The 288,358-nt window shown below is 50.1% G+C and overlaps 1 long non-coding RNA gene and 1 pseudogene across 1 annotated transcript; one reads left to right on the top strand and one right to left on the bottom strand.

The window, feature by feature from the left end:
- Positions 1 to 5,547, bottom strand: part of LOC139030662 (microfibrillar-associated protein 2-like) — a 17,963-nt pseudogene extending 12,416 nt beyond the window's left edge.
- Positions 5,548 to 193,269: 187,722 nt separating this feature from the next.
- Positions 193,270 to 200,311, top strand: LOC110137352 (uncharacterized). The gene is made up of 3 exons (XR_002313914.2): positions 193,270 to 193,360; positions 194,780 to 194,883; positions 200,126 to 200,311. It is a non-coding gene; the product is annotated as an uncharacterized lncRNA (long non-coding RNA).
- The last annotated feature ends 88,047 nt before the right edge of the window (positions 200,312 to 288,358 follow it).

Below are 288,358 nucleotides of genomic sequence, written 5' to 3'. Positions count from 1 at the left end.
GGAGCTGGTGCAATCATAATAGAAATAAAGTGCACAGTAAATGCAATGTGCTTGAATCATCCCAAAACCATCCCTCACCCCCATCCATGGAAAAATTGTCTTGCACAAGATGAGTCCCTGGTGCCAAAAAGACTAGAGACCATTGCTCTAGGGGAAAAACCAAGACTTGGGCCCACACTGGGCTGATCGCCAAGATCAACTGGGGAGTTCACAGCAAATAAAAGGCCAGTTCCAATCACCATGCCCAAAATACCTATTTTCCCTGTACCTATGAGATGCGGCCAAGGAAGCTGGTTTGGAGGCTACATAGGTTTCTGGTGATTCTTCAGCCTTGGGAACACTTGGCTGTTGGGGGCGCTCCCTGGGAGGCATCCACACCTCAAAGGCAGGGTATTTGAGAAACTCTGTCTTTGTACCGTTTGGCTGCTGTGAGCCCTGCATTACCTGCAGGAATTTGGGGACAAGCTAATACTTCTAACAACTCAGACTTTAATTAGCTTCACACACTCAGGTCATCTCGGCCCACCCCCTCAGGTGGCTCTAGGGGCGTGCGGCGGCAGGCGCAAGTGTCGTGTCTGGAATCGATGTGCCTGTCGCTGTGCCTGGAACTTTTGTGGATTAACTCCATTGATCCTGATTTAATTAGGACCAAAGGGGCATCAATGAGCGGCAAGCCTTCAGGTACTCAGGTCACGTGTGAGTCCCATTTATCACTGTACTCAGAGGCGATGCCCACTCACCTTAGTGTCCTGGGAGCCCACGTGGCCCAACAGCTGGCTGCTCCCGCTGAAGACACTGTGGACAGGGCTGGTCAGATGGACTCGCTGGGGACCATCCAGCCGTGGCCACCTTCTCACCATGGAAGGTGCCATGTAGAAACCCCAGAATGGACACTATAGGTGAGTCTTCTAGAATCAGCCACGTTCCCACTGCCTCCAGTAAATGCACACACACAGGTCCACTCCCCCACACGCATGCACACATCCACCCCTACACACACACTCATCCCTGAGGACACGCCCAGCTTTCCCCACATCCTTCTGGGCACGTTTTTGTTATGAAAATCAATGAGCTGTGGAAGTCGGAACCCACCAGGCCCCCTTTGTGCAAACGGAGCTCCAAACGGCTAAATAAGAAGCACCAGGACTTCCCCAGTGGTCCAGCGGCTAAGACTCCACGCTCCCGATGCAGGGGCCCAAGTTCCATCCCTGGTCGGAAAACTAGATCCCACATGCCACAGCTAAGAGTTTGCTGCAACTAAAAATCCTGCATGCCGCAACTAGGACCCAGCACAGCCAGATCTATAAATAAAATAAATACATATTTAAAAAAAGAAGGGCCAAAGGCCATATCTGTGAATTCATGCATATTTGTGACTATTTTCTGCTCTCTTATACAGACATTTGGCATCAAACAGACAGTTTTGAGAGACATGCTTCCAAGCTCTTGTAGGAAGTGGGGACAGGGGACAGACCTTCCTCTGGCATCCTTCAGTGGAGCGACACCTGTGAGAGAGAGGGACCGTGCTAGGCGGTGTCCATGCAGGTGAGGATGGCAACAGGGTGTTGAGCGGAATCTGTGCTACTTGCCCATTTAGTTCCTGTGTTAATATCAGTCGCTCAGTCATGTCCAGCTCTTTGCAACCCCCATGGACTGTAGCCCGCCAGGTTCCGCTCCCCTGTCCATGGGATTCTCCAGGCAAGAATGCTGGCGTGGGAAGCCATTCTCTCCTCCGGGGGATCTTCCTGATCCATGGATAGAAGCCAGGTATCCTGCACTGGAGAAAGACTCGTCACCATCTGAGCTTCCCCTGCCCGCTCTACTCACCAATGGGCCCGCTGTAGACATGGGGGACCGAGAAGTGGAAAGCTTTAAAAAAAACTTTCTTTTCTATATTAAAGTACAGTTGACTTTCGATGCTGTGTTACCTCCAGGTGTAGGGGAAAGTGATTCAGTCACACATACACACATATCCATCCTTCTTTAGACTCTTCCCGCTCAGGTTATCACAGAGTTTTGAGTGGAGCCCCAGCGCTGTAAGCAGGTCCTTGTCAAATCCGACTCCTGCAGGACACGGGAACCGGGCAAACCTGAGCAGCAGGAGGGGCCACACTCAGTCTGGAAGTGGACTGCAGAGCGTGCCAGCCTGTGCCCTTCGAGCCGCACCCACCTGGCTGTCGCCGAGCGCCCAACCCGGGCAGGCTGAGGGCTGGCACAGAGAACACATCCCACTCCTGGGTCCCTGAGTCACCGCCTGGAAAGGAGCTGCTGCGGGCACAGCCGCAGACCCGCAGGGGACGTAGCAGAGTCAGGGTCTGAAAGCGGAGGCAAAACCGTGCCCATCCTGCCTGGTGCAGGCCCCAGAGCGAAGGGTCCCCCCAGCGGGACCATGCCTGAATCCAGAGGCCTGTCTGGGGAGCTGGGAAGCAGGGCGGGTCCCAGGAGGGGAGCCAGGGGCGCATATCACGGGGCCCAGGCTCTCAGAGCAGACCTCCACAACCACAGGGTTACACCCTAAACGTCAGCTGGCTCCCTGCTCCTCACAGCCTCTCGGCCAAGTCAGGGTCCCACGTCCCCTCCGGGGCAGTCTTCCCGGGGCCACGGATGCCAAGCATGAGGCTGGCCCTGAACACTGCTGGTGCCCAGGGGACTGTTCTGGGGAAGCCCCGCTGTTGGTTGGCACTCGGCCCCTGAGGACTAAGAGGGACAGTGAGGGGCTGGGGCAGCTGTCCCCCACAGAAGCCTGGAACCGGGTCCACCTGCTCCTCCACCCAGCGCTTACCCTAAGTGGGCCTGAGGCTCTGGGCAGCGGGTGGCACCTTCACAGGGGTGTGGCTGGACCACGCATTTGGACAGTCCCTGACCACTCTTCAAGCACTTCTGGACCAAAGGTGAATCCAGCTTCACCCCTACCCTGGGTGCAACTCTTTCTGGTGGGAAGCAACTGGAGATGGATCTGCCCACTGCAGCGGGGCCCACCCACGCCCTCCCATTTGCCCCCTCAACACCATGCCCTGCACATCCACCCAGGGGACAGCAAACCCCAAGCTCAGGAGACGCAGCTCTCAGAGGCTAGGGTCTCATCTCCAGACCCTCCCAGGCACCGCCTCCAGGCAGGAGCTCCACCCCCAGACAGCGTCCTCCCACACGCGCGCCTGGCCTCCACTGTACGCAGTTGTGATGTGAACCCGTGGGTCCCTGACTTTGCATCCTTACAGCCAGGAACCCAGTTTGTGGGTCCCTAGGGCCCTCGTGGCCGCAGACACAGGCTCCCAGGCTCAGAACACACAGCCCGGTCGGTCAGATGGTTATCTGAGCGGATGGATGGGAGAATAGACGAATGAAGGAACACTAATCACCTTTCCTGTCCACTCGCCCAGGCTAATGAACTGAAAATGTCGATGGAGGAATGAACCTCGGATCTCCAAAGCTGCCAGAAAAGAGCAGGCAGATGAGAGTCAACCTGGGGAAAAAAAAAAAATCACAGCCGAATCCTTCAGGGAGTTTATTTTAAAAGACAGACAAAAGGCACATTTAATTTAATGTTATGCTAAAGCAGCGACAAGGTTCAAAGGCCCTGCATAGTCAGAGAGCAATTGCTTCTGCACCGTTCGGAATAACAAACCTCAGGAAGAACCAGGCTGCTCCTCTGTGTGTTCTGTACAAGCATCCTGCTCCTCCTTTCCTGCAGGCCTCTCACGCCCCAACTCCAGGATATTCATTCCCTCAAGGCCAGGGTACCCACCTGGGAGCCTTCACATGCCAACCCCTAAGCCCTGCAGGCATCCAGTGCTCCCCATTCTCCAGGTCCCTCCTCCAATTCCTCTCCCCCTCCTCCCCTTCACCCTCTCTCTTTCCCATCCTCCTCCTTCTCTGCCTCCTCTCCCTCCTCCTCCCTTCATCACACCAGCCTCCGTCCATCCACTCAGCCGTCCCCTATAGCCAGAGGACAAATTGGACAATGCATCGGAAGCTTCAGGAAGAGGTGTGGCCCAGGGTAGGCACCCAGGAAATGAGCAGTGGTGGGGCAAAGGTGCCAGAGTGGCTGGGGGTCTGGCAGGGAGGGAGCCAGGTGTAGAAGCCCCTGTTCTCACTGAGCTGGAATTGTAGAGGTTTGATCACGTGTTTGCAAACAGGGTCTCGGTGTCCCTAGGAAGGCTTGAGAGAGCACTTCCCCCAGAGTGGGGCATCCTTCTGGGGGTCCTCAGGCCGATATCTAAGCCCCTCAGGGCTGCTCCAGATGCAGAGAGTCGGGTCAGGTCTGATTGATCTTGGCACAAGTAGGCGGCTTACGTAGATGGTCATTAAATGTTTCACTGGGTGAATTAGTCCACGGACAGGCTCTGGCCTTGATGCCCAGGCACCCGATGCCGGCAGACAATTGACTTTCTCTCCAGTGACGGCCCCGCAACGCATTCCCACCAGGAAAGCGAGCTCCAGCAGCCCTTTGTTTCAGTCGGGATGTAACTGGTTAGTAACCTATTAGTCAAAGATTGTAGAACCAATATTCTGTGATGTGGAAGAAAGTTCTGACCCGGAGAGAAAAACACCTTAGCTCTACTGAACCATGGGTGGCTGGGGTCACGTGGCTCAGAGGATGCGGATGATTCTGTACAATTTTCATCCTCTCTGGTGCTAATATCACCTGGAGGAGATGACTATTTCCTGTGTTCTTGTGCATTTTACATGTGTTCTTCAGGACTGTAAGACGTGTTTCTGAAGCTGTGGTCTTCCTATGTGACGAACAGTATAAAATTTCCTGGAACCACCATGTCCTGTTGAAACGCCTCATCAGCATGGAACAGCTTGGCTCCAACGTGTTTGAGGTGGGAGGATGCGCGGGAAGGGAGTGTCGGCCGTAAGGCTTGTAGATAATAGAAATTGACACTCGCAGTGGCCTGGGTGGGCAGAGGAGATCTCTCTAGGCAAATCAGCGTGATTGTCTTTTAATTAACCTTGAAATAGAAGTATTCTCAAGCTTGGAAGGCTTTTCGGTGAACTGCAATGGAGTGGAGGCACCTTCTTACCATAATAACGTTTCAAACTTCATAATGTATTTAACATTTGTCTAACGCAAGTGCCTGTAAGTGCTAGAATATGCTGGTTGTGTTAATAAGATGGAACCACGGTCCTGAATCAGGAACGGGGATGAGATGAGGACATCTCACTCAGACAAGCTTCTGCCTCTGCCCTCGGGGAATTGAAGTGGGTCTTGCACTGGGAAAGTCTCTACCTGTCCTCCTTCTCACTTTGAGAGGCCGCCAAGCAACGCGGTGAGCGTGTGGGACACTCTCGGGCCAAGCAGTGCTCCTGCACATGGGCCCGGTGGCCCGCCCCAGGGATCCTGCCGGCATCGGCGGGAGAGCTGGGTCCCCCGGGGCAAAGAGGAAAGCCAGCCTCTCCGGGAGGGAGGGCTCCGACTCCTGCCTTCACCTCCATCCTGGGAGAGCATCCCGAGGAAGCTCACATCTCAGGGATTCGGGGCGAAAACCAACCACGGAGCGTCTCCGGCTGGGTCTCCGAAGGCGCTCTGCTCCCCGCAGTCATCAGGTGCTCGGCCTCTTATCTCTGATGGCCCCAGTCTCTTCTTCTCTCCCTTCTCCCAGGAAACCGCCACTTACCCCCTGCAGCCAGCTGGCAAATGGAGACACAGGAGGGTGGGGAGGATGAAAGGGGCGCGGGGCGGGGAGGGCAGGGCTGGAAGCTCCTGCCTGGGAAACCCTCTCTGCTCAGACCTCTTGGCTGGAAGTCAGATGCTCAGCCCTGCCTACGGGGGAAATGTGCGTCCAGCAGGAAGGTGGGGGGTGGTCCACGGACCGGATCATCCTCTCTGCCCGTCGGCACCTGTGTCTGCCTCCACTGACGGGCCCCGCAGGGGCAGGGGCAGGGCCCAGCCTGTCTGCCCGGAGGCCCAGCCCTTGGAGTTGTTCCATCCAGCCAAGATGTGAGAGTCTTTATGTGGGTGAGTTAGTAAAACAGGCTACTGATAGCATGTACGAGGCAGGGAAGGAAGTGATGGAACATACGCGGCGTTGTTGTCTGCTCTCTGCAGTGTGACGGGAGACAGCAGAGCCCAGAAGGAGCTTGACAAGGTCACTTGTGCTGACCTTGGAGCTGGGGATGGAGCCAGAGGCTTTGCCTTTCCACCAGCCTTCCCGCAGCTAAGCTGGGTGCCAGGGGCAAGGGCAGCTGCCCCAGGAGGACCCAGGAGGAGGCAGCGTCTCGGATGTCCTCAGGGACGCAGTGATAAATTGCTTTTCCTTCCTCCGTTCTGAACCCAGAGAGACCCCTGCCCCGGCCCACCCTCCCACACCTGGTGAAATGCCAGGGCAGCGTCAGCCCGGGCGCCCCCCCAGACTCCAGGCTTCTCTTGGGGAACTTCAGTCTGTTCTCTGCGCTAATTACAGCCTGTCATCCGGAACAAATACCTCCTATGACAAGCCAGATAATTAATATGCTGAGAGAAAACTTTCTTTTTTTCTTAATTAAAGCACACAATTCCCTTTAAAAGCCAGAAAATATATCTATTGTCTCAAGTCAGTGCACGCACACATCAAAGTCTCTGCAGCACTTCTGTTTCCTTATTTGGTGCTTTCAAGTTTGTTTTTTTTTTTTTAACATATATAAATAGTTAGCAGTTAACATTTTGGGGGGATAAAAATTAGCCAGAAAGTACCAGATAAGCAATAATAATAATAATGACGCTATTGTTACCATGGCTGTGGTCATATGGAGGGGTATCTGATACACGCAAGGCATTTCATAAGTGTTATCTGTAAGGGCCAGTCCTTCTTTCCGGATTTGGTATAATCCTGACTTTACACATAAGAAAGCGGTGGTCAGGGCGTTTTAAGACCATCACCCTGGTACGGGCTTGGAAACAGTAGTCGTCTTTTTGTTCAGTCACTGAGTCGGGTCCGACTCTTCGAAGTCCCGTGGACTGCCGCACACTAGGCTTCCCTGTGCATCACCATCTCCCAGAGTTTGCTCGAATTCATGCCCATCGAGTCAGTGATGCCATCATGGTGATGAAAACAGCAGAGCAGGACTCAAAACCACAGATGCTTGTCGCCCGAAGCCTGGTTCTTCCTGCCAGGCCAAGCCGCCCCTCTGGGGTCAGCACTGAAGCACTCAGCAGCCCCAAGTGCCTTGGGGGCGCTGATCTGTGCCAGGCGCTGCTCCGCAGGCTGCCCAGCCTGTGAGCAGACAGGTCCGTCCTCTCGAGGGGTTTGTAGGAGGCAGTCATGCGGCAGGAACAAGGAGGCGTCGGAGGACGAGAACTGTCCCTCTGACCCTGGGAGTTCTTGGCCATACCCCAGGGTGGGGAGGGGGTCTTCGCCCCCACGTCCAGCACAGAGTAAGCCAGGGGAAGGGGAGCTGGCAATCATCCAGGCCAGCAAATCACAAACAGTTGACCACACCTGTCACTTCGGGAGCGAGTGCTCAGCCCTGATCTGTCCCCTAAGGAGACGGAGTTCCAGCGCTGGCGCCCCTGCACAAGGTCACCCAGAGAAGATGGGGATAAAGTGCTCATCTCTTCATGTCAAGTGTTTTATCTCTTCTGTGTAGAGACAGCTAACCCAGGCTTTGTACATCCTGATTTATGCTCCTTCCCCTTCTTCAAAAGCATTCGATTGTATGGCTTTAGCCATCAAAGGAGAGGGAAAGAACCACGGTTTCTTGTAAAAGGCTCGCCCAAGCTCACAATTCCCTTTATCCTCTTAAGAAACAGTGAGTTCAGAGTGCCAGTCCCCCACGAGCCACAGCCAGGAGCTGGCAGCACCCACCAGCCCAGTGGGGGCCACGTGGGGAAGCCTTTCTGTCTAGGGGCCGAGGGCCTCCAGCAAGTTGGAAAAGTGCGATCATTGGTCTGAAGTCCTCGGGCCGGATCAGGTTTCAATGGAAAGGACGGAGCTCATCCGGGAGCCGCACCTGGAGAGGCAGGTGCAGAGGGCTCCCCGCTTCTGCATGCCCGTGAGGGAGCCGCCCAGCCTGGCTTCACGTCAGGGGGGCAGGAAGGGCGGCTGCGTGTGTGGTCTGCGGAGGTGAGGACTCGGAGCCGCTGGCAGAGGGTGAACGTCCATGCCCTCCCCTTGCCCCCCTCCCGCTGGAGGGCCCAAGGTTGCCGAGGGACTGCTGGGCTCAGTCCTAGCTCAGCCTGCCTTGGGGCCTGGCGGGGCCATCAAAAGACACCACGCAGCAGAGAAACAGCAGGGCCCGGTCAGGAAGGATGAAGTCCCAGTTTGGAGGAAGGCCTGCCGTATTTCCTCCTGTTTGATGCTGAGGTCAGCCAGGGAGGGCCGATGGGAGGCAGGGCGCCAGGCGAGGTGTCCACAGCCCGCTTCGTGACAGAGTGCTGCCTTCCCCGGCACAGGCACGCTGGCAAGGTCAGGAGTGCGGCCCAGGAGCCAGACATCAAGGAAGAAGCTCAGAGTGGGCCCCCACCTCAGAAAGGGGGGCCCGTGTCAGACGGGCAGGAACGAGACGGGAGAGGATGCTGGAGGCCTAGGATGAGGGGCCTGGGGCTCAGGGCGACCCTGGCCGGCCCTGGGCGGCCCCTAGACACCCCACCTAGGCTGGCAGCCAGCCCTGCTCCACACAGGACAGGACTGCATCCAGGTGGGGACACCCAATCAGCACCGGGCCTGCAGGGGCAGGTGTGTGGGTGTGTGGGGTAGATGTGCACATTTCTGAAGGTTTGACCTTGAAGAAGACCCTGCTCTTTGCTGAGCCTTCAGTTTAGCTTCAGTGCCCACCCCTCCCCATCCACTTAGCACTGCTCCCCAGCTCTACATACCGTAGAAGGACTCTGCCCTGGCCTGTTTGGACACTTAGCAAGGGAAGGGGAAACCCATCCAGGTGACGGATTCTACCCAGCCCCCCAGACACGCCCACTGGACCTGGAATAGCCTCCAGGCTTCACCACAGTCAATCCTGGCCCCCTCAGCCCCTGGACAGAGGCTGTGCAGCACGCCTGGCCTTCTGTTCCCAAATTCATGGGGTCAGCACGGCCCCCTGACCTGGGGCCAGCCTGCCACGTGACCAACTCACCCATCACCCGAAACCAGCCAGCGAGGGGCGGGCGCGGCCACCAGGCACCATTCATGAAGCGAGGGTTAACACGTCCTCGTTTCATAGGTGACTGTGGAGCATTCCGATTCATCTGCCCACTCATCTATCCACTCATTTATTCAGCACATATTGAGCGCCGACTGCATGCCAGGCACTGTTGCAGGCATTTGTGAACATGAGCAAAGAGATACACATCCCCAACACCAAGAACGTATACTGAGGTGGCAGAAACAGACAGCAAGCCAGACAGGTGAAAACCAGGGAGAGGAAAGACACACTCGTGAGAAGGCAAGGGCACCCACTCCAGTCTCCTTGCCTGGAAAATCTCGCGGGCAGAGGAGCCTGGCGGGTTGCAGTCCATGGGGTCGCGGAGAGTCGGGCACGACTGAGCGACTAACACTTACTCACTTATAGTAGAAGAGGCGGGGAGCCCCTGGTGCGTGGGAGAGAAGGAGAGGGGCTCAGGCGGGGCTGCAGGGGTTCGTTCTTTCCTTCTAAAGGCTTTTTTCTGTCTTTTAAAATATTTTTAGAGCAGTTTTAGGTTCACAGCAAAACTGATTGGAAAATAGAGATTTCCCACATACTCCCTGTTCACATGCATGTGCACACACACAAACGTGTGCGCGCTCACACACACACACACACACACACACTCTCGCTCACAGTCCTCCGCAGGACTCCCCATGGGCAGAAGCCACGGCTCTTCCGCGGCAGGATGTTTTCCTGCGCCTGTTCCAGCCCCGCTCCCTCTTTAAATAATTCAAAGCACCAGGCCTTGCAGCTCTGGCAGGTTGGGCGTCCTCCCGGGAAGCAGCTGGAAGAAGAAGAAACGGCTGCGGCTCAACCCTGAGTTCAAGAGCTGGCCAGAGCTTTTAATTTGGTTTGATTGATTTAATACCGTGCGTCCCGGGAGCTGCGCTCGGTGTGACCCTGGCTGCCTCAATCCCGGCTTAGCCAGCAGTGGGCCGAGCACCACGGGACCCCAGCAGTAATAACACGCTCTCGCCTCTCCTCCTGGCCCATCCGGCCGCCAGGGGCTCTTTGCAGGGAGGAGCGACCGGCTGCGGGGGCCGCGGATGGTCACTCTGAGCTGGGCCAGCCCCTCCCCTCTGCTTGGGGAAGCCCAGCAGGACTGACTGCACCATCTCCTTACTCTGAACAAGCGCTTGGGTCCCCTTTTGCTGCCACCTGAGCAGGTTTTCAAAGGGGTCTGTCCTCCACTTATCCTCTAATCCCACCAATGATGTTTTCTGCTGGGGCTTCCCACGTTGCACATGCCTCCTCCTCCAGGAAGCCACCTAGGACTTGATCCTGCCTTTGTAGCTCTGCGGACCGAACACCATCGAGTTCTAGCACAGCAGCTGCTCTCATTGGCTTAGAGCCGTCCTCTCCCTCTGGAACAAGAGGTGTCCTGCGAGCAGGTCCATGGGCTCTATACCATATCATCCTGGGCCCCAGCACAGCCAGGGCAGGAATGAGGGCAGGTGAGGCCAGGGAACAGTCGTGCCTGCTCTGCCGGGCGAGCTGTGGGGTCAGTGAGGGGAGAGCCGGCGGGACCCCAGCCCCAGCCTCCTCGGCAGGCCTCTCCCCGCAGCGGGACTCCCCACTTACATGACATACCTCCAGTAAGAAACACAGCACGGGGTGAAGGAGGGATGGCCTGGGAGTTTGGGCTTGGCAGATGGAAGCGATTATACAGAGAGTGGAGAAAAAACCAGGCCCTACTATACAGCAGAGGGGACGGTACTCAATCTCCCGGGATAAACCACAACGAAAAAGAAGTAAAAAGGGATGCGCGTCTGTGCCTGAGTCACTCTGCTGTGCACTAATAATTAACGCAATATTATAAATCAACTATACTTCAATAAAGAACTCAGTTCATTAAAAAGCACCCACATCAGTCTCCCTGCGCCTCCTTCACCAGGGCAGCCCCGAAGCCTGATCCTTCCCCACCCAACCAGCCCGGCCTGGGCTTGCTGCCTACAGAGCTGGCAGACAGGGACACGTATGATGGAGCAGCAGTGGCCACACTTCAGGAGCGCCCACTCCCCGGCACACGCGTCCCGAGGCCCGTGGAACCACACTCGCGTGACCACCTCTGCGTCTGCGGCAGCGCGGAGCGCGGTAGCAGCCAAGCGGCTCAGAGAGGACTTGCTCCACTTCGTTCCTTCCCAGTGCAGGGTGTGCTGGGAGTGATGCTCCGCAGTGGGAGGGCGGGCCAGCCGGACCCCAGCTCAGATCCTGCTCTGCCCTGGGCTGCCCCGCGTCCTCTCTCGTGGCGCTTCCTTCTGTCCGGCAGCGACAAGAGGGCACGGGACCGGCACGTGGTTGCGGAGGCTGAGACGGCCCGTAGTGTGCAGTGGGGAGGGCAGTGGGGCAGCCCAGCTCGAGCCCGGAGGCCTGAGAACCCGGAGCCCCATGTCCAAGGGCAGAAGAACATGAAAGGCCCAGCTCTAGAGGAGACAGCAGGAGTTCACCCTTCATTCACCTCTTTGTTCTACTCCAGCCCGCAAAGTGCTGGGTGATGGCAGCCCACGGCGGGATTGGGGGTCATCTTTACTGACTCAGACGCACACCTCTTCCAGAAACACCCAGAAATGATGCTCCCAGGTCACTGGGGATCTCTCGGTCCTGTTGAGACCGCACATACAAAGTTCACCGCCACACACATTGCTTTTCTGTTGTTAGAGATATGCTTTACTCACTAAGTCATGGCTGACTCTTTGAGACCCCATGCACTGTCGCCCGCCAGGGCTCTTTGTCCATAGGATTTCCCAGGCAAAAATACTGGCGTGAGTTGCCGTTTCCCCCTCCAGGGGATCGTCTCAATCCAGGGACGGAGCCTGCTTCTCCTGCGTCTCCTTCATTGGCAGCTGAATCTTTACCGCTAAGCCACCGGACAAGCCCTGTTAAAGATGAACTATATCCGCTTACGTGTCTTCCGAGATCTTGTACCGAGCAACCCCAAAGACTTTTCCTGTTACTTCAAGTTTGTTTTGTAGATTCTCTGTTACAAACTCTATAAAGAACATTCATTTATTCTGCAAATGACTACAACTTGGTTTCTTCTTCTTTGGTATTTATAATCACTCCCCTCTCTGATTCCCAGGCCCTCAGGACAACACTGAGAGAAATCTTGCTTTTGTCTCTAAATGGAACGAGTCTGTAGTTTCGCCATGGTTGTGAAATCAGGTGGTTGGATAGAAATAGGGTTTTGGATTCAGGCTTTTCTCTCCTGTTTTGATCTGCTAAAACTCTGGGATATTTATGGTATTATACATTTGCTTATTTTATTTGTTGTAAATATTAGGTAGTTATAACCTTTACTAAATATTTTTTCTTTGTGAATTGTGATATGTATTTTTTTCACTGATTTTTTCATACATTAGCTACATTAATAGATTTTTTCTAATGTTATATAAACTATTGCATTCCTGAAATAAAATTGAAAAACAAATACTCCCTGGCCATATATATTATTTTTATAAAACACTGCTGAATTCAATTTGCTATATTTTTGTGTAAGACTTTTGTATCTGTTTTCACAGCAGAAATTAAGCTATAATTTTATTTTTTCTATTGTCTTTGTCCCATTTTGGAGTCAAGGACACTTTAGTCTTATAGAGAGAACTGGAAAGTTCTCTCATTTTTTTCCTTATGTATGGGAAAGAGATTACTTGTTCCTGTAAGGTCTTGAGAAACTTAGCCACTTACCCTCAAAAAATTGTTTTTTGGTGCCGTGGTGGAACTGGGAGTTGGAGAAAAAAATGGTAATGAAAAGAATTCTGAGTAAAGCTACAATTTATGAAATTGTTATAAGATCTTTTCTGTAATTTTTCTCCTCTATTAAATTTTGATATTTTATAGTTTTCTATAAAATTTCCATTTCATCATAGATATTAAATTTATGGACACAAAACTGGCTCCAAGACAATATTCTACTATATTTTTAAACGCCATTGTATCTATGTTTTATTTCACTATTTTTATTTTGTGGTTTCTATTTTTTTTATTCATCACATTTTGTCTGTTTCATTAATCTCTTCAAATAAGCTACTTTTGTTTTTGTTGATCTCCATTTTTTAAAAAATATTAATTTCTGCTTCTAAGTTTGTAATTTCTTCTTCTAGACTATTTTGTTTTGATTTCAGGGGGCTGTGTAAATGTGTGTTCAGACTAGAGTTTATTCTACTAACTGACTGACTTGGAATGTCAGTGACATTTTTCAGTTTCCTATTTCTAATAAAAGAAATAAAACATTACTGTTAAACTAGTATTCTATGACCTTTGCCTTGAATTCTTCCTTGTGAGACACTAATGTTGACAAATCTTCTTTATATTTTGAAAATACATAGATCTGCCTGGATATATTTTTCATTTGAATATTTTCAATCTGTATTATTTTGCTCTAAATGTGTCTCTTCAAATACCCTTAACTCTGCCTCCTCAGAGTTGTTTTCTTATGCTTATTCTAAAAGGTTTGTATTTTTAACTTAGAAATTTAGACCTACAATCTATTCGGAATTAAGTTTTTAGTATGGTGCAAAGTAATTCTTAATATTCTTCTTTAAAGAAAAAAACAACGGGCATCCAACTAACCAAGTTGTTGTTCAGTCACTGAGTTGTGTCTGATCTTTGAGACCCCGTGGACTGCAGCACGCCAGGCCTCCCTGTCCTTCACTCTCTCCCGGAGTTCACCCAAACCCATGTCCACTGTGTCCGTGACGCCATCCACCATCTCCTCCCATGTCGTCCCCTTCTCCTCCTGCCCTCAGCTGTCCCAGCATCAGGGTCTTTTCCAATGAGCTGGCTCTTCACATCAGGTGGCCAAAGTATTGGAGTTTCAGCTTCAGCATCAGTCCTTCCAATGAACCCCCAGGACTGACCTCCTTTAGGATGGACTGGTTGGATCTCCTTGCAGCCCAAGGGACTCTCAAGAGTCTTCTCCAACACCACAGTTCAGAAGCATCAATCCTTTGGTGCTCAGCCTTCTGGATGGTCCAACTCTCACGTCTGTATACAACTACTAGAAAAACCATAGCTTTGACTATATGGACCATTATTGGCAAAGTGATGTCTTTGCTTTTTAATATTTTGTCTAGGTTTGTCATAGCTTTTCTTCCAAGGAGCAAGCATCTTTATATACTTTACAAATAAGTTTATTTATCAATCTGTAAAAAGGAGACCCAGCCGTTTGCAACAACACTGATGATCCTGGAGGATATTATGCTAAGTGAAATAAGCCAGACTCACAAAGAAAAAAACTGCATGCTCTCATATGTGGAGAAACTAAAATCCTGAATCTGTAGAAGCAAAGAGTAAAACAGTGGTTGCCCTGGGCTGGGGGGTAGAGGAAACTGGGAGATGTTTGGTAGAGGCTACAGATTGCAAAGAGGTGACTCATTGGAAAAGTCCCTGATACTGGGAGGGATTGGGGGCAGGAGGAGAAGGGGATGACAGAGGATGAGATGGCTGGATGGCATCACCGACTCGATGGGCATGAGTTTGAGTAAACTCTGGGAGTTGGTGATGGACAGGGAGGCCTGGCGTGCTGCGATTCATGGGGTCGCAAAGAGTCGGACACGACTGAGCTACTGAACTGAACTGAACTGAACAGGTTGCAAAGATGGAGGATGATTAAGGCTACAACCCCAGTGTACCGCACGATGACTAAAGTTATGAGCCTGCAATGAACAGCGGAAATGTGCTGAGAGTAGGCTGCAGGCATTCTCATCACATGTACAAAAGTCTAACCAGGTAAAGAAACGCTATATCAGTTTGCTTGACTGTAATAAACATTTCTCTATGAATATGTACATCAAACAGTCATATTGTACACCTTAAATATGTACAATTATTATTTAGAATAAATAGTTGAATTGAATATGTTCTCATTTTAAACATTATACCTAAAACTTCATTTACATTAACTACCAGATTGACTTGCTTCTTCCTCACCATTTTTGTCAGTCCCAAATCCATCTTCTTATTGGACTCATGACTTTTGTTTACTTTTGTTTTGTAGAGGTATAGATTCAAGCAACTTTTTAAAAAGTGCCCATAGAAGGTAAATTTAATTTTCTGTTTTTTCATGCACAAAAATTGCTTTCTTTGCTAGTTGAGTAATAGTTTTCCCAGGCATGGAATTATAAAACCAAACTTCTTTTGGATCTTTGAAGACTTTTTTTTTTTTACAGGGTGTGGTGTTGCTATTAAAATTTTGACACCAATGTGATCTTTGTTCCATTATGGGACTCTGTCTTTAATGCAGTTGTGAAGATTTCTAGACAGCTTCTTGATTTTCTTGAGTGCTGGCATTTATCCAGACTGTATCCACATGCTTCATTTTTTTCTTAATCTTTTTGTCCCATATTAGACACTTTGGATGAAAAAACACTTTGGATGAGCTTTTCTCAATTCAGGAAAAAAACTCTTTTCATCTGTGAGCATTTTGTCTCCTTTAACCTCTGGTCTCTCCTTTTCCATTATTTTTTGTAAAGTCCCATAACAGTCATCTGGGTAAGCAATTCAGTATTCAGCTCTAACCGTTCTGCTGTGTGGCCATTTGGGGGGGATTTTAATGATATCAAATCTCCAAGTACTCTGATCATTTTTATTGCTGATTCTTTTTCTTTTTATGTCCTAGGGTGTAATCTGTGGATGTCTCCTGAATAAAGGCCCACCATCATAGCTTCCTGAAGACTTACCTGGAAGGCACACACTCCCCCAAACAGAGCTCTGCTTCCTTCTGATGCTTCTCGCCCTTGCCAGCCTCATTCGTGGGTACCAATCTGCCCCAAAAGAAACCAAGTAGAAATTAACATCCAGTGATACTGAGAGCGAGCCAGACACCTGGACTTAGACAGTTCTCAGGATTCCCATCATAAGAACCTTCAACAGAGCTGGGATTCAGACCCAGAGAGGCTGGTCAGGAGCAAACAGGGCTCCACTGCGGGGCCACGCAGCCTCACCAGCTGCAGGCTTTGTTCAGAAAAGAACTTTGGATGCTCTTCCCCGGGCCCGTTTGTTCAGAATCACCTGGAGACGGCTCCCACGCGCATCCTCTGCCTGATGCCGGCCGGGCTCCTGGGGGAGGACCGCTCTGATCTCAGCAGTAGATCCTCCTGCTCACTCTCACTGACGGTTTCCTCTGGTTTCCCCATCAGTCTGATGCGACTTCCCATCCCCAGAAACCCTACAGCATTTCTGCTTCTTCCCTGACATCCTCCCCAGTTGTCATCACTCGTGTAGCTTATTCTCACTTTTTCTTTCTTAGTCTGTCATTTTTATGGCATTTCTGGTGGGAGAGGAAGTGATTGTGTTGCTCGGTAGACCGTTTTAGTCCAATACAGCCATCTTTCTGAATGTACTATTGTCTCCTTCCCAAGAGCTGCGGGCTCCTCACTGATGCCGGTGTCTTGTCTACACTTTCCAACTGGGCTCAGGGGACTCTGTAGGACTGGACGCCCTGGTCTCCTCTGGCCCCAGCTCACCACAGCCGGCTCCACCCCAGGGTTGCAAGGCATCTCCTAAATGTGTCAGAGGGACTACACGCTGCTCCTGTGACGGGCTTGACGGTCTCGGGCACAGCATGTCTCATACTGTGCTGCTGCAGCGTATGAGGGTCCTTCTGCATTTTCCAGACTTTCTACCTCTGGAAGGCAGGAATCATGCTTTCCAGGTCCTTCCACAGGACACATACGTGGTGGGCGTTCACTCTGCTCCACATCAGCCCCTCTCCTTTGTGAAAAACTTAACTGTCCTCGAGGGGCTTCTGCATTTCATCAAAACCGTTCCTCCACGCACGTTTCTCTGACACTAGAGCGGGGCTGTAGTGAGGCAGGGAGTTAGGATTGCGTCTCTATACCCTCTGAAAGTAAGAGTGCACTGTCGTTCAGTCGCTCAGTCGTGTCTGACTCTCTGTGACCCCATGGACTGCAGCGCGCCAGGGTTCCCTGTCCTTCCCTATCTCCCAGCGTTTGCTCAAACTCATGTCCATGGAGTAGGTTATGCCATCCAACCGTCTCGTCCTCTGTCACCCTCTTCTGCTCCTGCCTTCAATCTTTCCCAGCATCACGGCCTTTTCCAATGAGTCAGTTCTTCGCATCAGGTGGCCAAAGTATTGATGTTTCAGCTTCAGCATCAGTCCTTCCAATGAATATTCAGGCTTGATTTCCTTCTGGATTGACTCGTGTGTGGTGTGCAGTAAACACTCTGTCAGCCTCGCTCAGCAGATGAAAGCGACTCCATCCTTAGCTCCGCCCCTGCCCATCCAGTGCCCGGGTCCCTGGCCCACCTGTCTCTTCTCTAAACCTCAGGTCCTACTGGTGCACATCTCTGCCCTGAGGGCTGCAGACTCTCAGGGCTGGACCGGACCTCTCCATAAGGGCGCTCCTTCAGCTGTGCAAGACTGCTTCCCCAGGCAGCAGGGAGGCCCTCTGAGCAGAGGTGGCAATGCTTTTAGTGTGTTGCTCTGTCCCTTCTTGGCCCCTGGAAAATGCCAGGCAGAGAAGAGTAGCTCATTACATCCTCAAAGCCAGTGGAGCATGGTGGCAAAGGCGACCACACAGATGTGACTCTAATCCGAGGGCAATAAGGCCAGGACTCCCAAGCGCCACCGCCGAGCCCAGAGCCCCAGTCCAAGCTTGGCTGTGCCAAGGCTCAGACCTTCCTGACCGCTGGCATGGGGGCAGGCGCAGCCAGGCCCAGGAGGCGGCGGCCTCCGACTCGGGCAGAGCTCTTTTACTCCCAGTGGCTCACTCATCCGTTGCTACATCAACTCAGCTCTGTGACTGCAATCGTGAGTTGGTACCATCTGCTGAGCACCTCAAACACAGTCTCACAAGGCCCCCAGGCCTCACCACCCACTTTATAGTTGTGGAATTGGAGGCTGGGGAAACAGGGAACTGGTCAGAGGTCCGGCTGAACTTGAATCCGCAGCTGTCTGATTCCAACCCGGCCATTTCTCCCGCTCCAGAGAGCTGCCTCCCTGACAAGTAAAGATCACACGATGCCCGGAGTTTCCAAGTTCCTTCTTGAATTTTTTAAACCATCATCAAAGTTTAATACTCGAAGACATTAAGAAATACCATGAAAATACTGTCTGTCTCAAGACCAGAGATGTGTTTCTCTCCTGGGATCGGAGGGGAATTATCCTCCTGTGTGTGGAAACACGTGTACCGGTTAGGTGACTAGAGCCCGCCAATAAAGCAAATTACAGCCTGAAAACCCAGACGGGCCCCTGCGGGTCGCAGACTCAAGACGTCTGAGGCTCTCAGCTTCGGCCCAGCTCCCTGCGCCCACCCCTAGCTCCCCCGCTGTCGCTGCCCATCGGGGATTGAGGACGCGTGGTTGGAACGTGGACTCTGAGCAGGACTCTCCCCGGGCGTCCCCATGGGGAACGCTCGGCTTTAAGAAACGCTCCCTGCTTCAGTGGGTTTCTCTCTGGGGAGGGGGCAGGGGATGAAAGCAGGCCCGGCAGATGGTCCCGGACCACCACCCACCCTGGAAGCCTGAGAGGACCAGGACCGGCGCCGCTGGCCATGGGGCAGGCAGGCAGGGAGGGGGTGATGCCAGAGCTCCCCAGAGGGTCATGGAGGGCGGAGCTGTGACCCCAAGTCTGTGCTGAAGCCCTAACCTGGAGAACCACAGAGGGTGACTATGTTTGCAGAGGGTCTTTATGGAGATAATCACGGTAAATGAGGTCACAGGGGTGGGACCCTGATCCTACAGGACTAGTGTCCTTATCGGAAGAGGAGATTAGGACCCAGACACACACAGAGGGATGACCACATGAGGATCCAAGGAGAAAACCACGTCTGCATGCCCAGTAGAGGGGCCTCGGGGGGAACATGCCCTGCGAACACCCTGACCTTGGACTTGCAGCCTCCAGGAGGTGAGGCGATAGATCTGCTGTGTAACCTGCCCCACGGGTGGGCCTTTGTCACAGAGGCTGGAGCAAACTGACCCAGGGGTGACTCCGACGCACCCAAGGGGCCTCTGACACAATCAGAGGCTGGGTCCTGTGGCTGCTCTTCCCCGTGCATGAAGGGCGGGCTTGGGAAGCCAGGACCCTGTGGTCCTATCGGATAGAGCGAGAAATCAGACCAGGAAACTCGGGCAGGAGGAGTTGCACGTCCGGAGATCCAATGGCTTCTTCCCACCGGAGAGGAAGCCAGGGCAGCGGGGAGCCCAGGGGGGAATCGAGGGGCAAGGTAGGAGGCAGGGCGGGAGAGGGCAGGGCTGGAATCTCCGCAAAGCGGCGTCACCCGCTGTCTCACATGTCCCCACACCCTCCTCCCTGGAGGAGTCAAAGCCGTTCCAGTTACGCCATGGGGCCTGATGGCACCAAAGTGCCCTGGAACCACTGGACCCTGAGACCTGGTTCTGCTCCCCGCCAGGCGATGGGGCTCCCCAACACCGGGTGGACGGGCTGCCTGACGCTTGACAGTCATGAACCCAATCCGGAGCCCAAGGCCGCTCCCTTGCAGGGTGGCACCAGGAGGCAAGCAAGTCTCCTCATTTCCCAACTCCAGGCTTCCCCAGAGTCTTCTCCCCAGGCTCCGAGTGCACGTTTGTGAGCAGGCCTCCGCCCTGAGCCTCTAGGACCTCCCTGTTCGTGTCCAGCGCGGCTGCTCCTCTGCCCTGTCCCCGGACACTGCCCACCCCAGCCCCCAAGCGCTCCACTCCTGCCACTCAGACCGCTGGCTCCGTGCCCGCACGCTAAGCCAGCCTGCGACCGTCCCTACACGGAGCCGCCCTCACCTCCCCGGCCCACCGGCCGGCTAATAGCCCCCAGGTTTCCTCTGAGCTGGACAACACGCTTGCCTTAGGTCTCAAGGTTTCACCTGCCTTTTCTGTGTTGCTGCGTGGTATATAAAGAGGCCACAGTGGCAGACCAATGCCTGCGTGGAGGTTTGCTGCAGGATCAGGACAAGCCCACTCACACAGTTTGCTTAGGACCGTCCCCAGCCCACGGGAGGACTCCATCCGTGTTGGGTGATCTTCTCATGCTGTGTGCTACACTTCACCGTGGTGTCTCCGTTTCAGGCCCTGGAGGCACGTGTACCCTGCTAAAGGAACCTGCTGATGACCCCCCTCCCCACGCTGGACGCAGCCCTGGTAACTGATTCATCTGGACCTTCCTTCCTTCCACGGCTCCCTGCTGTCATCCGTTGAGTGCTGGGACTGTCCCACCCTTCATAGCACCTGCCCCACCATTGGACAGATCCTGTTGCACCATCAGAGGGGGCCACAGCCCAGCTTGGGCCAAGACCCTACCAGCGGGCACAGGGGCACAGAGTTCACATGTCCAGGTAGAGAGAAGCCTTCCATGTGGGTGCCCACTGCCCACAGCCATGCCTCCATCCACATCCAGGGGCAGAGAGGGGTCTCGTGGACGAGCCGCCTCCAGTCCTGATGCCAGACATGGAGACGCAGCTTGGGGTTGACATAGCAACCAAGCCAGAAATACCGCCCACGCCTCTGCAGGGAGGAGAGCCGGGAGGTGTTCCCACCCGGAGCCCACGCCACCTCTGAGCGCAGGCGTACGGCGGCCGAGTCGACCATGCCCGAGAGGGGCCCACGAGGCCGTCCAGCCCGGCTGTCATGGAGCGAGCCCCACGTCCTTCGCTGTGTTGCATCCATGTTGGTGTCTGCCCGCGGTGAGCCCCGTGGGCGGGCTCCTTCATCTGCCAGTGACTCCCATGTCCAGTCTTCTCTCTGAGCCCAGAAGGCACCACAGGCCAGCAGTGGGCAGCTGGATCACTGAACCTCCATGTTTGGCATCAGGGTGAGCATCTCCCTAGTGCCCACGTGCCTGGTACAGAGTTGGCACAAGACAGCTGCTCAGTTGGCAGAGGGGGCACAGGGCGCTCATTCGCCATTCACTCATTAAACTGGTCCGCACTGGCGGCCAGGCACACTGAGGTCGGTGGCCGGGCATTGTTACCGCAGCTCTGGCGTCATAATAAGTGCCCCGTGCTCCTGTCTGCAAACAGCAGGCCAGCCCTGGGGGAACCAGGGAGGGGTCCAGACACCCTCGCACACAGCCTGGAAGTCAGGGGTTTCCAGTTGCGTGGAATTTTCCATCGTGTTGGATACCACATCCCCACTGTGGCCCTGGTCCTAACCTTGCAGACGGAGAGGTCCGTTTCCCTTTCTGTGGGGAGGGGAGCATCTTGTTCACGTCAGGCGCGCTGTGAGAGGCCCAGAGCTAGAAATCCATCCAGCCGGAGAAGAGGTAAGACAGTCTTCTCAGTGAGTTGTAGTCCCCGTGGAATAAGGCAGCCGGCCTGAAGCAGGTGGTCTGACGGTGGCAGGGCTGGGGCAGAGTGGGGTCTAGGACCCTGTTACAGGGTCTCATAAAGATCCGCTGATGCTCTCAGGGTGGAAGGACAGCAGGAGTGGATCAACTATGTCACCAACCAGTAACCGCCTCCATCAAGAGATACTGGGGGGTTCTGACTTGCAGCCTCATAGAGCTGAAAACCAAAGCCCTGGCAGGGGGTCTCACACTTGTCTGTCATGAGCTGCCCATCCGGGTGTGAGTGTGACCAAGCCTGAGCCCCAGAGGGTTTTGTCCAGATAGTGAATGCTCGCAGCTTCACTGAGACGACACCCACCAGCAGGCAGGCACAGCTCCCCCTGAGCTCCGCAGGTGTGGGCACACAGCCTGGACCAGGACCCATGCAGCCACTTGCATCATCCTGAAGCTTCTCCCCGGGGAACCCCAAGCTCCATCGGCCACAATCTTTCCGTTCCTACCAGGGAGCTTGGTGAGCAGCCTCTGGAACTCAGCCACAGGATTTCTTGCCCCGAGTTCCTCCCACGGTGACGTCTCCTAGATGAAAATTCGCTGGCCTTTCCATCGCCGGGAGCTGGCAGCCTTCAGAACCCATCTTGGCTCGGACGACTCGGGGAACAGTTTCCCCAAGGACCAGATAAAACTCGTTGGCATGGTCCCCATCGGACTGCCGGCAGAGATGTCCCCGACCCCAGCGCCCGGTGAGCAGGTCCCAAGTTGGCAACGTGATCAAGCGGCCAGTCCTGGCACTGAGGTCCTTATCGCGCCAAACTCGGGACTGGTGCAGGTTTTCCGTGGGAGGGTGGTCTTCCTCTCCTCCCTTCACATCCTCGTCTGAGGCCAGCTCCTTCCTGGAGACAGGAAACCTGCCTTCGTTCAAGCCAGAAAACCTCCAGGGCAGGTTTGCCGCTAGCTGTCCCTGGCCATGAGCTGAGGGAGGGAGGGGTCAGCTCCTCAGGAGGGGGCCCAGGTTTCCCACACCACTGAGCTGACCGCACCCTCTGTCCTTCTGTCTGCTCCTGGCAGCAGTCACGGGCAGATGTTTTCAGCTTGCTTCTTACAGTCTTCTCATTTACTCCAGGCAGAAGCTCTGGCTGGGCCCAGGTCTCAGAAAGCCTGTGTCATCGGAAGGAGATGACAGTGTGAGTTCTGGGGCCGTGAGGAGCCACCCCAGACGTGTGCTCCCACGGTCTGCTGGGGCTGCAGTGCGCACATGGCTTGGCAGAGACAGCCAAGAATCCATCGCCACGGAACACTACTCAGTCACAAAAAGGAAATGATGTCAGTCGTAGCAACATAGATGAACCTAGAGATTATCATACAGAGAGAAGTAAGTCAGAGGAAGACAAATGCCACATGATATCACCTATCTGTGGAATCTAAAGCTCATCTAACACACACAGACCTAGAGAACATCCGTGTGGTTGCCAAGTGGGGTGGGGGGATGGGAGAGGGAAGGACTGGGAGTCTGGGGTTAGCAGATGCAAACTATTATATATAGAATGGATAAACAACAAGGTCCTACTCTATAGCACAGGGAACTGTATTCAATATCCTGTGATAAACCATAATGAAAAAGAATATAAGAAGAATCTGTCCATTTGTATCACTGAATCACGTTGTTGTACAGTAGAAATTAGCACAACATTGTAAATCAACTGTACTTCAGCTTAAAAGAAAAAGAATCTCTTGCGGCCTGGCAGCCTCTATTCAACTCCAACAATGGACACACATTCGCTGAGCTGGTAAGATCCATTCACTTTCTTTTTCCTCTCATTATTGTATTTGGTTTTTAGATGCAATCCCGGCAGCTAAGCGTGGCAGCCCAAATGATTCTTACTTTTCAGGATTTTTAAAAATATCATTGAAATGTTTCAATAGCATTTAGATTCTAAGGGATGTAAAATCAAGTTGATACGCCTCTTTCTCACTCAACCTTGTTTAATCCTTGCCAAGGCCCACTGGGCAGTCACGTTCCCCGTGTGTGACTGATGGAGAGGCTGAAGCCCTGAGAAGCCGCATCGTGTTCACGGTGCAAAGCCGTGCCCATCACCCTGTGAAGCCTGGACGCGTGTGCACAAAGCCGCAAGGCCGGCTGACCCTACACTGCCGCGGCCAAGTGGGAAGAAAACAGATGGTAATGGATGGAGAAGGATTCCTTCTGGAAGCGCCCTCCAAGGAGCCTCTGCCACCCCCTTCCTGCCCCCACTCTGCTCCCACGCCCCTTTCCCAACGAGTCCACATCTCAGCCATCCCGTGGTGCTCAGGGTCAGCCAGACCAAAATGGGGTCTCCTGTGGGCTTGAGGACACTAAGACAGGCTTGGGACCCCCAGGAAGTAGTGGTCCAGGCGGGGGTCCTGTGATTCTCTGCCACTCCATGCCCTTCCGGTGGGCTCCCCTGCTTCCAGGACGCCCTCCTTGCCCTGATGAGAAACAGAGATGCCGGCCGCCGTAACTGCCAGGCGCACATGCGTGCTGCCCATTCCGTGCGTTATCTCGTGACGGGTCGACTGCAGTGTCCCTGGAGCCGCTGGGTGCACACAGATCTTAAGACACAGTGACAGACAGGTCCCGGATCCTGCCTTCGGGAGCCCGAGGAGCCAAAGCAGAGGTGAGCTGCGCACTGCCAAGCCAGACGGACGGACATCCTCGCCGCGCTGTGTGGGACACAGGCGTCACCCGTGTCAAAAGGGAGCAGGATGACTGTGACGCTGGCGTCAGGGCAGGCAGAGAACTTGCAAAACTGCAAATACCGTTTAAAATGCTGCCACTCCTAAAACAGGGGGCGTTCATCTGTGGATTGGGCAGGAGCTTCCCAGGCCGAAGGACCCGAATTTGCAAATGCGCTGAGTTATTAAAGTGCTTGAAGTGTCTGTGGGACTGCAAATGAAGGCCACTAATATTAATTTAGTTCTTGCATGACGGTGTAATTTGCAAGGCAATACAGAAGCAATCACATATAATAATAACAGTAGAGCAACAGAAGCCGCAGTGACGGATTCCTCGTGGCGACGCAGATTCTTGCAAAGTTCTGCAGGAGACGTCATTCTCCCAGAGCCCCTGCAACCCTGGGGAAACGCTGCCATCATCCTGGTCTTCGTCACTGTCTGAGGACGCACAGCTACACGCCAGCTATGGCCACTGGTCTGTCCCGCCACCCATACTCCCCTCCTGAAGGCAACCCCTGCTTCTAAAGAACCAGTCTGGTAGTACCATGATCCTGCATCCCGGTCTTGACCTCTGGCCCTGCTCGTTCTATCCCACTTAAATGATGCTGACCCAACCTCTCCTTATCCCCACCCACCCTGATGTCAGGCATGGAGGTGGCCACATGACCTCCACCTGGCCAACCAGCTCGTGGACCAGAACTCAAAATCCCTGAGGAAAAAAACACCTGATGCAGGAGAGGAGAGCATGGGACCTAAACAGGATCTTGCTCACAGTTCTGTCTTAACACAACCCGGAAGCTTTGCGCCCATTCTCAGATACATTGGTGAACCTCAGAGCTGCTGGGGATACCATTCTCTTATGTGGACTGGACTAGACCACACAGTCAAGCAGGACCAACGGAGGAATGAAAAATAAAACCAGAGTCCTGATAATGTCATTGGGGATTCCGGATCAAACCATGCCTGAAGCCAAGCCATCCTTTGAACTGTCCAGTTACATGAACGAATACATTTCATGGTGATTGTTGTTTAAGGCAACTTAAATTCTATCTCCTTTCTTCTAACAGAGAGTCCCAATAGCAAGGGAGAATCAGAATGTAGACCCAGAGCCCGTGTGTTTAGCATTGGTGACAGGGACATATTTGACGTCTGCACCTGTTTTTAATAATAATAGCAGTTCTAGGACTAGCCCTGCTAGTCCAGTCCATCCTAAAGGAAATCAGTCCTGAATATTCACTGGAAGGACTGATGCTGAAGCTGAAGCTCCAATGCTTTGGCCACCTGATGCGAAGAGTCAACTCATTAGAGAAGACCCTGATGCTGGGAAAGATGAAGGCAGGAGGAGAAGGGGTGACAGAGGACAGGATGGTTCGATGGCATCACCAACTCAATGGACATGAGTTTAAGTAAGCTCTGGGAGATGGTGAAGGACAGAAAGCCTGGCGTGCTGCATTTTATGGGGTCACAAAGAGTCAGATACGACTGAGCAACTGAACAACAACAGGTCTAGCACTGCATGAGAACCAGCACCTTCTGCGCTGAGTCCTGGATCGCCATGGTTTCCTTTCTACTGTCGATCTGGGATGTGGTAGTCACAATCATCCCATTTTACATATGAGGACGCTGAGAAAGAGCTGGACAGTAGTGGCGCTTTTGAGGGTTTCATATAAATCGAATCATAGAGAATATGAAGCTTGGAGATTCACATCCTTCCTTCAACATAACGTCCTTGAAATTCATCCACCTTGTTACAAATATCACTAGTTCATCTGTTTTATGGCTGAGTGTGGATATTGCAAGTTTTCTATCTATTCACCTGCTGAGAACACTTGGGTTATTTGCAGTTGGGATGATTATTAATAAGTTGCTACGAGAACCCCTGCACTTGTGCAAACATAAGTTTCTTTGGTAATAGAATACCAGGGTCGTACGGCAGGTGCTTGTTTAAGTACATGGGAAACTGCCAATCTGTGTCTTGGAGTGGCCCCGTCATTTTGCATCACCACAGCAAAACATGAGAGACCCAGCCACCCTAGGGGGCTTCCCAAGTGGCGCTAGTGGTAAAGAACCCGCCTGCCAGTGCAGGAGACCTAAGAGACACAGGTTTGATCCCTGGGTCGGGGAGATCCCCCAGAGGAGGGATGGCAGCCCACTGCAGTGTTCTTGCCTGGAGAACCCGTGGACAGAGGAGCCTGGCAGGCTGCAGTCCCCGGGGTCATGGACTCAGACATGACCGAAGTGACTTGGCACACTCACCACAGTCGCCCTAGAGCCTGGCGGGGCCAGTGTTGTTTATTTCGTCCGTCCTGATAGGTGCGTGCTGGTATCTCATTTGTTGTGGCTGTCATTTGGCCACTCAGTCGTGCCCGTCTCTTTGCGACCCCGTGGACTGCAGCACGCCAGGCCGCCCTGTCCTTCACCGTCTCTCAGAGACTGTTCAGTCTCATGTCCATTGTGTTGGTGATGCCATCCAGCCATCTCACCCTCTGCCCTCTGGCACGTGATCTAGAAATCTCTTCAAGTGATCATTTTCCATCCTTGTGTTCCCTTTGGGATTGCATGTCTGTTCAAATAGGTCATCTAGTTTTCACTTGGGCTATTTATTTTTCTTAACTGCCGAGTGTGGAGGGTTTTATTTTAAAAAAATACATTCTGGATACAGTGCTTTGTTGAACAGGCAGTTTGCAAACATGAGGTGTCTTAGCCCAGTCTGCGGTCTGCGTGTACGTTTCCTGTGGGCGCTGTGGCAGAGTGCGGCAGACTCGCTGGCTGGAACCACAGAGGCGTTGCTTCTCACCGGGTGGAGGCCTGAAGTCTGCGGCCAAGGCGCGAGGTCTGGCAGGAAGGAGGCGCTCCCGCCTCCACGCAGCTCCTCCGTGAGTGTCTCCACGTCAACCTCCCTCTCTTGGCATCTCTCTCTGAGTCCATCACTCCCCTTCCCATGAGGACACCGGCCGTATTGGATTGCTTCCCACTGTAATGATTTATTTTAACAGGATGGCCTCTGTAAAGATGCTATTGACAAATAAAGCCACATTCTGAGGTCCTGGGGGTTAGGACTGCAGCATGTGTGTGTGAGAGGGAAAATGTTGAACTCATAACCCTCATCTTTTCATTCTCTGAAGTCTTTTACAACAAAAGCTTTGAGTTTTGGTGAAGTCCAGTGTATCCACTTTTTTCCCTTTGGGTGTCATGTGACATCTAAGAACACTTTCTCAGCCTTTGGTCTCTGACGGCTTCTTTCAAAGGTTTTACAGTTCTCTGTTTTACACTTAGAGCAATGACACTTTCTGAGTTAATTATTGTGTAAGATGTGATGCTGTGTACATTCCAGTCTACTCTGCTATCATCGCCACTCTATCTGAAGGTTTTCTGAAAAGAATTCTCTTAGACCAGTGATGGTGGCAAAGAATTTTTTTAGCTCTCTTTCAGCTGAGAATATCTTCTTTCATCTTTATTCCTGAAGGTATTAATATTTACCTCTGGACACACATTTCTAGGTTGACACTTCTTTTCTTTCACCATGTTAAACAGCCCTGTGCCTCTCCACTTTCACCTCCATGGTTTGGGATGAGAAATCCACAGCCAACTCAATTGCTTTTTCCCTTCAGGGAACACATTTTTTTTTTTTTTTTTTTTTTTGCTGCTTTGAGAATTCTCTGTGTTGTCTTGTTTTCAGCAGCTTGATTGTGATATGTCCGGGTGTGAATTTCTTTGAGTTTATTCTCTCTGGGGTGTGCTGAGCTTCTTGATTCTGTTAGTTCATGCATTTTTCCAAATTTGGGAAGTTTCACTCAATATTTTTTCATCATTGCACTCTTCCCTTTGATTTTGATGACACAGATGCTAGAACTTTTGTGTTGACCCACAGGTCCCTGAGGCTCAGTTCACTTCTCAAATCTTTATCTCTGTTGTTCAGATTGGGTATTTTCTATGGATCTATCTCTGAGTTCACTGACTGTTTTTTTTATCATCTCCATTCTGCTACTGAGCTGATCTGTGAAGTTTTGTTATTTTAATGTTCTTTTCTTCAGAGCTTTAATTTTCATTTTCTAAATTTTTAATGATGTCCAATATGTTTGTGATTGCTCATTGGGAATATTCAATAATAACTAGTTTAATGTGTGTGTGTGTGTGTGCACTACTTGCTCAGTGATGTCTGACTCTTTGCAACCCCATGGACTGCAGCCCGCCAGGTTCCTCTGTCCATGGAATTCCCCAGGCAAGAATACTGAAGTGGGTAGCCATTCCCTTCTCCAGGGGATCTTTCTGACTCAGGAATCAAACCTGGGTCTCTTGCATTGCAGGCAGATTTTTTATTATCTGAGCCATCGTGGAAGCCCAGTTTAACATATACACATTTTGGTTAAAAGACTAACAGAGTTTTGCCAAGAGAATGCACTGGTCATAGCAAACACCCTCTTTCAACAACACAAGAGAAGACTCTACACATGGGCATCACCAGATGGTCAATACCAAAATCAGGATGATTATATTCTTTGCAGCCAAGATGGAAAAGCTCTATACCGTCAGCAAAAACAAGACCAGGAACTGACTGTGACTCAGATCATGAACTCCTTATTGCCAAATTCATACTTAAACTGAAGAAAGTAGGGATAACCATTAGACCATTCAGGTATGACCTAAATCAAATCCTTTACAATTATACAATGGAAGTGAGAAATAGATTTAAAGGACTAGCTCTGATAGACAGAGTGCCTGCTGAACTATGGATGGAGGTTCGTGACATTGTACAGGAGACAGGGATCAAGACCATTCCCAAGAAAAAGAAATGCAAAAAGGCAAAATGGTTGTCTGAAAAGGCCTTACAAATAGCTAAGAAAAGAAGAGAAGCTAAAGGCAAAGGACAAAAGGAAAGATATACCCATTTGAATGCAGAGTTCCAAAGAATAGCAAGGAGAGATAAGCAAGCCTTCCTCAGTGATCAATGCAAAGAAATAGAGGAAAACATTAGAATGGGAAAAACTAGAGATCTCTTCAAGAAAATTAGAGATACCAAGGGACTATCTCATGCAAAGATGAGCACAATAAAGGATAGAAACGGTATGGACCTAACAGAAGCAGAAGATATTGAGAAGAGGTGGCAAGAATACACAGAAGATCTATACAAAAAGATCTTCATGACCCAGATAATCACCATGGTGTGATCACTCACCTAGAGCCAGACATCCTGAAATGCAAAGTCAAGTGGGTCTTAGGAAGCGTCACTACTAACAAAGCTAGTGGGGCTGATGGAATTCCAGCTGCGCTATTTCAAATACTCAAAGATGATGCTGTGAAAGTGCTGCACTCCATATGCCAGCAAATTTGGAAAACTCAGCAGTCACCACAGGACTGGAAAAGATCAGTTTTCATTCCAATCCCAAAGAAAGGGAATGCCAAAGAATGCTCAAACTACTGCACAATTGCACTCATCTCACACACTGGCAAAGTAATGCTCAAAATTCTCCAAGCCAGGCTTCAGCAATACATGAACTGTGAACTTCCAGATGTTCAAACTGGATTTAGAAAAGGCAGAGGAACCAGAGATCAATTTGTCAACATCCATGGGATCATCAAAAAAGCAAGAGCGTTCCAAAAAAAATATCTACTTTTGCTTTATTGACTACGTCAAAGTCTTTGACTGTGTGGATCACAACAAACTGTGGAAAATTAATGAGATAAGAATACCAGACCACTTGACCTGCCTCCTAAGAAATCTGCACGCAGGTCAGGAAACAACAGTTAGAACTGGACATGGAACAACAGACTGGTTCCAAATTGGGAAAGGAGTACATCAAGGCTGTATATCGTCACCGTGCTTATTTAACTTATATGCAGAGTACATCATGTGAAATGCTGGGCTGGATGAAGCACAAGCTGGAATCAAGATTGCTGGGAGAAATATCAATAACCTCATATATGCAGATGACACCACCCTTATGGCAGAAAGTGAAGAAGAACTAAAGAACCTCTTGATGAAAGTGAAAGACGAGAGTGAAAAAGTTGGCTTAAAGCTCAACATTCAGAAAACTGAGGTAATGGCATCTGGCCCCATCACTTCATGGCAAATAGATGGGGAAACTATGGAAACAGTGACAGACTTAATTTTTGGGGGCTCCACAATCACTGCAGATGGTGACTGCAGCCATGAAATTAAAAGATGTGTGCTCTTTGGAAGAAAAACTATGACCAACCTAGACAGCATATTAAAAAGCAGAGATGTTACTTTGCCAACAAATGTCCATATCATCAAAGCTATTGTTTTTCCAGTAGTCATGTATGGATGTGAGAGTTGGACTATAAAGCTGAGCGCTGAAGAATTGATGCTTTTGAACTATGATGTGGGAGAAGACTCTTGATAGCCTTTTGAACTGCAAAGAGATCCAACCAGTCAATCCTAAAAGAAATCAGTCCTGAATATTCATTGGAAGGATCGATGCTGTAGCTGAAACTCCAATGCTCTGGCCACCTGATGCAAAGAACCGACTCATTGGAAAAGATCCTGATGCTGGGAAAGATTGAAGGCAGGAGGAGAAGGGGACGACAGAGGATGAGATGGTTGGATGGCATTACTGATGCAATGGACATGAGTTTGAGTAGGCTCCGGGAGTTGGTGATGGACAGGGAAGCCTGGCGTGCTGCAGTCCGTGGGGTCGCAAAGAGTCAGACACGACTGAGTGACTGAACTGAACACATAAAATGGATCACTAATAAGGACATACTTGTCAGTATGTACAACACAGGGAACTCTATTCAATACTCTGTGATAACCTGTGTGGGAAAAGAAGCTAAAAGACTGAGTATACGTGTGTGTGCAACCGAATCACTGCCGTATACCTGAAACTAACACAGCATTATAAATCAGCTGCTGTTGTTCAGTCACTCGGTTGCGTCCGACTCTTTGCGACCCCGTGGACTGCAGCACACTAGCTTCCCTTCCCTCTGCTATCTCCCAGAGATTGCTCAAATTCACGACCACTAAGTTGATGACACTATCTAACCATCCCATCCTCTGCGGCCCACTTCTCTGTTTTGTTCACCATATGCCGAGTCTTCCTGGTTGTATCTTGGATATGTGTAACATTATGTTCTGAGTCTCTGGGTCATTCTCTAATGGAGAATGTTGTGTTTTTGTTGATGCAGGCAGTTGGCCTGTTTACATCTGACCGACAAGTTCCGGCTTGCCTGCTCTCGACCCTCTGCAGTATTTACATGGGCAGTTCAGGTTTCTATGCCTTTGCAATTCTAGTATATTCTTTCTGCACACGTGCCCCTCAGCAGCAAGTCTAGGACCTGATCTGTGGTCTCTCTGTTAGCTGGGTCCCCAAAATGTTTGCACAGCTTGTTGGTAGAGGGAGGTACTGGCCCTGGGAATTAAGAAATTGTCCTGAAGAATCACTTTCCCAGGTTCTTCAGGCTACAAAACTGGGATCCTGCTCTCAGAGCGTTCACTCTGCCGTCCACTCCTTGGGCCAATCTCATCTGTGGTCGAGCAGCCCAGAAGAGGGGAGAGGAGGCAGCGTTTGGTGTGGCCTCCCCCTTGGGGAGCTCCTGACCCACCGTGTGCAGAGGACAGTTGCCTGCCTCCAGCGAGGGTTCCTGCAGACTCTCGTTTCTGGCTGCTGCCACCGCCTCTAAGCTACTGCTTGAGGAACTGGAGCATGCAGAAGTAAAAATAGGGAAGGAAACAGCACTAGGGAATTGCCTCTGTGTTAGGGGTCCCCTTTCCTGCTCCTTGAGCCGTAGCTGGAATGTCTCCTGGAGCTTCGTCTACCTGCCCATTTCTGACTTTACAGTGCAGTGAGTTCAGGCTGGAGTAGACTAGGGGGAGCGGGGAACAGTAAACTCTTTTCATCTGGTGGCATTAAATTCTGGAGATCTTTCCCAAGCTACCTGCTGCTACCCACTTTCCCAGGTCTTTAAATAGTTGTCTCGCGTATTCCAGCCAGCTTTTATGGGGATAATCAGTGGGAGAGTCAAGGGGGAATGTGCTTAATCCAACTTACCCAGATTCGGAGCCAAGCATGCCTGACTCTGCATCAGAGATGATCACACGTGTGCTTCTTGAGCTCCTTCTGTTCAGCCCTCGAGCTCTATGTCTGCTCAAACCGGAGCCGTGAAGCTCTACCTGGCGGTGTCAAGGAGCACGTTTTGATGAAATTTTCTACATGTGCTCTTTGTAAGTTTAAAGAATATATATATTCGTGTAGCCTTATCGATTTTGATTTGGAAACATTTTTGAACACTTTTAACAGAATTCTTGTTCAATGTGTCCCAGACCCAAGTGTCTGGTAATAAGCTGAGAAAAATAAAAAATGGATTTGCTTTCCTTTTAAGAAAATCAATAAATCACAAGAGATGAATTTAATAAAAAAAGAAAAAACAGAGAAATGAAAGTTTCTGCCTGATTATAGCATGCGTGTTGGAACACGAGATGGGACCTGAGAGTCAGTCATGTGGGGACAGGGAGGTGGCCCTCCGAGAAGAGAAGGCGCAGGCGGGAAGACCGGTGCTGGGCGGCCTGGGGTCTTGTTGGTGAGACCTCAGCTCAAGTGAGAAGAGCTAGGATGCAGGGAGCTGGCTGACCCTGAACGCTGGCTCCAGAGAGCAGGAGGAAGGGGGTCAGCGGAGAGCTGACCACAGGGCCTCCCAGGCTGCTGGGCTGAGAGCCACACAGTGACGAAGGGCCGTGCCGTCCACCCCGGGGTCCCAGGGTGGGAGGGCCAGAGGGCATAGGGCCTGGGGAGAGGCAGGGGTGGAGACCCCCTGGGGGTGCTCTCGACTGCGTGCTCTCACTGTACCCCCAGACGGAGATGTGGATGCCAGAAAAGGTGCGTCTTAACCAGCCCCCATCGGGGCTTCCTCCTGCGTCCGGTTAGAAGACCGTCAGGTCTCTTCTCATGGTCAGCAAGGAGCATGGGACTCACCGCCACCCTGATGCGGCCAGTGGTCACTCTACAGGCCTGGCACTGCCCTGCCCTGGGTGTGGCGGAGAGAGCCCTGTGCTGCGGTCCACGGGCCCCCCCGAGGTGGACTCAGAGGGATCTGCCCTCTCTGTGGTCCTCACTGCGGATCAGTCATGAGACATTTGACAGCTATGAGCAGCCTAGAGCTGGCCGTGTGTGCTCAGGAGGGCCTGAGTGAGACGCGTGGGAGGCTGGGCATCCACTCCCCGCCCCGCCCCGTCCCAGCAGGCAGGGCCTCACCTCATCCCCGCCACAGGCAGAGCCTCACCCCTCCTCCTCCCAGCAGGCAGAGCCTCACCCCTCCTCCTCAGCAGGCAGGGCCTCACCCCATCCCCCCCACAGGCAGAGCCTCACCCCTCCTCCTCCCAGCAGGCAGGGCCTCACCCCATCCCCCCCCACCCCAGGCAGAGCCTCACCCCTCCTCCCAGCAGGCAGGGCCTCACCCCATCCCCCCCCCCACCCCAGGCAGAGCCTCACCCCTCCTCCCAGCAGGCAGGGCCTCACCCCATCCCCCCCCCCAGGCAGCCCCCCACCCCGCCCGGGTAGGGCCTCACCTGCCTTCCCGCCCCAGGCAGGGCCCTCGGCACCCAGAGCATCAGCTCTCATCTGGCTGGAAATCCATCACCAGGAGCTGCTCCAGCACAGCCTGTCACACCGCATCCCTGACGGGCACAGGCCGAGGACTCCACGGAGTCTTACATAAGCAGCCTGGCTGGTCAGCACAGGCCTGTTTTAGGAGTGTCTGATGGGAACCGACTTCGGGTGCAGAAGCGTGCGGGCAGCAGGTGACTGAAGACGGGGATTTAAAGACACGCGTCTCCTCAGACTGAAGTGCACGCAGAGCACTCGGGGAGAGGAGGCCCTCTTCCCTGCCTCCAAGCGGAATCCCTCTCTTTACAGCAATCCGTGAGCTCCTGGCTTCCCACTGAAATCTTGCTCCTTAGAAGGAAGTCATGGTGGGCGGAGCGGCGGTGTCTGGAAAGCAAGACTGAGACCAGAGAGCCTGGAACATTTCAGTCCATGGAGAGCAGGCTCCCCACCCCCCATCACCACTGCCTGAGACCGAGTGTGACTGATGGAACACACACACGGCGAGACCTTCATCCTCTAACTCAGCCTCTGTGGTCCAGCACGGTCCACGGTCTACGAGATCATCCAAGCAGCACAGAAGTGGCTTTGGGACTCAGAGCTACACTTGCTCTTCCGTTAACCTCACCCTGCCTTTAAATATGCCCTCTGCAGACCCAGCCTCCTCCCTGACCCCGTGACACTCGTGTGACAGAGTGTCTGCTGGCTGTCATCTCCACTGGGGTGACCCACGGTCAGCTCAGACTCACCATGACCAACACAGGGCTCTTGACCCTGGTCCACCCAATCACTGCACCACTGAAGCAAAGGCCAGCCCATCGCATCCACCCAGAAGCTGGAAGCCCTGCAGTCATCCATAACTTTCCTTTCCTTCTTTTCTTTCCATAACCCGAGACCAAGTCATTGGCAAACACTGCCTGACCTCATCCACGACAGACCCAGAACCCCAGCATCTGCCCAACAGTAATTTAGACTCTACTGCCTCGATCAGGCCACCACACTCTCACCTGGACCGTTGGGGATGCTCTGACCAGTTTCCTGTGGTCCTTTCTGAACGAGCAGAAATCAGATCTTGTCATTCCTCTGCACAAAGTCCTCCCTTAGCTCCAATGAGAGGCAGATTCTTCAGGACACACATAGAGGCTTCCACGTGATTTATGCTGAGTTCAAGCTGGGAAATCCATTCCTGAGCTCATCCTTTTCTTCTTTACTTTGTCCAGGGACATCAGTTCAGTTTAATTCTATCACTCAGCCATGTCTGATGCTTTGCGACCCCATGGACTGCAGCACACCAGTCTTCCTTGTCCACCACCAATGCCCAGAGCTTGCTCAAACTCATGTCTATCTAGTCCGTGATGCCATCCAGTCATCTCATCCTCTGTCATCCCCTTCGCCTCCCACCTTCAATCTTTCCCAGCATCAGGGTCTTTTCAGATGAATCATTTCTTCACATCAAGTGGCCAAAGTATTGGAGCTTTAGCATCAGTCCTTCCAATGAACATTCAGGACTGATTTCCTTTAGGATGGACTTGTTGGATTTCCTTGCAGTCCAAGGGACTCTCAAGAGTCTTCTCCAACACCACACTTCAAAAGCATCAATTCTTCAGTGCTCAGCTTTCTTTATAGTCCAACTCTCACATCCATACATGACTACTGGAAAAACCATAGCCTTGACTAGACGGGCATTTGTCGGTAAAGTAATGTCTCTGCTTTTTAATATTCTGTCTAGGTTGGTAACTTTTCTTTCAAGGAGCAAACATCTTTTAATTTCATGGCTGCAGTCACCATCTGCAGTGATTTTGGAGCCCCAAAATAAAGTCTGTCACTGTTTCCATTGTTTCCCCGTCTATTTGCCATGAAGTGATGAGACTGGATGCTATGATCTTAATTTTTTGAATGTTGAGATTTAAACCAGCTTTTTCCACCTCCTCTTTCACTTTCATCAAGAAGCTCTTCAGTTCCTCTTCACTTTCTGCCATAAGGGTGGTGTCATCTGCATATCTGAGGTTATTGATATTTCTCCCAGCAATCTTGATTCCAGCTTGTGCTTCATCCAGTCTGACATGTGTCATGATGTACTCTGCATATAAGTTAAATAAGCAAGGTGACAATCTCAGGAGTTTCCAAAAATAATTGAAAGTATCATTTACAGAACCACCAGCTCCTTGCTCTTTATAAGCAGTTGACCAAGAGAATCCAGTGTGTGTGTTTACTGCTAGTTTACACCCACAGGCTACCTGTGTCCCATTTACCACCAGAAATAGAGTCACCAGAGGGACATCTCTAAGTCTAATTGGATTAGAGAGCAGATTCCAGGAACCCCAGAACCAGTTCAATAAAACTTATCTTTACACACTGCTATATTTAAATGGATAACCAACAAGGACCTACTGTATAGAACAGGGAACTCTGCTCAATGTTATGTGGCTGACTGGATGGGAGCGGACGTTGGGGGAGGATGGATACATGTATATGTATGGCTGAGTCCCTTCACGGAAACTATTAGAGCATTGTTAATCAGCTATACCCCAATACGCGCTTCACAGGTGGCGCTAGTGGTAAAGAATCCACCTGCCAAAGCAGGAGATACAAGAGACTCAGGTTTGATCCCTGGGTCAGAAAGATCCCCTGGAGAAGGGCATGGCAACCCACTCCAGTATTCTTGCCTGGAGAGTCCCATGGACAGAGGAGTCGCAAAGAGTGGAACACAACTGAAACAACTTAACACGCACACACGCATACCCCAAACAAAATAAAAAGTTCAAAAGAAAAAAAAAAAGCCATCTTTAAAATTTTGTCCTCTAGAAGGATTCTCAGAACCAAAACTTGTGTCTGTCAGGGTTCCCCAGAGAAGGAGAACCAACAGTATATATAGATACTCAGAAAGAGATTTGTTATGAGGAACTGACTCACACGGATGGTGGAGGCTGAGAAGTCCACAGTCTGCCGTCTACATGGTGAGGCCCAGGGAGACCAGTGCTGCAGCTGGAAGACCACGGAGCAGAGAGCTGAAATGTGGATTCCAGTCCAGGTCTGAAGGCCTGAGACCAGGAGACGAACGTCTCGGCTCAAGCTGTCAGGAGGAGGCAGCAAACCCCTCCTTCTTTCACGTGTTTGTCCTATTCAGCCCTTGGTGGGTTGGATAAGACTCAGCCATCTTCCGGAGGACAGTCTGATCTACTTGGCTCACCAGTTCAAAGGCTAACCTCTTCCGGAAACACCCTCGTAGGTACATTCAGAAAAAATGCTGGAGCAGGTACTGGGCAGCCCAGACCCGGTCAAATGGACACAAACAACTAACCACTGCACCATCCCACTCCAAGCAAAACCCGAGGTAGTGAGCACAGCCCAGCCGGGAAGCCCCTCGAGCTTGCCTGGATCACCCTCGCCTCAGCCCCTCCCTACGTGACTGCATCGCTCTTCCTCTTTATGTTCTTCATCACATATCATCAACAACCACAAGCTTAATGGCTTAAAACAGCACACGTTTGTTATCTCAGCATTCCCAAGGATCGGGGGTCCAGCAGAACTTAGCTAGGTGCTCTGCTCAGAGTCTCAAGAGGATGCTCCATGCATTAGCCAAGTCTGGGGGCTTCCCTGGACCTGACCCCTGCTTGCAAGCTCCTGGGGTCATCAGAGAAATTCGTTTTCTTATTTGTGCAGGACTGAAGGTGCTGGCTTCTTCATGACCCTCAGAGACTACCCTGAGTCCCTAGAGGCCACACACTGGGCCTCGCCACAGAGATTCCCCAACCTAGTCACTGAGGTCTCCAGCCAGCAAAGAGTGCCAGCAAAATGGGTCTCACCTATCATAGGAGTGGGAGGGACGTGCCATGTCCCATTGCTAGCCGCAATTCAAGCCCCCTGACCCATATTCCAGGGGAGGGGTTGATACACCAGGAGATGGGGTCAAAGAGCCACCCTAGGGTCTCTCTGCCCCAACTTCTCACTTCCCTCCATCTCGTGGAATCCTACAAGCCTAGGTGCATATGTTGTCTGCCACAGACAGAGATGAAAACAGCCAGGATCCTGGTCAGACTGTGGAGGACCTGGGCCACACGCTTGAACCCCATGGGAGAAAATTTCTGACTTAATCTAAACAAAATAAAGAAACACTATTTTATCTGTTTTCCAAAGTTGCCCAACACAATATGAAAGGTTCTCAAATATTCCACAGCTCTCTCCCATGGGTTCATTGTCTGGGATATTCTATTCCGCTCCAATCAGAGGAAACTTGAGTTTTACTTGCTATCAGCTCTCATCTAGGCTCTGTTGAAGATGGAATTTGGGGTGATGGTGAATGAGATTTCCAGTGTGGTCCTAGCCAGGCTTAAACAACGTCAAACTTAAGCCTCATTGCACCAGACTTTGTTTCCAATCTCTTTGTCTGTAATAAGAAATCTGCGTATTTCCCACTCTGGGAATGGCTTTTACACTGTTTGGCTGAGGAACACGTCTGAAGGGTGTAATTCGTGCTGGGCAGTCAATCGCATATGTGGAATTTAATACACAATAACTCAGACTCCTTCACAAAAAAAGGAAAGTGCCCAGACCATTAGTAACTTCTAGAAACCTGGACTGGATCCAAGAGGACGCAGGGATGAGGCCAGCCTCCAGGTGTCAGCTGTCTTGTTACTTAATTGTCATCTCAGTGTCTGATGTCATCACAAGGACTCCAGGCTTACGTCAATCTAAAATGCAAGTCCTGTGACCACCCCAAGCCTCACTTTCCCATATGTCAAGGAATGACACTCACCTCATAGACGTTTTCCCACATATTTTGTATATCTTCATTTGATGAGTTTTTATGATCTACAGAAGTTTAAGCATTTTTTTAAATTTAGCAATTGTGTTTTATTATCTTCCACAATCAAGTCAAAATAAAATATCACTAATTTCATGTGCAGATTATTACTACCTTATTACATGCTGTCGTTTATCCCTCAGGGCAAAAGCTTTAGGATCAGACATAATGTTTACTTGGCTTGGGGCAGCACTGGTTCCTTCTTTTCTTCTTTTCCCTTTCTCTAGAGCTATTATTTATACAGGGGAATTCCTCCTCCATCACAACCCCAGAAGCTAAAAGGCAGCTTGACTTGTTTTTACAAATTTTATTTTATTATCATTATTATTATTTTGCTATACAGAAGGTCCTTGTTGGTCCTTGAAGATCCATTTTAGAACTTCAAGTATTTTAATGAAGTCAAATCTATTTTGATTTCCTCTGTGATTTCTTCCATTAGCTCATCCCTACAAGGGTCTTCTCTGTTCTGGTATCAGTTGACTATTTGCACCCATATTTTATTCATAGGTCTGTGTACTTTAAACATGTTGCATTTTTAATGCATGTGTACATTTTGGTGCAGAGTGTAAGTGAAGATTATTTCTTCCAACCATCCGATCTCATCAGTGTCATTTATTGTTTAATCTACCTGCATTAGTCAGTTTTTCTTGTAATGATGTCGCTTAACAAACAGCCCTTCAATATCTCAAAAGCTTAAAAACAACAAACATTAATTTCATACTAACAGCCCAGATCTTGATACTTCAGCTCCAGCATGGATGCAGTTCAGGTACGCTCCACATTTATCCAGTTTCAGAGCGTGGACTAAAGGACTGGACACTCTCTGAGCTGGGATTCCCCCTGGTTGAGGGGAGAACACAAAAGGAAGATTGAACTTTGTCTCTTAGAACCTTTGTTTGGTTTGCTGTCATCTCCACCCACATTCCAATGGCCAAGGGACATTAGACGGCCAAGTCCAATGTCAATGATGCAGAAAAGGATTCTCTTCTTGGGCAGAAATAGGCAGAATTCAGCAAAATAGAGCGCATATCTTCTGACCAATACTGCAATCTCCGAAGTCATCCTCTTGGTCTGGTACATGCACCTCCTTCCTCCCTAGGCAAGATATCCCAAAAGGACTTGAAATCCCAGAAGTTATCGTTATCTTTTCATCAAGTTTGGATGTAACTCCTCTAGACCTGGGGACCTATGGATTGCTTTTTTAATTATCTGCCTCCCACACATAGAAAAAGTAACGGTGGCCCAAAGACAGGATTGCTGTCTCCGACACTTGCGTTGAAACTGGAAGAGCAGCAGGTACCCAGAGTCCCTGGCCCACGATCATCCTGCAATCCAGGTCCCAAGCAAAGTGAGGTCCTCTAGTTGAGAGTGGAGACTTTTTGCTTTAGGCCCAAGTTCTGTTCTCTTGTTCTTTATGACTTTTAGCTTCTCCCTCAGAAAGTTCTTTATTCTTCTTCCAGGTCTCATCTTGAGAGGTTCTGGAAATGATGGCTGATCAGCTTTTTTAATCTCTCTTTCTGCCTTTAGCAATGCTGTGCCAAAAGTCATTTTTCACCTCAAAGCTTATAGGAGGCACTTGGGACTTGCCTGGCTTCTCAGGAGCCACATTCTTGGTGCTTTTCGCTGAAACACTGGGACATGTTCCACCACAGACCCACCCTGGGCTCTAGATGTTTCCTCCCAAGGCCAGTGCCACAGCAGTGACCTTGGTACTCACTTCACGCAAACATCCTACACAGGTGGGTGAAGATAGCAAGTCCTTTCTAAAGCGAAATTGCAGTGACAGTAGTGACGTGAAGATCAGCCCAACAGAATGGAGCATACGTACATGGACTTCACTATCGCAGGAAGAATTAGTGCGTATCCCACAGGAGAAAAATATATCGGGGGATTTATTAAGAGCTTCTCTAACTTCTCTAAAATCTGCAACTCAGTTCCGCCTCCTCTTCGAATCCAAAGAGTTAAGGCACTGGTCTATCAGTTTACATTTCCCCGCTTTGCTGCTGTCGTTAGTCCCTCAGTCGTGCCCGGCTCTCCTGACCCGTGGACCGCAGCCGCCAGGCCCCTCTGTCCATGGGATTCTCCAGGCAGGAATACTGGAGTGGGTTGCCATTTCCTACGCCATCCTTGCTTAACGCTTCGGAAACAATTACTCCAGAAGATTTGGAAAATGCACATGGAAAGGGAATATATATTGAATTAAAACAGAAGCAAGAATCAGATTCTGAATGTCTAGCTCTCCTATGACTGTACATGAGTCTTCCAAATGTTTGCTTTCACTCAGGTTAACTTGTTAAGCTCATGTCCATTCATTTTGTAACTCTTTTTGGAATGAGAAGTATCTATCAAAACAGGAGATTTTTAAAAGAGTCTTAGAATCTTCAAAATGTTTTGATTTATTACCAATATGCTTTAGATAAAAATAGCCAATCCAAATAAATAAACAAACACATAAACAGATGGGTAAATAAAATATGAGAATCAATAAAAGGGAACCTGGAGTGTTGGTAAAATAGAAGTTCCTGGGGGAGGGATAAATTAGGTGCTTGGGACTGGCAAATACAAACTATTATTATCTAGGCTTCCCTGGCGGTCCAGTGGTTAAAACTCCATGATTCCAGAGGAGCAGCCGAGCATTCCATCCCTAACTGAAGAACAAAGATCCCATGTGACCTGGCCAAATTAAAAAAAAAATAAAAGCCTTTTAAGGAGTTCGTATCACCCAAATAATTTTTAAATTGCTTGTATAAACTCGATATATTTTCTAAAACAAATATTATAATTCAAATAAAATTTTAAAATTAAGCAAATATAATATTAGAAAAACACACACTCAGTCTAAAACAGTGGATAAACAGAAAGGCCCTACTCTACGGCACAGGGAACTCTACTCAATACGGTTTATTCCTGTAATAAACCATAACGGAAAAATATGGAAAAAGAAGCATATGTTTTCCTTCAGTTTTTTATGAACTATAAGAATAAATATTTTCATTGCTAAAATAGATGTAAAAAAAGAAAGCAGACATTCTCAAGTCAAAAACAGTTGATCGCTAAACCTTTATGAAGTGCTCACATTGTAGAACACACAAGGCTGCTTTGGCTGCTAAACCAGGAGACGGGCCCAGGGGTGCCCCTCTCTTGCTTCCAAATAGGTGCTAAAGAATCAACAGCAACATCAGGATTGTCTTGTGTTTGGAGAGCACATCTCCCAAGATCTCATATCATCCCCACTCCCCGAGCCAGGCCAACTGTTACTAACCAGCTTAGCTGATAAGAAACTGAGGCTCTGGGGAAGAACCGTCTTGGCTCCATTAATAACGCCAGGAACAGAAAAGCTGAAGCAAGAAGCCCGTGTCTGGCTCCTCCTGCCACAGTGTCACACGGCTTCTGGTTATTTCGTGCTATTTCCTCTACCCTTTGTTATTTTAAGTCCACGTCAGGTACCTCCAATCTAAGGGTCACGCATGGATCTAAGTCTGTCACCAGTACTTTCTCCTGTTCCTATTTCCTGATACACCTCCTAGTTTTTAAACTGATTCCAGCCTTGGGTGGGACTTTAGAAGTTCTGTGTGTTATCTGTCCCCCAAAAACTTCCACTTAGTTTCCTCTCAAGCAATAAGAGGAGAGGAGAACAACTCAGTCAGGCCGTGAGCTGTTTCAAGACCGGGATTCAATCAAGCGTTTCCTGGTCCAGCGCACCGCCGCGTGTCGCTGATGCTGAGTTTTGGCTGACAGCCGGGCCGCGGGTGAGGAGGTGGGTTCCAGGCTGTGTCCTCCGCGGCACGTTCTACACCCACCTTTGGTTGCCAGCTGTGTGTGACCGTCCACACCTTTACCAGCATTTCTGCCGCTTTCACTCTTGGCCACTTAGCAGCTAACGTCGTGAGAAAATGCTCGAGAACGTTTGGTTTACTTTTCCATTCGTTCTTTCTCTCTGGGACGCTAGCCCCACAAATCTGTCTGCTTCTGTGCCTCTCTAATGCCAGCAAACTCTCTTTTAATCCTATTCTCAAGCTTTCATTGGAAGGATGGTCCATTACTGCTAGCTGATTATAGCTAGAAGGTGACTTCATCCTTCCCAGAGTTTCTGTGATCCTAACATGAGGAACGTGAAAGTGATTTGATTCAGAGAATATTGCAGAACAGGTGTCCAATAACATAACCAAAACAGTTAAAATAATTCAAAAATTATTACAGTGATGATTACTTCTATTAATCTTAATGACAATATTTCAAAATCAAAACTTCAAATTAAATATTTTACTGTTGTAATTGAGCTTCACGTTGACAGCAGATATTGGTTTTTCTAGCTTATTTGATAGTTATATTTCTCACTGAGATTTAATATGTTGACATTTTGATTGATGCCATTATTTGTAAATTTGGTGTGTATAATAGTAATATTAATAATGATAATCCTAACACAACAATAGCAGCTGATACGTACCAACCAATTAACATATGTCAAGTTTGGTTCTAAGTCTTTTGTATCAATTATTTCATTTCCTCCTCACAGGAGACCTGTAGGATAGATACTGTTGTGAGCCCCATTTCAGACAGAAAGAAAGCGAGGCTCAGAGGGATGAAGAACTACCCACGGGGCCACACAGTTAGTAACCAGCAGAGCAAGGGTTGGGCCAAGGCTGCCTGGCTCCAGCTCTGTGCTCCTAGCCACTCCGCTGCTCCCTATCAGCTGTAGGACAGCCGCCGAAGACTGAGACTGCACTGAAATACAACCTCGGGAGCCCTGGGAGGTCCCATGCAGACAAGCAACAGATGTTTTTGTCCTCCTTCAACTCCACAAATATGGAGCAAAAGCACTTACTAAACATATTTATATGCAATCATGGTTTTAAATGGCTTCCCTGGGGGCTCAGATGCTAAAGAATCTTTCTGCAGTGTGGGAGACCTGGGTTCCATCCCTGGGTTGGGAAGATCCCCTGGAGGAGGAAATGGCAACCCACTCCAGTATTCTTGCCTGGAGAATCCCATGGACAGAGGAGCCTGGCGGGCTACAGTCCTTGGGGTCACAAAGAGTCGGACACGACTAAGCGACTAACATTTTCACTTTTATGGTTTTAAAATCTGGAGTTCAAAGATAACGAAAGTTACACATGGTCCCTGCCCCTACTGAGTCCTCGTCTATGGAAAGGAACGACTTCCACGGATCGCGATGGGGAACACATGTAACTCCATGGCTGATTCATGTCGATGTATGACAAAACCCACTGCAATGTTGTGAAGTAATTAGCCTCCAACTAATAAAAATAAATGAAAAAAAAAACTTACACCTGTAGCTTTTAATTGCAGTTAAGTGGAGAATGCCAAACCTAGAAGGAGCATGCCCAGGGTCCATGTTGGTCTGGACGGCTAAAGATGGCTTTCTGATGGGAGTGACATTTCTGCTGAGTCCTGTTGGAGACGTGAAGAGGAGCAGGGTTCAAGAGCACCATGAGCAGGTGAATCGGCACGCACAAGGGTCTGAGGCTGAAGCTGGGGCTGGAAGGGGCCTGGGCCACTCAGGGAAGTGGAGGAAGGTCATCCAACTGCTGGCATCTACGCCGGAGGAGAACCCAGAGAGAAAGGGAAGAGAACTCAGCGGGGGCCAGAGCATGTTACATTACGATGTGGCAGGTTAGAAACTTGGAATTTAACTGATGAGTGATGGAAAGCTATGGAAGGATTGACAGGAATGGCATGATCAGAACTGTGAAGTTGCATTTTTAATGGATCATTCTGGTTGTGTGGTAGAAATCACACTGAAGGAGAGCAAGCTTTGAAGCAGTGAAGAGCCCAGGTGAGCAAGGGACCCAGGTGAGCAAGGGGCCCAGGTGAGCAAGGGGCCCAGGTGAGCAAGGGCCCAGGTGAGCAAGGGCCCAGGTGAGTAAGGGGCCCAGGTGAGTAAGGGACCCAGGTGAGCAAGGGGCCCAGGTGAGCAAGGGCCCAGGTGAGTAAGGGACCCAGGTGAGCAAGGGGCCCAGGTGAGTAAGGGACCCAGATGAGCAAGGGCCCAGGTGAGCAAGGGCCCAGGTGAGTAAGGGACCCAGGTGAGCAAGGGGCCCAGGTGAGTAAGGGGCCCAGGTGAGCAAGGGGTCCAGGTGAGTAAGGGGCCCAGGTGAGCAAGGGGCCCAGGTGAGTAAGGGGCCCAGGTGAGTAAGGGACCCAGGTGAGCAAGGGGCCCAGGTGAGCAAGGGGCCCAGGTGAGTAAGGGGCCCAGGTGAGCAAGGGGCCCAGGTGAGTAAGGGTCCAGGTGAGCAAGGGGCCCAGGTGAGTAAGGGACCCAGGTGAGCAAGGGGCCCAGGTGAGTAAGGGGCCCAGGTGAGCAAGGGGCCCAGGTGAGTAAGGGGCCCAGGTGAGCAAGGGGCCCAGGTGAGCAAGGGGCCCAGGTGAGCAAGGGGCCCAGGTGAGTAAGGGTCCAGGTGAGCAAGGGGCCCAGGTGAGCAAGGGGCCCAGGTGAGCAAGGGCACAGGTGAGCAAGGGCACAGGTGAGCAAGGGGCCCAGGTGAGCAAGGGCACAGGTGAACAAGGGGCCCAGGTGAGCAAGGGCACAGGTGAACAAGGGGCCCAGGTGAGCAAGGGGCCCAGGTGAGCAAGGGCCCAGGTGAGCAAGGGGCCCAGGTGAGTAAGGGACCCAGGTGAGCAAGGGGCCCAGGTGAGCAAGGGCCCAGGTGAGTAAGGGACCCAGGTGAGCAAGGGGCCCAGGTGAGTAAGGGACCCAGATGAGCAAGGGCCCAGGTGAGCAAGGGCCCAGGTGAGTAAGGGGCCCAGGTGAGCAAGGGGCCCAGGTGAGTAAGGGGCCCAGGTGAGTAAGGGACCCAGGTGAGTAAGGGGCCCAGGTGAGCAAGGGGCCCAGGTGAGTAAGGGGCCCAGGTGAGTAAGGGACCCAGGTGAGCAAGGGGCCCAGGTGAGCAAGGGGCCCAGGTGAGTAAGGGGCCCAGGTGAGCAAGGGGCCCAGGTGAGTAAGGGTCCAGGTGAGTAAGGGACCCAGGTGAGTAAGGGACCCAGGTGAGCAAGGGGCCCAGGTGAGTAAGGGGCCCAGGTGAGCAAGGGGCCCAGGTGAGCAAGGGGCCCAGGTGAGCAAGGGGCCCAGGTGAGTAAGGGGCCCAGGTGAGTAAGGGACCCAGGTGAGCAAGGGGCCCAGGTGAGCAAGGGGCCCAGGTGAGGTAAGGGTCCAGGTGAGTAAGGGACCCAGGTGAGCAAGGGGCCCAGGTGAGCAAGGGCCCAGGTGAGCAAGGGGCCCAGGTGAGTAAGGGACCCAGGTGAGCAAGGGCCCAGGTGAGCAAGGGGCCCAGGTGAGCAAGGGCACAGGTGAACAAGGGGCCCAGGTGAGCAAGGGACCCAGGTGAGCAAGGGCCCAGGTGAGTAAGGGACCCAGCTGAGCAAGGGCACAGGTGAGCAAGGGGCCCAGGTGAGCAAGGACCCAGGTGAGCAAGGGGCCCAGGTGAGCAAGGGGCCCAGGTGAGCAAGGGCACAGGTGAACAAGGGGCCCAGGTGAGTAAGGGACCCAGGTGAGCAAGGGCCCAGGTGAGCAAGGGGCCCAGGTGAGCAAGGGCACAGGTGAACAAGGGGCCCAGGTGAGCAAGGGGCCCAGGTGAGCAAGGGCCCAGGTGAGTAAGGGGCCCAGCTGAGCAAGGGCACAGGTGAGCAAGGGGCCCAGGTGAGTAAGGGACCCAGGTGAGCAAGGGCCCAGGTGAGTAAGGGACCCAGGTGAGCAAGGGGCCCAGGTGAGTAAGGGTCCAGGTGAGTAAGGGACCCAGGTGAGCAAGGGACCCAGGTGAGCAAGGGCCCAGGTGAGCAAGGGCCCAGGTGAGTAAGGGACCCAGGTGAGCAAGGGGCCCAGGTGAGTAAGGGTCCAGGTGAGCAAGGGCCCAGGTGAGCAAGGGGCCCAGGTGAGCAAGGGCCCAGGTGAGCAAGGGGCCCAGGTGAGCAAGGGCCCAGGTGAGCAAGGGCCCAGGTGAGGGAGCAGCCCAGGACAGAGGGCTTAGTCGGAGGAAGGCATTAGTGCTGGTGATGAAGAGAGAAGGACAGCACAGGGCCGATTTCAGAAGGAGCAACGGGCAGGACTTGGTCCTTGGCGACTCGGGTTTCAATAGAGACTGATGTGAAAATACTCTCACGTTCTTGGCATAAGCAACCCAGGAGACGGAGGTCAGCCCTGTGAGGAGAACACCAGTTTGGAAAGGAAATTACCAAGACAAATTTCTGAGACGAGTTTCTGACAGGTTGAGCCAACGCTGGTTGTGAGACACCCAGGTGGAATTTTCTGGTCGCGGTTGCAAACACGTGTTAGGAACTCATGGGAGAGGGCTAGGCCACACACAGGCAGTCCGTGCCAGCAGACTGTAATTTAAGTAATGGGAGATGGTGGAGCATCTCAGAAAGAGCAGAGAACCAGACCCAGGGGGCCACGCCCGGCAACCTGACGGACTAGAACCTTCTTTAGTCCTGGTCCAACGTTGCTGACTCTTCCCACCTCTTTCTTCCAATTACTTTTCTCGTTTCTTCCTGGAGATGCAAGACTAGATTCCTCTTAGCTGCTCTTCCCAAGCCCTCGCTGACCTCCCCCTGCAGGTCCCAGACTGCAGGTGGTCTCCCAGGTTGGAAATATTTCTCAGCCACCAGCTCGTCTCTAGACACCCCAAATCCAAACCCCTTGTTCCTTTACAAGGAGGTCTGTGAGAGGCTCCTGGAATCCTCAGCACAGCCAACCCCACCAGGATCATGGTCCCCAGGTCAAAGTGAGCCAGGCCTTCCTGGAGCACATGCCTCCACGCTCACGTGCTGTGCGTATCCTTCTCCTGCAGACTGCCTCCGCAGCTCCACCCACCCTGGCTCACCTGCCCCCATGCAGCGGCCACCCTCCATCCCCGGCCCAGAGCACTGTGTGACCTACCGACTGGCTCAGCCATGCCTCTGAGTCTTCGCTGAATTTGACCCCTGTGCCTGAAACAGCCTTCCTTAGTATTTCGGAGATGATGCTATGTATTTGTGCGTTTTGATCTCTCCACTCTAAGCACACAGGAAAACCACATTTCATACCCCACTGCATGTGGATGGGCCTGCGAGATTACCTCTGGCCAGCAGGAAAAAAATGATGATATGAAGCTTCCATGCACTGCCCTAGAAAGCACTCCTGAAGCCAAGCACTGAAAAGGACACCATCCCAGAGCGGCAGAAGGAGCACTGGTCCCTGGAAGGCTGCATGGGAGAGGTGCCCTTGCCCCTGACCGCCAGCCTCTTGGGAAGGTGATGGAAGCAGCTTAAACGTTTCTTCTGCCGAGGGTGTGAGATTTCATCATGCACTTGTCACACAGCGCAGCCCAGCCAGCCTAGCTGACACACCATTACCCTCCCCGCCCAGCCCTCTCTCCACCCCACAGATCCCGGCGGACCTCTGGGCTCTTCTCAATGACCTGCGCCTGAGAAGTGATGGGGACGTGGACTCAGGGGCCGGGCTTGTCCAGCAGCGCCCACCGCTCTTCCTGGTGTGACTGTGCTGCCCCTGCCCAGGCTGTGAACTGCAGCATTGCCTCCCGCCCCGGGCCCCACAGGTGAGTGCCAGGGGCCCGGCCAGGCCTTCTCCTCCTGGCCTGCACCAACGTGGGCACACGGGAAGCCTGCTCTGGGGCTGCCCTATATTCAATACCTGGAGATACAGACACACCCCGTGTGCCAGCAGGAGCCCTGTGAAGAGATCCCGGAGCTGGGGGGCCTGCCTCAGACGTATGTAAGAGAACCCGGGGAATTTGGTTGGATCTCTGAGAGAAGCAAAAATGATGGCGGTAAGACAGAGTTCCTACAGCACTGTTGAGTCCTGGAGCCCCTCCTCTCCCTTGCAGGTGTCTAAGGAGTAAGTCCCTCCCTTCAGCAAACACAGCTGGAGTCCCCAGGGTTATTCACCTGGAACCTAAGAGCTCAGATTAATACAGATGCGCTGACATCAGAGATGACACAGGCTTTGTCCACCTGCTCATTCTGCCACACGTGTGAGCCCTCAGTTCTCAGGTGCTCAGCTGATCCCCGCCGCAGTTCAGCAATCTATCCTGAGCTTTTGCATGCAAGCGGTGTGAGGTTCTTCTGGAGTTTCTCCTGGGTTCACTCTAAGATTTTCTGTGGAAATGTGTGTTTGTAGGTGATGATGCAGAGGCAGATAGGTAGAGATGGAGACATGCTTTTTGTGTACTTTGTATTAATGACCGGAGAGTTCTCATAAGTGTGCAATACTAGTGCATGATAAAATTAACAGAAAAGACAATCACAGCATGTGGTTTAATATATCGGATTTGTCCCATGCATCCTGTACAGTGGTTAGAGTTTATTTCAGTAAAGTGCAAAAAATAAAACCTGTGAAATAAATATTTACTACATGTTCAATGTGTCCAGCCTAAAATTCAACTATTTCTTAGCACAAATATCTAGCTTTTAGAGATTTCAAATCTCTTTGGTTCAAATGCTACCAGGAAAATTCCTTTGCTGTTTTATTTTTCCCCACTCTCACTTTATGTGGCACAAGGATGCAGGAGTCTGCCCGTTTCTGCAGAGTACAGAGAATTCGAGAAGCCTTCCAAAGTGCAATGGTAACTTCATCTTTTTTATATGAGAGTTGTAGAGTCATGAAAATATCGTATTGCCTCATCTTGGGTCAGGGAACATAATCTGAATGAGGAAGTTATTCAAACATGTAAAATATATTTGTGAAATACACACAAATTCCTGATAAATTTTTTTAAATTAAATTTTGCCCAATGTAAACAAGCATTTGTTTACTCTAAGCATGTGCGACAGTTTCAACAATAATTCCAAAATGGCTTTGCACGTCCTGAAGCTCCATCCACTGCTAGAAATTTCCAGGGGCTGTCAACAGCTCCTGCAGAAAATCACAGTGGCGCTAGGATACACCGGCATCATTCTCCTTTGGAGAGCTAAAAGTTTTAGGGAATTTAATACAAAAGTCTGTTGAGGAAATTTACCTGTGAAACAATTTGGATTGAAAAAGTTTTTCTCCGAAAAAATAAGAAAGAAAAGTATAATAATTATATCAATATTGGTGTGGTTTTTTCAACATTTTGAAAGTCTGAAAGAGAAAAAGGAAAAGTCATGAGATTCTCCATCCACTTCACTGGCAAGTGTTTCTTCTTGGTGAAAACACCACCTCCCCACAGAACTGCTTATATGGAATCAGGATTTCTACACCGTTTTCCTCTGCTCATCCTCACGCTGGCCATAAGGACAAAGCCCTATCTGGGTTACTGTCATGTCCACGCTAGGGAACAGGCATGCAAGATGCTTCCAAGTAGAGACATCATGTATGCTTATAACCTCACAGGTATATAGGTTTTGCTTTTTTTATTACCCCCAAATGATGCTTTTTTTTGCCAAAAGAAGCCTAATAGCGCATGAAATCATAGAAATTATGACCAGGAAGGACTTTACTGAGTGCTTAATCTAGACAAAACATTGCTTTTTCAGCAAGACTTCATCCTGAAATGCTATACGAGAGTGTGTACAAGTTTGTATTAGGTTCTTAATGTCAATGGTCTAATTCCATGAACTCACTGAAATCTATTGTCTCATAAATAATTCCGTAGACAGTGAGTATCCCTCGGTACAAGCTAAAAACAATCACTTAGGAATCGAGTGTGCCCCACCTCTCTGGACTGCAGTGAGGGCCGCACACGCTGCTGGACCATCCCACAAGCCCATTGGCTGAGGGGCAGCACACAGAAGTCTGGCTGAACACCAGTCCGCATGGGCCAAGAAGGTACTTCTCAGCTGTGATGACCACCCCAGTCTGGACTCTGACTAAGGCAGATCGCCCTCTCTAATGTGGGTGGGCCTCGTTCAGTCAGTCGAAACTTACTCTGGACTGCGTTTGTCAGGGAGAAACCACTGAGCCTGTCTGGAGTTCTTGGCCAGGTCTCTGGGCGAGAGGAGAAGCCTGGATCTGGAGGCTCCTATCCCAGCCGTGGTGCCACATGAATGAGGCCCGCCTCTCTCAAAAACGGCAGCAACGTTTGCCCTGCCTCCCGCCCAGGCCGGGGAAGAACAAGAGTACGGAATTGGGAGACAACTTTGGGACCAAGAAGGGTGTGAGTTAAATTGCAGAGGAAGGAACACTTCCAAACTCATTCTACGAGGCCTCCATCACCCTGATACCAAAACCAGACAAAGACAACACACAAAAAGAAAACTACAGGCCCATATCATTGATGAATAGAGGTGCAAAAATCCTCAACAGAATTTTAGCAAACAGAATTCAGCAACACATAAAAAAGCTCATATACCATGATCAAGTTGGGTTTATTCCAGGGATGCAAGGATTCTTCAATATATGGAAATCAATCAATGTGATACACCATATTAACAAATTGAAAGATAAAAACCATATGATCATCTCAATAGATGCAGAAAAAGCCTTTTGACAAAATTCAGCACCCATTTATGATTAAAACTCTTCAAAAAATGGGCCTAGAAGGAACCTACCTCAACACAGTAAAGGCCATATGTGATAAGCCTACAGCAAACATTACTCTCAATGGTTAAAAACTGAAAGCATTCCCCCTAAGATCAGGAACAAGACAAGGGTGTCCACTTTTGCACTATTATTCAACATAGTTCTGGAAGTCCTAGCTACATCCATCAGAGAAGAAAAAGAAGTAAGGAATCCAGATCTGAAAAGAAGTAAAGCTCTCACTGTTGGCAGATGGCATGACACTGTACACAGAAAACCCTAAAGATAGTATCAGAAAATTACTAGAGCTAATCAGTGAATTTAGCAGAGTTGCAAGATATAAAACCAATACACAGAAATCAGTTGCATTTCTATGTACCAACAACGAAAACTCAGAAAGAACAATTAAGGAATCAATCCCATTCACCATTGCAACAAAAAGAATTAAATATCTAGGAATAAACTTATCTAAGGAAATGAAAGAACTGTACACAGAAAGTTATAAGACACTAATGAAAGAAATCAAAGATGACAGAAACAGATGGAGAGATATTCCATGTTCTTGGGTAGGAAGAATGAATATTGTGAAAATGACTATACTACCAAACACAATCTACAGATTCAGTGTGATCCCTATCAAATTACCAATGGCATTTTTCACAGAACTAGAACAAAAATCCCACAATTCATATGGAAACACAACAGACCCCGAATAGCCAAAGCATTCTTGAGAAAGAGGAATGGAGCTGGAAAAATACACCTTCCTGACTTCAGATTATACTACAAAGCTACAGTCATCAAGACAGTATGGTGCTGGCACAAAAACAGAAATATAGACCAATGGAACAAGATAGAGAGCCCAGAAATAAACCCAAGCATCTATGGTACCTTATTTTTGACAAAAGCGGCAAGAATATACAATGGGGCAGAGACAACCTCTTCGATAAATGGTGCTGGGAAAACTGGACAGCTACATGTAAAAGAATGAAATCAGAACACTTCCTAATACCATACACAAAGATAAACCCAAAATGGATTAAAGACCTAAATTTAAGACCAGAAACTATAAAACTCTTATAGGAAAACATAGGCAGAACACTCAATGACAGAAATCAAAGCTTGATCCTCTATGACCCACCTCCTAGAGTAACAGAAATAAAAACAAAAGTAAAGAAGTGGGACCTGATTAAACTTAAAAGCTTTTGTACAGCAAAGGAAACTATAAGCAAGGTGAAAAGACAACTCTCGGAATGGGAGAAAATAATAGCAACTGAAACAACTTACAAGGGATTAATTCCCAAAATATACAAGCAGCTCATACAACTCAATACCAGGAAAACAAACAACCCAATCAAAAAGTAGGAAAAAGACCTAAACAGACATGTCTCCAAAGAAAACATACAAATGGCTAACAAACACATGAAAAGGTGCTCAACATTGCTCATTATTAGAGAAATGCAAGTCAAAACTACAATGAAATATCACCTCACATCACTCAGAATGGACCTCCCCAAAAAGTCTACAAACAATAAATGCTGGAGAGGGTGTGAAGAAAAGGGAACATTCTTGCACTGCTGGTGGGAATGAAAATTGATACAGTCACTATGGAAGACAGTATGGAAATTCCTTAAAAAACTAGGAAAAAACCACCATACAAGCCAGCAATTCACTCCTAGGCATATACCCTGAGGAAACTAAAATTGAAAGAGACACATGTATCCCATTGTTCTTTGCAGCACTATTTACAATACCTAGGACACGGGAGCAACCTAGACGTCCAACAACAGATGAATGGATAAAGAAGTTGTGGTACACACCCAATGAAATATTACTCAGTCATAAAAAAGAACACATTTGAGTCAGTTCTGATGAGGTGGATGAACCTAGAACTTACTCTGTATAGAGTGAAGTGAATCAGAAAGAGAAAGATAAATACCATATTCTAACTCATATATACGGAATCCAGAAAAACGGTACTGAAGAATTTATTTACAGGGCAACAGTGGAGAAACAGACATAGAGAATAGACTCATGGACGTGGGGAGAGGGGAGGAGAGGGTGGGATGTATGCAGAGAGGAACACGGGCACTTACATCACCGTATGTCAAATAGACAGCCAACGGGGATTGGCTGTGTGGCTCAGGAAACTCAAACAGGGGCTCTGTATCAGCCTAGAGGGGTGGGATGGGGAGGGAGATGGGAGGGAGGGTCAGAAGGGAGGGGATATATGTATCCCTATGGCTGATTCATGTTGAGGTTTGACATAAAACTGCAAAAGTCTGTAAAGCAATTATCCTTCAATAAAAAAATTAATTAATTTTTAAAAAGGGTGTGTGTGTGCATATGTGTGTGTGCATCTGATGTGTGTGCGTCTGATGTGTGTGATGGGATGTGTGCAATAGGATGAGTGTGTGTGATGGTGTGTGTGTGTGATGTTGTGTGTGTGGATGTGGGCTGTGTGTGTGCGTCTGATGTGTGTGATGGGATGTGTGCGTGTGATGGTGTGGGTGTGGGTGTGGGGGTGTGTGTGGGGGGTGTCTGTGTGTGTGACGGTATATGTGATGGTGTGTGTATTTGTGTGCTGTGTGTGTTGTGTGTGTATGTGTGTCTGATGTGTGTGTTGGGGTCTGTGTGATCACATGTGCTATGGTGTGTGTGTGAGGTGTGTGTTTGTGTGATGGTGTGTGTTCTGAGAGAAGGCTACTTCCTGAGATTTAGGGCTTCCAAATACAAATGCTGTTCTGGAAGACTTTTAAATTCATATAAATCATGATTAATGGGAGTGCAGAAAAGCAAAGAACATTTATTTTGGTTAAAAAAAAGGCCGTTGCAGTAAGTAAACCTGCAGACTACTAAGCACAGAGGGAGGGACGGGGAGGAGACGGCGGACTCCGCGCCCTGGCCTGACAGAGCCGGGAGTGAAGGGGGACCCCTCCTTCCCCGGCGCGGAGGTGAGCGGGGCGGGTCCCGGCACGCGTGCGCCCTCACACAGGCGCGGTCAAGCACCCTCGCCCGCACATGCACGCGCGCGCACACACACAAGCCTCTGGACCAGGGTGAGGTGAGATGCCCAGGGTCCCCTGTAAGGTCACGGTCAGGCAGAAACTGGACAAGACAAGGCAGGCCCCTGTGGCTGCCCTTGGAACGTGTCCCCGGGCCCAGCCCCCTTCCCACGGGGCCGGGGCGGCCCGGCCCCTTCCGCCTGCGGGCCGGCTGCAGAGAGCGCGCAGCCCAGCGAGGAGTGAGGACGGGGTTCACACACCCCGGAAGGGCTGCGAAGGGGGCCGCTGAGGCCGGGGGCCGGGGGTCTGAGCAGCTGGCTGTGGACGGGGCAGCTCGGGGCGGGAGGAGGGCGGCTGGAGGCCCTCAGGCCCCCCTGCTAGGAGACCCCGCTTCTCCCAGGGCTCCGATTCCCCTGGCACCCGTCTGGGCAGCGCCCAGCTCACAGGGAGCCCCCGTGCCCTCCTCCAGACAGGGTGGCCTCAGGCCAGCTGGACGTGGTTACACGGGCAGGGTCTCAGACGCCTCCCTGGCCGAGGCCCAGACCGCGGGGCTCACGTGGTGCCCAGGGGGTGTGCAAACTCGCCTGAGTTTGAGAAGGGCGGCTCTGCACATCTGTCGCTGATGTTACCTTTCATCGCACTCTGAGAGCTCACGTCTGCTTGCCTCCCTGGTGGAGCGCCAGCCCCAGGGGGATGGATGCTGTGCCCCCAGGACGGGGGGCACCCTGCTCCCCTCCCCTCCACTTGCCTCCCAGGTGGAGCTCCAGCCTCGGGGGGTAGAGGCTGTGTCCCCAGGACGGGGGACACCCTGCCCTCCTCCACGGCTCCGTGGGACCTGGACAAGAGCCAGTCTCCCGGAGGCTCAGCTGCCCCGGCTGCCCGGGGTGTGGCCCCCACCCCCCTGGGTGGGCTTAGATGGAGCCCGCAGAAGTGCTTACTGAGATACTGTTAAATGGCTAATTCTTCTTCTACAGTCATCGTTCTTGTACAGATGAGGCAAATGAGACAGAGAGAACCTCCATTTCTAGACACGAGTGACCTGTCCTGGGTGGTGGAGCCGAGACTTGAACTTGAGTTCATCAGAGCCCCATGCCTCTGCGGTTTCCACTGGACTCCGCTGTTTCCGAATGTGCCCGGCAGTGAGGGCACCGTCACACAGCTCAGGGCTCCCGTGTCCTCCCCCTGTTCCCTCCCCCAACAGGTCAGAGCTCAGGGGTGGATAACGGGATGGGTGCGACCGCCCACGGCCTCACCTGACGGCCCGTGTCCACCTGGGACCAGTTCCAGCATCTGGAGCTCCCACACTAGATCCCAGGCATCAGGAAATCAAAGGACCAGAAGGAGATGCCAGGGACCCACTTGCTGCTGCGTGTGAGCCCACGGAGTCTAGCTGGTAGAACAGGCTGGTGCCTCCTGCCCTTGGACCATGGATGTCCTATCCCAGCCTCGAAGGCTGAGGACAAGAGAAGAAAAGAGTCGCCAGCAAATCACTAGACTCCCCAGAAGTGACAGTCAGGGAGCTGCTTCCAGCTGTCAAATTTCCAGAGAGAGGGACGCATTTAAGAGCAGTGTGTGTGTGTGTGTGTGTGTGTGTGTGTGTGTGTGTGTGTGTGAAGTCGCTTCAGTCATGTTTGACTCTGCGGCCCCATGGACTGTAACCCGCCAGGCGTCTCTGTCCAAGGGATTCTCCAGGCAAGAAGACTGGAGTGGGTTGCCATTTCCTTCTCCAGGGATCTTCCTGACCCAGGGATCGAACCCATGTCTTTTGCGGCCCTGCATTGGCAGGCAGATTCTTTACCATCAAGCCACCTGGGAAGACCTTAGGGGCATCAGCAACGCCAAAAACTCACGCCAGAGCTACTCTAGAAAGTGAGGTACCAATATGAAGCGATGCAACGGGCTGGATCTGAGGGGTGTTGGGAGTCGTGAACTGCAGGGATGCCATCAGGAAACATGGAAACACTGAAGTCTCATAGAGCAATGACGGGGGCAAGTGAGACTCGGAAATGCCGTGGGTCTACAGGACAGCGAAACCTTCAATTTCCCGGAAAAGGTCAGAAAAACATCGCACTGTGTCTGAGGCATTCTTCAAGGGGAAGAACAGACCAGGCTGAATGACAGCCTGCTCCCGGCCCAGGACGTTAAACCTGCAGTGCTGGGGTGCAGAGCAGAACCAGGTGCTCTCAGGAGTCCTGGGGACGCGGGACAGGCTGGGGGGCCTCCTCCCACCCTGGCATTCTGCTCGCGGCAGCCCAGAGCCTAAACCACTGGGCTGGGCATCCTCTCTCGCATCACGCTGTGAGTGCCAACAAGGCGCATGGGTGACCACCGTCCTCTGCACGGAGACCTGTCTCCAGTGGGAAGCAGGGACAGACACGTGCGGAACTCAGGCTGCCATGAGACTCCCTCCCAGAACTGCAGCTCGGACACCAGCTGAGACGCCCTCCCCACTGAGTCCAGAGGTGTGGAGAAGTGGGCCACGGCATGGCCCACCCAGCCTCTCATCTCTCAGCCACACAGCTAAGGAGAAGGGCACTTACCAGCTCACAGGCGGGCATTCCTTCAGCAGACATTGCTGGAAGCTTGGGTTCCTGCCGTGCAGCTTCAGCATCAGTCCTTCTGTTGATCTAAGTGACAGGGCTTCAGAGGGCAGGTGGGGACGACCCAGCCCCGCAGGCGGCCAGAGACAGAAGCCGTTCTGAGGGCCCGATGGAAAAAGAGCCTCAGGAGACGTCCACCCAGGTGCCTGGGAAGTCAGGAGAAAGGAAGACAGAGAGATGGAGACAGAGGCACAGAGAGGGGTGGGGGGATGCGCCGGCTGAAGGGCGCAGGCCACGTCTCCAGGGTGGGACCCCCGGGTGAACCGGGCTCCTTCAGCTGAGACCTCTGTGGTCACGGGCGAGCTGCTTCCTCTCTGCCCATCCGTGTCCTCGCCTCCTAAGAGAGATTAGTATAAAAAGGAATGAAGTCATGCCATTTGCAGCAACACGGATGGGCCTAGAGACGATCCTACAAAGTGAAGTGAGTCAGACAGACATCTATGATATCACTTATCAGTTCAGGCCAGTTCAGTCGCTCAGTCGTGTCCGACTCTTTGTGACCCCATGGACCACAGCATGTCAGACCTCTCTGTTCATCACCAACTCCCAGAACTTGCTCAAACTCATGTCCATCGAGTCGGTGATAGCATGCAGCCATTTCATCCTCTGTCGTCCCCCTCTCCTCCTGCCTTCAATCTTTCCCAGCATCAGGGTCTTTTCAAATGAGTCAGCTCTTTGCATCAGGTGGCCAAAGTATTGGAGTTGCAGCTTCAGCATCAGTCCTTCCAATGAACACCCAGGACTGATCTCCTTTAGGTAGAATGGACTGGTTGGATCTCCTTGCAGTCCAAGGGACTCCCAGGAGTCTTCTCCAACACCATAGTTCAAAAGCATCAATTCTTTGGTGCTCAACTTTCTTTATGGTCCAACTCTCATATCCATATATGAATACTGGAAAAACCAATATCACTTATATTTGGAATCAAAAAGAAAAAAAACACAAATGAACTTATTTCCAAAACAGTAAGAGACTCAGCAGATACAGAAGATAAAATTATGCTTACAAAAAGAGAAAGAGGGATGAGGCGAGGGATAACTTAGGAGGCTGTGATTTTCATATTCATATAAAATCCCCTGGAGTAGGAAATGGCAACCAGCTCCAGTATTCTTGCCTAGGAAATCCTATGGAGCCTGGTGGACTACAGTCCATGGGGTCACAGAGTCGGGGCACAATTGAGCAACCAAACAACAACAGCATATAAAATAGATAAACAGCAATGACCTACTGTGTAGCACAGGGAACTATATAACCTGTAAGGGAGAAGAATCGGAAAAGGACATGTGATGCATTGCTGTTGTTGTTTAGTTCCTCAGTCACGTCTGAATCTGTGACCCCATGGACCGTGGCCTGCCAGGCTCCTCTGTCCATGGGGTTCTCCAGGCAAGAACACTGGAGTGGGCAGCCGCTCTCCTGCAGGGGATCTTCCCAACCCAAGGCCCGAACCCGGGTCTCGCGCACTTCAGGGGACTCTCCGGTTTGAGCCGCCAGCACAGCCCACGTACATGTATAACTGAATCTCTGTGCTGTGCTCCTGCGACACACACAGTATTATAAATAACAGTACTTCAGCTTAAAAAACATTTAAAAAAGAGAAGTAACCATACCAATGTTAAAGAATGGTGGAAAAGATGACCTACCCAACGTGGCAACACCTAGCCAGGGGCCCGGAACCTCTGGGTGATCTGGAGGCATGCCTCCCAGCTCCTGGTGAGGCTGGCTCCGGAGCCAGCGGACGGCACTGAAGCCCCGTGGAGGCCCTCAGGCTGCTCCGCACACCAGACTGACGGGTCTCCTGATGCCCCTGCTAAGGCCTCTCTGACCACAGGTGAGCCCCCTCCCCCCACCCCCTGGCACCGAGCCCTCCCCCCTCAGCCTCACCCTGCATCCTAACCGAGTTGTCTAGCAGGTTCATTCCGGGTCCTGCGTGCGGTTTTCTTTTCCCTTAAGATGCCACTCAAGGGTGAGTCATGCCAGCAGGAAACTGTATTCACAGTACACAGGAGCCAGCCCTCAGTCTCCTGACTCACCCAGAAGTCAAGAGCGGGCCTGGGCCGTCCTAACTCCAGCCCCGGAGATGACTCACCTGCTGCCAGGATGGGCCGGAGAGGCAGGCCTGTCCCTCCGGAGCCTGGCCTGTGGGGGACTGACCACCTGAATTTCTGCAAGACTGCTCTTGTTCTAAGAGGAGCCTGAATCCTACTGAAAGCAAATGGCCCGGTGAGCGGAGCGTCGGGAAAAGCATGTTGTCATGCACCTTTATGAACGTACCTCCTCCATCCCAGCTCAGCAAAAAGGAGCCCAGAGATTCCTCATCCTGCGCTTCGGGGAGGGGACTGGGCAGGGTGATCCAGGGTGACACTCATACTCAGAGGTCTTTCATGTGCGTCGATGCTATTGTTTTAGCTGCTAAGTCATGGCCAACTCTTTTGCGACCCCATAGGCTGCATCACGCCAGGCTCCTCTGTGCATGGGACTTCCCAGGCAAGACTCCTGGAGTGGGTTGCCATTTCCTTCTCCAGGGGATCTTCCCGACCCAGGGATAGAACCTACATCTCCTGCACGGTAGGTGGGCTCTTTACCACTGAGCCGCCTGTGTTTCAGACAGTTCAGTTCAGTCGCTCAGTTGTGTCCAACTCTTTGCGACCCCATGGACTGCAGCACGCCAGGCCTCCCTGTCCATCACCAACTCCCAGAGTTTACGCAAACTCACGTCCATTGAATCAGTGATGCCATCCAGCCATCTCATCCTCTGTCATCCCCTTCTCCTCCTGCCTTCAATCCCTCCCAGCATCAGGGTCTTTTCCAATAAGTTAGTTCTTTCCATCAGGTGGCCAGAGTATTGGGGTCTCAGCTTCAGTTTCAGTTTCAATTTCCACCTGTATTTCTATAAGTGCAAATGGACTACTCCTTTTTTCTTTTTCTTTTTCTGGCTCCTTGAGGGAGTAGCTGGAGCCAGGGCATTTTCTGTCAGCACCTCAGAAACACACTTGTGGCTTCCCTGGAATACCAGTCACGCCTGCTCCAGGCCCTGGGCGGGTCAGGACGGAGCTGAGGTTGGCTCGGCTCACGTCCCCAGTCGCCCTGAGAAGCAGAGGTGGTGAGGAAGGACCCAGGTGACTGCGGTCCTCGGTGCAGGCTCCACCTGGGACCTCCACCACAGGAACCCTCAGCTCGGGGGTGACACGTGCCCCTTTGTTGACAGTGTGAGAGATGGACAGGCTCTCAGAATAGGTTTGAATTGATTCTCAGCCTATTGCCCTGTGAATCACACTTGTATTTAAGAGTGAGTGATGATGCCAGGGCCTGTGGTTCACAGACCTGCCAGCCCCCAGCCCTCATCACACAAACTCTGCAGCCGTTTCTTGGGAGAAACCGCACTGATGCCAGAGTCTGCCACCCTGCCCTTTTGCAGTATCCCTGGCGTCCAGCCGGGCACACCTTCCCCTGATACATCTCCCAGGAAACCCCTTTTCATCTCACGAGACTGGGCTCCAGCCCCAGGTCATCCCACAGCCCTTCCTTCCCTCATCTTTCCAGGCCGAGCAAGCGTCATAGACCCACCTGGTCCCAGATCCCGGCCCATCACCACTTGCCATGAGGCCACAGCTGGGGCTCCCTGGGGTTTAGAACCAGCCCTGGGGGACCAGCCGGCCACCTGGTGACAGGTTGATTACCTCAAGTGCCGCCCATCGGGGGAGGCAGAGATGCAGCTGCTCAGGAATAAACATGCCCTGTGGATGTGGCATCTGCCTTCCCTTGCCTGGAACGCTTGTTCCACCACCATCATCCGTGGGCTCACAGGATGCATCATCTGCAACGTGGCCTTCCTCCCAGCACTGCAGCTGGTCAGGGAACCCATGGAATTAAGTGGTCTTACTCAAACTCCATCACCATCCGGAAGCAGATGGCCTGACGGAAAGGTAAGACGGAGCATGGAAGACAGCTACGGTGCAGTGGGATTCGAGGTCCTGAGAGGATGGGTTCCGTCTTACAGGATATGCAGCCATGCTCAAGTCAGACGGTTGTACGGCAGCTTCTCCCCACAATGCGTGGGCCTGGGAGTCAAGGAGTTTAAGCAGCAGTGGCCACTCTCACTGCCGTAGCTGATAATCCGGCAGCTGTGTGTAAGCACATTCATGTGTCTAAAACTAAAACGTGATGCTATCAATTTGAAATTACAATTTTTAAGCAAAAAAACTTGCATTAATATTTTCATTTTCACCCCCATGACTATTCATGTCATTGATCATCTTTTATGTTGTTCATTGCTGTTTTGTATTTCTCAAACAATATTTAGCTAAATGCTTTGCCCATTTCCACGCTGGGTGACCTTTTCCTTATTAGTTAATAGGTGCTATTTTTAACATTCTGGGTAATTATAATTTTTTATTAGATTAAAAATTTCTGATTTTGTTTATATTGTCATTTATTAATCAAATTTTATTTTTATTAGGTCAAATCTTTCTATATTTCTCATTTCTCATTCTCTCACAGCTTCTAAATTCTGTACCTTGCTTTGGAAGAACTTTTGTATACCAAATAAACACAGAAAACGTTTTTCTTCTCCTGTTTTATGATTTATGACATTATCTGTCATTATATGATTAGACATTTGTTCCAATGTCCTTTATTTAGTAATCTAACCTTTCTCTATGAATTTGAAACGCCTCCTTTACAGCCTTATCATACACTAGAAGTTGATATTTACATGACTGTATTTCTTGCCCTTGTTCCATTCATTTTAATATTTTTTATCACACAAATAGCATGCTGCTTTAAATACCTAAGCATTGTACTATATTTTGATATTCAGGAAGCATCTCTTCTCTTATTTGCCTTTTTAAAATCAAGACAAAAAACAATGATTTGGGCTACTTAATCTTGCAATTTTTTTTCATACAAACTTTAAAACCAATCTGTCGAGCAGCACACAAATTTCATTGGAATTTTTTTAGAAGAGGGATTTCACTGATCCTATAGATTAATTTGTAGAGAACTTTCATATTTGAAATACATTGATAAGGAAATTCTATTTAATAGGGTACAAGGGAAGTCTTTTCTTAAGAGATGAAGTTTGAGCAGAGACTGGAATTAAGTGAGCTAGTGAATCATGAAGAAGGGCATTCTCTGCAGAGGTTACAGGAAGCGGAATGGTGTTCAGGAGGGAATGAGCTAGGGTGTTTGAGAGAGAACACGGTGCGCAATGATTTGGAACCAGAGTGAGTGAGGCAAAAATGGAAAGAGATGAGAGGAGGAGGCAGCAGGAGAAGATCCTAACACCGTTCAGTCCATGTTAAAGACTGTGATGTTTTATCCTGAACGTGATGCGCAGCAACTGGAGAGTGCTGAGCAGGGGAACGTGCGGTTTGATTTTAATATTTTAAAGAGTCATTCTGAACAGCTCCGTGAAACATACAGTGTAGATGGTCAAGAATGGAAGTAGGGGACCAGTTAAAGTCTCCTGCTCTAGCCCTAGAGAGAGAGAATTATATCTTAGACCAGCAGCCCAAGTCTTGAAGGTTACATTCATATATTACAGGTAAGGATGATAGGATTTGACAGTGGATTTGATGTGTACCTGCAGAAGGATAGAGGGGCAAAGGACCGTGGCCTGAGAGATGAAGGAAGGGAGACTCCACCTAGCGTGTGGAGATGGTGGGAGAGGAGCAAGGTTCAGAGTGTGCTGGGAAGGCTACCCAGAGTCTGTCGTGTCAAGTAGAAATCAGGTCACTCTTTCACTCAGAGTCTGCCAATAGCATCCTTCTCTCACACTGCAGGCAACCTCCTTACAGTGACTTGGCATTTCTAAATAACCCTCTTTCCTGTAGCCACCCTCTTCCCTGCCTCCACTCCAGACCCACTGGCTCTCAGCGTTGCAAGAATATGCAAGTAAGGCCACAAGCTCAGGCCCTTATGCATCTGTACTTTCTGTCTGGACAGCTCTTCTGCCAGATTTCTGGTTTTCCATTCCCTCAGGCCACTACACCCTCTCGGCAACGCCTCCTCTTCCATCCTACCTAAAATCCCAACCCCCTGCCCATCAATACTCCCTTTCCTGTCCTTGCTTTATTTTTCCATTAGAGGTCATCACCATCGAATGCACCATATGTAATATTTATTTTCAGTCGTCTGCTTACCCTACAGGGTAAGGTGCATGAGGACAGGAATTTGCTTTTCTCTTTTGTTAGACTCCTTCACCAGTGACTCAGAGAAGGTCCGACACAATACGGACTGCACAGACATCTGTGAGAGGAGGGAAGAAAGAAGACATGTAAGTAGTGATACCGAGCAGGCATTATGTATACATGAATCTAGAGTTCAAGGAAGGAATTGGGGATTTCTGTATGAGGAAACATTTTATCATATGTAGATTTTTTTATCCAGCCCCCTTACTGAACTCTTTTATTACTAAAATATATTGCAAGTGTGTTGTTATTTTCTTTTGTTTGATGCTTTTAAATAGACAAACATCTTCAAAAATGTCCATTGATTTCTTCCTTATTACATATTACTTCTTTTCTTGTCTTATTGCATTGGGCAAGGTATTCAGAGAAAGTTGAATAGCAGCCTATCTGCATATACATGACTTTTCCCATTAAGGATTCTAAATATTCACTATTCAGTAGGCTGTATGCCATGATTTCTTGCAGACCAAGTTGTGTCATTGTATTTATTACATCAGACAGTGAAATTAGTTAAAGATTTTGTCATTGTTATTATAGCTGCTGTTGTTATAACCTGACTCAACCAAAGGATATTTTGATACAACTATTTGCTTCATAGTTGCTTCAATGTTCATCTTCAAAATATTTAAAGTATCCTTGGTGGTTGTACAGTTAAATTTCCAGCAGATTATGAGGAAAGAACTTTCCTGCTTGGAAGATTTTGCATTCACATTTTCCTGCCAGAACTCATTTACAATTAAAAATCTTAACCAATTCTCAATTTGAATCAATGTGAAACATCTGCTAATGGAGAACTGACAGTTCTCTAAGGCAATTGTTTTGTTATGCATAACTCTTTCTGTGGTACATTTCTCCTTATCTTCAGCCAAAATATTCTTCGATGTTATGTCCACTCCTCTGGAGATTTTGTGCTCTCTAACAAATCCCGGCTCTCCGAAGAAACTCCACCCAGGAGTTTCTTATCTTTTGGTTAATCTTCCCCAGTTCTTCATGTCTTCATGGTTACTAGACTCCTAATTAAACACATGCTTATTGATTTGGGCTAGAAAAGGTAAAATTGTCAACTCTGTTCTGTCATCCAGCCATGTTCTATCCCATAGACAGTTTGATTTCCAATATCTCTGGAAACAGAATTCCACAGATAGTCAAGTGGGGGTAAACATAGCAAAAAACCCAAAGGAAGACAATGGAAGAACTAAAGGAAGAGAAGGGGATGAGAAAGGTAGATGGGAAAGAGAGAAAAAGATGAGGATAAAGAGGAATATGTTAAGTTGTATCTGCTGAGAAGTGGAGCCCAAGTCAGGATTTGAACAAATGCCTATGAAGGACAAAGCAGAGAGCAGGAGAAAGTAAGGAGAAACTTCAGACCATGGTGTAGGTCAAAGATGTGAAGGAGAGGAAGAAGAAGGATTATGTACAAAGAGTCTCAGACGGCAGCACATTCTAAGAAAGTTTTGGCCAGGTTGATGGCACGTCCTCAAGCCAAAGTTGCCCATCAGATGAGCCCCCTTCTCACATGTGTGGGCCCAGATTAGCACCCCTGTGGTGCTCAGCCATTGGATGAAGGGACCATGCAAGAAGATACGGAGTCACAGATGGTGGTGCCTCCACGGGGGCACCATCTGGAATCATGAGTGAATGCGGGTCCCCTCAGCAGGAGATCTGAGTGGCCCGTTTTCATGGTGACCAAAATGGAGAAGAGGAGGGCGAGGAAAAAGTAATAAAATGGACAGGATTTGTAAGAGAAGACACCATAAATGTGCGTGTTCTTTTCTACTCACATGCTTTTTTAAAATGTCTATTTATTGGGCTGCCCCGGGTCTCAGTTGCGGCATGTGGGGCCTTTCATTGCAGCAGGCTTCCCTCGTTGCAATGCACAGGCTCCAGGCCATGGGATCAGTGGTTGCAATGCTCCAGCTTAGCTGCCCTGCAGCATATGGGGTTTTAGTTCCCCAAGCAGGGATAAAACCCACATTCCCTACATGGGAAGGCAGATTCTTAACCACTTGGACCACTGGTGAAGTCCCTCCACTTACATCCTTGAAAAATGATAATGTTTACACATTTACATAAAAGTTTACCCTTTCACAGAAGGAGTGTGTTTGGTGGATTCTTGTTCCCTAATACTAACATGAGAAAACTTCATCATCACATGTAGAGTCACTCAGAGAGCTCCTCCCAGGAAGGATGGGATCTGGCCAAGTGCTCCACCAGGACAGCGAAGACAGAGCTGGGAGAATGAGCCATGGATCCCCCTTCCTCACTATGGAGGAAAGAATGGATCTGTATTTTAAAGAAACTTTCTTCCAAAGGCACTAGCATCACTTTCAAGCGACTATCCATCAGTTCTTCCTCAAGCATTGAATATAACAAAATATCTGTCTTCAAACTTCTTCCACTGACTCCAGGAGCAGTGAAGAGCTTGGTTTGAAACTAAATGTGCCACTGTGGATTGGGGTTTCCACTGAAAAAATGGACTAAAGGAGCAGCCCTCCTCCACCATAGTGATCCCCAGAGGAACGTGCTGGGGAGAAAGCAGAGATCATCTTAGGAAAATGGCTAAGTCCTCCTGCCTTATTTTCAGTGCTCAAAAATCCAGATTTTTGTCAGCAGTAGAAGGATGGGCTTCCAAGGTGGCTTACTGGTAAAGAATCTGCCTATAATGCAAGAGACATGGGTTCGATCCCTGGGTCGGGAAGATCCCCTGGTGAAGGAAATGGCAACCCACTCCAGTATCCTTGCCTGGAATATCCCATGGACAGAAGAGCTTAATGGGCTTAAAAGAGTCAGACACAGTTTAGTGACTAAGCAACAAGAATAAGAGGGGTACTGGTTTATGATTGGCCGCAGTTTCAAAGGGAAACATGTAATGAATATTGGGAAGAAAATGTAGACTCACTCTGAGTAAGTTATATCAGGCGATCCACATTCCCTTTTCTCAAAAATGAGGTAAAATCTACATGCTATGAAATGCAGAGATCTTGATTGTACAGATTTTGGCGCATACACACCTATCAAGATTTAGAGCAGTTTCATCACCTTGAGAGTCTCCGCACCTACCCCTCCAGTCACTCCCACCCTTATAGGCAATCACTGTGCTGATTTCCATCACACTGATTAGTTCTGCTAGCCTCTTCTTGAACTTTGTATAAATGTATGCGCAGAATACGTGCTCTCTTGGCACCTGGTTTCTTTCACTCACCACAAGGTTTTTGAGGTTCATTCATGTTTTTCCATGTTTTTTACGTCTTTCCTTAAAAATAAGAGCAATTCATTTTCATTTATAAGGAATGTGTCATCACGTCAGTGTTCCAAAAATTGTTTATTCCTTCTCCAGTTGACGGCTATTTGAGTTGTTTGCAATTCTGGACCTCTATGAATAAAATGAATATAGCACTCATTTACAAGCCTCTGAGAAAGTACATTTCTATTCCTCTTGGAACAGAAATTGCTGTGTAAGTATACATTAAACTTACAAGAAATTGACCAGTAGTTCTCCAAAATCAAAGCATCACCTTTTATTGCAACAAGCAACATGTAAGATTTCTAATGCATCTATATTCTTGACAGTATCAGATGTTGTCAATCTCCTTTTCAGTTGAAGTGTAGTAAATTTACAAAATTGTGTTCGTTTCTGATGTAAGCAATGTGACCCAGTTATACATACATATATATGTATGTGTTTATCTATGTAAGTGTATAGTTTCCATATTTTTCCATTGTGACTTATTACAGGATACTGAGTACAGTTTGTTGTCAATCTTTAATATGGATGGGAAGAGGTAATTGGCTGTGGTTTTAATTTGTATTTCACTTACTAGTCAAGTGTTTAACCCATTTCCATTTGCATACTGACATATCAACCCTGAATATTCATTGGAAGGACGATGATGAAGCTGAAGCTCCAATCCTCTGGCCACTTGATGTGAAGAGCTGACTCATTGGAAAAGACCCTGATGGTGGGAAAGATTGAAGGCAGAAGGAAAGGGGACGACAGAGGACGAGATGGCTGGATGGCGTCACTGACTCAATGGACATGCGTTTGAGTGAATTCTGGGAAACAGTGAAGGACAAAGAAGCCTGGCGTGCTGCAGCCCATGGGTTTGCAAAGAGCTGGACACGACTGAGCGACAGAGTAGCAATGACCCCGACATCTTCATCTGTGGAGCAGCTGAGCAAGCCATTCATTATGTTTCTGCTTCTCTTGACCTTTTATAACCGAGTTAAGTGATATTCTTCTATATTATGTAAAATAAGCTATTTGTCTTGCGATAAAAGTTTGTGCTGTATTGCTATATTGTTTTGCCAATATTTTTTCCCAATCTGTGTCTTGCCTTTCATTTTCTTAATGAAATGGTGTCTTTTGATGAGAAAAAGCTTTTAATTTTGAGGAAGCTTAAATTGTCAATTTATTTTCTTTTATGGTTATTGCTTTGTGTAACCTGCTAAGAAACTGCCTACTCCAAAATCACGATCACACTCTTTGATTTTCTTTTAAAAGTGTCATAGTGATAGTTTTACATGAAAGACTATAATCACAATTAATTTTTGTGAGCGGTGTGAAATAGGGGTTGAATTTCATTTTTTTCTGTATGGATATCCAATTGTTAGAGTACCATTTATTAAAGAGATTTTCCTTTCTCCATTGAATTATCTCGACATCTTTGTCAAAAATCAATTGCTTTATATGTATGAGTCAATCTGGATTCTCTATTATTTTTCATTGATCCATGTATCTAAATGTATGCCATTAACACACTATTCTATTTATTACAACCTTAAAGTGCACGCGTGTCTGACTCTTTGCATCCAGTCTCCGTCCATGGGATTTTCCAGATCAGAATACTAGAGTCGGTTGCCATACCCTCCTCGAAGGGATCTTCACAACCCAGGGATCAAACCCAAGTCTCCTGCGTCTCCTGCATAAGTTCCAATAACAATTATGGGACTTCCAACTTAGCTCTTAAAAATATTTTATTCTAGTTTCTTTGCATGGTACTATAAGCTTGAGAGTCATTTGTTACTACCAAAGAAGAGAAAGAGAGAGTAGAAAAACAAGGAGAGAGAGAGAGAGGGAGGGAGGTGGTGGGAGGAGAGAGAGAGAGACCAGATTTTAAATGAAATTGCATTTATTTTACACATCAGTTTGGGAAGAACTGACATACTAATGCTATTAATTCTCCAAATCTATGAATATGGTATATCTCTGCATTTATTTAGCTCTTCTTTAAATCAATAACCAGTATTTGCTTTTTTTACATAGAAAGGTCACATGTGTCTTTTGTTAATGTTATCCTTAAGTATTTTATTTCTTGATACAAGTTAAATTGCTTTAAAAATTATTGACATTTAAAATCAAATGATTGCTGCTATTTTATATTAAAAAATGATTTTGTGTTGATTTGATTCCCATAACCATGCTTAAGAGTACTAAATTATCTGATTTTTTTTTAAGATTACTTAAGAAATTTCTATGCAGCCATTAATGCTATATATGGACAGAGGTAGTTTTACTTTCTCCTTTTACGTATTTATGCCATTTATATTTTTCTTGATTCCTTACTCTAGTTAGTACCTCCAGTGTAATATTAGATAGAAATGATGAAAGCAGATGCTGGTGCCTTGTTCCTGTTATTACAGTAAAAATATTCAGCATTTCACCATCAGTTCCGTTCAGTTCAGTCGCTCAGTCATGTCTCTCTGCACCCACATGGACCGCAGCACGCCAGGCCTCCCTGTCCTTCACCAACTGCCAGAGCTCACCCAAACCCATGTCCATCGAGCTGGTGATGCCATCCAGCCATCTCATCCTCTGTTGTCCCCTTCTCCTCCTGCCCCCAATCCCTCTCAGCATCAGGGTCTTTTCCAATGAGTCAACTCTTCACATGAGGTGACCAAAGTACTAGAGTTTCAGCTTCAGCATCAGTCCTTCCAATGAACACCCAGGACTGATCTCCTTTAGGATGGACTGGTTGGATCTCCTTGAAGTCCAAGGGACTCTCAAGAGTCTTCTCCAACACCACAGTTCAAAAGCATCAATTCTTTGGTGCTCAGATTTCTTTACAGCCCAACTCTCACATCCATACATGACACTGGAAAAACCATAGCCTTGGCTAGATGGACCTTGTTGGCAAAGTAATGTCTCTGCTTTTTAATATGTTGTCTAGGTTGGTCATAACTTTCCTTCCAAGGAGTAAGCATCTTTTAATTTCATGGCTGCAATCACTATCTCCAGTGATTTTGGAGCCCAGAAAAATAAAGTCAGCCACTATTTCCACTGTTTGCCCATCTATTTGCCAATAAAGTGATGGGACCAGATGCCATGATCTTAGTTTTCTGAATGTTGACCTTTAAGTCAACATTTTCACTCTCTTCTTTCACTTTCATAAAGAGGCTCTTTAGTTCTTCTTCACTCTCTGCCATAAGGGTGGTGTCATCTGCATATCTGAGGTTATTGATATTTCTCCTGGCAATCTTGATTCCAGCTTTTGCTTCCTCCAGCCCACCGTTTCTCATGATGTACTCTGCATATATGTTAAATAAGCTGGGTGACAATACAGCTTTGACGTACTCCTTTTCCTATTTGGAACCAGTCTGTTATTCCATGTCCAGTTCTAACTCTTGCTTCCTGATCTGCATACAGGTTTCTCAAGAGGCAGGTCAGGTGGTCTGGTATTCCCACCTCTTTCAGAATTTTCCACAGTTTATTGTGATCCACACAGTCAAAGCCTTTGGCATAGTCAATAAAGCAGAAATAGATGTTTTTCTGGAACTCTTTTTTTTTCAATGATCCAACAGATGTTGGCTATTTGATCTCTGGTTCCTCTGCTTTTTCTAAAACCAGCTTGAACATCTGGAAGTTTACAGTTCACATATTGCTGAAGCCTGGCTTGGAGAATTTTAAACATAGTATCGTGATAGCTATAGGTTTTTCATATTTGCCCTTTATTAGTTAATGTGATGAATTACACTGATTGATTTTTGAAAAACAAGCATTTTGTTCCTGGGATAAATGCTATTTAGTCATGATATATCTTATTTTTATATAATATTGCTTTCTACTCACTAATGTCACATTTAGGATTTTTGTGCCTATAACAATAAGATTGGTCTATGGTTTTACGTTTTGTAACATCCTTGTTAGACTTTATTCTCGAGGCTATACTAGCATCACGCAGTGATTTGTAAAACAGTCTCTTTTCCGTTATGTTTTGAAATAGTATGTGAGATTGGTAATACTTCTGATATTCGATACTAGGGTTGAATTCATTATTTAGACTATTCTGGCCTAGAGTTTTCTTTGCAAAAGGTATTTAATGATGAACTCAATGTTACATCAGAGGCCTGTTCAGAGTCTTTGTTTCTTCCTTTGATAAATAGTGTGCTTGAAGAAATGTATTCATTATATTTAATTTTTAAAAGCAACTGACATAGAGACATTCATACTGTTCTCTTATTGTTCATTGACTGACTGTAGACCTTTGAGTGATATCCTCGACTTCACTGTGATATTGGTCCTTGGCAGCTTTTCCTTCCCTTTCCCCTTTGTGTGTGTGTGTGTGTGTGTGTGTGTAAATGTGTTCTTTATTATCTGTGTTGCTAAGGTTCTACCAATTTTATTAACCTCTTCAAAGAACTTTTTTCACTGTGTTAATTTCTTAATTGCAGGTTTTCTATTTCATTTAATTCTGCTCTTACCTTTATTGTTTTTATTATACTACTTTCTCTGGAAATAATTTGCCCTTATTTTTCTAGCTTCTTAAGGTAGATCATTAACTTCAAATTTTTATTCCCTTCTAATTACTCATTTATCAGTTTCTTGCCAAGCATTGGTTTAACCTTGGCTCATAAATTTTGATATGTGTGCTATCATTTTCCTCTATTTAAAAATATTTTTTTAATTTTCATTGTGATCTGTCCTTTGACTCATGGGTTATTTGTAACTGTGTACCCACTTGCCAACTATTTGGGTATTTTACTGTTATTTAATTTCTAATTTAATTGTGATGTCTTTGTCTTGTTTCAGTATCATGGTTATGCCAGCATCATAGAACAATTTGTGAATGATTCCCTCTTGCTCTATTTAATGGCATTGTGACCAGAGAGTATGTTCATTATTTCAATCCTACAAAATTTACTGAGACTTATTTTATGCCACAGCATATGGCCATTCCACCCTGGTGAACTTCCTATTTACAGAGGAAAAGAATGTGTACCCTGCAGTTGTCAAACAGAGTGTTTACAAGTGTCAATTAGATCAGGTTTGTTGACAGTGTTTTTTTTAATCTTCCATATCTTTAATGACTTTGTGTCTATTTGTTATATCATACAGAAATATAGGTGTTAAAATGTCCACATAAGATTATAAATATATTTTTTTCTCCCTTTAGTTTTCCAGTTTCTGCTTCATGTACTTAATTCATTAACAATATGGTTCCACATGAAGAAAATACTAAAGCGTCATCAAAAACCCAACAGAACAAAGAAAATGAATTCATTAAGATCACAAGATACGATTTCCATACACAAAAATTAATTACATTTCTACATACTAGTAATGAGCTAACTGAAAGTGAAATTTTAAAAAAGAATTCCACTCAAAATAGCATTGAAAGGAATAAAATACTTAGGAATAAATTTAACAAAAAAAGTATAACTTGCACACTTAAAACTATCAAGTTGCTGAGATATTAAAGATACAAATAAAAAACATTCCGTGTTCACGGATTGAAAGACTCTATTTGCTGGAATGAGAATTCTTCCTCAGACTGAGTCACAGATCCAGTGAAGTCCTAAATATAATGCTCTAAGTTTTTTATTTTAATATTACAGAAAGAGTTAGTTGCTCAGTTGTGTCCGACTTTTTGCGACCCCATGGACTGTAGCCTGCTGGGCTCCTCTGTCCATGGAATTTCCAAGGCAAGGATACTGGAGTGGGTTGCCATTTCCTTCTCCCAGGGATCTTTCTGATTCAGGGACTGAACCTGGGTCTCCTGCATTGCAGGCAGATTCTTTACCATCTGAGCCACCAGGGGAGCTCCTTAATATTATATGTTGACCCTAAAGCATTTATGCAAGTGCCAAGGTCCTAAAAGATCAAAAGCCATTTTGAAAAAGAAGAATAAAGTTTGACGACTCATTCTTCCCCATTTCCAAACTTACTCGAATGCTACAGTCATCAGTAAATGGTGGTATTGGCATAAGGATAGACATATAGACCACTGGAACAGAATTAAGAGTCTAGAAACAAATCCCAACACTCAGGGTCAATTGTGGAGGAGTGGGTGTTCAGGGGAGGGAGACTTAGATGTTTACCGTACACCATCTGCAGAATTAACTCAAAACCTATCAGAGGCCTGACCGTGATCATTCTCAGCTTGCCAGTGCAGCAGACACGGGTTCAGTCCCCTGTCTGGGAAGATCCTACCAACCGCGAAGCAGCTAAAGCCCTCTTACCCGCAACTTCGGAGCCCACGCACCCCAGAGCCTGGGCCCCACGACACAAGGCACTGCGCTGAGAGCCCAGGCCCTGCGGTAAAGGGCAGCCCCCGCCCCCCGCAAGGAGAGAAAGCCCAGGAGCAGGGACGAAGACCCCATGCGGCCAGATAAACAAGTAAACTTTTAAATGTCACGTTTAAAAAATCAATCAACTCATCAGAAACCTGTCAATTCCACACAAGACAAACACAAGCATCTGTCTACACAAAGGCTTGTACTGGAAACGCCCCTGCAGCTTTGCTGTGATAGCACAAAGTTGGAAACAAGCCCAGAGTCCATGCACTGGACCGTCAGAGTCCAGACCGTCAGAGGGGCAGCTGGCTAAACAGTGGAATTCTCCTGAACGAAGAAGAATCCAGAGTTCCCTCTTTCCTCTTGCTGTTTCATCTTGGATTGCTCCTCTAGGAACACCTTCAAGCTGAGGTTATCTTCTGCGAGCTGGAATCTGCTCTTCACCTGCTCCGGGACACTTTTCAGCTCTCGCGTTGCAGCTCTCATCTAGAAGTTTCATGTGGGCCTTTCTGGTAGCTGCAGTGCCTCTGAGCAACGTTTTCAACATATGGATCCGGTGATCCTAGTTTTAATGCTGTGGCTGCCATATGCTAAGGGCCATCACATTAATGTTTCTCATCAGACTCAACAAATGGACACCCAAGCACAGCACACATTTCTGGCATGTAGGCAGACGGCGCCACGCGTCTTTGCAAATCACCTCCTAGATTCCACATAACCCCTGGAGCACCGAAGGGAAGCATTCACTTGTTCTGAACCGGAAGCGGCAACATTCAGGTGAAGACCGCGGCCCACACTTCGAGGCGCGCTTATCTAGGGCCCACCTGGATCTTTCTGCGCTCAAGTGCACATCCATTACTTAAGAACCACATCGCGAGCACCCCCGCGGAAGGGGCCAGCAGCGGTCAGGCCCGAGCACAGAGTGGGGGCTCTCCGCTTGGACGGGGGTCCGGGAGGACGCCCCAGGGAGACTGCCGAGCTGGGAAGGGTGAGAGGCGGGGGGTCCACGGAGGGCGGGCGGCGCCCAGCGGAGGGCGCGCGGCATCAGCCCTCGGACAGCAGACATCAGGGTCGCCCATAAGTTTCCAGAAGCGCCCCTCCTGGTGGGTCTGTGGGGTGCGCCGGTCCCCAAAAGGGTTGTCACTGAGCGTGGGGGAGAGGACAAAAATTGAGCGCAGGCATTTAGAGATGTTTATGGAAAATTGACAGAGTAATTTTATGTCTCTTGAAATTATTAATAAAAGCGTGGAGTCTGTTTTGTATTGCCTTTTGATTTCATTTTCTGAGTAATTTCTTTTTGCTGTAATTTTCAAAATACCATCTGTGATGGACAGGGGGGAAAAACATTCTTCTCCGCCACAGATGATGAAAAATGCACCCAGTACTTGCATCTCAATAGAGGTGAAGCCCCAGGGGCAGGATGGCAGGTGAGGCCAGGGAGTGGGCAGGAGGACAGCAGCCGGGCTGGGGGAAGTCAGGTGGCACTAACTGGGGCCCCCAGAAGGGTGGACGCACTCAGATCTGCCTTCTAGATGGTTCTGGCAACGGTATCAGGGATGGAGTAGGAGGCGGCAGGTAAGGAGGAGCAACCGTGGGCTTGGCACTAGTCAGAGAGGTTTTCCCAGAGTCCTGGGGGCCCTTTCTGGGGGGGTGAAGGTGTTAGTCGCTTAGTCGTGTCCGACTCTGTGCAACCCCGTGGACTGCAGCCCGCCAGGCCCCTCTGTCCATGGGATTCGCCAGGGAAGAACACGGAGTGGGTTACCACGGGCTTCTCCAGGGATGCTCCTGACTCGGGGATCAACCCCAGTCTCCTGCATGGCCTCCTGCGTTGCAGGCGGGTTCTCCACCATCTGAGACACTGGGGCAGCGCCGGTGGATTGGGACGCGTCCGGAGCTGTCAGTCAAGGAGCTGCCGCCCGCGACCCCCACACCCTTTCCCGAAGCCCACCCTTGGTCCCACCCAGCCATCCCCTCTAGAGGCGTGGAGGGAGGATTTGTAAGGAGGAAAGAAAGGCGGCTCCCTTTTATTTCTCCCCTGGGGGGAAGTCCTGTGTTCAGTGTTTTTTAATCCCTCACAATGGGTGAGTTCCCAGTGGAGTCCAGAGCAGCCGGACACCTCTCCGTCCCCGGTGGAAGAAGACAGCGCCACGCAGGGGTGTTCGGGGCGGCAGACGGGCGCAGGGGTGTTCGGGGCGGCAGACGGGCACAGGGGTGTTCGGGGGCGGCAGGCGGGCGCAGGGGGGTTCGGGGCGGCAGACGGGCGCAGGGGGGTTCGGGGCGGCAGGCGGGCGTAGGGGCGCTCGGGGCGGCAGGCGGGCGCAGGGGCGCTCGGGGCGGCAGGCGGGCGCAGGGGCGTCCGGGGCGGCAGGCGGGCGCAGGGGCGTCCGGGGCGGCAGGCGGGCGCAGGGGCGCTCGGGGCAGCAGGCGGGCGCAGGGGTGCTGGGGGGGGGCAGGCGGGCGCAGGGGCGTTCGGGGCGGGCAGGCGGGCTCAGGGGCGCTCGGGGCGGCAGGCGGGCGCAGGGGCGTTCGGGGCGGCAGGCGGGCGCAGGGGCGCTCGGGGCGGCAGGCAGGCGCAGGGGCGCTCGGGGCGGCAGGCGGGCGCAGGGATGGGGAGGGTGAGCAAGGGAGTCACAGCGACCCTCTGCCAGCTACAGTTTCAGTTTTAAAATACGTCCCTTCGTCGGCAGCTACTGGCTCTTCAAGGGAAATCGGTAAGTATCTAAGAGATCCTCCCGGCGCTCTTGTTTGCTTCGACTCCCTGAAAAGAGCTAAGACCGGGGGCCTTGCTGGAATCATCTCGAGCGCCGCCGGGGCCCGGTCTCAGGGCTCAGCCCGGAACCGCCTCAGCGGTGCCGAAGGGACCCGGGAAGCTACAGAGGGAGCCTCTTTCCTCTGAGGGTGAGGGTCCTCGCAGACCCCGGCGCAGGCCACCTGCCCTGACCTCTCCTGAGCTTGAAGATACCCCCAGACCCCGTGATGCTCCAGACGCCCCAGCGTGCTCTCCGTCTGAGCCCTGGTCCTCCAACGCGCCTCCAAAATGAAGGTCACAGTCTGGCTTCCACATTTACTCCTCTCAGGGGGCCCAAACGTCTGGCCACAACAGGTGGGCGACAAGGACTAAGCCCTGGGGGAACGGGCCCCCAGCGGGGAGCCACTCCTACCCTGCTCCAGACCTGGCTTAGCGCTGAGACTGGAGACATCGTAAAAGGCGACTGGAAAGCAGAAGACGCAGAGTGAGGCCGGCGGCTCCTCCCTGGAGGATCTCCTCTGCGCCAAGCATGCAGGAAAGGCCACCAGCTGGAAGGGACACCGTCGCCCGCCCACAGCCCCTCACCAGTGAAGGCAGCTAACGTCCCCAGGGAATGTGAGGTCACCATGCAAATAATGATATTGAGGGACCGTGATCAAAATACAAGGATCTATATAGACAAAATAGAAACAAGACATACTTATTTTTAAAGCAATAAAAATGCCAGAAGCACACAGTAGTCCCAGGAGGACAGTGAAGACAGAAAACGTGGTTTAAAAAAAAAAAAAACTGACCACCAAAAATAGCCAGAAATAGAAAATAGTAAACCTTGAATTGAAAGAATTCAGAATGACCTAAAACAACAAATAAGGGAAAAAGCAAAAGTAGATAAAGTAAATCTCAAAGCATCAAAGATAAAACATCTAAATGCTTCCAGAAAAAAAGTATTTAAAATCATGCACGTAAATATGAATAAGAATCAAGTTGTATCATACATGTCAGTGTCACAAGCAAGGCAATGGTATAATCATCTTTACATATTAAAGGGAAAATGCTCAGACTTAGATCAAGCTCATCTATTATTTAATGCTAGGGTAAGATAAGATTTGTCAGGCATATGAAAAGATTGATGAATTTGACTATAGTGAAATTAGGAGCTTCTGTTCATCAACAGACACTCTAAGAGAATGAAAAAAACAAGACACAGAATAGAAAAGATATTTGCAGTACCCGTAACCAAAAATGTTCATATTCAGAGCATATTTTTTTTTTTTTTTTAAATCTTACCAATCAATAAAAAAGAAACAACTCAAAAGAAAAATGGCTAAAAGAATAAGAACAGATACTTCAGACACTTAAAAACAGGAGCAGAATGGCTGGCATTGCACATGACGATTATTCTCTCACCAGGAATCAGAGGAAGGCACAGACCGGCCATGCCAACACGTGCCCCTCATCAGCATGTCCACCAAGACACGTGGGCATGCTCACCGCAGCCTGGCCTGGAAAGCCGGAAACTGGAAACCGACCAGTAGCCATCAACAAACAGTGAAACTCACAATGCCTACTAGACTGTGCCAGAAATAAGTGAGGTGCAGATGCACGTGAGGCACGGATGCAATGCCAAAATACACCTTTTAGCGAAACAGGAAGACTTGTGATTCCACCCTCGTGAAATCCAGGTGACGGTTCCATTCGTGTGAAGTTCATCAGTGCATGCTTGCCAAGTCGCTTCAGTTGTGTCTGAGTCTTAGCAACCCTATGGACTGTAGCCTTCTAGGCTCCTCTGTCCATGGGATGCTCATAGCAAGAATAACAGAGTGGGATTCTGTGCCCTCCTCCAGGGGATTTTCCCAACCCAGGGATCATACCTGCATCTTTCAAATCTCCTTCACTGGCAGACAGACTCTTTACCACTAGTGCCACCTGGAAAGATTGAACTCATCAGATGCAGAATTAAACGTCTGGTGATAAAGCGACAAAGCATGGACGAGAGCATCTCAAAGGCCAAGGCAGTTGTTACCTAGAGGAGCGGGGGGCAGGGGGGATCCCAGGCTGCAGACAATACTGTACCCCGTGGCCAGGGAGCTGGCTCCAACGGAGTCTCTTTTTACCCATTTATCGACCTGTATGTATGTTCTGTGCCCTTTACGATGTATCTGGATTAAAATTCAGAAAAAGAAGTAGAAACTCAGATAGGGAGGAAAGAGGGAGGGAGAGAAGAAGGCAGGAAGGAAAGGGGCAGGAAAGGGGGAGGCAGGGAGTGGGGGGTGGAGGGAGGGAGGGATGGAGGAGATTCGCATCAGGGAGCAGCTGAGGGGAAGACAGGTGGCTCTTCTCCTGGAAGACGGGACAGAACTGCGGTCCTCAGCGGGGCTCCAGCCCTGCATCACTGCGAACTACTTCTCAGCCGCCAAGAGCAGATCCTCCAAGACTGGAAGTCCAGCGTGCTTATGTATTCATTTATACTGAGAAATAAAAAGAGGTTCGACAATCTATATAAGTTAATGAATGAACTCATTTTAAAGGAGGTGTATGGAAAGTTTACAAAGGTTGGTTCAATTTTTACAATAAGAAATTTGTAAAAATGCAAAAAGGTAACACTTTTCATTATTAGACTAAATAGCTAAGGCGAGAAGCATCACTGTGACAAAGAGCAATGTTATATCCCAACAAAACAGAATAATAGATCAAGAAGATATAGTAGCTGGGAATATATATGCCTTTTAAAATATCACATCACAATATATAAAGTAACAGCTGACAGAATTATGAGGGAAAATAGAGGCAGCAAAATTTATTATTCAAGATCTTAACAAAGCCCTCTTAGAAACCGGTAGATCAGAGGAACAAAGAAGCCGAAAACAAAAAGGCATAAATACATATAAAGTTTGAATGACAAGATTAATAAAAAGCTCTGAGTAAAACGTGTGTGTGTGTGTGTGTGTGTGTGTGTGTGTGTAGGGGAGCTTTCACAACCACAGATAAGGAACCAGATTGGAAGGTCTAACATCCAAATAATCCATCCAGGCATAATCCATCCTCTGAGCATAATGCAATAAGATTAGAAATCAATAACAAAAGAAGATTAAAAATAAATAAAATCCCATATGTCCACAAACTAAGTAATCAATCATTTTGCTAAAAAGGCACTAGGACGGAGTAAAGCATAAAAGATATACAAAACAATGCGACCATATGATAGCGCCTGCTGCATGTATTTAAATATTATCAGAAAGTAAGGAAAAACATGGAAGAAAGGAGCTAAGCGTTCAATTCAAGGAGAAAACAAAAGAGAGACAGAGCAACCCAAAGAAACCAGAAGAAAGGAAGTACAACAGATAAGAACAGAAATCAATGACATAGAGAAGATTAGCAAAATCAAAAACTCTCTCTTTAAAGGATTAGCAAAATACACAAACCTCTGGCAAATCTGATCAATAAAGTGAAGGGAAGATGCAAATCTACAAAACCCAGAATCCGAAAGAGAAAATAACTATGAACAACAGACATTTTCTGAAATCAAGCCATCCATTTGAAAAGAGAAATAAAAGGGATAAATTTCTCAAAGAGACAATATCCCCAATTGCAGCAAGAAGAAGTAGAAGATTTCAATTTAAAATGTGCAATGGTAATTAAACTCCTCCCAAGGGAGAAAAGAAAACAAACAACAGCAGAACCAGACCTAGAAAGCTCCCCAGAAAGTCACACCGGAAGTTCAAAGCAGGATTTCTGTCTCCAGAAGTTGCAAGTTGTTCCAGATAATGAGAACACTTTTATTAATTCAAACATCTAGGGTTCTGTTGATTCCAAAGCTGTCAAAAAACACTTCAAAAAGCAAAGTACAGACTCATTTCACTTATAAATAAGCTTATTTATATATTTTCTAATTGACTTTAACATTGTGTCAAAAATAATATATCATCGTAAGTAGAGTTTATCAAAGGAATGAAAAGAAGGTTGAACATCAGAAAATCTGTGAACATAATTTATCACCTTAAGGTACTAAGTTAATAAAGCAAAAAATATTGACTAGGTCAGTAGAAGTCCAAAAGATCTGTACTTGGAAATATCCAACATATTTTTAAATAAAAACTCAGAAAACTGGAAATAAAGGGGAATTTTCTTTATCAGATAACTATGAACATATATTCTATATCAATCACCATATTCAGTGAATTAATTTGAGACATGGCTCCTTTAAGACCAGAACAAGAAGAACAACCATTACTATCTTTCCTTGCAATATACTGACCAAGGGAAAATTAAGAGAACGATCAGCTGGAGTTAGAAGAACTTATCAAGAGTGAAAGTGGTCCTTATTTGTAGAAGATATGATCACCTAGACAGAAAAGTCATCAGAATCAATAGACAAAGTATCGGAATTGACAAAAGTTCCACAAAATTCAGAGGTTCAATGTTAACAGTGCAATAGTGTTCCTTCCCACTGGTCATTTCTAACTAAAACACATCATAGCAAAACAGTATAACCTCTACAATAGCTAGAAAAGCTACAATGTGTCCAAGAAGAAATATAATAAAGAATTCATGACACTTTGATGGAAAAAGTTGTAAAATGTATTCAAGGGTATAAAGAAAGATCAAAATAGAGGGAAAATATACCATATCCAATGACAGGATGGCTTAACATTCAGAAAGATGGCAATTCTAATTCTTTGCAAAAGCCTTACTTTAATGAGAATTCAATGAAATTTTTCAAGAATAAGTTTTGCAAACTTCAACAATCTTATTTTAACATTTATATGGAAGCATAAAGTTCTACGAAAGAAATCAATTTCAGAAAGAGGAGAACAGTAAAAGGGGATTTAGCCTACAAGATAGGAAGAAATTCTACCGAGCACTAATTTTAAAGAAAAGTGGCTTGGGTATAGAATTATTAAATTGTTGTTTAATCACTGAGTCGTGTCCGACTCTTTGTGACCCCCATGAACACCAGGCTTCCCTGTCCTTCACTATCTCTCAGAGTTTATTCAAACTCATGTCCATTGAGTCAGTGATGCTACCCAACCATCTCAAACTCTGCCGCCCCCTTCTCCTCACAAGCACAGTAAGACAGAAGGCTCAGCAGCAGGCTCATGTGTTCAGGGACCTATTTTCTGAGAAAGGTGATGTCACACTTCAATGAGAGGAACAGATTTTTTTTAATCAATAATATTGGGTACAAAGAGCTCACTCTGTGGATAAAACAAAAATTCCCTCACACCCTAGGAAAAATGATCTCTAGCTTGGTTAGAAACAAATGCAGTAAGTGTAATAATAAGGCTAATAGAATAAGTGCTAGAAAAATTTCATCTTGAACTGAATATGCACTTTCATATAATACTCAAAAAGTATAAAATCTAGTAAAAAAATATTAATAGTTGAATTCAACCATAACAATATTAAAGACTTGGGTTCAAGATACAGAATCACTTTATTAAACAGATAGGTGACAGATCGGGGAAGTTCACTTCTTAAAAGAAATCAGCAAGAAATTGACACCTGGAATATGCAAGGGATGGCCAAAGCCCAACAAGATGATGACCATACATGTGTTAAGTGAGTGAAGCATATAGAAGGGGAAGGTTGGACAGCTGCTATGTGATGGAGAGATGGGCAGCTTCCCTCGGAATCCCAGAGGTACCAGTTAAAGCAATCGTAAGACGGCATTCCACACCCATCCCTCTGACTGGCACAACTTGCAGAGAGCCTGGAAACGTCACTGAGGATGTGGCGAAACGAAGCCGTCGTTCAGCGCTGGTGGGACACAGCCCGCCGCGCCGGTGTGGGGAGCAGGCGGCTGCCCCCAGTGAGATCAACCGTGTGGCCCAGGACCCGGCAGTCCTGCTCCTGGGTGGGAACCGAGAGGTCAAACACAAGGTCGTCGTGTTTGGGGGAGAGTGGGGAGGGAGACCAGAGGTACCGAAGTGCTCGTGGGAGAAAAACAGAGCAGGCAAGACGCGGGGGGCGCGGGAGGTGCGAGCGATGAGCCAGAGGTCAGGAGGCCCTGCAGGCAGGCAGGCACATTCTAAAAAGTGTAGTGTTGAGTGAGAAAATGAAAGTAAACAGGATGGGGCCTGTGGCACAACAGCGTGTAAGGAAATTTCTTTGAAAATGAGATTCTTGAAGTTGCACAAATATTTAAGGACAGGTAGAAATGTATTAGAAAGAGTGAGTCAGTGGGTGTACAAGGAGGGGCTAGAAGGAATCACGATCTGGGATGACGGGAAAACAGAAAAAAGAGCAGAGAAAGCAACACTCTTACAGGGAGTGATGAGGACCGAGCATCAAGAAGTGAGGAGTCTGATTCACAGCCCTCTGAAAGGCAAACGTGTTAGTCGCGTCTGAGTCTTTGTGAACCCACAGACAGGGCTACAGCCCATGGGATTCTCCAGGCAAGAGTACTGGAGTGGGTAGCCATTCCCTTCTCCAGGGAATCTTCCCAACGCAGGGACTGAACCCAGGTCTCTTGCAATGCTGGCAGATTCTTTACCAGCTGAGCCGCCAGGGGAGCCCAAACAGCCCTCCACAAACATGCAAACCAAAGTATTCCCAACAAAAGTGTATAAATAGATAAAAGCATGTACTTTGAAGAGACCTCATAGAAAGTGTTTGGAAGTATTTCCTCCTCTGCAGATTTATGGAAAACTTGGAGTTGGATAGGAATTAACTCTTCTCTAAATGTTTGGTAGAATTCTCCTGTGAAGTTATCTGGTCCTAGGCTTTTGTTCACTGGGAGGTTTCCCTTTTTTAATTGTCTAATTTTGTTTTTTTTTTTACTGGTAATTAGTCTATTCATATTTTCTATTTCTCCCTGATTGTTCCAAGATAGCCTTGGAAGTTCGTACATTTCTAGAAATTTTTCTACTTCATCTAGATTGTCTGTTTTCTTGACATATGATTGTTCAAAGTAGTCTCTTATGATCCTTGGCATTTCTGTGGTGTTTGTAACTTATCCTCTTCCATTTCTGACTATCGATTTGGGTCCTCTTTTTTTCTTGATGCGTTTGGCTAAAGCTTTATCAATTTATTTTATCTTTTCAAGGAACCAGCTACTCTGGATATTTATCTAAAGAAAATGAAAACACTAATTAGAAAAGATATTTGTACCCCTATGTTCATTACAGAATTATTTACAATAGCCAAGAAATGGAAGCAACCTAAAAAAAGTTCCCACTGATAGATGAATGGATAAAAAAGATGTGGTATACATATAATGGAACATTACATAGCCTTAAAAAAATCTTACCATTTTCAAAAACAATGATGAACCTAAAGGGTATTATGCTAAGTGAAATAATTCAGACAGAGAATGACAAATACTGTATGATTCACTTATAAGTGGAATCCAAGAAACAAAACAAATGAACAAAAATAGCAATACAGAAACCGAGTTATAAATATGAAGAACAAACAGGTGGCTGCCAAGAGGGGCAGGAGGGGAAAAAATAAATAAATAAAGTAACAAGTCATAGATGAGTAGGAGCTATTTGCAGTATATTCACGATATGTAGGGCAAATAAGGAAAAATAACTCTTACCTATTTCTTAATAGATGACAATCAACAAAAAGTGAGCCAAGACTTGAACTTCATAAAATAGGGTATCAAAATGGCCCACAAATATGAAAAAATGTCCAATTTTATTAGTCATCAGGTAAATGTATTTGAAAACCAGAAAGAACTCCAGCAGTATTCTTACATAAATGGCTTACCTTTTAAAAACTAACCACACCAACTGTTGATGAAGGTGTGACGCAGCAGAAACTCAGATAGTACCATTGCGAGTGGAGATGGCATGTAACTTTGGGAAGCTGTTGGACATTGCCTATCAAAATTAAACATCGCCTCCTCTCTGACCCAGCAATCCTACTCCTAGAACCGAAATGTGTCTGCACGTGCCCCAAAAGACATGTCTGCCATGGGGCAGTATTCTATTAGCCAAATGCTAGAAAGAACCCTAGTGTCCCTCGTTAGTATTCATAGAAAGGTGAATACACAGCATCAGTTCCAGCAACAGACTCTAGCAACGGGAAGGGATGCCCCACTGGCACCCTTGATCACAGGGATGCACCCCCCAGACCTGATGTGTCTTAGAGATGCCAGATGAAAGAGGGCCAACTGTGTGATACCATTGATGTAAGTTTAGGGGGAAAATCGATGGTGACACACTAAGAATAGTAGTGACATTCGATGGGTGACGGCTGGGAGGGGCTGCGAGGGAGGCTTCTGAGCTGACTTTTTTATCTCCCTGTTGGCGGCAAGAGCATCCTTTCTCTGCATGCCTCACTCATTCAAGCCCTTTAGATGGTGCTCTTTAATATTTTCTAAAAGAGGTTATCTTAAGAGGAATAAGAGAATACCAACCGAGTTCACAAGATTGATTGAAACATGGAGAGTTAAAGACACTCCATACTTGTTAGCTTAACTTATTAGAATTGCAAGCACATTTAAGTGCTTTGGAGGTTTATTTGCTAGTCAATCAGTTGAAATACCAAAAAAGAAAAGAAAGTATATCAGATATATTTATTCCACTTAAAAAAAATCAAACATTAATCAAAGCCGAATCTAAAGGGGTAAAGAAGTTATTTTCTAATGTGTGGTTTTAATAAACCAAATAATAGTTTCTAAAACATAAGGCCTTAAGTGATCCTGGAATCACCTTTTCAGTAGGCACAAACAACTCTCAGGGCCCTCAACACCTCCCGCTGACACAGGTTGGGTCAGCATGGACCTAGGAATCAAGTAAACGAGGAAGGCCAGACATCATCACCGCTGTGATTCGAATTACGCTCATCCCGGTCACCACTGGGGTCATTCTCCAGGTGTCAGGACAACTCCCGCAGGGATTCCTCTCTTCGGAGGTGTCTCACCTACCCACACCCACTGTTACGTCACTGAACCGTCGTGGTCCTGTTGGAGGGGTTATTGTTGTTCAGTTACTAAGTCGAGTCCGACTCTTTGCGACCCCATGGATGCAGCACTCCAGGCTCCTCTGCCCTGCACTGGCTCCCAGAGTTTGTTCAGATTCATGTCCATTGAGTCAGTGATGCTACCTAACCGTCTCATCCTCTGCCACCGGGGTGATCAAAGTCAACTCAGCCTCAGGGCCTCCTGTGCGAGTTTCAAAAGGTTAATGTAATAAACTTTATGTTTATGTGTGCTTTACCACAGTTTTCTTTAAAACAAATATGACAAGGCTCTGGAGATGGTATTTCCTTCTACCTTTATCCCAGGGTCTCCCTGGAGACACGGGCTCTGTGACTGCTTAATGGCCGGTTCCTCCCTGGAGCTCATGTGGGTGCGTTCAAGACCCATCCAGGGTGTCCTTGCTCGGATCTCCAGAATCCGTGACCGTGACTTGTAGACAAAAGGAACTCTGCAGAGATCAGTAAGGGTCTGAGTCTGGAGATGATCCTCGACAACCTGGGTCACTGCAAGGGTCCTTCTGAGCAGAAGACAGGAGGCCAGAGGGGATGCGAGGGTGGGCACACGCGTCAGAGAGAGGCTGGAAGAAGCTGGCTCTGCAGACAGAGGAAGGGTCCTCCAGCCCGGGGGCGCTGGCAGCCTCGAGAAGCTGGCAGAGGCAGCAAACAGCTTCTCCCCCCAGCCCACCCCCACCTCAGGCCTGCAGCCCGGCCACCCGCTCTGGGCTTTACCTCTAGAACCTAAGAGAGTAAATCCGGGTGGTTTCAAGCCACTACACTCATGGTCATTTCTCCCAGCAGCAGGAGAAAAATGAATCCAGCCTTCAAATATCATCAGTCTCCCCTCCATGGACAGGACTTTGCTTCTCAGCCCTGACACCACTTCTGTCCATTTGTCTGTCTGTCCTTCCCTACAGGACCCCTCAGTTACTCACACATTCTACCCGGGGCCCCCAGGATTAGTCCCCTGCCCTCACAGTTCAAGAGCCTCTCCCTGGGCCTGATGCAAAGAGCCGACTCATTGGAAAAGACCCTGATGCTGGGAAAGATTGACGGCAGGAGGAGAAGGGGACGGCAGAGGATGAGATGGTTGGATGGCATCAATGGTCATGAGTCTGAGCAAACTCTGGGAGACAGAGAAGGACAGGGAAGCCTAGTATGCTGCTGTCCATGGGATCGCAAAGAGTTGAACACTGAGCAACGGAACAGCAACCACCTTGGGCCTCACGAGTGTAGACACAGCCACAGCCAAATTCTGTTTTGAAGCCCCTTCCCACTTGAGAGGAATTCTGGTCTTCTCGACGGCTCCCCGCAGGAGGCCAGAGGAACAGGCTGCCAATTATGCTCTGCTGTTTGGAAGGCATCATGGAATCTTCCAATTAAAGGTATTTTAATTACTCCTAGTCCCAAGGCCCGAACCAGATCTCCCTGCCTCCCGATAAGGATGCTGGAAAGAGCACAAATGAGGTTCTTCCCAAGACAGACTCTCCGAGGCCTACCTGAGCCGCTATCTTTCCCTTTGGAATGTACTTTAATTACGCGTGGCTAGTCACAACACTTTACATCTGAGGAGGAAATTGTATAATCCCTTTAGTGACAATTAAGAGGAAGAATTTGGCTGCAGGTCATCGGGACCATCTCGGAGACATTGCCAGGCTGTTCTCGCTTTAATCCTGTTATCTTCTTTCCTTGGGGCACCTTTCTTTATTACTCTCCAAGTCTTATCAGGGAGGAGAAAAAACAATCAGAATACTTGCATGATGGTTATCTTGGAATAAGTGGTTGGAATCCAAACAGCCCATCTCCAAGACCTGGACACCAAGAAGTTGCTTTGGGAGCCGTTCAGCCCAGGCCTGGAGGAGAAGCTCTGATGCAGTGTCAGTACGCCAGGCCTCCTGGGGTCCAGCATCAGGAAGGATGCTCAGAGCGTGGACCCCTCCTGGGGGGCAGGAGCCCGGCTGATCCTAACGTCTATCAAGGGCAGAGATACAGGCGACCATGGCGGGCACACTTCCTTTCACACTGAGTCTGAGGTGAGGATTAGTCTCTACTTGCTTGTGCAGGTAGACTCTGGTTGAATATCTCAGTGTCCTTAACAAATTCGTAAAGAAAGTCCTGAGACAGTTAACTGTCCTATCTGTTCCCCATGCAGTGAGGCAAGCTCGTCTTTGATAAGCACTCTGTCTGTATTTGGATGAGACTCATATTTTTGTTGCAGAAAAGAGCAGGTTCTGAATCCATGATGGATCTGCTTCTTTGACTTTAACCTTTGTTTTTCATTGCTTTTGTTACCTTGTTGTTGTTCAGTCACTAAGTCATGTCTGAGTCTTTGCAACCCCATGGATTGCAGCACACCAGCTTTCCCTGTCCTTCACTATGTCTGGGAGTTTGCTCAAACTCATATCCATTGAGTTGGTGATGCCATCCAACCATCTCATCCTCTGTCGCCACCTTCTCCTCCTGCCTTCAGTCTTTCCCAACATTAGCGTCTTTCCCAATGAGTTGGCTCTTTGCATCAGGTGGCCCAAGTATTGGAACTTCAATACAATAGGATACTTATTACTCAGCCTTAAAAAAGAAGGAAATTCTGACACCTGCTACAATATGGATGAACCTTGAGGACATTATGTTAAGAGAAATAAGCCAGTCACAAACAGACAAATACTATCTCATCAGGTGACCAAAGTATTAGAGCTTCAGAATCAGCCTCAGTCCTTGCAATGAACATTCAGGGTTCATTTCCTTCAGGATTTGATTGCCTTCCTGCCCAAGGCATTCTCAAGAGTCTCCTCCAGCACCACAGTTCAAAAGCATCAATTCTTTGGCACTCAGCCTTCTTTATGGTCCAACTCTGACATCCACACATGACTACTGGAAAAACCATAGCTTTGATTATGTGGACCTTTGCCAGCAAAGTGAAGTCTCTGCTTTTTAACATGCTGTCTAGATTTGTTATTATAATCGCACATAATGACCTACTTCAGGAAATTCTGGCCCTCTGATTAACACACTCCTAACACACTCCTCCTTGAAGTTAGCCTTTCCAGGAGATGCCTGCAAGATAGTGGTCTTTTCTTCCTCAACTCCTTCCCCCATCTCTATTCTATAAAAGAACCTGGCATCCAGACCCAATAAGATGGTTATTCTGAGACATTAGTCTGACAGCTTCCTGGTCAGCTGGCTTTCTGAATAGAGCATTCTTTGCCTCAACACCTCCTCTCTGGCTTAATTGCCCTGTCATGCCAGGAGCGCAAACCTGGGCTCAGGTCACGTTTTTACGTTTCAAAGACTTCTTTGTTCTTAGCTGCTCTTGTCTTTCCTCTGCGGCCCGCAGGTCCCAGTGGAGACCTGGCTCCTCCTTGGAGGTGGAGGTCAGAGGCCCGTCTGCCTCCAGCTGCCTCCCCCAGCCTGCGTTCCCTGACCATCGGGCTTAGACAGCGTTTATCTCCCCATATTCCTGTCTCCACAGTGCCGCTGACCGCACACAGAAAACAGAGGCTTCCAATCGTGTGACCCCGACTTGCCCTGCCTCCTGAAGTCCTTGTCACCTCGATGGAGAAGATGTGGTGTCTTGCTTCGTCTTTGACCCACAGTCGATCACGGATGGGGTGGCAGGCCTCTCCCAGGCTGTTTGCTGAGTGAATGAATAGGCTGTTGATAGTAGATCCGAAGGTCTTATTTGTATAGTCCTAAAAAACTGTAACTCGGCTTCCAGATTGCCAGGTGGCCTTGGACAGCCATCCATGCTGGCACCCTGGGCCTCCATTTCCCCGTGGATTAACCACAGGGAGTGACTGGGTGATTCCAGAAGCTTCTCCCAGCTCCATGTCTCTGACAGGATTACATATACTAGAAACGGATTCACAGGCCACTTGTTGCCACCAAAATCTTGGCTTTCTCTGCGCACTGAAGCTGAATAAAAACAGAGACGGAGTCTGAGGGAAATAGAAAGGTGGCTTTGATCCTCGGCAGGGGAAGGGAGGACACAGCAGGCTCCTGTCTCAAGAACTGTGCCCCGCCCCCGGCCGCCCCAACCCGCCAGCGAGGAGTCTGGGGGATTAGATAAAACGAGGGCTCACACTCAGGGCTCGGCGGTGAGGAGCGAAGCGGTGCAGGCGGCACGGGTCTGATCCCTGGTCTGGGGAGATTCCCCATGCCGTGGAGCAGCTAGAGCCTGTGCCCACCACGACTGAAGCCGTTGTGCCTGGAGCCTGCGCTCTGCCACAGAGACGTGAAGTGAAGTGAAGGCGCTCAGTCACGTCCAGCTCTTTGCGACCCCATGGACTGTACAGTCCCTCAAATTCTCCAGGCCAGAATACTGCAGTGAGTAGCAGTTCCCTTCTCCAGGGGATCTTCCCAACCCAGGGATCGAACCCAGGTCTCCCACAGTGCAGGCAGATTCTTTACCAGCTGAGCCACCAGGGAAGCCCAAGAATACTGGAGTGGGTAGCCTATCCCTTCTGCAGCGGATCTTCCCAACCCAAGAATAGAACTAGGGTCTTCTGCCTTGCAGGTGGATTCTTTACCAGCTGAGCTACCAGGGAAGCCCAGTTATTGTACTTAAGCCTTCTTTCTATAATGCAAAAAGAGAAAAACTACAAGGGGTGGTCTGTGAAGAGCTCTGTAAAGGTGAGCCCCAGATACAGGATGTAATTAGCATACAGTCCAAGGATAATTGGTGCAAAATGTAGCTCATGCAGAGTCAGGGGGCAGAAAAGCAAATTTCGCTACAGACTAGACATTAGGAACAGCCTCCCTAGGTGGCGCTCATGGTAAAGAACCCACCTGCCAAAGCAGGAGATGCGAGAGATGCAGGTTTGATCCCTGGGTGGAGAAGACCCCCTGGAGGACGGCATGGCAACCCACTCCAGTATCCTTGCCTGGAGAATCCCACCGACAGAGGAGCTGGTGAGCTGCAGCCCATGGGGTCACAGAGTCAGACGTGACTGGAGCGACTTAGCACACACGCACAGGTCAGGAACGGGTGAAGTAAAAACTCAGGCCTGCTCACTGTTCTCTTTATCTTCTTTGCTCACGGGAAAGAAAAGAAAAAGCCATTCCTCTTTTTTCCTTCTCACTGCAACACAATCTTCCACACACAGACCCTCGATGACACTAAGTTTATAACGGAAAAAAAGATATTAATGATGTGAAAATCACAAACAGAGCCAAAACTCTGGTGTCAGAATAAGTTACATTTGTCAAAAAGCTGCAGAAGCCATAGCTGGTCGGATGGCAACAGTCATCAGCTGCTATTTATTCACGGGGCGGGCAGAGCAACAAAGGAAGTCTCTCTGTGAACTTCAACTACAGAGGCCAATGAAGGAAAGCTTTTAACTAGAAACTTCCAGCTCCTCCTTCCCCAAAAGGGGACCCCGGCCAGCCTGGGCATCTGTCCCTGGCAGGATCAGCCCTTCCAGCAGCGGACAGGTGGGCAGAGTCCAGAACAATTGGCTGCCTGCCCCTGCAGATAATTGAAGACAGAGGAGCTAAGAGTCTGGCATCTCCCCTTGGGTGAGTAATTTGACAGCTTGACAGAGAAGGGAGTTTCCCTGTTCCTCAGCCTGGAAGGCAGCTTCCAATCCCCACAGTCTATTCCCATTTCAATACAGGCTGATTTCCAGCTGCTAGGGACACCTGGGGTTCTTTTCTATTGAATCTGCATCCCAATGATTGGCGACTGCAGGGGACGGGGGAGCCAATTTTTAGCTGTGAGCTTATCAATGCAGAAGTCCTCCTGAAGTGAACTTCTTCTGGTCCCTGGAAGGGCATCCCCCCACCCCAGCTGCAAACTTCAGAATGAAAGGAAGGATGTCAGTACAGATCAGGAGGGTCACTGGGCAGAACATTTAGCATCACAGCGATCAAACAGGTGTCAGGACGCCTCCGGGATGACGCACGGGAAACGGATGAAGAGCTCTGCCCGAGAAGCAGGCGGCTTTCTTCTTCAAAGCTCTGGGGTTTCAAAGTCCCCTAGAGAGGGAGGGAAAGTGGGTGGGAGATGAAAACTGGGTTCTGAAGACAAGTTAATAAGTGTCTTCTTGGAAGACAGAGCAATGCCCTCTGAGTGATAAGGCTGCACTTGAAAGGGCGGCTTCCCTGTTATCTGAAGCAGCAGAAGGTCCCTGGAGGTCAGGACTAGACCGCTGGGCACAAGCCCTCACCGGATCGCCAGGGAGGAAACCGAGGCACACAGGGCTGGGAGAGTGAGGGCTGGCCAGGTGTCAGAGATGTGATGCTTGCCAAGGCGTTAATTTGCTGCTGTTCATCTGAAGTGTGGACACCTTCCGGATGTCAACTGAGCATCAGAGCAAGGGGGAGACCAATCCATTCAATTTGTGGAGAGCGGTCAGTGCCTGGAGCTTGGCCAGGCTGAACCCCAGGTGAGCTCCCAGGGCTCTGTGCGTGGTTTAACTCCTGACAGCCCAGCCCTCGGTGCCAGCCAACATCCAGCTTATATTATAATGAGAAAGAGAAGCACTGAGACAGATAGGCCAGGGCTGGATCCTTGGTGATCTTGTCAACCAGCTGACCTTGGGGCGAATTAGAAGACCTCTCCTCCCCAGCTCCCTCATCAGTTGCTATGGGTTACCATCTCTCTGCCGGGAGTGCTGCTGAGATTAACATCTAAGATGCGTGTGAAACATTGAGGAACTCCGCACCACTTTCATGAGAAATGAGAAGATAACCCCCATCACCCGCTCACTCTTGCCCCAAACCCAGGGGGACTAGAGAGGCTGCAGGAGCAGGGTCCACAGGAGAGCGTAGCCCACGGGCCCTGACCTTGCCTGGATCCCACAGGCATAGAGGGACCGGCTGTGACCGGGCCCTGGCTGGTCCCAGAAGAGAGAAGAAGGGGTCTCACCGCCCCAGCAGCCTCCTGGCATCCGAGCCAAGCCCAGAACACACATTCTACAAACAGTGGCAAAGCCTCCTGACACAGCCTCTGCAAAACTCTCCCCAAGTTCATTTATGCATTTGATGGACTTCCCAGCAGAACCACAACAGAGCATTTCTAAAACTTGAGGGATTCTCAAATGTACCCAGAAAACTAAATAGCTAAGGATGGCCCAAACCTATTGCAACAAAGAATAATAATAAAAAGGAGACTCACAACAAATATGAAGTTGTATTATTATTTAAAACAATTAAAGCAAGAGGGTAATGAGGCAAGGGTAGACATAGAAAGGAAAATAAAATCTCCAGACATAGAGCTGAGGAAATACAGAATTTCAAGGGATGGAGACTGCTGATCTGATGAGTGGCCAAGAAAATCTGATGTGTAAACATTCAGATATTAAACATGTCCAACCCACACCTCAAGAGCATATTCCAAAATAAACTTAGATGCGTTAAAGAGTTTAATAGGAAAAAAGAAAATCATGAAGCTTAGAATAGAGTAAAATGCAGGAAAAAGTTTATCTCATCTCAAAGCAAAGTAAACCAGATCTTTAAGAGCAAATAGTAATAATAATAAATTCATAGGGAAAGTTTATGTATTAAACTGGATAAAGATAAAAACCACTACAAAATTAACATAAACAGAATTCAGTTTTGAAAATAGCAAAAATAAAATGTTTTAACAATATATGTTAAATAGATTCAATATATAAAGTACTCTTCAAAACCAACAAGAAAATGAGATAATAAATCAATTACACTGTGAACAAGGAGGATGATTTGTACATGACTCTGAGCAATCTCCGGGAGATGGTGAAGGACAGGGAAGCCTGGCGTGCGGCAGTCCACGGGGTCACAAAGAGTCAGACACGACTTAGCGACTGAACAGAACAACAACAAAGGAAAAGTAAGAATTACCAGAGAAAACATTTAAAAAATCACCATTGACGGTAATCAAATGCACAGTAGCACTTACCACAACGAACTAATTTCCACATATTTATTAAAATGAAGCGCTTACCGCAAGCAGAGCTTCCAGGACAATTAGGACAGCAGCCCATAGAGGGAAAATCGAAGGAGAGATCTGTGGTCGTGCTGGAACGGGCTGCTTGCTACTGACCAACACTCCCCATCACCTTATGATTACTGGACTCCCTTTATACTAAATGGGTACCACTGCATGTCAGGAAGTCAAGTGTCACTGGGCTCCTTTGTTTAATCTGGTGATGCTGTGTGCAAGGCCACTGCTGAGTTGGGGTCCCCGGGGGCCCTCCTCTGTCTGAACCACATCTGCAGACCCACGGGGCCAGAGGAGCACGGTGCTCTCAGAGCCCAGCCGAGGCAGCGATATGGGAGGACTCACTGCAAACCCTTCTCCGGCTCTGGATTCCTGTCCACAGAGGCGGACCTGTTGCAGCTGGCAGCTCCCGCATGCCGGGGACTAACGATTCCCCCCACCTGCCCCAGGTGGGATCCTCATCGCCAGCTGACCCAAGAGCGGTGTCAGTCTCAGAACCCCACCCTCAAGCCTGCTTCCTGGGAGGCGGCTTCTGTCACCTGAGGGCGATTCGCCGGCAGAGAGGAGCAGCCGCGGCGGTCTGCATCCCAGCAGCAGGGGCTGGGTGGACACACGATCTGAGTGGACGTCACAGCACCATCCACAACCAGTGGCTTCTCAAGACTAAAGTCAAAGCAACCAGAGGCCACGGAGCAGATGGGTGCTCGGGAGGCCAGCTGGTGACGGTGACGACCTCGGCGATGACGATGCCACTGGTGAGGGTGCCGTCAACAGGTGTGATCACCGGGGCCACGTTTGATTCTTCTCAAGTGGGACAAGTGTCGTCACGAGGAACCAGTGCACAATATGGCTTTGCAGGGCTTCTGCACCTTCACTGGTTGCTGTTGTTCAGACTCTACGCCCCCTTCCACTGCCGCACACCGGGTTTCTCTGTCCTCCACTATCGCCCAGAGTTTGCTCAAACTCTTGTCTATTGAGTTGGTGACATCATCCAACCATCTCACCCTTTGTCATCCCCTTCTCCTCCCGCCTTTCACAGCATTCTTTGCCAATGGAAAAGACCCTTCGCTTCCAATGAGTCAGTTCTTCAGATCCAGTGGCCAAAGTATTGGAACTTCAACTTCAGCAACAGTCGTTCCAATGAATATTCAGGACTGATTTTCTTTAGGATGGGCTGGTGGGATTTCTTCTCCAACACCACAGTTCAAAAACATCAATTCTTTGGTGCTCAGCTTTCTTTATAGTCCAACTCTCACATCCATATATGACTACTAGAAAAACCGTAGCTTTGACTATATGGACCTTTGTCAGCAAAGTGAAGTCTCTGCTTTTCAGGTTTGTCATGGTTTCCTTCCAAGGAAAAAGCCTCTTAATTTCACGTTGCTGTTGTTCAGTTGCTCAGTGATGTCCGACTCTTTCAACTGCAGCCCATGGACTGCAGCATGCCAGGCCTCCCTGTCCTTCACCATCTCCCAAAGGTTGCCAAGTTCACGCCCATTGCATCGGTGATGCCACCCAGCCGTCCCATCTTCTGAGGCCTTCTTCTCCTCCTGCCCTCGATCCTTCCCAACACTGGGGTCTTTAATTTCATAGGGCTGCACTCTTGTTTTAACCCTTGGGACACCTTGGCACACTAAGCCACGCCCTCCTGGCCCCTGATTCCTCAGTGCAGGGGCAAGCAGGCCGCACTGTGCTGGCCCTTTCTGTGGACACTCAGCCCCTCCCCGTGCCCCCAAGTCTCCCCCTGTGTGTGCTGGAAGCCAGGCACTCGCCCCGCATCGCCTCTCCACAGGCTTCCAGGACGCCCCCAGCGAGAGATGCTCGGGTGAGATGTGAGAAGCAGACACAGACGCCGTGTCTCCCTCGGTGGGCTCAGGTGTGTGGACGACGGGCAACTGAGAGCCGCCGCAGATTCGGGATGTGCTTCTGTGAGTTCGATCCAGCTGCTAAAGGCAGCTGAGATCCAGGATGTGGCTTTGGTGCAGCGCCTTGCTGCCACGTATCAGTTCCTCCTCCTGAACTCCAGGCCCCCGGCCCTGATTTCTTGGAAGACATCTGATTCCCCGACTCCAACACCCCACTTGAAGCTTCTTGAGCACTTGTTTTCTCAGTCAACCTGAGAGGGTAACAGGCAGGAAGGCCAGGGGTCTGCAAATGGAGGAAGTAGGCTGCACGTGTCAGAGATTTTTTCTGTCTCCCTGAAGAGGAAACAAACTAGTGTTACATTCTTTTCCCCTTCTCTATACAAATTTAAAAAGAGGTTTCTCTTAAAATTCTGTGTTGCCATGATGACACCTGGTTCCACCTGGACTTAACTTTTCTCAAACCTTGAGCTAACCAGTGTATTTTTCTTACAGAAATGCTTGTCTTAAGCTATATTAATGTACTATGCATTTACCCTAGACTCTGTCTTCAAGCCAGTTCTGCCTAAAGGCTCAGAACCGACTTGACAAACCAGTATGTTATACTCATACATTGTTCTCCTAATCTATGTTAATGAAACTATATATTTTATGGAAATCTGCCTTTCTTCAAGGTCAATCGTTTTGTGGCCAGGGATGACTCACATGGTGCCAAGGTTATCTCAAAATGCATGTTGTGGGTGAGGGGCCTGGTACCATTCTCTGAGTTTTGAGACATTTCCTTTCTCTAATTAGCAGACTGCTAGTAGCTATATAACATCCCCCTAAAGACTAGCAGGGGGCACTCCTGCTCCCTTCTGATGTCTATGTCAGAAGCTTTCTCTATCTCTTTTATACAAAAGCTCTGAGCCATCAAGCCTTGTCCCTGGCCCCGGATTGAGTTCTTCTCCTCCGGAGGCCAAGAATCCTGGCATCTTTCTTGGTTTAGCAACAACCTTTCAAACCCTGACAGACAGACTACCAATAGTCCCTCTGACTCCCCAAAACCAATAGAAATAACACAATAAATGTGAATTCAAGCCAAGTTGGGGAGCCAGTGAAGGACAGAGGAACCTGGCATGCTGCAGTCCATGAGATTGCGAAGAGGTGAACAGGACTTAGCAGCTGAACAAGAGCAATCTAAAATGGGTTATAGACTAAGAATCTTTAGCCAAACACCCTACAGCTGCGACTTCCTCATCTGGAAAATAGGCCACACCGAAGAACTAAGCACAGAGCTACAGGCTTCAGTGGACTGCTATCAAGAAGGAACCTTTTACTGAAGGAGGAAACAGACAGAACAGGCTCCCTCTTGAAAGCAGGACTCCGTCTTGGGCCGGACAGTGGACTTTGAGCTGTGTGCCCAGTATCTATGGAAACGACATACCAACTGGAAAACCAGGCCCCTGGAAGGAAGAGCCCCAGGGCGCATACCTAGACTCTCCTCGCCTAAAAGAACACCCTAATTATCTGTGTAACCGAATAGAATCTCACAGTCTATTATGCTTACTGGGGTATGACCACGGGCCTATCGATACTTGTCCACTGTTAACTACCTAGGCTTAAGTCATATGAATCACGGGTTAACTTTGATTGTATCTTTCTTTCCCTTTGTTCAGACTAGTTTCAGGGAATTTGGGGAAGTGGGTTTGGGCATGTACACTTAGGGTATATAAGGTTTTCATGAAAACTGGTCGTGGTCCTTGGCTAAGAGGAGATTCTGCCTTGGGCCCGCCGGTGTAATAAACTGCACTCCACTATCTGCATCATCCTTCTGAGTGAGTTTGTTTCCCGGAATGCTTGGCTACAACATTACAGCATCATTCCTGGTCCAAAATGGATGTTCAATAAACAGTCCTGGAAACTGCCCTTGGATTTTGTCATCCATGAATGCCTAGGCCAGCACTGGCTGAATTATCCTCATCTTTTCCTGGTCACCAGAAGCAGACATTGTCCACTTATTCACATGGTTGCACTATTTACCCAAAACACTCTGGACAGCTCTGGTCAGCAATTCTCATGTGCTATCACATGGCTCCTATCATCTTCTGGTCCACACATTAGGTTAGGATGCACACATTTTATAGGAGCCCAGCTTATCCATGGTTGGGCTGCTCTTCAGGTACCAGAGATGACACCTGGATCTGGATTTCAGGATGTCTGAGGCAAAGTACTCCAGAACGAAGGTGTTGAGAAAACCTCACTCTGTGGCCAGTGTTTGTCCTCGAGTGCTTCATCTCCACAGGTCAGAACAGAAGGGACACAAACTAATCAAGGTTTGCAAACATTCCTCTGATCAATCGTGTTTTACGGCTTCCTTAGCGATGGGACCACAGTCAATCAGGCAATCTCATATTTCATTCTTTGCACATTGATTTATAAAGGATGTTCGTGGCTGCCTGCTGGTTAGCAGAGTGACATAGAAGCCCTTCTGAACTTACCTGGTGGCTCAGATTGTGAAGAATCCGCCGGCCAATGCAGGAGACTCAGGCTGGATCCCTGAGTTGGGAAGATCCACTGGAGAAGGGAATGGCCACCCACTCCAGTGTTCTTGCCTGTAGAAATTCATGGGCTGAGGAGCCTGACGTGCTATAGTCCATTGGGAGGCAAACAGTCAGACATGACTGAGCCGCTAACACTTTGACTTTTCACTCTGATGATGAAGCCACATGAGGGCATCTGAAGGCGGCACAAAACCCTCAGTGTCCTGTGGCCATGGAAGGGCTACTAACAGTGTGCAGTCTTCACAGAATCTGTTCTTACTTCAGCCTTCTCATGGGCACCCACTGCACTTCCATCAGAGATGGCTTTTCTTGAGTCCTTTCCTCTTTCTTGAGTCCTTTCCTCTATCAGCTACAAATGAAGACTTTCCATCAGACAGCTGTTGACCTCTTAGAAAAACATTTTGCACATTTTGGGGTTTACATCAAGAAAAAGCTACTTGGGCTCCCTAGGTGGCTCAGTGGTAAAGAATCCACTTACCAACGCAGGAGACACAGGACATGTGGGTTCAGTCCCTGGGTTGGGAAGATCCCCTGCAGAAGGAAATGGCAACCCACTCCAGTATTGCCTTGAAAATCCCATGGTCAGAGGAGCTGTCCATGGTAGGCTGCAGCCCATGGGATCGCAGAAAGTTGGACGTGACTGAGCATGTGCTCACAGCATCAAGAAAAAGTACAACTCGAGGGCACGTGTTAGGTTTCAGGATTTGACCCCTATCACCTTCGATACCCTCAAGGTCATATTCACCAATATCACCATCCACAGAATGGCCACTCCCACCGTAACCCTGTCCCCATAACTCAGCTGCCAGAACCGTCATGCCCACCACCTCGCCCTTCATCCAGGCCATCTTCTGCTTCCCTGGCCCATCGTGCCTATAAAAAAGCAGAATTGTAAAGTCATCCCCACTTTGGTTTTAAAATGCTAGAACCACAGGGAAATTCACAGACCAAAAGCCAAGCTTTCTAAATGTGCCAACACTCCCTTGGCTGGTCTTTCCCCGTGTTCACTCAGAGGCGGCCAACTCACTGGGGAGAAGTAGGGATTTTTAGAGCTACACTAAAAAAAAAAAATTTAAACCATAGTAAATATCAAAATCTTAAGAAAAATCTCTTTTGGAGTTGTAAGAACTGGCATATTTTAAGTATCAAAAAAACATATGGATGCTGTTAATTTAGGAAGGAAGACTGATGCTAAGAACACTAGTTTTCCTACCAAAAAAAGAAAGTTCACCAACTTCTGAGGAGGAGGAAGGAGAGAAACAGGTAAGAAGGAAAGGGGCTTAGAAGCCCATGGATCCTAAGAAAGGACCAAAGTCTCTGCCTTTCTCCCTATCCTGCAAATCACACATAAGTGAGGAACCTCACAGGGGAAATGCTTTCTCCCGAACCAGGAAGGGCCCTGCCTGGCCCAGAACACAGCCTGGATCTCTCCCTACACAACTTCTGATGAAGAACAGTCTATTCAACACCAGGCTGACCAACCTTTCCAGTCTGCCTGGGATTGAGGGTGTCTTGGAACATGGGGTTTTCTGTGCAAAAACCAGGAACGTCCCAGAAGAATCAGGATGCCTGGGTCACCCCATAATGGTGCTCACCTCCTGGAAGTAGGACCAGTCATCACGAAGGGAAGTGAGCCTGAGCGGAATGCAGACCCAGAGAGGAGAAGGGCGGGAGAGAAGAGGGCAGCAAAGCAACGGGCAGATGGAGGCTGATGGGGAACCGTCCACAAGCCCAGAGGAGCCGCTTGATGAAACCAGCGGAGAGCAGGCCCAGGGCGACGAGACTCTGCCCGTGAGCGGAGGCACAGCCTGAGGAGGCGAACCGGGCACCCGCTGGTGGAACTTGCAGAAGGAGTGGAAAGAAAACTTACATCCCTCACCAAACAAATGGCACCGTGGAAGCAAAACTGTCAAAAAAGCAAAACCCTCTGGAAAAAGGCACACACAGCACACGACTGAGGGGGAAAAATGAAATAAAACTGAGCAAAAAATTTAAGATGATTAAAGAGGAAATAATAAATATGAGAAATAAAAAAGATCTTACAGAACCATAATTGGTGTCCCTAATCAACAGACCCAAACAAAAGAGATCTAGACATAATTCAAGAAAATTTTTACAAAATAAAAGAAAAACTGATTCTAAACAGCAGAGCTTCACCGTCGCACAAGAGAAAAGGAAAAGAAAGGACAATCAACACCAAGACACAGCTTGGTGAAATTACTGGAGTCTGAGAGTCACAAAGAAGCCTTTGAACACACAGGAAACCATGTCAAGATACTTGTAAGGGAAAACAATTCTAAGTAGCCTCAGCCTTGTCCAAAAACATGATTCAGTTCTAGGAGATTAAGACACCTTGCCTCCAGTCTTCAAAGACTTTTTGTTTCCTGAGCTAGACTTTCATTCAAATATTTGAGCAAGAGACAAATAGTTTTGAATATTCAAAGATTCAAGGAATATGATTCTTGAGAGAGAGGAAAGAAACCATAGCAAAAGAATTGACATAAGAACTGACTCTGTTCAGCTCTTTTAAGAATTGTTTTAAGATCAAAGTAAGTATAAGAATTATTACCATGTAATAGGAGGTAATTATCATCAATGATGATAGTAACAATCCTGGTTCCCTGCCAGGAATTGAACCCATGTCACCTATGTTGGAAGGAAGATCCTTAACCACTGAACCACCAGAGAGCTGGACTCAGCAACCCCATGTACTGTGGCCAGCGAGTCTCTGTCCATGGAATTTTCTGGATAAGAATATTGGAGTGGGTTGCCACTCCCTTCTCCAGGGAATCTTCTCGACCCAGGGACCAAACCTGAGTCTCCTGCCTTGGCAGAAGGAGTCTTTACCTCTGAGCCACTAGGGAAGCCTTTGAAAAGTCTTTTAAGTACATTTAATTCCATTTTTGGTAGGTTAAACTCTTAATACTTCTTTGTCATGATTTTGCTCCTCTATAAATGTACTGATTTAAAAAAAATTCCCAAGACAAATCATTACATGAAAGAAGATACAAAAAAAGCTTATGTTTCTTAAGAGAGAGAATGCAGTGACTCTGTGTGTGTGTGTGTGTGTGTGTGTGTGTGTGTGTATTCATAAACTGCTTCTGTAATTATAAGCAGGAAACTGGTAGCTGTGGGTGCCTTTGTGGGGAGAGCTGGAAAACAAGGATGAAATAAAGACCTTTTCCTTTATCCTATTAAAACTTTTCAAATGCACACCTTATAGCAAGTCTATTTCTTAAACAAGAGTTCGGCAGGTTTTTGTCACAGAGCAGCGGCTCTCAATCAAGGTCCATTCTGTCCCCCTTCGATGGGGGCGGTGGACACCCAGTGATACTGGGCGACCGCCAGAGAGGGGCGCTCCAGGCATCCAGGGGTGAAGGCCCGGTGCTGCTCCACACGCCCAGGGCCCAGCACAGCCCCACAGCGGACATTTATCCAGGCAGGTGTCACCTCCAGGCTGAGACGCCTGGTCCAGAAGTCACATCCTCCAGGAACGAACGTAGCTCCCAGGCAACCATGAGTTACAGGTCGTTTACATCAGAAAAGCCAAGACCCCGTCTGCCCTGCTGTTCTGCCCCTTTCTGTCCATTGCCATCTGACCTTGTCCTTGACTTTGGGCGGATCATCCCTCACACAAAGCATCACCCGTGCTTTCCTCACCTCTCTCCCCCGTGACCATCAGGTGATGGATAGGGACCAGATGATGGAACGGGCGGGGGAGGGCCATGTAGACGGTCAGCGACTCGGTCCAGCGGGCTGGTTGGCGGGGAAGGAGGAGGGGGCAGCCAGAGCTGGTTCCTAAGCCACAGCCGGGCTGAAGACACGATGACAGGGGAACAGAAGCCCAGGACTCTTTAGCTTCAGCTTTAGTGACGGTCCTTCCAATGAATATTCAGGGTTGGTTCCCTTTAGGATTGTCTGGTTTGATCTCCTACAAACCCACATTTATAGTAAATGTGGGTTTGTAGGAGAACTGTTACTAAAGCTGAAGCTCCAATACTTTGGCCATCTGGTGTGAAGAGCTGACTCACTGGAAGAGACCCTGATGCGGCGAAAGATTGAAGGCAAAAGGAGAAGGCAGCCACAAAGGATGAGATGGTTGGATGGCATCACCGACTCAATGGACATGAGTTTGAGCAAACTCCAGGAGATTGTGAAGGACAGGGAAACCCGGCGTGCTGCAGTCCATGGGGTCGCAAAGAGTTGGACACAAGTTGGACACACACACACACACACACACACACACACACACAAGTTGGACTGAACAACAACGACAACAAAATGAGTGACTGTGCAAAGACTATTCTCAAAGTTTATACTTACACTGTTGTTTCTAAATGGCCTCTAAGTTCTCCCCTCAAACAATTTCTCATATTCCAGGACCCCAAGGAAATCATTTTAGGGTGTGAAAGTGTCTGTCCACAAACCTTTGATCTGTCACTGCGGCATCGCGATGCTTTGGTGCTGATGTCAAGGATACGGAGCACGGTTTCCCCAGACATGAAAACTGGACAGTAATCCCCCTCTTATCTGTGTCTAGAAGCTGCAGTTATATACAGCTTGGAAGCAAGCCTGCAAAGCAGCCAGTTATTTGCCTGATCTTCCCGGTAAGAACCCTGTGTCTGAGGGAGCTAAAGGGACTTAAGTGGGGTGTCAGAGCTGCTCCGGGGTCCTGAGAGGGGGCCTTGCTGTTAACATTCAGATTCGAGCCTCATGGTGGGGAGCAGCCCCTGAAAGTACCTGGAAGTGTAATATTCAAAGACACTTAACATTAACGTACGTTCAATAAAGCCAGGCGAGAATATAAAGCCCATCTAGACATCATCTTCATCAGACAGTGAAATTAAATTAGATTTTTCCCGATAACCAGCTTCTGGAGGCCCATTTGCATTGCGAGTATGAGATTAGAAGTCAAGTCATTCGATAATGAGGCTGCTTGCAGAATTTCTGAGGCTGCCTTTGGGCTCAACTGGGTCTCCATTTCATTTCAGACGCACAAAGTTTCAGCTTTAATGCAGATGCAGAGGCCACATGGCCGAAGCACCCAGGGTCCTCTAGCCTCTGCCCTGGTGTGGGGAGCCCGCCGATGCCCCAGGTCACCCCACTCCTGACTGAGTCTCTCTGAGGCCAAACTTCCATCAGGCTCCCCTGAACTCTTCCCAAGCAGGCCCTGACTCCGGGGCTTCTGTGTGCCTCTGTGCATTGTCCAGTTTAGGTGGAGTTCTGCCAAGTACGTGCAGCCAGTCCCCTCCACCCTGGATATTTGATCATGTTACCGGCACCAGTGGGTCTGCCATTCAGGGTGCACAGCCAGGAGCCCCCCAAGTACTTCTATCAAAGCAGAAGGGTGTATGACTCGTAACAAGTCAAGAGACTGTTACCCAAATCTTGGCTCTCTCTGAACCAGTGCCAAAGAGAAACATGGAGACAGAATTATGGAGCAGAAAGAAAGAGAGGCTTCAGTACTTTGCCAGGCAAAGGGGGAACACAGTAGGCCCGTGCCTCAAGAACTGTGGCCCGCCCCCATGGTGAGTAGGGGAAGATTATAGTCAGGCAGGAGTATATGACAAGGGTCAAGACAGTCATAGTCTTGTATTCTTCTTTTTTCTGCAGTTTCCAAAGGGTGGAGTTTCTGCCAAGATCAGGATACGTGCAGGCTCCGTGGTGGTCTCCTAGTTTGGATGAACCTCTGCCTCAGATGTTTTTGCTGCTTCTCCTTTGATTAGCAACTATTTTACCCTTTGGAGTAAAAGGTCATGGAGGTCAGAGGCCAGCCCATAAGGAATGGGGGACAAGAAAGCCTTCATGCCCTGGAGTCCACAGGGTCCTGTTCTGCATCGACAGGGAGTTAGATCTCAAAACACTGTCTCCCCAGGAAGATGGGGGGAGTTTAAAGCCAAGGGTTCACGCATCTTCATGAAAGGGCCAGCGTGACCTTTTATATAGGGGTGGGGTTCTAGATGACAACATACTCCAACATTTGTCTCATGTTCAAAAGTGATGGCCATTCTTGGGGGAGAAATCGTAGCACTAAAATGAGGCAGAAGTCTCTGTAGGCTGGCAAAATGCAGGCACCCAGCTGAGTGAAGTCATGAAGGTCAGCGAAGGTCGGCATCATGTTCCTTACACTCCAGCTGTTCTGGGGGTTGAGTGCAGGAGGGGGTTTGCATCCTGCAAAACAGCTCACCAGTAAGCTTCAGGCTGATCTCCACCTTTGACTCAGAATTAGGAGTCCTCACAACTGATTCCTTATCTTTGTTATAGCTGTTTCTCTTGCTTGGTAACAGTCCATGGAATTCTCCAGGTCAGAATACTGCAGTGGGTTGCCATGCCCTTCTCCAGGGGATCTTCCCAACCCAAGGATCGAACCCAGGTCTGCTGCGCTGCAGGCGGATTCTTTACCAGCTGAGCCACCAGGGAAGCCGGGTGCTCTTTCCAAATAAGTGTCTTGCTTTGTCAACACATGTGTCTCCTCAGATAATTAATTTCTGAGTGTCAGACAAGAGCCCACTCTCAGGCCCTGGAAGGGGTCCCTCTGCCTGCAACACCTCCATTAAGACAAAATCCACTGTGGTTTTGTTTTGGTTCTTTGGGGCCACAGGAGGCCCGTCCACCCGCCACAGAACAGCTCTGCCCACTTCAGAAGGGCGTGTCCCTTTCCCTCTTTGCCTCTCGGCCCTTCCTGTCTCCACTGACCTATTCTAGCTGTCTTCACATGGCTTCCTCTGGATGGGTGGGAGCTGATGGATTTGCTCTCTCCTGGGTTGACAGACAGTAAGGCAGCCAAGGTGAAGGACCTTCCAAGAGTGATGATCCATCCTTGGCTGGATCTGAGGCCTGACATGAGGGCAGAGCTCTGATGGATGGGAGTGCAGGCTAGAGTCGGAGCATTCTGAGTCTGAACCTGATCTTGTAGCCAAGGTTCACTCCAGAGGAGACTGAAGTCTAGATGGGTTCTGTGGTTAAGGTGACTGAGGGACCACAGGACCATAGACATCTTCTGGGGACCACACATCTCTCTAGACTTGGCATCTTGGGGATATTGGGCCATCTCAGGCCAGTATCACTCTAAAAAGTGTTCTTTTCAAAACAGTCTCTCATCACGACTCAACACCCAGCAGCAGACCCCAGCATCTTCCTTATATTACTAGGTTTGCCAGCTTAAGTAAATGAATTGAAAACTTTTATTAAAGTATCCTAGTGTTCATTCAGAGAAGGCAACGGCAACCCACTCCAGTGCTCTTGCCTGGAAAATCCCATGGATGGAGGAGACTTGTAGGCTGCAGTCCATGGGGTCGTGAAGAGTCAGACACGACTGAGTGGCTTCACTTTCACTTTTCACTTTCACGCATTGGAAAAGGAAACGGCAACCCACTCTAGAGTTCTTGCCTGGAGGATCCCAGGGACAGGGGAGCCTGGTGGGTGCCGTCTATGGGGTCACACAGAGTCGGACACGACTGAAGGGACTCAGCAGCAGCAGCAGCAACGTGTGTTGCCAGAGGAAGAGAGTGGAGGAAAAGATGAAGAAGAAAGAAATAAAGGCGATGACAAAGATAAAGATGAGGAAGAGAAGCTGGAGGGGATAAAAGCTCATAAAGAAACGAAGAAGGAGGAGAAAGAAATAAAGGAGGAGGAGATGAAAGTGATGGAAAAGGATGAAGTGAAAGAGGAGGAGAAGGTGGAATTGATGAAGATGAAGGAAAAAGGGATGAAGAGGAAGAGGTGATGGAGGTGGTGGAGAAGATGAAGGTGATGAAGAAGGATGGGGAGACAGAGGAGGAGATGGAATTGATGAAGAAGATGAAGAAAGAAGAGGGGGAGAAGATAACGGCAGTGACAGAGGTGATGGAGAAAGAAAGAGGAAGAGGGGAGAGAGGAGAAATGGAAAGAGACAGAGGAGAAGGAGGAGGGAATTGTCAGGAAAGGGGGAGAGTTCCTCTCCACGCAATGCTTCTGTAAATTTCAGACTACCCACAGCCTTCAAGAGTGTGGGGTGAACGTGAGGGTCAGAACACCCCCTGGACATCCTGAGCGGGCCCTGACAGAGAGCACGGTGGATATCAGCCACCACCGTTCAGAGAGCAGCCACGCAGCAGCCTTCAGCCCAGAGCAATGCCCACCAGAGGACCGGTCACGCTAAGCCTCTTGGAGCTCAGAGCAGGATGTTCAGGGCCCTGCAATATGGACTGAGCTCAAAAGGAAAAGGAGCTTCTCTCTTCAAATAAAAGCACTTTATCTGCACGTGCGGGAGAGAGGCTGAGAGTTTATTTTGCCAGGAAGCCCAGATGCCCAGCTCTATGGAAGGACCCACGTGCAACAGTCACAGACACTGTTTTTCTAGGAGTCAATTAGTGGCCACTTGAGTAAAGGGTAGTTATGTCCTAGAGAAGGAGCCAACACTGTTCTCTGGATGCATTATTGCTTTCACAGGGTCAGTACCCTTTAATCCCCTATGAGCATTTGATAGTCAGCTCTGCATGGTACAGGCCTGCTGCTAATTCAATCCAGGGAGGGGAGGACGAAGACTTATAGCCAGAGGGCTCCTCCAGGTATCACCTCTCCTCCACGTCAGGGGCGATGGCAGGTGAATGCCCAGGAGTGCTGAGGTTGGGGAGAGCACAGGAAGAGGAAAGCTGCATCTCTTAGGGTTCAGAGGGAGGAGAAGCTGTGAGATGATTTAAGTATTCATTTAGCTGTCAGTTTTCTTGGCCATTGTGCAGAGGACTGAAGAGGAGGAGAAAGGAATGACCTCTACACATTTATAACTAATAATGATGGCGAGGAATAATACTCCTTCCCATTGACTAGCGCTAATATTCTACATGTTCATTGTCCCCACTGAGTCCAAACCAACTCTAGAGGAGGGGGCAGAGTCCACGATGGGGTGTGCTTAAACCTGTGCCCAGGTGAGACAGAGCGAGCTGGGCACGGGACCGGAAGCCCCGCCCTTGGACAGCAGAGCTGATCATCTTTCCATTGCATCGCCTGGCAGCACCCCTCAATGAAAAGACCAAGCTCCACCTCCCAGATAAGCATACAGAGCCAACCTAGCTTTCACTTCAGGGGGTCACCCCCACGCCTTCCTGCCTGACCAGGGGCTGGGATCAAGTTGGGGGGATGACAGTCAGGGATGTAGCTCTACACTCATCTCTGCACCTTCCAGCAGGTCCCAGGCATCCTCATGTCCTTTTGCATCAATAAGTCATTCCCAACTATCCTGCGAACTTTCCTCAAATCCACCTCCCCGCACTGCCCTAAGCCTCATGTTGCTCTCCATGGCCTGCCGAGTACAGACGGGACTCCATGGACTGGCATCTAACCTCCCTGCAGATTGCACCTGCCTCTCCACGTGTCCGTGCATTCAGTCATCCAAGAGAATGTCTGTAGCATCAACTTTCCAGGAGGCCCTGGTGGGGTCTGGGGGTGAGAAACCCCTCTCAGGATGCTGATGGAGCAGGACGGGGGCAAACAGTGAGCCCACACGGCACCCCCACAGCTGTGCCCGGAGAGGAGCAGGGCATCCGCACGGGGAAGCGGGCCGGGATGCTGTCGCTGCTCTCAGCCGCTCAGTCACGTCCGACTCTGAGACCCCATGGACCACAGCATGCCAGGCCTCCCTGTCCTTCACCATCTCCCGCAGTTTGCTCAAACTCATGTCCATTGAGTCACTGATGCCATCCAACCATCTCATCCTCTGTCGCCCCCTTCTCCTCCCACCTTCAATCTGTCCCAGCATCAGGGTCTTTTCCAATGAGTCAGCTCTTCCATTAGGTGGCCAAAATACTGGAGCACCTGCTTCAGCATCAGTCCCTCCAGTGAATATTCAGGGTTGATTTCCTTCAGGACTGATTTCCTTCAGAGGGATTAATTCCACCTATGGAAGCAGTGGGGACTTCCAGACGACCTGGATTCTGTGATGGAGCTTCACAGAGGAGCAGGTGTTGGCTCTGAACAAGGGGTGAGAGTCTTCCTGGCAAAGCGAACAGCGTGGGGTGTGGGAGGGTGTTCCTCAGCCCCTTCCCGCCCCTTGACTCCATGCGCTCCCCAGGGGATCTGTTCTGTACAGAACACACCGCCGTCCCTGAACCTTTTTGTGCCGCGGGAGGACAGTCAGGCTCTGGTCCAGCTGCTCTGGATTCAAAGGCTCACCCCCAGCTGCAGGACACGTCTCCCTCCATCACTGAGGCTGCATTTTCTCCCCGGGAAATGAGGCTCCTCCCATCCTCTGATTGAGGAGCAGAAACAAAGCATGCAGTGAGCCCATCAGAGGGTACAACACCTGGCAACCCTCAATTAACCAGAGGTGTGTGGACAGGGACACTTTCCCACCCAGCTAGGATCAGGAGAAAACAGCTGAGATGCCGACCAATTCTCAGAAAGCTAAGCGAGGCCCCTAATCGCAGATCTGCAGCGTCATTATCACTGTGATCATTCTCATCATTCTCAACATCATCACCACCCTCACGGTCAAACACGAGCTCGTACATAACAATAATATCTTACATTATCTTTAGTGGGAACGGGAGGAAATTATAAGAGTGTTCCTGTGGATAAATTAGATTCCTTTCCAGAACACTGTGCTCAACTCACAAGCCATCAAGCATTTACTGGTGGAAGTAACTTTAAATATAACCCAGTAAATATATGTGTTCTCCGTGGCTATTAATAGCCAAACTCTGTTTATTAAAGAAAAAATGAGACAGAAAAGAAAGGGAATCTAAAGTGGTGGAGGGGCCATGTGCTTCAGAAAAATCTTGTTTATGAAACTCAGATTCTCCCTGAGCCAGCACTCTGCCCCAAACTGTGGAGGAGGGCGCAGACCCAGAGGACTCGGGAGTCAGGGCATCTCTGCTGAACTGAACTGAGCCCTCAGCCCTGGGGTCACATTGAAAACATGTCCTTATTGATCCACCTGTCCGGAGACGTGCCCAGTGGCTGGGATGCGGGATGTGTCCCCTGCGGGTCCCGTCTCGGGCCACCAGTAATCACACTAATGGCTGCGGCATGGCTGAGTCTGCTCAGGTCAGCCTCCCCACGGGCCGCAGACCCTTCGCCGGCTGCTTCAAGGACACGATGAGGGAAGGCTGGGTGGGAGGCGCACACTCTGGGCCTGGACCAGGAGCCGTCCACGAGGGGCTCTCCCCCGTCTGTTTCCAGCCCAGGCTCCTGTCCCGAGGCCCAGGCTGCAGGGGAGCAGGGCTGGTGTCTCGCGGACAGCCAAGGCCCCCAGCAGAAAGGTGGCTCGAGGTCTGCGGGAACCCAGGGCAAGATTCACTCTGATCGCAGGCCTGGGCTAAAGGTGAGCCAGGGAACCAAGGAAGCGGCTCGTCCAGCTGGAGGCCACGCCCATCCTGCCCCTCCAGGGACCGGCTTCCTCTGTGAGCCCCAGGGAGGGGCAGTCACGAAGGGCGCAGGGAGGGGGGACCAGTGGAACCCCATGGGTTATATTTAAAGATACTGGGGGCCCAAGGCTGGGGCGCCCTGCAGAGGAGGCTGCTCTGTGACCCACCCCCCCCCCCCAGCCACCAAGACTCCTGGGCTCTGTCACTGTCACACAGATGGGGGAGAGACTGGCAGGGTCACACGGGAGCTGAGGTTTCACCCCAATCTGCGGGCTGCGGGCAGTGAGGGCCTGACTGCCGCCGTGAATGCCATCTGCTCAGGAGCTGAGTCTCGGGGAAGCCCTGCGTGGAAGGGGAGCAAAGCGCTGCTTACCCCAGCTCATTCGAGAGGCCCCCTGGGCACACCCCACCTCTCCTGGGTCCTCCTCTCTCCTTCCTTACAACCCCACCAGGAAGGCTCATCCATGGCCTCAGACTCAGGCTCTGTTTCAAGGGAATTGTGTAAGAATTCTCAGCTTTGTCAAATGCTATCCATGAAGTAGTAGAAAGAGTGGCCTGCCTCAGCCCATCAGTTCAGTAGAAAAATAAAATAAAATAAGAGAAATCCTTTGGTGGTTGGCTTTGACATTAAATTTCTAAATGATTCGGAGTTCATCTCCTACCATGTGACCTCCAACCCTGGGAAGATTAACCCTGGACAGCTGATCAGTCACATCCGAGTTCCCCGTCCAGTGGGCAATGGGCTGCCTTGGTGCAAGGCCCCTGGTCTGTGGTCAGCCCAACTTCCCCACTCCCTACTCACAAAGACCCCACTGATCCCAAGCTCCAGAGAAGCCACAGGTCCATCTTCCACTGAGGTCCCCTAATGTGAACAGTCGATGCTCATGTACTCAGGTTGTGTTAGAACATCTCTTCACCTTTTGTGAGATGGATAACAGTGATGCTAGTGATGGCGGTGGTGGGGCTGGTGGTGATGGTGGAGAATGTGGTGGTGGAGATGGGGAGAACTGGTATTGACTGGGTCTTCATTACCTGTCAGGAACTTTGCTCAGAGCTTCACTTGGAATATCTTATTTAGGCACATAAACTTGCTTCACACTTCCACGAGTTTAAAGGACTTATTTGTTTTTCTGTGAAAACATGGCATTGAAAAACTACGAATATACTTTCCTGACAATTTAAAATATTATTGAAAAAGCAGAAATCACTGGAGACACATTCCAGATTTGCCCCAGTGACCTGTGTACTTTGAAAAAATAGTTGGGAATTTTGAATTACCAGGAGTGTGAGTGTGTGTGTGTGTGTGTGTATGTGTGTGTGTGTGTGTGTATGTGTGTGCGTGCGTGTCCATGCATATGCAGGCTCTCTGGAGCAAGTGCCCACGGCACACCTGTGCTCGTGCATGTGCCCCTCACAGGTGTGTGTGTGGGTGTGTACGTGTGCGTGGGGGTGTGTGTGTGCATGTGAATGTGTGTGCACATTTACGTGTGTGCGTGTGTGGGGTGTGTCTGTGTGTGTGTGAGTGTGTGTGTGTGTGTGTGCGTGTGCAGGCTCTCTGGCGCGAGTGCCTGCTGCACACCTGTGCTTGTGCATGTGTGTGGGTGTGTGTGTACATGTGTGTGGGGTGTGTGTGCGTGCATGTGCGTGTTTACATGTGTGTGTGTGTGTATGTGTGTGCATGTGTGTGCGTGTTTACATGTGTGGGGTGTGTGCGTGTGTGCGTGCATGTTTACGTATGTGTGTATGTGCATGTGCCCCTCACAGGCGTGTGGCTCAGAGTCAGGATCTGCCTGGCAGCCCCTCCTTCACCCTTTCTCCTCCTCCGCCCCCTCAGGAAGAAGGAAGGTTGGCTCTGCTTGTTCCAGGAGAGACAATCTGAAGCAATGCTAGCAGAACAAAACCCCAGCCTAATACCTTTCCAAAGAGCATATTGCTTTTTGTAGCCGCAGCAGCTGAGAGTCCAAAAGCTATTCCCCAGACAACCCAGCGCAGAGCTCGGCTATTTTTAGGCCGTATCACACCTAAGAGTCTGTGCAGAAAAGACACTGTGCCCCAAGCAGACGCGCTAGTCCTTCCTCTAGCAACCACTTAGCTTCATGCAAGAGCAGCAGCCTGCCTGCATTTTTGCTTCACGTATCAGATTCCAGCAACAATATGCCATTCTCTCTGAATTCTTTTCAAGTGTCTGGTACACATTCATATCTCTTGATAGCTATTATTGCAACACCCAAGTCAGTCCAATGCCAAATGACAGAATGAAAACTGAAAAAAGTAACCATCACATACCCTGGTGCTTGGTGGGCAGAGTATCACTACATCTGGATGTCTGAGCCTGTTGCGATGTTTGACTGCACTTTCAGTTTTCACTGAGATGTGTGGCATCAAGTGGAATATTCACACCCAAAATAACATTAACATGAGTAAGTGCAAAAAAAAAAACCTCTTTACATTATAAAGTAAAAAGTACTGGCAGTTTGGAAATGTTGGAACCAATGTATAATTTTCCTGGGAAAAGGATGCACATGCTGACAACTGTTTATCCTCATTGATATTGTCACCGTAATCACCATCACCATGGCCAGCATCACCATTATCATCACTATCACCACAATTGCCATCACCACCGTCATCACCATCATTGCCACCATCATCACCATTAACAACATCACCAACATCCCCAACATCACCACTGGCATCATCATGTCCACCACCATCACCATCATCATCATCATCACCCATCACTGCCACCATCATCACCAACATCCCCAACATCCCCAACATCACCACTGTCGTCATCATCTCCAGCACCATCATCATCACCATCAACATCACCACCATCACCATCACCACAGTCATCATCATTACCATCATCATCACCACCATTATCATCATCACCACCATAATCTCATCATCGCTATCTGTTCCATTTGTTAATCAGTATCAAGTGCCCAGTTAGATGCTCATAGTGTTTCACACATTATCTGCACTTTTCAAAGCAACTTGCATCATAAGTGCTAGATCCTTTTTTTTTTCTTTCCAAATAAAGCTCAGAGAACTTAAAATCACTTTCCTAAGACTAAATAGTGGTAAATTGCAGGACTGAACACAGATCTCTGAAACTCCCTAACCCTTTCCATCACCTCAGCTCATTCCTGAATGTGCTAAATTGCCTCAAGATCACAGTCTGTCGAAATGACAAGGGACTTCAGCCTGCTGCCCTCTTGGGTAGCTGAGGAAATTGCTCCTACGCTGAGTCCCACTTCCAGTCTTGTCTGCGTCTCCTTCACAGTATAGCCACCTACGAACGGTGCTGCCAGGCCACGGCCGCCCGGGGACCTCTCGCCTTAGCTGGTCTCTCTCTGGGCAGCCTGGACTGAGACTTCCCCAGCCATCTGGGAGACACCTGGTTCCTCCGAGGTGCTCAGGAAATAACGTTAGCAGGAGCACTGTGTTGGTCTAACCTCACAAAGGAGGATGCTTAGAATGCGGAAGCTGAGTACACACTTCTGAGCCTGAGTGTGCTCCACCCCCAGCCAGCCAGGCCGCCCTGGAAGAGCTGCAGAACCCCAGCAATCAGTCTTGACCCCTCGCTTGCCTTCATGCCCACATCCAGACTCAACAGTTATTACCCTCAAAGTATTCTCAAACTCTCCCTTTTCTCTCTCCAGACCCACTCAGCATTGCTTTTCCAGGATTCAAATACCACCCAGAAGGTTCTGTTTCCCTTGGTCTTCCCCATCAATGAAAACTGCTGTTCTATCCCCAGCTGTCCATGGACGCAAACGCATGAAATATTGGAGCGGTCCTCGGGCCTGCCTCTTTTCTGTGAACCCTTTGAGACAGAAGTTCCCAACAGCAGCCTCAGCACACAGAGGACTGACCACTCTGACGCCGTCACGCCCCGCCACTGTGCGGCACCTCTCCGCCCCTCGGAGCCCTGCGGTAAACCCCTGACCCGCCTCCAGTCCTGCAGCCCCAAGTCGCCGCCGTCTGCCGTCTGCCCGGCGAGAGACCGTCGTGCGGAAAGGCCTGCGGTACCTTCCCACCATGTGTCAGGTCAGAGCCCAGACCACAAGAACAGCCTCCAACCTGCTTGGCCCGGCCGCTTCCATCTTCCCACGCTTGTTCTGGCCGCTGCCCTTCCCTGGGCAGGCTCCACGTTGGCAGCGTGGACACCCGCGTCTCCCTCCCCCGAGGGCGGGACCGCCGCCCCGTGGGGGCCGGGGGGCTCTCCCGTCATGCTCGCGGGTCTTTCTCAGTCTGAGAGTCACTTCCTGCCGAGGGCATCCCTCCCCCCAGGCTGGGACCAGATCCCTGCGCCGTGTGGGTCCAGGCTGTGCGTTACCACGCGGAAGCATGTATTCACCTGTTAGTTTTTCTCCCTCCTCCCTCCTTCCAACTGGAAAGGGAGCTCCTGGGGCTCGGGCCCGGCTCTCTGCACACCCCGTCCGGACGGCAGCAGCCGGCGCACGGAGGGCGCGCACGGCCGGGGGATGAGTCGAGGACACCGGTAACCGCCGTGCTGGGAGTCTGGCCGGCTGCTCTGCAGCTCCGGAAAGGGGAGCTCCGCGGCCTCGGGGGCCCTCGTCATGATGACGGAGCAGCCCCCGCGAGGACAGGCCTGCCCCGCTGGTTCAGAAGAAAGGACCGGAAATACACCCCCCACTGTGACTCCCCTGGCAGCTGTCCCCCTTCTGCAGCGTTTGTTTTCACCAGTGATCGGAAGGGGCCCCGAGACTAAGCCGGCAGGTTGGTGTGGGGCGGAAGCTGAAGAACAGGACTCGCAGAGGGTGCGGCCCGAGGGCGCCGTGGGGCCGCGGGGTCTCCCTTCCAAACTGCCCCTGTCGGCTCACAGAGAGGGCAGCACACAGCCCGCCAGCTGCCCCGGGCCCCGAAAGCTCCTGGGTGAGCCCCTTTCCCTGGGCAGCCTCGCTTGGACGCCCGCCGCCGCAGGCACCCTGTCAAGGACAGAGCCTGCTTGCCTGCACGCCAGCCCACTCCACATCTCGAGGACCCACAGGTTCTGCTTGAGAAGCTTCCAGCAGCCTCCACCCAGCTCCAGCCTGGGCCTGCGGGCCGTCCTGGGGCCCCTTCACTCTCCCTGGACCTGGTTGGGCGTGCACCGCCATCCCAGACTCGGGTCCCAGCCCTGTTGGACAGTTGGCAGCCAGATTGCCTGTCCGTGCAGTCAGCTCCCACGGAAGAACCGGAGAGACGGGTGGTCCCCGAGGAGCCCCGCCGGGTGGGTGATGGACAGGCCTTGTCAGCCCTTCGCAGCCCTGCTCTGCCATCTGCAGCCCCCAGCGCCGAGCAGGAAGAGGCCGGAGGAGGACGCCAAAGGGGATTTCAGGGATCTTGCGTCCACCCAGAATTACAAAGAGCATTCTGCATGCGCTCATCTACCCGACTCTTTTCAGAGGGCTTTATATCAGGCGCGTTAGCCCGCGACTTTGGATGAGGAGCTGATTGCATCTTAACCACGATGCGCTTTAGGCAACAAGAGAGCACACATTAATGAAGCATTCCGTAGGTACCAGGCGTGAGGCATGCACCGTCACAAGCGGCAGCGCAGAAGCCTTTGAATTCTAAGAGCAGGGGCCCGGACCGGGAGGGTGGAGTGGAATCCAGCTGTGCAGGCTGGACAAAGATGCTGACGATGGTGACGATGATGATGGCAATGGTGATGAAGACAGTGGTGATGATGGTGGCAGCCATGACAGCCTCTGGGCCCGGCTCCCACTTGAAACTGCATGAATAATTCATAGGAAACACTTAGACAAGCACTGAGCACATAGCAAGACTCAGTACTCCTTAGCTATGAACATTTCCTGGTTAGAGACGGGGACTCTGGGACCCACACAGTTTTTAATGCTAATTCATAGGAAAAGCACTGAGTACATAGCAAGACTCAGTACTCCTTAGCTATGAACATTTCCTGGTTAGAGACGGGGACTCTGGGACTCAGTACTCCTTAGCTACGAACATTTCCTGGTTAGAGACGGGGACTCTGGGACCCACACAGTTTTTAATGCTACTTCATAGGAAACACTTAGACAAGCACTGAGCACATAGCAAGACTCAGTACTCCTTAGCTATGAACATTTCCTGGTTAGAGATGGGGACTCTGGGACCCACACAGTGTTTAATGCACCCAGAGCTACTCTGAATGGGTTCAGGGCAAGGGCTTGAACTCTTGCCCCCGCAAAGCCGCCTCTCCTCCCCAAATCTTGTTTCCCAGAGACAGAGAAACAAATGCATTTGTCGAGGATGTGTCTCATCGAGGCTCAGGAATTTTAAATACCGTGATATCAGAAGAATATAACGGAGGAAAAATCAGTAAAAATCCACTTCCAATGGCGGGGGCCGGGGAGGGGGGTGGTGTCCAGCATGGACCAGGCACCTGTGGACGCTGGCAGAGGGCAAGGAGGGGAGGGCAGGGAGCTGGGAGCCTTGACCACAGCCCTGGGCTCCAGCTGGTCCTGGGACCCCAGATGAAGCTTCTGCTCGTCTGAAACCATCAAGGCCGCGCAAAGAGAAGGCAAGGCCCCTCCCCACTCAGCTTCCCTCTGGCTCAGCAAGCTGGCCCCCAGCCCCTCCTGTACCCCGGGAGTAACTGCGAGCTGGGGCAGCCGAGGAGAACAGCCACGTGCAGAGACCCTCTTGTCCAGCACCGCCCAGCCATGCCCTCTGCCCCGCAGTACCCACCCGCCGGCCCGCTGCCCACACGGAGGAGGGAGGCATAAACCAGTAATTATTTTCCACTCCAGCTGTTCCCCATCCACGGGCCGTGAGGGACGAGCCTTGTGACACATCCCACCCTCACCTGAGTGCCAGGTCCAGCTGTGCATTCATCACTCTGGCCACCTGTCGCCATCTCCGCCAGCCTCCTCTGGTGCTCTGCCCTGGCGCTGGGACGGCGGCATCGCTGCCAGCCCACCTGCCGCTCACACCTGCTCACACGCACCCAGGTTTCTCACCGAACGGACGCCTTGCAGGCCCAGGCTGATGTGCTCTAGCTGGAGGAAGGAAGCACATTCTCTTCAATCCTCTGGGTTTCTCCTGGACCCCAGTCATTCTCACATTTAGCTAGACAGGTGGATGGAGAGATAGATAGTTAAGTGTTGGTAGGTAGTAGATGCCATGTGTGTAGGTAATCAGTCATGTCTGACTCTTTGAGACCCCATGGACTGTAGCCTGCCAGGCTCCTCTGTCCACGGAATTTCCCAGGCAAGAACACTGGAGTGGGTTGTCATTTCCCCCTCCAGGGGATCTTCCTGACCCAGGGATTGAACCTGTGTCTCCTGCATCTTCTGCACTGACAGGCAGATTCTTTATCACTGAACCACCTGGGAAGCCCAAATAGACAATAGATAGGTGTAGATAAATTATATATAGATAATACATAGGTAATAGGTAGATAATAGGGTAGATAGATGTGGATAGATACATAGATAGATGATGGATGGATAGATAAGACAAACAAATAGTTTATCTTATAGACAGACAGACATACACATACATGTACACACATCAGCAGACAAGCCCAGTCCTCTTCCCGGGGCCCCCCTGCCTCCGAGCCTGCTCTCCCTGGATCCTCCTCCTTCCTGTCCACACATTTATTGCCCCGCACAAATGGCCCCATCCCTGCACTGGACTCACGAAGGTTCCCCTGGGGGCGTGAAGCTCCCCGTGGCCTCTGAGTTTCCAGCCCTGGGATCCCCTTGAGGGGTTCAGCAGGCCAGACTCTTGGTGGCAGGTCTACGCAGACGGCCCTCCTGTTGGCACCCTCACCCCTGGGCTGCAGGGAGCGCTACCCCGGCCTCACCGCCCCTGCTCACCCTCGGCCCCGACCCCCTGCCCTGGCTGCTCATCCAAGTTTGGGCTCCCTGGGCTCCTGCTTCAAATGTCCAACAGACCTTTTTCCAATTTCCTATTAAAAGTCCTGCAAAGTTGCAAATATGTGAAAAGGGGTATGAGCAGTGGAAAAAGAAGCCCCTGCCAGTCTGACAAGGCAAGAGGACATTAGATGCAATCTCCTACAGAAGCGATTGCAGACAGAGAGTCCACCCGCCCGCCGGTGAGAAGGGCCGCTACCCACAGTGGGCTCCGCAGACCGTGGGCACTATGCTGAGACTTTGACCAGCATTACCTTATTTACTGTCCCCAACAAACCTATCAAGGAAGTCCCAGTCATTTCCACATATAGGCAAGAAAATGAGGGACTCAGAGAGGCCAATGAGGTGTCCCACATCGCACAGCAAGGATGGGGAGGAACATGGCTTGAATCTCTTAACTTCTGCAGGACCTGTTGCTGTAAGATGTTCAGTCACTAAGTCATGTTTGACTCATTGTGATCCCATGAACTGCCAGGTGTCCCTGTCCTTCAGTGCCTCCCAGAGCTTGCTCAAACTCATGCCCATTGAGTCAGTGATGTCATCCAACCATCTCATCCTCTGTTGTCCCCTTCTCCTTCTGCCTTCAATCTTTCCCAGCATCAGGGTCTTTTCCAATGAGTCGGCTGTTTGCATCAGGTGGCCAAAGTATTGGAGCTTCAGCCTCAGCATCAGTCCTTCCAATGAACATTCAGGGTCGATTGCCTTTAGGATTGTGGGACTTGTGGTCCACTGCGAACAGCCTAGAGTGTAGAATTCATGATCGCTCTACAAGTTTGCACCTCTACCCTCTGGTTTCCTGGACTCAGAATTACAACCCCTTACTGCTCTTCAGAATGTCATACTCCTGCTTCTCCCATGAGCCACTTTCCCTGGTGGACAGAATGTGGGTAACCTTCCCTTTGGCACGGGAGCACAGTTCCTTCTGGAGCCAGATCGGGGTTCCGGGAAGCCAGGCGAGGTGTCTGTACTCACCCTGGGGGCTGGGACGCAGCGGCGGTGACTCCAGCAGACCAGCCCAGAGCAGAGAGCAACGTCTGCCCGAAGAGAGAGGCAGAGAGGGTTGTTTTTTTGTTTTTTCCTTTTATTTACTCATCTTTCCTAAAGGAAACATTTAATTAAAATTGTGATTAGATTTCATCTGTAAATATATTAGCATGCATCTCTAAAAGAAAGGTCTTTTTAAGCATATCCACAGTAGCATCTAATATCCAATAATATGTTTCAATTTGGCCAACTAGCTATATTTTTAATTTTGTTAGTTTGAATTTGAATCCAAGTAAAATCCATACTTGGAGACTGGTCGATGCATCTCCAAAAACTTTTTTTTTTTAATCCAAAGATCTCCCACTCCCACCCCGCTTCATTCACAGTGTTTTGGGGAATGAGATTGGGTTTATTTTCCTGGAGCTCTTTCTGAGTCTGGATTCTGATGATAACTGCATCTCCCTGGCCCCGAGGCTCTCGCAAAGCTGGAGTTAGATTTTGAGGCTTGATATCAGATTGGGTTTTCAGGTCTGGCAGGAGGATTTCACATGCAGGGCTGGGCCAGGCTGGGCTTCCATCGGGGACACCTGGTGTCTGCTGGGTGTGTTCATGCTCTGTCGCTGCCGACTCTTGGCGACCCCACGGACTGTAGCCCACCAGGTTCCTCTGTCCATGGGATTTTCCAGGCAAGAATACGGCAGTGGGTTGCCATTTCCTTCTTTAAGGGCTTAGTGACCCAGGGATCGAATCCGTGTCTCTTATGTCTCCTGCATTGGCAGGGGAGTTCTTTACCGTGAGCATCACCTGGAAAGCCCCTCTGGTGTCTGCTGGGTATTTCTTTTTCTGATTTTAGCAACTTTTGATGATCATAGCAAGTCCATTAGTCCACAAAGAGTTGAAAACAATGACCTTCAAATTCTAACACTCTTTACTTAACAGCTACAATATTTTTTATCCCAAGAAACCTCCCATTCTCTTCACCCAGAAGTCAAATTCTTATATGCAAAGCAGGGATAAATACTTCTTTCTTTCCCTTTATTTAGCAATTTTCAAAACAATGAGTAGGAGCCCGACATACTCCAGCAGTGGCCAGTGTTCTGCGTTAACGAACACTGGTCCCCGATGGAAGCCCAGCCCAAGGACTCAAGGATTTAAACACAGTCATCGTGTTCCATCGATCGAAGTTCATCAGCTTAATGATGCTAAAATTGCCCTATCTTTGCTTATGAGCACCTCTTCAAGCTTAGCCCTGAGTCCTTTTTTCCCCTCTATTCTTTTCCTTTTTTAAGGATTTTTTAAAAATTGTGGTGAAATACACATGACATGAAATTTACCCCTGGAACCACCTTCCAGTGGACAACTTAGTGGTACAGTCACAATGCTGTGTAATGTCCAGTATCTAGTTCCAGAATTTTTCATCATCCCAAACAAGATTTGTGCCTAAACGTTTTTAACATATCTATTCAAAATGCCCCAAAGGTGGAAACTCAAATATCCATCCACAGATGAATGAACAAACAAAATGGGGAACATGCACACGATGGAATATGGCCCACTCATGAAAAGAACGAAGTTCTGGCACATGCTGGCCATGTGGAAAACCCTGAAAGCATGCCAACATGCCAAATATATGAAAGACTGTTGTCTGATTCCTTTTGACAGGTCCCCCGTCATTTTAGATGGCCCAGTGATAAAAGAATCTGCCTGCCGATGCAGGAGACGCAAGAGACAAAGATTTGATCCCTGGGTCAGGCAGACGCCCTGGAGTAGGAAATGGCAACCCACTCCACTATTCTGGTCTGGAGAATTCCATGGACAGGGGAGCCTGGTGGGCTACAATTCATGGGATCACAAGAGTCAGACACAACTGAACACAGTCATTATACATCCCTACCAGCTGTATATGAGGGGTCCTGCTTCTCTGCATGATCACCTGCACTGGGTGATTTGTAATTTTCATATTTGCATTCTGATGGGTGGGTAGTGATCCCTCGTTGCAGTTTTATAATATGTTTCCCTAATGGCGAATGATGTTGAATATATTTTCATGTTTTCCATCTAAATAGCCTCTTTCACGAACTCTTATGTCATTTTCTAATTGGATCTTTTTTGCTATTAGGTTTTAAGAGGTCTTTATATACATTAGTCCTTTGTCAAACATGCAGCTTGCAAGTCATTTCTCCCACTTTATAGCTTTTCTTTTCACATTCTTTTAATGGAAAGTGAAAGTCGCTCAGTCATGTCCAACTCTTTGCAACCCCATGGACTGTAGTCCATGGAATTCTCCAGGCCAGAATACTGGAGTGGGTAACCCTTCCCTTCTCCAGGGGATCTTCCCAACCCAGGGATCGAACCCAGGTCTCCCACATTGCAGTCAGATTCTTTACCAGCTGAGCCATGTTTCACAAATTAAAAGTTTTTCATTTTGATGAGTTCCAAACTGTGAGTTCTTCCTATTACAGATGTGCTTTTAGGGGTGAGTCTAAGAACTCCTTGCCTAGCCCTGAGTTCTGAAGACTTTTTCCTGTATTTTTGTCCCATAGGTTTCATTCAAGTCTGCAGTCCCTTTCAATGTGAAATCATATGCAAGAAACCAATTGAGTTTTTGTTTGGGTTGGGTTCTGGGCTTTGCCCTGGCACCATTTGCTGAAAACGTTATCTTTTCTCCATTAGATTGCTTTTGCACTTTTGTCAAAAATCAATTGACATATCTGTGTGGACTTACTTGTGGATTCCCTGTTTGTCTTCTGGTATTCTCTGCCAATCCTGGTCTTGGATACAATAGCTATTTTTAAAAACTCTTAAAATCAGATGTGTGTGCTCAGTCACTTCAGTCATGTCTGACTCTTTGTGACCCCATGGACTATAGCCAGTCCATGGAATTCTCCAGGCAAGAAAACTGGAGTGGGTTTGCCACACCCTCTTGGAGTGTATCAAAAAACACAATCAACAGAGTGAAAAAGAAACTTCCAAGATGGGAGAGAAAGTTTGCAAATCATGTATCTTAAGAGGTTATTATCAAAACATAAAGAACTCCCATAACTCAACAATAACAACAAAACCAAACAACTTCATCAAAAAAGTGGTCAAGTATTGAATAGACATTTCTCCAAAGAAGACACACAAATGGTCGCTAAGCACATGAAAAGATTTCCAACATCACTAATCACCAAGAAAATCTAAGTAAAAGTCACTCTGAGATGTCAGCTCACTCCTGTTATTGTCAGAAACACAAAAAGTAGCAAGTGTTGGTGAGGATGTGGAGAAATTGGAGGCTTCTGCCCTGTTGGAAATGCAAAGTGGTGTGGCTGCTGCGGAAAACAGTGTGGAGATTCCTCAAAGAATAAAAACAGAGTTGTCACGCAACCCACTGACTCTGTTTCCGAGTGGACACACAGAAGTGAAAGCAGGTTCTGAACGGGGTTTGCACATGTGCTGCACCAGGGCCACAGCAGCATTGTTCACAAAGGCCAAAAGCTGGAAAGAACTCAAATAACTGTCAAGCAGCAAATGACTCTGCAGACAAAATGTGGTCTGTGTGCACTGGAGGATATTGGTGTCTTTCAGTCAGTAAGTTGTGTCTGACTCTGCGACCCCGTGGACTGCAGCGCATGCCAGGCTTCCCTGTCCATCACCATCTCCCTGAGTTTGCTCAAACTCATGTCCGTTGAGTCGGTGATGCCATCCACCCATCTCATCCTCTGTCATCCCCTTCTCCTCCTGCCCTCAATCTGTCCCAGCATCAAGGTCTTTTCCAATGAGTCTGCTCTTTGCATCAGGTGGCCAAAGTATTGGAACTTCAACACAATAGGATATTTATTACTTAGCCTTAAAAAGAAGGAAATTCTGACACCAGCTACAACATGGATGAAGCTTGAGGGCTTTATACTAAGAGAAACGGCCAGTCACAAATACTGAAAACAGACAAATACTACACAATTTCATTTCTATGAGGTCCCAAGAGGAGCCAAATTCATTGAGACAGAGGTAGAATGGCGGGTGCCAGGGGCTGGGTAGAGGGGACGAGGACAAGTTACTGCTTAATGGGGCAGAGTCTCAGTTTTGCAAGATGAAATGAGTCCTGGAGATTAGCGGCACAACGCTGTGAACGCACTTGGTGCGACCGAACAATGCACTTCAGTGATTAGGATGGTGATTTCTGTTTTGTATGTAGCCCACCACAATCAAAAATGAAAATGAGTCAGGTCAGCCAATTCTTCCCACTTGATTCTTTTTCAAAATGAAAAATTTAGCAGTTTTAAGTACCTTTGCCTTTCCGTATAAATTTTACAATGATCTTATCTGTATATAGAAAACAGATAGGCACTGCATTCAACCTGTATATCAGTTTGGGTAAAATTGACATCTTCATGACATTCCTTTTTTTTTTTTAATTTCTGCTCTTATCTTTTCTTTCTGCTTGCTGTGACCCCACTGTGCTCTCCTATTTTCAGGCTCTCAAACTGGGAGCTTCAATGATTATTGATCTGAGAATTTCCCTCTTTGTAACATGTGCATTCAGTGTTATAAATTTACCTCTCATCCCCACTTTATCTGTGTTCCACAAATTAATTCTATTTCCATCTGTGTTCAGCTCAAGTATTTGTTTTAGCTCCCCGGAGATTTTCTTCTTTGACCTGTGGATTATTCAGAAGGGTGTTGTTCAGGTTTCAAATGTTTGGGGGTCTTTCTGTTTTCATTCTGTTACTCATTCCTAGTTTGCTCCACTATGGTCGGAGAGCACGCTGTGTGATTTCAATTCTTTTAAAAGCTGTTGAAATAAATTTCATGGCCAAGGATGTGTTCTATCCTGGTGTATTGTCAATACTTCTGTGGGCACTTGAAAAGTGTGTGAATGTATTCTGCTTTTGTTGGCCGGAGCGTCTTATAAGATCTTACTGGTTCATGGTGTGGCTGGGCTCTTTTCTATCTTCCTGATTTTCTGTATAGTTTCTCCATCAGTTGTCAAGAGACTGCTGTGGAAGTCTCCAACTCCAGTTGTAGTTTGTCTTTTTCCCTTTCCTAGTCTACGGGGTTTTGTCTCATGGATTTTGCAGCACCGTTGTTTACTGCATCCAAATTTAGGATTCTGTGTCTTCCTGGTTGTCATTGTTTGGTCACTAAGTCTTGTCCGACTCTTTGTGACCACGGACTTAGTCCACCAGGCTCCTCCATCCATGGGATTTCCCAAGCAAAAATACTGGAGTGGGTTGCCATTTCCTTTTCCAGGAGATCTTCCCAACCCAGGGATTGAACTCAAGTCTCCTGTGTCTCCTGCACTGGTAGGCAGATTCTTTAGCACTGCGCCACCTGGGAAGCCCTCTGTCTTCTTGGTGGACTGACCTTAGCATCATTATGTAATGTCCCTCTCAGCCCCTGGTAATTTTCTTTGCTTTGAAACCTACTTTGCCTGATATCAATTTGGCTACTCCTGCTTTCCTTTGATTAATGTTTATGTCGTACATCCTTTTCCATCCTTCTGCTTTCAACTTGCCTGTCTCATTGTATTTGAAGTGAGTTTCTTGCAGACAGCACATGGCTGGGTCATGCTTTTAAACTCACTCCTTCACTGTCTGTATCTTAATTAGCATATTCATATTCATGCAATTACTGATATGCGATGAGTTAACTCTGCCACTTTAATTCTTGTTTGCTGTTTCTCCTCTCTGGGGTTTTTTGTTTACTTCTTCCCTTCTTCCTGTGGGTTATTTGAACATCTTTTAGGATTCCATTTTGATTTATCTGTAGTGTATGAAGTATAGAAGGCTTCCCTCTCTTTACAGCCCTTTATCTCCACGGTTAATCACACATAAAATTGCCTCAAATAGCGTCTCTGCATATTTTGAGCACCACATCAGAGACTGTTGTAATTTTGCTTCAAGCATCAGATGTGATTTATAAGACCCAGAAGGAGAAGGGAAGTCTGTGGCGTTTGCCCACATTTTTGTTCACTGTGCTCTCTGCCTTCTTGGTATTCTAAGGTCCCTTCATTTTTGTTTTGTTTTGTTTCTGTTTAAAGAACTTATGTGAGCCATTCTTCCAGGGTTGGCCTGCCGGTGACAACCTCTCTTGGTTTTCCTTCATCTGAGATATCTCGGCTTCCTCTCATTTCTCTCAGGATCTGAAGTAGCATTTCCTTCTCACCTCCATGGTTTCCCATGAGAAATCCACTGTTGTTCAAACCGCTTTATCTCCAAGTAATGCGTTTTTCTCTGACCACTTTCCAATTTTCCCCTTGTATTTACTATTCAGAAGCTTAATTATGATGTATCTTGACACAGGTCTCTTGAGGTTTATCCTGTGTGAGTTTCTTTCATCTTCTTGAATCTGTTGATGTCTGTGTCTTGACAATTTGGGTAGTTTTCCGTCATTATTTCTGCCAGTACTTTTCAGCCCCTCCCCACTTCTCCTCTTTCTTGGAAACAAAATAACCCACATTTTAGACTTTTGTTATCATCCTACAGGTCCCTGAGGTTTTGTTCTTTTCTTTTCAGGCAACTTTCTCTCTCATGTGCTGATTGGTTTTTTTGTTTTGTTTTTTTTTTTAAATTTGCTTCACCTTCAGATTCATGGATCCTCCCCTCTCCATCCTGATGTTGAACACACCCTACCCCACGGTGCTTTTTCTTTTGTTATATGATTCAGTTTTAAAATTCTGGTTTGTTTTCCTTTGTATCTGCATCTCCTGGCTTTTGCTTTCTTCGTTTCACTGTTCGCAGTGTGTTTCTAATTGCTCACCGGAGCCTGTTTATCAGGGATGCTCTCCAAGTCTTACCAGCTCGCTCGAACTCCTCTGTCCTCTGGTGGCCGTCCTGCTCATTCAGCTTCAGGTGGTGCCAATTCTTGGTCTGACAAGCGAGTTTCCAAGTGAAGCCGAGACACTTTTGTGTTCTATTTGAGACGGGCTCTCCTGTGAGCCTGCATCGGCTGCCGAGCAGGTCTACTGGTGATGTCTTCTTTTCTTCTCAGGCTCGGGAGGGGCGGAAGGGGCGCCCTGCTCCCAGCCTCCCCCCTCAAAGGTCAGTGGAGGCAGACACGCGGCCCAGGCTGCCACTGACCCTCCCTCGACTCCCACTGCGGGCAGGGTGCTTTGTTACTCTTGATGCAAATGGGGCTCCCTCCCAACGTGGTGGGTGGGCTGAGCACCTCACTCTTCCCTGCGCCCCTCTGACAGCGCCCGCCAGGAGTAGGGGCTGTCTCCCTCCTGATGAGTGGGAGTGGTCCTTATATGAGCAGGCGGGCCACAGATTCTCCTGGTGTTTCCTGGTGCGGGGCGGTTGCTGCCAAAATCTTGCAAAGCTGCCCCTTTCCTTGCTGGTGGCTACGGAGAGCAGGGTTTTTGTGCTTGTCTTGTTGCTGCTTGTATCACGTCTCCAGACTGTCTGTAGCTTCGGCTCCGAGCCTAGGATGTAAGAGGCAAAAGGATCAACACCCAGAGAACTCACGGCCGTGGCACTCTTTGGGTCCCCGAGTCAGGCTGTGTCTGCCTCTCCACCTCTTAGAGACTCCTTACTTTTGTTTTATGTGCAATGTCTAGGGGTTTTAGTGGTAGAAATGGGGGAGTTACTCTATCTTAAGTTCTCAGTGATTTCTAAATGTTGCTTTTATGGTATGCTCCTTTAATGCCCTGGGCTTCCCTGGGGGCCCAGCTGGTGAAGAATGGCAGGCAGTGCAGGAGACCCTGGTTCCATTCCTGGGTTGGGAAGTTCCCTTGGAGAAGGGAACAGCTACCCACTTCGGTATTCAGGCCTGGAAAAAATTCATGGACTGTATGATCCATGGGGTTTGCAAAGAGTCAGACACAACTGAGCAACTTTCACTTTCATTTTAATACAGTCCTCCTTTCTTTTCTGTAAGATGTTTTCCTTAGATTTGGGGGGATCTTCAAAACACTTAATTTTATGAATAATTATGCGAATCATCTGCAAATAGAAATGGTTTGTTTTCTCCTGTTTTCTAGTTCCTGTCCTCTATTTTTTCCTCTCTTCTAATGACAATTATTAAAGGTCAGAGGGACGTGCCCCCCTATTTTCTTCCAGTCTTTAGCTGGAAGGATGTTTGTTTTAGCCACTGAGTTTTGTGCTAGCTTTTGGGCACACCAATTGATATTTTATTGAGTATTTTTACATAAATGTGCTTGATGTAAAAAGTCTGTTCTGTTTTTAAAGTGATCAGATTTTTTGCTTAGTCCTTGTTCATTTACTAAATTATCCTAATGTGTTTTCTAATATTGAACAACCTTCCCATTCCTGGTAAAACAACCACTTGGTCATGATGCACTGTTTTGAAACATGCTGTTTGCTTCTGCTACAGACTGTTTTATCTAAGATTTTGGTGTGTCTATAATCATAAGTGACGTTGGTCAGTAATTTGACTTTTTAATAAAAGCTCTGTCAGGTTATAGGGGGTTTTTACTTGTCATAGAATTTGGAAGTTTTCCACCTTTTCTTCTTCTCTAAAATGATTTAAGTAGCATTGCTATTAATTGATCTAATTAAAACTTGGTATATTTCCTCTGTGCAAATGGTGTTGGGAGGAGTTAGTAACATTTAACTACTGCCTGTAGTTTTTCAGTGCTAGCTGGCCTCTTTATATCTTTTCTCTTTAACAGGGTCAGTTTTTGTACTTTGTATTTTTCTAAAAAGTTATATATTCCATCTTGGCATTTAACTTTATTTGCAGGCAACGTTACAAAGTAATCTTGTTTTAAAAATATTTTACATGAGGCAAGTGCTCGGGCCTGGTCCACTGGGAAGACCCAGAGGGATCGGGTGGAGAGGGAGGTGGGAGGGGGGACTGGGATGGGGAATACATGTAAATCCATGGCTAATTCATTTCAATGTATAACAAAAACTACTGTAATGATGTAAAGTAATTAGCCTCCAACTAATAAAAATAAATGAAAAAAAAAATATTTTACAGAGTAAACTTGTTTTAAAAATATGCCCTTCTAGATTTCATGGCTACTTACACTTGTCATTCCTAACGTGTGCTTTCTTGCTCACAACCCTCAACAGCACTTTTTTCAAGATAGCCTCATCAGTTCAGTTCAGCCTCTCTGTCGTGTCCGACTCTTTGCAACCCCACGAATCACAGCACACCAGGCCTCCCTGTACATCACCAACTCCCGGAGTTTACTCAAAACCATGTCCATCGGTAGGTGATGCCATCCAGCCATCTCATCCTCTGTCGTCCCCTTCTCCTCCTGCCCCAATCCACCCCCACCCCCCAGTATCAGGGTCTTTTCCAATGAGTCAGCTCTTTGCATCAGGTGGCCAAAGTATTGGAGCTTCAACTTCAACATCAGTCCTTCCAATGAACACCCAGGACTGATCTCCTTTAGGAAGGACTGGTTGGATCTCCTTGCAGTGCAAGGGAGTCTCAAGAGTCTTCTCCAACACCACAGTTCAAAAGCATCAATTCTTCAGCACTCAGCTTTCTTCACAGTCCAACTCTCACATCCATACATGACCACTGGAAAAACCATAGCCTTGACTAGATAGACCTTTGTTGGCAAAGTAATGTCTCTGCTCTTTAATATGCTGTCTAGGTTGGTCATGATTTTCCTTCCAAGGAGTGTCTTTTAATTTCATGGCTGCAATCACCATCTGCAGTGATTTTGGAGCCCAAAAAAATAAAGTCTGACACTGTTTCCACTGTTTCCCCATCTATTCCCTATGAAGTGATGGGACCGGATGCCATGATGTTAGTTTTCTGAATGTTGAGCTTTCAGCCAACTTTTTTCACTCTCCTCTTTCACTTTCATCGAGAAGCTTTTTAGTTCCTCTTCATTTTCTGCCATAAGGTTGGTGTCATCTGCATATCTGAGGTTATTGATATTTCTCCCAGCAATCTTGATTCCAGCTTGTGCTTCTTCCAGTCCAGCATCTCTCATGATGTACTCTGCATATAGGTTAAATAAGCAGGGTGAAAATATACAGCCTTGATGTACTCCTTTTCCTATTTGGAACCAGTCTGTTGATCCATGTCCAGTTCTAACTGTTGCTTCCTGACCTGCATATAGGTTTCTCAAGAGGCAGGTCAAGTGGTCTGATATTCCTATCTCTTTCAGAATTTTCCACAGTTTATTGTGATCCACACAGTCAAAGGCTTTGGCATAGTCAATAAAGCAGAAATAGATGTTTTTCTGGAACTCTCTTGCTTTTCCAATGATCCAGCAGATGTTGGCAATTTGATCTATGGTTCCTCTGCCTTTGCTAAAACCAACTTGAACATCTGGAAGTTCATGGTTCATGTATTGCTGAAGCCTGGCTTGGAGAATTTTGAGCATTACTTTACTAGCGTGTGAGATGAGAGCAATTGTGCGGTAGTTTGAGCTTTCTTTGGGATTGCCTTTCTTAGTGATTGGAATGAAAACTGTCCTTTTCCAGTCCTGTGGGCACTACTGAGTTTTCCAAATTTGCTGACATATTGAGTGCAGCACTTTCACAGCATCATCTTCCAGGATTTGAAATAGCTCAACTGCAATTCCATCACTTTCACTAGCTTTGTTCATAGTGATGCTTTCTAAGGCCCACTTGATTTCACATTCCAGAATGTCTGGCTCTAAGTGAGTGATTACACCATCGTGATAGCTTCATAGTTTATCTAAAACTCAGATTTTGGGTGCATTTACTGGTTCAATTTTTTTCACACTTTAGTATTTCCATTCTTTCCTTTTTCTGCTTTTTGGGGGGCTAACTTTGTTGTTCCTTTTCTAACTTTTTGTACTTGATATTTATTTATTTTTATATTTTCATTTTTTATTTATATTCATTTTTAAGGCTAAAGTTGTTCATTTATAACTGCTTTTACTGTATTCTTTGGCTTCTTATACTTTTGGTTTTCATTATTGTTATTTTTATGAAATTTTGTAATTTCATTCTGAGTTTGCTTTTGTTCCAAGAGTTATTTAATAGCATATCTTTGTGAGCAGGCTTTTTTGTTTGCTTAATGCTATAATTAACTTCTAGTTTTATTGCTCATGGTAAGAGAATGCTGGTTGTATTATTTCTATGCTTTAGAATTTAATGAGATTCTCTTTATAGCATAAGATGTGGTCAATTTGAGGGGATGTTTCATGTACTTTTAAAAAGATGTATTCTCAATTACCCGAGTTCAGAGGTCAATATGTATCTATAGGGTCTGCCTCATTAGTCATGTCATTTAAATCTTTTATCTCCTTCCTGAGTATGTCTTCTTGATTTCTCTTGGATTGAGAGTGGTGCAGTGGATTCTTCTGTTATGAGCATATCTTTGTCCACTTCTCCTTCTATCTCCTGCAGATGCCACCCCCTTGAAAACTGCTTCTGTGTTATTGGGTACTTTCTTCCTATTTTTTAAAAAACCTCTTTCATTTAGGCAGGCTGCATGCACAGAGCATAGTGCTGAATTTCACTTTGTTAGCCAATCTGAAAATCATGCTTCTTTTATTTGAATTAAGTCCATTTCTATATATTACTTATCAGTATAGTCAACGCCTGTCCACATTCTGTCACAGTTGTAAAGTATGCATATGTATATAAAAGACGTCTGTGCTACACACACACTCACCCATCATGCTCTATGCCTAATTTGCTCTTTTTATTTACTTATTTTTCTCTTTCTTAGAAATACCCTCAGGTATACAGAAAGGCTGCTATTTTTGTTCTCATGAACAACTTTCCACCAATACCTTTACGTTTCCACCATAACCTCTTTCCCTGGACACAGGTTACCAGCACCCTAGTGTCTTCCTGACTCTGCCCTTCTTCTCTCAAAGCAACTAATTCAAAGGAACACAGCTGTATCTCTCAGTGAATGCCTATAAAGTAATCAGCTGTAGTATTGTGTTTTTTTACTATTTTTGCCCCAATTTTGATAGTTTCCAAGATTCAACATTGTTTTAGCACATGGTCATCACACACCTCCTGTCTTCCTCATAGTCATTACTTCATATGACCTCTGCAGGTACATCTGATATACCTCTGTAGGTACATCTGGTATACCTCTGCAGATACATCTGGTATACCTCTGCAGGTATATCTGGTATACCTCTGCAGGTACATCTGGTATACCACACTGATTGTCCATCCTTCTGCCACTTCCTTGCCATTTATTTCTGTTGTAGACATTGGTTCTCAGCTACACACTTCAGGAGGGATTCATAGCAACATTTTCTGAGTTTTCATAAGTTTGTATACCTGAAAGTCAGTCAGGCTGACTGACTCACATTTCCCCTCCTTGAGTATCTTACATATGTTTATTTTCCTCTTTTATAAAGACCTGTAAAAAATTAAGGTCAGTATCAGTTTATTTCTATTATAAGATTCCCATTCTTCTTGCATGAATATCCAAGCATGATTTTTTAAACCTAAAGCCCAACAGTTTTAATACACTATGCTTTTGTGTTGATCACTCTGTGTAGATTTTCCCATACTTGGAGTGTGTCCTTTTTTAATATCTGAGTTTAAGTCTTGTTTTAGAAGGTGTATTTTTAAAATGTTGGTTTCAGGATTCATTGTCCGATGCTTTGGTGTTGTGCCTCAGCATCTCCCATTGCACATACATTGAGTCTTCTTTTCCAGTCTTCTTTATTACTTTCAAGTTGTTTTAATGTCTTTTCCAATTATCTTTTTAACATATTTCCCTCTTTACAATTTTTATTCCTCTAATGGCATTTTCTCTGATAGACATTTAATTTCATATCCTTTTAATTGACCTTTTTCCTTCTATTTTCTGATTATTCACTAAGTTCCGTGAGTTCTCTCTATCTTGTCTTTGCTTCATCATCTAACTTATGTGTCATTTTTAGTGTTTTCTGCTCTTTCACCAATTTTGATTTTTGTAAAAAAAAAAATAGATTGTTTTTTAAAGTTTTTTGTGTGTGGATATATCTTTCTGTTGTGCCTAATTTTTTTGGTAAAGATATTATTATGCTAATTGTTCTCTTTCATTTTTTGTTATACTAACTTTGCATGTAATTCAACCATAATCTTTTGTTGCTACTGAAGTTTAAGTGACATAATTTCCCATTATTATTAGAAGGAAAGAGTGGACCAGAATAGCTTTTGTAACTTCAGAAGTCTGGGGCTGCCTCTTCTGATGTTACCACCTAATGTTAAAAATGTGTCTTTGTCCTTTTGAAGAGTTTTCTTCTTCCTTCCCCTCTTTTATCTGGACCTTCTCTTTTATCCCCTAGTGTCCTGTCTTAGCAAGTTCAGACTGTTACAAAAAGATTATTACTCTAGACTTAGAGGCTTAAACAAAATGCATTTGTTTCTCACAGTTCTGAAAGCTGGCAAGTCCGAGATCAATATGCTGGCAGATCTGGTGTCTGGTGAGAGCTGGCATCCTGGTTCAGAGATGACTACCTTCTTGCTGCACTCACATGGCAGAAAGGATGAGCGAGCTCTCTGGGTCCTTTTATATGGGCACCATCTCCACTCATGAGGGCTCCACTCTCGTGACCTAATCACCGCCCAAAGGTCTCATGTCCTAATACAGTTGCATCGAGGGTCAGGGTTTCCACATAAGAATTGGGAGGGGGCAGGAAGAACCACAGTGATTCAGCCCATAACACCCTTCCAGCAGCTGCTCGTTGCAGAGCCGTCCTTGGATCTGGGCAAGAGGCGCCAACGCCCTTGACATGGCCTCCCTCCTTGGTCACGTCTCTTTCCCTAGAGCAGGAGACGGTAGAGCAAAGGGCCGTGCCAGCCACGGCCACCGCTCCCCTTGTAGACCACTCTTAAGCTTGCCTGGGGCCCTTAATTTAACACCCAAAGAGCCCTAGTTCCCCATTCTCTATCCACAATCAATTACGCCAATAATCAGATCCAGGACACAGGGTCATTGGGAGGCTTCGACTGATTGAGCGCTCTGAATCCGTGTCAAGTGCTGCTCTTCCTGTTCACTCACTGCTGGGGTCCAAACAGATTCAATTTGGATTTCAACTCTTGGTCACTCTGAAAATTGAATTTTACCTAAGACCTAGGTGGAAGGATGCGATCTCCACACAGGAACACCATGCACCTGAACTATGAATGGTGAAGAGCCATGCCATCGGCAGGCCCACTCGTCCATGAGTCACAGGCGCATTCGCCGGCATCCTCTGAACACTCACCATATGCAGTAGCATGGACTGCCAAGGCAGGAAGGAAAGAGAAAAGTCCAGAAGTGTCTATGAATGGGTGCATCTGTGTGTGTGTAGCTGGGCTTCCCAGGTGGTGCTAGAGGTAAAGAACCCGTCTACCAATATAGGAGACACAAGAGACACAGGTTCTATCCCTGGGTCGGGAAGATCCCCTGTGGGAAGCATGGCAACCCACTCCAGTGTTCCTGCCTGGAGAATCCCATGGACAGAGGAACCTGGTGGGCCACAGTGCATGGGGTCGCAGAGAGTCAGACACGATGGAAGCAACTTAGCCCAGCACATACGTCCAGTGAGGGAGATGATGCTCTGCTCATTTGTATTTGGAAAGCAAGACACAAAGAGGGTGAACGACCAGGGACATGAATGAGCTGGATTTAAATCTCAATCTGATTCCCAAACTGAGACTCTCAACGCTTCAACTTCACAATCTGTAACTAGCTCTCTCATGACCATAATTCATCAATTTCAGTGGAAATTGAATTGAGCACCTCCTACATTCCAGGCACTAGTCCTTACGTTTCTCTTGGAGAAGCACATAAAAGCTATTTAGCAAGTGATCGCATGTCATATCAGAGTGCTGGTACACTTCAGAACACTAAGCAGAAAAGCTGGGGGTCAGGTGCCTCCAGGAGAGGGTTTGTCAAGATCAAGGTGGTGGATTTGAAGGACACAGGGGCAGAAGGCACAATAAGCAGTGCTCTGCCTTTTTTTATTTTCCCTTCTCAGTCTGGTGTCCTATGACCTTGAGTGAATTACTCAAACGTGACTTCCTCAAGCTGTCTCACTGCAAAAATGTTAAATGAGCACCAACCATCTGCATTGGTATTAGTCAGGATTCTCCAGAGAAACAACCAATAGGATGGTTGGATGGATGGATGGATGGATGGATAGACAGACAGATGATAGATCATAGAAAGATAGATAGAATGATAGTAAATAGATTGATAGATGATAGATAAATGGATAGATAGAATGATAGGCAGATAGATAGATTGATTATAGATAGATAATACACAGAGAGATAGAAAGATCTTTTGGATTAGAATGATCTATCCAATAATACCAATCTATCATTTATTTATCTATTTATCTTCCCTATTAGTCCTGATTCTCTGGAGAGCCCTGACTAATACAAATACAGATATTTTATCTATCTATTCATCTATCTCTCTGGCTAGCTATAGGTAGAGAGGGAGATTGGTTTATTTTAAAGAGTCAGTTCCTGAGACAGAGGTAGCTGGCATGTCCAAGGCTATGGGATGGGCTGGCAGGTTGGAACTTCCAGCAGGAGTTGATGCTGTAGCCCTGAATCCAGAGGTGATCTGAAGGCAGGATCCCTTCCTCTTCAGGGAACCTCAGTCTTTCTTAAGGATTTTAACTGATTGGATGAGGTCCACTGACATTATGGTAGGTGATCACTTTCCTCGGAATCTGCTGATTCAAATGTTCGTCTAATTTAAAATGGCTTCCTTGTAGCTGAGCTGGTAAAGAATCCACCTGCAATGCAGGAGACCCTGGTTCAACTCCTGGGCTGGGAAGATCCCCTGGAGAAGGGACAGGCTGCCCACTCCAGTATTCTTGGGCTTCCCTGCTGGCTCAACTGGAGAAGAATCCGTCTCAGTGCAGGAGACGCAGGTTCGATCCCTGGATTGGGAAGATCCCCTGGAGAAGGGAACAGCTACCCACTCCAGTGTTCTGGCCTGGAGAATCCCATGGACAGAGGAACCTGGCAGGCTGCAGTCCATGGGGCTCAAAGAGTTGGACACGACTGAGCAACTTTCATTTTCTTTCTCATTTAAAAAGGTCTTCCGGTAGCTCAGACCAGAAAGAATCTGCCTGCAGTGCAGGAGACCTGGGTCCGATCCCTGGGTTGGGAAGGGCCCTGGAGGAGGGCATGGCAACCCACTCCAGTGTTCCTGCTTGGAGAGCCGCATGGACAGAGGAGCCTGGAAGTTACAGTCCGTGGGATTGCAGAGTCAGACACCACCAAGCAGCTACGCACAGCACAGTCAGCTCTAGTGGCACAGAACCCGCCTGCCACGCGGGAGACGTAAGAGGCGTGGGCCTGGTCCCTGGGATGGGAAGAGCGCTGGAGGAGGGCATGGCAGCCCACTCCAGTGTTCTGGCCTGGAGCATCCCACGGACAGAGGGGCCTGGTGGGCTACAGTCCCTAGGGGCGCAAGGGTCGGACACAACTGAGCAGGTATGCACCCTTTGACCATCTTAAACATACCTTCTCAGCAACATCTAAACTGGCATTTGACCAAACAAGTAGGCACCAAAGGCCAGTCAAGTGGACAGGTGAAATTCACAGGATTAAAAACTGACTGCAGGCTGTGACATCAGAGGTGTCCAAAGGCCAGGATGAAGGGAAAGTAGCAGCAACCTACCCACTGAATGCTCCAGACTCATCTTTCCCCACCACTGCAATGCGAGGTCGTTTCTGTAGCGACAAAGCTGACATTGGAAGATGCCACTGATTTCATCTCTGACCGACTCCCTACATCACCCAGCATGGCCCTGGTTGGCCACCCCCAGGCTCTGCGGCCAGTGTGGGGGGCCAACCTGCGAGGGGGAGGAGTCGGAGCAGGGGATCCTCGTCTCAAATGTCACAGTGATTTATAGACTATATCTCCCGGGGAAAGCACCAAGATTTATTTCCAGCAGACAGGCTGTTTATAAACACACAGCTCACAGGTGTTGCCGCCTGGGTGGCTGAGCCCTTGGGGGCTTGTGCCTGCAGCCAGGAAGAGGAACACAGGCAGACCAGAGGCCGGACCAAGGCCTTGGGCCCGGAAAGCCCACCCAAGGATGCGTGAAATAATAGCTCTTTTCTTCATCTCCTCGGGAGACAGGGTACCTTATGCTGCCTCCCTGGTGAAAAGGGAGAGGACAGAAGTAGTAGTAGTAAATTTGCATGCACATAATAAGCTTTAGAAGCTATAAAGCAATTACTGATGGGAAACAAGAAGAGACTAACACGTCTATAATCAATCTGGGAGATGCTGACTCACCTCTCCCAGTCGCTGATAGCTGGACCAGAAATCACCTCCTGAAGCCAGGACTCGGGGTCCCTGGAGAGAGGAGGTGAGCTGACAGGGGCATGGGTGAAAGAGTCCTGCAGAAGCAGAGAGCAGCAAAAAGGGTCTTTCTCAGCCCTGTCTTTGGTGGAAGGAGAGGAGCCTACCCAAGAACCCCAGGCCCCTTCACCTCCTCAAATAGGCCCTTCCCCGGATTTCCACAGGAGAGATCAAACCTCTATGATCTCATAACTAAAACTTGCACAACCACAGGGATGAACAAGTCACCCACAGAAAAGCCCAGCAAGCAGCAGATCGGGAGAAAAGAACAGACCCAGACTTCAGAGGTTTTGACCGCCTTCCACGGAATGCAAAACAGCAAATGCAAAACCGGAAAAAGAGGGAATCAAAGACAGGAGTGAGGATCAAAAGACTCACCTACAAAAAAAGGGACAGATTCAAAAGAGGATGACGTGGAGCCCCAGCGAATGGAAAATAGAATCCACGAGCTCTCGTTAGTTCTGATCTGCAGAAGGTTTGGATTCTGGGCTCATCACATCTCTGCGTGAAGTCGTATGAGGGACGCAGGTGTTGAGTGGGCTTCCCTGCCCCTCCAGGGTCTTCCAAGCCCCTAGCCGCCTCTGTGCTCACACTCAAGTGCAAGGTGCACAGTTCACACACCAGTGACACGCAAAGTCACTCACAGCCTGCAAGGATCCCGCGGGGAGGGGGATACTTCTGTCACCTCCAGCTCCTGGCCAGCATCTTTCTCCAGAACGACAGGTGGGTACTTCCTCATCAGCTCACATGGTGACCAGCTGGTATCTGCTCACACCCTGACCCCCGGGAGCCCACGTTCTGCCCCAACGGGGCTGTCAGGAAATTCCCTCTGCCCACGAACGGCATCACCCCTACTTCGCCCGGGACGGTGGGATCTGGGTCTGTGCCGTAGGCACCTCCCAGTCCCCGGGATGACCTTGCCTGACGTGGGGTAAGCTAAGAGCAGGGCGGGGGCGGGAGGAGGGCCCGAGTCTGTGAACTGGGGCAGGACGTTTGCCTCCCGAGAACACCTTTCCGCGCGATGGAACGGACCTGGTCCCTCGAGCCGCCCGCTTGCGTCTCCCGCTGCCCCCGCGTCTCCCGCTGCCCCCGCGTCTCCGCGAAGGGCAAAGCGCCCCCCTGGCGCCACGAAACTCCGCGAGCATGGGTAATGTCTATGCAAAGCAGTTGCTTTTAAGCTCTTTTATGTGCCTATCATATTAAAAGCAATCCTTTGGAAATTACCAAGACGTGAGGCACACCTGCCTGCAATTTTTATAGCTTCTTTTATCCCCCAAAGTGAGGAACGTAAACCGCCCGCCTCTAGACTTTTCTGTCAAAACGGGGCCTGCGGGTGCCCCCCCACCTCACGCCCGGCCTAGGAAGCTCCTCCCCCTGCAGGGTCCCGACAGCGGCTTCCGCGGGCCCAGGCCTCCCCGCGGAGGCTCTGCCCACGGTCTCGCCTTCTGCCCCGACCCTCTCTGCCTGCCCCAGGCGTTGCCACCAGACATGTCTGTCCCAACAGAGCCCTACCTACTGTGTCACTCCTTGGCTTAAAACCCCACAACGTCCTCAGTGTTCCCCCAAGGTGGCCCAGACCACTGCCTGCACCCCCTCTTTAGGCACCCTTCCCCCAGGGTTCCCCCCACCACCACGTGACATCCAGGGATCCTCTGGACCCATTCTCTCCACCCTCCACTTGTCACCTTTGTTATCTGAATGCTCACATTTCCCCATCAGCAGCCAAGATGCTCTCAGCCACCTCTGAAACAGAACCTTCCAGAACACCAACAGAACTCACAGAGTCCTTTGCACACAGCTCCCTCTCGCTAATGAAGCACCTGGCCCTGACTTCCTACCCTGCGTCCCTGGAGTTGTCCAGTTGGACGCGGATCTCAGGCTCCCTGTATCCAGCCGCCAGCCCGCAGCAGCAGGTCAGCCTGTCCTTGGTCCCCCACCCTGGGTCCCCTTCTCCCAGGCCCACCCTTTGCCAGAACGCTGTATTTTCCCCAAACCTCAAGTGGTCCTGTCTTTCTGAAGGTCCCACCTGGCACGTCCCAGGAACCCCAGAGAGATGCCCTGGGTCAGCCGGGTATAGAGCAGATGGCGATGCTGGGTTTCACCTTAGAGACAGACTGCCTTCTCGTTTCCAGAAGCATCCAGACTGTGCTGTCTGAGTTCAGCATGGCAGCTCAGGGACCACGGGGACCGGGCTGGCTGGATCTTCTGCCTTGACCTCCATCCTCCCCCAAACACCTCCAGGACATCCCTAGCCCGGCAGTAGGAAGAAGGAGGGGCAGAGGACCCCAGCAGGCTGGCTGATCAGTCGTCCCCAGACTCCCCAGAGGGCCTTCCTAGATGCCCGGTCCCTAGCCGTGACTCCGCCCCTCTCTCTGCAGCCCCCGCCTTCTGGGAGGAGTGGGGAGATCACAGTTCGGGTTGGCTCCCACTGCCTCTGTTGCCAAGGAAGAGGGGAGCTTGAATTTGGGGTCCACGGCTGACGCTCTCCAGCTCTAGGCGCCAGGGCAAATCCGCCTCCACCCTCACCCACATCTCTCCTGCTTTCCCGCCAGCCACCGGCTGCCCACCTCCCACCCCGCGCCTCCTCTCCCCTCCAGCCCCCACATCCATCCACCCTTAGCCACCTCCCCATCCTCCCAGGGGACCAGGTGCCTGTGGACTCCGCCTGGCTCCAGGGGTGGGGGGTCTTGAGTCACTGAAGGGGGGTGCGTGTAGGGTGCGGCCAGCACTGCTCTGTGTCCCAGACATTGGGGTGGGCTCTGGCTGGGCCTGTCGGCAAGAGGCCTGGGCACAGAGTGTGAGGTATGCCATGGGGTGCCCCTTCCAGCTTGACTGATACAGGTGTCCAGAGAGGCGCAGCTGGGCTTGGACAGAAGATTCCCTGGAGAAGGGGGCTCTTCATGCAGACCAGATCAGAGACAAGGGCATGGACTGGACAAAGAAAGGTGGCCGAGGGGACCCAGCCCAGCCCTGGGGGCGGGGCAGGTGCGTGGTCCACCTGTGATCCTGGACGCAGCTCTAGCTGAGCCGGGAGAGGGGCCTCCCCACCTCCCCTCCCTCAGTCCTGGTTGGAGTCAGGGGAGGCCTTCCCCAGTGGACACCCGGGAAGGAGGGTGATGTGGACTTAAGGGGTAAGCCCATGCCTGGAGCTGCTCTTGGCCATCTGGGCACACCCAGGACCCAGGCTGCGTGCAGAGCCCCGCTGCAGCATACGCCCCACAGGGGCCGGGATACGGGGTCTGCCCGACATTTGTCACGCATGTGCCTGGGCCCTGGGTGTGCACACACATCTGGGCGAGCCTGTATATGTAAAACCACATGATACACTGGATTGTGCATGGCTACCAGGCACACACACACTCACACACACACACAGCACCGTGCCCCCAGCCAGGGCATGTGGACCCCTCTGTCTGTGAGTGTCTGTCAATCCCGCTGCTGCCAGGATTCGCCCTGACTTTCCCCAATTACGTTCCTCAGAGAACATTTTATTAAAGACAATTTGTCAGGCCCATCTCAGTTTTTATAGGAGTAACAAGCTCCCTCTTTATTGCTTCCCGAGCATCCTCTGACAGAAAGAAATATGTTCCCTCCCCTGACCCCCGAGCTAGTAGATCAGCAGCGCCCCCACCCACCCCCAAGAGGCAAAGATTGCATCTGTTTGATTTATGGGTCATGCAGCCTGGCACCCGAACTTGCCTAAAAGTTGGGAAATATGATGACTCACCATATTTGGCAGCTCATGCATACATATTTTTTCTAGAACATTCGCGCTCATACCCGCTATAATTGGGAGCTGTACAATCAGACATTCAGCTGCCAAAACAAAGAGCACAATTCACATCAACCTCCCAGACCAGAAGCAGAAGGAAGACAGTGAAGCAGGAAAAGGCTTAAAATGGGCAGCACGCATTTGCAGCAGCTCAGTGACCCCTCAGAGCACAGCCGGGAGCCCATTTCTCTCCAGGCTGCTCGGGAAGGACACAGGGTCCCAAGGTCAGTTTCTGGAGCTGTCACTCAGACAAGCAGATGCTTCTGGAAGGCAGGTAGCAGGAGGTGACAGTCCCTCCCTTGCCTGTAATCCACACTCTAGGTGATGCAGTAATTCTACTTTTACGGAGCAAGTGAGCAAAGCCCAAGAGAACGCACTGAGGCATAAGGGAGTGTGTTGATCCACAGGAATGGTTCAAAGGCAGCGTAGGTTGCAGGTACGGCTTGATGGAGGAGTCTCAGCTCGCAGCCCGTGTGTTTTGCTAACAAGATAGCAGCCGCATCCTCCTAACAGCAAGTCCAGAGGGAACATCAGGTCCCTGAAACATGTCACTGAGTCCCCTTGGCCACGTGGCTCCCTGTCCATCCGTCTGTGGCTGGAGAAGTGGACCGCCCAAGACCTCCTCCATGCCAGAATGAGCAGTTTTCCTGAACCCCAGAGCCTGGGCGTGGGACTGGGGAGACTGCTCTAGGAAAGTGTGTGTGTGTGTGTGTGTGTGTGTCTGCCTGATGCTGAGTGGCAGAAAGACTGATTTATGTGACACTGTGTGTATATGAGTGAAAGTGTTAATCACTCAGTCCTGTCCAGCTCTTTGCAATGACAGGTTCCTCTGTCCATGGGATTCTCCAGGCAAGAATACTTGATGGGGTAGCCATTCCCTTCTCCAGGTGATCTTGTCCACCCAGGGATCAAATCCTGGTCTCTTGCACTGCGGGCAGATTCTTTACTGTTGGGTGCCCCCTAACTCCTATGTTGAAGTCCTAGTCCCCATTGTGATGGTGTCAGGATGTAGGACCTTGTGGAGGTGATGAGGTCACAAGGGCGGGGCCCCCCTAGGGTGGAGTTAGTGTCCTTCAAGCAGAGGAAGAGACCAGCATGCTCTCTTGCCACCACATGGGGACATAGTGTGTGAAGAGGTGGCCTGAAGCCAGGAAGAGTCTCACCAGGAACAGAATCAGTGCCCCTTGGTCATGGACTTCCACCCCCAGAATTGCAAGAAACAAAGGTCGGTTTTATTTAGGCAGCCTGGGCTGTAGTGTTCTGCAGTGATGGTGGCCCAGGCAGGCTGATGTAGGCCTGTCCCAGGGAGTGGGAGATGCACCCGTAATGGACAGCATGGAGTGAGGAGCGTGGTCAGGACCAGCCACTGGACACTGAGGGTCCCTGTGGGGGAGGCAGAGGGGAGGCTGGGCCTGAGCACTGGCTCAAGGTCAGTGTGGAAGGGACTAGAGTAGAAGGTGGGGCACCTTCGCCTCTGGGAGGAGCTGGAGGAAGAGGAGAGGCCAGCAAAGGGGGACAGGTCAGGGGTGGCAGGACCAGGAGTGTGAGCGGAAGGAGGGTGTCTGTCCACTGCGATGCTATGACTGGCCAGGGCCAATTAGTGGCTGGAGGACACTCCTCCCCTGTCCCCGGGCCTGGTTTCTCCTCCAAACTCAAAATTCAATTTCTCCAGATCTTAGCGCAGTCCTGCTTTGCCTATTTTGGTGCCCTGCCCAGAGCGGGTGCGGAATTGGGGCCATCAAGGGGTGAGAAATCACTGCACTTCCCAGGCCTATTTCTCACAGTAACAAGTCATCACTCCTGTGTCTGGAGCCACTTCTCAGGATCTCAATACGTCCGCTTATCAATCTATACTTAATTGACGTTCATAAAGCGTGTTGACATCAGAGGTGAGAGTCGCCCTTGGAGACGGGGCTCTGTGGTGAGGCCGCCTCTGCTACGGGGCTGGATCGACGTCCCGGGAGGCCCCGTGGCTGGACGTGCGGGGTGCTCGTGGCCCCCACCCCATTTGCACATGGAAATCAGGACCACCGGGAGAGCAGCTGCCCCCGCCTTCTGGGGGCCCACAGCCCTCCTTGGCTTCGCTTCGCAGTGGCAGCTATAGTGGGAGAAGTGCACAGAAGGCCCTACCATGCAGCCCAGCACCCGGATCAGATCCGCTGCCTGTTTGCTTCCACCCTTGGCCAGGGCACAGCCGCCCTGGGCCTCTGCCGTGGGCTCAGTGAGCACGCCTCTCCAGAAAGGGCTGAGGGGCGTGGGACAACGTGCTCGGGAGGGGTGTCACCGAAACTTCATGTCGTTCGGTCACCAAGACGTGTCCGACTCTTTTGCAAACTGCATGGGCTGTAACCCGCCAGGCTCCTCTGTCCAGGGGATTTCTCCAGGCAAGAACACTGGAGTGGGTTGCCGTTTCTTTCTCCCGGGGATCCTCCTGACCCAGGGACCGGACCTGAGTCTCCTGCATCGGCAGGTGGATTCTTTACCGCCGAGCCTCCTAGAAGCCTCTGTCACAGCAAGTTCATTCAGCCCTTTTATCCCTCCCTTCACTGCACTGGTTCTGTGACTGCCGATGACCCAGCACGGAACCGGCTTGGCCGAGCCCAGGGCTGACCCTCACGGGCTTGGAGGATCCTGGCTGCCAGGTTTGGGAAGGAAAGCCTGAACCGCAAAGTTACCACCTGGCACAGGTGTGGCTTTGGCCAGGTGACTGCTGCTCTCCCCTCCAGGCTGTCTCCTCGAGGGGGAGATCCTGGGCTTGCAGACAACATGAGGCCCCAAGGGAAATGCAGGATGCAGTGGAGGGGCATCGCGGGGGGCGCCCTCCCCACCGCTGTGCCCTGCCCCTCCCTGGCTCCCCTCACTGCCTCGGCCTCGCTCCCTGCCTGGGTGGGTACCGGGTGGGTGTGCCCATCTCGTGTCAGATGGCAGACGTGTCCAGGCCACCTGGATGGAGGCCAGCAGTGCTGCCCCACCAGGACGGTCCCTGGGACGCTGGCCGAGTGACCAGGGGCTGAGAGCGCTAGGCCCTCGGCCGCCTGCCTGCTCCCAGCTCCTCTGATTGCACACGCCCTGGGCATCGTTTGTCTCCCTGACACGCTGTTCCGAGGAGGGCTCCCAGGTGCCCGCGGGGCCCGGGCCCTACGGACAGCGGTGCCTGAGGCCGAGTCTGTGACGGATGAGGACGAGGCCGCCGTCCCTGCTGTCCTGGGAGCCAGGACGTTGATGGAACGGCCATCTCACTCTCTCCAACAAGCAAGGAGCAGTGTGAACTGGGGGCCGATTTATCAAACACGGGTGCTTGTATTCTGCGCGGGCCGTGTTCCCTCTGAAATATGGCTCCTGCCCGGCTCCGGGCCCACGTGTGTACGATTTTATGATATTTCAGTTTTATGGAGGACATCTCACTGATGAATGTCTCTTAGTGAACGATCATTCTGGAATCTATTTTGCCTTCAAAAAGGCTTCTGCTGGAATGGACTGGGAGGGGGCGGACACCCTGTGATATATAAATCCACTGCCGGGAGCAAGGAGCTGGGAGGGAACGTGGCCAGTGAGAGACGAGAATGAAGCGTGTGAGTCTGCAGCCAAATGTGCTCCCTCTGTCACTGTCTCAAGACTGTGGCTCGGGCGGAAGGGGGACCCTAGGATCCAGTGGTCGGAGGGAGCCTCTGGCTCCCCCATCTGCCTCTGTGAGGCCCCAGGGAAGCTCACTGCCCTCTGCGGGGGCAGGGGTTCATTATTCACGAACACTTGCATCCCCCTGTTCCGTGCTGTCTTCATACCCTGGCAGGGCTGGGAGGCAAGGCAGAGCTGAGCCTTGAGTTATAAGCGCGGACCCCGGAGACCGTGAGCCTTCCCTCAACTCACAGTGCTTTCTGCCTGCTGTTTGGCCCAGACATCCCCAGCTGCCCCAGGGTCCTTAGAACTCAGATTCCCTGTTTTCTCTCATCTGAGATCTTGGCAGCTTCATTCTCTTGTGTGTGTGGCCCCAACACAGTTCCTGAATTCACAGAATCCAGATCTGGACCCTGGACTGGACCCTGTCCTCTGGGCTGGGCTAAATTGCTTCTGCACCTGATTTAATGGCCCAGCCTGTTAATGAGGCTGACAGTTCCCCTCTGGGGCTGCGGAGCGTGGAAGTCCCAGTCTTGGCCCTCCAGCCCTGCCAGTCCATACGCTCACGACATGGACCCTAGCATCCCAGCCCAGCCTCGGGGGAGCAGCTGTCAACCAGAGATGACCACCAGTCCCTCTCCTTCCCAGAAATCAGGGGCCTAGCCCCGCTTTCCGCTTCCTCATCCTCCTCTAGGACAGAGGTTCTCACCACAGGATCCCCAGACCAGAGCAGCAGCGTCTTCTGATAGACATGCAGACTCCCAGGCCCCGCCCCGGACGTGGGTCCGGAAGCCCTGGGCGGTTTAAGAAGCTGTATTTTCTATCGCGGCCGGCACAGGTGGAAATGTACTCAGAGACTAAGAGCAGCACAGACTGATTGCCTTACAGCCCTGTGGGCAGCGGCCTGGTCCGGGTCGCATGGGTTAAGACCAAAGTGTCTTCCTTGGGAACTTCCCTGGCTGTCCAGTGAACTGGACACTGCAGAGGCCACAGGCTCCATCCCTGGTCAGGGAACCAAGATCCCAAAAGCCATGCAGTGTAGCTAAAAGAAAAAAGAAGCGAAAGAGTCTTCTTTTCTGAGGTTCCAGGGGAGAAAGGGTTTTCCAGCTTCCAGAAGTTCCTACATTGCTGGGCTCCTGACCCCTCCCCATCTTCAAAGCCAGTGGCAGGCATCTCTCTGAGCATCCCGTCACATCCCACATCTCAGACCCCATGGGTGTGACTAGGGTGGGCCCCCCTGGACTCCTCTCCTCATTCCAAGGCGCTAACTCAACCCCAGCTGCCAGGCCCCCTTTGCCACGTGAGGTCACAGAGTCACAGGTTCAAGGACTGAGGTGTAGACCTCTCCAGAAGATCATTGCTCTGCTGATCACAGGTGCCTTCTGGTGAGTCTGATGCAGCCCGAACACTTGAGATACAAGTGTTGTAACGGATGTCACACCTCAACAGTAAGCTCATCAGAGACATCCTGTCTTATTCACACTGATGTCCCTGACGAGGTCTGTCCCCACGCCCATCAGATAACAGAACTTCAAGGAGCAAAAGGGTTCACCTGTGAATGAGTGAGTGAGTGAGTGAATAAGGAGACAGCCACCCCACTCTCACTCAGCCTTCCATTTCAGAGAACATGGTAGAAAAAAGAGTTCAGAATTGGGATCAGAGAGCCTGCATGGGGCTGCCAGATAAAATACGTGACACCCAGTTAAACCTGAATTTTTGATAAACACGTTTTAGTGTAAGTATGTCTCTTGCAATTTGGGGACATACACATAGTAAAACAATATAGTTTGTCTGATTTTTTCTCAAATTTGACTGGGCATCTTATGTCTTTATTGGCTGAATATGGCACACCTAACCATGGGTCCCAGCCATGCCCCGGTGCTGAGACTGGGGAATCCACAGTTTCTCTGGAAGACTCTCTTTCCTATCTGATGGTCAGGAAGCATCCTTTTCTCTCCCCTGGACACTCCTGTCCAGTCTCAGGGGTGATCTCCTGTCCGTTCCCTCCACTAATCCTGGGACTTGGGGGAGCCCTCCTTGAGGAAAACAAGCCAGGGGTGATCTAGGGAGGGTCTAGGGCCTGGAAAGTTCTACCAGAAGCTTGTCTGTTGTGCCCACCCAGAGCACGGGGTTCTCACATGCACACTGGGCCCCAACTTCAGGAGCAAGAAGAGTGCAGATCCCAAGATCCTGTCTCATGCCTAGCATTCCAGGTACGGGGTGAGCACTGGACCGCCCGGTTTCCCCCACACTCTGATGGACTCAGGGTCAGTGCTGGAGTAGGGGGCTGCCCACAATAGCCAGGACCCTTGTCCATCCCGTGTCCTCTGCATGGAGCTTTGGAGAATGGGAAGAATGTCCACAGCATCTCTGGGCGAGACCCAACGATCAGCTGCTCTCGTGGGTTCTAGGAAATTGTCCTCCAAAAAAGGGCTAGTGACAATTCTTGATTTCATCTTTGGAGACATTCATGGAGCAGAAACTACATTAAAGAGAAGGCACTTGAACATGTGACCTGCTCTCAGGAAGAGAAACCACAGAAACCTCTCACACTGCATCGACGGTGCATTCAGGACCCACCCCCGGCTCTTCCCGGAGCCTTATTATCCTTTGATCTTTGTAATAACGTGTTTCTTTCCCAGTAATAGCTTTTCATCATCCTCCCAGCCTATTGATTAGAACTCTTTTCTGGGGTTCTGAGATATTGGCTAAAATAAGGGACAGAACAATTCAGCCCTGGGATGCTTGTGACGCCGTCTTGCCCACACAGGGTGGGATTGGAGACCTGGGAGAGGAGGGGCCTGATCATCGTTAGTGTCGCTGTTGTCTCTGCCCTTCCGGCCTCATCCTTCTGTTTCTGCCTTGGTGACTGTGTGACCACGGCTGCTGGCCAGGCCGATCCCTCGGGGGACCCAGGGCCGGCAGAAAGGAAGGGGAGGTGGGTAGCCACACGTGTCTCCTGGCAGAGGTCGGGGTGTGGTGATCTGTTACTGGAACCCCAAGTTTGGAGACTCAGGCACAGGATCTCTACCTTTAAGAGGGAAGGAGGGACCCACCACTTAGTGAAGTGACAGTGAGGACTCGTGGACAGTGGTCTGGAAGGTTCTGAAAGGACGGATCTTCAGGCCCCATGGAGCAGAAGGTACAGGCTGAAAGGCACGGGGGGCCGTGCTGGCTGCTGTGGAGTCAGGTCAGGACGGCCCGGCTGGTGAGCTGGGCCTTTCAGCGGAGTTAGAATGGCTGCGAGCTTAGGAGTGGTGGGCCTGGCTCCGCACAGCACTGTCCGAGAGCCCCCTCTCGCTCCCTCCAGACAGAAGCTGCCTCAACGCTCTCCCTATAAACACACAAGTGAGTGGTTTTATAGCCAATGAGTGAATTTTTTAAAAGTAACTGAAGCTCCCTCCAAGGAACCCCAGGACCAGAGATTCAGAAAACAGATGTCAAGGTATAAACTCCTCTTTGCTTTTGATTCCTGACAACACTGAACATATATATATTTTGAAATTTGTGTCTCAAAATGCTTGGTGAGACAGAGAACCGCTTCCAAGCACAAGGACGTGGCTTTTCTCGACACCTCTTACAGCAGGGCCCCATCCATCACTTTCACAAGTTCGATGAAACCGTTGCAAATACAATCAATCATCTTTTTATTGAATTAAGACAAATGGATGGTTATTAATAGGCTAAGACATAATGAGGAAAATGGATCACACAGCAGAGAGAGAAGGGAAAAGAAATGCATACACACTGAGCTCTCCTTGGAAAGATCTGGAAGCATCTTCAGTAAGGAAAGATCTTGGGTGGAAGCCCCCTTTGACTCACACTGAGAACCAACATGAATGAGCTGAGAAATCAGAGACTCTTGGCTGGACCTCTTCTCCACTGCCTTCTAGCGGGGTGATCTTCAGGCAGTGACTTGATGTCTCTGAGCTTCTGTGCTCCCTTTGCTGAGGGCACGTGGAAGGTGCTTGGCTCTTAGGCCGTGTGTCAGGGCTGGGTGCCCCGGGGAGCCTGGGCTGGGAGGTGCTCAGGCTGGTTGGCCCCGACAGTGTGGATTCTGCAGGGAGGCGGAGGGGCGCTGCCTGCCGTCCTGAGGAGCTGCAGCTGGGGGGGCCAGGAGGGATGCCTGGGGAGGCGGAGTCGGGGGTGGGGGGCTCCCCCAGAAGTCCCGCCTCCGAGCCGGGCTTCCAGGAATTGCTGGGAAGGCGTGCAGGAGGGGGCAGTGTTCCAAGTGTGTGGTCTTGGTGGGTGCGCCTGGTGTCTGTTGGTGGCAGAGCTTCTGGGGAAACAGCTTGTGTTTATGTCAGAAAGAGGAGACCACGTTTTGGGGCAATCACTGCAGCTTGCGAGGTCAGATCAACATGCCCATCCCCATCTGCCCAAGCAGGGTGCTCAGCCTCCCGCGGCGCCCGCAGCCTGGAGCCTCGGCGGGCGGTGGCCGGGCTGCAGGGGAGGGCCCCGCCAGGCTGTGGTCGGCAGTGTTTCCTAAGAGCAGGAGGCAGGCTGGCTGTCTCTCCCTCTCTCAGGAGGCTGCCCGCTTCCCGCACCAGGCCAGGCCCTTCCCTGGTAAACACAAGTGAAGTGTTTTTCTGAATTCTATGGGTTGGGCTAGCAAATTATTGTACCTAAGGCAGCTTCCCTGGTGGCTTAGTGGTAAAGAATCTGCCTGCCACACAAGAGACTTGTAGGAGACACAGTTTCGATCCTGAGTGGAGAAGATCCCCCAGAGAAGGAAATGGCTACCCACTCCAGTATTCTTGCCTAGGAAACCCCAAGGACAGAGAAGCCTGGCGGGCTACAGCCCATGGGGTTGCAAAGAGTTGGACACAACTGCTCGACTAAACGTCAGCAAGGGGGTCTCATGGTGACCCCCACATTTACAGCTGGTTGTCAGAAGTGCAGGGTTCCCTAGACGTGCAGCTGGAATCTGGAGGAAGCAAGGCTGGGGGAAGGGAGCCCTCGCCCCGGGGGGCCTGTGCTGACCCCAGGAGCCTCTGTGAGGACTGAACCAAGCTGTGGGGCGCCCAGCTGGAGACGGAGGACCCTGGGGAACCTCACACCTGGAGCTCACGCTTGGCTCTCTCCCCACTCCTCCCATTCACCCCAGCTGCCTCCACCCCTCTGCCTGTTTGCTGGGCACAGGAGTGATTTAAATCCTTCTGTTGGCCCCGTGTCCAGACACGAGTGGGCAGGGGTCTCAACTCTCGGCGAGGTTACGCCCTGGTGGACAGGGACTCCGCCACAACCCTATGGGCATCAGTTGAACTGGACCTTATGTGATCGATAGAAGGTCCAGACCCCAAGCCCAGCTCTTACAGATGCTGATGGATCGACACCCCCAGCACCCCAACTCTAATGCAGCCTGAAGCCGTGAGCCTCACTCCCCTCACTTGCCGTCCTTTTTACCTGCAAAGAATCAGTGAAGCTTGGTTGGCGGCTCCTCCAGTCATTAGAGCCGCCTCCAGCTGTTGCATCACATTATGCTTGGGCCCTGTCCCTACCGTGGATTAATGAGGCCCGTAACGCACAGTTCCCATGCCGACTGGGACACAGAGGCCTGAAGGACAGAGGGCGCCTGTGAAGAGCAGTAAAAACCCACAGCATGCTCTCTCGAGCATCAGTAACGATTCATCCCAAGAGATGGGAGCGTGTTCCCAGCCAAACGGTAAGGATCTTTGCTTTAGTCTCACATTGGTCTTGTCCCAGGTTTCCAGAAACCAGATCTGCTAAGTGGTAAAGGCCACCTCTCCAGGTACCAGGAGCTTGAGTGTACAGACGAGTCTTGTGGGCACCGTCCAGACACAAGTCTGAAGGAGAAAGTTCTAGAGGAGGAGAAAGCATTTGGGGAGGATGGCTGGGTCTGTATTCGAGAGCCAGGCACTGTGGCCCCAGACCACAGAACAGCTTCAAAGCATGGCTTCGGGTGTTTGCCGGAGCTTTAGAGAGGGGACGTTCCTTAACCAGGGCCCCTGAGGCATTGTCCACACCGAACCACTTGTGTGACAAGACACAGGCCCCTGCACACCGGCTGCAGGCCTCCTGGGCAGCTGTCCAGACCCTCTGCCCCTCCCCGAGGCTTGCCTGTCCGCATTCACAACCCAAACGTGCCGGTTCCCCACGGCTGTGTGCGCGTCCCTGCCCAAGGGCCGCCCTCTCTCCCTGGAATGCGCTGCTGTGAGCTGTCTGCCAAGGATCAGGCCACTCCTTTCTAGGACTGAGCTCGGGCGTCTCACCCAGAGCAGGTGTCTGTTCTGCCGCCTGCCTCTCGGTCTCCCTTCCTCCGGGAAGGACCAGCCCTTCTGCTCTTCTGGGGACAGAAAGCGGTTCCTCTCATCACTCACTCCAGTGGGTGTGGCCAAGCGCAGAGCCCCGCCCTGGAGACGCCGATGGTCCAAGGAAAGCCAATCAGATTCGTTCCCTGCAGCTTTGCTCTGGAATGAGAGGCGTCCTTCCCCATTCAAAAAATGCAGCCCACACACAACCAGCAATCTAGAAGGAATAAGCCAGGCGCACATCTCCACTCTAAAGGGTCAAGTTCACCCACCTGAAAACATTGGTTTTGAGCAATAATATGTGATGACATGGAAAAGGCTCACCATATGAAAAAAATTAAAGGGAAAAAGGATGTGATCCCAGTATCTTCTCCAAAATAAGGAAGTAGGGTAACTGCAGATATAATTGCAAAAGACATAGAATAGACTCCCTCAACACAATACAGAAAGAGAAGAACAAATTTGCAGGACTGGCAGGACCTGGTGTCAGGGCTTACTAAAAAGCTACAGTTGTCAAGACTGTGGGGTTGGTGAAAGAACACACAAAGAGGTCAGTGGAACAAAATAGAGAGCCCAGAAATAGACCCAAATAAATGTAGTCAACCGATCTTTGACAAAGGAGAAAAGGCAACATGATGGACCAAATATACGCTTCTAAAAATGGTGCTGAAACAACTGGACTTCTGAGTGCAAAAAAAAAAAAAAAAGAATATAGTACAGACTTTACACGTACCACAAAAAAATTAACTCAAAATGGATCATGAACCTAATGTAAAATGCAAAACTCCTAGAAGATAACATAGATAACCTAGATGACCTTGGGTGTGACAGTAACTCTTTAGATACCACACCAAAAGCATGGTTCATGAAGGAAATAATTGGTAACTGAGCATCATTAAAACTGAAAATGTCTGCTCTGCAAAAGACAACGTCAGGAGAAGGAGAAGACCGGTCACAGACCAGGACGAAATATTTGCCAAAGACATACCTAGTAAAGGTCTGTTATCCAAAATGTATGAAGAACTCCTAAAGCTCAATAATAAGAAAACAACCAGATTTTAAAATAGACCAGAGATCTTTCCAGACACTTCTCCAAAGAAGATGGTAAATAAGCATGTGAAAAGATGTCTACCTCCTGTGTCACCAGGGAAATGCAATTTAGACAATGTTATCATTGCAAACCTATTCAGTTCAGTTCAGTTTATCTAACTCTTTACAACCCCATGGACTGCAGCACACCAGGCCTCCTTGTCCTTTGCCAACTCCAGGAGTTTACTCAAACTCATGTCCATCAAGTCAGTGATGCCATCCAACCATCTCATCCTCTGCCATCCCCTTCTGCTCCTGCCCTCAATCTTTCCCAGTAGCAGGGTCTTTTCAAATAGTCAGCTTTTCTCATCAGGTGGACCAAGTATTGGAGTTTCAGCTGCAGCATCAGTCCTTCCAATGAACACCCAGAACTGATCTCCTTTAGGATGGACTGGCTGGATCTCCTTGCAGTCCAAGGGACCCTCAAGAGTCTTCTCCATCACCACAGTTCAAAAGCATCAGTTCTTCGATGCTCAGCCTTCTTTATAGTCCAACTCTCACATCCATACATGACCACTGGAAAAACCATAGCTTTGACTAGATGGACCATTATTGGCAAAGTAATGTCTCTGCACACCTATTAGAATGGCCAAAATCCAGATCACTGACATCACCAAATGTTGGTGAGGATGTGGAGAAACAGGAACTCTCATTCACGGCTGATGGAGATGCAGAAGGGTGCGGCCACCCGGGAAGACAGTTTTGCTGACTCTTACCGCACAACCTAGCATCACAGTCTTTGGTATTTACCCAAAGAAGCTGAAAACTTATGTCCACATAAAAGCCCACACACAAATGTTTACAGCAGCTTTATTCATAGTTGCCAAAACTTGGAAGCAACCAAGATGCCCTTCAATAGGTGAATGGATAAATAAACTGTGGACTATCCAGGCAATGAGATATTGCTCAGCACAAAAAAAGGAATGAGCTATCAAGTCAGAAAAAGACCTGGAGGAAATCTAAGTGTGTATTATAAGAAGCCAACCGTATGGCAGAGACCAGCACAGTATTGTAAAGCAAATAGCCTTCAATTAAAAAAAACTTTAATGCTACATTCTGTACAGTTTCAACTTGATGATATTCTGAAAAAAATAAAACAATGGAGACAGTGAAACCTCAATGGTGACCAGGGGTTGGGAAAGAGAGATAAACAGATGGTGCACAGAGGGTTTTCAGGGCAGTAAAAAAATGCTCTTATTGATATTGCAAGGATGGGTGCATGGGAACCTAATTTAAACCCCGGACTTTGGGAGGTGATGAGTGTCAATGTAGGTTCACTGACTGTAATAAATGAACCATCTCCTCTGGTGGGAGTTGTTGGTGGTGGGGCGCAGAGGAGATTGTGCACTTGCGGGGCAGGGGGTATGTGGAAAATCCCTGTTCATGGCCCTCAATGTTGTTGTGAGCATAAAATCTTGTAAAAAAATTGTCTTTAAGATATTTAAATGCTGAGACCTTTATCTCAGACTGAGCAGCTGTCAAGGGGAAGACGTCATGGTATGTGCTGGGAAGACAATGGTCAGCAAGACAGACCCCCGCCCACGATCTCCCCACCTCACCCCCACGCTGTCTCCACGGCAACCAGGGGACTCTGCACATCAGACGTTAAAAACCACTGCTCAACCAGGAGCAGGTGCCCCAGACTCTTATCTCAGGGTCAGGGCAGTGTGGTCACCACACCGAGTGCCCTTCCCCTGGTCTCAGCTCCTTGGGGATACTGGTACCCATTCTCCCTCCATCGGGAGGCGCCACGCAACGGGGCAGGGGCGGGCCCAGCCAGAGGAGGTGAGGGCGACATTTGTCCCCCAGGTCCTGCTCCCCTCGGCCCACTGGGGGATGCCCTCTCTCAAGGCCACATGTACGGTGAGGCAGAAAAGTGGACAGAGATCAGCACTCTGTGTCTCCACAGAACGGTGTTCCGAAGGCAAGTCGTATGAAAGCAATATGCCTCCTCTAAACTATTAAATATTCTCCCGGAAATGCAGGCTGGCAACGAGCAAGTCCATATGTTTGCATTAGTGGGGGCCAAGTCATATTCCATCTGTGTTACAGTCTGATTGATCAAAGGCTTGTGCCATAAAAGAGCCTTATTTATGGCCTTTTATTCTACCCTGTTGCATGCAAACCCACATCCTCCCTGGACAACCGTAAACAAACATAACGGAAACAGGTGCTGACATCACCTGCCCCCACCCCCACTTCCAGCCCGCTCTGTCCAGAAATTTGGAGGGGCCTGCGCTTCTTCCTGAGGTCACCCATTCCAGACAGGCAGCTGCTGGCAGCTCTGAGGGAGCTATTTAAAAGCCCACTAACAAGGCATCTTTGGCGGAGTGCAGAAACCAACAGCACGGTGCACTCACGGCAACTTATCCATTTTAGTGCCGCTCAGAGAGGTCTGAAAAGACCAGAAAAATACTTCAAATCAGAAGCTCCTTGGAGTGTTCCCAACACCACTGGTATTTAATTAGTCTCCTTCCTGGCTTGGGGCTTCCCCAGGTGGCTCAGTGGTAGAGGATCTGCCTGCCAATGAACGAGACACAGGAGACAAGGGTTCCATCCCTGGGTCGGGAAGATCCCCTGGAGGAGGAAAGGGCAACCCACTCCAGTATGCTTGCCTGGAGAATCCTGTGGACAGAGGAGCCTGGCGGACTCCAGTCCACGGGGTCGCAGAGAGGCAGGTGCGAGTGAGGGATGGGGCGCACATTCTGGGTTAGGAAGGCACGAGAAAGACACCATCACACCAGGAATGCGCTCCAGTGGCCCTTCCCCACTCAGCACACCCGCTTCCCACCTCCCACCTGCGTCTCAGCGGGGAATCGCGCAAACAGTTCTGTACCAGGCGTCAGGTAGGGCTGGGCCCCGGGAGATGGAGCCCGGTCCCAGGCTGGCGGAGGGAACGTCCCAAGGAAGTTCTTCCCTGTTGAGCGGGTCAGGCAACAGGGCAGCAGGACCAGATGTGCAGGAGGGGTCAGGCGACCGATGGGGTCCGTCACCACCCAGGCTGTCTCCGGGGGCCACAGGGATCTACGGGGAACGGATGGGGCTTGGGGGCATTTTACTGGCCAGGTGATACAGGCAGAACTCTGACCTCTGACCTGCCCATGGGGGTGGCTCATAAGGGATCTGCCATCACATGAAATGACAGCATATCTCGATGCCTCTCTGCTTTCTGTTCACTGGTAATCATATCATGTCTTCTAGACACAGCACATATGGTCCAGGGAGGCAGACTCCAGATTGTCCGGGGCACTGGTATACACTGGTCACCCGTGTAGACATGGTTGCCATAGAAACATCCTCAAGTTGCCACAGAGCCATGGTAGCCGACCCAACGCCAGAATCCAGGTCGGAGTCTGCAGGTCGCTCTGTGGGCGGCGGAGGGGCTCAGGGAGGGTATTCTCCACCCAGGGTGTTCTGTGAGCCGATCCCCATCCCAGGGGCCAAGGACACAGCAGAGAGTGAGGCAGCCGATCCCCATCCCAGGGGCCAGAGGACACAGCAGAGAGTGAGGCAGAGAAGCTCACCTGCCCTTGGAAAGTTTGATTCTCCCGAAGGAGACAATTAACCGAATTACAGGAAATTCGTTCAGAAGCGCATGAGAAGGCTGTCTCAGTTCAGGCGCTATAACAGAAGGCCCCAGACTGGGTGGCTTATAAACGGCGAAGCTTTATTCCTCCCAGGTCTGGGAGCTGGAAGGACAAGCACGTCCCAGTTCTGACCTGGGCCCCCTCTTTCCAGTGGCGGACTGCCGACTTCACCCTGTGACTCACAGGCAGAGAGGGCTGAGAGCCCACTCGGGTCCCCTTGATAAGGGCACAAATCTCAAGTGCAGGGCCTCACCCTCGTGACCTTATCGTCTGCCCAAGGCCCCACCTCCCGAGACCATCGCACTGGAGGTTAGAACACAGGGCATTCGGTCCATTGCGAAGGTTCTGTGTGGGGAAAAGAAGCCAGATGGAGTCAGGGAGGACAGAGGGGTTGCCTTTACAGGGGGGGTCAGGGGAGACCACGTGGAGCGGGTGACACTCTGACTGAAGGACTTAAAGGAGGTGCCGGAACGAGCCATGTAGACACCCGAGGAAGCAGCTACCTGCTGGTGGGAGACCGGGGCAAAGGCTCCGGGCAGACCGTGCCGCGAGATCCTGGGGGGCCGGGGCGGTGAGTGAGGCAAGCGGGGGAGGTCGGGACAGAGCCTTGCGGACTTCCGCAGAAGTCTGCCTTCCCCCTGGATTGAGATGAGATGCACAGGAGGGCTTGTGCAAGAAGAAGCATGCTGTGACTTAGGAATTTTAAAAGATCACTCTGGTAATTGAGCTGACCTCGGATGATGGGGCCCAGGTGGCAGACCAGTTAGGAAGCTGTGTTGCTAGTCCAGCGGGGAGCTGGTGGTGGCTTGGGCCAGCCGTGCAGCTGCGGGAAATGGTCAGGTGCTGGGCGTTTCTGAGCATATTTGCAGGAGCCGCATCAGAGAAAGGGAAGCTGCAAGCCTCTGAGGCTGAGCAGCTGGAAAGGGGGGAGGTTAAGTGTGTGGGCCCAGCTCCGTGCAAGGCACACGCGGGAGAAGCTGAGTGGGCCCACGTAGGACCAAGCTTGAGGTGCCCCCAGACAAGGAGGTGGCAACGTAAGCCAGGCAGCCGGACAGACCCATCAGGAGCTCTCAGGAGAGGTCTGGGCCACACGCAGGAAGCCAGGCGTCCCTGGGGTGTCAATGGCTGTGAAGCTGCGAGACCTCCAGGGCGTGAGAGGGGAGTAGAGGAGAGCAGGGGTCGGGATGTGACGTCCAGGCTGCTCCGGCATCAAGGGGTGGGCCGGAGGAGGCCTCCGCAGCAGACGTGAGAGCAAGCCGGCCTACAGGCAGGACCAGATTGCGTCTCAGGAGAGGGAGGGCCCGCATCTGCCGGGCCCGCCAGTGCAGCTCGTGTGGACCGTCTGCAGGGCAACCGCTGGGTTTAGCGGCACAGCGGTCCCTGGTGGTCACGAGGTAAGCGGTTGCCCCCGGAAGCCCAACTGGACTAGATGGGTGTGGACCGAACAGGATGAGTGGACCTAGGTGTGTGTTTTTTCACCAAGGTTTACTGTCAAGGAAGCAGGACAGAGCCTGGAGCTGGGGGGAGAGGGAAAGGCCATTTTAATATAGGAGAAACCCAGGCAAGATTCTGTGCAAATGCAATGACCCAGTGGGGAAGAGGCGCGCCCTCAAGCTAGAGAGGAGGGAGAAGGCAGCAGTGGTCCAGGGCTGTGGTCAGTGATGGTGGAGCCCATGGGGCACCAGGCTCAGTAAATGAAATAGTAAAGAGTGTCAGGCTCGCGGGTACTGTCAGCACTCCCCACCTGCCCCGGGCAGGGGCCTGTCTGGCGGTGGCTGCTGACGGCGTGGGAACAGGTGCAACTGTGCTGACCTCGAGGGAGGGGGCCACGAGTGGGGCCCAAGTGATGAGGGGGAAGAGCTGAAGGCAGGCTCCTCCGCCAAGTCTGCCTTCCCCACTCCCTCCCTCCCTCCCTCAGTGATGAGTGTGTGCCCACTACGAGCCATGGAGGGTCCTGGATCTGAGACCCGTCAGTGAATACACGGGGCTCCCCCGCTCGCCCTGTGGAGCTCAGTGGTATAGCCTCAGCAGTGAAAGAAGTGGTCCATCCGTGCATGATTGATTGAAGGCTCGCAGACAGCACGGGGCTCTGATCCCAGGAGGTCGACCCGCACTCAAGGCCGCTCCGAGTCTCTGAAGGCTGCTCTGCCTCACCGAGCCCCTAACCAAGGCCCCATCTGGCCAGGCCCTGCTGGAGAGAGAGAACTTCAGTAATAGCTTTTAGCTCCAGGCCATTTCTGGCCGTAATTGGCTGGCGTGCACACACTTTGATAAAGATGGATATCTCTCGCCCCAGCCTGGCTCAATCCATCACCTGCGTGGCCCTGCTGGGAGAGATGACCTTCACTGTCTACCTAGCATGCTTCCAGCAGCGCCTGCACCTGCCACGCAGACTCTGGAGGCCACGTCTTCCCCAGGGCTAGACCCACCACCCCCGGGGGGCCGCGGAGGGTCAGCCACTTCCATCACCCAGATTCCTGGTCCTCATGCCCAGGAGAGCAGGGTCACCTGTCACACCAGGCAGAACCAGAAAATCAGAGCTCAAGATGATGTAAGATAAGCCAGCCCAACCTGCCTGTTTCAGAGAAGGAGAAAAGAGTTTAGAGGCGCAACCTCGGTCACAGCTGAGAAAAGGCAGGCTTGACAGACAGACAACTTATTCTCCATCTAGAAGATTCTGCTGCTCTCCTGAACTGGAAAAGCACATTTGCAGGCCTCCTGGCAAGATGCTGTTGGTGTGATGAGAGCCGACGGATTGTTTCAAGAGGCTTGTCCACTAGACCCAGGTATAACAGAACCATCTCTCTGAGTGAGAGAAATAGTGATTTCTATTTTTTTTTTTTTAAAAAAAGGACAGACCAGTCTCCTAAGTCCTGGCTTTTTACAAGATCATCTTCTTTCTTGAAAGTGTGATTTGTCTGGTCTGTAAGATCACCACCTGCAAGGGAAGCTATGTTACTGGGCTTCTCTGCTGGGAGGAGCCTCACTCACAGCAGATACGGGGACAGCATCTCAGCCAACCTGAACGCACTGGCTGTGTTGAAGTTTCATCAGCTGCTCCTCCAAAATGTTCTGATTCAATCTGCTCAACTGACAGGAGACAAGGGGCAGATCCTCCCTGGAGCCCTGGAGGGAATGCTGGCTCGCCGACACCTTGGTTTTGAACTTTTGAGTTTCCTTTGTTGTTCAGCCACTAAGTCATCTCCAACTCTTTGTGACCCTGTGGACTGTGGCGCGCCAGGTTCCCTGTCCTCCACCATTGCTGATTTCCTACCAGCAAAATATGCAGTGGGGACAACGTGATTCCCTTTCAAAAGTTTGCCATTTTTGCTTAGTTTCTAAACAGGAAAGAGTTCTTAATTCTGCTTGCCTATGACAGATGTTCATTTCCTCGGCAGAGTGTGCAGAAAATGACCAAATATGGGCTTCTCACCTCTTACTAGAAGCCAGGGAATGGAGCCCCAGTGACGTCATTCATTAGAGTCGCCCAGGAGCTCTGTGCACCCTGCTGGATGCGGTCCAGAGGAAGATGCTCCCCGCTGGATGGGGAGGAAAGCAGAGGGCCCCAGAATTTTTCCAGCCATCAGGGGGATACCAGGGTCACCAGAGTGGAGGGTGCAGCTGGTCAAGCGTGGTCCCCACCCCATGAGAGCTCCATGCAGTGGCCAGAGGCGGTCAGCCCATCCCCGCCTCTTTCCCAGGTCAAACCTTCCTTCCAAACTGAGGTTCTCAGGAAAGCCTCCCATGGTCCACGCCTCTAGGCCGTCTACTCCAGACGCCACCGTCTGTTAATCCCCACTTTCCACCCTCTTTCAACTCAGGGTCTCCACTGCAGGGACAGCGACTGCACTCCCTCAGAAAGCTGTTGCCTTTTAAAGCTTCCCTGGGTTTGCCCGTGACCTTCCAACGTAGGGCAACTCCCATTATTCATGTTTCCCCAAGTGGCAAATTGCAACCTTGCTGGGGTTTGGGGGTTTGGAGAAAGAGGAAGAAGGGAATAGTAAAAGTGTTTCTTTTTCACTACAGAATGCTGAACGTTCAGAATGTGTTTAAGCGTATTTGCAGTTCTTAAACAGTCCTCAGCACAAAGCTTTGTCCAGGCCTATCTGACCGTGAAGAGGGCACAGGTGACATCTCCCCCAAACCAGGGCTCCTGGTGCAAAGGGGGCACTGGCCAGGTCTTCACCTCCCCCCCAAACTGAGGCACCGAAGCCCCAGCGTGGCGGTGCTAGAGGACGGGGGCCTTTGGGAGGTGATTAGCGTTGGATGAGGTCGCGAGAGGGTGGGGTCCCCTGATGGAATTAGTGTCCTTACAAGAAGAGGAAGAGACGCTGAAGAGGTCTTCCCCTCTCTCCCCTGTGTGAGGATATGGTGACAAGGTGGCCATGTGCACCCAGGAAGCCAGCTCTCCTCAGGATCGAATCTAGCAGCATCCCAGTCTTGGACTTGCAGCTTCTTGAAGTGTGAGAATCAACTGTCTGCTGTGTAAGCCCCTCTCAGTCCTGGTCTGCTCTTACAGCAGCAGGAGCTGATAAACACAACTGTGAGATACTTTTATCCAACTCCAAGGAACAACAAGAACAACAGAAAACAATGACTGAACCAAATCAGATTTATTTTTCTCACCTAATGAGATGGACTTGGGTAGACTCCTGGAGCTGGTGATGGACAGGGAGGCCTGACATGCTGTGGTTCATGGGGTGGCAAAGAGTCGGATATGACTGAGCAACTGAACTGAACCAAATGAGATGTTCACAGATGCATGCTGGCTGGCATGGGTTCAGCATTTCCAAAGTGTCAGGCTTTTCCCTCCAGGCCTCAAGGTGGTGACTGCCGCTCCAGCCATCACACCTATAATCCAGTAGGAATGAAGGAGAAAAGTGATGGGACTAAGACACTAGAATCTCTCATGGCATCTGCTTACCTTTCATTGACCAAATGTGTCACAAGATCACCCTTAACTGCAAAGGGAAACAGGAAGTATAGTTATTCTAGATGACACATTGCTCCCCCAATACCAAAGTTATTTTAGTAAGAAAGAACAGGAAAATGGCAAATAACAGCTTCTCACACAACTAGTGGAACATATTCAATTAGATTCTAAATATAATTCATTGGTAAAGAGAAAATATATATACATATACACATATTCTCCTTGCTAGGGTTGATCATATAGTCTTAAATATCTGTTTCTCAGTGGTAAATTCTAGGGCTTTCTGGAACTTTTGAGAAAACTAATTCTGCATTTCCCTCCTAGGCCTTCGTATTGAATTGCACGATCGAGTATCTCCGTGTAGGACTTTTCCTCAAAGTATAAATGGTTTATTGACAGAGAAACACCCTTAACTTGTCCGGGTTGTGAAATATATGCTTCATCCCAAGGTTGCCAGATGCTGAAGTGCAGTCACGTTTTTCCCAGACAGGAGCACAGAGTTACGGAGCGGGTCCGATAAACTCTGTAACCACAGACCCCGTGGGAACAAGTGGTCCCGGTGATGATCTGAACCTTTTACCAGAAACCTCTCTGCCAACAGCAGCACTCGGTGAATCCCCTGTTTACGGAAGCAGTTTCTGCAGCCGCTCAGCGCTCACCTGGACGGGCAGGGGGGTTGGGGTGCGCTTAATGAGGACGGGAACATCCCGGGGATGAGAGGCAGGACGAGCGTCCCCAGGGAGCCGGCAGCTGAACGTGCAGAGGGCTGGTGACTGCAGGGTCACTGGGAAGGCTCGGTCCTGCTGGTCTGAGGGGTCTTGGTGAGGATGCTGGAGGAGGCCAGGAGAGGCGGGGGGATGGCGCACGGCCCCACTGGGGCCCAGAGCGTTTCTGGGACCGTGGTCTGTAAGGCTGGGCAGTCGGCAGGCTGGATGGGCCGGAAGTCCCACGGGAAGGGGCTGTGGACACGCCTCTGGGCTCGGTGAGCTCAGCCCAGTGGGAGAGCAGAGACGGGGGTTGGGGCGGGGGAGTTGAGGACGACACGGCATGGCCCCGTTGGAGACCTGGAGGTCCTTGACTAGATCAAGGGTGACAGAGAGGCAGGGAGACTTCCTTGAAGGTAGAATCTGCAAAAATGAAGCCCCTCCAGATGTGGTTCACAAGTTAATAGATGCATCAGATGCTTTTCAAAGGTTCCAGCCTTGGCAGCTTCTTAAGGGATAATCCCATCAATTAAAATAGGAACACAACTGAACGGTGGGATCGGGGAGGGAAGACATCCAGTGGGCAATTTACTGCAAGAGTCCTCCAAGTAGGAAGATCGGGAAAAGGGTGTGATTTGAGGGTCCCCAGTGAACAGGGGGCAGCTGAGGCTCCTCGGCAAGGGCGTGGGGTGCTTACCAGGGACAGAGGGGCGAGCGAAACGCCCAGGACTCAGCCAGACCCAGGAAGAGTCCACTGGCTGTTGAGGGACTCACAGGTGCCTACCAGAGGAGGGGTCGGGGGGGCCCCCAGCCAGCGGGGCCATCGACCAGGCATCGGGGTCCTGCTCCCCTCTCCCTAAACCGCCTGGGCCTCCCCTCCATCGTTTCTGTTGAGCAGAGATTCCGGAGCTGTCATTTTCATAAACAACTTCCAGTTAACATCAAAAACACAAAAATGCGCAAAGTCTACTTTCAATTTTTGGAAAAAGGACTCTCTTCAGAGTGCAAGCTTTGCTGGAAAAAAAAACATAACTTACAATTGACAAGTATCATTTGAGATGCTGAAAACTTGGGCTCAATTAAAGGCAAGGGGAAAGTCCTGAGTGTCCACCCTTCTGGACGGAGCTCGAGAGGGCCCAGGAGGAGCAGAGGCCTGCAGCCTGCCCCTGGCCCCCCGAGCCCACAGCCCCACCCACCCACCCTGGTCTCGCCACTCCTGCTGCCTGACCACAACCAGCCTTCTCTCTCAAGCTGATGAATGTCAATAGTGGGGCTCATGGAGCCTCGGGGCCTAGAAGTTCCTGTCCTTAAGTGGTGGCAGGTCTATGGGCAGCTGGGTGGGCTCCGTGCTGGGCCCTGGACCCCATCCCCACCTGCTGCAGTTCACATGTTAAACGGAAAATGGGTGTGAGCCCAGTGATTAAGGGAAGGATGCCCAGGGCTGTGGAGGTACAGAGCAAGGACTTGACCCTGTTCAGGACGCAGGGTGGCCTCTCAGGGGGATTCATGGAGAAGCCAATCTTGAAAATGAAGCAGGTGTGTCCCATCTCCAAGCTGGTCCTCAATACCAAAGCCCTGATGGAATTGGAAGAGGGGTCCCAGCAAATCAAAGAGAAACCGAAGCAGAGACTGACCCCATGCCTCCTCCAAGACCCAGTCTGGGCGTCGTGTCTCCAGGAAGCCCCCGTGGGACCCCAGGCTGGGTGGGCCCCACCTCCTCAGGACACTCACAGCACCCCCACCCGCAGTCTGGGTTAGCACCCACTTCTGTCTTGACAAGGTTTAGCAGACCACAGTTCTGTGTTAGAAGTCAGAGACAAAGGGTTTCAGTGGCTTCAACCCTTTATGAAGGTATGACTGGCGTACAAAACAGTTCATATTTTATATGCATGACCCATGGAATCTGGAGATAAGTGTGCACCCTGAAGCCATCACCGCTATCTATGCTATAAGCATAGTCATCACCTCGCAAATTTTCCTCCTGCCCTATTATGTTCATGTGTGAGAGAGAGAGAGAGAGCGGAACACTTAAGATCTGCATTCTTAGCAAAATTTTAAGTTAATGAAACAGCGTATTAACTATAAATACCAGGTTCTGTAGTCCATCCCCAATTCCCAGAACTCACTCATCTTGCACAACCGAAATTTCTCTTTTACCAGCACCTTCCGATTCCCCTCCCCCCAACCCCTACCCTTGCTCAGCCCCCACCCCCAACATTCTGCACTCTGCCTCTGTGAGTCTGACCACTTTAGATTGCACACATAAGTGAGATCACGCAGCATCTTATTTCACTCAGCATCGGGTCCTCCTCCAGGTTCATCCGTGTTATAAAAACTGGCAGGACTTCCCTCTTCCTTAAGAGTAAAGAACGTTCTTCTGTGTGTGTCTATCGTCTCTTCTTGGTCCACGCATCCCTCTTTGGGCATTTAGGTCACTTCCCCGTCCTGGCAATGACCATGGCGGTACAGATATCTCCTCGAGATCCAGGCTTCAGTTATTGATGGTGAATGACCATCTTGTCACAGGCTTCCCTGGTGGCTCAGAGGTTAAAGCGTCTGCCCGCAATGAGGGAGACCCGGGTTTGACCCCTGGGTCGGGAAGATCCCTTGGAGAAGGAAATGACAACCCACTCCAGTACTCTTGCCTGGAGAATCCCATGGACAGAGGAGCCTGGTGGGCTACAGTCCACAGGGTCGCAATGAGTCAGACACGACTAAGCGACTTCACACTGATGAACCTCTTATGATTTTAAAGAAACGCAAAGCCTTTGGGAATGAGGCCGGCAGACACTCCGTGCTCCCTAACCCGAGACAGGGCACAGGAAGGGTCCAGGCCTCACACTCGGGTTTCCCTTCACAGCCATGACCTCCGGAGGCAGGCCCCGCCTCTGCGTCTCTGAGCCTCCGTGCCTGGAGGGTACCCAGTGCAGCTCATCACGCATTTGGTCACAGGTCGGTGGGTGCCTGGGGCTTCCTAGGTGACTCAAGTGGTCAAGAGTCCGCCTGCCAACACAGGAGACGCGGGAGACTCAGGTTCGATCCCTGGGTTGGGAAGACCCCCTGGAGGAGGAACCAGCAGCCCAGTCCAGTATCCTTGCCTGGGAAATCCCATGGACAGAGGAGGCTGGCGGGCTATAGTCCATGGGGTCACAGAGAGTCAGGGACAGCTGGATGACTGAGCGGGGCCCTGGCTCCTCTGCCTGGCGAGAGGGGTGGGCATGTCTGTGGGGGCACAGAGTGCAGAATGGAGGTGGTCTGGGAGTTCCCTCGGCTCTGCTGGGGGTGCTTGTGAAAGCCCCTGCTCTGGGGGGAGCAGGAGAAAGTGGACCAGCTCGTGGGATGGGGAGGCAGGCTCAGCCTTGTGGTCAAACATCCTTCTCTGCGCCAGCCTTGAAGACAAACGACCCTCCCAGCCTCCAGTGCCATTTGCAGGAGGCGTGTAGGCAGCAGGAAGTAAAATAGACCGTGTTACAGGCAGGGAGTTTCTGAGCCATCTTATGCCCCAAGGCTAGCACTAGTGTGAGTCTGGGAGTGTTTCATGCTTACATCAGCCCGTCAATCACAACATAACCACGGGAACGAGGCGGGCAGAAACCCCGTGGGACCAATATCCATTAGTCTCAGGGAGGAAAGGGGTCTCCTGCCTGTCTGCTCTCAGGGCCGCAGTTCACCGGTAGGCCTAGCCACCTGCTAAGTCTCCAGCACAGAGGACCTTGGCCTCAAGGTTCGGAGAAACTATTCACGTGAGCTAATTAGGGGTGACAGCGCCTTCCACCCGATACTCACAGAGCACAGGGCCGTGTCCAGGGGGTGCCCAGGGCAGTGTGGACACGGGGATTGTCTCCAGTGTCCCCCGGGGGTGGGATCCGGTGTCCTGGGGCAGAGTGCCGGGTCCCAGCACCTGGCACTCGTCCTGCCCACATCATACTCGGGGGTAAGGTCACATCCCTGGGCTCAGCCCCTCTATGATGGCCTGAGGGCAGCGCCTGGTGGGACCGGCCCGGCTCCTCCAGGTCATCAGGCTGTGAGTCATCAAGGCTGAGAGAGGCCCTCCTGAGGCCTCCAGCAGACGTGATGGGGGAGGGTGGCAGGCCCGGGACCCCATCTCTCACCTGCCAACCGGGACCCCTAACTCGGGGGTCAAGAGAGCCACTCCTTCCCCCCAGGCTCCGCCCACCCTGGCATGGGCTCCGGCATAGAAACAGCACCCCTGGGTCCCAGGATGATAAGCAAATGGTGTTTGCATCTTCCCCTAATTTTTCAAATCATGTCTATTTTTTCATTATAAAGATAATGCATTTTCAGGATAAAAAACAGAAATGTACAAAAAATCCAAATGAGAGCTCATGTCGCTCCCAGCACCTGCTCCGGCCCCATGGGGGACCAGGGAGCCCTGGGGAATCCCCTTGGGCGTCTCCGCCCCAGTGCTCCTGACACAGAGCCCATCCTGGGCGCTCTGGAGAGCTGACCACGACGGCAATCTCTACCCACTGCTCCAGGAGCAGCTTCCCAGGCGTGACCCTCAGGATGTCTCCAGATGTTGCAGAACGTTCCCTGGGGGCACGGGCACCCCCAGTTGAGAGTGACTGACTGGCCTAAGCAGAGATCAGATCAGGAAAGTCTCCAACTTTGAGCATGGGGACCGGGAGGCGTCTTGGGGGATAGGTGCCGGAACTTCTTGGAGGCTGAGATTAGACACTTTCAGGAACATCCATCCGCCAGGATAGAGGTCACAGGTCAGAGTGCCCAGTGTTCAGAGGCCCCCTGGGGTGAAGGAGCTGCCTCTGTGTGCCTGTGCCCACCCCCACCCAGACACCCCGGGATCCAGGGCTCCTGTAGGACCCAGCGGACAGCAGGGAGGCCTCTGCAAGAACAAGAGAGGTGACCTGGAGCCGAGGAGGCCCCGACCCCCTGGGATGCGCTGTGGTGAGGGCCAAGGGCCCCGGGGGGGGGCAGGTGACGGTGGAGGGCCTGGCCAAGCAGGTGCATAGGGACCCCAGGGAGGGCCTCCCAGGGCAAGCTGCCACAGCCCTGCACCTGCTCCAGAGGCCGGAGCCCAGGACCCCTGCCCTGGTGCTGGCCTCCAGCCCGGATGAGGATGTCTGCAGGGGAGGGAGAGTGAAGTGACCCACAGATGAAAGCAAAGGGGAGAGCGGTGCCCCCGGCCCAGCCCCCGGCCCCAGGAGCTGCTCCTTGATCCTGGACTTGGACCCTTTCACACCACCCGCTCCTGAGCGGACAGCCACTTTCTGCCCCCAACAACCAACCAGGCCTGGCCTGAGAGGGTCTTCTCCGAGGGGAGGGGCCGCCATCAGGGATGCAGGCTGGGTTCCACTCCCCCCACCCCCCACCGCTGCCCCCACCAATGCAAGTGGATGCAGAGTTGAAGGAAAGCTACCGGGACAGATTTCAGGGGCAGATGGCCCGAACGGTTTGGGTCCTGCCATTCCGCAGGCTGATGCCATGTGAAGACACACCAACTACCAGGGCTTAGTCAGCAAATTAATGAGAAGTCAGCGTCTGGTGACGCTGGGAGGAAGGAAGGGCAGCCTCTGGAGCCGGCGGAGCTGGCCCTGGTCCTGCAGGGTTCCCTCTAAGCTGTGCGACCTTGAGAGAGCCCCTCACTGGGAGGACAGGTCAGAGGGGAACAGACCTACGATCCCAGCAAGGATGACACGAGAGGATGCGAGCCGCGTGGGCAAGGTACCCGAGCGCGGCAAGAACGACATCAGCGTCTTCACAGCATCGTTCGTACTGACCTGCAGTGATCAAAGGAGCCCCAAACAGAGGGCGGTGCCGGGAACCCATGTCGCCCCCCGCCCCCGCCCCCCGGTTCTGTTGGCATCATAGCCAGGCTGGCTGTTGGGGGGGTCAGTGCATTTGACGTCAGCGTTTAATTTCTAGAAATCACGGCACCGACTTGACGTAAATGAATATTCTAGGGTTTGACAGCGTTTGCAAAGAACAGGACAGCAGGGGTCCCCTGGGAGGATGTTGATGGTTTCCTTGCGGAAGAGCCTTCTCCCACCGGAGCCTGGGGTGGTCAGACGATCCAGACGGACGGCCCAGAGACAGACACCGTTCCCGGGGAGCCGGAGCCTGGGGTGGAGGGGGGACACGCTGTGTTCACCATCTCCAACCCCCCTTCAACGGCAGCCACAGTTCACGTGGTGCCAGGTGGCATCACTGAACCGTCACCGCTGCCCTGCAAGGTGCTGGACTCGTGTCTCAGGGTTGCTGTAACGAGCCACACAGACACGCTGCTCAAACAACAGAAACGTATGTTCTCATAACTCTGGAGGCTGGAGACCAAGGGGTCAGCTGAGTTGGCTCCATCAAGGCCTTTCTCTTGGACTTGCAGACAGCTGTCTTCTCCTTGTCCTCTCGTGGTCTTGTGTCTGGGTCCCAATCTCCTCTGCTTATAAGGCCAACAGTCACATTGGACTGGAAACACCCTAAAGACCTCATTTTAACATAGACCTTTCTCCAAACATAGTCAACGTCTAAGGTCCTTGGGGTTAGGGCTCCAACAGGGGAATTTGGGGGTTGACACAGTTTGCACCATAACCAGTGGTTTACAATCCCAAATTCACTGGTGAGGACACAGCGCCTTCAAACGCTAAGGTCCAAGACCCCCCTCGAGTTAGCCTTCATCTGTCTGGGTCTCCTTGGCTGAAAAACTCATTCACCCAGTGAACACTTGTGGAGCCCCTGTGATGGAGGGGACGTGGGCATCCCAGCTCTGGCGCTCATGTTCTCGAGGATGCAGTGTTTCCCTTGGCTGGACAGCGGAGTCTACCTGCATGAGGCCATTGTTTGGACTGACCCGGGTGCAGGCCACACTGAACCTGCCCTCATAAGACAGATCAAGTGCAGAAATGGACTCAGCACAGCAGCACCAGTTTCTCTCATCTGTGGTGTCCACAGGGCGGGGCGGCCTTCACCATCTCTCAGTGATGCCCTCGGAGCCTGAAGCCTGAGCAGGGCTCACCCCTGGACTTCCAGCCACTCTGGGGGAGCCGTCACCCCAGGTTCTGCCCCTACCCAGGCTGCCCTGCCCCCTGCAAACTCTCCCAGGGTGTGAACGCTACAATCAGGAAGGGGCGAGGGTTGGAGAGACGGCTGAGAGGTGACTGGAGTGGGTCTAAGCAGACGGCCAGGGGTCACTGGAGAGGACGGAAGGCCTCTGGGCCCAGGCACCCATGTCCAGAGCTGGGGGGCTGTGTAGCCCCGCAAGACGGGATGAGAAAGGGGAGTGCGGGGTGTGTGTATGGGGGGAGTGGCTTCAGGAAGTCCCGCCCAGTGAGCACAGAGCCAGCTCCTCCCAGCATCTTTCTCCGGAGCTCAGGCCTCCTGGCTTCGTGGTGATACACTTGTTCCCCTTCCGTCTCTGTCTTTTAAAATGGGCATTCAATGCCTTATCCACAGATCTTTTAACTTCCAAGGAGATAAACAGTCCAGAGGTCACAACTAAAGCCTTGGATCTGCCTGCGTCTCGGCGACCCCTACCGTCTCACCTCCTCCCCACCCCACTCCTCCGAAGGACGAGCCCCTAAAGCCGCCTCCTGCGGTGTCACAGACATCATGACCTCAGAGGTGGCCACAGCATTTTGGTGACGATAAAGCCCTTGGCAAACATGAACTGTTATTGCTATATTCCTTCCCTTGGTGCAGAGAAGACGCTTGTAGGAACTGTATGAAACGTTGAAGCAAATTAAGTTTTCATCTGCCCCTTGATACAGGACCAAGTATAATTGAATTTCTGAACTTCCACCAGCTGTTTTGAGTGGTAGGAATATCTAGGTTCCTTTTGAGTCCCTTTTTTATTCTGGAAACATTTGAACCATAGTTCTTTCAGTTTACAGAGGAATCCTCAGGATAAAACCTCACAGGCATGATGTTGACTGGCTCCAGGGATGAGTCCTGAGGGTTACCCTGGGACACTCAGCCCTGGAGTGCGGGGTCTTCTGGGGAGTCACCTGCAGGGCAAGTCGTGGGGCTGACCTGAGAAACGCCTGCACCGGGGACAGAAGACCTCGGGCTCCTATGACTGCCCATGCCAGGGTCCCAGACGGCTGTCTTCCCACCTGCTGAGACCCAAGAGGGCAGGAGACCCGGGTTCACAGACCTTGAAACATTCCAGATCCTGGCGTGGATGGTCAAGGATGGAGTGGGGGGTGGGCTTCAAGCCAGGAGAGTTCTCAGGAAAGCTTGGAGCTGCGGGGCTGCCCTCCCCACCCTCAACTGCCTCCCTGTGGGAACGGAGATCAGGCCCCTGCTTCGGGGACCCTCAAAGCCACGTTTACAATCTGCCCGCGAGAGAGTCCTGGTGGCTCAGAGGGTAAAGACTCCGCCTGCACTGCAGGAGACCCAGGTTCAATCCCTGGGTCAGGAAGACTCCCCGGAAAAGGGAGTGGCTTCCCACTCCAGTATACCTGCCTGGGAATTCCTATGGACAGAGGAGCCTGGTGGACCAGAGTCCATGGGGTCACGAAGAGTCAGGTAGGACTGAGAGACTAACACTTCACTTTTTTTGAGAGAAACAAAATAACCAAGAACGTGGGGCTTGAAGAAGGTGGGTCCGGGTCGTGGCCAGCCCCAGCGGGGTCTGTGTGGAGTTTCCACCTGCAGAGCTAGAGGCAGTCGTCCGGAGGCAGGCTCCCTCCTTCCTTCCTTTTACAGTCTGATTAGAACTTGAGCAGGACTCGGAGAAAAACTTGGGGGGAGAAGCAAGCCCAGCAAGCCCCGCCATGGTGTAATTTAAAGCAGTTTTGCCGACGGAGCAAAACAGTCAGAGGAGACCAGCTGAGGGCGGGTGGTTGAGAAGTTTTTTTGTTTTTTTTTAATCACTTGGGCAAATGGTTTGTGCCCCCTCAATGTGACTTATGTGAAGTTCGATATTCCCCCACGGCCATTCTTCATTTGAGAACGGGAGGAGAGGGTTGGCGGGAGCTTAGAGATCTCACTGAGCATTTTCACTATCGATTTTTCGGGACTGGTTGACAAATGGGGCCATTTGGCACCAGGATCCTAGGGAATCGGAGGGGATCTCAGGTCTGGTGTTGATACGGGAGCTGAGATGTGTGTTCCTGGCAGGGAGGTGGGGAAGACAAGTCCAAATACGTCTTGTCTTCTGTACAGATAAACCTCAGTCCCAGGAGGGTGCCTCGCTTTACAACCAACACGTAACTCACGGTAACATTTTAGAGAGGTTTTACGGTGGCATATTAGAAAACATGCTTGGGGGACCTCCCTGGAGGCCCACTGGTTAAGACTTCGCCTTCCGGTGCAGGGAGGTGGGTTTGATCCCTGGGCAGGGAGCTCAGATCCCACATGCTTCGTGGCCAAAAATCCAAAACATAAAACAGAAGCAATACTGTAACAAATTTGATAAAGACTTTAATAAAACTGCTCATTTTATATATGTAGTCTATCTAGTCAAAGCTATGATTTCTCCATAGTCATGTATGGATGTGAGAGCTGGACCACAAAGAAGGCTGAATGCTGAAGAACAACTTCTTTTGGACTGTGGTGCTGGAGAAGACTCTCGAGAGCTCCCTGGACTGCACGGAGATCAAACCAGTCCATCCTACAGGAAATCAGTCCTGAATATTATTAGAAGGAGCTGATGCTGAAGCTGAAGCTCCAATACTTGGGCCACCTGATGCAAAGGGCTGACTCATTAAAAAAGCCCCTAATGCTGGGAAAGATTGAGGGCAGGAGGAGAGGGGACGACAGAGGATGAGACGGTTGGATGGCATCACTGACTCAATGGACATGAGTTTGAGCAAATTCTGGGAGTTGGTGATGGAGAGGGAGGCCTGGCATGCTTGTGTCCCATGGGGTCACAGAGAGTCAGACATGACCAAGCACCTGAGCAACAACAATACATATGTGCGTGTGAGTGTGTGTGTGTCTGTGTGTCTGTGTGTGAGTGTGTGTATGTGTCTGTCTGTGTGTGTGTGTGTGTCTGTGTGTGTGTCTGTGTGTGTGTCTGTGTGTGTGTGTGTCTGTGAGTGTGTGTCTGTGTGTGTATTTGTGTGCCTGTGTGTGCCTGTGTGTGTCTGTGTATGTGTGTGTGTCTGTGTGTGCCTGTGTGTGTGAGTGTGTGTCTGTGTGTATTTGTGTGCCTGTGTGTGTCTATGTGTGTGTGTCTGTGTGTGTGTCTGTGTGTGTCTGTGTGTGTGTGTCTGTGTGTGTGTGTGTGTGTCTGTGTGTGTGTGTGTGTGTGTGTGTGTGTGTGTGTGTGTGTGTGTGTGTGTGTGTGTGTGTGTGTGTGTGAGTGTGTGTCTGTGTGTATTTGTGTGCCTGTGTGTGCCTGTGTGTGTCTGTGTATGTGTGTGTGTCTGTGTGTGCCTGTGTGTGTGTGTGTCTGTGTGTGTGTGTCTGTGTGTATTTGTCTGTGTGTGCATGTCTGTGTGTGTCTGTGTGTGTGTCTGTGTGTCTGTGTGTGAGTGTGTGTATGTGTCTGTGTGTGTGTGTGTGTGTGTCTGCGTGTGTGTGTGTGTGTATGTGTCTATGTGTGTGTGTCTGTGTGTGTCTGTGTGTGTGTATTGTGTGCCTGTGTGTGCCTGTGTGTGTCTGTGTATGTGTGTGTGTCTGTGTGTATTGTGTGTGTGTTTGTGTGTGTCAGTGTGTGTGTCTACATGTGTGCCTGTGTGTGGTGTGTGTGTGTGTGTCTGTGTGTGTCTGTGTGTGTGTGTCTGTGAGTGTGTCTGTGAGTGTGTGTCTGTGTGTGTGTGTATTTGTGTGCCTGTGTGTGCCTGTGTGTGTCTGTGTATGTGTGTGTGTCTGTGTGTGTGTCTGTGTGTGTGTGTGAGTGTGTGCCTGTGTGTGTGTATTTGTGTGTCTGTGTGTGTCTGTGAGTGTGTGTCTGTGAGTGTGTGTCTCTGTGTGTGTGTGTGTGTATTTGTGTGCCTGTGTGTGTGTATGCCTGTGTGTGTCTATGTGTGTCTGTGAGTGTGTGTCTGTGTGTGTGTCTGTGTGTGTGTCTGTGTGTGTCTGTGAGTGTGTGCCTGTGTGTGCCTGTGTGTGTCTGTGTATGTGTGTGTGTCTGTGTGTGTGTCTGTGTGTGTCTGTGAGTGTGTGTCTGTGAGTGTGTGTCTCTGTGTGTGTGTGTGTATTTGTGTGCCTGTGTGTGTGTGTGCCTGTGTGTGTCTGTGTGTGTCTGTGTGTGTGTATGCATATTCGGGCTTTGCCCTGGGTTCCAGACAGAGCTTCTTAAACCCTGGGGTGTCGTGAGAGAGGGGCATCCACTGTTTCCATAAGAAGCCCCTCTGCATCACCTCTGAGTTGCTGCTAGCAGGGTGACTCAGGTGGGGTCCCCTCAAGAGTATGAAGATGGCGCAGGTTAACAGGTAGATCCCGTGATTAAGGGTTGGAACTTTGAGCCGCACCCACCAACCTCCAGGATGGGGAGGAGGCTGGAGACAGACTACAGAAATTCTTGGACCACAAGACGTGATGAGCTTTGGGGTCAGCGGACGCCCGGAGCTGCTGGGGGGTGGTCTGCCCATCCCAGGGGGCATGTGCCCTCCCTGCCCTCTCCCCCACGCACCCGTCTTGGGCCTCTCTTCCACTCAGCTGTTCGCAAATTGGACCCTTTATCATTAACTAGTAAAAGTAAAGTGTTTTCCTAAGTTCTCATCATCATTCTAGCAGATCACTGAACCTGAGACAGGGGTCAGGGGAGCCCCCAGGTTGCGGTCGGCGGCCTGCAAACCCCTCTGCGGCTGGCCTCTGAAGTGGGGGCCGGTCTGCGGCCCTGAGCCCTTAACCTGTGGGGTCTGCACACTTAGTGTCAGGATTGGACGGAATCAAAGGACAGCCAGCTGTGCTGGGAAACTGAGAACCGGTTCGTTGTCAGAGAAATCACACACCAAGAATCATGCAAATAAAGAGCAATGAGAATCATCCAAATGATAATGATAAACAAAACCCACAATAATGCAGTCAAACGCGCATGATGCTGATGCCATCCTGGCTGCTCACACAGAAGGGTGAGGTGCCCCGCTTCCTGGGCGGTCGGAACCCACCGACTGCGTCCACTGGGAGTGTCCTACATCAAGGTCAGTGTTAACACACCAGGAGGCCAGAGGGCCTGAGCGCCCTGAGCTCTGAAGGTCGGGTAGAGCCGGGGAGGAAGGCGGGTGGGCAATGCCCACTGCAGTCCGCAGAGGACCTGCAGCGCGGCGGCCTGGCAGGGGCCCAGCCCTCAAGCCAGCATGGGGGGGGCTGCCCCCCAGGGACCCTGGCTGGCTGGTGGAGGGGCCAGGCCCTGTTCCTCGAAGTGGAACAGAGGAAAGAACTGAGCGCCTGTAGTCCCACGTGTCTGTGAAGTGGGAGCCGGGACCCCAAGGAAGCTCCTCACCTTCGTCCCAGGATTCTAGTCCCAGCCGCGCTCCCAGGGGCCTGTCACCCTCGCCAGCCCTGAGCCAGCCCGCCTGCCACCCCCGCAGCTCTTTCAGCTCCGAGCTCCAAGCCTCCCTCGGCCCCTAAAGAGGAGAGGAGAGAGGTGCTGAACCTGCCTTTTTATTTACACAATCCCACCCTTTCCTCTGCGAGGAGCTGCTCAACGTTCTGGGCTCAGGAAATCCTGCAGGTGATCAAGTGAAAGTGAAGTCGCTCAGTCGTGTCCAGCTCTTTGCGACCCCATGGACTGTAGCCCACCAGGCTCCTCCATCCATGGGATTTTCCAGACAACGATACTGGAGTGGGCTGCCATTTCCTTCTCCAGAGGATCTTCCCCACCCAGGCATCGAACCCGGGTCTCCCGCTTTGTAGGCAGACGCTCTACCGTCTGAGCCCCCAGGGAAGCCCAAGCCCAATTCAGACGGAGCTTCCCAGCCACCCTGGGAACCGCAGACGGACGCTTTGTCAGTCATTCGACAGGCACCTCCCAGCGGGGCGGTGGGGGCGGGGGCAGGGCAGGACGGACCCACCCGTAGCCGCTGCCCCGGAGAACCCGCAATGGGCCGGCGCCCGGAAGTGGAGGGTCCCGGACGGTCTGGAGGGCCCAGGAGGGCGGGTGGGCCTCCCCGCTGCCCCACCCCCAGGCCCCGAGGAGCCTTCGGATTATGGGAAGCGGGAACACGGGCCTCTCTCCCGGAACCCCCGGGGCCCCCGCACGGCCGCCTGGCTGCCACAGGCTCTCGGTGAGAGCACTTCTCCAGAGTAGCGACGTCCTCTGGGCCAGTCTCAGTGAGCAGGTGGCCTTGGACACCTGAGCTCTTGGAACAAGAGCTCTGACTGTGTCTAGTCGCTCAGACACAGTCGGCTCTGCCATCGTACGGACTGTAGCCCGCCAGGCGCCTCTGTCCGCGGGATTCTCCAGGCGAGAACACTGGAGTGGGCTGCCATTTCCTCCTCCAGGGGATCCTCTCCACCCAGGGGTATAACCCAGGTCTCCTGCATTGCAGGCCGGTTCTTTACCTTCTGAGCCACTGATGGCAGACTCAGGAAAGAGGTCTTCAAGGGGGGTTGTGGGTTTTTGTTGCTATAAAACATCACTGATTGCTTAACTGTTTCTTTCTTCTCCTACTTGAAGCATCATCATCATAATACACCACCCAGGAAAAACACATGCATGTACACATGTACACAGACATGAACATACGTGTACACACACCACATACGTGTATACACCACACATACTCACACTGAAAGCCACCACCTTCCCAATGACCAGTCATCAAAATTGCCCAATATGTAAAAAGTGCCTCTGTATGGAGAGAAAAAGCGGTGTCTGGGATTCCTGGCTCTTTATGGATTCAGAGCCCAGTGGCCTGAGGCATTGACAAACCTCAGGCTTAGCTTTCAGTCCAAAGTTTCATTTCCAAACTCGGATCTGGAGAAACAAAAGTGGCCCCAAATGGCTTATCCTTGCAGGAAACAGGAGAAATGATTCAAATGCAAAAAAACATAAACTGAGAAGACACACACCATAACGCATGCTGGGAATTAAATAAAAGACAAGTAGGAAGAAGAGCGCCAGGGAATAAAAATATTTCACACTCATATTCACACATGACGTCAAAGTAGGTCCTGGCGAGCAGACGGAGAGTGGGTGGACGGCCAGCTCGCGATGACAGCTTCCAGGAACGGGGTCAGGACAGGAGGCTGTCACCGGGGATGCAGATGGGGAAGCCGGGAAACGGGTTAGCCTGATCCACTTAAAGACACGTGGAAGCCGCATGCAGCCAACATTGAAGCCAGACATTTCAGGCCTTCACGATGGGGGAAATAGTCCATCATTCATTAAAAGCACTATCTAAAAGCCTTGTATTCAGAAAAATTGCTGCTGTGTTTTGGAAAAATAAGCTACGCTTGACCAGCCACTCTCAAACTTATAAAATGTTAAACACACACACACAACATGTCTCGTGGCTAAACTCCAGCACCAGCCCCATATCGTCCATCACCGCGGGGGCGAAGCTGTCCAGCAGCTTCGACGAGATGACAGTCCCAGCTGTCCCTTCCCGCCTGGCCGCCGCCTCTGCAGAATGCCAGCTCCTAAAGCACTGGGAACTCCCATCGGAAGAACAACCCTCCCAGACGCTCTCGAGAGAAGCCCCGAAGCACAGCCTCCCGTCGGGAGATTGCCATGTGCTTCACCGTCCCCTGGCTGAAGGAGGGCTAGGCTTGGAGAAGACCTCCCACCACCCTCCTGCGTGTCAGCAAACCCGCCACACCTCCTCCCCCGAGATGTCCTTTTGGGATGGATGGCAGTGGGAGCCTTTGCTGTGGTCCCAAAGCATTAGAGGGCTTCCCAGGTGGTTCAGATGGCAAAGAATCCACCTGCAATGCGGGAGACATAGGCTTGATCCCTTGATGGGGAAGATCCCCTGGAGAAGGAAATGGCCACCCACTCCAGTATTCTTGCCTGGAGAATCCCATGGACAGAGGAGCCTGGTGGGCTACAGTCCACGGGGTCACAGAGCGTCAGACACGACTGAGCAACTAAACAAGAAAGCACGTGGGAATGTCAGAGCAGAGCAAGCGAGAGGAATAAATTCACAGCTCATTAACGGTTCCATCAAACGATTTCCACGATCAGGGGTGTAGGGCCATCCGAGGCACAGCAGCTGCACAGGCTGTGTGAAGGTTGGTGAGCCGTTTGGGCCAGCCTCGCGAGGGCAGGGTGAAGAATGTCCTGCAGTCCATAGAAGCAGCTATTTCTCATAAAACAACAGGGGAAACGAACCGGAGCCAGAATAGGGACACAGGCTTCTCATCACGTCTGACTCCGTCCTGCAGGTGGCACGTGGCAGCCACAGGTGGGGACTGGACTGAGCCTGGGCTTCTGAGAGGCTGACTGCCGGCCCCTCTTGTCTGGAAGCACCAGGAGGTGGGGGTCTGCGGCAGGAGGCACCCGCCTGGAGTCGTCCCCTGTGTGCTGTGCGTTGAGGCCGGGCTCGGGGGGCACACTGGAGGTGCTGGTCCAGGAAGGCGGAGTCCCTGTGTGCCCCCCGCCTCAGCTCTCAGCGGGAGCCAGTGGCTATGAGGCTTTGCTGAGTGTGACATCTTACATGGTGGGTTCAGGGCAGCAGGTCTTGCCTGCCTCCTCCAGGAAGTCTTCCAGGGCCTGATGCAAACAGGAGCCAGAGCCAGGAGGGTCTGACCCAAAATGCACTGGGCCTTCCACCCAGGCTTTCTGGAATCTTCTCCCTCTGACCCAGCTTCCCGCCTCGCCCATTTTCAGGAAGCTGTCTGGCAGACAGCTTCACACAGGAGCAAGCGGCACCTTGTGGTGAGTGAGCTGATTTCCTGGTGTGGTTTCTGTCACGTTGCTTTTTTTATTATGTGCTTTTGACGGAAGGCGTCAGCCCCATAGATGTTATTGATGGCTCCTTGAATTTGCATTAAAAATATCCACGAGCTGGAAAATGTCAGCTCTTGGCCCAAGTTTGCCAGTCCCTGCCACAGTCTGGCATCTCAAAGCAACAGAAAACGAGATTCGGCTCCATTGGACCCCAGATCCCGAGTGAGCACCGAGGGGTCCCGGGGGGGAAGACAGCCCACGGGAGGTTAGGTCGCTCAGAGCCCTGGGACACGGGCCGCAGCCTGGAGCTGCAGAAGCTCCTAGAATATACACGCCATTCCTGGGCCTGGTGAGGGCCCAGAGCTGAGGCACCTCACGCAGGAACAACCTAGGGCATCAGGAGTGCGGGGGAATTCAGGCCGTGTGGGGGCTGCTGAGCCACCTCTCTGCCTAGGACGGGTCACCGTGACTCCTGAGAACAGAACACAGCCTATCGTAGCCACCACGAAACAATGGACTGGTTCAAAATTGGGAGAGGAATACTCCAAGGCTGTATATTGTCACCCTGCTCACTTAACTTCTATGCAGAGTACATTATACGAAATGCTGAGCTGGAGGAAGATCAAGCAGGAGTCAAGATTTCTGGAAGAAAGATCAACAACCGCAGATATGCAGATGATACCCCTCTAACGGCAGAAAGCGAAGAGGAATTAAAGAGCCTCCTGATGAGAGTGAAAGAGGAGTGTGAAATACTGCTGCTGCTAAGTCGCCTCAGTCGTGTCCGACTCTGTGACCCCACACACGGCAGCCCACCAGGCTCCCCCGTCCCTGGGATTCTCCAGGCAAGAACACTGGAGTGGGTTGCCATTTCCTTCTCCAATGCATGAACATGAAAAGTGAAAGTGAAGTCGCTCAGTCGTGTCTGACTCTTAGCGACCCCATGGACCACAGCCTACCAGGCTCCTCCATCCATGGGATTTTCCAGGCAAGAGTACTGGAGTGGGTTGCCATTGCCTTCTCCAGGAGAATGAAATAGCTGACTTAAAACTCAACATTCAAAAAACTATCAAGACATCTGGTCCCATCACTTTGGAGCAACTAGAAAGTGGAAGAAGTGACAGATTTTCTTGGGCTTTAAAATCACTGCAGACAGTGACTATAGCCATAAAGGTATAAGACACTTGCTCCTTGGAAGGAAAGCTATGACCAACCTAGACAGCACATTAAAAAGCAGAGACATCACTTTCCCGACAAAAGTCCAAATAGTCAAAGCTATGGTTTTTCCAGTAGTCATGTACGGATGTGAGAGTTGGACCATAAAGAAAGTTGAGGGTCAAAAAATGGATGCTTTTTAATTGTGGTGCTAGAGAAGACGCTTGAGAGTCCCTTGGAAGGCAACGAGATCAAAGCAGTCAATCCTAAAGGAAATCAACTCTGAATGGTCATTGAAAGGACTGTTGCTAAAGCTGAAGCTCCAATACTTTGGCACCTTGTGAACAGCCAACCCATTGGAAAAGACCCTGATGCTGGGAAAGATTGAAGGCAGGAGGAGAAGGGGGTGACAGAGGATGAGATGGCTAGATAGCATCACTGACTCAATGGACATGAGTCTGAGCATGCTCCGGAAGATAGCAAAGAATGGGGAAGCCTGGCGTGCTGCAGTCCATGGGGTCACAAAGAGCCGGACACAACTGAGCAACTGAACCCTGACAGCCAAGGGCGAGCCTCACAGGCGTCGTGGAAGCTGAGCTGGGGCAACTCAGCTGTGGCTCCTTTTCAGAGCAGGGCTGGACCCCGAGACAGAGGAGATGGAACCGGGACCCACAGCTTTTTCCCTCCAGGAACCAGCCTGCTGCGGGCGGCTGCGGCTGGGGAAGGCCGTCGTCTGCAGACAGAATCCCGGCGCCAGCACTGAAACGGGGCCTCACTCGTGGGCCTTTGCGACCCAAACCAGGCTCAGCGATCAAGAAATAATAACCCTGGGGGCCAGGCAGACTGCCCTTCAACCCTGCTGACCAGGCAGCTGAAGGGCCACCAAGAGCCTCCCAGAGCCCTGGCCACCCTGCTCACCCTGCTCAGGGCAGACCACTCCTCGCCAGCAGGCCCTTTTTCCTGCATCCCCGTCCCCCTCTCCTGTGTCTCCTTCCCCCCTCTCTCTTGCGCCTTCATCCCCCTACCGTGCATTCATCCTTTCCCTTTGCCCCAAGACACTTTGCCCCAAGATCTTGGACAAGCTCCCTCGTGGCTCCCCTCCAGGCAGCACTGTGGTTAAAGGGTGAACGTGGATACCAGGTGGAGCAGGCAGGGCTCGGGGCTCTGCTACTGACCATCTGAGCATCCTGGGGCAAATCTGTGAACCTCTAGGGGCCTACGTTTTCTTGCCTGAAAAAGAGGATGATGGTGTTGCTTATACTTCTCTAAGTTTGTTGTGAGAATTACTAGGGTCGCGGATGAGAGTGCTCAGAACAGCACACGGCACGTGGCAACCACATGTAAGGTCTTGCTTTCAGGGCCACGTTCATCTCACCCATTGGCTGCATGTCCCGAGAGCATCACGGGTTCTCCTGGCTGTCTGCCCTGCCGAATCCAGCCCTGAGCCCAGCCCTGCACAGCCTCTGCCCCACCCCACAGGGCCCCGCTCCCCTGAAGGGCATGGCAGGCTTGACCTTTGTCTTCTTGGAGTCACTGTTGGCCAGTCAACCTCCTGGCAGAGTGGACACCTGGGGCCCATCCTGCATCCTTCTCCCTCCTGTCACACCACCCGGGTGTCCCCTGGGGGACCCTCCTCAGTTCTGAGCCCTTACGGTTCATGGGCTGCCCTCCCTTCCTGGTGCCAAGGTGCCCATGTGGCAGGGTGACTGCAGGCTGGGAGCCTGGCCACCCAGCAGACATCCAGCCCCAGCCCTTGCGACTAGCTCTGTGTGGACGCCTCCCTCAGCAGTCAATCCGAAGCAAAGCTGGGGCCCCGGCTGGAGCTGCGGAGAAAGGGGTCCCCTGGGTCCTCAGATTGACAGAAGAATAATTGCAGCCTCGGGGGAGGGTGGAGGCATGGAGGTACCCTTTGGGGGAAAGCTTGCCTGGAAATGAGCTGAGATGAGAAGAAATAAATTACCAATGGCATTTTTAATACACTTTGTTTGGGAATAAATTTAGGTTTACAGAAAAGCTGCACAGATGTAATAAAGGATCCCTGTGTGCCCCTCCCCCAGTTTCCCCGGGTTGGTGTCTAATGACATGGCTCTCACCGCTGATACCAATATTGGCTATTGGATGTCACCTGTTTCTCCACTAACGAGCTTGCTGCCCCAGGATCCAGTCCAGGGAGACACGCTGTGCTGAGTCACACCTCTCCAGTCCCCTCGCCCACACAGTCTCACTTTCTTCTGTTTTCTCACGACCTTGACCTTCTTAAGGAGTACTGCCCAGGTAGCCCATGGAATGTGTCCCAGTTAGGATGGACTTGTCTGATGATTTTCTCATGATTAGACTGGGTTTAGGGGCTTTTTGGAAAGCCCAGAGGAGAGTGCCCTTCCCATCACCTGGAACCTGGATGTGCCCGGTGTCCACCTGACGTCACCTTCCCCGCATGGCTAAGTGGTGCATCCCATCGTCTCCGCTGTGAAGCTATGGTTTCTCTTCCACACTCTGTCCTTTGAAAGCAAACCCTAAACTCATCCTCAAGGGAGTTGGGGAGAAAAATTAAGCTTCACTTCTTGAAGATGGAGTGTCTACATATACTCCGGGGAGTTGATGACTTGCTTTGAGGATGTGACACAGCCAAAGCAGAACGAAATTCTACCCCTAGACACTTGAGTTGTGTGAGCTAATGTTTCCTTTCTATTAAAAAATATAATTAGGCAAATTTGAATGGGGTTCTGTCATTTATATCATTATAAGCACACTCAAATTTTGTGACATAACTGTCTTTTAAGTGCTTGTATTTCTTAGGATATAGATTGACTGTTATACCTGAAAGACCCAAATATAAAAGTCTCATAATGAGATCATCATTTTATGTATTTCTCCACTTGTGGCTTCTCACTCGAGCTCTAAAAAGGTTTAGAGTTGCATTCCCACCAGCTGGACTGAGAACAGGAGAAATGGAAAGTATTTTTTGAAAGCTAGGAATAATGTTTTCCCATTTTCCCCCTATTTTCCAAAGTGGATCTTAAGGGAGCATCTAGTTGCAAGAGAGTTTGATAACTGGGGTGTCTATTTGGGAGACCATGTGCCTAACTAAAAAATGCTGCTCTTAGCAAGAACAGCCCCTTCTCTTGTGTAAATGTGCGTGTTTCCCACAGCACTGCCTGTAGCCCAGAGCTTGGCTCACTCAGCAACATCATTCCTGGAAAATCACACCTCGCTCATGATTTCAACTATCTCTTTGTTGAGGGTAGTGCCCGGATCTTTATCTCTGTCCCTGAAATCTCCTCCGGGTTTAAGGCCCTTCCTGCCAATCCCTGGATAGATTTACTCAAGTGTTCAAGCACCTGCAGCCGTTCAAGCACCACACGTCCAAAACCAAGTTCCCGATATTCCCACAAACCTGCTCCCCTCCTTCACCCCCATCTCTGACGGCCGACTGCCCACCCGCGCCCAGGACAGGAACCCGCCTCCTCGTTACACTTCATCCCTTCTGCAGGACACAGTCCGGCCGCAGACACCCTGACTGAATTTCTCAGGGTCTCTGGACTCCCCTCCTCACGACCCCAAAAATCAGTACATGCTGTGGTCACTGCTCTTTCTAAAGTGTCCAGCACAGCGGCTGCAGTGGAATGCCAGACTTGCTGGCTTTACCGTGGGTCTGAAGGCTTCTTAAGGACAAGCGTGTGGAGATGGCCAGTCATGTGCTTTCTGGCGGAATTCCCGGTGCCCACACAGAGCCTTTAATAAATTGCTAAATGCACTCACCAACCACGCATCCACTGCAGACCTCGTGACAACCCTCGTGGGAAACCGACGTCAGCTCCCTCGGCATTAACCCAGAGTCCACCTCCACGCTTCCCTCTGCTCACCTGGGTCGCGCCCTGTCTGTCTCCGCAGCCTCCCCACTGCTTGTGTCCCGGTGGAAGCCCTGCCCGGAAACCACACAGTCAGCTCCTTCTGCACCGACAGGAAACCTGCCCTGTCTCCCACCGACCACTGCACAGCATCGAAGGTCCCCAGAGCCTCGCAAATGTCTCTCTTGAGCTGCCCAATCCAAAGACCTGGTGTCTCTCTGCGGGCTGCGTCCCGCGTGAGTGTTGGGAGAGGAGGGACACAGGGAGGTCCATCGGGTCCCGGAGACTCCGCCAGCTGGAAAGATGGCCCCGCATCTTATCCACTGACAGTCCTACTGGTCACCACTTTCCCAGCATTAAGTCTCCCATTTGACAGAAGACGGCTCTCCTTCTCATCTAGGATCCTAATCCTCATTATCATGCATGCAGGTAAATCTGCTTTGCATTATAAAAAGAGAAAAAAAAATCAGTTGACATGATTGAAATAAACACCCCTTTACAGATATCAAAGAAAAGTATAGGTAACTCTTCATTAAATGGTCACAAAATGATGTCCATCCATGTTTGCTAAATGATTAGCCTCAGTTTTGTAAACCACAAAAAAAAAAATCACAGTTTTGGGGGACTTCCCTGGTAGTCCAGTGGTGAAAACTCTGTGTTCCCACTGCAGGGGACATAGGTTCCACCCTGGTTAGGGAACTAAGATCCCACATGCCACATGACCTAAAAAAATTATTTAAAAAAATCACAGTTTTCAGATCATTATATCAGAAGATTTATGAAGCTCTTCTGTCGTCTAAAGAAGCCCCCATTGGTAAAGAATCTGCCTGCAATGCGAAAGACCTGGGTTTGATCCTGAGTTGGGAAGATACCCAGGAGAAGGGAAAGGCTACTGCTCCAGTATTCTGGCCTGGAGAATTCCAAAGACTATACAGTCCACGGGGCCACAAAGAGTCAGACACGACTAAGCAACTTGCACTTTCACTTTCTTTCTGTCATCTAAGAGGATTTGGAACCAGTCCACAAAGCAGAGAGAGCTTCATCCCTGAGCAAAGCACCCATCCTCAGGCCCACAGACCAGGCAGGAACCATGGCAGAGACCTCCCTTTCCCCCTGGGAGGTGAAGATAGTAATATATTACCCACTTCACAGACGAGATTGCTCTCGGACTTCAAATTTCATGCTCGTTACAATCATTTCTTTTTTCTTCTTCCCCCAGCACTCAGCACAGGAGTGGGTGCAAAGCCATAGGTTTTAAAAGCTGAAAGACTTGAGCTTAGCTGCTTGGCCCCAGGTTGAGGTCCTCCCTCTGCAATCAAGTTAACAGACGTGGATACCTGTTGTTAGTATCATGACCCACCCTAATCAGAGCGTCTGGGAAGCCAGACTTGGGCAGCTTGTGTCGTGAGCTTGGTGGCCACGTTCTCTGTGGACGACCGTGGACTCGTGTTTCCCGAGTGTCCACATCGAGGCTCAGCTGCAGATGGCGGGCGCACGCTCTCTCCCAGCCATCTCCACATCCACTGGCCACATCCCAGAGGCCAGCTGCAGCCAGCTGTTCAGTGCAAACACCCACCCCTCCTTCCGAGAACCATGCTATCATTATCCCCTGTCATGACGAGCTTGGCAGGGTAATTTGAAAGATAACTTATTGAACACTTAGTCACATGTGTCAAATCAACAATCGCAAACAGTCTGTCTCTCTCAGTCACCGAGCACACCCGCCTGCAGACTTCAGAATTCATGGCAGACAGAAGGGAGTCGTGGCTCTCTCCAGCTGAAAGTGACAACTGTGGGTGCAGACAGAAGTCAGAGCTGGCCCCAGGCACGATTCTGATAGAGTGACGTTCGTCTTCAAAACACACGGTCCTGCACCGCAGAGTCCCCTTTTGCTAGAAGATCCAGCAGTTCTGGGAAGTTTTAGCATCCAGGTTGTCTTTGCCCTCAATACGCAGCCCAAACCCAGGAAACATTTTTCCCAGTTGCTTAGTGAGTGTCTGTCCTGGTTTCTTTCCCTGGATGTGCAGATCGATGTCCACCCCAGACGGGCTCGCTCACCGCCCTACAGGTCAGGAACCTGGACCAAGCCTGTGGTCTGCCTCTGGGCACCGCTGCTGGCCGTGTGCATCCTGGCCAATGGGCATCACTTGGCACTTCCTCTCCATCCCCTTCTCCCGTCCAGATGCCAGACTGTCCCACACCTGCCTGGCCTGGCCCCTTCCATGTCCCCGCCTGCTCCCCGCACTGTCTACCAGCCACAGCTCCAAGTGCCACCGGGTACTGAGCAAGTCCGAATGTCCCTCACCTGAACTTGAGACTGGATCCTCCAGCTCCCTCCTCCACATCCCTGGGGACGTCCGATGGGCACCCACATGCCCACACCCATGTGTCTCTGCCCCCGGTCCCCTGATCCCCATGCCCCATCCACACAGGGATGTGTCCGGAAACTGCACCCCACCGCTCCTGTTTTCAGACCAAAGTCCTGGATATGCAGTCCACCCGTGGGCACCAGGAGAAGCAGAGCCCGGAGCCTCTCCCCTGGTCACCGCCAAGCTTCCTGCTGGTCCCCCACTGCCCCTCGCTGCTCCCACAGCCCATTCTCAGCCCTGGAGCCAAAGCTGATCCTTCTGAAGTGCAGGTGGAGACGGAGCGGGGCTCAGAGCTCCTCGGCGCCTCCTTCTCTCAAGGGATCTCACTCTGCCCCCCTGACCTGGTCCCTCCCTTCCGGGTCCCTCACCTGCTCAAACCCGCTGGACACTCTCCCAGCTCAGCATCTCTGTGGTTGTCCTCCCTGCCCCAGATGGCCCCAGGGTCTCTCCCCTCGGTCCCCTCCTTCCAGGCTGTGCTCCGTGGGGGGATCTTCCGGGAGCCTCCTCTTTAAAACTGCCATCTTCCTCACCCCAAACCTCAACCCCATAGGAGTGATTGTTCTCCCTAGCATTTGTTGTCCAATAAAACACTGTTTATAATTTACTTATTGCTTTTGTAAATTTATTGTTATCAACCCAGGTCCCCGCACAGAACACAAGCCACAGGAAGTCAGATTGTTTTGTTTGTTCACTTCTGTACCCCCGGCCTGAACCTCCACCTGTTCCCCCAGGAGCGCTGCACACATATCGGTTGAAGGAACTCCCCTCCAAGTGGGAAGCAAACAGCACCTTCAGGGAGGCCACAGAGCCGAGGAGGCTGAAGCCAGACTGGGAGGGCAGGGGATGGAGACGCGGCAGAGAGCAGGCTGAGGGCGCTTCACGCCGGCGCAGACCCCCACGCCATCCTTGGCCTCCTGGGGAGCTTCCTGCATCTCCAGGTGCAGGGAGGGAACGGTCCTACCTGTGCGGAGAGCCTCTATGTGCAGCGTGGAAACTCCACCCGAGGAGGGCCAGACCCACCCCACCAGGCAGGCAGTGTGGTGACAGCGAGGGGCAGAGAGATGGGCAGGGGAGAGGCAGTGGGGGGCAGAGGATGCTTGGCGCCCTGCCCAGTCACTCATCACACCCCTGCCGCAGCCCCCCGCTCTCCAGCCCTGTCCTATTTCCTTTGTCATCTCCTCTCCACTCTCCACGTCAGTGCTCATCACACTTGACCCTGGGTTACTTTCCCTTTCAGGCTAATTCCTCAAAGCAGACTCTCCCGAGTGCCGAGAGCTCTGCTGGGTTGCATTTTCCTGTCTCTGCTTCCTGCTGAGATCGATGACCCATCTCCCCTCAAAGGAAAGAAAGATGCGATTAAACCAGTTCCTTCAGCGCCTCCCTCCACTGGGTTCCCAAAACACTTTGGACCACCCTCTGCTAGAGCACTTAGGGGATTGCAATTGATCTGTCTGTCTCCTTCATGGCCGTGAGCTCATGGGGGTGGGTTCTGCGTCCCATTTGTCTCTGTGTGCCCAGCGCCTCCTGCAGACCCCGCCACCCAGCCGGAACATGGGAGTGTGCCCTGAGCAAATGCACGGCGGGGAGGGAGGGGGGTGGGGGACGGGTTGCTCTGGCTCTACGCTAGCGTGAAGAGGGTCAAGTCTCTGGAATTCCTGGACGACTAGTCACACCGAGAGCAGCCGAATGCATCGCCCTTCCTGGCTACGTGCAGAAGGCTCTCAGTCTGCAGTGATGTGTTTCACAGGAAAGGGGAATATGGATTACCCTGAAATTAATGAAACATATACAAAAAATTAATGATATGAAAAATGGCTTATGAAAGCAGCAAATAGCTTCTATTGACCATATGCTCAGCAATTGTCTGCCTCCTAAATCATAATAAACCGTTGCTGAAACACAACGTACCTTCGGCAGGAGTGGTTGGTTGTGTGCACCTGCTGGTCTCTGCCCTCACGCTGCCTGCAGGCGCTTTCTTCAGACGACGGCTGTCTCCAGGGTCATCCTGAAGACGGGATGAGTAGCACCTGGAATAAATTGAATCACTGGAGAGAAGTGAATGACAATTTGGGGACTCCACTAACTCAACATTTAAGCTAATTTCAGAGGTGGACCAAAAATTCCCTGAGCATTTGTTTGACAAAGTGCACCATGAGGCACATAATCGAACGTGATTGTAAGTACTCCACTTAATTCAGGAGGAAAAAAAACAAGTAGATTCAGGTTTTTAAAAGCAGACATTTCAATGTAGTGGGCTATGACAGATGATCCAAACCTAGTAAGACCTCTCCACCACTTTGCTCTGTTGGAGAACTGTTGGTTCCCAGTATGGGTTCTAGAAGCTTCTTATTTCTAAAAAGTGACTTCCCTGGTGGCTCAGCCAGTAAAGAATCCAACTGCAATGCAAGAAACCTGGGTTCGATCCCTGGATCAAGAAGATTCTTGGGGCAAGGAAATGGCAACCCACTCCAGGATTCTTGCCTGGAGCGTCCCATGGATGGAGGGGTCTGATGGGCTGCAGTCCGTGGGGTCACAAAGAGTCGGACAGGACTGAAGGACTTAGCACACGGGTGGGCTCTGATCCAGCGAGACTGCAGCTCTTATGAGAAGAGAAGAGCAGGACACACACCCAGAGGGATGGCCCTGTGAGGGCATGGGAGAAGATGGCCATCTTCATGCCACAGAGGGGCCAGCCTGCTGGCACCCGGAGCTCGATGTCCAGCCTCCGGAACCCTGAGGGAATAAAGGCCTGAAGTCTGAGACACCCATTCTGTGAACTTTGTTGCACAGCCCAAGCAGTCTAATACATCAGGCACTTTTCTCAACCCTTCAAAACCCACATTTCCTCTTGGATAGCCCGTCATCTCACCCCCTGCCTTCCAGCCGAGGTCCTAACTCACACCTTCTGCCCTCTACGGCTGCAGACGCCAACCAAGCGGCCCTAACAGCTTCCTTCTCTTCCCTGTCCCCCAAGATGCTCTTCACTTTATTCACAAGCTCATTTCAACCCAATCCTAAACTACTTGATTCAAACGGCACTTCCTTCAGGAAGCCTTTCTTATATCTTCACAGCACTACTGTTTTGTTAAACACCTACACACACACATACCCAGGCATCATTGCATTATTGTTGATGATAGAAACTAAAATTGGAGGCTATAAAAGTACCACCACTTGTGGACTGATGGAGTGAGTGAAAGTCGCTCACTTATGTCTGACTCTTTGCGACCCCAGGGACTGTAGCCCACCAGGCTCTCCTCTGTCCACAGGATTCTCCAGGCAAGAATCCCGGAGTGGGTTGCCAGGCCCTTCTCCAGTGCGGACTGACTAGGAAAAGCCTTCTGGTGGGTGTGTATAGTGGCAAAGCACGTGGACACTGCAAAGGACAAGACGGAATACGCTCACACTTGTAAAACTGACCAAACCAAAACTAAAAATAACCCCTCCAAGTCAAAAGCAAATGAAACGAAGAATGTAACGGTGTCCCCAGTCAGAGCTCAACCTCAGAGAGAGAAACTATTTCGGTGAATTTATTGTTAGTCTTGATGGTCAGATGGCACAGAGCTTGTTGCTGTCGTTCAGTCACCAAGGCATGTCCTGCCCAGCATGGTCCATAGCTTCACTGAGCTACACAAGCCCCTTTCCCAGGACAAGGCAGTGATCCATGAAAGGGCCACACAGGCAGAGATATACAAATAGAAAATCCTCATTTGGTAACCATTATAATAATAATTGATCCAAGCAACAGTCATTAGCAGACGGATGATAAAGCTAAAGGGTGAACTTTGAAAAACAGCAGGGTATTTACATAAGCTCGAAGCATCTCTCCATAAGACACTTGTGAACTGCAAAGGGGACGATTATAGCTTTCCAGTGGAGAAAGCTGGCTGACCCCACCTTCACCCAGAGGTCAAAATACACTTCCCATGGCACAAGCCCACCCCATGAGCCTCCTGGTTCTGTGAGCTGAGAAGGACATGACACTGTCTTTGTGTGTTTCTGCCCAAATTGCATAAACTGAGTTGGATCTTTAGGAAACATTAGACAAATACAAAAATGAGGAGCTCTCCATGAAAATCATAACCCAAGAGTCCCAAGTCATGAAAGACTAAGGTACTCAGAGGCAGGCCTCCAGGTGAGAGGAGCCACGGAAAGCAGCCTAGATTCAGGGGCTTCGTCTTGCTGTAGAGACCTCAGTGGGACATTTGGCAAAATCTGCATAACATCAGCAGAGAAGATAGACGTGTTTTTCCACTGCTGACATTCTGACATTTGCAACTATAAATATGAAAGAAAATGCTATTGTTTCTAGGAAATACACATGGAAGTTTTTGAAACTAAAGGAGCATCAATCTATACCTTTTCTCAAATATTTCAGAGAAAGCACAATACATCCAGAGAACATGGTAAACACACCATAGGAAAAGAATTCAGCAAAATTCAAGATATAGGAAAATCTCTAGGACAAGCAATAGATAAAGGGTAAGGGGAAAGAGGGAAAGCAAACATCTAGATTAAAAGGAATAAGGAGGCATCCTGACAAATGCAAAGTCTGTACTCATTTGGCTTCATAAGTCAAAGAAATAGGAAAATAAAAATAATGATGCAAAGAGGAAAATTTGAATAATGGATATTTTATCACCTTAAGGAATCATTGTCAAGTGATTCAGATACAATATACCACTGGATCTTTTCAAGACAGATATTCAAGTATTTATGAAAGAAAGGCGATGATGTCTGGAATTTGCTTCCCGACAACCCTGTCAGGGTGGAGAGTGGGCGAGATGGGCCGCGGTAATTATAGAAACTGGGTGATGTGTGCATGGAGGTTCATTATAACATACTTCTTACTTTTCTATATGCTTGGAAATTTCCATAACACAGAACTTAAAACATAATGATGGAGATTTTTCTGTGCTGGTGTGGGAAAACAAGTAAGTCACAGGAAGTGAAATGAGCAAGGTGAATTTTATATGCAAAATGACTCCTTTCTGTAGAAAGATGGATGGTGAGACACATAGACACACCATAGCTAACAGGGACACAGTGGGATGGATGATCTCCTTGCTGTCCAAGGGACTCTCAAGAGTCTTCTCCAGCACCACAGTTTGAAAGCATCAATTCTTCAGCGCTCAGCCTTCTTTATGGTCCAGCTCTCACATCCATACGACTACTGGAGAAAACCATAGCTTTGATTATATGGAAATCAAACCAGTCAATCTTAAAGGAAATCAACCCTCAGTATTTATTGGAAGGACTGTTACTGAAGCTGAAGCTCCAAAACTTTGGCCATCTGATGCAAAGAGCTGACTCATTGGGAAAGGCCCTGGTGCTGGGAAAGACTGAGAGCAGGAAGAGAAGGGAACAGCAGAGGATGAGATGGTTGGATGGCATCGCCGACTCAATGGACATGAATCCGAGTAAACTCTGGGATATAGTGGAGGACAGGGAAGCCTAGCGTGCTGCAGTCCACAGGGTGGCAAAGAGTTGGACATGACCTAACAACTGAATGACAACAAAAACAGGATTGATAGATGGATGGAGAGATGGTTAGATAGATACAGATGAACTGTAGCTTCCCTGGTGGCTCAAAAGGCAAAGAATCCGCCTGCAATGCAGGAGACCCTGGTTTGATCCCTAAGTCAGGAAGATCCACTGGAGAAGGGAATGGCAACCCACTCCAATATTCTTGCCTAGAGAATTCCATGGACAGAGGAGCCTGGTGGGTTACAGTCCACGGGGTTACAAAGAGTTGGACACAACTGAGCAACTAACACACACGTATAGATAATAGGTAGATAAGACGGATGGATAGGTACATAGACATACAGTTCAGTTCAGTCACTCAGTCCTGTCCAACTCTGTGACTCCAGGAACCTCAGTATGCCAGGCTTCCCTGTCTATCACCAACACCCAGAGCTCACTCAAACTCATGTCCATCGAGTTGGTGATACTATCCAACCATCTCATCCTCTGTCATCCCCTTCTCCTCCTGCCTTCAGTCTTTCCCAGCATCAGGCTCTTTTCCAATGAGTCAGTTCTTCTCACCAGACAGCCAAAGTTTTGGAACTTCAGCTTTAGCATTGGTCCTTCCAGTGAAAAATCAGGGTTGATTTCCTTTAGGGGTGACTGGTTGGATCTCCTTGCAGTCCAAGGGACTCTCACCAGTCTCCCCCAGCACCACAGTTCAAAAGCATCATTTCGTTGGCTCTCAGCCTTCTTTATGTTCCAGTTCTCACATTTGTACATGTTGAGATACCTGTTTGCAGGTCAGGAAGCAACAGTTAGAACTGGACATGGAACAATAGACTGGTTCCAAATAGGAAAAGGAGTATGTCAAGGCTGTATATTGTCACCCTGCTCATTTAACTTATATGCAGAGTACATCATGAGAAATGTGGGCTGGAAGAAGCACAAGCTGGAATCAAGATTGCTGAGAGAAATATCAATAACTTCAGATATGCAAATGACACCACCCTTATGATAGAAAGTGAAGAAGAACTAAAAAGCCTCTTGATGAAAGTGAAAGAGGAGAGTGAAAAAGTTGGCTTAAAGCTCAACACTCAGAAAACTAATATCATGGCATCTGGTCCCATCACTTCATGGCAAATAGATGGGGAAACAGTGGCTGACTTTATTTTTGGGGGCTCCAAAATCACTGCAGATGGTGATTGCAGCCATGAAATTAAAAGACGCTTCCTCCTTGGAAGGAAAGTTATGACCAACCTAGACAGCATATTAAAAAGCAGAGACATTACTTTGCCAACAAAGGTCTGTCTAGTCAAGGCTATGGTTTTTCCAGTGGTCATGTATGGATGTGACAGTTGGACTGTGAAGAAAGCTGAGTGCTGAAAAATTGATGCTTTTGAACTGTGGTGTTAGAGAAGACTGTTGAGAGCCCCTTGGTCTGCAAGGAGATCCAACCAGTCCATCCTAAAGGAGACCAGTCCTGGGTGTTCATTGGAAGGATTGATGCTGAAGCTGAAACTCCAGTACTTTGGCCACCTCATGCGAAGAGTTGACTCATTGGAAAAGACCCTGATGCTGGGAGGGATTGGGGGCAGGAGGAGAAGGGAACGACAGAGGATGAGATGGCTGGATGGCATCACCGACTCGATGGGCATGAGTTTGAGTAAATTCCGGGAGTTGGTGATGGACAGGGAGGCCTGGCATGCTGCAATTCATGGGGTCGCAAAGAGTCGGACAAGACTGAGTGACTGAACTGAACTGAACTGAACCAGAAAAACCATAGCTTTGATTAGACAGACCTTTGTCAGCAAAGTAATTTACATAGACATATAAGTGTACTATAGATCTTAAATTTCTTGAAGTATACAGATTAAGTAATATACACACAGGTATGTATATCTATCTATCCACCTATCTCTGTATATTTGTGTGTATATATGTACATATATATATACACACAATCATGCTTGTAAGGACCTGGAAACTTCCAATGAAGGTACCATTAACAGTTGTGACTTCTCAAGACCAGAGGTGAAGGGAAAGGTGGTTTTTTTTTTGACATGCCCTTATGCACCATTAGTAATTTTTCCATGACAGGTAGTAATTTTGCAATTTAAAACCAATTTACATTTCAAAATAAAGATGGTATTTTTAAAAACTGGAGAAGCTTAAATATCCTATAATGGGAGACTGATTGAATGAATTAAAATGAGAGCAGACAGATGAACATTCTGACTCAGTCCTGAAACAAATGATGTGGGTCTAGTTTAATTGTCACTGAAGGATGTGAAGTGAATAAAAGACATGTTGCAGAACACAGTGTGTGATCAGGACCTCATGTGAACATGTCTGTGTCTGTGTTCCCAGATGATTGTTTCCTGCTGGGGGCTTGAGAGTAACATCTTCTTCTGTTTTATCTGGAATTTCAAAGCATTATTCAATGAACACATCACTTTGTGAGTCAAGGTCCCTATAGTCAATCTGTGGTTTCTCCAGTAGCCGGTACAGATGTGAGAGCTGGACCATAAAGAAGACTGAGAGCTGACGAAATGATGCTGTTGAACCGTGATGTTGGATAAGACTCTTGAGTCCCTTGGACTGCAAGGAGATCCAACCAGTCAACCTTAAAGGAAATCAACCCTGAATTTTCACTGAAAGGACGGATGCTAAAGCTGAAGCTACAGTGCTTTAGCCATGTGATGTAAAGAGCCAACTGATTGGAAAAGACCCTGAAGCTGGGAAATATTGAAGGTAGAAAGAGAAAGGGGGCAACAGAGGATGAGATGGTTGGACGGCATCACCAACTCAACGGAAATGAGTTTGAGCAAATTCTGGGAGAGAGTGAAGGACAGAGAAGCCTGGCATGCTGCAGTCCATGGGGTCACAAAGAATCAGACACAACTTAGCAAATGAACAATAACAATGAACACAAGCGAATTCTGAAATTGAAAAGTTAAATCTCTGCAAGCTTCACTGCTGTGTGTTTTCTCCACTATGCTCAGGAACAAGAATTGTGCCTGAATCCCCAGACCCTGGCACTGTGCCTGGCAGAATCAGGGGTGGGTAAACATCTGCCAATATGAATTGAACTGGCTCGTCCAAATCAGTGAAGTCTGGACATTTACATAGTCTGATGGACCCATGGCATGTTCCGAATGGACCAAGCCATCTGCTTCTCCCAAACAAGCCACATGGACCTATCCAACAGTCCAGTGATGGGTGTTTACATACAAGAGATAGAGCTGTGTTTGGGGATGAAATAGTGCATAGATGAGGCCCTCTAGGAGCCCGCACCAAAGGGGTGGGCACAGCGAAAAAATAAGTAACAGCTGGAACAGAGGTGAGCATCTGGAAGGAGAAGCAAGGAAGCTCCTGCCGGGGGAGATGGGGTGGTGCTTCCTGGAGAGGGGTGGTCGGCCATCCAGGCACAATTCCCGGAGGAAGCAAGGATACACCCTGGCAGCTTGTGGAGTCAAGGCAATGACACGTGGAAGTGATGCAGCGCATGTCCCTCTCTGAGCCCCAAGGAGGTCGCCACGAACCAGCCAGCTCAAAACAACACCAACTGTTGCTCTCATGGTCCTGAAGCCCAGGAGTCTGAGATCAAGGCATCAGAGGCCAGACTCCTTCAGAGGCTCAAAGGGAGGGTCTTACCTGCCTCTTCCAACTGCTGGGGACTGCAGCATCCCTTGGGTTGGGGCTGCCTCACTGCTGGGGGCTGCAGCATCCCTTGGGTTGGGGCTGCCTCCCTCAGCATCTGCATCCTATTTGTATCCTCTGTCTCCTAGAGGCCACTCTTGGTGGATTGATGGCCTGCCCTAGTCCAGCACAATTGCATCTCAGTCCTTCATGTAATTACATCATCTGCAAAGACTTTATTTCCAAGTAAGATTGCCTTCTGAGGCTTCATATAGACAAGAATTTGGGGGGGAATGTTCAAACGCCTCCATCAAGGCTCCATACCAAGAAGAATGGTACTGGGTCCCCACAGCTGTGAAGCTGAGCAAGCCTGAAGACAGAAACGGGCTCCGGGAGTCGGGGTCAGAGCAGCGAAGGCCTGGGGACGCAGAGGCGACACTGCCCTGGGCTCCCTCCAGACACGTGGCGGGGAAGAGGAATAGCAGCCCCCTCGGGACCTCCAGAGTTTGCACTATTCATGGTTGACCTTTGACACTGGCTGGAAGGACCTAGCAAGAACTAAGCAGCTGCCCTGAGGACCAGCACCAGTGAAGCAGAGGGAGCTGGTCTGCGCAAGAGAAGTGAGAACTTACGTCTGTACAAATCCTGGACACAGATGTTCATAGCAGCGTTATTCACAAGAACACAAAAGTGGGAACAAGCCGGATATTCATGAGTAATGAGTGGATAAAAAATACGATGCATTAACACAAAGGACTAAAAAAAATTGCAATCAGTTAATGTGATTTTTGAAAGTCGCTCTGCCGCCTTATACTTGAGAAGCCTAAATCCTTGGGGTTTTACAAATCACCAGGGCTCACCATGAATTGTTTTGTCCAGGATGAAGGGGCAGCAGGGAACCCTCTGGAGGGGGTCCACCTATGTCGTTACCAGAAGCCCCAAAAGTCTCCACCCTCTGCACGCAGGAGGGAGTGGGGGGACGTTCTAAGAAGGAAGAAGGTGATGGAAGCCGGACAACAGTTCCCATGGTCAGAACAGGGTGCCCTTGAAGGGGACTCTGGGCACTGGTCATCATGGGGAGTCTCTTCTTGGGTATGCCTCTTTTTTTGACGGAACCCTCTTCTCCTGAAGACAGTAGTCTCCCCACCCCGCCCCACCACCAACACCACCAGCAGAAAGAACTGGGGCCACACAGCAAGGAGGGAGCATGTTGGCCCGCGAACCCCTGTCCTGACCCCAGCAAGGACTTCACTGGTGGGTCTGCAAAGCGATTTTCCTTGAGATGTTCAACTGGCAGATCACAGTCAATGTCTATCTGCTGCTGTGCATTTCAGCAATCTCGAGGTGTTACTGATTGGCAAATTCAAACACATATTGTCCTTAATTCGAGGTTAATTATATGTAACATTTCAAAGGAGGTAATCTCATTAATTTTGATTTGCTTCTAACAGTTTTAAAGCACGCAGTGGAAGACCGACTCCATTAGAATGGAGTGCATGGGGCGAAACCTTGCTCTCCCAGCAGTATCGTTATAGGCTTTTTGTCAGCCAGGGTGAACCAGGAAGGATGCTGGTGGTGGGACAGGGAACTTCTCCCAAAACAGCAGCACGCTCCACGGAAGCGCCCCCGTGATGGGCGGATCCTCTCTTGGGGCTCGCCACCAGCTCAGTGACTGTGGACGTTGATGTCCCGTAAACCGTGTTTGGGGAATAAATGAATGAATGGGACCGTCACGGCAGATGCAGAGGGGGTCAGCGTTGATTCAACCCCAGTGGAAGCACAGAGCACCGCCTATAGGTTGGCATTGCCGTGAACAGGAACCAGCAAACGTAAAAGAGAGTTAATAATTAGGACCTTGGGTGCAGGTGACACTGTCAAAGCAGCAATAATACAAGAGGCCCTTTGGGGATGGGCAGATAGGCACAGGTCAGCCATGTGGTCGGGGGAGGCTGTGGAGGAGGGGCCGGCTGTGCCAGCAGCTCACTCAGGGGATGCAGACCCCGGGTGCCTGATGCAACCAGGAGCCTGAGCCGGCTTCTGAAGCAGCAAAGTCCTCAGGCTGCGCCAGAGCTTGTGGGGACCAGTGTGCCCAGACCTGGTCAGCATCCTTAGCTTGGTTATTTGTGAGGAGGGAGTTGTGAGCGGGCACACAGCAGCGGCCAATGTATTTACTATCCCCAGGTTGCGCTAGTGGGAAAGGGCGCACCTACCAACGCAGGAGACATTCGAGATGTGGGTTGGATCCCTGGGTCAGGAAGACCCCCTGCAGAAGGGCATGGCAACCCACTCCAGTATTCTTGCCTGGAGAATCCCAGGGACAGAGGAGCCTGGCGGGCTGCGGTCCATGGGGTCACAGAGTCAGACACAACTTGGCATGCAAGAATGAGAAATTTAAAATAAAAAGATGTTAAGCATAACTGTTAAATAACTCATAAGCATCAAAGCACATAGTTAGGCGAGGAATTTTTCCCCAGGAAATTCTGAGCCCGCCATTCTATAAACAGCTAAACTCGGACCCCTGTCTTCACAGAGGCAGCCCTTGCCGCGTTCGTAATGCTCTGTGACATCCTTTTCTCCCTAGAAAAATAAAAAAGTTTCTGCATTTTAGATTATTTCCACAGGGTGTGAACATTTTTACAGCTTTTGTTACTTGCTGCCAGACCATTTTCTGAGCAAATGGCACCAATTTACAAAGCTACCAGCTACAAATGACACCAATTTCACCGCACCCTCCTCCACAAGAAATGGTTCTGCTGAGTTAAGAGTTACTTTCTCCTTTTTTATACCTAAATTTATTTTTTAATTGGAGAAAAATTGCTTTACGAGGTTGGGCTGGTCTCTGTCATACAAGAACACGCTTCAGCCATAAACATACATACATCTCCTCCCTCTCGAGCCTTCCTCCCTGCCCCTCCCCACCCCACCCCACCCCACCCTTCCAGGGCATCAGAGAGCACCGCATGATGGCGTGCGTATGTCGACGCTCCTGTCTCCTTTCATCCCCCTCCTTCCCCTGCTGTGTCCTCAAGCCCGTGCTCAGCACCTCTGTCTCCACCCCTTCCCTGCAAATAGGTTCAGCGCTTTCTAGATGCCGTGTGTAAGCCTTTACGTACGGTATTTGTTTTCTCCTTCTGCCTTCCTTCACTCTGTGTTACAGGCCCTGGGTTCATCCAGCTCACTACCCCTGGCTCAGATGTATCCCCTTTGTGGCTGAGTAATATTCCACTGCGTACGTGGATCATATTTTCTGTGTGCATACATCTGTCAGTGGACATCTAGGTTGTTGCTTCTCTGCCCCGGCTATTGTAAGCAGTGCTGCATTGAACACTGGGCTATCTGTGGCCTTCGGAATTGTGGTTTTCCCCGGGTGTATGCCCAGTATTAACTAGTTTCAATCACTATCCCTGCCCCTCTCCTTTCCCCTCTGAAACTGGTTACCAGGCAACCAGCAGCTGTGGAGCAGAGGCTGTGATGCAGACAGCAGAGAGACGCTGAGTTCTGATGCCTTGGGGAGGGCCCGGGGCCCACACCTCTGAGCCTCACTGGCCCCGCTAGGGATTCAGGTTTGTAATTCAAGAGCCATGGATTCATTTGGACTAGGAGGGTGTCTCAGTCCATTCCAGCTGCTAAAACAAAACGGCATTGACTCAGCGGTTTATAAACAACAGATTTTGTTTCTCACGGTTCTGGACGCTAGAAGTCCAGTGTCAAAGTGTCAGCTGACTTTGTGTCTGGAGGGAGCCTGCTTCAGGTTCACAGACAGTCATCTAGTCCCTGTGTCCTCACACGACAGAGATGGTGAGGCCACTTTGACAAGGGCACTAATCCCCTCTGGGGGGCTCCACCCCCAAGACCTAATCACCTCCCAAAGACCCCACTTCATAATATCACCAAGGCTTCCCAAGTGGCTCAGATGGTAAAGAATCTGCCTGCAATGCAGGAGACCCGGGTTCATCTATGGGTTGGGAAGATGCCCGGGAGGAGGGCATGGCAACCGACTCTAGTAGTCTTGCCTAGGAAATCTCACAGACAGAGGAGCCTGGTGGGCTATAGTCCATGGGATCGTAGAGTCAAACAAGACCGAGGGACTAACACCTTTTCACTTTCCTAAGATCACCACCTGGGGGTTAGGTTGCGACACATGGTTGAGAGGGATGCGACAGAGGGTGGCTGGATTGGGTTTCATGGTGAAGGCATCCCTGCGACCTCCAGGCTCAGAGTATAGAGACGGACCCCACGTCAGACCCCTCAGTGCTGGGAGGTGCTTTGGACTGAGCCAGGGGTCCTGGAAATAGAAGGGGGATTCCTCTGGGAGACAAGGCTGGGCCAAGCAGGGGGACATGGGTGTGGTGGGGAGAGGGGCTCAGAAAGTGGCTGGAGACCAGAGGGCCTCTGGGACAGGTGTGCACAGCCAGGGGACAGCTGGGAAGCCCTGGAGGAGAGGATGCAGAGCGAAGATGACAGGGTCAACACACCCATCACCCTCTGTCCTCCTCGCCCCGCCTGCTTATCTGCAAAAGAAAGCCTACCCTGCAGCAGCTCCCCCACCACCACCCCAAGGACCCGGAAGGGTGAGAAAGCTGTGAGGAGACATCGGCTCCCATCTTACACGCCTTCCTGGGCGCTGACTCTGGCCTGCACGTGAGCAAAGCTTTCCTGACCGTGAGAACTAAGCCAGGCAGGATGGGCGCTGAAATTGTCTAGAAGGAAGCTGGACAGACCAGTTCAGGAGCATCTGGGGAATTCACAGGACAGGTGGCCATAATGAGCAGCTTTAAATCTTCATTCTAAAACGCACACCCGGCCACAAACAGGCCCTGTCTGGTGCCAGCCGAGGGAAGACAAACAGCAAGCAGAAAATTAAATACCAATCAAGTTATTTGATTTGGGGTATATATTTGTGTCAAGAGAACTAAATCATATATTGATCCCAAATAAGAGGAAATGCAAGTTGTGGTTTTTTTTTTTTTTTTAATTTTAAGGTGCAAAATACTTCGGAGCCTCAGCCAGAAGGAAAAGACACACAGAGGAAGCGGTGATTGTCGACACTGAATTAGAGAGGCCCCTTGGTGTTTGAATTGATTGGGTAGATTTTCCACTTTATTTTGTTGGAGGGAACTTCATTTTATGCCTTCGCCAGTTCAGCCAGCTCAGACAGGCGGGGCGGGGTCCTGGGTGGGAAGGGTTTCATCCTGAGGACACCACCCTTGAATCAGGCAGGTGAGAAGGAGACAGGAGGTGGGGATGCCTCTGCACTCCCTGCAGCTTCTTGGAAGCTTCTACTGAAGAGGCTACAGCTGGCCTTGACCTGGAAGGATAAATGAGTGTCCAGAAGGGAGAGGATAAATGAAGGGGTCCCGAGCAGAGGGGACCGCTGAAGCCGATGGTGGCTTGGGAAAGAGATTTGGAGGGAGATGGAAGGTGGAGAAATGATGTAGAAAATTAGGTTCTGGCCAGTCTACAGGGAGCTCCCGGCATCATTCAGAGGAGGTCAGCGTTCACTCATTTATTCCAAGTACTTGCTTTTGCAGACACTAGTGAAGTGTGGTGAGTATGGTTTCTGCCTCATGGATGTAAATCCCAGTTTGGGGGAGGGTGGGATATGTTATGTTTCATCCTTATCCTTGCGAAATGATAAACTGTGTAAGTATAGTAAGGAAAAAAGCCAGGTGCTATGGGGAAGAATTGAAGGCAGGAGGAGAAGGGGACGACAGAGGGCGAGAAGGTGGGATGGCATCATCGACTCCATGGACACGAGTTTGAGCAAGCTCCTGGAGACGGGGCAGGACAGGAAGCCTGGCGTGCTGCAGTCCACAGGGTCCCAGAGTCCGACTCGACCGAGCGACTGAACAACACAGGGGAGAGGACACAAAGGGTTTCTCTCAGGTTGGGACTGAGTTCCCAGAGAGGCAGAGCGCGGGCCATCCCCACGCCAGGCAGGGAAGGTCGAGCAACAGAGGGCAGGAGTATGAAATTAGGTTAAAAGGAGATTTTTACATCCACGTGCATGCTCAGTCCCTAAACCGTGTCCGACTCTTTGGGACGCCATGGGCCATAGTCTGCCAGGCCCCTCTGGCCATGGAATTTTGCAGGAAATAATACTGGAGTGGGTTGCCATTTCCACCCATCCCAGAGATCAGGACTCGACTGAGACTCAAACCCGAGTCTCCTGTGTCTCCTGCATTGGCAGGCGGTTTTTCACCTGCTGAGTCACCTGGGAAGCTGCTTTTATTTCCATAAACAACAGCCTTTAGGGAGAAAGGCAGAGCCCAAGTGGGCATGGAATTACGACTTCAATAGATTCACTAATCACAAAATTACATTCACTCTAGATATTAAAGCCAATTACAAAGCTACAGTAATTAAGAGTATGATGTTAGCATCAGGAGAGGAAAAAAAGCAGGGAACAAAAGAGAGAAAAGGTGAGGGTGGAAATTATGATAAAGGTGATGTTTCAAATCCGAGGGGAAAAGAAGAGGCTTTTTTTTTTACAATCAATATAATTAGTATAATTAGTTAGCCGCTTGGGAAAATATTGAGACAGATCTCTCTTTTACTCTTACACCAAAATAGATCCCAGATGAATTTAAGATCTAAAATATTTTTAAACACTTAATATGTAAGGCAATATTTACTTCTATAATCTACAAAGCAATTATACTTTTATCATCGCTGGGTAAGGAAAGCTTTTCTGCACTTGTCTCTGCTGGCAAATCTACTGGCAATAGATCAGTGATCTGACTACATGACAATAAAAACTACATAAGGAAAATAAAGACCATTAACAAATTTAAAAGGCAAATGAACTGGTAAAGTGTTGTTTTTCTTAATGTTTGAAGAACTCTTACAAACCAGGTGTAACAAAGACAGCTCCAAAAGAAGAAAAATGGGCCACAGTGGAAACAATGACAGATTTTATTTTCTTGGGATCCAAAATTACTGCAGACAGTGACTGCAGCCATGAAATTAAAAGATACTTGCTCCTTGGAAGGAAAGCTATGACAAACCTAGACAGCATATTAAAAAGCAGAGATATCACTTTGCTGACAAAGGTCCGTATAGTCAAATCTATGGTTTTTTTCAGTAGTGATGTATGGATGTGAGAGCTGGACCATGAGAAAGCTGAGCACCAAAGAATTGGTGTTTTCAAACTGTGGTGCTAGAGAACACTCTAAGACTCTTGAGAGTCCCTTGGACTGCAAGGAGATCGAACCAGTCAGTCCCAAAGGGAATGAGCCCTGAATATTCATTGGAAGGACTGATGCTGAAGCTCCAGTACTTTGGCCACCTGATGGAAAGAACCAACTCATTGGAAAAGACCCTGATGCTGGGAAAGATTGAAGACAGGAAGAGAAGGGGATGACAGAGGATGAGATGGTTGGATGGCATCACCAACTCAATGGACATGAGTTTGAGCAAACTCAGGGAGACAGTGAAGGACAGGAAAGCCTGGCATGCTGCAGTTCATGGAATTGCAAAGAGTCAGACACAACTTAGCAACTAAACAGAAACAACAACACCAAATATATATACACCGAAGAGAAGTCAGATAGTTACAAGACACTTGTGTGCATTGGCTTAGCCAGGATTTCTGGAATTCTCTCTACAGCATTTGTGTGACATGCAGGTACAGTCCTGAGCAGAGAGTCTGCTTCTTGGCAGAGAATCTCTGGAGAGCCACTCAGAGAACCACCAGAATGTTCACAATGGACACCTCCTCCAACGTTCCAGGGCCTTCTGTCATCCAAGTGTGGGGTTGGCCAAGATGTTTATTCATGTTCTTCTGTAACAACCTGTGGAGAACTCTTAATGAACATTTAACCCAACTCAGTGCATAAGTAAAGTGGAGGTATCAAAACAAGAATGATTACAAGAGCAACTCTTAAGATAACTGAGTCAAACATAATCTAAACACAGGATGTGCTAAATTTAGTTTTAGGAACCATCTAAAATGATGATACAAATAAACGTATTTACAAAACAGAAATAGACTGACAGACTTCGAAAACAAACTTGTGGTTACTAAAGGGGAAAGGGAGGGGAGAGAGATAAATTAGGAGTTTTGTATTAACAGATGCACATACTACATGTGAAATAGATAAACAACAAGGATCTACGGTATAGCACAGGGAAATCTATTCAATAGTGTGTATTAATCTACGTGGGAAAAGAATCTGAAAAAAAATAGATCTATGTGCACACATAACTGATTCACTTTGCTCTACACCAAAACTAACACAACATGGCAAATCAGCTATACTCCAATATAAAATGAAAATTAAAAAAATAAAAACAACAGCAAAATAGTTGCGCGGAGCAGATGAGCCCCAGACTCCAGAGCAGGCCTGGCTCCTGTTTGGAAGGCATCTCCTCTGCCCTGGGCTTTGCCAACCCACGCTCAGCTCTAGGTGTTTCTACGGGCTGAACTCCTTTTAACATTCTTGCTCCCCTGCATGTGATGATTCAAACCCTAATACGGACAGCAAACAGTCCACCTGGAATCCCGGCCTTTCTTCCCTCCCCCTGCCACGCAAGAAGCAAGGCCACCCGGTCTGCCTGCAGCCAGCTGTCTGAGGAGCTCATTAGAATGCACTGCTTTTGGGGACAATGAAAGGACAGAAAGCTCCAGCCCTCCTGGGAATTCCCCAGACACCTGTGGCGATGTGAGTGACGGTCTGTCCTCTAGGCTCCATTTTATTAATTTTCTTTTAAGTGATGCCTAAACTGCAAATAAATTTTTTTTTAAATTCTTTAGGGATTCCCAGGTGGCGCAGTGGTACGAATCCACCTGCCAATGCAGGAGCTGCAGGACACAGGGGTTCAATCCCTGGGTCAGGAAGGTGCCCTGGAGAAGGGATCTTCCCACTCCAGTATTCTTGCCTGGAAAAATCTCATGGACAGAGGAGCCTGATACAGTCCATGGCATTGCAAAGAGTCAGACATGAATGAGCACACACTCTGAACCGAATTATTTATTTTAGTTGTTTTTGCAGTTCCAGAATTTTCAGTATAGCTTTTTAAACATTTTTATGTTTCCTACTGGCATTCTCTTTGTATTTTAATTTGTTGAATGTCTTGTTATTGTTGTTCAGTTGCTAAATCAGGTCTGACTCTTTGAGACCCCACAGACCTCAGCACGCCAGGCTTCCCTGTCCTTCACCATCTCTCAGAGTTTGCAGAAACTCATGTCCATCGAGTCGATGATGCCATCCAACTATCTCATCCTCCGTTGCTGCCTTCTGCCCTCAATCTTTCCCAGCGTCAGGGTCTTTTACAGCGAGTCGGCTCTTCATATCATGAGGCCAAAGTATTGGAGCTTCAGCATCAGTCCTTCCAATGAATATTCAATGTTGACTTCCTTCAGGATTGACTGGTTTGATCTCCTTGCTGTCCAAGGGATTCTCTAGAATCTTCTCCAGCACCACAGTTTGAAAGGATCAATTCTTTGGCGCTCAACCTTCTTTATGGTCCAGCTCGCACATGCATACATGACTACTGAAAAAACCATAGCTTTGCTTTATACGGACCTTTGTCCGTAAAGTGATCTCTCTGCTTTTTAATATGCTGTCTAGGTTTGTCATTGAATACTTTAACTGTAGTCATTTTAATATTTGTTCTGACATATCCAATAACCAAATTTCCTGTGATTCTGTTTCCATTGCTTTTTTTTTTTTTTCTTAACATCCAATCAGTGCCTGCTTATCTTTTTTGAATGCGGAACGTGGTATGTGAAAGAGTGTAAATGTCTTTGGAGCCTCTGAATGACACTGTTCTACAAAGGCTTTGCTTTTTAATTTGGTGATCAGGCAAGAGCAGGTCTCTCTAATCCAATTAGAGAGCAAGAGGATTCAAGCCTGGCCTTGTGAAGGCTATTATTTCTCATTCTCCCCTGTTCCAGAGCATAGGGTATTTAGGTTCTTCACCTAATGGCTCAGATGATAAACAATATGCCTGCAATGTGGGAGACCTGGGTTTGATCCCTGGGTCAGGAAGATTCCCTGGAGGAGGAAATGGCTACCCACTCCAGTATTCTTGCCTGGAGAATCCCATGGATGGAGGAGCCTAGTAGGCTATAGTCCATGGGGTCACAGAGAGTCAGACATGACTTGAGCGACTAACCCTTTCACTTTCACACTGAAATCCTAGCACGTGTATGAGGTCCCCTATTTTTGTCAAGCCATGAACTCCAACTTTGACCCCAAAACTCCACTGGTGTGTAGACAGAGGTCAGTGCCTCAACCTTTGATGCATGGCTGGAAAGTCAGCAACAACCTGGAAGGGAAAAGCCACTCCAGACGTCAGACTCTGCTCTCTCTGTTTCTCCCCAGAAATTCTCTCTGAAGTTGTAGCCTCCCAAGTCTTTTCAGCTCTCCTGCATCAGCCTAGAGGTCTTGCCTTTCACCAGCACCGTTCTGTCACACGGTCATGCTGTTGTAGCTTATAGTAAGTCTTGACATCAGTAAGAGTCTTCCCACTTTGTTCTTCCTTTCCAAAATTGTTTTGTATATTCTGACTTCCTTGATTTTCCATATAAACTATAGAATCAGTTTCATTATGTATACACATACTTATGGTGGTTGGCTGGCATCACCAATGGACATGAACTTGGGCAAACTCCGGAAGATGGGGAGGGACAGGGAAGCCTAGCATGATGCAATCCATGGGGTCATGAAGAGCTGGACACGACTTGGCGACTAAACAACAATACGTACATAGGTATTATTGTGTACTTTGAATTTTTAAATTAATTGTCAATAAAGGTGCTAAGGCAATTCATTAGAGAATAATTATTTCAAAAAGTGGTACTAGAATAATTAGATTATGTATGCAGAAAAATTAACCTCAATCCATACCTTGGCCCATATAGAAAAATTATCTGGAATTAATCATAAATCAAAACCCTAAAACTATACAACTTCTAGCAGAAAATAGAAGAAAATCTTCATGACTTTGAGTCAAGCAAATAGTTTGATAGGACACAGAAAGCATAAATCACAGAAGGAGAAAAAGTTACACTGGACTTCATCAAAACTGAAAAAAGCTTATTGAATAGGAACTCGTAAGAACACAAACTGACCAGCCAGAGATTGAAAGAAAAGACCTGAATTTTTAGTGAAACACTGGTTTTAAAAAGTATATTGAAAAGTTTACAGATGTCAATAATAAGAAAATAGACATTCTAATTTAAAAACTAAAATGGATAAAAGATTTGAATAGACACTTCACTGAAGGAGACAGACGGATGAGCACAAAGTATGAGCACAAAGTATGTGAGAAGATACTTGGCATCACTGGGCATTATGGAAATGCAAGTACATTAAAGCCAAAATGAAATACCATCACCCAACCAGAATAGTTCAGTGAAATAAATTTTATAAAAATACTGATGATATCAACTGCTGGCAAAAGCACGGAGCACCTAGAACTCTCATCCTTCGCTGGTAGGAATGTAAAATGGTGACCCCGCCCCCCCCCATTGGAAACCAACCCGACAGCTTCTTTTGGAGTCAAACATACAGTTTGGGATTACCAAACAACCCAGTAACCCCATGTCTGGGTGTTTGTCCAAGAGAAATAGAACCATATAGTCACACAAACGCCTGTATGTGAATCTTCACAGAAGCTTTGTTCACAGTTGAAAAATAAAAATGCTATAAATAAATGTCCATAACTTGGTGAATGAAGAAGTCATGCTATATACCTATAGTGAAATGTGACTCAGAAGAAAGACGAAAGTACAAGTTATCAATTCCAAAAATACAGACGGATCTCAAGCACGTTATATTAAGTTAAAAGAAGCCAGAGACAAAGGTTGCATCATGCATGACTCTGTTTATATAACAAATTGCAAAAGGCAATCTATAGAGGCAGCAAACAGATCAGTGGCTGCCGGGGACGATGGGTGGGGAGGGGGTGTGACCATTATGGGGAATGAGAGAACTTTAGGAAGGTAACAGAAACATTCTTTATCTTGATTAAGGAATAAGATATTGACACATGACCCTCTGTTCTTGTCATAATTTGTAAAACTGTACATTTTTTTAACAGTGAGTTTTGCTTTTATATAAAAAAGAACTCAATAAAGCTAACTTTTAAAAGATTGTTAATCATTTCTCATTACTATATATATATATTTTTAATTTCCTCTGCTCATTGCCTCCTGTGCTTCATAATCCTCATTGGATAATACCTTGTGTGGGGACGTTTGCCTAAACAAACTGGGGCTTACATGATGGTTGTTTTCTTGTTCCAAAAGGAGAACGAAATTCTCAACAAGCACTTATGCTGTCAGAACTCTGGCTAGGAGTGCAATATCTGGCCCCAACTTCTCTGAGGGACCAATTATGCATTCTGACTGGTCTTGGGGTTATGCTCAGCTTCTGTGTATTGCCAGCCATACAATTGCCCTGGCCCTCACCTGGCCTCCACCTGCCGTCGGGCCGGTCACTTCTGACTTTACTTGCTTCTCGTGATTTCTACCTTGGTTATTCATCGAATCAAGCTTTGTATATGTCCTTGAGTTCCTCTTCGTAAAGTGCACATCTTTAGAATATCACTTAAATTTATTAAATGATAAATATCTTTCAACTTATCATTTAATAAATTTAAAGCATAATCATTTGTTAAAATATACTCATACATCGCAGTCACTGGGATCCTCATATCCAGCAAGTCTTCCCTGCTGCTCTTCTGGACCGCTTTTGACTCTAGCGGTAAGGGTCTGTTCCACTCTTCGTTGTTGTTCATGTTTGATAAAGTTTATTGACAGCATTGTTTTTGTTGCAGACGGTAAGCTCTTGCGTGCATTTACCAACTCGACTTTTTACATCACCTGTTTCTGCTTCCATCTTTCTTACTTAATCTTTCTCCTGCTCCTATGACGTGGCTGTTCTGTGGTCTTCTCTGTTTAGCTGAGCACGGCAGGAGGCTGTTGCGGAAGTGGCTGTGACGCTCGTCCTGCCCGTGTGCTTGCCCTCGGCAGGGCCCTCCCGCCCTGACTCTGGGCTTCACCAGGTGATTTACCTTGGCTGCCGGGGCCAGCGCACAACAGACACAGCAGGGGCTTGGAAAATGCCCTGACCGGGGCTCATTCGCCTTGCTGCATTTGGAAGCCTGAGCCCATCGTGTGACGCAGACCCGGCTGCCCTGCCTGGGCACACACAGAGCCTGTGTGCCCCAGCCCATGCCTGCCAACCACCAGATGAGTGACCGGGGCAGGGCTGGATCAGCCAGCCTTCCCGCCAGCGGACACAGGCACGTGAGAGCCCAGCAGGGCCTAGCCATGAGACCCAGTTCAGGGGACGACCGCCGGCCCACAGGGTCAAGCGCAAGAGTTGTTTGCAGGCACTAAGTCTAGGGGACACTTTCTTAGGCACCTTGGACGTGGGGTAGCTCCTCTCGGCCGCCCTGACCTTGGATGTGGGGTAGCTCCTCACGGCCACACTCCTGATCTTGGATGTGGGGAAGCTTCAAGGTCAGGAGCAGCGGCTACACTTTGCTGGAGCAGCCGTGAAGAGAAACCCTCCGTCCAAGGTAAGAGAAACCCAAATAAGATGGTAGGCGCTGAGAGACGGCATCCGAGGGCAGACAGACTGAAACCACAATCACAGACAACTAGGCAGTGTGATCACAGGACCACAGTCGTGTCTAACTCAGAGAAACTAAGACATGCCGTGTGAGACCACCCAAGACGGATGGGTCATGGTGGAGAGTTCTGACGGAATGTGGTCCACTGGAGAAGGGAAGGACAAACCACTTCAGCATTCTTGCCTTGAGAACCCCATGAACAGTATGAAAACACAAAAAGATAGGATACTGAAAGATGAACTCCCCAGGTCGGTAGGTGCCCAGTATGCTACTAGAGATCAGTGGAGAAATAACTCCAGAAAGAATGAAGAGATGGAGCCAAAGCAAAAACAACACCCAGTTGTGGATGTGACTGGTGATGGAAGCAAGGTCCGACGCTGTAAAGAGTAATACTGCATAGGAACCTGGAATGTTAGGTCCATGAATCAAGGCAAATTGGAAGTGGCCAAACAGGAGATGACAAGAATGAATGTCGACATTATAGGAATCAGTTAACTAAGACGGACTGGAATGGGTGAATTTAACTCAGATGACCATTGTATCTACTACTGTGGGCAGGAATCCCTTAGAAGAAATGGAGTAGCCATCACAGTCAACAAGAGTCTGAAATGCAGTACTTAGATGCAATCTCAAAAGTGACAGAATGATCTCTGTTCATTTCCAAGGCAAATCATTCAATATCACAACAATCTAAGTCTATGCCCCGACCAATAACGCTGAAGAAGCTGAAGTTGAACTGTTCTACAAAGACCTATAAGACCTTCTAGAACTAACACCCAATAAAGATGTCCTTTTCATTATAGGGGACTGGAATGCAAAAGTAGGATGTCAAAAGATACCTGGAGTAACAGGCAAATTTGGCCTTGGAGTACGGAATGAAGCAGGGCAAAGGCTAATAGAGTTCTGCCAAGAGAACCCACTGGTCATAGCAAACACCCTCTTCCAACAACACAAGAGAAGACTCTACACATGGACATCACCAGAGGCTAACACTGAAGTCAGATTGATTATATTCTTTGCAGCCAAAATGGAGAAGCACTATACACTCAGCAAAAACAAGACTGGAAGCTGACTGTGGCTCAGACCATGAACTCCTTGTTGCCAAATTCACACTTAAATTGAAGAAAGTGGGGAAAACCACTAGACAATTCAGGTATGACCTAAATCAAATTCATTACAATTATACAATGGAAACGAGAAATATATTTAAGGGACTAGATCTGATAGACAGAGTTCCTGATGCACTGTGAACAGAAGTTCGTGACATTGTACAGGAGACAGGGATCAAGACCATGCCCAAGAAAAAGAAATGTAAAAAAGCAACATGGCTGTCTGAGGAGGCCTTACAAATAGCTGTGAAAAGAAGAGAAATGAGAAGCAAAGGAGAAGAGGAAAGATATACCCATTTGAATGCAGAGTTCCAAAGAATAGCAAGGAGAGATAAGAAAGCTTTCCTCAGCTATCAGTGCAAAGAAATAGAGGAAAACAATAGAATGGGAAAGACTAGAGATCTCTTCAAGATAATTAGAGATACCAAAGGAGTATTTCATGTGAAGATGGGCTCAATAAAAGACAGAAATGGTATGGACTTAACAAAAGCCGAAGATATTAAGAAGAGGTGGCAAGAATATACAGAAGAACTGTACAAGAAAGATCTTCACGACCCAGATAATCACGATGGTGTGATCACTCACCTAGAGCCAGACATCCTGGAATGTGAAGTCAAGTGGGCCTTAGGAAGCATCACTAAGAACAAAGCTAGTGGAGGTGATAGAATTCCAGCTGATCTATTTCAAATCCTGAAAGACGATGCTGTGAAAGTGCTGCACTTAATATGCCAGCAAATTTGGAAAACCCAGCAGTGGCTACAGGACCAGAAAAGGTCAGTTTTCATTCCAATCCCAAAGAAAGGCAACGTCAAAGAATGCTCAAACTCCTGCACAATTGCACTCATCTCACACGCTAGTAAAGTAATGCTCAAAATTCTCAGAGCATAGCTTCAGCAATATGTGAACCGTGAACTTCCAGATGTTCAAGCTGGTTTTAGCAAAGGCAGAGGAACCAGAGATCAAATTGCCAACATCCACTGGATCATTGGAAAAGCAAGAGAGTTCCAGAAAAACATCTATTTCTGCTTTATTGACTATGCCAAAGCCTTTGACTGTGTGGATCACAATAAACTGTGGAAAATTCTGAAAGAGATGGGATTATCAGACCACCTGACTTGCCTCTTGAGAAACCTATATGCAGGTCAGGAAACAACAGTTAGAACTGGACATGGAACAATAGACTGGTTCCAAATAGGAAAAGGAGTACATCAAGGCTGTATATTGTCACCCTGCTTATTTAACTTACATGCAGAGTACATCATGAGAAACGCTGGGCTGGAAGAAGCACAAGCTGGAATCCAAGATTGCCAGGAGAAATATCAATAACCACAGATATGCAGATGACACCACCCTTATGGCAGAAAGTGAAGAGGAACTAAAGAGCCTCTAGATGAAAGTGAAAGAGGAGAGCGAAAAAGTTGGCTTAAAGCTCAACATTCAGAAAACTAAGATCATGGCCTCCGGTTCTGTCACTTCATGGCAAACAGAAGGGAAAACAGTGGAAACAGTGGCTGGCTTTATTTTTGGGGGGGCTCTAAAATTACCACAGATGGTGATTGCAGCCATGAAATTAAAAGACATTTACTCCTTGGAAGGAAAGATATGACCAACCTAGACAGCATATTAAAAGGCGGAGACATTACTTTGTCAACAAAGGTCCATCTAGTCAAGGCTATGGTTTTTCCAGTGGTCATGTATGGATGTGAGAGGACTGTGAAGAAAGCTGAGAGCCGAAAAATTGATGCTTTTGAACTGTGGTGTTGGAGAAGACTCTTGAGAGACCCTTGGACTGCAAGGAGATCCAACCAGTCCATCCTAAAGGAGATCAGTCCTGGGTGTTCATTGGAAGGACTGATGCTGAGGCTGAAACTCCAATACTTTGGCCACCTGATGCGAGGACCTGACTCATTGGAAAAGACCCTGATGCCGGGAGGGATTGGGGGCAGGAGGAGAAGGGGACGACAGAGGATGAGATGGCTGGATGGCATCACCGACTCAATGGACATGGGTTTGAGTAAACTCTGGGAGTTGGTGATGGGCAGGTAGGCTTCGCGTGCTACGGTTCATGTGGTCACAAAGAGTCGGACACGACTGAGCGACTGAACTAAACTGAACTTCTTAGGCACCCAAAGCTAACAAATAGAATTTTTATGTTTGTAAAGTGTTTTCTGGTAAAGTAACTCCCAGTTCTGGATTTTCCTTTGAGGTTTATCTGGCTGAAAGCCGTAAGTTAGGACGCATCCTTTCAGCATCGTCTGTCCTGAAGTCTTTCTTCCTCTCTCTCTCCCTCTTTCCTTCTTCCTCCCTCCACGCCCCCTTCTTTCCTTCTCTTTCTTTCCTTCTGCTAATAATGAATTAAGAGGACATTTGCATTCTGTATTTTCTTAGTTTAAAATAGTTTTATTATTTTCTAGCTTTATGACAGGGTGGCTTGCAAAAAGAATAAGAACAATTTGTGATTTTATAATAGATTGTTGATTTCTTTATGGCTTAAGAATTCATCTGTTTTTACAAATGTTCCAGTGGTTCTAGGAAAAAATAGATATTCCCCACAGGAGTCGTATTTCAATGATTAATGTTCCTTCAGTCCACTAACCCCAGACTGTATGCTTCAAGGGTCAGGAGAGCTGTCTTCTCTTAGCTGTGCCTCACGGGTGAATATTACCTGGCATGTAGATGGGTACTCTATCTGTGTGTATTTGCTGAATTATAAACAAATGTACCTAACTGACAATACTCATCAGATCTATATTGCTTTACTATGACTCATTATTTATGATTTATTATGATGATTTATCTTACCAATATGGTGAAAAGTGAAATACATGTATTAACTATTTTGCTACCATTCTGCTATTGCCAATTGCTCCGTGGATGTATAATACCCTTTCTTTTGCCTTTCTACTTTATCTGTTGATCACAAGTTTCCCTGTACCTGTGAGGTTAGCTTTTATATTTATAAAATCATAACTTTCTCTTTTGATACATCTTTTCATGAAGTTCTCTTTGTCTGATATTAATATTAGGACTCATGTAAATCCATGGCCTGATTTACTCCTATAAGTCCTATTGTCCATCTGTGGCAGAGATGGCTAGTTGACTATCCAATACCCATTCTCTGTTTTATCCTTGGTTTAAAAAAAAAAGAAAGTTTTTAAAAAGTAACTTTTCCTAAAGGCATCAGTGAGCCCTTCTAAAATGTCACATATTCCCTAAAAGAGGGATGGTGACCTGACTAAGTTCTGGCCAATCAGATGCAAGAGGAAGTTGCTGAGCAGGACTTATGGAAGACTCCTTAAGAGATGGGCAGGGTGTGCCATGGTGTCCCTTGACTGTGCCTTGCTGCCTGGAAGACAAGTGTGGTGGTCGGTGCCCCTGCAGCCATCTTGGATGCTGAGGCCCTCTGGGGGCAAATGCCGTGCACTGAAGGCTGGAGCAGCAGAAAGATGGAGCAGGCCTAGTTTCCAGGCGTCCCTAGTGTTCTGACACCTGGACCGATGTCACACAAGATAAGCCCTCACCGGCATGTGGTGCAGCATCTAATCTCAAAGTCAGTGCACTCCAGTCCACTCAGATTGCAGCTGAGCAGCCTGAACCGAAGACAGAGAATCAGATCCGCTCTCCGCAATGTCTTCCCTGCATCCCATATCACCGCATGGCTTCCCCACTCACTTCATATCCCCCCAGGTATGCTATTTACAAGGTTATCGCTTTACTTTCCTTCAGAATTTTAAAAAATTGTTCCACATTTAAATAATTCCAGTGCTCAAAATAAGCCCTGTTCTGCTTTCACTTTACCCTCATGTGTACATGCAAAGTTGCTTCAGTCGTGTCTGACTCTTTGCAACCCCATGGACTGTAGCCCACCAGGCACCTCTGTCGCTGAGATTCTCCAGGCAAGAATATTGGAGTGGGTTTCCATGCCCTCCTCCAGGGGATCTTCCCGACCCAGGGACTGAACCTGCATCTCTTACATCTCCTGCATTGGCAGGCAGGTTCTTTACCACTAGTGCCACTGGGGAAGCCCCATTTTATCATCACTGAGCTCTTAACTTTTATCTATTTGTTGATGGGCACAGATGCCCAGATGACATCTAAAAATGGCTACACAGAATGAGTGCGTGTGTGTGTGCGTGTCTGTGTGAGTGTGAGAGTGTGTGCGTGTGAGTGTGAGAGTTTGTGCATGTGAGTGTGTCTGAGTGTATGTGTGTGTGCATGTGAGTGTGTGTGTGTGTGAGTGTGCGTGTGTGTCTGTGTGAGTGTGAGAGTGTGTGCATGTGAGTGTGTCTGAGTGTATGTGTGTGTGCATGTGTGTGCGTGTGAGTGTGTGTGTGTGAGTGTGTGTGTCTGTGTGAGTATGGGCGTGTGTGCATGTGAGTGTGTGTGCGTGTGAGTGTGTGAGTGTATGTGTGTGTGCGTGTGTGTGATTCTCTGCTTATGGCTTTCACACCTTAAAAATCAACCAACCCAATTCAATCAACCTTCACTGGAAATCAAATTATTGGATTATAGAGGCTTTCTCGTAGAATCTTGGCAGAACCAGTGGACACCTTTTTTTCTTTCCTTCTATCTCTGTAAGTCTGGCTGAGTGAGCAGATTACACAGTGTAGACAGACTCCCAGGGAGAATGGCTGGGACTTGAGCCTAAGCAGAGCTCTCTGGACAAATGCCTGTGGGCAGCAGGCCCTCAGGAAGTCGGGGTGAAAGATTATAATAAGTCAACAGGGCCAGCCAAATAAGACCATCCTGACTCGGCCTTGGGCTCACATCCAGACCGGTCTCTCTGTACCCAGGGGTCCCTGCTGGGACCACAGCAGTGAGGGAGGGTCCCTCCCCCTGTCAGCATCGTGGCTGCTGCCCCGGCTCTCAGAGGGGAAAGGCTGGCCCTGAGGTCATCACATGTGTCCTGTGACCCTTGGAAGGTGGGGACGCGTGTCCCACAGGAACTCGGGCTCCGCATCCTCCCCATAGGGAAATGCCCAAACAGACGGGCCACTCCAGAGACTGCGCTGCAGACTGCCATTCCACCAGCATCCTGGAGAAGGCTCTTGGGACTGAGCTTGGGCAGAAACTTCCCTTGGGGCTGTGGCGACTTAGACAGAGGCCCCTGAAAGAAACGTCAGTGTCTCAACCCCAGGAACCTGGGAATGCGACCTTATTTGGGAAGCAGATCTTTGCAGATGTAACAAACTTGAGGATCTCCAGACAAGATCATCCTGGCTTAGGGTGTGTGTAGGCTTCCCAGGTGGTACAGTGGTAAAGAATCTGCCTGCCAATGCAGGAGACATAAGAGACAGGTGCTTGATCGCTGGGTTGGGAAGATCTCCTGGAGAAGGAAATGCCAACCTGCTCCAGTGTTTTTGCCTGGAAAAGTCCAAGGACAGAAGAGCCTGGTAGGCTACTGTACATGAGGTGATAAACAGCTGGACGTGACTTGCACCCAAACCTCTACAGGAGAAAGGCAGAGGGAGATGTGAGACACACACAGGGATGAAGCTGCGTGAAGATGGAGGTAGAAATCGGGTGACGCTCACAAACCAGAGATCATCTGAAGCCTCTGCAGGGAGCGTGGTCCTGTCGACACCTCGAGTTCTGACTTCTGGGCTCTGGACAGTGAGGGAGTAAATGCCTGCTGCTTCTGGCTACCAGGCTTGTGGTGAGTCATTACCACAGCCCCAGGGACACTCACATGGGGACTTGATTCATTAGGAGCAACTTATTAATAAAAAACGGGTCCAAATTGTTCAAAGTTGGGGCATTTCATGCTGCCATCTGGAGATGTTTGTGGAGCCACCTCTGTTGATCTGGAATAAGGTGAAGAATCAGGGGTGTGCCTGTGGCCGAGTGGACAGAGGCAGCCCCTCAAGGGTTTGGGCCGTAAACATGGGAGGGGTCCACAGCCAGAAGAACCCTCGTTCACGCTGATGTACCTTCTTTTTTCTACCTGGATGTTTACACGACCGTTTTCCTTATCTTCATCATTTAAAACCTTCACTGAAAGCGTCTCATTTTGAGCTCAGTGTAATCGGCTCTTTCTGAGGAATGAGCTCTTTCTTCCAGCAGAAAACGCACCTTCCACACCTCCCATTTTTGCGCGATTCTGCGTCTTCAGATCTCTGGCCAGACACATCCACTGCCTGCACGCTGGCTCTCTGACCTCCGTCCACCACCCTGGAAGCTACTCCTCTTCCTCCGCCTCTCCCGCCGTTTCCTCTCCAAACAGGAACGATAATGAGCAGCTTCCCAGGGGCCGCCAGCTTGTCAGGCTCCGTGTTTTAAGCCAGGATGGTTATTATTGTCAGATCTGTAGATGAAGCAACCCAGGAACAGAGAGGTTAGGTAAACTGCCCCAGGTCAACCAGCTCGTCGTGAGACAGAATCCTCAAAGGAAGCCTCCTTGGTCTCTGAGGATGAACAGAACTGACCCTGCCCCTGCCCGTGCGCACAGACGTCCCAGCTCCTTCTGAGCATCATCTCTTGGTCCTTTAGGGACCGAGAAACTCGATCCCCAGCGGCCCGGAGAGAAACATCCGCAGGGCAGCAGGATTTGTGTCAGGAGAAGCAGGACCCCCGAGGGACGTGAGATCACTGTCTGCCGAGAGCACGCCCCAGCTCATCCGGGGTAATTAACAGGGCCCTCAACCTCCACGTCCTGCTGGCTGCACACATTCTAAAACGTTCTTCCAAACCTTAAACACATCAGACACTGGCAAAAACAAAAACACCACCCCAGCAATCGCTTAGAAACCCAACCTGGTTTTTTTTATTCTTCCTTTCCCAAGCTGAAGCCTGTCCACACACTTCAGTGCTTTTACAGCCTTTATTAAGAGAAGCGAGAACTCAGTCTATTTGATTTATAATTGAAAATCATAAACTATAGCACTCACCTGCTGTTCCCAGGCACTGGTGAAATGATACAAGGCTATTTCATCACTCAGCCTGGTAATTGGCGTGAGCTGGCATCAGTATGCACCGCGGCGTTCCCAGAGGCCCACTAACAAGTTGATACAACCGCACAGGCTAGAGAGCAGAAATTTAGTAAAAACATTACTTCGTGCTGATTTGTGGTCTAACTCCGCTTCGTCAAGAGTCACCAGGATGCACAAGGGCCCTTCGTTAGTAGGGGCAGGAGGAGGCGCCGGCCAGGGTCTGGGATGGACGCGTTGGCCCCGTCCTGGGCAGCAGGAGGACCCCGCAATGCCAGCACACCCTCGCCACGCCTGGAGTGGAGCCCACGCGGCCCAGGCAGCCAAGAAGACACAGTCTCCACCCCAAGGACCCTCCTCTGGGGTCTGCAGGCACCGCCAGTCCCAGGAGGGCTGGTCTGCTGCTGGGCGTGGTCCTGCCTCGGCCAGCGGGTACTCAGAACACAGACTCAGACGCCAACCCCGCCTCCCCTCGGAGCTCCCGGACTTAGGGCAGGGGTGTTGGGGGATCCGTCACAGCAGAGGAAATGGAAGGAACCATCCAGACGAACAGCTGGAGGTGCGGTCAGATCGCCTTGACCGTGTCGTCCCAGGATCTCCGTGAGCACGTCACGACCACCCTCAGCTGAGCCCAGCCCGGCCCTGGGAGCTGGGTGCAGGAGGGTGAACCAGACAGCAGAACCCTTCCCATGTTGCTGGGTGACAGCCCTGGGCGTTGACAGTCAGAGATCTTCTCCGGTCCACAATGGAGGTGCAGACCCAGACCCAGAGAACAGACTTAAGGACCCTGGGGGGCGGGGGGGAGAGGGTGGGACGGACGGAGAGCAGCAGGAAGCAGACACTACTGCAGGCAAAGCAGCCAGACAGAGGGGATGTGCTATGTGACTCAGCGACCTCAACCGGGGCTCAAGGCCAACCTAGAGGGTGGGGTGGGGTGGGAGATGGGAGGGAGGCTCGAGACGGAGGGGACGTGGCTGACTCACATCAGTGCATGGCATACACTAACGCAATATTGCAAAGCACTTACCCTTCAACTGAAAATAAATTGATTCTTTTAAAAAGAAAATAAATAAATCCACTTCATACCTAAAAAAAAAAAAAAAACCCTCACTTGTCCAATAACATCCCAGGAGAAGCTTTTGAATGTTTTTTTAATTGATAAGAAGAGAAAATGACATCAGTTTTGTATTACGTACACCGACGGACCAGGCATTTTTGCTTTATTGTATCTTTTCTTTCCATTTTGGTTTTTAAAATGTGAACATGGAGTAAAGCTGACTTCTATTGGTTGACAGCCGTATGAGCTTGCACACCCGTGAAGATAGATTCCTGTGGCCGCCGCCACCACGCCCCAGATGGAGAGTGGAGAGCCGCCTCCTCGCCCCAGGACGCCTGCTGGAGCCCGGTCTTCACAGTGACACATCCTGCACCCTTTAGGCTTCTCCTGACCCGTCCTGGTCATTCTAGATCAGCTTTCCTGGAGGGCGATGTAGATGAATTCCTCAGCGAGACGGCTTCTTCCCAACAGCCTAATGCTCTGGAGAAGCGTACACGTGGTACGTGGGTCCATATTCACTCATTTCCTAATTGCCACATCCTGTTTCATTGTTTGGGCAGAGCAGTCTGTTCATCCACTCACCAGCTAAAGGACCCTGGGGCTGTTTCCACTCGCTGGTGATTATGAACGAACCACTGCAAACCTTCGCGCTGTGTGGAGCTTTTGTGGCTCTGCAGTAATTATCTAGGGACGGAATTGATGGGTCATACATAAATGTGCATTTACTTTCGCAAGAAACTGTCAAGCTTCTTGCAGAAGGGCTGCGTGTACTATTTCCCATTCCCACCAGCAAAGTGTGTGTGAGTTCCAGGGGCTCACATCCTCACCAGCAATTGCTGTTGTCAGACTTCTTAATTTTAACCTTTGTGACAGCTGTGTTAGCAGCATCTCATTGGAGTTTTCATTTGCATTTCCCTGATGGCGAACCAGGTTGAGTGTCTCTTTGTGGGTGCATTTCCCATCAGTATACGTTCTCCGAGGAAGAGTTTCTTTTCCCCACCGGGCTTGTTTCTAACCGTTGAGTTTTGCAAGCTCTTTGCATGTTCCAGAAACAAGTCCTTTTATCTGATATGTGATTTGCAAAGGCTTTTTCCCAGTCTGTAGCTTAGTTTTTCATCCTCTGAACAGGGTCTTCTGCAGAGCAAAAGCATTTTAGTTTTGATGAAATCCTGTGTATTTTTCTTTTTAGATCATGTTTTGCGAATTTCTTACATAACAGGTTACAAATATTGACTCTAGATTTTACCTTCTAAAAATTGTTTACTTGTATATTTAGATCTATGCCCCTTTAAGAGTTTTTATATGGGGCCTCGGAGAAGGCAATGGCACCCCACTCCAGTACTCTTGCCTGGAAAATCCCATGGACGGAGGAGCCTGGTGGGCTGCAGTCCATGGGGTTGCTAAGAGTCGGACATGACTTAGAGAGTTCATTTTCACTTTTCACTTTCATGCATTGGAGAAGGAAATGGCAACCCACTCCAGTGTTCTTGCCTGGAGAATCCCAGGGATGGGGGAGCCTGGTGGGCTGCCGTCTATGGGGTCGCACAGAGTCGGACACGACTGAAGCAACTTAGCAGCAGCAGCAGCAGCATATGGGGCATGCAGTTTAATTCCAGATCTTTTTTGGAGATGAATGCCCAAATGTTCCAACACCATTTGTTAAAAAGTTATCCTCCCTCCTTTGAACCTTGGCAAGCATCACTTGGACATATTTCTGTGGGTCTGTTTATCTGTTTTCTATTCTGTCCTCCCTGTCTATATGGTCACCCATTTGTCACACCTCACTCTTAAGTGCTATAGCTTTACGGTAAATCACACCACCCTGCGCATGACAGCTTAGTCCCCCGACCAGGGCTGGAACCTGCGTCACCTGCCCTGGAAGGGAGATTCTTAACCACTGGACCGCCGGGGAAGCTCTATGTGATAAGTCTTAGAACCAGCTAGTGCGCTTCTTCCAAACTGATTCTTCTCTTTAAAAGGTGTTTTGGTTGTTCTATTTCATTTGGTTTTCCATACACAATTAAAAAAAAAAAATGGCTGTACCACGCAACTTCTGGGCTCTTAGTTCCCCGACCAGGGATTGAACCTGGGCCTTTGGCAGTGAGAGATGAGAGTCCTAATCCCTGGACCACCAGGGAATTCCCTTCCATATATATTTTTGAGTCTGTTTGTCTATGCCCACAACAAAAGAATCCTGCTGGTATATTAGTTGAAATTACAGTAAATCTATATGTCTGTTTGGAAAGAATTTAAATCTTAGCTACATTGAGTCTTCCCATCCACAAACTGTTCCTCTCTCCATCTATCTAGATCTTCTTTGATATCTTACATGCTTGTTTTGTGGTTTCCAGTATATTGATCCTGTATATGTTTTGTTAGATTTAAAGCCTAGTATTTCATACTTTATGGAAATATTTTAAATGGTATCATTTCTATTAATTTTGGTTTCAAAGTATCCTTTGAAAGTACATAAAAATATTTAATTTTTGTACGTTGATCTTTGTATCCTTGTTGTTATTGTTTGGTTGCTGAGCTGTGTCCAACTCTTTGCGACCCCATGGATGATGGCACGTGGGCTTTCTTGCCCTTCACTATCTCCCAGAGCTTGCTCAAACTCATGACCATTGTCGGTGATGCCATCCAACCATCTCATCCTCTGTCACCCCCTTCTCCTCCTCCCTTCAATCTTTCCCAGCATCAAGGTCTTTCCCAATGAGTTGATTCTTTGCATCAGGTGACCAAAGTATTAGAGCTTCAGCTTCAGCATCAGCCCTTCCAATGAATATTCAGGACTGATTTCCTTTAGGATTGGCTGGTTTGATCTTGCAGTCCAGGCCCAGCACCACAATTTGAAAGCATCACTTCTTTGGTGCTCAGTCTTACAAACAAAACTCATTCATTCTGTGTGTGTGTGCGTGCTAACTTTTTTGTTGATTCCTCGGGATTTTCTTTGCACACAATCAGATCATATACAAATAGCTACCATCTTGTTTCTTTCTTTCCAGCCTGCATGTCTTTATTTCTTTCCTTTGCTTTCATGTTCTGCTTAGCAGTTTCAGTCCTGTATTAACTAGAATTGGTGAACATGGGCATTCTTGTCTTGGTGCTGATCTTAGGAGGAAAGCATTGACTCTTTCCACCATAAGTGTAATGTTAGCAACGCATTTGGAGTACATTCTTTTTCAGGTCAAGGGAGTGTCCTACTTTTCCTAGTTTGCTGACATCTTCTATCATGAGTGGAGTTGAATTTTGTCTAATGTTTTTCTGCAGAATTTTACTTGATCATGTGGTTTTTCTTTTTAGTCTTTAGTATTCTGGATTAGGGGCTTCCCAGGTGGTTCAGTGCTCAAGAATCCACCTGCCAATGCAGAAGATACAGGAGATGCAGGTTCAATCCCTGGGTCAGGAAGACCCCCCCTTGGAGAAGGAAATGGCAACCCACTCCAGTCTTCTTCCCTGGAGAATCCCATGGACAGAGGAGCCTGGCGGGCTACAGTCCGTGGGGTCTCAAAGAGTCGGACATGACAGAGGGACTGAACAACAACGACATTCTGGATTAAAGTGATTAGGTTTTGAATGTCGAACATGTCTTTCTATATTTGGGGGACTCAATTCACTATTTTGTTGGCATTTTTACATCTCTGTTCATGAAGGATATTGATCTTTTTTCGTACTCTCCTTTTTTATCAGAGTAGGTCTGGCCTCATAAAATGAATTAGGAAGTGGTCCGTTTACTGTCTGGGGAAAAAAAAATTACATAGATACAGTGTTACTTTGTCTTTAAATGTTTGACAGAATTCACCAGTGAAATCATCGAGGCTTGGGCATTTGTTTTTCTCTGTTTCTTTGAAAGATTTTAAACAATAAATTCAATTTGTTTGATGGATATGGGACTCTTCAGGTTATCTATTTCTTCTTGAGTGAGTTATGGTACTTTGTGGCTTTGGCGGAATTGATCCATTTCATCAAAGTTGTCAAATGGATGTGTGTAGAGTTGTTTGTAGTATTTTCTTATTAACCTTTAAATGTCTGTGGAGTGTGCACTTGAGAGCCTCTCTGTTCAGACTGACTGTGTGTCTCCTCTCTGTCTCTCTCACTTCCTTTTCTTCCCTCCTTTCTTTCTGACTCCCTCTCTTCCTTCTTTTCTTCCTTTCCCAATCTGGCTACAATTTTATCCATTTGTTGACTTTTTTAAGACTTTGGTTTCATTCTTTTTTGTTTTCGATGTTATTGTTTTCCACTTCAGTATTAGTATTCCCTTTCTTCCCATCATTTTGGGTTTGCTTCTCTTTTCTGTCTTCTTAAGGTAGAAACTTACATTTCTTTATTCTCAGCATTTCTTCCTTCCTCCTATAAACTTATAATGCCATGCATTTCCCTCTAAAGGTGCTATTAGCTGCATCCCACCAGTCTAACATGTGGCTTTTCTGTTCCTTTCCTCTTGTTCAGCTGAGAATATTTTCATATCTGTGAGGCTGCCAGGGCTAACACTATGACAGGCGGCCCAGACCTAAGTTTTGGTTTCCCCTGAAATGGTAAGATTCCCTACCCCCATCAGGCCGCCTGGAGCCAGCCAATCAATATGCGCCCAGTAAGAAACAAAAGGAAAGCTGAAAAGCCCGCGAACTTCCAAGTTTGAAAAAAGCCCGTGAAAGTTTGTACCAATAAAATTGCTTTGCAAACATGTAACCAATCCGCTTAAGCCAGCTACCAACCACTTATGCATACCCTATAAATTTGGGTAACAGCTTGGGCTCAGGGCTCTCTGACCCCGCACCACTGCGTTGGATGCGGCAGGAGCCCTGACTCGAGTCAGCAATAAACTTCCCTTTGGCGAGTTGCATTGTCTTGGAAGCCTTCTCTCTTCCCGCTCAGGGATTCAGACATCGGGCAAAACAATATCCCGTTCTCCTCTGACCCACGTTTTACACGCACACTGCTGCACTGTCAGATGTTTGAAGATTACCAGCTGTCTACCGTCAACTCCCAACTCCATTCCGTTTTGTTCAGAGAACGTACTTTGCATGATTTAAAGTCTTATAAATGTATTGAGATTTGTTTTATGATTAGACTAACGCCTATCAGGTGACATAGTCCCTGTGCTCTTGAAAAGAATGTATGTTCCTCTGACATTGGTTGCAGTATTACTTAAGCAGTGTTCAGATCCATTTGGTTGATGATGTTCTCAGTCTTCCGAGTCCTTGCTGGTTTTCTGTTTGCTCTATCAATTCCTGATAAGGGAGTGTGTTGAAGTTTACAATGTAAATGCTAATTTGTCTGTTTTTTATTAGTTCTATTTTTATCAGTCTTGCTTCATTTATTTTGAAGCTGTATTTCTTAAGACTGTTACATCTTCTCAGTAGATTGAGCCTTTTACTGTTATGGGCATCCCTTTCTGTCCCTGATACTTCCCTTTGCTCTAGGGTCTACGTGGCCTGGTATTAATACAATCACCCCAGGTTTCTTTTGATGAGAGAGTAGGCACCGTAGGGGCTTCCCAGGAGGCTTGGTGGAAAAGACTCTCCTTGCCAATGCAGGAGACACACAAGACGTGGATTTGATCTCTGGGTCAGGACAATTCCCTGGAGAAGGAAATGGCAACCCACTTCAGTATTCTTGCCTGGAAAATGCCATGGACAGAGGAGCCTGGTGGGCTACAGTCCATGGGGTCGCAAAGAGTTGGATGTGACTGAGTGAGCATGCTGTGTCTTTATAGATTGTTTTATCAAGTGTTTTCTTTTTAACTAACCTGTATCATTATTATTTTTGAAAGTGCATATCATTATGTCTTTTTTATCATTCTGATAATCTCTAACTTTAAAAAGATAGAACTTATTATGATATTAATCCTTTTAAGTCTTTATTGAAATTGTCACAATATTGCTTCTGTTTTATGCTTTGGATTTTGGCCCTGAGGCACGTGGGATCTTGAACCTGCACCCCCTGCATTGGAAACTCGGAGTCTCAGCCCCTGGACCACCAGGGAAGTCCCCACTGATGTTTGTTTTCTAATTCACTAATTTTTACAGCATTATGGAAGCACTGTTGCAATGTATTTCAAACATCATGAAATTCACCCGTTTAAAGCGTGCGACCCCTTGGCTCTGAGTACAGTCACAGTTTGTGGTCCTCACAGCAGTCTGAGTTTAGGATATCCTCAACACTCCGGAAAGAAACCCCGTCCTCACTGGCTCGCAGCCCCCCCCCCCCCCCCCACTTCCCCAGACCTCGGCCCAGGAAGCCACGGCTTCCCTGTCAGTTTCCGTGGAGTTGCCTGTTCTGGACGTTTCACCTGCACCATGTGGGGTTTACGACTGGCTCCCATCTCTGTTAGACTGTTTGCATTCTGTTTTCCTCCCTGCTTCCCTTTCTCTGATTCAATTATCTTAATAGATTTTTAGCATTTCATTTTATTCTGTCTGCTGAAGTTTTGACTATATCTTTTGTGGGAGTTTATTTTAGTCATTACTGCAGGAATTACAAACACAGGACTTTTCCCAGTCCATATAGAATCATTTTGCCCCCTTCAGGTGAAATATTAAAGCCCAGCATCACACAGGCTCCTTTTCACCATCTCTACACTGTATTATTTACAGGGATCACATCTGCAATTCCTGAAAATCCCATCAGAGAGCATTATAATTTTTACTGTGGTGGTCTTATTTTAAAGCATTTCAGAGAACAGTCTATTTACCCTGGAAGTCATCAATTCCTTTGTTCCTTTATTCCCAATGTTCCAAATTTCCCTCCAGTATAATTTCCTTTATTCTGAAAAACTTGCTTCAGCCTTTCTATTAGAGCAGTTCTGTTGGCCACAAATTCCCTTAGGGCGCCTTTATCAGTCTCTTCTCACCTTTATACTTAAAAGATACAATTTGCTGAATATAGCTTTCTGGGTCGACAGCTCTTTTCTTTCATTTAAAACGTTTTTTAGACGTTATGTCAGTTCCCCCTGGCCTTCCCATTTTTGTAGACGAGATCTTCAGTCATCTGAACCATGACTTCCTCACACACTGTTTGGGGTCTCTCTGGCTACCTTCATTTTCTGTTCGTTTGGTTCTGGTTTGGGGTTTGGTGGAGGACTTGTCTTCAGTTTACAGCAGTTCAGTTATGGTCAAGGGTGTCTTTGAGTTTTTCTTCTTGGAGGTTCTAGAACCTATAAGTTTATGTATGCCCCAGATTTGGGGATTTTTCAGCCAAACATTTTTTCAAATATTTTTTCCTGTCCATGTCGTTTTTTCTCGCTGGGACACTGATGACACGAATGTTGGAGCCTTTTCACTGTCCCACTGACCTCTGAGCGTCTGCTCGCTGGTGTCCGTAACACATCATTCCCACTGTCTTTCCTTCCAGTTCACCCACCTTTCTTTGTCATATCCAACCTGCTAGAGACTCCATCTGCGACATTTCTACTCCTGTGATTATATTCTTCAGTTCTAGAACTGCCATTTCATCCTTCTTCTTGGCTGCTATTTCCTCACTGAGACTTCTAATCCTTCCATTTGTTTCCAGAGTGTTTGCCCTTACTACATAAACCATGGTTTTTAAAGCATTTTTTCTAATAATGCCAATGTCTGTGTCATCTCAGCACTGATGTCTGTTAACTGACTTTTACCTTATAAATTATCTTTCCCCTATTGTTTCTAGGTACCAAATAGTTTCGGATTGTGTCTTGGGCGTTTTGACTATTACAAGACTCTAGGTCCAGTTTAAATGCTGTGGATAATGTTGATGCTTTGTTTAGCTGATAATTCACTATGTCCAGAACAAAGTTCTGATGCTCTTTCTGTGGGTTGTGGCTTCAACACTCAGCTGCTTTCAAAGCCTTTGTGGCCCTATTCAGACCTGCCCAGCTATTCAGCTGCCCGGTGGCCAGTCTGGGGCAGTACTGTGTCCCATACTTCAGTTCTCAAAGTTCACAATGTGCTCATTAAGGTTGGATTCATGTACACACAGCTAAGGTTAGATCCATGCACACACATACACACAGCGGACTGGTTCCAAGTTGGGAAAGGAGTGCGTCAAGGCTGTGTATTGTCACCCTGCTTATTTAACTTCTATGCAGAGTACATCATGAGAAATGCTGGGCTGGAAGAAGCACAAGGTGGAATCAAGATTGCCAGGAGAAATAGCAATAATCTCAGATATGCAGATGACACCACCCTTATGGCAGAAAGTGAAGAGGAACTGAAGAGCCTCTTAATGAAAGTGAAAGAAGAGAGTGAAAAAAGTGGCTTAAAACTCAGCATTCAAAAAACAAAGATCTTGGCATCTGGTCCCATCACTTCTTGGCAAGATGAGGAAACAATGGAAACAGTGACAGACTTTATTTTCTTGGGTTCCAAAATCACTGCAGATGGTGACTGCAGTCATGAAATTAAAAGATGCTTGCTCCTTAAATGAAAAGCTATGACCAACCTAGATAGCATATTAAAAAGCAAAGACATTACTTTGCCAACAAAGGCCCATCTAGTCAAAGCTATGGTTTTTCCAGTAGTCAGATATGAATGTAAGAGTTGGACATAAAGAAAGCTGAGTGTTGAAAAATTGATGCTTTTGAACTGTGGTGTTGAGAGTACCTTGGACTGCCAGGAGATACAATCAGTCCATCCTAAAGGAAATCCTAAAGGAAATCTGAATATTCATTGGAAGGACTGATGCTGAAGCTGAAACTCCAGTACTTTGGCCACCTGATGGGAAGAACTGACTCATTGGAAAAGCCCCTGATGCTAGGAAAGATTGAAGATGGGAGGAGAAGGGGATAACAGAGGATGAGATGGTTGGATGGCATCACCAACTCGATGGGACACAACTGAGCAACTGAACACACAGCTTTTGGAGGTAAGCTGGGAGCTCATGCAATACTATACTGGCCAGAGGTCTTGACTTCCTTTCTCTTTGTAGCTACCCCACACTTCCTGGCTCTCTAGGGCGCCCTTTGGGCAGCCCAGCCTCCAAACCAGGACCCTGGGGTTGCCCTTTTTCTGCCCTGCCATTTATTTTCCACAGCTGCACTTGTGTCTGAGCCAACCATCAGGAGGATAGAGGGGCCAAGGCCATGGGAACTCACCTGCTGCTCTCGGGATCACCAACAGCAGAGGGAAAGCCGCCTCCTTGTGCCTGTGACGTGCCCGCTCAGCCCACCCCTCCAGCCATCTTCTCCTGAGCTTGTGCTCAGGCAGAAAGGATAAAAGCAAAAAGCAAACCAGTGGATCCCTCACTGCATCTAAGCCTCAAGAGTCTCCTTTTCCGTTGCTCACCCTAAACAGTAAAGGCTTCTATGGAGACTCTTTCTGTCCACACCTGATGAATGCATTCCTGTTTCACGCTGCCTTTAACACCAGTCTGAGAAACATCAGGGGGAATAAAATGGGAAACTCACCACCTGTTTGGTGCTGGTCTGTTTCCTCCGTCTGCCTCCTGCCACGTCCCCCTCTGAGCCTCACAGAAAGTCAGTCCAGGTTCCAAATTTGCGTTCAGTAGGATGACAAAATGGGGTGGGTTTAACACTTCTTGCTCAAAACAAGAACTCAAAATTTTATCTTTAACCTTCTTAGCAATCTTGAAGGGAAGTCATTGCTATCTGCCTATTGCAAATAAGAAATCTGAGGCTCAGAGAAGTCACATAATTGACCCCGGATCACACAGCCAGTGAGTGGAATTCAGAGCCAGGCGTGTGTGACTTCAAACCCTGAGGTCTGTCTCCACAGCCCCTTTCGGGGAAACTGTGTGGGGAGGGGCACGATGCCTGGTCTGCAACAGGGAGCTCAGATCCTGCACCCCACTCACTGTCCGTGGGGTGTTCCCTGAGTCAACGCCTGTCTTTGTACTCACTTCTACCACCTGCGAAATGAGGGAGGTTCTCGGATGCTTTGCAGGTCAGATACCATATGGCTTTCTCTTTGAACAGGTTGTACTGAAGGCAGCTTGTGAAAACTTCTGTTGCTAAGGGTAACCTGCCCATCTAGGACGAACCCTCGAAATCACTTTGCCCTGAGAGCACCCCCACCTCCAGGCTACCTGGAGCTTTGCCCTTGGGAAGGGGTTAATGGATGGATTTCTTTTCTTTCAATGTTAATAGAAAATCAATGCTGCCTAGTCTGTGTTGGGAGAAGCCTGTGATGTCACACACAATCTTGGCCACAACCTTCCTTGGCCCCGTGGCCACACAGACTGCGTGGCTCTGGGGACAAAGGCTGGGGTGGCAGCGGCATGGAGCGAACGCAGAAGGTTCTGAGCCTTCTGGGAACACACGGCTGGTGTCTGAAAGCATGGACTCTGGGCTTTCACAAGACCCTGCAGGTCCTCAGCCCCTGCACGGACTCCACTCCCGGGCATGAACGCGTGTCAGTCACTCAGCCGTGTCCGACTCTCTGTGACCCCATGGACTGTAGCCCGCCAGGCTCCTCTGTCCGTGGGGAATCTCCAGGCAAGAATACTGGAGTGGGTTGCCATGCCCTTCTCCAGGGGATATTCCCGACCCGGGGATTGAACCCAGGTCTCCCTCCTTGCAGCAGATGCTTTACCATCTGAGCCACTCGGGAAGCCCAGGCATGAGGCTGGCACCAATTTCCAGACGGAGCCCCAACCAGCCTCTGCCGCTCCCCCCGTTTGTCTTCCCGGAGTCCTCTGCCCCGGCCCCCAGGCTGGACAGGCCCAGCTCCACGGCACCTCCTGAAGGGCCGGCTTCTCTGCCCGCATCGTTCTCCTTCTGAAGACTGTCTTCCGTCCCCTTTGAGCAGGAAGATAAACCCTGCCCCTTGCCCGGGTCGCGAGGCCCCAGAGTCCCTGCTGCCGTGGGCCTGGCGCCCGGCGCTCTGTCCCTCTGCTCAGTCCGGGCCGGATCCGCCTCCCGCCTCTGCCTTCTCCACCCAAAGCTCGGGGTCCAAAGGGACAGATTATGAGCTTGCGGATTCAAAGCAGGCAGGAAGCTTTGTGCTCCACGAATGGGGCTTTTCTGGGTCATAGCTCAGAAGGAATAAAGGATTCTCATGCAGTTACAGAGCGAAGTGGCTGGAGTCCAGGGTCAGCCACCGGCCTGATGCGATAGCGCCAGGCCCTTGGCTCCTCTGCCCGGCAGCTGATAAGGGAGCCAGCTGGAGGGGGACCGAGGGGGCCGTAGGCTGGCCCGCGCCCACTAGATGACCGTGTGTCCTTGAGCGGACCCTCGCCTCGCTGGGCCCCCCTCCTGCCTGGTCGTGGCAGCCCCCAGCCCCACAGCTCACTGTATCGGGAGGTCACACCCAGGGCACTCCCAGTTCAGCATGTTTCACCCTCATCCACAGCTCAGAAGCTGGTTGCAGCCCCGGCACTTTAGCGCGGGAGGGACCTCGGCCAGTAACTCGGGAAACGCCAGCAGCTCCCATCCTTGGGACATTTCGGACATGGAGAAGCTGAGGCCCAGGTCAGGCATGACCAGTGGGCAGTTTGGAGGGAAACTGGAGCTCCCGCCGGGGCGTTCCCCCAGCAAGGAGGCTGCTCCTCAGGTCCCCGGACTCTCCTCCTTCTCGACACTTCTGAGCATCTGACTCAGGACAGGGCCCGCCGTGGGCTTTAAAGTAAGCACCAGCAGGCACTTCTCCGGTGGTCCAGAGGCTGGGACTCGGCGCAGCCAAGGCAGGGGCTCCAGGTCCATCCTTGGTCAGGGAACTAGATCCCCCACGCCACAGCTAAGACCCAGTGCAGCCAAATAAAGAAATAAAAATAAATATATTTTAAAAATTAGGTAGCAACACTTCTGCCCTAAAAGCCTTCCTCTGGCCCCTGGCCCACAACCCTCCACTGTCCCTCCTTCCCCCTCCTCCCCTCCCTTACGTGATTCAGCTCACATCAGTTCAGTCTCTCAGTCGTGTCCGACTCTTCGAAACTGCAGCACACGAGGCTTCCCTGTCCACCACCAACTCCCGACACTTGCTCAAACTCATGTCCATTGAGTCGATGATGCCATCCAACCATCTCATCCTCTGTCATCCCCTTCTCCTCCCGCCTTCAATCTTTCCCAGCATCAGGATCTTTTCCAATGAGTCAGTTCTTCACATCAGGTGGCGAAAGTATTGGAGTCTCAGCTTCAGCATCAGTCCTTCCCTTACATTATAATAGACACTTAGTAAACCAGGAAGACACACTTTATTCAAGACAACCGTCGTGGAGCCAAGAGATTGAACTCAATTCCGAATCCAGCAAGGACAGCCAGGGATCTAAAGCCAAAAAGCAGAGTGAAGGGTCCATGGGTGGAAAAACTAAGAGGAACCTAAGACAACCCAGGGCAGGGTGATCCTCGCTAAAGGCCCCAAGGTGATCAGCTATGATGGGTGGGGCTCCCCAGTGAAGTAGCTCAGCAGGATTCTTTCTGCCCAGTGGCTCTGGCCGTTCATCCTCCTGGGGACTCAGGGGTGGGGCCTCCACTGGGGGCCAAGCTTTGGCTGTTCCAAAGAAGGGTTCCTAAAGCCGAGTGAGGAGCAGACACTCAGGAAGGTGCTTAGCGATGGAGGAGATGAGGTCAGGTCCCGGAGGATGGGTGCACACTGGCCAATAGCCCAAGGGCAAGGTGGGAGGCAGGAACCAGCCCAGACCAGCTTCCCCGACAAGAGAAGGGCCAGGAGGTCCACAGTGACCATGCAGCAGAGGGGTCTCCCAGGGGCTGGGTCACACCCAGAGCGGACCTGAACACCCCTCCTGGGCCCCAGCCCCTTCCCCATCCCTCACCAGAGACCAGGCCTGGACCCCGGGTCTCTCAGCCCAGCCCCAGTCCTGCCTCGAGTAGGCCTTGAGGAGAGCCCGTGGATTGAAACAGCCAGACGCAACTGCGAGAATAGTTATCCTTTGGGGAGAGATAAGGGAATGCAATCAATCAATCAGAGAGAAAGAGATATTCACGCAGATTAATTAAAAAGCATCTTCAGAGTGTAATTGCTAAACACTGTTTTGTTATCATCTGCTTTTCCAAAACGGGGTTATCTACACACATTTGTGTGCCACTGCCGCTTTAACCACCCCTTTGATTGATCCACCCGGGCACTTACTCACCCCACAAGCGCCTCCCTGAGAGGCGGCACTGATGGAGATGCAGCGGTCCAGAGCGGCGGCGGCTGGCGGGAAACTCGGAGGCTGGCAGGGAACTCGGAGACTGAGCAGCCCTCCTGCACCCCGACCTCCTGCCCAACTGCATGGGAACCACCCCCCACCCCCCAGCATCCAGTCCTCCCTGGGGACTGGCCCCCGGGGGTTCAGCTGGAGATCCGGGGCCCAGGCCCGTCCTGCCTGGAGCTCCACTCCATCCTAGACCACCAACCCTGAGGCCGGAAGGGAGGCAGCATCACTCATTCTCCCCTCGCCCATCTGTTCCCATGAGTCCCCGCGTCGTGCACACACTGCTGACGGCCACTCGGTAAGGACGGGAGGGGGAGCGAGGGCTCCCAGCCTCATCCATGCACTCAACACCCGCCGCTGGTGCCCCCACCAGGGCAGGCCCAAGACCAGGCACTGAGACACAGTGTGAGCAAAGCCGTCAGGTCCCTGTGACCACGGAGGGACGCTCAGGGCAGGAGACAAGACACCATGCGGGTCCCCTGAACACCTACCTGCGATGGAGCAAGGTTGTTGCTCGGTCGCTCGGTCATGTCTGACTCTGCAACCCAGGGACTGCAGCACGCCAGGCTTCCCTGTCCTTCACCATCTCCCAGAGCCTGCTCAGACTCATGTCCATTAAATCAGATGCGAAGAGCAGACTCGTTGGAAAAGACCCTGATGCTGGGAAAGATTGAAGGCAGGAGGAGAAGGGGACCACAGAGGATGAGATGGTGGGATGGCATCACTGACTCAATGGACATGGGTTTGGGTGGACTCTGGGAGTTGGTGAAGGACAGGGAGTCCTGGCGTGCTGCGGTCCATGGGGTCGCAAAGAGTCGGACACGACTGAGCAACTGAACTGAACTGAACTGAACCATCCAACCATCTCATAGGAATAAAACCCAAAACACATGGCAAGTGAGTCTTCAGGATGTGCTCGGCTTCACACGCTTAACGCTGAGCGGAGGGGGAAACTGAGGCCGGCGAGGGAAACTGAGGCCGGCGAGGCAAGGGAAGCTGCCAGACCTCACAGCTGAGCCCAGCTGCAGCCCAGCGGGGGACCCTGGACACCGCTGCCCGTCGCCAGCGTGAGGAGCCCCGGCGCGAGCCAGGTATGCAGTTTTGCATTTCATAGCAGGCACATCTTAAAAAGTCAAAAGAAACAGATGAAATTAATTTCAATAACATAGTTCATTAAACCCAACTGATCCAAAGAATTATCATTTCAGTAAGAAAGTCATATGAAAAAAACGACTGAGCCATTTATTTCACTTTCTCTTTTTTCAAAATAAGTGTTGGCGCTTCAGAGCGTGTGCACACTCACACACACGCTCAGCGCAGGCCAGCCGTGTGCCACGTGCACAGGGGGCTCGTGGTCACCGTCCTGGTCCACGAAGAGGCAGAGCCTGGGAGCAGGGAGGGGTCCTGGGGCCGGCACGGACAAGGGGGTCAGGGTGAGGTGGTGTTTTATGTGAGTTTTGGATACTGGGAAAGAGTCAGCCTCAAGAATCTCTCTAGGGACAACTTCATGGGCAAAAGCGATGGGGAAGGCATTGGGCCCAAGCTAGGAGTAGTCCTGGTATTTTTGAGAGGCAGGAAGAAAAGCTCTGGGTGTGAGTGCCCTGGACTAGGGGGGACGTGGTAGAGATGTGTCAGGGGTCAGGGTGAGGGTGTAGACGGAGGAGCAGCTCAAGGACACGTGGCCGGGCATCCTCCACACTCAGAAGAGCTGCTAGAGATGCAGGCAGTCAGCAGAGGTCAGGCTCAGGGAGCAGAGGTCAGACCAGCGCCCCGGGGTCCCTGGAGCCACATGTGGCCGTGAGCGAGCATGGCCGTGGTCCACCTGCTGCTGGGACTCCGCACCTGGGGCAGGAGCACCGGCATCACAGGAGGGGGACGTGGGGAACACGTTGCAATGGACTTCAACTTTTCCCTGGCTTCAACACTCCCAGATTTCTGGACTTCGGGAAGATGGGAATCCTTCCGTGGAATGACCACACCCCCCACCCCAACTCTCAGCCCACACAAACAAGATTAATCCAACGAGAAAGCTCTGAGGGGACCCGCATCTCCCGCATGGGAGTCGTCTGGCCAGAATGGCCTCATTTAGACTGATAGGAAGAAAAGTGAGGTCTTCTGGCGTGAGTCTCTGCTCCCAGCCAAGACTGCTGGTGGTGACCTGGCGTGGCCGCTTTTCTGTTCATCGTGGCATTAATAAGGTGACATCCATTGTCAGCTACCATACGAGCCAGCACGTCTCCTTTGCCTCTAATTTTGATGGGAGTCTGTACCTTTTCTGAGTTATTTAAATAAGCAGGGATCAGCCTCTCAGCTTGTAAATCAGCCTAGTGCCTTGTCCTCAGGCACTCCCAGAAATGGCTCCAGATCTTACTGCCAATAACCACGCTACCAGGGAGGCGGGCTCAACCCTTCCCCAGGGAGGCACTTTCGGCAGGTAACCTTGGCCTGGAACCTGGAACATGTGTAGAGGATTCTGGAGGCTCAGTCATCTTCCCTGCAGAGCTCTGCGGGGGCAGCACTCAGGGAACCCCCGCAACCAAGCCATACGAGGGGGAGGCGGAGAAGCAGAAAGTTCTGAAGAGGGGAGGGTGCTTATGGGTCAGTCACTCAGTCTGTGCGCATAGCTTTGTGGAGCATCAGGGACTGTTCTAGAACCAGGGATGTAAGCTCATGCTGGGTTGTGTCCAACTCTTTGCAATCCGACGGACCGTAGCCCGCCAGTCTCCTCTGTCCATGGGATTCTCCAGGCAAGAGTACTGGAGTGGGTTGCCATTTCCTTCTCCAGGGGATCTTCCCGGCCCAGGAATAGAACTAGCATCTCTTATGTCTCCTGCATTGCGGGCAGGCTCCTTGCCACCAGTGCCACCTGGGAAGCCCTCAGAACCCAGGATGTTGGGATGTACAAGCAAGACCAAAGTCCCTCATCTGTCCAGGCAGACATTCTGCTGGGGGGTCCATGTGCATTCATTGCCATGATCTCTCTATTCACCTCTAACCCCCAGGAATTTAACTCCTCAACCATGGCAGGGAAGCAGGGGTAACTCAGACGACGCTTCCTGAAGCCCCTGTGTTATCTCAGTAAAGCGGTGTGCAAGGTACCCACAGCCGCAGAGAGCAGGAAGCAACCCAAGTGCCAGTGGGGGGAGGGGTGGGCGCGCAGAACACGGCACACCCGCACGTGGGAATCTCATCTGACTATAAGGAGGATGGAATTCTGACACATGGATGAGTCTTAGTAACACATCTGCTTCATATTAAGAGATCAGTCAGCCACAGAGGGACAAACACTGTGCAATTCCGCTTCCACGAGGGGGACTTATGGTTTAGTTAGGGCAGTTTCTGTTTGGGAAGATGAGAAAGCTCTGAACTAGAGGGTGATGATGGTTGTACATCAGAATGTCGTCAAGGACCCTGAATTGTACACTTAAAAACCGTGAAGTGGTACATTTTATGTTATATATATTTTACCACAGTAAAAAGAAAACTAAGACATTTTTAAGTATTTTAAGTGAGGAGTTATTCTTATCACCCCCTTTATTATTTGCAAGATGGCACTCTAGCATATTCTTACGGGTGCAAGGTCACTGCCCCGCCCTTCAGTCACTGCCCGACATCTCTGAGGGTCCATGAAGAATGGGTGAGGGTCCATGAAGAATGTGTAAGGGCCCCAAGTGCCGGGGACACAGACGTGAGTCACACAACCAGGGTCTGTGTCTGGGAAACTTCACACGGGGAGGACCACACTGCCAGTAAACAAACATTTGGTTACAGTTGTGGTTCACTTGCTCAGTTGTGTCCGACTCTTTGCGACCCCATAGACTGCAGCACGCCAGGCTTCCCTGTCCTTCACCATCTCCTGGAGCTTGCTCAAATTCATGTAGAGTTGATGATGCCATCCAACTGTCCCATCCTCTGTCATCCCCTTCTCCTCCAGCCTTCAATCTTTCCCAGGATCAGGATCTTTTCCAATGTGTTGGCTCTTCGCATCAGGTGGCCAAAGTACTGGAACTTCAGCTTTAGCATCAGCCCTTCCAATGAATATTCAGGGTCAATTTCCTTTAGGATGGACTGGTTTGATCTCCTTGCTGTCCAAGGGACTCCCAAGAGGCTTCTCCAGCACAATTTGAAAGCATCAGTTCTTCGGTGCTCAACCTTCTTTATGGTCCAGCTCTCACACCCGTAGTTACAATAGTGCAGGTTTTATGAAGGACTGAGAAATGTGGAAGAGTGGTGAAAGGCTCTCTAAACAGTTGAGAGTCTCAACTTGGAGAGTCAGAAAAGGCTGTGGCTGGCCTAGGCTGGAATCAAGAGACCCCTTGGTGGTGGAGGCGGCATGAGGTCCTGAATGGGGATTACAGGAAAATGCATTGCCTCAAGTGCTGTAGCAAAAATAAGGTTTGAAATACCTCAATAATGTTCCCCCATAGGGGCTGAAGAAGAATGAGGTGAGGCCCAGAAGGCAGAAAGAAGGAAACAATAAAGATAGAATTATAAAACCTCTGGAGAATAAATGGAAAACAATGAGAACAAACGAGCTGGGCATTATCCCAGTTCTACAGAAAAACAAGGTGCAGAAGGATGATTAGACAAAAATGCTTCAAACACTGAAGAAGTAAGAATTATTGAAAATAAATGAACTAAACGTTCTACTTTAGAAGCTGAAAAAATAGAGTGAACTCAAGAAGGTAGGAGAAAGGAAATAAAGAAGATAATGATCTCAAATTTATAAACAGGGAGCAAAGCTAAAATAGAAACAATCAACAAAACTATAAGCTGGTTCTTTGGAAAGCCTGATAATACAGATGCAAATACAGATAATACAAATCTACAAAATGGCTGAGAGAGAGATGGGGGGATATTGATCAAGATGTGCATTTCACAGACCATTCATTGGGATAATCACTCTGCAGACCAGATCATCAACAGCAAAGGTAAGGGTGCATGCCAAGTGTGCTAAGTCACTTCAGTCATGTCCAACTATGCGACCCCATGGACTGTAGCCCACCAGGCTCCTCTGTCCATGGGATTCTCCAGGTAAGAATACTGGAGTGGGTTACCATGCCCTCCTTTAGGGGATCTTCCCGACCCAGGGATTGAACCCACATCTCTTGGTTCTCCTGCATTGGTAGGTGGGTACTTTACCAGCAGTGCCACCGGGGAAACCCAAGGTGAGGGTATCTGTCTCTTATAAATTAGAAATTGCACCTTTAGATAAATATACAAAAGAAGCTCTGCACATGCTCACAAGGAGACATGTGAAAAGATGATGGTTGATTGTATAGAAAAAAAGTGGACCAAAAGTTTACCAAAAAGACAAGACGTGGTTAAGTTGATTGAGTAGAAAGACCCTGAGTTCTCTTGCTCCCACAGATACACCAAAATTACAATTATTTATAGAGCAACTGTCTATGGGAATGATCTGAAGACTAGCAGAAAAGATTTTTCCATGAGCAAAGATATGAAGAAAGAACCACAATGAGAAGAGGAGACTTGGCATAGTCAAGACCAGCAAACCCAGGCTGATGACTCACAAAGAGGAGGATCACCGTAAATGCAGGGTTTCCCCCAAGGAGTGAGGGATCTGAGCTTCACATCATGGGCCCTGCAGCGAGATGAGCCCCCAGAACATCTGACTTTGAAGGCCAGGAGGTCTTGGCATTTGGAAGAGCCAAAGGGCTATGGGAAACATAGACTCCAATCTTAGAGGGTGCACGCAAAATCCTGTGCAGTCTGAGTCCCATTTGAAAGGAGTCTGGGTCCACCTGCTTGCTGATCTTGGAGAGCCATGTCTCCACCCATCAGTGGACCCAAGACCACTCAATAAAAGATCAATAAGGAAACAAAGGCCTTAAATGATCCATTAGGCCAAATGGATATATATATATATATATATATATATATATATATATATATATATGACATTCTCCACAAAAGCATCAAAACACAAATTTTTCAAGTGCACATGGAACATTCTCCAGGATAGATCACTTGATGCTAGGCCACAAAATGTCTCAATAAATTTAAGAAGATTGAAATCATATTGAGCATCTTTTCCAACCAAGATGCTGATGAAAGAAATTGAGGATGACACAAAGATATGGAAATACATACTGTGCTCGTGGATTAGAAAAATCAATACCATTAAAATGACCAAGTACCCAAGGCAATGGACAGATTCAATGCAACCCCTCTCAAAATACCAATGACATTTTTCACAGAACTAGAACATATACTTCTAAAGTTTATATGGAACCACAAAGACCCCAAATAGCCAAAACAATCTTGAGAAAGAAGACTAAAGCTGGTGATACCAACTCCCTGGTTTCAAATCATATTTGTGAAGTTATAGTAATCAAAACAGCATGGTACTGGCCCCAAAAAAGACACATAAATCAATGAAACCAAATAGCCCAGAAATAAGCCCACGCTTCTATGATTGATTAACCTATGACAAAGAAGGCAAGCATATACAGTGGAGGAAAGACAGCCTCTTCAATAACGGTTGGGAAAACTGGACAACATTAGGTGGAAGAATCAAACTGGACTACTTTCTCACATCGTACACAAAAATGAACTCAGAATGGATTAAAGACTTCAGAGTTGCAACTATAAACCTCCTGAAGTAAGCACACACAGCACTCTCTTAGACATCAGTCTCAGCAATATTTTTTGGATCTGTCTCCTCAGGCAAGAGAAACGAGCAAAAATTAAGGAACAGAACCTAACCAAACTAAAAATATTTTGCACAAAATAAAAAGCCAGCCTACTGCATGGGGAAAAAATCTATCTGACAAGGGGTTCATAGACAAAACATACACAGACAGAGCTCCCAAACTCAACATCAAAAGAGCAAACAATGTGATCCAAGCGTGGGCTTGGAGTGGACATTCTTTCAAAGGAGACTTGCGTATGCCAAAAGAAACATGAAAAGCGATGCTCAGCATCACTAATCCTCAGGGAAGTGTAAATCAAAACCGCGGTGAGGTCCCGTCTCACACCTGTCAGAATGGCTGACAGCAAATAGAGAGCGTTGATGAGGACGTGGGGAGAAGGGAACACCCGTGCTCTGCCGGCGGGAATGCAGATTGGTGCAGCCACTAATGAAAACAGTATGCAGTCTCCTCAAAAAAATAAAAAGAGGTCTACCATACAATCCAGAAATCCCACTTCTGGGTATTTTTCCAAAGAAAACAAAAACACTGATCCAAAAGCATACATGCACCCCAACTTTCACAGCAGCACTATTTACAGCAGGCACGTGATGGAAGCAACCTAAGTGTCCATCAGCAGATGAGTCGATAAAGAAGATGCGGTGATGTGGTACATGTGTGTGTGTGTGTGTGTGTGTGTGTGTGTGTGTGTTTATATATAAACAAAATATTACAAAGCCTTAAATAAGACGGCATCTTGTCATCTAAGATAACATGACAGACCTAGAGGATACGAAGCTAAACATCATGTCAGACAGAGAAATACAAACCCAGATTATTTCACTTCAGTGTGGAATCTAATAAACAAAAACAATGAAGCAACACAACAAAGCCAAACAAGCTCACAATGCAGAGAACAGCTAGCGGCTGCCAGTAGGGAGGGGGTGGGAGGATGCATGAAATCAGGAGGGAGATTAAGAGGCTTAAATATCCAGTTATAAGATAAATAAGTCACAGGCGTGCAATGTATAGCATGAACGTAGTCGATAATATCGTAATAACTTGGTATGGTGAAAGCTGATAACTAGGCTTATCATACTCATCATTTTGTAATGTACAAAAGTACTGAATCTCTTGTTGTGACCTAAAGCTAATAGAATACTCTAGTCAGGGCTTCCCTGGTGATTCAGTAGTTAAGAATCTGCCCTGCAATGCAAGGGACGCTGGTTTGATCCCTGGTCCAGAAAGATCCCAATGCCGCGGGGCAGCTGAGCCCTTGTACCACAACTACTGAAGCCGGAGCACCCCGAGCCCGTGCTCCACAATAAGAGAAGCCCCCACAATGAGAAACCCGTGCTCTGCAACTAGGGAGCAGCCCCCAAGCGCCGTAAATGAAGTCCACGCGCAGCAACAATCACCCAGTGCAGCCAAAAGAAAAAAAATTAAAAAACACTGTAGTCAACCATACTCCAATAAAATAATTAAATTCATCACCTTCAGATTTAATGATCGTCAATATCTGTAAGAAACAGAGAGTGGATCACAGGAGAAAAAACACTGACGACTTCAGTTTTATCAGGAAAGCTCCACTTAGCTTAGAAAAGAGTGACATGTGAAGGACACAGTAATAGAATGTTAATATTTGCTCATTTTCATTCACGGGTGCACGGGTATTGGTCATGGTGTTTATTCTCTGTCCCTCCCATGTTGTTAAAAGAAGAAAGAGATATTCTATAAAGTAAGACTATTTAGAGCAGTTTGATACAAGGGCAGGAGCATAAGGAATAAGAAGAAAGGCTGGAAGCAGAGGCTTCTACACAGTAGCGCTGGGGCCTCGGGACAGGCTGCATGTCAAACCAGATGGGACGGTATGGGATTGTCAAACTCCAGGCTGGACTCTGGCCTCAGCTCACTGGCCAATTAAAGATCTGAGTGCTACGTGGAGTGGGGGACAGACCCATTCAAGAGGTGGAAAGAAAGGGTGATGACTGTTTGTCTGACTCAGGACAGGGTGCCCTTACGTGCACGACATCAAAGGGAAACACCACGAAGTCAAAGACTGCTAGAATTTACTATTTGACTCCACAGAAATGAAATGAAATTTATCTTTTGCAAAAACACTATAAGCAGCATTTAAGGCAAATGGCAAGTCCTGCACGGTGAAGAGCTGAGACGGATACAGGCAGACGGCAGAGCGGCCTTCAGAGGAACAGGCGGGGCCGCTGGGGGCTGAGGAGGGGAGATCCCTGGGGAAGACCTCTCCAGGGCCTGGGCAGCCCCCTTCTCCTCTCCATCCTGCCCCAGGGCCCCTCTGTGGGCCGACGGCCTCCCTTCCCCAGGATCTTGGCTGACCACCAACACCCAAGCGACTAATGAAGTGAGTCAGGAAGGTGAAATCTCAGAGAGAGTTCCCGGGGGTCATCGCACTGAAGTGCTCCCTCTGTTAATGCCTTTCCTCCTGTGCTGTGGCCTTTAAGCTCAGAAATAAGTCAGAATATCCAAGATGCGTTTGTGGGAAATGTCTTCTGAAAGCCCTCAACTCCCCATCCTGGAGCGTGTGGGTGCTGGTCAGAACTTCAACCCCATCATCCTCCCATCCTGTGGACGACACAGTGCAGGCCTCAGAGGGGTCCCCCCAAGGAGGTGAGGGCAGCGGGCACGCCTCCTCCAAGCGTCCAGCAGCCTTGCCCCGCCCAGGCCCCAGGGGCCAGCCTCCTCAGCCTGCCCGTGGCTGGAGCCAGCCCCATGGGCGGGGAGGAGAGTCCACACAGGCAGCCCCCCATGTGCTCAGAGCAGAAATGCCAAGGGCACAGGCAAGGCGGCAGGGGGACGGGTGAAGAAGCAGGAGAAGAAAGAACACAGTCACACCCATCACAGCCGTGACGGGGATCCAGGGAGCAGCTTAGGTCAGCCGGGGCCTCGCTGCTCAGAGGGGCGGCGTCTGAGCTGGAGGAGAGGGGGACAGCTTTGAGGCAGTGACCGACCGAGAGCTGAGTGGTGCTGAAGAAGGCGTCCGTGGCTGGGCAGGAGAGCGCCAGGCATGAAGGCTGCTGGGGTGGGTCAGGGACACACTCACCCCCCGCCTGTCCCTGGACGCCGCTGGCAGTCACAGCATCTGCCCCGCAGAGGGCGGCCAGCTCCCTACTGGGTGGTGGGTTGTGGACTGTGTCTCCTTCTCTGCCCCTCACTCGGGATGCGGTGTCTCTGCCCCCAACAGGCAGCCGACCTCCTGGCCGTCACGGTGATGGAGTCACGTGGCCTTGAGAGGGCATGGGCCAGGCGGTGGGCCTCACAGAGTGGCAGGGGGATGCCCCCTGCCCCCGGGAGGGTCTGCTCAGCCTCCCTCCGGCCCTGGGTCTGCATCCGCCCACCCGGCTCCTGGCGCCACATGAATATAAATTCCCTGCTTTTCTTCATAAGTGGAAGTAAAAGTTTGTGTAAACTCAATTGTCAGCACGCTAATAATCCGATTTCTCTCGGCAGGGTCAGTCCCCTGGGCTCCATCTATAAAACAAATGTTTGTCATCCTCGGGTAAGCACTTCTCGGGGATAAATAAATAATCCAAGAGCAAGTCGCGTGTACACCTGGCCACACATTTATGTATTCTTTTCCTTGCACATCAATAACCCCACTGGAATTGGATTTATAAATTCAAATCATCTCCGCTTATCTTTCTTTCCAATGGAGAAGCCAGCACAGAGGCGAGGGGGGCCCTAGCCATTGCTGGCCCCGTGCCCTGGCGTCTCCCAGCCCCAGAGCTCGGCTGTCCCCCAAGTCTCACCACCCGGTTGGCAAGGACTCAGCTCCGCAGGATACCCGCTCTGTGCCAAGATGGGTTCTGGCCCTGTTCGGCCTTCTTGGGGTCAGTTCCTCTTCCAAGACTAAAGGGACCCAAGGTCAAGGAGAGAGACAGGACAGTCAGGCAGGGGTTCTGAACACCACGTGGGCACTGACCCACCTGCCCCAAGCAGACGGGGCCAAAGAGCAGCGGGTGGGGTCTCTGAGCAGGCGGTCCCGGAAGACCCCTGGGTGGGTCTCAGCCACCCTTGCAGGAATGCTCCGTCGCCCAGCTGTGTCTGACTCTTTAAGACTCTATGGACTGCAGCCCACCAGGCTCCGCTGTCCATGGGCTTCTCCAGGCAAGAACACTGGAGTGGGTTGTCATGCCCACCTCCAGGGGATCTTCCCAACCCAGGGATCGAACCCGGGTCTCCTGCATTGCCGGTGGATTCTTTACGGCTAAGTCACCGGGGAAACCCTGAGTGCCCCTGGAACCAGTGGAATCGCCCTCTTCGTTCCCTTCTCCCCTCCCTTCCTCACTCTGCCTCTCTGTCACTCTCTGTCTGTCCCTCCAGGACCCGGTGCCCCAGGGAGAGGCCCCATGGCAGCCAGTGCCAACAGGAGACGGGCGTCTGGGAAGCAGGGCCTCCAGCCTGAGGCAGGGTGCCCGGCGCTGCGTCCCCAGCCGACGGGCTGACCGCAAGTCCACGGGGAAGACCCACCAGGGCCCTGGGCTCCTGACCTCGGACTCTGCGAGTGGATCTTGTGGTGCTAGGCTGGGGGTGTAGGGTAACTGGCCGTGCCGCAATAGAGACCTAACGCAAAGCTCCCGAGCACCTCTGGCTGGAGAGGGGCGACTGGGGGGCGGACGGATCTGTCCTAGAGTAAAGGGACCAGAGACGAGCAGGCCTGAGGGGAGAAAAGCCCAGGATCCCGGGCTGACCACGCCAAGACGGAGAAGCCGGCCCAGGCGCTCGGGGGCCGTTGGAGCCTGGTCCTCAGAGAAAGCACTGGGGGTTTTTAGCTGGCTCAGGGTCGTTAGCTGTTTTGGGGGTCTTTAGCTGGCTAGGGGGTCTTTAGCAGGCTAGGGGTCTTTAGCTGGCTCGGGGATCTTTAGCTGGTTCAGGAGTCTTTAGCTGGTTTGAGGGTTTTTAGCTGGCTCAGGGATCTTTAGCTGGTTCAGGGGTCTTTAGCTGACTCCAGGGTCTTTAGCTGGCTCGGGGGTCTTTAGCTGACTTGGGGGTCTTTAGCTGTTTCGGGGGTATTTAGCTGGTTTGGGGGTCTTCAGCTGACTTGGGGGTCTTTAGCTGGTTTGGGGGTCTATAGCTGGTTTGAGGGTCTTTAGCTGACTTGGAGGTCTTTAGCTGGTTTGGGGGTCTTCAGCTGTTTCGGGCATCGTTAGCTGGTCCAAACCAGACACAGGAGGTGTTGCTTAGCACTCTCCTTTGTGACTTGTCCAGGGCCGCACTGGTCCTGTGAGCTAAGACCATTGTCACCCCACTGACAGAGGTACACTGGGGCCCAGAGAGGTTAAGCAACCTCCCTGAGGTCACAGAGCTGGGATTGGAATCCAGGCATTTTGGCTCCAGAGCCAAAGCCACAGCCAGAGGAGATCATCTGAAATGAGCATTGCCCAAGCACCTGCCATCACAGCCTCCATCCGGCAGGCCCTTCAGTTCTGGAAGATGCTCCCGGGCCCAGGAAGGACAAGCAGCCTCAGGACCCAAAGGCACCCCGAGGCAGAGCCTGTGAGGAGGAAGGGGAGGGGCCCATGCCGGGGGGAGATCGGAGGGCTCGGGGAAAGGGTCTGCAGGCCGGTCCCTCGGCTGCCCTGAGCCTCACTCCACTCATTCCTGCACCCAAAGGTGCTCCCCGAGGGACTCGTGAAGATTTGTCCAAAAGTCACCAAATATTTATTTTTAATGAGGGGCACCTGGGGCATTCACATTGGGGTAAGACAAGGTCCCCGCCTGGAGGGCCAGTAGACAAGGGCTGCAGAAAAGGTGCAAAGCATGCTGGGAGTGGAATGGGCTAGTTCTGACTAGAGTGTGAAGGTATAGAGGGACAGGGCTGCAGAAGGATCCACCAAGGAAAGGCCAATAGCCAGACTCTGAAGGAAGAAGAGGACGCACTGGGGAGCCGGAGAAGCAAGAACTGAAGTGGAGACCTGTGCTGGGAGGCGAGAGAGCAGGTCTGCAAAGGTGGGTCCCAGGCAAGGAACAGGAAGTGTGGACACTGGAAGCTGAGATGTCCTTGCACAGGAGAGCTGTGGGTGGGTCAACCCAGGGTAAGCCTTGAGTCCCCACCAGAGGGCTCCTGGGTGGGCCCCGGGCGTGCATTCTGACCAGGAAGGACCCTATCTTTCTGCACCCGGGTCCCCCTTGTTCCGGGCCAGCAGCTGCCTCTCAGCCACAGCGTGCGTGCGTGTGTGCTAAGTCACTTCAGTCATGTCTGAGTCTGCAACCCACGGACTGTAACCACCAGGCTCCTCCACCCATGGGATTCTCCAGGCAAGAGTACTGGAATCGGTTGACATTTCCTCCTCCAGGGGATCTTCCCCACCCAGGGATGGAGCGGACGTCCCTTCTGTCTCCTGCATTGCAAACGGGTTCTCTCCTGCTGAGCCACTTGGGAAGCACCCCCACCACAGCAGCCTCTGGATCTGCAGGGAGCCTGGCTGGGGTGTCGGGGTGTGGTGCGGGTCCATGGAAGCAGCCCCAGCTTTGCTGCCAGCCAGGTGCTTTTCACAGCCCATCTCCTGATGCCCCCAGGGGGTGGGGCTCAGCAGGAGTCCCCACTCACTCCGGAAGGCAGAGGAGGGCAGTCAGAAAGGACAGCCACATGCCCAAAGACCTCAGCTCACCCGCTGCAGAGCCGGGGCCCAGGAGCAGGGCTCAGAGAACCTCGTACGCCCTCTCTGCCGCCACTTAGGGCGGCAAGGGTCTGGGGCCCTTGGGACTTCAGGACACCCCGCCAGGGCCTGGACCCTATGGAGACCCAGCATCCACAAATTCCTGCCTCCACCAAACACCCCAGTGCCGTGAACTTGGTGGAGCTGCCCACACCCTGCAGAACCCACTGCCCCTGTCCCCCCGACCCCCAAGGGCTCCACTGGAAAAGAATGCTTGTGTCATCAGCTCCCACAGCCAAGGAGGAAGCTGACGGGCTCTGAGCTGCACGTTGCCTTGCAGGGCCTCCTTTCTGAAACAAGTAAATAAATACACAAACAGAGGCCAGCTCTCCCGCTGGCCTGCTCCCGCAGGCTGAAATTGATTCTTTTCTCTGCCCTGTCCCTGGTATCTGTGCTTATTGAGAAACATATATCTGAAGCAGTGGGTTTTTAAACTTGTCTGCAGGCCCGGTACTCTCAGGAAGCATCTTTCTTGCTTTTGAACAGCCGGGCTCTCGCGGCAGGGGTCTGCTGGGCCTTTTTATAAACTGCAGAGGCATTTTTCTTCTCTGAAACGAGAGCCTAGCCGGCGAGTCTCCAAAAGCTGCCAAGGCTGTTGGCGAAGCGGGTTTCAGGCCAGACCCACCCTCCCCAGGGGTCATCCAGGCTCTGGGGCCCCAGCGGGGGCTGCAGGGTGGGCGTGGCCAGATCCTGACACCAGCAATGAGCGGGCCTCCGCCCCTTCCCCTGCCCCCCCTCCGCCCACCCCCTCTCTGCAAGGCCGGGGGCAGGGGGGCAGCGCTCACGGAGGACTGGCCTGCAAGAGCTCTCTGGGACCTCCGGACCGAAAGAGGAGATTCCCCTCAGGCAGGACGGGTGGATCCTGGGCCTCGGCCCCCAGCCAGGGTGGACCCCTGCTGCAGGAGCACCGTGAACAGCCTGCACAGAGCCAAGGTCAAGATCAAGGTCTTCATTAATTCAGGGAACAAAGCAATGCTCACAGCTGAGAGATGGGGCGGTCTGTCTGGACGCTGGGCTCTGTGCAGTAGAACAGTTTTCAGTCGCTCAGTCGTGTCCGACTCTTTACGACCCCCTGGACCGCAGGTCGCCAGGCTTCCCTATCCTTCACCATCTCCCAGAGCTTGCTCAAACTCATGTCATTTGATGCCATCCAACCATCTCATCCTCTGTCGTCCCCTCTCCTCCGGCCTTCAATCTTTCCCAGCATCAGGGTCTTTTGCAATGAGTCAGTTCTTCGAATCAGGTGGCCAAAGTATTGGAGCTTTAGCTTCAGCATCAGTCCTTCCAATGAATACTCAAGGTTGATTTCCTTTAGGATGGACTGGTTTGATATCTTTGCAGTTCAAGGGACTCTCAAGAGTCATCTTCAACACCGTAGTCCGAAAGCATCAGTTCTTCAGTGCTCAGCCTTCTTTATGGTCCAATTCTCATATTCGTACATGAGGACTAAAAAGTCGTAGCTTTGATTATACGGACCTTTGTTGGTAAAGTGGTGTCTGTTTTTTTAATACACTGTCTAGATTTGTCATGCTTTTTCTTTAGAAAAAAAGAAACTCCCCATGGAGCTGCCTTGTCCAGGAAACTGCACTTGGGGCATTTCATCTCACCTAGCGACCGCCTTAAGAACCTGGTCTCCTCTGCCCGTTTCATCATCAGTGAAGCCGTTACCTAACAGAGCCAAAGGCAGAGGAGTGAGGTGGCCTGCCCGAGTTCCCAGCCGGGAAGGGTCAGCGCTGTGGCCTGCCCCGGCAAGTCTCCCCCGTGACCAAGTCACACCTTGTCTTGAAGAGCTGGCCCAAGCAAGCTGATCTGGTGTTTGCTCCCTGCCCCTCTCGGCCCCACCTTGGCCCTTCACAGAAAAGCAGCCTGAGCTCAGAGACGCTCACCAGGAGCCCAGGCACACACAGTCAGGGAGGGAGGGGCGTGGACAGTGCTCTCACCTGGCTCCGTCCAGGGCCCCTTCCTCCCCACGCGGCCTGCCACCTGCATGCAAACAGGTCTGCAGGGGACAAGCTGAAGACCACAGCGAGCAGTTATTAGGCTTTACTTCAACCACACAGGGGCAAGGAGCAGAGCCGTAATGGCGGGAGCAACAGCTCAATCAGGAAGATGAGGCACTCCTCAGAGTAGTTTATGAGTTGAATAAAAAGAAAACACTCGTGTTCCATTCTGGGTATTGACCAATGCTCCTAGGGCTATTTGGATTATAAAGTATTATTGAGTGGGTTCCTGTAATGTAAAGCATACAAGATGGACACAATTAAAAACGATTGATTCAAATTTTTTTTTTTTTTTTTTTGGCCAAACCTCAGGGTGAGAATATAAACTGGTCGTGATGGAGAAACGCCAGACCTGGAGTGACCTGGGAGAAGGCGGTCTTTGTAAAAGTGCAGCTGCCATCAGCAGGAAGGTGACAGCCCGTGGCAATGGGAGTCAGGACACACACGCACGCACAGCACAGAGGTGGCCCGTGGGGTTCCCAACAGTGAATGGTGGGCCCTGTGCCCCCGAGGTCCTGTGTTCATGCCCGCCGCACCCACCGCCCTGCCTCTCCACCCACAGCCCGCGGCACACACTCACCACCATCTGGTCCCTCCCTCTGTGGCGGCCATCTCAGCGAGCTTCATGGATGCACAGCCTTCTCAGGACCCAGCGTAGAACTGCTCGGTCACCTCCCAGCGCCTGGGAAAGGTCCACCATCTACGTGAAGAGCGGCTTGGGCTGCCTGGTATGAGCCCACCCATCCCGTCCCCCAACCCCGGACCCCTGGGCATGCCTCCTCCTCCAAGTCCGTCCACATGCAGGCCACACTTGGCGGGTGCCCCCCCCTCCCAGCTCCAACTCACACCTCAAGTGTCAGCTTCAAGCACCACTGGCAGCCCCTGCTCTGGGTCAGAGGCCTCCCTCGCGCCCCGCATGCCCCTCTGTCTCCCCCTGGACGGTGGGTGCAGTCCACGGCTCTCCGCTGAGGGTCCAGATACCCAGGGGGGTTTGGGGCATGGAACAGACGCTCCTTCTGAGTTCATGGAATGAGTGAAAGACACAGCAGAGCCCACGTCCCTTCCAAGGGGGCCCCGGGGGCCCGTCGTCTCCAGGGTGGCCCCGGCCCTCAGCACTGCCGGCCCTCATCTGCAGTCTGCAGCCCAGTGTCCATCTTGTTCCCCCAGTTATGTTTATTCTTCACCCTGTGCCTTCCCCAGCAGAGGAGAGGGAGAGCCCGGCGATGCGCATACAGCAGGTGCTCAATCAATGTCAGACGAGTGAGGGAGGCAGGGAGGCCAGTTCTCAGGTCCACACCCTCCACCTGCGTGTGGACAGGAAGGGTGTGGGGTCACAGGAACAGGTGATAGGAGCATCCTGTGTGTACCAGGGACACAGAGAGATGGAGCATCAGGGCTCCTGGAGGTGGGTGGGTGCAGGGGACAGCTGGGGACCCTAAGTAATGTCCCCCCCGTGCCAGGGCTCCCGGGGAAGCAAATCTGACTCCAGGTGCTGCCCAGGACAGCCAGGCTGGGCTCAGACCCCACTGGACCCCCCCTGCCCTGGCTGAGATGAAGGATCTGACCTCCCACCCAATCAGAAACCAGGCAGCTGTGGTCGAGGAGAGAAAGGCCCCAGAGGCCCGGAGCAGCAGGGCCAGGTCCCTTCTGTGTTACAGACTCACAGGCGGGGCCCAGGGTGATCTAACCTGGTCAAGGGCATCAGGGCGGAGATCCGGGGGGACAGAGAGACACATAGCTTCCGTCTCAAAGGGCTTCTGTGCTCATCACAGCCAGGTCCCCGCCCTCCACCAGCACCAGCCCAGACCTCTGGGGAGCTTTGGGCATTCATCCCCCGGGGTCACGTGCCCCAGACACGCCTGGGCCAGCCCACCAGTAGCCCAGCCCACATTCACATAGACCGCAGCGTGCACACAGCAGGAACCCAGAGCCCAGGACCCTGAGCCCTGCTGCGCCAGCACCCGCAGGGAAAGGATGGGGGTTGCACCAGGCTCCGCTGACAGCCATGTCCTGCTCTGCATCACTCGGGGGCATCCTGGGGGCACAGGGTGGGCGGAGGGCCGGAGCCTCACTGGTAACCCTAGCACCCGCGGCAGAGGGAAGACGGGGTGACCCGAGAAGGTCACATCCGTCTGGATCCTAAGACATCCGTGGGCAGCAGAGGGGGACACAGACAAGGCTGCCTAAAGAACACGCGCGCGCACACACAGCTTTGGGACCTGCACCAGACGGGCAAGACCACGGCAGCCCCAGGCCACCCGCCCGAACCTTCTCTGGCGCCCACTGTCTGCTCTCAGAATCGTCCCAAGCATGACGGCTCTGCCCAGGCACCTCAGACTCTGTGAACCACCTCGGCAGCTGACCCATCCAGCCACTTCTGCCAGGACGTTTGGTGTGAGTTATCCCCGGAGTGTGGCCGAGGCTCACCCTAGGCGCCGGGCTCCGAGTCAAGGATGTGGGCCTTGGAGCCGGGTCTGAGAGGGTGGGGGGCTGGAGCGCTCGGGGTCCAGGGTGCGCATCTCAGGGGTGTGGCCTGTGGACAATGTACAGTCTTCCTCCCGAGCATGTTCACCTTCCTGCCCCGTGGGGACAGCCCAGCAGCTCACAGAGTCCATCCCCGCGAAAGCTGCTAGGGCTTCTCATGTCGGATTCAGAGCCGAGATGACATTGAGGCAAGATCCCTACGATCCATCTGCATAGTAATTGAAATTTTTTCAATTTTTATTTAGAGTTGTCGGGTTCTGATTTGAGGCTGGGGAAAGGGAAAGGCAAATTCTCATTTCCTCTGCTCATCCCTAATTTGTACCGTGGGGTGTTTTAATTTACGAGTCAGAGTTAATAAATGGTGTGTGTCCTTCCAGACGTCACGGCCCTCCCGACTCCTTTCCCAGCCTGCCGGATGGCACCAGGCGGCTCCCCAGGGCGGGAGCTCAGAGGACACTTGAGGCGCAGCATGCCCCGGCCCGCGGCTGCCTCCCCACATCTTGGGGTGCTGTCCTGGGAGCCCCTGGAGAGGGGAGACTGGCCAGAGGCCTGGACCTGGGCCTTCATAGTCAGGTTTGAGTTAAATAAATAAAACATTAATACTTCAATGAATAATTTTAAGAGATATATGTATAACTGAATTCCTTTGTTGTACAGCAGAAATTAACACAGCATTGTAAATCAATTATACTTTGGTAACACTTTTTTAAAAGGACAAATATTTATTCCCCCCCAGTAGTAATATGTCTAAGTGATTGAAAACACAGATTATCAAAAATACACATTTGGAAACTAAAAAAAAAAAAAAAAATGAAAAAAGAGAAATCAAAATGTTATCAATGATAATGATAATTACTAGGACTTACTGCCGTTCATGTGCAAACACACTCAGCATTTCAACAACCCCAAGGAAGAAGGTCCTGCTGGCACCTTGCAGGGAGAGGCATGTGGCCACAAGGGTGACCTCGCTGCCCGGGGCCCAGAGCACCAAGGGGTGGGCTGGGCTGGCGCCCTCGTTGGCCCAAAGCTGGCTCCAGTCTCAGACCCCAGAAAGCCTGCCTGTAAGGGTCCAATGCTGATGAGTCTGAGCCGGCCCAGAACGCTCCAGAGGCGCCTGGAAGCCAGCCCTCTTCTCGGAGGTGAGCCCCTGAGACGTCCTGGACTCGGGTCTGATCAGTCTCCTCCTTGTCTCCATACTGAGTGCTGAGCGAGCATGCTCCTTCTGCAGAGAGAACCTGCATTCCCAAAGAGGTTGAGAAAGAACGATCCGAGAAAATTCCTATCTACAGGTGGAGGGAAGGACACACAAGTCATGAAAACCACAACACTCCATCCATCCTGATGACCGCCCCCCAGAGCCCGTTGCCCTGCTCTCACCCCACCTTTACCACAGGCTGCGTCCTCATCAGGGCTGCTCACTCCCTCCCACCTGTGCCCGTGTCCACTTGGCAAATGCCCAGAGTCTGCCGCAACTCAGGCCAAAGTGCCACCTCCTGCAGGAAGCCTTCCCGGCCCACCCACCTTCCCATCCTCTAATTTCCCCACCTCTTCTCCACCACAGTGTTTACCAAACCAGGTTATAATCATCCATCTACATGCCCCTCATGGTACCAAGGCAGGGGCCCAGGCTTGCTCTGGTTCCCATATGAACAAGAGGATGGAACTCCCCAGGCCAGCCCCTAAAATGTGAAACCAAGCAAGGTCCTTATAGGAATGAAAACCATTCTCCCCTCATGGTATTTTCTACCTTCCCCCAGTTCTGGTACAAACCTATTCTGTAATTTCCTGGCTGATGGGAAGGGTGGAGAAGCTGAATCATGACAGACAGAGGCAACCAGCCCCTCCAACTTCTTCTAAATTCTCATTCATTCAAGCAACAGCCAAATGTCTGCTGAGCACCTCCACGTCCCAGGCATGTTCCAGGCATCAAGACACGACAGTGAATAGGAAGTGAATGGTCCCTGCCCTCATGGGGTTTAAGCCTCAGTGAGCAGGTGGACAATTAAATAAGCAGAAAGCGCTGAGCTAGGCAGCTCCCCAGCTCCTCCACTACAAACACAAGAGCTGGATAAAGTACAATTTTTAAAAGTTATAAATACAGTGAAGATTAAAGGGAAAGGGCCAGATTCCTGAGAGTGGGAGCTCCAGGCAGGGGTATGGAGCTGGGTCAGCAGCTGGGCCAGCAGCTGGGTCTAGGGCTTTCACATCCATTCTGGGCAGAAGACGTGGCCTCGTGTGAAGGCAGGACATTGAAACTCAGACCCCTGCATAAAGGCAGGACTCGAGATGAATGATCCGCCCTGAAAAGTGGACAGGAACAGCCCACCACATAGGGAACTGGCAGGGGAAGTCATCTCTGTCCCCAGATGTGGGTGGAAACAACGGATCTCATGAAAATTAAATGCATGAGCCTTAATCACATACCAATGGGGCCCAAGCTTAGACAACAGTATGAAGTACAAGTCCTCAAGCGACAAAGGTCCTAAATGCGTAAAAACCTGGGGCCCCTCGGCAGAAGGAAGGAGAGAAGGAAAATATACACCAGTAGAGACCAAATATCCACCACTGAGTCAATAAGAATCCCACAGTTAAAAGCAAAAACTCACAATGGGGACTTCCCTGCTGATTCAGGGGTTAAGTTCTGCACTTCCAACGCAGGCGATGTGGGTTCAATGTCTGGCTGGGGGACTAAGATCCCACATGCTGTGTAGTACAGCCAAAAAAAAAAATTAAAAGTTAAAAAACTCACAATGAAGATAGATTCAGAATAACAAAATGACAAACTACATGAGTAATGAATCCACCATGGACAAGTGCTAGCAGATACCACAAAAGAAGAGTTAGTACCTCCTCCAGCCAGCTCAGACTAGGCTATTGTTGTTCAGTCACTAAGTCACATCTGACTCTTTGTGACCCCATGGACTGCAGCCTGCCAGCCTTCCCTGTCATTCACTGTCTCCCAGAGTTTGCTCAAACTCATGTCCACAGAGTTGGTGATGCCGTCCAACCATCTCATCCTCGATTGTCCCCATCTCCTATGCTGTGTAGCTGACAAACCCCAAGTACGAGGAGCGTAAAGAAATGAAAGATGCTTTCCCACGACATTGGATAGCATCCTGCAGGCTGGCTTCAGCTCTACTCCGTGCATCTTCCTCATCCTGAAATCAAGTCGGAATGAATAGCCACTATCTGGGACACGTGCCCAAATGCAGTGATTCTCAAGCCTACTGTTAACATACGGCACTTTAGCTTACATTCATTTGGTCATGTAATTCCTAAACTGACGTCAGGAGGTGCGAACGTGTGTCCCCTTACAGAGAGGCATTGAAAACCGTGAGGCTGAACCCAGATGTATGTACGTATGACTCTCGTGAAAGGCAGACTGACAGGGGCCAGCATACTGCGGGCCTGAAACACCAGAATTCTGTGAAACCATAAAATTATTGTGTTTAGAAGGATTAAAGAGATCAAATAAGAAATAGAAACCACAAGGAAAGAAGGAGATTCTAAAAAGAGCATGCAGATTTGGAAAAAGTCAAAGACAATCATCTAAATTAAGAAGTCAAACAATCATTTCAAGGGTAGGTTGAAGCCGCTGAGAAGAGAATTAGTGAACTGGAGGATAGGCATGGGGAAATAGCCTAGAATGCAGCGAGTCAGAGGATTTGAAAATATTACTGAGAGATTATGGGAAATGGAGACTACTGTGGTCCTGACACGGGTCTCATCTGAATTCCAGATGGAAAACACAGAATGAGTGAGATGAACAACAGTGGCCAAGTGGTTTCCAGAACTGATGAAAGGCCCGAATTCTCGAGTTGAGATGCCCACCAAGTCATAATCAGGATAGTTAAATATAAATGCATGCCTAGACCCAACATCAAGCAATGAAAGAAAAAAGGCAAACAAAGGATTGTGAAAGCAACCAGAGAGAAAATACAGATTGCCTACAGAAAGAAGGGAAGGATGGAGACGGAAGAAGAGGAGAAGGAGGAAGAAGATGCCATTTTCTCCTTGACCATGACATTGGCTGGAAGAAAGCACGAAAGATCTTCAGAAGTCCTTGAGAAGAATGACCTGCAGCCTGGAGATGTCTACCAAACTAAACCGGTGAAGCCTCTTTAAGTCCGGTCTGTGATATTCAAGACAAAGGGAGCATAGTTTGTCTCTGGGTGTCTCTACTGAAGAGATAATAAAACGAGGAAGCTTGAAACATCGCTGAATCCTGGGCAGCTTTTGTTCTAGACCTTTAACTGAGAACACACTGACTCATTCCAGTTTAACCTCTGCCATCATCAGCGAAGACAATGTGCTTAAAGGAAAGTGGGAAATAGAAACTGCATCATGGCCCAGAGGCTAGTTTTGTCACTGGCTACAATAACTAAGACAGAGTAAGCAATGCGAGGGAGGGGACAGACCCTCACAGAGCAGATGCTTTCATGAACTGTATCTTCAGATTAGGCGATTCCTATCAGTCAGGACTCAGCCTTCAAGATGAGCACAGATGGAGTCTCTTAGTGTCTACTTACAACACTTGTTCTCTTCCATCTTAACATGTTTCATGAAAATCTCCAGACCACAGAGATTTGTCCCCTGGCTCACAGACTTGAAAACAGGAGATTACCTCCTACTTTGTAGAAACCAGGTGCTGGACAAAGCTACTGGAAAGGACTTCTCAGTCCATGGCTGCTGGAGCAAATACCCCAGTTCCTAACAATGTGGCAAAACATCCTCCCTCCTGTTTTCCCTGAGTTCAGGGTCATTTTCTAAAATTCTCAAAGAAAGGGGTTTGAAAAGGCATAGAAAACATTTGCAGCACGTGTTAAGAAGCATGCACCAGGAAACACTAATTTATGGGAAATTAAGTGAGATTATTACAGTGAAATGTACTGCTTTATCTGTAAGCCTTGCACAGACTTCTAAAGATTAGAGTTGGATCCATAAAGAAAGAGCAGTGTAACAGCCACACAGAAAGAGTGGGCAGGAAGGAGCAGGCATGCTGAATCCGGGCCACCAACACTCAGGGTCGGCAGCAGCTCCGAGGACGGGAACGAGGGTCTGTCTCAGGTGCGATCATTCATCACCTCCCGAGTCCCTCCTTCACGCGGCATCCGGCAGAAGATGAGCCTTGATCCAGATACTGTTTTCCCGGTTGTTTGCTATCAGGTCAATGAAGATGAATAACACAGAGTGTTGCCGCAGGGAATTAATAACCTAGCAGGAGACAAAGTGCATACCTGGGTTCATGTCAGATGCTCATTTAAACTTCTGCGGACTGAAGGCTGCTCCTTGGAGAGAGGCTGCTGGGGAGAGAGGACCCCACCCACCACAGATCTCACCCCAAACACAGCGTGGAAAAGACAGGGCTGGCCAAGCCAGCCAGCAAGCTGCAAAGAACGTGGGATGTTGGTTTTTCTCTGACCACTGACATGAGCAAGGCAAACACCGTGCATAGAGGGCAGGCAAAGGTTTCCTTGATATCCATGAAGAATCAGGAAGGCTCATCGAGGGTCTCAGCAAACCACCACGAACCAGGTCAGAGCAACGGGCAACATCTATTGACACAAACCCATGCGTACTGCTCTCTATGGGCAATTGAAGGAAATTTCAAGCGTAATTTTGATTACGAGCAATTTTCACCTCCCAGGTTACTTTAGAACCAAACTCTGTGTGAGACCCAACTCCACTGTAAACAAGCAATTACATCCAAAGTGCCACATGTAGTGTCGACAGGACGTCAGCGGCACAGAGAGAAATATAAAGAGGGGTGATTATCTCTGTTTGGGGTTCTCAAGAGAGACTTCAGACAGAGGGTGAGGACTGAATAGGGTTTGGAAAAATGAAAAGAAGCCTTTCAGGTCCTGAGGTCGGGGGAGAGAACACGCCAGGCAGAGGGTAGCCTTTGGAAAGCACAGACGGGAAGCAGCGTGGGGCGGCCAGGACTGCAAGCAGCTGGGTGTTTACGGAACAGAAACGCGAGGAGGGCAGATGTCCCCGTAAAGGCCCCCCCAAGAGCTCAGAGCCGCCCAACGGCACACAATGCTTCTAGCAGGGCAGGGATGTGATTTTGCATTTGCAAAAATCCTTTAGGGCTGCCTGGTAAAGAAAGTTATTGAAAAGTAAAACTGGAGGTAGAAAGCACACTGGCAGTTTTGATGGCCTGGGGTAAGATGTGGGAGTCCAAACATGGCCGGGGCAGCGGGGGCGGCTGGAGATGGAACCATACAAGAGGCCGCATCAGAGCATGGTTTGGAGACGAAGGTGGGACAAGAGGAAGGACTGCCTCACACGTCTCATGCCACAGCTGATTGGTGCTCCGTAGGCCAAGATGGTAAAGAATCCACTGGCACTGCAGGAGACCCGAGTTCAATCCCTGGGTCAGGAAGCTCCCCTGCAGAAGGGCACGGCTACACACTCCACTATTCTTACCTGGAGAACTCCGTGGACAGAGGAGCTTGTCTGGCTACAGTTCACGGGGTCTCAAAGAGCTGCACACGACTGAGCAAACGGCACTTTCTATACAATGGTAGTTGATGAGATTGCTGTACTTCACCACTATTTTGTAATCGCTGTCTCTTTCTCTGGCTCCTCCAGGACTAAGGACCACCTCTGTGACATCCCCAGTCTACGACAGCAGTGAGGGGATGAACTCGGGGTGTGCAGAAGGCCCCCGATCTACATCTATATTGAATGGACAAATGAATTAATGAAATACAGATTTGTAAGGATACCAAGAGGTGTCTGAGGTTTGTTGGGTTTAAAATGTGCGGTCTCCTGGGGCACTCACTACAACCAACTCAAGGAAAACGCAAACCGGCCCATTGATCACCAATGCTCTAAACACTGACAAGTGGAGGGAAGAGTTCGGGCCAGCCCAGCTTGCTCAGAGGCAGCATCACAGGGAAGCAGAGGGTGGACGTCTTCCCCCCATCTCCCCACGGGCAGAGCTCCAAGCAGACTAGCTCACGATCTACGGGCAAAGGGAGGCGGCCAGAAGGGTAGGCCCACTAGTCACGACCTCTCGTGGTCTGACTGGTTGTCCAGGGACCCCAAGGAGCAAGAATGGGGACTGAGGACAGAATGCTTTCGGGAGGTTTGTAGCTGGAACTTTCAGAGAGTGGAAATGTTTGGATCTCTCTAAGGGCATCCATGCTTTACAGGTGTGGGCTCTGTCACCCTCATTCCCGTCCTTGGCATCATCAATGGCGTGTGAGCAGAGTGGGCCTGGAGGCAGAGACGGACTGTCCTGGAACTGCCAGGTGACCTCTGCTTAGAGCGCAAAACGCCGTCAGCTGTGGTCAACGCTGAACGAAGCTGTGTGTCGAGTCCCCACAGCTCAGGGCTCTCCTGGTGTAGATATTCGGCCCCCAGAGACCCTGAGAACAGTCCCACTGGCTTAGAAGTTGAGTTTTATGTCCCTGGAAGCTGAGGGAGGAGGTCACGCTGCTGTCAGGGGCAGCCCGTCCTGACCATCACAAGATGGTCCTCAGCACTGGTGACAGAAAAACATGTCAGGAGCCCAGGCATCCTCTGGGGGCCCCCTGCTGCTTGAAGGTCCAGTGACGGGAGCTAGGGGGTGACCGCAGGGACCCCCACACACGGGACGCTGAGGGTGCAGGCCCCTCGGGAATGAAGGTTCGGGCCAGCCTGTAAGACCACAAGCCAGCCCTCTGACCAGTGTTGGTTAAGGACGCCTGTAACACTAGTGATGGATAAAGGAGGCTTTATCTGCCCTCCCGGCTCGTCACCTGTCACAGATATAGGACTTGTAGCAGCCAGCATAGCTCTCCTCCCGCTTTTCCCATCTCTTTCCACCTCCCGTGTCATAGAGGGTGTGTCGTGGCCGTTAGCTCTATTTAGTGGCCCGTGGACTGTGGATATCCACAGAACTGTGGATATCCATGGAACTGTGATTGGATGACCGTCTCTCAGAATGGGACGCAGGTGACGATGAGGGCCTCCCTTCCGGGGCAGGGAGGGTGCGTTATCTGTGCACGGGCGCTCCAGGGGGCACAGAGCTGCAGCCACGCCTAGAGCTGGAAGTTTGAAGATGGACGAAGGATGTGTGCGGATGAGCAGCAAGGAGAAGGGGGCAGACTGCAGACCCTGGGACACTGCGCCAACCCCACCCGCAGCAAGGGGAGAGCTGTGAAGACGACCCCCCATCCCCCACGAAGCTAGGGTTCTCCGGCGACAGCACCTCCGCCTGGCAGACGTAGTCACCTGGGACCTGGAAATCTCAATAAAGCGTGCGGGCAGGGACAGCGGCAAAGCCTCCGCCGTGGCAGCGCGTCCGGATTCCAGGGGCTGGTCCTTCACTTGGTGTTTGCCAGGCAGTGGTGGCATCAAGGGTGGAAATGGCCCTGAAATGGCCCTATGATTTGACTGGAGTCTTTTCCTCCTGCTTGGCCCCTGAAAGAGTAACACCCAAACTGAATTCCTTGTCCTCCCGAGAACTCCTGTAACGCAAGTACCCTTCCGCGGAAGACAGCCTTGCACCTCCGTCACCCCTGCAGCTAGGACCCCGGCTGACAGAGGGGTTTGTGGAACATCCAGCACACGATGCCATGAGTTAAGTGCAGTTACAGAGAGGTTCGAGGGACTGTTCTAGTGTGGACATCACAGGAGAGCTGAGGCTGTGGGGCCAGCGAGGGTCATTCAGGCCGAGGGGCGAGGTGCCAGCCAGGAGGAGAAAGCTGAGAACAGACCGTGTGCGCCGGGCGTCCTGAGAGCCCTGCAAAGCAGTGCCAGGGCGTGGGCGTGGCAGAGCCTTCGGAAGCAAGCCCGCTGGCGAGAATGTCAGTCTGCTCTTGATACCTGAGCCTCCCAAGAAGGAGAAAGATTTTTAGCACTTAAAGGGAGAGCTTTGGTTAAGCGCAAGACCATTTTTCACATGTCCAATCATTCAGACAAATGCATTATCCAGCACATAGTTAACGGAGCCTCTCTGGGAAGCTGTGTGCTCACCAAGGACATCAAACGCATAGCCGTGCTTCTTTGTCCTTGAAGAGCTCACCCGACTGGAGAAGACGCACTGGCTACCCCAACGCCCACGTGGAAACCTCAGTCATCTTCGGACCATCCTTCATGGTCCACAGTCACTACAGAGATGAAGGAAGGATTTCCCTGGCGGCCCAGTGGTGAAGACTGTGCTTCCACTGCAAGGGGCACAAGTTCCATTCCTGGTCAGAGAGCTAAGATCCCATGAGCCTCACAGCCAAAAAGAAAACAAATAAAAGATCAAGGAAATGTGTTCCCTGTCCTTGCGGAGCACGCCTGCAGAGTTGGAAGTGCAGCTGATCTCTCTATTCTACAATTCTGCGACGCTCTAGAATCTACAGAGTGGGAGCAGGAGGGCAGGTTGACTGGCAGGGGTGGTGAACATCCAGAAGCTTCTAGGAGAGGGTGGGAATTTGGCTGGGGCTTGAAAGACGGGTGGTAGGGAGAGAAGTCCAGGCAGGAGGTACCACTTACATGCGTGTGGATCCAGAAGGCTCAAGGAATGGCAAATATAAAAAATAACATGGCAAGTTTGCGTGTGGTTACAGCAGGAGGAGTGGGGAGTGGGAGGCGGGACTTGAACAGGTGGAGAGCAGGCAGCGGAGAGCAAGTCTGCTCAAACTAGGGAGCCGAGGGACTTCCCTGGGGGTCCATCGGTTCAGACTCCACCCGTCCGACTCAGACAGCACGGGTTCCATCCCTGGTCGGGGGAAATAGATCCCACATGCTGCATGAAGAAGCTGAAATTTTTTTAATTCATTTTAGAAAAGAGAAGTGAAAGGTATCTCTCTGGCAATGGGAGGACATCAAACATGATCAACTGCCAACTAGCAAGACACGGGTGGGCTCTTTGTAGCAGATGGCACCATCCAGGGAGAAGCAAGGAACAGGTGGACCATGTTCCAGACACGAGAGGGAGAGAAGAAAATGATGCTCACGTTTCCTGTTCCTGGAGAACACTCCCCGTTGGCATCTGCCTCCCTGTCTGGGGCCATGTTCCCTCCTTCTGCATGTCCCCGGCACTTAACCCATTCCAGGAAGACAGCTGATGCTCCATAAACGCTGAAGATCCATGATCTGAAGTCAAGGGCAGACTCAACAGAGCCAAGACGAAGAGAAGTTGCCCCAGGCAATGACCATCAACAGGCAAGTAACCACTCAGTAGGACTTTTCAAACATGCCTAGTCGCTCACTTGTGTCTGACCCTTTGCAACCCCAGGGGCTGTAGCCTGCCATGGACCACAGCCCGTCGTGGACTATAACTCCTCTGTCCATGGGGATTCTCCAGGCAAGATACTAGAGTGGGTTGCCATGCCCTTCTCCACGAGGTCTCCCCAACCCTTGTAGGTCTCCCACGTTGCAGGCAGATTCTTTACCAGCTGAGCCACCAGGGAAGCCCTGAATCGACAGAACACACCCTTTAATACAGGCGTTATTAGTCCCCCTTTACAGCTGAGAAACCTGAGACTAAGAAAATGCCCCCAAACCACACCCTGTTGTGTGGCTTCCTCGGGGTCTCAGACCTAAGTCTGCTTAATTCTCAATCACAGTCATTTCCCAATGCACCGGGAGCCCCAAACATGGATGTCCATGAGGGTGTCCAGGACACATCAAGCACATCCTGCCCCTACCTGAATGGGTCAGTGCTCCCCTCAAACTTTACTTCCACTGCAAAAGCCACAGGATCCAAAAAAATGAGGGTAATTGCCATGAGCCAATCACAGGTCAGTACCATGGGGAATGCATAGGGCAGGGGAGGGCACCCGAGCAAAGAACCCGAAGAACAAACAGCAGCGAAGTAGGTGAAGAACCATGAGGACATGTCATCACAGAAAATAGGAAAGGGGGTGTCAGCAGGACAAAGGCTGCCAACCTGGTCCTCGAGGGTGTTCCCTGCCGCCAGGTAGCCCGCAGCACGTTCCAGCTGAGCAAACTGCACCCCTTTTGCATGGCTCCATGTGGATGATCCACAGCTTTGCTGGTGAGCCTGTCCAGGCAAGATGGGTTGTGGCTGGTTGGTTGATTGATTAACTGGTTTTGGGCTGGTTGATTTTGTTTATTTGTTCTTTGCTTGGCTAGCTTTTGATTGGTTGATTTGATTTTGTTGGTTGGTTGGCTTTTGGTGAGTTAATTTGTTTTCAGCTGGTTGGCTGGTTGAATAGTTGGTTAGTTGGTTGAGTGATTAATTGGGTATTTGGTTGTTGGGTAGATGGGTGATCAGTTGGGTTGGTTAGCTGCTTTTATCCTAAATGACAAAATTTTGATCCTCTCGTCTAATAGGAAATTTTCTGCTTTCACCAGTGAGTTAAAAATCTGAATTGAGCACTTATTCAAGTGGCACAATGGTAAAGAATCCACCTGCAATGCAAGAGACGCAGGAGACACAGGTTTGATCCCTGGGTCAGGAAGATCCCCTGGAGAAGGAAATGGCAACCCCCTCCAGTATTCTTGCCTGGAGAATCCCACGGACAGAGGAGCCTGGCGGGCTGCAGTCCATTATGGGGTCACCAAGAGTCGGACACGTCTGAGCACACACACAAACACAGAGGAGACACAGCATATGAATTTGATTTGTATCACTTCTGGTCTCTGTTTTCTTGGCGCAGAGGAACAGCGGGGAGAAGAGAACTCAGGTGGTGTGGTTTATGTTTCTGCCTTTCCATCCAGTCACATTTGTTCCCTCTCATGGACATCCCTCACAGTGTGAGCAGCTTGTCAGCTATGTGTGAGTGTAGCATTTTAAAATAGTAGTTTAATACAAATAGCCCCTAAATGCAAGGCAATGACTTTATCCAGTTCTCCACCAAAGAGATACCCACCAGTCAGAGTGCTGTAAGCCTCTGAGAGATCACACTGCAAAGAAGTTTTTAGCTGCTTTGAGGAATTATCAAAAGAAAACTGGCTTATTCAGGACTTGCGTCTTCACAAAGAATTTAAATCCCACATAAGGAGCTCCTCGACTACCCCACGAGGGGTGCTCTTCCCATGGGTGTTAATTGGTCCTGAGCAGCAGATGGGACATATGCCAGCAAGATGTGCCCAGCCCGATCCTGCTCTCAGGGGTCTTAATTTCCCACAGAAATGCGTCCTCAGACTGGACTAGTGGACAATCCAGAGATGCTCCTGCCCCTCGCTCACCCCTCCAGTAAACACTGTCTGAACAGGATGCACCAGGATCTGTTCTGAGCCCCAGAAGCTGAGGGATAACAAGCCCATGGTGCTGGAGACTTGGAGACTCCAAATGGCTGCAAACCCTGGGCTGGTTCCACCGGGAAGTCAGCTTCTGGGCTGGGCCCTTCGATGTTCACTTAGGCGGCTCAGGTCTGCATGTTTGACGAACATCACCCCACGTCCTGGAAGCCACACATAGCATGTCAAGGAGCAGCAAGCCGGCTCTGGAGGGACCTTTAAACAGAGCAGTAGAGAACGGCCGGGCCCCCTGACGTGTCCTTCACAGCACGGGCCCGCGCGGCCTCTGCCAGAGCTGGTCCCGGTCCCGGGCCGCCAGCCCCACGTGCGTGGTGCAGAGGAGACGCTGTCGTCCATGTTTATTCATGCTCTCTACTCAATTAGCTCAGAAGCAGTTGGAGGCCCAAGTTCAGAAGTAAAATTCAACCCAGGAGTCTTTTTTAAAAAATCCCTCTCCCAGTGGGAGATTTCTGGAAACAAAAGCAAACCCATTTAACTTATTATTGAAATTGATTATCCATTCCACAAGACTCTGGGTTGCTGTTTGCCTGAAAATAAGGCACAGGACTAATTAAGCTAGAGGGAAGATGGGCCAGAACCAGGTGGGACTTGGCCAGCGGGAGACCCCTCCCGGGTGACTGCCGGCCACCCCCAGCCCTGTGCCCAGGGCTGCGGGGAGTCAGAGCAAACGTGCAAAGGGGACGGGACTCGAAAGAGCCCTCCTGTGGGCACTGCCACCCCCGCCGGCACCAGAGCTCCCGGGCCAAGCTCGCGATGCCCACCCCGAGCTGGCGGAGGAGGCTGGTGGAGCTCTTGCCCATCACCCACAGGGCCGTCAGTGCGGCCGGGGCAGCTCCGTCAACCCAGAGAGGAGGGCGCACTGAGCCAGAATGTTTGGACAGGTGAATGAGCTGCTGGGGACTCACGGGAAAGGAGAGCGGGGGCTGGAGGAGGCCCTCAGGGATCACAGACCCCAGGGGCTCCAGGTAAGCGGAGCCCCTCCTGCCAGCCCCCACAGGGACCCTGCCACCCACACGGTGGCTCTGCTCAGAGCGGCTGGGCTGGAAACACGAGCTCCGTCCCCAAGAGTGTATTGGCACCTCACACAATGACCTGCACCGGATCACGTCCAAGCCAAGAGACCGCTCTCGCCCCGTCCCCGGGCCAACCGAACGCTGAGTGGAGAGCTGCCGGTACATCCACGGCAGCCCAAGACAGGGCTGCTCACATCTGTCCCGGGGTCTCGGCGGGGGGCACTTAGCTGGCGATCCACGAGGGACAAACTGTGATCAGGGCCAGCAATCCACATCCTCGGGGGAGACCCACTCCAGGCTGGGCGCGTGCTTTGATTCCTGTGTCTGTGCCCCGAGCTCCGGAGCAGGCCAGCTTTGTGTGGGGTCCCATGGGGCAGCAAACTCACACACACACTGCAACCCAGCCCTCACGATGGAAAGGCCTGGACCCTCCGTGTCCTGCAGTAGACGTCAGGAGAGCGGTCCCAGGTCCTGGGGTTTCCAGATCCCGACAGAGCCAGGGACCCTGGAGGACAGGGTGGCCGAAGCGGGTGTGTGCACTTGACTGAGAGAAGTGCAGGGAAGAGGCTGGGCACACGAGCGATGAAACCCGTCCATCCTGAAGGGAGTCAACCCCGAATATTCACTGGGAGGGCCGATGCTGAAGCTGAAGCGCCAGTACTGTGGCCACCTGACGCGAAGAGCCAACTCGCTGGGAATGACCCTGATGCTGGGGAAGACTTAATGCAGGAGGAGAAGTGGACGACAGAGGATGAGACGGCTGGATGGCATCACCGACTCAATGGACGTGAGTTGGAGCAAGCTCCAGGAGATGGTGAAGGACGGGGGAGCCTGGCGTGCTGCGGTCCATGGGGTGGCAGAGAGTCAGACACGACTGAGCGACTGAACTGCTACAATCACGAGTGACCAGCATCAGGGTGCCTGGGGGCCTGGGCCCTCTGCACCCTCTCCATCAGCGACACGGGGGTCCCGGAAGGGGGCTGACCCGGTGTGGACCGGCGTGGGCAGGGAGGGCTCTCTGTAGCCAGAGGAGCCAAAGCCGGCCCAGAAGGAGGAGTCTGTGAGCCTAACAAAGGAGAGATGACAGCCTTTAGTCATCAAATACATCAATTAATCATGATGCCACTTCAGAAAAATAAGGTTCCCAGCTGCAATCAGGACTCCACTCCAAGGCTGAACTGGGAAATTAATGAGACTATTTACAGAAGGAAGGGCGGGCCTGGGGAGCTGCCCTGGAGACTGAAGCCGGAGCCTGGGACCGAGGGAAGGCACAGCCACGCCTAGTGGGAGGCAATGGGAAGAGGGGTGCTGGAGCCGCGGGAGGGCGCAGGGGTGGAGGGGACTGGGGTCGGCCAGAGGCGGGCAGGGACGCACCCCGTTCTGCTCCTTCCCCGCGTCCCCTGCAGAGCTCCCGTGGCTGCAGCCGCAGGACGCAGGGCAGGGCAGGGCGAGGCAGGAGCCTCCGGCCCCTGTGTGTCTCCTAGTTGGTCCCTTACTGAGGGCCTGGGTGGGGGTCGGGGTGGGGTTCCCCACGGCCCCTGCCCAGGATAGGAGGCCAGGCTCTGCCAGCCCACCCCAGGTAACAGCTGGGGACAGGGACAGGGAAGGGCTGGCCTTGCTGCGGGCGGCACTAAGGTGCTGGGTCCCGTCCCCACGGAGTCCTACCAGGCTTGCAGAGGCAGGCCTTGCTTCCCTGGGTTTGCAGATGATGCTGGGAGCTGTTTATCGTACATCAAGTGCGTGACGGACGGAACCAGGGTCCTGGGGGCAGTGCTTTGCCCGCCCATCGGGGCTTCTACAGTGTTTCGGGAGCCCCTCTTCTTCTCAGAAACAGGGAGCCGGGGTGTCCGTAATGGGGGCACCCTGGTGTCCAGCACACAGCTGGAGCTCACAGCACCATCGCCTCCCTCACTGGACACCAGGGACGGACACGCTGTCCACGGGTCCTCAAAAGCCACCAACACACGCTGCTGCTGACTCGATGGAGGGATGAAAAGACGCTTGGCCAGGCCAAAGGGCCCTCCCTGCATTGGGGCCAGCGCCAGTTCTTCCGGGTCACCCATGAGGACAAAGGGCACCTCCCGTTCCCCATCTGACCTGTAGGTTGGAGGATAGCGCCTCACCCTAGAACCTATGTGGGTGACCGTACCTGGAAAAAGGTCTTTGCAGATGTGATCAAGGCAAGGATATCTACATGAGATCAGCCTGGGTTACCCATGTGAGCCTTTATGATGTCTCATAATGACAACTGTCCTTAGACTCAAAGACAGAAGAGACACACGGGAAGCGGAGGCCGCGCAATGACAGAGGCAGAGATTGGACGATGCAGCCACAGGCCAGGAGAGCCTGAAGCCCCCGAATCTGCAGGATACAAAGAGGGACCCTCCCCTCGACCCTCCAGAGGGAGCAGAACCCCCGACACCCTGATTGTGGATTGCGGCTCCAGAACGATGAGCTCCACCCACCATTGTGGTCATAGGTTACATTCAGCCCCAGGACACTGAAATGTTCCTGGAGGTCGTCCCCCTGTAGAAACCAGTAGAGTCTGGGCTGGGCCTTACGGGAAATCAGAAGCCCCTTCTGCAGCTCAGAACTCTCTGCGGGGTCTGGAGAAAGACAGGCAGGCTGGGCTCTCTGACCTGGGGAATCGCGGAGCCTCAGGTCACAAGACAAGGGGTCAGAAGTGTGAACTCGGCGCCTGACACGCTGAGACGCTTGACTCAGGGGAGCCGTTGTCACCAGAGGTTTAGAAACAAGACCAGGAGCCCCGAGGCCGCAGGGAGGACAGCTGAGAGCAGAAGGGACCAGCGCCCAGCTCTGTAAGGCTGACACACCCGCGACACAAATAAACCCAGCTCCAACCACGTGATGGAAGGAGCCAGCCGGCCGTTTCGTATTGATAAACGGCTCATTAATATGAAACTTGCTCCATTTAGTATCGCTTATTGCCAATTAGCAGTAATGTCCCCACCACACTTTAGACGACTGCAAATTAGCGGTTACCCATTTTCCTGGGGCCAGCATGGCCCCGGGCTGCCGTGGGGCATCTCAACCTGACCAGCTGAACCTTGCAGAACACCACACCCCAAGCGAAGAGACCTGGGACCTGGGAACTGCCCACACGCTAGGCTGCAAGGCAATCCTCGGACACCCTGCAGCCACGGGAACCTGCGACATTCTGAGTTCCCAGCCCACTTTTCAATACAGCCACCAATTCCATCTCTCTCCCCAGGTGATGAATGATAGCAAGTCTGTGTCACCGTGTGAACAACGGCATTGTGCTACCGAGAGTTATGGGGCACATAAAGCTATCTCTCTCCTGGCCCCAACAGATAGCGGGAGTCATGGCAGGGTATTCAGCAATCTCAGCAGGGTAGAAATGTGTTGATTTATGCTTCATGCATCAGGCAGTTTACATGGGTGGTTATCAGAAAACATGACCCCAAATCCTGAGCTGGTCCACAATGGGGACTCCAGGAATGTCTCCTGAAAAGGTGACATAACCCTCCTAAAAGGGTGTGGATAGGCAGTCAGAGCTGTGTCCTAGCTTCCCAGAGAGATGAGTCACTGGGTCCAGAGGGGCGTCCCTTCTCAAAGCCTCAGTTTTCCCATCCACACAATGGGGCCATATCAATTGAAACTCCTCAAATGAGATGAGAGCATTTCCTCCTCCACAAGAAGGAGCTGGCGGAGCTGCGGGGAGGCTCCTGAGGCCCCACCCAGAGCCACTGAGTCTCCCCACCTCCACCCCCACCCCGGGCCCGCCGGCCACGCGCTGCACCACACACATACGCACACACAGACTCGCACAGCCCAAGCACCTGGACACGAGCGGGCATGCACGTGTGCACACACCATGGAGGCATCACACAGAGCCGACACCTTTCTGCTGTCTCTCCGGTGGACTGTGAGCCCCGAGTGCGGACAGCAGGGGCACGTCTCCCCCCTCGGGCACCCCCACACAGGGCCCAGGGCTCGGCCCCTGCAGGCGCGTGGGTCAGGGGGCCAGCACCCTACACCCGTGGAAAGCAAAAGTTCTAAAATGCACCCTGAAGACAGCCCTGAGTCCCCACACCCTGTGAGTAGAATGCATCCCTCCTGGGAGCCTGCGCTGTTGTAGCCTGACCTTGACCTTGGAGAGGGCAGGGCCACGGGCCTGACTGGACCAGTAGGTGGCGCCCAAGAGCAGAGTGCTCTCCAGGGCTGAGAGCAGAAGGAAAGAGACGGGAGGAGGAGGCAAAGCACCATTTCTAGCGCTGGAGTAGGGAGGGCACGCGGGAAGGGGTGAGGGAGGGGCCACGCGGGGAGGGGTGGGGGAGGGGGGCCACGTGAGAAGGGGTGGGGGAGGGGGAGCGGGCCTCATGGGGAGGGAGGGGGAGGGGGGAGGGGGCCTCGTGGGGAGGGGTGGGGGAGGGGGAGCGGGCCTCGTGGGGAGGGGGGAGGGAGGGGCCAGGTGGGGAGGGGTGGGGGAGGGGGAGCGGGCCTCGTGGGGAGGGGGGAGGGAGGGGCCAGGTGGGGAGGGGTGGGGGAGGGGGGAGCGGGCCTCGCGGGGAGGGGGGAGGGAGGGGCCAGGTGGGAAGGGGTGGGGGAGGGGCCACGTGGGGAGGGAGGGGGGAGGGGCCACGCGGGAAGGGGGGAGGGAGGGGCCAGGTGGGGAGGGGTGGGGGAGGGGCCACGTGGGGAGGGAGGGGGGAGGGGGGCCTCGTGGGGAGGGGCCTCGTGGGGAGGGGTTGGGAGGGGGGAGGGGGCCTCGTGGGGAGGAGTGGGGGAGGGGCCACGTGGGAAGGGGTGGGGGAGGGGGGCCACGTGGGAAGGGGTGAGGGAGGGGCCACGCGGGGAGGGGTGGGGGAGGGGGGCCTCGTGGGGAGGGGTGGGGGAGGGGGGAGGGGCCTCGTGGGGAGGGGTGGGGGAGGGGGGCCTCGTGGGAAGGGGTGGGGAGGGACCCTTGTCTTCTCTGAGACCTGAGAGGTGGGGAAGGAGACACTCACATTCTTGTTTTACAAATGAGGAAGCTAAAGCCTGGAACATTCTTGGCAACCCTTCCAGACGGCATTCCTGCTGGGGTGCAGACCCCGGAATCTGCTCGGGGTTTTGCTCCTAAATAATGAGCTGTGTTGGTGCAATTAGGTGGGTGGTGCCTGGGGCATGGACATGGTGGGTCCAAGTCCGTGCCCCTCCTTCCTGTGTTCTCACCACCCGCCCCGCCCCCCCGCCCGTGCCAGGCTAAGTCTTCCGGGCCATGCAGCCCAGGGTCCCCGCCCAGCCTCAGGAAGTGCCTCCCTGAGTCCCCAGCTCTGAGTCATCCCAGTCATCACTCGGGCAGACCAGCTGGCCCTGCATGGACTCCGCCCTCAGACTGTGCCCTGCGAAGGGCCTTCAGGCTGTGCCTGTGAAGGGCAAGCACTTCTCCCGCCTCTCGTGCCTATGGCCTGGCTGACACCAGCAATACCGGCCATGTGCCCAGAAACATCTGACGTCCACCGAGCAAGGTGTCTTCCAAGGCCTCCGGGGGACCCTCTTCCTGGGGCTGGGGGGCCCTCAGAAAGCTCTTCTCATGAGGCCTGGAGGGTGGGCTCACCTTACGCTCAGAGCGTCTGCGCCTGCCCTCACAACAGTGCTATGTGCAGGCCAGCACAGCCCTGCAGGCCAGCTCCCCCGAGGCCGGCGTGACCCCGTGAGTGAGTAGAGAGGGGAGTGAGGGGCAAGGGGGGCCCACCCTGCCTGGGGAGCCTCCAACTGGCCTCAGCGGACACCCGGCCTCGGTGGCCTCATCCAAAGCCCTCCAGATGGGTCTCTGAGGAAGGTGATGGGAAGCAAGTGGACGTGGTGAAACCCAGGCCTCCCCAGGTCCAGCTGACACGCAGCAGACACCCTGGACGGGCCCATCAGAAGGATGGGCTGGGCTCACGTTAGGACCCTAGCCTGTCTGCCCTCACGAAGGGAGCAGGTGCCAGGTGAGCCTGCGTCCATCACCCACAAGCCTGGCAGGATATGCACTTGGTGTCAAAACCACAAAAGGAAGCCTTTCTGGGATGGCTGATCTCACCAGGCCGGCTCTCAGCCTTGACCCCTCCTCCACCTGAGAATGAAGTCAGGACTCCGAGGGGCTCCACCCCTGCCACTGCCCCTCCCACCCAGACCCCTTATCCCAGCTAAACGGGTGGGGGCCTGGGGCAGACCTGGGGGCTGGTCGGCCTGCACGAGTCTGAAACAACTTCCGCAATAGGGTTAGACGTCGCACCCACCGCTTTCGTCAGCCGACTCATCTGAAAGCTGCCCCCTAGACATTCCACCCAATTATTTAAATCCCAGCCTCTTGGCTCTCCATGAAGATTGGACAGGATTGGACATTTATTAGCTAACTGAATGGCTATAATAAGATAGCAAATCCAGAGGAGCAGAAAATTAAATGTTCCTGAGTTATCTTATTGAAATTTCCCTTCTACGGCTTTTATTGGAGGCGACAGTGCCAGAATTTCAAAGATGCGTTTGAAGAGACTGCTTTATGGGGTTACCCTGTGAAAGCCGAAGCCATCAGGACGCAAGCTGCCCGCAAGCCGCCGGCCTCGCCCGCCTCGTACCCCTGGGTGAGGCGGGGACGCCAGCCTGCATCCCTGCCGGTGTTTGGCAGCATCTCCTGCGCTCCTTACTGGCCCCCAGGGGGCCCAGAACAAATGCCAGTGTGCCCAGCGGACGGTTCTGCTGATGCAGACATTGCATTTTATTAGGAGAGTTCGCTATTTTATTCATTGAATTTTGATTACTTATTATCATACTGAGATACTCTGATTTCATAAGCAAGGCAGGACTCAACCACAAGGAAGATGCCGTGGGCACGGATGTGAGCTTCCCTCCATAACCAGGACCCGCACCATCCCAAGCACAGGGTGGACACGGAAACGGCGTTAGGAGGAGGGCGCAGGCTGGGAGGGGGCCAAGGAGCACTGTATGGGGGGCTGTTTGAAGTTCCAGCCCCAGCAATGCACCGCTCGGGGCCAGATCCTTTGAGCCAGACTCAGCGGGCCCTGCCAGGCTTCCCACCCTCACCCCTACCCAGGTCAACCTTTCTAGAAAATTTTGCCCAATCCCTCATGAGTGCTTGATTTCCCCTGCAGACCACACAGTGTTAGGAATGGAAGCATCAGCACCATGACCTGTCCCCGTCGTAATCTGTGGAGGGGACAGAGTGAAGCCATTAAAAGTGCAGTGATTCTCACGGTTCCCCCGAAACGAGAGATGAGCACCGCAGGGCGATAGGGGGAAGCACCGGCATCCAGGAGGAGGCGGGAGGGAGGGCGGGCCCTCAGCCCGTGTCGGGGCCCCTCAGTGCGGGAGCAGTGAGGCAGGACAGGCAGGTGTGGGGTCGGCCGCTGTGAATAATGGTGCAGGCCTCGGGGCGCAGGCGTCCCTGGCCCTGGCTGGTTTGGGGTGGCAGGCACCAGCTTGCTCTGTTAGAGGCACACGAGGAAGACTTGGCGTGGTGGACTCAGATTGGTGGGTTTGCATCTGAAGGACAAGTCAGCAAGCCAGTTGCTTAGGATCTCTAGGAATTAGCTTCCTGGGAGGGGCATCTCTCCCAGCCAGCAAGGCCCCCCAAGATGTCAACCACCACAAAACACAGAATCTGAGGACCATGATTAATGCACAGCACCGCCCCCTTGCTCCCACAGGCAAAGGATCTGCTCCATTTTAGAGAGAAGTCTCCACAGCTGAGAAGACAGTGCTGATGTCCAGACAGGACATTGCCAGGGTGATGGCCGGGATAATGAGGGACTCAGAGGAGGGGTCAGGGAAAATGGTCCTGTGTGTCTGGGCCTGACGTGTCCCTGGACAGCCAGGGAGCTTGCGTTGGGTGTGCCGGGTGTGGGGACAGAGGGCTGCGCCTGGGCAAGTAGACAGGTGCTGGGAGAGCCCGTAGGGGCAGGCTCCGCTCCTGCCAACACCCCCCGAGCCCTGTTCTGAGCCTCTGGGGGGTGGGGCGTGGGGTGGGGCGTGAGCTCAAGCCAGGGCCACCAAGCCCTGCCTGGCCACCTGGCTGTCCTCAGGGAGACAGACGCACGTGCAGCATCACACGTGCGCACAAAGGGCAGTTCAGAGGCCGTGCACACAGCGGGTCCTCAGCTCGGGGTGACTTCGCTTCTCCCACTGTGGACAAGGTGCTTCCCCAAGGGGAAGGCGTTCAGGCAGAGACTGGAGATGAAAGGACCACCGTGCTGTGAGCCGAGAACCTCGGGGCCCAGCCAGGGCGGGGAGGGCGCTGGTAACTCTCAGCCCGCTGGGGCTGGCTCGTACGCAGGAGGGAGAAGGTGGTCCCAGGTGATGCTGGAGGAGCAGGCCGTGATGGGAAGGTCAGACCTGACCCCCAGCCTTCGACGGGTTTTCAGCAGCTCCACCGTGCTCGGGGGTTAGCCCAGCGGCGTTGAAGAGCAGAGTGGAGCAGGGCAGGTGGGTGGGTGGAGAGACTGGGGTGTCCAGGGGGATGCTGTGGTGGGTTGGACTAAGGTGAACCCATGACCTGCTGGAGAGATGAATGCCAGGCCTGAGGTCAGTCAGACCTGGTGGGTGGGGCGGACCGCCATCCTGAGTTTTCTCCTGGACGCCTAGTGTGGACGCCTGAACTGGCCTCCTCTCACGGCTGTAACAGATGACCACGGACTGAGTGTTTCCAGAGACTGAGAGCCTTCCAGGTGGGAAGTTCTGCATTCCTTCTGGAGTCTCCAGGGGACCACCAGTCTCCTGGCCTTTTCCAGCATCTCCAGTCCACCTGCAGTGCTTGGCTTGTGGCTCCCCCTCCAACTTCAAAGTCAGCGATCACACTACGTCTCCTCCCTGACTCTGACCGCTGCCTCTCTCCCACGAGGACCTTTGTGATGACACTGGACCCACCCGAATAACCCAGGCCCATCTCCCCATCTCAACATCCTTCACCAGTTATATCCCTAAAGACCGTAATTCCAAATAAGGTCACATTCAGGGTTTCCGGCGGACGAGCACTTTTGTGAGACATGACGTGGCCCCTACAGATGGGAAACACGGTGAAGTGGGAGACAGCAGACAGCAGCAGGAGCACCGTGTGCCCAGGAAAGGACAGGCCATCAACTCCTCCCCAGTTGTTCTAGAGAGTCAAGAATCCCTGCCGGGGAGGGAAGGGGCAGGGGAGGTGAATGTGAGGCTCCGAATTCTAAGCAATACAAAGTTGACTGCGTGAGTTTCACCAAGAACTTTTATGAAGTTGCATCCATCTGACACCCATTCCTGCGTTCTGTTGACGCCTGCTAAATCTGTCCACACTTGGGGCCGGGAAGAGTCGTTCTTGCTTCGTGCATCACACAAGACATCTGTAAATTGGATACTCTTTTCCTCCCTTTAAAAAATAATTTCCCTCAACCGTGATATGCAGACAATTTTACACCGAGGAGTCCTGGCCGCGAGGCTGGAAATGCTGAGTGTGAGTGGAAAAGGCAGATGTGAAATGATTCCCCCAGTCACTGAGGTGCTTTCTGGAAAATGCAATCAAATACTTGATAACTTGCTAATAGTACAGTTATTAAACAGGCTGCCTTCATCTTTCCCAGAGAGCAAAAAAATGTACAAGAATTTGCAACTCAATGGAAAATGGGAGATTATGAAAACAGGCTTCTTGTAGTTAATATTTATAGCGCTTTACATTTCTAAAGGGTTCATGATCCCCTTTGAGCTCCTGTCCACCCCGACCAGCTCCTGGGAAGACTCCTTCCAAAGACTGGGATGTTGATGACTCCACCCCCACACGTTTGCTGGGTCTGCTCCAGGTGGGGCGATCCTGGGAGCCCCGGGATCCAGGGACACATGCTGACCTGCCCCCAGGCTGACTCTCACCAGTGAGGTGGCCTCCTGACCCTGAGCCAGTTAGACTCTCGTGCCTCAGTTTCCCTGTTCCCAAAGTGGGAATGAAACTAGCGGCATACTTGAAGGGTGAGGCAATGGGGTGGTACACACGGGACCTGGTCAGAGGAGGTTCTGAGATGGTCAGTCCAGATAAACATCGGTAGGACATTTGAAGTCAAGGGTGGGGGAAGGGCAGCCCATCGCCCTTGGAATACAACACTCCAGCAGTACAGAAAACTGCTGCCCCTCTGAAGGGGAAGGAAGGTGGGAACAGCAGGGATCACGTGCCAGTGATTGCCAAAGGGAGGGACCAGGGCTCCTTTACCTAAATCAGATGATTAGCTCGGAGATGTTCAAAGTCACTCACTTATTCGTTCATCAGAATATGCAGGCGCCTTGCTAGACACAGAGCATCAGTGTTCCAAGGGCTCTCGTGGCGCCACTGGTCCAGCACCTGTCCCTCCTCCAAGCTGGGCCTTCATCCTGCCCCCGCAGCCAGCATTCTACAGTTCAGTAAACTGAGGCTCGGAGAAACAATGTGGTCATCCAGGCAGACACAAGAACTCTGCTCTCTGGAACCTGCTCCTCCACGCACTGCCACCCCAGATGCGAGCACCCCACAGGTGGAGGCTTCCTTTCAGAGTCTTTTCGAGCCAAGTTCCTGGAACCATCTCACCCATTAACCTGCCCACCACCACTCCCTGGAGAGGAGCCCTGGGGTGTCCCCAGGACCAGCACAGCCCCTGGGGCAGAGCACGCAGGCAGGGAGCGCCCACCGGTGCGGAGAGGCAGGGAGCAGAGCCTCATCCAGGGTCCGCCTCTGCCCTGGGACTGTTCTGCACCTCGCAGCATCTCAGAGCCTCGACATTCTCACCCCCATGCCCGCCTTGGCCCCAATGAGCTGGTGACTCCGTGAGCTACAGCCCTCCCTCAGGACTGGTCTCCTCAGCGGCAATACCAGCCCTCTTCATCTCCATAGCAACCAGTCACCCTCACAGAGCGATCACCGATGCTGTTGGAAGGATTATCGTCTTGATTTTACAGATGAGGAGACTGACCTTCAGCCGAATCATGGTTTGGCTGGAGTTGCAATCCCGGCTCAAACTTGGGTCTGCTGCCTGGGTCCCCGCCCTCTATAGGGGTGTCTCCCTTTCTCACTTAACACACATCAGCCCCGACCTGAAGGATTCAAATACCTCCGGAGGGTAATTTGATGCCTTCCATTTTGTTTAAATCAATGCTCTAAAATACACCTGAAAGTTGAGGGTAGAGTACAAACACAGAAAGAAGGGACTCTGGAAGGAGCCTGGTAGTGAGAAGGACTGGAGTTGTGAACTCCCGGTTCTCAGCGATCTTAGACATGCAGATAAAAACAAATGCAAATGCATAGATAGATAGATAGAAATGCATAGATATGTACACATGTATCTATATCTGTATATATACATGCAAGCATTTTTTCACTGAGAGAATCTGACACCAGTGACATTTCATTAACAATGAGCATTCTTTGGGCCCAGATCTTGACTTCATACCATCCTCCTCTAAAGGAACCAGAGCTCCCTGGAGAAATGTTTGATCCCAGGGCTGGAAGAGGGAGAGTACAGGTTGAGGCTAAGTATCTTGATGGGCCAGAACTTAAGGAAGGGCTCAGAAAAGGATGAGTAAGTGAGTGAAAGTCGCTCAGTCGTGTCTGACTCTGCGACCCCGTAGACTATACAGTCCTTGGAATCCTCCAGGCCAGAATAGTGGAGGGGGCAGCCTTTCCCTTCTCTAAGGGATCTTCCCAACCCAGGGGTCAAACCCAGGTCTCCCGCATTGCAGGTGGATTCTTTACCAGCTGAGCTACCAGGGAAGCCCCAAAGAAGGATGAGGACTTGTCAAAAAGACACAGAAACCACTTTTGCTGCCAGGGATTGAATTTATGCTCCCTCCTCACAGCTCAGCAGGTAAAGAATTCACCTTCAATGCAAGAGAAAAAAGAGGTGTGGGGTCAGTCCCTGGGTTTGGACGATCCCCTGGAAAAGGAACTAGCAACCCATTCTAGTATTCTTGCCTGGAAAAATCCCATGGACAGAGGAGTCTGGTGAGCTCTGTGGGTCCATGTGGTCACACGGAGTCAGACATGAGTGAGCAAGAAAGCAGCAGCTCACACTAAAGGATTCTGAGAGTGGTCAACACACAGGAAACAAGGGTTCGCAAGACTTAGACATCAGTCAACATCAGAGAGCATCCTGAGAGATGGAAAGCAAATGAGCAACCCTAGCATTTCCCCAGTTTCTACCTCTGAGAATTCCCAACACAAGGGCACTCTGTGAATGGAGGAGATGGAGCAGAGAGTCTGGAGAAACCAAGGAGGCTAGAGCTCATCTGGCAGAGAAGGAATTCCAGAGATCTGCAGAGGGCCACTCCCATCAATCAGTTGAAAACTGATCAGCACATAAATATGAAGAAACCATCCAAGGCCAGATAAAGAGGATTACAGGCAATGACAACCAACAGACACACTCGCACACACACACAGACACACACAGACACATACATACACACATATACACACACATACACACATATATACACACACATACACACACACACACACACACCCCTGAGAATAGTTCCTATCCCACAAGCCAGATTGGAAAATCTTGTTTTTCTGTAGAAATTAGGTTGATACTCAAAACTCTTGCCCCAGTATTAAATAATCAGCCTTGGATGGAACACTATTCCAACAGAAGGAATCTTAAAAACAGGACCTGAAAGGATCAAGCTCTTTCAAACAACTTAACTGCATCCCAAGGGGAAAAAAAAAAAAACACTCAAGAATATTTCCAGTGATACAAATTACCCAGCATCAAACAAGGTAAAATTCCCAATGTTTGGCATCCAACCAAAACTTACCAGGCGTGCCAAGAAGTAGAAAAATACAACCCAAGATGAGGGAATAATCAATTGAAACTAACCCAAAACTGACACAAATAATAAAATTAGCAGAAAAGGACATTAAAACACTTATTATGACTGCATTCCATATGTTCAAGAAGTCAATTCCATATGTTCATGAAAGATGGAAAACAAAATGTCCCAAATTGAACATCTAAAGAAACTACATAGCATAAGATGAAAAATACACTGAATAAGATTAAAGGCAGAAGGAAAGATTAGTAAACTTGAAGATTTAGCAGTAGAAACTGTCCAAAATAAAATATAGACGGGAAAAAAGAAGTTTTACAGAATGAATAGAGCATCACTGAGCTATGGGAGAGTCTCGGGTAGACTAATATGTGTGCAATTTGAAGAAGATGGTGGGGGAAGGAGGGAGGAAGAAATCTTTGAAGAAGTATTCCAAATTTTATAACTATAAGCCCACCAACCCAAGAAGCTCAATGAACCCCAAGTACAAGAAAGATGAAGAAAACAGCACAAAGGCACATCATGATCAATTTTCTGAACGCCAGCAACAAATAGAAAACCAGAAATAAAGCCAGAGATGAAGAAGATGTTATATACAATGGAACAAATGTCCTTATAAAAACAAATTTCTCTTCATAAAATATGGAAAGAAATTGCCCATCAAAAACTATGTGAGCAAGAAGACAGAGAAGGGACATTTTAAAGTACTAAAAGAATAAGAGCCAGTCCAGAATTCTGTGCCCATCTATGACACCACTAATGCGAAGACTTCTGTTCTCACAGCCTGTATGCCACATTTTACTAGAGATACTAGCCAGTGAAATAAAGCAAGTAAAAGAAACCAAAGGAAGATGTAAAGTCAAAGTGTCTTTGAGCACAGACAACGTGATTGTTTATGTATAAAACTGAATAGAGTCTACCAAAGAAAATAGAACCACTATAATTAATGAGTTTATCAAGGTTACAGGACACAAGATCAACACACAGAAGTCAATCATATATTTATCCATTAATAACAATCACATTTTGAAATTTAAAAAAGCAACAATTGTAATAGAATAAAAATGTGAAACAGAGATAAATCCTACAAAAAATGTGAAATATCTACAAAATGAAAACTATAAAACATTGCCAACAGAAATTAAAGAAGACAGATACATTGAAAGAAGAATCATGTCCATTCACTGAAAAAATTAATATTGTTATGATATCAGTCCTTCTTAAATTGATCTGTAGATTTAACACAGTTTCAGTTTTTTAAAATCTGGTAGGGTTTTTTTTTGTAGAATTTGACTAACTTATCTGAAATTTCAATAAAAATTCAAGGGATGTTGAACAACTAAACAACTTTACAAGACAAGAACCAAGCAGAACAACTAAGATTCTGTGATTTCAAGATTTATAGCAGTAATCAAGACAACTTGGTACTGACAAAATATAGATCAACGGGACAGAAATCCAGAAATAGACCCAACAGACCCACATGTATGTGGGCCACCAATTTTTTTAAAAAAGATGTAAAGGCAATTCAGTGAAGAAGGATAATCTTTTTCACTAACAAGGTAGAACAAATGGATATGCATATGCAAAAATATGTACTTCATACCTCTCCCCATCTACAAAAATAACTCAATGCACAACTGAGAACTGTAAAACTTATAGAAGGAAAAAACTCATGTGACCCTAAATTGGCTAAGTTTTTCCTTTGATTTGACACCAAGAGTAAAATCTAAAAAAGAAAAAAAAAGAAAAATTAAAATTTCTGCTTTTTATAAAACACTCTCAGAGAATGAACAGGTAAGCCACAGACTTGGAGAAAATATTTGCAAATCATATATCAGACAAAAAGACATGTATCCAGACTATATAAAAAATTCTCAAAACTCAAGAAAATGAACAACCTAATTTTTTAAAAAGGCTAAAAAGTCAACAACAAACTCATCATGGAAGAAAATATACAGAGAGAAACCAAGCACATGAAAACTTGATCAGCCTCGTCGTCATCAAGGAAATGCAAACTAAAAGCCACAATGAGACACCACTGTGCACATGCGAGGATGGCTAATAGGCTGACCTTCCCAAGTGCTGAGGATACTATGCAGGAACTGAAACATCTAAAAACTGAAAGTGGAAACTGGAAAGCTGGCAGTTTCTAAAATGTTGAACTCACATGAACTGTATGATCCTGTCACTTCACTCTTAAGTATCTGCCCAAGAGAAAATGCAAGTGTGTGTCCAGAAAAATACTTGTGCATAGATGTTCACAGCATCTTCCTTTTGTAATATTCTGTAATACTTCAATCAAAGTGTTAAACACACACACACACACACACACACACACACACACACAAAAGACAGAAGAGGCTCCCCCAGGCCAAACTTGGGAAGATATCAACATCAAAGTCAATTTTGATAATGACATATTGAGTCCCTTAAACATTATAAGAACTTCTGAACCCATATAATCAGTATATACCAAGTGCATGTCAGTAGATATTACACTCATACCAATTAATTAATTAGTTGTTATGTAGCAGAGAATTTTATTTTCTGTAGAAGACTGCTAAATAATATATGTACAAGAACATGGATATATTGTATAGCACAGAGAAATAAAGCCATTATTTTGTAATGATAATTTTAAATGGAGTATAATCTACAAAATGATACTTCACATATTCTCATAGCATCACCTTATAGAATACTTACAAATTGTAAAATCAAACAAAAGAAAAGTAACACTGTAACCCTACAGAAAAAAGCAGGCTAGATACTGTCTTAACTGAATAACTGTGACAAATTTAATGCTCCAAAGATGCCCCCACAATATCTCCCATCTTGCCCTTTCTTCCTCCATGAGCTTGACCCCTCCCACTGAGTGCTGAGGCCTTTCCCCTCTCTTTGAACATGGATTGGTCTGTGTGCCTTTCTTGACCAACAGAGTCTGGTAGAAGTGGCACCTGAGACTAGGTCATTAAAATGCCTTGCACTTCCACCTTGCTTCCTTAGAACGTGCACTCCAGGGAAGCTAGCTACCCTGTTAGGAGACCAGCAGTCCTGGAATGGCAGGCTCCGGGAAAGTCCAGATTGGTCTCATGGAAAGGTCCTGAGACCACAGGAAGAGAGAGAGAGAAAAGTCCAGCCACCTCTCACTGCCCCCGCACTCAGTCAGTTCAGTCCCTCGGTCGTGTCCGACTCTCTGGGACCCCGTGGACTGCAGCACACCAGGCTTCGCTGTCCATCACCAACTAACGGAGCTTACTCAAACTCGTGCCCATCACATCGGTGATGCCATCCAGCCATATCTCCCTCTGCCGTCCCCTTCCCCTCCTGCCTTCAATCTTTCCCAGCCTCAGCGTCTTTTCCAATGGGTTGGTTCTTCCCATCAGGTGGCCACAGTATTGGAGTTTCAGCTTCAGTATCAGTCCTTCCAATGAATATTCAGGACAGATTTCCTTTAGGATGGACTGGTTGGATCTCCTTGCAGTCCAAGGGACTCTTGAAGGTCCCCTCCAACACCACAGTTCAAAAGCATCAATTCTTCAGCGCTGAGCTTCCTTTATAGTCCACCTCTCATATCCATACATGACGACTGGAAAAGCCATAGCTTTGACTAGAAGGACCTTTGTTGGCAAAGTAACGTCTCTGCTTTTTAAAATGCTGTCTAGCTTGGTTGGTCATAGCTTTTCTTCCCAGGAGTAACCGTCTTTTAACCTCATGGCTGCAGTCACCATCTGCAGTGATTTTGGAGCCCAAGAAAATAAAGTTTCTCACTGTTTCCATTGTTTTCCCCGCATATTTGCCAGAAGTAATGGGACTGGATGCCATGATCTTTGTTTTCTGAGTGTTGAAGTTTAAGACAACTTTTTCACTCTCCTCTTTCACTTTCATCAAGAGGTTCTTTAGTTCTTCTTCCCTTTCTGCCATAGGGTGGTGTCATCTATGTATCTGAGGTTATTGATATTTCTCCCGGCAATCTTGATCCAGCTTGTGCTTCATCCAGCCCAGCATTTCTCACCATGTACTCTGCATATAAGTTAAATAAGCAGGGTGACAATATACAGCCTTGACGTACTCCTTTCCCAATTTGGAACCAGTCTGTTTTTCCATGTCCAGTTCTAACTGCCGCTTCTTGACCTGCATACAGATTTCTCAGGAGGCAGGTCAAGTGGTCTGGTATTCCTGTCTCTTTAAGAATTTTCCACAGTTTATTGTGATCCACAAAGTCAGAGGCTTTGGTGTAGTCAACAAAGCAGAAGTAGATATTTCTCTGGAACTCTCTTGCTTTTTTGATGATCCAGCAGATGTTGGCAATTTGATCTCTGGTTCCTCTGCCTTTTCTAAATACAGTTTGAACATCTAGAAGTTCACAGTTCACATACTGTTGAAGCTTGGCTTGTTGAATTTTGAGCATTACTTTGCTAGCATGTGAGATGAGTGCAGTTATGTGGTAGTCTGAACATTCTTTGGCATTGCCTTTCTTTGGGATTAGAATGAAAACTGACTTTTTCCAGCCCTGTGGCCACTGCTGAGTTTTCCACATTTGCTGGCATATTGAGTGCAGCACTTCCACAGCATTATTTTTTAGGATTTGAAATAACTCAACTGGAATTCCATCACCTCCACTAGCTTTGTTCATAGTGACGCTTCCTAAAGCCCACTTGACTTTGCATTCCAGGATATCTGGCTTTAGGTGAGTAATCACACCATCATGGTTATCTGGATCATCAAGATCTTTTTTGTATAGTTCTTCTGTGGATTCTTGCCACCTCTTTTTAATATCTTCTGCCCCCACACTAGAGACTGCAAATCTGAACCCCCCACTGAGACTTCCCTGAATTCCTATACTGGTAAACCATCAGGATTGTAAAATAATTGATGCTGCTAAATGTTGGGGTGGCTTGTAACATAGCAATAGCTAAAGTGCAACATGATGAAAGTTAACATCATCAACAACATGACACCTGATAACATTAATGAGAAGCACATGGCAGAGATTGTGTCATATTCTAGCTTAAGATACATAGCTTTGATCTAATCATGAGGAAATATCATACAATCCCCAATTAATGGATTTCCACAAAATGAATGACCTGTGATCTGAAAAACTATCAAAGTCATGAAAGTCAAATTAGGACTGAGAAACCATTCCAGGGAGGTATAAAAGAGAGATGACAGGAGGCTGCCATGCACAGTCATGGTCTGGGTGTTTTTGCTACTAAAGGGCATCATTAGGACTCTTGGTGAAACTTGCATAATGTCTTGCAGTGAAGGGTACTATTTTTGCAACTTCTTTTTTTTTTCTTTTTTGCAAGTGTGAGATTGTTTCAAAATTAAAAAAAAAAAGAAAGGAAAATGGAAAAAAGAGGAAAGAAAAGATTGGCATTACTTGTGCTAAATACTGATGAAAGGGCTTGTGTGTGCTCAAGGTTCTGAAAAGGTCATTTCTATCTCATTCGGGCTTTCTTCTCCCAGCCCTGGGGGTTCATCAGGCAACAGCACTCCATGTAGACACTTAGACCAAAGAGACAGTACAGCCCCTTAGGACGCTGACCGGGCCACAGAGGTCACCGCTGAGTCATCAGGAAGAAGGCGTGTGGGGGATGAGGAGCCTCCTGAGGTCATCATTTTGCATATGGTTGTTAATAATGCAACATTGAGTCTACTAAACACAGTAAAAGGTAACGTTGGCCTGTGGGAAAGGACCATTATGCAAATTCAAGCAGAAGCAAGTCTTTTAAAATGCACATATTTAACTAAAGCATCCAGAGTTTTTGGTCATTAGTTTCTTTTAAAAACGTTCCCCAGAAAGCATTGCTTCCACCAGTTGCCATTGTTCGGAGAACTAAGGACTCAAATGAGCCAGGGCACCAGCTCCATGTTGTTGCTTTATCACTGTGGGGCACTGAGGATGTTGCTTGAAAGTCTCTAAGGCCCGGTGTCCTCACCAGCTTTTTGCTTTTTGTGTTTTTTTTTTTTTTTTTTTTTTTTTCTAAATGCTTTTCAGACCTCAGTAATGTTCTGGAATTCTGAGTGCGGAAGCGGCAGGGGGAGCTGTCCAGAGACTTGTGGTGCTGAAGCTCGTTGTTGCCAAGCCTGGCACCCATGTGCCATGTGCCCTTTCTGAAGTGTGTCTCTGGGACCCACCTGTACCATCCTATCCGTGGGTGGCAGAACGTCTGCTCTGCATCCATGGAAACAGCTCTCAGAAAGGCAATTAGTGCACAGGTGTATACTTCAGAGCTGTGATGTTTGAATTTATTTATAACTGTAAAAGCAATTAGTCTACATAATGAACTAATCACTTACTGGAATTTGGAGTTCTTTTGGATCTCCATGTAACATGCATGTATCCAGAAAATTTATTTTTCTAAATGCCAATAATTAAATCAACTCCAAATTCATTGCAATTAGATTGAGCATAACTATCATAGTAGATTTGGAAATTGCCTTGTGCTATTTTTTTTTTCTCCAAGCTACCTGCTGGTTGAAAAAGTTAAGTGATGATATACTAAAGCAAATAATATTCCTTTGGAGAGCTTTCCATGGGAGAATGTATTATCCTTATTTTATAAACAAAGATCTTTTCTAGAAAGATGAAGGCTAACTTTAAAAATTATTAAATGCGTCTTGTGAACCAGAAAATATATAGTATATTATCTCATTTAATTCATATGACAAACCAAATACTTATTATCTTACATATACAAATGAGAGTTTCCCTGGTGAGCCAACGGTAAAGAATCTACCTGCCAATGCAGGAAACGCAGGTTTTATCCTTGAGTCCAGGAAGATCTCCTGGAGAAGGAAATGGCAACCTACTCCAGTATTCTTGCCTAGAAAACCACACAGACTGAGGAGCCTGGTGGGCTACAGTCCATGGGGCCACAGAGTCAGACACGACTTAGTGACTGAACAGCAAAAACAGCAAAATACAGATGAAGAAACTAGGTCCCTGAGAGAGAAAGGACTAACGACAAATAGTTGCTAGCCATAAAATGAGTGTGTATGTTATTCTTTAGCATCTGCAGCAATCCTAGGTGAGAATTTACCTATTTCAGGTGAGAAACCAGCAGTGCAGAGACATCAAGTAGCTCACCCAGATTTATCTATAATAAGTGACAGATCTGGGTTTTAGACCCAAAGGGGCTGGCTCCGAAGCCTAGAATCTGCCCAGGACCTCCGGCAAACCCAGGCTGCCCCCGGGAGCTGGCCATTCTGTGCACCCACTTGGGGAACCCAGATTCCTCTTCCAGGATTCAGGTCTTGTCATCTCCTGGTTTCTCTTCCCCTTCACAGAGAAAACCTGATGCTGCTGTGTCCCTGGGCCTGGAGACAGGTATTGTCCTGTATTGTCCTTGCCTGATATTCCCCTATCCTCCCCGCTTCCTCCACTGAGTACATCACTGAATTTCACGGGTCAGACTATTCCACCCCCCACTCTTCCATGTTGAAGTCCTCTGTTCCTCCGCAGTCACTCTCCCTCGAAGATCTCAATGCCTGTCTCCTTGTCTACACAGCTGATATTTCGTGATTCAGTCATAATCACTCCTTCAAATACACCCCCCACTCTCCTGACCCCTCCTCCTCACGTGGGACAGATCACGTCTCTGACCATCTACAACTAAAGACCCCTGCGCTTGTACCTGCTCAGCTTCGCGTAGCTGGGCAGTGGGCGGGGAGCATAATGATGCTGACAGAGCTCACTTTAAACTCTTGACCCCCAACTTTAAGTTTATCCAAGAGTCAGACATAAGTTAGTGACTGAACAACAGCAAACAACGCTAAATGGACTCTTAATGCTGCTCAGGAATCGATAGCACATTTTCCCAGTTCATTCTCTCTCCTACTTTCCCAGCTGAGTCTTCCCTCCCTTTTCTCCTCAGACACACAGTCAGTCAGTCAGTTCAGTCGCTCAGTTGTGTCCGACTCCTTGTGACCCCGTGAATCACAGCACGCCAGGCCTCCCCGTCCATTGCCAACTCCCAGAGTTGACTCAAACTCATGTCCATTGAGTCAGTGATGCCATCCAACCATCTCATCCCCTGTCATCGCCTTCTCCTCCCACCCTCAATCTTTCCCGGCATCAGGGTCTTTTCAAACAAGTCAGTTCTTTGCATAAAGTGGCCAAAGTATTGGAGTTTCAGCTTCAACATCAGTCCTTCCAATGAACACCCAGGACTGATCTCCTTTAGGATGGACTGATGGATCTCCTTGCAGTCCAAGGGACTCTCAAGAGTCTTCTCCCAACACCACAGTTCAAAAGCATCAATTCTTTGGCATTCAGCTTTCTTTATATTCCAACTGTCACATCCATACATGACCACTGGAAAAACCACAGCCTTGACTAGACGGACCTTCGTTGGCAAAGTAATGTCTCTGCTTTTTAATATGCTGTCTAGGTTCACAACACATCTTCTAATTCTCCATCTCATCCTATGGGCTTGCTTAGTACCTCCCTGAGAAACCAGACGCTTTCAGAAAGATGTGCTGCAAGCCCCGACTATGTCCTCTGACTGGCTGAGTATCTCCTGTTCCTTCCTCTCCATGCTCCTAGCTACAGCAGCATCCCCACCTGCCTGATGGAATCCACGAATTCTCACCTAGAGAAACACAGCCCCAACAACTCTCCCCTCTCTCTCATGGACCATGCTTTTTTCCCTTGTTCTACTGGAAGTAGATCATTCCCATCAGCACACAACAGGCCGCCATTCAAAAGTCCCTCTTGATTTCGTTCCCCAGCCTCTCCTGCTTTACAGCAGAATTCCTTGAAAGGATTATCTCCACGTGCTCTCTGCACTTCCTTCCTCCCATTCTTTCTCCTGAATTCTGCCCCAATGATGTGCTTCTCTTCCCATGAATCCAGTATGAGCACCTTCATCACAGTCTCCCCCGACCTTCATGTGGCAAGATCTAAAGCTGATTCTCAGTCCTCTTTGGCTGGCCCCTCCGTAGCGTCTATGGCTGGTGGTCCCTCGTCGTCCCTTCATTTGTTCTCTCCCCGTGGCTCCCGGCACTCCACAGCCCCTGGACTGTCCTGCTGCTCCTCTAGTCCCTCCTACCCCTTCGCAGCTCCCTCCTGTCTCTCCAAACGCCCTGAGTCGGGGTGCCCAGACTCAGCCCTCTCTCCTCTACCTAGGCTCATTACTTGAGTGGCCCCAGCCAGTCCCACAGTTTCGCCTCTACCTGCACACTCAGAAGTCTACATTCATTCGTGTAGCTTTGCGTGTGCAGTATCTTGATGTGGTACATCCAGGGTAAGGGCCCAAATCCTGGTGCCCAGCACCCTCATCCCTGCCCCTCCCACGGCTCCTGCCTTCTCAGTAAATGTCACTCTAGCTTAGACACACCGTTTCCCCCTTCCAGTTCTTTAAACACCGTATTAAATCCATCGGCCAGTCCTGTTGATGCTGACTTCAAAACTTAGTGCGAAGAATCCAGCCAGCCCTCACCAGCTCTCTCGCTGCCTCTTTGGTCTGCCCCGCAGCCGTCTCTTCCTGGGGCTGTTGCACAGTCCTGCTTGCAGGTCCCTTAAGTTTATTTTCATCCATAGTCAGAGTGACGCTTTAAAAACGTTAACTCACATGACATTCTTCTTTTCAAAGTCTCTCCAGAAGCACTGAGCCTGCCCCCTGGTCTCCCGGCTGGGATGACCCGGCCCCTCACCCCCCTCCAGCCCCAGCCCTCCGTGCTCTGCCGCTCACCCACTCCGTTCACACACACTGGCCTCCTCAGTTCGCCTCGAAGCCTTGGGCCCATGCCTACCTTGGGGGTTTTGCTCTTGCTGTTCCCTCTGCCTGGAGCACTTCTCTCTCAGATATCCGCTGGCTGCACTCCTTCACGTCCCTGAGGTCTCCACTCATAGACCACTGTTCAGAGGCTACCCCAGCCACCCTGCCTAAAGCCACCCCAACTCCCCAGCTGCCTGGCTTCAGCCGCCTCCTGAAATGCATCTCAGCCTCCTCCTCCGTGTTCCGTTCCTTTGCAGACAGTACACGTGAGGCCAGGGAAGGTGTCTGTGTCCTCAAGACCCAGGGGCAGTGTCTGGCACACATTAGGTGCTCGATAAGGATCGAATGAGTAAGCTCCTCCTTTTGGACTAACATCACTAGCCCCTGTCTGTAACTGGCTTAGAACATCTGTCACATTTTATTCAAATTCCTTGCTCCCACGTCAGCACTGCCCACACCTTATTCACCTTTGTATCCCATTGGCTGGCTAGCAGCGATCAGGCAGAGGAAGAATCCAGCAAACACTGCTTAGAAGAATGAATAAATGCTGGAATCTGCTATGCAATTTACCACGGCAAGTCAGGTGCCCATGAAATTGATTTCTTGTAGCGCTCAGAGATTTAGAGCTTCGTTTGTCTTAGCGTGAAACGTGCGATCGAGAACCCACGCGCCGCCTTCGCTCCCCTCCACACACCCGTCTCATTGTCTCGGCGTCTGCCACCAGGTCCTCACCACCCCTTGACTCCGCCTCACCTTCTTCCCCAACGTCCTCCCCATCCAGCCCCCCGTCTCACAACCCTCATCACTCCCAGTCGTGAAAGACAGTGGAGGACACACACAAGAAAGGAAAACAGTGGGTTTTTTAATATTTATTCATTTGGCTGCACCAGGCGGGTCTTCGTGGTGGCATGTGGGATCTAGTTCCCTGACCAGGGATCAAACCTGGGTTTCCAGCTTTGGGACCATGAAGTCTTAATCACTGGACTTCCAGGGAGGTCCCAGCAATGGAATTTTGAAGTTTCTTTTTGGAGACATCACCCAGAGCTCTTCCTCCGCTTGTGTGGGTCTTGCACCTCAGCCCTTCAACTGCTCTGCACAGACCCAGGTGGATCCCGACGATCCAACACCTTGGACACAGTCCACTGCTCAGGCATCTGTGCTCCCCACTAACTCCAGGATTACCGTCAGCACATGCAAACGAGGCAGGCACTAGATGTGCGCAGAGTCTGCGCAGGAAAGTGAAGGTAGTGAATGCCTGCCTCGCTCTCTAGCAAGGCCAAGGGTAATTCAGGATGACTGCAGGCGGAGGAAGTCAGAGCAGGTATAATCATCACAGAAAAGCTTCAGAATGGGGACTTTTCCAGACAAAGGGGGAAAACAGACCGCGGCAACCAGGAAACACTTAAAATCCTGTGTTTTTAATCTAGGCGCCTAGCCCGGCTGCCCTCAGTCCCATTCATTCCTTCTTCTTTTTTCAAAACACGTCATTGAAGTATAGTTGATTTACAATATTGTGTTAATTTCTGCTGTTCAGCACGGTAACAGAGTTATATGTATATATACGTTCTATTTTATATCGTTTCCATTGTGGTTTATCATCCACCAGTCCAACCGTGCCGTGTGGGCATGCCCAGTCATTCAGTCATGTCTGACTCTGTGGGACCCCATGGGCTGCAGCCTGCCAGGCTCCTCTATCCATGGGACTCTCCAGGCAAGAGTACTGGAGTGGGTAGTCAGATCCTTCTCCAGAGGAGTCTTGCAGACCCAAGGATTGAACCCGCATCTCCTGTGGCTCCAGCATTGCAGACAGACTCTTAACCACTGAGCCACCGGGGAAGCCCACTATGGTTTATCACAGGGCATTGGATATAAGTCCCTGTGATATACAGTAGGACTTTGCTGTTTATTCATCCTGATTCTTTCTTCTTAATCCTACTGAATAAGCATTAGTGTTGACAAGGAAAGTGATAAAATGGAATTTCAAGTAATAGCTGACACATGTATAAAGTTTTGACTGTCAAGGTAACTTTACAGTGATTATCCCATTAAGCTGTCATAACACACCTGAGACAGCGGTTATTCCCATCACATTGAGAAGTGGAGGGATTTGCCCCCAAGTCGCCCAGGCAGCAGCTGGAAAGCTGGGGTGAGCACCCCAGATTTCTGACACCCAGCCAGGGCCCATTTCCCAGCTGACACCCCTTCATGTAGGACAGCGCCTTACTGGAGAAAAGGGGCCTCCACGGCCGGGTACCACTCTGCCTGCAGCCCTAACCCTGGAGAGCCACCGCGGCTAGTGTGCAGGTTCATTCCCTTGACCCCCTCGTTTTCACAAGCCCCTCCATTAAAAGGAAGGTTAGATAAATGCTGTGCTTGGAGCGAATGTCAGCAACCCTTTCCTGCTCGCGGCCCTCCATCTCACTGCCTGCCCCGTGGGCACCCTAAACGCCTTTTACTGCTTCCTAACCACCCTGTACTCTGCTCCACACTCACCTTCCTATTTAAACTCCAATAAAAGGCAAAATAAAAACATCTTAATGGTCTAAAACGTGCTTTTTTGAACAACCTAAGAGGATATCTTACTCATAAATGTAAGCGAGAAACAGAATTCCATCTCTGCAGTTATGAAACAGATAAATATCTTCCCAGGGGCCCCAGCCCTGGCATCCAACAACCTGCCTGGCAACACTGCATGCTCACCATGCTCCTTGGGCTCCGGGCTGTTTTCAGCTGTGGGAGCGGCTCCTCAGAGGGAGAGGGTGGGACTCCTGTCCTCCTGTGTGGGGTGGGGTGGCCGTCCCCTCTCTCCATCAGCAGTGGAGCGCCTGTGACATGTCAGGCCCTGGGATGGGAACCTGGGACCTGTGCAGGCCCCCACATCCAGAGCTCAGAGGTGAGGACACAGTCAAAGTGCAGCACATCCAGATGCTACTGAGGGGGGGCTAGGTGTCACTGGGGCTCAGAGGAAAACAGTCCAGCCTGGGCATTCACGGAAGGCTTCCTGGAGGAGACTGGATTCAGGCTCCAAGAATGAACAGGATCATCATGGGCCAGAAAGAAGAGAATTCCAGATCGAGGGAAGAGTCTGAGAAAGACTGGGAGAAGCAGGAAGGCACAGTATGTCTGGGACCTAAACCAGTAGACGGAGGAGCAGGCTGGAGGGCAGACTGGATAGGGTGGCAGGTGGTGCAGAGCCTGGGACGCCTGGCTGGAGCACTTCACAAAAGCGGGACAGGCCTGGAGTGGCTCTGAGCACCAAGCAGCCGCCCGAGTAAGCCGCTCAGGAATCCACACACTCCCTCCCACCTCTCTCCCCCTCTGGGAAGGGACACAGGTGGATAAAAGGAGGAGAATGGTTCCTCCCTCTGGAGCAGCCTCTAGGCCCAGGACCACGGCTCCTGTATCACAAGGCTGGCAGCGCACAGAGGCAGAGAGAGGGAGAAGCTGGGGCGTCCAGGGCAGGCGGGGGCCTCAACACCTCCCAGCAGGGAGACCTGAGCTCTTGCCTCATCCTCTCCAGCACGGGTGCCGTCCTGAGCAGACCCCTCCCTTGGGGCCTGGCACTAACTGCATTCAGCACGTGTGTGCTTACTGACCGGTAACAGGACAGGGAGAGCAGGAAGGGGGCTCACCTAACGGCTGGGAGGTCAGATAGCCTATCCTAAGAAGAGCTGAACACACAGGAAATGTACAAACTCAGACCTGGAGCAAGCCCCTGGACAGTCCTCTGGTGGAGGGGCTCTGCCCTGCAGATGCCCTGCAGGTGCCCTTGGTCTATAGAGAGGGCAAATCAAGAACGCAAGGGTCCATGAGATAGGAAATGTACACCTGCTGGACAGGGATCGAGCTGGACCAGCACGCAGGCTCCAGTACCACCTGCGCGCAGAAAGCACCCCCATTCCCGGCCAGCCTCTCCCGGCTTCCTGAATCTGGTGGTTAATTGTGTGTGTCAGCTTGGCTGGGTCAGATGTTTCTTCCAATACTAGCCTGGGTGCAGCTGTGACGGCATCTTTTTGAATAAGATTAATAATTAATATTTAAATTTGAGTGAAGCAGATTACACTCCATAATGTGAGTGGGCCTCCTCCAATCAGGTGAAGAACAAAAGCGGTCCTCCTCCAACTAACAGGGAGTTCTGCCTGCAAGGGGCCTTTGGAAGTGAGGTAATACACTGGATTCTTGCTGGGTCTCCAGCCAGAATATATAAAATGTATAAAATGAATAACCCTTCTGATGACAACTAAACACACAGAATAAAGTTTTGTTCTAAAAATCTCTTTTGAAATATCTTGATGAGGGGCAAGAAAGAAGAAATCCTCAGAAACCAAGCAACATTGAAATTGGGATTGCAGAGAGAGAGCAGAGCCCAGGAGCCAGTTGTGAGCCCAGAGACGTCCACGAAGTCCTGAAGGTCATGACCTTCTGCTCTGATGACTGCACTGGGGTACTGGGGACAAGGCTGGGCCAACCCACGGAGGGATGTCTCATACGAGAACCCCACAGCGAGCTGGACCTCCAAGGGCTGCCCCTCCACATAACGGTGACCTGGAAAGACCTCGGGAAAAGACAATGAGTTGGCTCAAATTTGGTGCTAAGTGGATGGAAAATTAAAACCTCCCTTTCAACCTTGAAACTCCAAGCAAGTTCCTATGAGGATTTACAGCCTCAACTCACACCAACTGTGTTAGAAAAAAAAAACTTCAAGTGAGAAATTATTTTAAAGTTGTCCTACCCTGAGCTGGTAGCAACCCAAAATCCCTAACAGAATCAAATACAAATTCTCTTCAGCAGAGTGCTTCACGGAATTCTCACACATGAAATCATGAGAAAAATGAGCCTTAGTCAAAAATCACAAAATAAAGAAGCAGGTCACACGCTCGAGAGTGAGCAGAAACCCCAGGCAGCATTTGTCTAACCTGGAATAAAAAAGGGTGTGAAATACGCTTCAAGAAATAACATTTTTAAAATGCATAAAGTAAAAAAGCCTATAAGATAGAATTGTGCAGATTTGAAAAATAGGCAGAAGTTCCGGAAATTCAGAAAATAAAAGATACAATAATTGGAATAAAAAAAATGCAATGGGCAGGTTATAGCGGATTATGCACAGCTGAGGAAACGGCTATTGAACTGGAAGGCGGGAGGTAGCGCAAGCACAACTGACGAGACAGATGCAAAGACGGGCTAAGAGGCAGACAGTGGAGAGGGCACACATCAGAATTCCAAACGCTGCTTCAGACAGAGGAGGGCGCAGAGACGGTGCTTATTAGATGCTGTGTAAGAACTTGCAGAAGTAGAACAAAGGCCCCTGTCCTCAGGTTCAGGCGGTTTAACAAAACACAATAATAAAGCTTTATAAAACAAATCCACACTCAAATACACCATAGGAAATTACGAAAAAAGCAAGGAGAATATCAAACAAAGAAAAGCTATTTAAAGAGATAAGAAAGAAAACAAATACTACCTGTGTAGGACCCATAATGAGACTAAGGGTTGGTTTCTCAATAGACACCCTGGAGAGATGGTCCCTGATGGAGGCAGAGACTGGGGGACGCTCCTGCGATGGATGTAGACTGGACCGATCTCCCGGAAGCTGAGGAAGCTACAAACACCAGAAGCAGGGCGAAGCAGGGCGAAGCAGGGTGAAGCAGGGCAGGGATCTCCCCTACAGGTTTCAGGGAGAGCAGCCCCGCCGACATTTGGCTTCTGATTTCTAATCTCCAGGACTGTGAGAGAAAGCTTTGTAAGCACATGGTTTGTGGTCTTTGTTATCACAGCTCCCGGAAAGGAACACACCCTCCCTGCCCCAACTCAGATGCTACTTCTTCTGAAAAGGCTTCCTCCTGTCTTCACCGAATTCAAGTAATAGCCCAACTGTAGCCATTCTTCCAAAATGGGTTTTAACTGTGCTCTTCGTTTTTTATTCCTCCACTAGACAGCCAACCCCATGAGGGCAGGCATAAGGCTCTGGATATCTCTGAAATCCCCAAGCTCATCACAAGGGACAAGTGAGTGGTAGACCCAAATCTGGGTTGGTGGTGATGGTTTTGTCGCTAAGTCTTTTTCAACTCTTGTGACCCCATGGACTATAGTCTGCCAGGCTCCTATGTCCGCAGGATTCTCCAGGCAAGCGCACTGGAGTGGGTTGCCATTTCCTTCTCCAGGGATCTTCCTGACCCAGGAATCGAGCCCAGATCTCCTGCACTGCAGGCAGGTTCTTTACCGACTGAGCTGTGAGAGGCCTAGCCTTATGCGGGCAGCCCCTTGGCACTGCCCACAGTCCTCTGTGCCCCTTGCATCCCCAGGGTCACCCCCAGTCCTCCTGTATGGCTAATGCTCTGTCACCTTTGAATGGAAGGGACCCTTGAACATCACCCTGGAATTCACCAGGAACGTGGGTGTTTCGTCATGAGAAACTGATCAGCTGGCTTGTGCTTGCCCCGCTGTCTGATTTTCCGTGCTTCCCTGCCACCCGAGGTCTGCAAGTCCAGCCTCCTTCATGGAGGACACCCTGTGTTCAAACCTTGCTGGACCACCCGCCACGGAGAGGCATGTCCAGCTCCTCTCCGATACTTGGCTGTGGGACGATCCTTGAAGACGCTCCATCTCCTTCGCCATGTGACAGCAAACTTCTCCAGCAGACTGTTTCCGCTCCTTGTAAACAGTTTGCTCAGCGCCTCCCGCCTCATCGCGGTGGCCAGAAGCCGCTTGTTTCCTGCTGCTGCTTCATTCCAGAACGCAGCTCCTGCCCTGGTCCGCGTGCGCACAGATGCGTCCTTGCTGCTGCAGCCTGGCGCTGCGGTTTCGTCTGATGTCAGCCACGTCACCCGGCAACATCTGGGACAGCTCCCTGACCTCCCCGCTCCTCGGGAGGGAGGACCGGACAGCTGTGTGTCCCCCGCTCCGTCCCCATCCCTTGCGGAGGATTTCCTCCACGGCTCAGACATTAAAGAATCTGCCTGCAATGCGGGAGACACGGGTCAGATCCCTGGGTCAAGAAGATTCCCTGGAGAAGGAAATGACAAACCCACTCCAATATTCTTGCCTGACGATCTTATGGAGAGAGGAGCCTGGCGGGCTACAGTCCATAGGGTCACAAAGAGTCCAGTATGACCGAGCGACTGTGCTTTCGCTTTCTTTCACTAGGGGAGCTGAGTGTGAAAGTCAGTCAGTCCTGTCCAACTATGTGACCCCATGGACTGTAGCCCACCAGGCTCCTCTGTCCATGGAATTCTCCAGCCAAGAATACTGGAGTGGGCAGCCCTTCCCATCTCCAGGGTATCTCCCCAGCCCAGGGATCGAACCTAGGTCTCCTGCATTGCAGGTGGACTCTTTACCAGCTGAACCACCAGGGAAGCCTAAGAATCCTGGAGTGGGTCGTCTATCCCTCCTCCAGCAGACCTTCCTGACCGGGAAATTGAACCAGTGTCTCCTGCATTTTACCAGCTGAGCTACCAGGGAAGCCCCAGGGGAGCTGAGGAACTGAACTTTTTATTCTATTCCACATTAATTCATTTAAATTCAAATGTACATCGGCTCTTATCTCAAGACAAATGTACATAGGCTGCTGTGTTAGACAGGGCAGCGCCAGAATATTTCTGCTAAGAACCCAAGGCCCAAAATTGATGGATTGAGCTAATGGCCCTCTGCCTATTCCAAACAGAGACACAGAGTAAATCCTAACAACGAAAACTGTTTTATAAAACAGAACCAAGCTCAAACAAGAGAGAAAAGAGCCAGAAGACAAAGGACACAAAGCCAGACATCAGCGGGGATTCCATGGAATCCCATGGACAGAGGACCCCGGTGGGCTCCGGTCCACGGGGTCGCAAAGACTCGAATACAACTCAAGCGGCTTAGCACACACGTAGCAACTTGGCCCCGAAAGCCTGTGAAAGGGCAGGAGCAGGCACCACGGGGAACGTGGCTGCAGGGGTCCCACGCGTCCCCGTTTCCCTCTCTGAGCTGCATTTGGGGTCTGCTGGGCGCGCGTGTACCTACCCGGCCTCTGTTTCTCTCCAGGGAGGTGTGAAGCCTTTCCTAAGAAATCTCTATTGAGAGATTTTTAAATTATTCTTTGGCTGGATCTTCCAACACTCTCATTTAATTTGCTTTTATTTTTGACAATGGGCTTCTTTGGTGGTTCAGATGGTAAAGAATCCACCTGTTGGAGCCCTGGATCACGAAGATCTCCTAGAGAAGGGAATGGCAACCCACTCCAGTGTTCTTGTCCGGAGAATTCCAGGGACAGAGGAGCCTGACGGGCTATAGTTCGTGGGGTTGCAGAGTCAGACACAGTTGAACGACTAAGCATAGTACTCTCTCTCTCTCTTGCTCATAATAATGCCTTCTTGCCACATTATGAATTTCTCTCTCTGTCCCTCTGGCCATGTTTAATTGTCAAAGCCCTATTGGGACACTCTATCGTTTCTAGTTCCTCGGGTGTGACTTCTCCGGCAGGTCTTCTGCTGACTCTCCCCCATCATAACGGATTCTCTCTGCACTTTGTGCATCGTCAGCTCATCTCTCAGTGGGGTTTTCCTCTGATAGTTCTGCTGGGTCCTGAGAACAGGAAGATTCTTGTACGGGACAGTGTTTCAGAGGCGCTCCGTGAGCTCACTGGTTCCAGACAGGGTGGACTCCAAGTCCTCACTGCACGGTTTCTGCACTGCAGTCCCGCATGGATTTGGACTCCGAGCAGCTGGGCCCCGGACTCTGCCTCCTTAGGACAAGCCTCCGATGCCTAGGGAGCTTGATCCTGATCTGCTTCTCCAGACCAAAGGGCAGAGATACACTGCTTCCTGTTGTAAATCAGAGAGATTGTTCTAGTTCTGAATTTCTTGCAGAAAGCCCAGGTCTAGATTTTCTTTAAATTCTAAGTCCTCTAATGTCCACTCAAGATCCAAAAAGTAAAAATGAAACTGTTAGCTGCTCAGTCATCTCTGACTCTTTGGGACCCCAGGCTCCTCTGTCCATGGAATTTTCCAGGCAAGAATACTGAAGTGGGTTGCCATTTCCTTCCCCAGGGGATCTTCCTGACCCAGGGATTGAACCCTGGTCTCTTGCATTGCAAGCAGATTCTTTACCATCTAAGCCACCAGGGAAGACACTAAGTAGGCATTAAACCCTAGCTCTTAAGGTATCTGTCTGGGTCTAATGCTCCAACATCCCTCACTGCTAGGCTACGCTTTCTCTCTTATTATCTAAATCCGGGATATTCTCCAGTGCTGCTATTA

Source organism: Odocoileus virginianus, chromosome 23 (assembly GCF_023699985.2).
Source record: "Odocoileus virginianus isolate 20LAN1187 ecotype Illinois chromosome 23, Ovbor_1.2, whole genome shotgun sequence".
NCBI classification, from domain to species: Eukaryota; Metazoa; Chordata; class Mammalia; order Artiodactyla; family Cervidae; genus Odocoileus; species Odocoileus virginianus.
This window is presented reverse-complemented; position numbering and strand designations above follow the sequence as displayed.